Genomic DNA, 288358 nt, shown 5'->3' on the forward strand with positions numbered 1-288358 from the left:
CTAGCCCACAGACAGAATCCATATGTTGAAATATGTTTGCATTAATTCTTTGCTGAAGGACCTTGAATAATGAGATTAGTAAAAATCAAAGTCCTTTGTGGATAATTTATGAACAAAAACAAAACAAGGTAAGTTATGAACTGCAAAGGGTTCTCCTAGTTGCAGTCATTGGCTTGTGGAATCCAATCAACACCTAATAATTTAGATATTTAAAAAAAAAGTAATTTAAATGAATACCTTTAATCTGGCAGAGTGGACAAGTTCAAAGAGACCAGATGGTTAAAGAAATGCTTTTAAATAGCTGGACAGAGGGATCTAGTTGGTATATGAGTAGTGCTCTTTGTGTATTTTTGTGTATCTGATATCTCTTTTCTGCAGAGGTTTTTGGGCAGTATTCAGTGAGCATAAACGACAGCCATGAGAACAAGGACTGCCCATAATTTTGACTAGAGTGGCAGATCAGACTATGAGCAAGAGATACAGACAGAAACTTCATCACATCTCGCTGAGAAGCCTGAAGTGTCAAAAGTTTAAAAACAGCTGTTTAAAAACCTGTCTGAGAATTGGCAGTGGGGAGGGAATAGAGAGCTGCCAGCTAAAAAGGGCTTAAAAGATGTGATTTTGAGCACACTTATTAAATGTGTTTTTCCCCAAAGCAGCCATCCTGGTGGATTGGAGAAAGGCAACTTACAAAACTGTGTCCCTTGGTATGTACAAGATGGGAGGAATAACTGTTCTGATTTTTTTCCAGAGTCTCCTCTGCAGCAGCTTTTCTCCCTCCCTGCTGCTTTAGCTCAGGCTTCACATGTCTCTGGTGCATGTGCCAAGCAATCTGCCAGCCTCACATTGACTCTCCCTCCACTTGCCACGAGCACTGACCTCCAGCATTTGCATTAACAAAACTTTTCCTGCAGCTAAGATCATTAGATTACTCTAAGCATGAAGTGGCTCAAAAACATTGCAGAGCATAGGATGATTGATAAGTGTGCTACAGAAGCAGAGAAAATCCACTTTGAGATCCTAAGGGCCAGAGTTTTTAAAGGGCTTACAAACCTGCTCTTGATAAGGATTCTTTCAGCATTTTCTCAGCTGAGATGAAGTAATTTCTAAAGTACTGTGTCCTGGGGTACAATGCAAAAATGTGTATTCTATCACCATCTGTTAAAATGTGGGAGGGGTGGTGATCCTTATCTCTGTGGGAGATATCCTCTGCTGATGTGCCATCTGATAAGATCGGGGGATGATCATCGTTATCTATTCACAACCCATCCTTCCTCCAGAAGATATATTCCGTTAATGGGCCATTAAGTCCTATTGTGTGACTGATAAGATTACATCATCCCATTGGGAGATGCCCCAACCAGGGGCAGGAGCCAAGCCTTTCCTACCTAGATAAAAAAACTGGGGTTTGGGACGCGAAGGCAGACCTTTCCACTGGATCCCAGAGGAAAGTCGGACCTTTTCCACATCATCGCTGGATCTTCAGAGGAAAACTGCAACTTCTACAGGAGCACTGCTTCAACTGAACCACATCCGTCATCCAGGAGGACTGCAGCCACCATTTATACGGACTGCTACCAACACCCTGACTGACAGGGTGTCAGGTTGTATTTCTGACTGTGTTGGTGGTTGTTTCTTTTATCTTATTGCATGTATTTTATTTTTTCTCTTTTCTCCTATTAAATTGTATTACTGACTTGGAGTCTCGCACTGGTTTTGCTTTCAAACCAACACATTAATTGGCGACCAACGTGGGGCCCAAAGGTTACTTGAAAAGTCAGTATTACAATTTTGTTTTCACCATGATTCTCAACATACTTACATGGGTCTTGTATCTTGCTCTCTATATTTTTCCACACATGGGGAACTATCTGCCAGCTGTAATGCTCCTGTGTAGACCAGGATATGGTATAAAAATTGCTTTATTGGCCTATTATGTCTACTGCATGATAACCTCTGAGGCAATGAACATAATCCGGAATATATACTCAACTTTGTTTGCTTGTCCTAGTCTCGGTTGCTACATCCGGGGTTTTAACAATCACACCCAGCCCTTGGGGGGAGGGGTAAAGGATGATTTTTTCCAATCTTTCCAGCCTGATACAGTAGTTTTTGGAAATGTTGAGTTCCCGCTGGATGCTAAGGACAGCATAATATTGTTGTTAGTTCTGCTTTGTCTCCTCTGCACAGCCTTTACAGCTTACAACATGCTTAGAAACAAAACACTACATGGTGTATTGCTGCGTATTCTTGAGGAAGAGGAAAAAAGAAACAAATCAACTTCGTCCACGTCTGCACAGAATGTCACAAAGAGGAGAAGAACCAAACAAAAAGCAACAGTGTCCGTGTCTATGCAGACTGCCACAAAGGAGGAAAAAGCCAAAAGCAAAGCAATAGTGTCCGTGTCTACGCAGACTGCCACAGAGGAGGAGAAAACCAAAAGCAAAGCAACAGTGTCTGTGTTTATGCAGACTGCCACAGAGGAGAAAAAAGCCAGAAGCACCATCAGCATCTCCACACAAACCATCACTGAGCCAGAACAGCCTAGACCAGTAGCAGTTGCCCCTGTTCAGAAGAAGAAATCAAAGAGCAAATCAGTTCGCATAGTGACTGACGAGGACGTGGCAGGACCTTCGTACCCAGCAGAAGTGACAGAGCCAGAAATCATCACTCGCTCTCTATCCCTGGGTGAGCTGCGTGACCTGCGGAGGGAATTCACCCGCCAGACAAATGAGTCCATATTGACCTGGCTGCTCCGCATCTGGGACGCTGCAGCCAATGACACCATTCTGGATGGATGTGAGGCCAGGCAACTGGGATCTCTGTCCCGGGATGTGGTCATTGACCAGGGGATTGGGAGAACCCAAGAAACTCTCAGCCTCTGGCGGCGACTGCTGACAAGTGTGAAGGACAGATACCTTTGTAAAGAAGATCTTCAGGTGCACCAAGGAAAATGGAGCGCAATAGAACAAGGTATCCGATGCCTGGGGGAATTGGCTGTGCTGGAGATCGTTTTCTCAGAAGATGAGAGATTTCCTAAGAGCCCAGACCGTGTCCAGTCCACGTCACAGATGTGGTTGAGATTCACACGGCTTGGACCAGAGATGTATTCCCGTTACCTGGCAACGCTGCAGTGGAGGGAAGGTGAGGACATGGTAGGCGTCTTGGCCAATAAACTAAGAATTTATGAGGACACTGTCACAACCCCATTTCGTACCCATGTCTCATCCGTGGAAACAAGGCTGGTGGAGCAAGTCCGAAGCCTGATTGAAGAGGGCCATCAGAAACTAAAAAAAGAACTTAAGGAAAACAACTACCAGATCTCTCCTGAACCAAGAAGAGTTTCTGCCATTAGGAGCCGGCGTTCCTCAGGCAGGGAGAGAGGACACACTCCACGAGGTAACCTCTGGTTTTTCCTTCAGGAGCATGGAGAAGACATGAGGAAGTGGGATGGAAAACCCCCTCCTCCTTAGCAGCCCGGGTATGTGAGCTGAAAAGAGGGACACCTACCCCAAGAAGTTCATCTAGAGTCAATGCTGCTCTAGTCTCTCATGTACAGAACTCCAGACAGTATCAGAATGATGATATGACTGATCCTCTTGAAGGAACCTCAAGAACCTACTTACAGGGAGAGAGCAACGTGTACCAAGATCAGGAATAGAGGAGCCCTGCCTCTAGCCAGGTAGAGGAGAGGGATAATCAGATCTATTGGACTGTGTGGATCCGATGGCCTGGCACATCTGACCCACAAAAACATAAGGCTTTGGTTGACACTGGCACCCAGTGTACTCTGATGCCATCAAAGTATGTAGGAGAAGAATCCATCTCTATTTCTGGGGTAACAGGAGGATCCCAGCAGCTGACTGTAGTGGAGGCCGAAGTGAGTTTAACTGGGAACAGGTGGCAGAAACACCCCATCGTGACTGGCCCAGAGGCCCCATGCATCCTTGGCATAGACTATCTTAGAAATGGATACTTCAAAGACCCAAAAGGATATCGCTGGGCTTTTGGAATAGCTGCTGTAGAGACAGACGACATTAGAAAACTGAGCACCTTGCCTGGTCTTGCAGATGACCCCTCTGCTGTGGGACTACTGAGAGTTGAAGAGCAACAGGTACCAATCGCCAGAACAACAGAACAGAACACCGTCGGCAATACCGTACTGACAGAGACTCGGTGATTCCCATCCATGAAATGATCCCTAAACTGGAGAGCCAAGGGGTGGTCAGCAACACCCACTCACCCTTCAACAGCCCCATCTGGCCTGTGAGTAAATCTGAAGGAGAATGGAGATTGACCGTAGACTACCGTGCATTGAATGAGGTGACTCCACCGCTGAGCGCTGCTGTGCCAGACATGCTGGAACTGCAGTACGAGCTGGAGTCCAAGGCAGCAAAGTGGTACGCCACTATCGATATCGCCAATGCATTTTTCTCCATTCCTCTGGCAGTCGAGTGCAGGCCTCAGTTCACTTTCACCTGGAGGGGTGTGCAGTACACCTGGAATTGTCTGCCCCAGGGGTGGAAGCACAGTCCCACCATCTGTCATGGGCTGATCCAGGCTGCACTGGAGAAGGGTGAGGCCCCCAAATATCTACAGTATATCGATGACATCATTGTATGGGGCAGCACAGCCGGGGAAGTCTTCGAGAAAGGAGAGAAGATTATCCAGATTCTGCTGAAAGCTGGTTTTGCCATTAAGCGAAGTAAAGTTAAGGGACCGGCTCAGGAAATTCAGTTTCTAGGAGTCAAGTGGCAAGATGGACGTCGTCAGAGCCCAACAGAGGTAATTAATAAGATCACCGCTATGTCTCCACCTACCAACAAGAAGGAAACACAAGCCTTCCTAGGTGCCATAGGCTTTTGGAGAATTCACATTCCTGAGTACAGTCAGATTGTGAGCCCTCTCTACCTGGTTACCCGCAAGAAGAACGATTTCCAGTGGGGCCCTGAGCAGCAGCAAGCCTTCGCCCAGATCAAGCAAGAGATTGCTCATGCAGTAGCCCTTGGCCCAGTCAGGACGGGACCAGATGTGAAGAACGTGCTCTACTCTGCAGCCGGGAACCATGGTCTGTCCTGGAGCCTGTGGCAGAAGGTGCCTGGTGAGACACGAGGCCGACCACTGGGATTCTGGAGCAGAAGCTACAAAGGATCTGAAGCCAACTACACTCCCACAGAGAAGGAGATCTTGGCCGCCTATGAAGGAGTTCAAGCTGCCTCAGAGGTGATTGGCACAGAAACACAACTCCTCCTGGCACCCCGACTACCAGTGCTGGGCTGGATGTTCAAGGGAAAGGTGCCTTCCACACATCACGCCACTGACACCACATGGAGCAAGTGGATTGCTCTCATCACTCAGCGTGCCCGTATTGGGAATCCAAATCACCCTGGGATTCTGGAAATAATTACAAACTGGCCTGAAGGTGAGACTTTTGGATTGTCTTCTGAAGAAGAAGAGGAGCGAGTGGCACGTGCTGAGGAAGCCCCACCATATAATGAGCTACCGGAGACTGAAAGACGATATGCCCTCTTCACTGATGGTTCCTGCCGAATTGTAGGCACTAACCGGAAATGGAAAGCTGCAGTATGGAGCCCCACACGACAAGTTGCACAAGCTACCGAGGGACAAGGTGGATCAAGTCAGGTTGCAGAGCTAAAAGCCGTCCAGTTGGCTTTGGATATTGCTGAACGAGAGAAGTGGCCAAGGCTCTATCTCTACACTGACTCATGGATGGTAGCTAATGCTCTGTGGGATGGCTGGATCGCTGGAAAAAGGCCAACTGGCAACGCAGAGGGAAACCCATATGGGCAGCTGAGATTTGGCAGGACATTGCTGCCCGAATAGAGAAATTGACCATAAAGGTTCGACACGTGGATGCACATGTACCTAAAAGCCAGGCTAATGAAGAACATCACAACAACGAGCAGGTGGACCGAGCTGCCAAAGTGAAAGTATCACAGGTGGATCTAGACTGGCAGCACAAGGGAGAATCATTCCTAGCTCGTTGGGCCCATGATGCCTCTGGTCATCAGGGGAGAGATGCAACGTACCGATGGGCCCGTGACCGAGGGGTGGACCTTACCATGGACAGCATCTCACAGGTCATCCACGACTGCGAGACCTGTGCCGCAATCAAACAGGCCAAGCGGGTGAAGCCTCTGTGGTATGGTGGACGATGGTCGAAGTACAGGTATGGGGAAGCCTGGCAAATTGACTACATCACCCTTCCCCAAACCCGCCAGGGCAAACGCTACGTACTGACCATGGTGGAAGCAACTACAGGATGGTTAGAAACCTACCCTGTGCCTCATGCCACTGCCCGGAACACCATCTTGGGCCTAGAAAAACAAGTCCTTTGGAGGCATGGTACCCCTGAGAGAATTGAATCAGACAACGGAACCCATTTCAAGAACGGCCTTATCAACACCTGGGCCAAAGAACATGGTATTGAATGGATATATCATATTCCTTACCATGCGCCAGCTGCTGGGAAAGTTGAACGGTGTAATGGACTCCTTAAGACTACTTTGAAAGCACTTGGTGGTGGAACCTTCAGAAATTGGGAAATGAACTTGGTCAAAGCCACCTGGATGGTTAACACCTGAGGGTCCATCAATCGAGCCGGTCCTGCCCACTCTGAACCCCTGCACACAGTGGATGGGGACAAGGTCCCTGTGGTACACATGAAAGGTATTTTAGGAAAGACTGTTTGGATTAATCCCACCACAAGCAAAGGCAAACCAATCCGTGGGATTGTTTTTGCTCAAGGACCTGGTTGCACTTGGTGGGTAATGCAGAAAGATGGGGAAACCCGTTGTGTACTGCAAGGAGACCTAATTTTTAGTGAGAACTGTATGTAAGGTTTCATTTTGTATTATATATCTGTAAGAGGGTATTGGTTTGGGTGTGATGTAGATGGTAATAGAATAAGGGGTGGATTATGTCCTGGGGTACAATGCAAAAATGTGTATTCTATCACCATCTGTTAAAATGTGGGAGGGGTGGTGATCCTTATCTCTGTGGGAGATATCCTCTGCTGATGTGCCATCTGATAAGATTGGGGGATGACCATCGTTATCTTTTCACAACCCATCCTTCCTCCAGAAGATATATTCCGTTAATGGGCCATTAAGTCCTATTGTGTGACTGATAAGATTACATCATCCCATTGGGAGATGCCCCAACCAGGGGCAGGAGCCAAGCCTTTCCTACCTAGATAAAAAAACTGGGGTTTGGGACGCGAAGGCAGACCTTTCCACTGGATCCCAGAGGAAAGTCGGACCTTTTCCACATCATCGCTGGATCTTCAGAGGAAAACTGCAACTTCTACAGGAGCACTGCTTCAACTGAACCACATCCGTCATCCAGGAGGACTGCAGCCACCATTTATACGGACTGCTACCAACACCCTGACTGACAGGGTGTCAGGTTGTATTTCTGACTGTGTTGGTGGTTGTTTCTTTTATCTTATTGCATGTATTTTATTTTTTCTCTTTTCTCCTATTAAATTGTATTACTGACTTGGAGTCTCGCACTGGTTTTACTTTCAAACCAACACATACTGCAATCTCTGACATGAAGGCAATGAGTGGTTTTCTAATGTTACTTGAAAATCTTGTGTGAATCTCTTTCTTTGCCTTCTAGGCTTCACCATACAGAAAATTTGTTGAAATTTCTTTTCTCCTCTCCTCGTTTCATAGCTCTCCAGTCTGACTTCTCCTTCCCAAATCAAGCTGAACCATACAGAAAACCTCTTGCTGGAATATGCTATGCATGACATAGATTTCAGGCAGGAAATACATGCCTTTATACAGATGATGCAACACTGCTTTCAAATCAAGTATGAAGGATTTCTTGCAAACAATATCTTCAGGCATTTTAGTGTTTTGGTACTTGATAACAATTTTAAATTGACCTTAATGTATCCCAGACGTTTTTCCATGAAATGGCAAATATTCAGTGTTGCCGGCCTTGAAACCTCCTGCTTTTCTTTGAAGTGTGGAGGGGGCTGAAAAGTCCATTTTTCTTTAGCTGTCAGGTGTGCAATCCCTGCTTCTCAGTCCATCTCCTGAGCAGAGCTGCTCCAAGAGTTCACTCTCTAGCAGCACATATGGGTGAAGCACAGCAATCTGATGGCAGTGGGTGAGAGCACAGTCAGTTTAATGTGATTGCCTGGCATTAGCAGGAGGTCAAAACTGCATGCTGGTCACAGCTTGGTAACACGACTTCCATTAGAGAAGGGATAGAAGAAAAAGACTGCCTCTGAACAGATAATCAGAAGTTTCTTCAACCTTGGTTTAAGCAGTAGCATGCAGCTCCATCATTCCTAAACTTTTTAGAAATGCTGAGAAAAGATATATTTAGGAGTGAGCAATGACTTTTATGCTTATGAAAAAGCATATTGTAAACACTTTCTCTTTTTGTTCTCTTGGAACTTCCCCTTTTATCCACTGCCAGTTGAGCTTCTCACTCTAACCTTTCATTGATAATGAAGTGAAACCACACTACTCTGATTTGTCTTATCCCTCGTGGCAGTGGCTAACAACTCAGGTAATGTGCTGTGGCATGGTGACCTTTGGTGACCACAGTTCTGCTCCAAAGCAAACCCCACAGGATTGGTGCACTTAGTGCTTTCTGCTCCTGGAGTGAAGCTCTATCCAGAAGGGTCACAAATTACCTGCAATGTTTTGCAGACTGTGTATGTGTCTCTTTAGGGGAATAATTGTTCTTCCTCAAGCTTCCAGGAGAGCTACACGTACATAAAAGGAAGAGAGAATACTAGACACACACAGGTTCTCCTTTTAATATCTCACTAAGCATATATAGTGCACTTTCATGTCTGCTCTGCTCTAGGCTGTATTGCTCTGGCACAGTGATGAAAAGCAGTTTCTTTGATTCATCCTCAGCTTTCTTCTCAATAATACCTGAGTAACACTAATTTGTAGTGGAACAAATCAGTATGAATCCAGGAGCAAGTCCTCCTAAATGGCTCCAGCATCTGCTTTCTTCAGAGAAGCCTAAGGAAAATATAAATATCCAACTTGCCTCTTAATTCAGTGCTGGTTACTCTGGCAGAGCTCAGCTGCTTTGGGAACCGGCACTGTGAATCTCAGAGCTGTTGAGTTACACTGGCTTCCTTCAATGATCTTCCACTAACTCCTCACACCAGCAGGAGGCATGCATTTATTGTCCCTCTCTTTTGAAAGGAAAAACATAGAGGGTGCAGCACAATGCTGTCCAGTCCTGTGACTTTTCTCAGTGTACTACATTGTCTTCTTTGGAAAAAGAAACAGTGAGCCATGACAGACAATGACATTTACTCGTGTTGACTGCTAAAGTAAATATATTTATATGTAGTAATTTGAGAAAAGCCAAATGTGATCTGTTTTGGGAAGATAGGCACATGGGTGAATTGCAGTGTAAAAGGCAGGCTAAAAAAATATAGATGAATGCAAGAAGGCAAAAAAAATGCTATTTAAATGTTTGCATCCCTTGAATTGGTATTCTTCATCTCTGAATACCAGTGCCTGGAGCACAGTGTAGATTGCACGGCATGCCCAGTTTTGTCTGGTCTTGAGTATGGTGTGGGGATATATCCAGGATCTGCTGTGTGTTTCATTTGCAGCATTTGTGTGCCTGAAATAATCTGAGATTTCATCAAATATTTGTCTTCCAGTCATAGGTTGCACACAGGAAATAAATTCACAGATATTCAGTGTTGGATGGGATAAAATCAGGCTTGGATAGCTCCTCTGGGGTACTGTGTAGTAATGGGCTGGTCAGGGAGGTCCTCTGTGGGAGATGGATCCTAGTTTTGGGGCTCCTTGGTTTGTGGTGGAGGCAGAAGGGGGTCAGGATTTGGCTGGGTTCTCTCTGTCCTCCTTGCTGTGGGTGGAGAGAACTGCAAATGCAGCAGGGTAAAACCAGAGCCAAGGTCTTCTGACCTCTGCAACATCATGAGATAATGATAATTTTGTGGATTTCAGGGGAAATCGTCAGCTGCTCTCAAAGCCTGGGAAAAAGGAGGAGAGAGAGGAGTGCGAGATAACAGTTTAAAGATAAGGAATGGGAATAGCTCCTCCAGACCCTGCTGGAGACCAGTCTCCATGTGAGTGACACTGGTGGATTAAGTCTGTCCTGGGGTACAATGCAAAAATATGTATTCTATCACCATCTGTTAAAATGTGGGAGGGGTGGTGATCCTTATCTCTGTGGGAGATATCCTCTGCTGATGTGCCATCTGATAAAATCAGGGGGATGATCATCGTTATCTATTCACAACCCATCCTTCCTCCAGAAGATATATTCCGTTAATGGGCCATTAAGTCCTATTGTGTGACTGATAAGATTACATCATCCCATTGGGAGATGCCCCAACCAGGGACATGAGCCAAGCCTTTCCTACCTAGATAAAAAAACTGGGGTTTGGGACGCGAAGGCAGACCTTTCCACTGGATCCCAGAGGAAAGTCGGACCTTTTCCACATCATCGCTGGATCTTCAGAGGAAAACTGCAACTTCTACAGGAGCACTGCTTCAACTGAACCACATCCGTCATCCAGGAGGACTGCAGCCACCATTTATACGGACTGCTACCAACACCCTGACTGACAGGGTGTCAGGTTGTATTTCTGACTGTGTTGGTGGTTGTTTCTTTTATCTTATTGCATGTATTTTATTTTTTCTCTTTTCCCCTATTAAATTGTATTACTGACTTGGAGTCTCGCACTGGTTTTACTTTCAAACCAACACAAAGTCAAAAACAAGAAATTAGGAAATGGATCACTTCCATCCAAAATGCTCATGTTCTTTCAATAGAGGGGGCTGAAAGGAATGGCTGAGATCTGGAAGGAAGGGCACGGGCATTGTTAGTTGATTACAAAGACTGTGAGACCTTGCTAAATCCACCAGACCTCTGTGTCAGGGAGGAGTGATGGAAATACATCTTGAAAGGGCTCTTCATCTCTGCCAGCCAGTAATTTTTTTTTTAAATTCCTCCCTTCTCTGTCCTTGAATGCTTCATGAAAATTTCAGAATCGGTTTGGTTGAAACATTGAGTGAGAGAATAGCCTGATCTGTGCTCAGTTCCACAAAGAGCAGTGTGAATATTTGTCTGCTGTCTGGGGAAATGGGAAAAACCCTCATCTAGTATTTGCAAGGGGAGAGGTAATATGACTATTTAGGTTCAGTGCATGCCACATGATAGAGTTATTGATAGCTATTGGGATCTTGTTTCTGATCTCCCTTCAGTCACAGGTGTTTGGGGCTGGCTAGTGGTTTGCTTGTGTGCTTTTAGGGAAAAAAATCTGACCTTGTAACAAAGGCACTGGTCCCAGCCTTAGAAAATACCAATGCTGTCCACATGAGGGAAGCTAAAAGCCTGCCTATGCTCTAGGAAATGACAGGAGGTAATAGTAAGCTCACAAGCAGTGAACAAGGCACCCGGATCATTTGCCGATTTCATAAGTGCACAAGGTGTCTTGGTGGATGAGCAACCAGATTATTCCGTGCTTCTTTTCCCCTGGAGCATCAGAGACACCTAAGAGATTAATGGTAGCACCAGCCAAAGGGCCTGTTATTCCCCTTCCTGTGGAACCCTTCTCAGCATGCTTTGATGTTAGGGTCAGGGAGCTAGACTCAGGTCACTGCAGTTTCCTGCACTACTCCTTTTCCCAAAGTAAGTGACAGAGCAGCTGTAGTTTGAAATATTAACTCCATTTAATATCTTTTGTTCCACGTTCTACAGCCTTGAAAAATATTGTTTTGGCCCTTAGCATGTATTTTAAGGATGAAGAGTGCCTCTTGTTTCAAAATGTAGAAAGCCACTGAAGTCACAGTCCAGAATGACGAAGTTTTCTGTTTTAGCTCTAAAAAAAAAGTTTTGAAGCAGTGATTCATAAGTCCCTCATTTTATAAAACCAAAATGTAATAAAGTTACTGACAGGTTGACTGAACAGTGTGTTTGATACAGTATCTATGAACTGGTTGTTTGAAGTATGGACACTTAGAAGAATTTCTTTCTTATACATTAAATGTGGGAAAAAAGAAACCAATGGGGAAAGTTAAAATGGGATAGTCTTAACATACTTTCATGGAAACAGGGAAGAAACAAACAGATTTGGGTGGAAATGCCAGCCTCTGTGAAGAACAAAGGGGGTAAGCACAGCAACCCCTTAAATTTTGCTAATGCAAAGCAATGGGATTTTTTTTTCACCAGCTGCCGGTTTTCATTTGATAAAGTCTTTTATTGCAAAGAAATAAAGAAAAGAGCAGCAGCTTTGTTGCATCCTACCAGAGGCAGGACTGTGTGCAAAGATAAATTTTTGCTCTTTCAAAGCAGAATGAGCTCTGGAGAAGCTGGGATAAACATAAGCAAGAGACAGAAAGGTGTAGGAGGCAGTTGAGAGCCTGAAATGCAAACTCAGAGTGTCAATAGAAATGCAGGGCTGTCCTTCCACAGTAAGTAGGTGTCAACTTAGGTGATGTGACATCATTGAATGTAGAAGATCCCAACAGAAAGGCTGAATAGGTTACGTGCCTAGAATAAAGTCTCTCCACATTTCCAGTCAACCTATATATATCTGAGGTCTGAAGCATCTAATGGGTCTCACATAGCAGCTCTTGGACACATCCTTTGTTAGCACTTCTTCCTTATCCCTTCAGTGAAATTGCTGGTGATTTCTTCTAAAACCTAGCATATAAAAATAACTATTTTTATTTTCATTTTTCATATTCCTAAGAAGAGTCTGCATCATCAGGAAGGAAACTTTGCTGCTGCTTTATATTGCTGCACGCTGCCATGAGTAAAAGTCTTTTTTTGGGTGCTTCAGGGGAACAGCCAGCTCAGTATGAGCTGAGGGACTTTCCTCTGCATCAATTTCAGCTTCCTTTCCTTTCTTCCAAGTGTCAGCTAGTTTATTCTAAGTCAAACACTGACAAGGAAGCACATATCATAGTTAAAAGCGAAAATCTGCAAATGATCTAAATGTTTTCTTCTTAAAATGTCCTCCATTAACATGCATCATTATAGATAGCTCAAAATAGTTTTTGAGTGAGTAAATTAAAAGAGGTCTTAGTCTGATAAATGCACTGCATTAATTCTGTGCTATAACCGACTGACATGTTACATACAAGAGAAAGATTGACAGCTTCGTAGTGAAAGAAAATTGTCTACAACTATTAGACTGAGTTAATGAAAGAGGGGAAAAAGAGGGGGAATGCTTGTATTAAGCACAATATGATCATTAAACTAATGAGAGGAACATTATTTCACCATTAGCTTAAAGAGTAGGAATTTATAGCAAACTAATGTTGGAATTACATTGACTTTTGTTTCCATTTCCTGGTGAAGTAGGAAAAAAGATCCCAACCTGCAGCAGCTGGTATGATATGTGCACACTCATGCATTCGTATGGCCCATGTCACTTAACAGGTGTAATATGTACCTTACTCTAGGGAAGGAATTGGGATTTTTTTGCCTTTTCTAAATTGTTTAAACATGACTGAAGGTAGCATCCACCTGACACAGTGTTTAAACCTCACAGTGGATATCTTCGTCTGAGCTCTCCACACTGTTCCCTCCTTCCTGGGGATGGGGGACTGGGGACTGTAGGACATGGTTTGTTTGATTGAATTTATTCATGCATAAAGTTAAAATGAGGGACCTCCACAAGTACCATTTCTTTCTCCATTGACTGCAAATGGTGTTCATGCTGTCTGCTTTGTGTTTGAGTGTAAACACATTTAGTCGGATAAATGCTCTATTAGGGTTTGAATTCAGTTCATATATGATACTTAGGTGTCAGTATCTGAGTCTGAAAGGAGTGTTTAAGCTCCCATTATAGCTGATGAAGAATCTAGTCCAAAAAATATGTTTAAGATGTGATAACTGCTTCAGATATCAAGTCCAAACCATGAGTTTTGTGTAATCAGGAGAGGGAGAAAAATATGATTAAGGTTTTAGATAAAAGTTGAGATTCAAACACCCAAATCCTGATAAGCAAGATTAAGCAAGGTAAGCCATTTATATCCTCAAAAAGTATGAATTACTACTTTCCTTGTTGTTTTGTCTCAACTTCTGACAAACAGTGATTTAATCACTCTTTAAACCAGAGCCTGCTTCAGAAATGTCATCCAAATAGTCACTTAATAGTCACTTAGCATTTGTGAGCTTGGCTAGTCTCTGTACATTTATTTAACCACCCCAGTATCCTACTGCTTTGAGTTCTACCATACATTAGCACAGTGCCCCCCAAAATTAAGCAGTTCCATTGTTTGAAACTTGCCAATGTTCAGAAAACTTGTGTATTGTGGAGAATGATTGTTCCTTATACACTTTTTGGACAACAGTCAGTACCAGTTTTTGCTTGCCCTCTGTCACATTCCCTTAAACAAACATGTCTTTTCCATGCCAAAGTTTAATCTATATGTGTTCCTTTCCAGCTGAACAAGTTTCATGTCTCTCTTTGTCATCCTCCCCTCTAAGCTGTTTTAGTTTCTCTTTTGTTGGACATGGTCTGATTGTTGCAACATGCTGTGTGCAGGAAGAACATGTGGTGGCTTAGGGAAGTGGTGAAATACCTTTTCCTCTCAAGGCCTTTTACAGACAGTGCTGATATATGGTATTCCTTGGAGTGGAAATGGATATATGGTTTTCCTTGTGTGGCCTCAGGCCACTCTGCTGGCATTTTCAGAAAGGTATCCACAATGACTGAATTTTTGTTCATAGCAAATGCAAACCCATTCATTATCTACATGTAGATAAGGTAGATTATTTTATCTCAAGTACCTTATTTGGCTTTTAAGAACCCTGAGCTTCACCTGACACTTTATCTTTGGGGTCACTTGAGTATTGTGAGATTCCTCCAGAACTACTCACTGATGGTTTTAAGCTTTACTGCCAAGAATTGCTTGCTGTTACTGGTAAACAGCAGCATTGCTACATTTCCTGTGCCCTGGATTGTTTCTGGATGTGTTCAGTGACAGGGAGCACAGCCTGTAGATGGGGCAGAGCCTTGGTAGTGGGCAGCAGGTGGTAACCTCAGGATTCTTCACCTGCTCTATTAAGAAATATGAAAAAAGATTTGAATGAAAGTACTGTTAAAAAGATACCTAGAAGTGTTTTCTATATAAATGTTGGCCCTTAGACCTTGTAAGGAACTGCACATATTGAAGGAGACTGTTCTTCTGGGGCCCTTACTCAGTTGTGCTTAAACCAAGCAAAGAGTTACAACAAACTAACAAGAGTTAGGCTCTGTCAACATAAATATCTTTGAAATGCTTGGTACAAGATCAAATAAAATAATAGATGCTATCTACCATCCTAATTAGATGAATTTAATAAATAATGATCAGGCACTGATAGTACAAGATTATCAATGGAATTAATGAGTGTCTGTAGATCCTTAGATAATTCCCTGCTGCAGCACTGCACTGAATGAGGAAAAGGCATTTGACAAGATTCGGTTGATTTGGCCCTTTAAGTAGATTTGGCTTGTGCAATCATTTCTCACCTTGATTTTGTTGCCTTATTATAATCCACAATCACTTTGACTTTAAAGAAGGCTAATTTCTTAATTCTTAAAAACTATGCAAAAGAGCAGGGCATCCTCTTTCACTCCTTTTATTTATCACTGTTTTTGAAAGGTTGGAAACACAAATTAGGGCTAATCATAAACTGCAATGTATGAGACCAGGAACGTGTTTATTACTTTATACTGATGAAATACTTTTATTTATATCAGATTGACAAAAATATTTTCCTCATGTATTGGGCATGGTATTATACTTTAGGAAATGTTCCTGGCATAAATCAATTGGACTGCATTTGGGTTTATGGCAACCTCCCAAAGTATAAGAAAGACAAAACTAATCAATAGCACTTTTCAACAGCATTATACTAGTTTTAAATAGTCAGATGTTCAGTTTCCTAGGAAAAGTAATGAAATTGTTAGAGCTAATCTTAATCCTTTAATTATGGAACTGACTAATGACTTAAACAGATGGTAGGCTTTCCCCCTCTCTCATTATGGGGGAAGGTTAATACAATTAGAATGAATATATTACCCAGCCTTCTTTCCACCCTGAGTACATTACCAGTTTCTGTTCTATTTTTCTTACTTTTTTGAAATTTAATGTGTTTCAAGTTCTTGGGGATTAAGAAAGAAACAAACCAAAAAAAAGTCATTAAGAAAATTTAGGAGCCTTATACTACCCAATATTGTGTTGCATTATAGGCCTGCTGTCATGGGGGCAGGTGGCTTGATTGCTAAATGATTATTTTTAGGATCCTCAGTGTGGTAGTAGAGAGAAAATTACTATCTTTCCTGCATTTATGGGGCATTTTGCGTTCTGATAATTTGCCTCCTCCAGGACATTTGCCATGGTTGAAGGCAGCTGGAAATGCCCTCTCTCACAGGCAGAATTTTCAGCTTAGTTAAGCTGCAAATATCTGATGGTCAACCACCTCTGCTGTGGGAAAACTGGCACAGAAAGTCATAGAAGCCTTATGGAATGTGATGAGTGTTTGGCTTTTGTACATCTTGAGGAGAAACATGCACTGAAGTCCAACAAGAAATTGACATATGAGAGAGAGAGAGAGAAACTCAAGAATACAGTGACAGGACAATTTGGGACCCAATATTGCCACTGTGCTGAATCTTCCAGAACCCTTTTTTGCTGGAGTGCTGTGGCCCCATTCAGCAGGATTAGAAGTGCCACGACCAGACAGAGCCTGCACAAAAATCCAGTCACTGGTGTAGCTACCAACAGCTGGAATCTCACATTATTCAGTCTAAAACCACATGATGCAGCTCTTTTGACTTAGTCATCTGATTGCCTTCACAGAAAATTTCCCAAGTATGTATTAGAGCCATATAAATAATTTTAGTATGTAGCCTTGATCATTGATGTTGTCTGTGAGGATATAGGGGTAGGTTGATCTCAGGGAATGCCTCTTCCTCCTAGTAGTTTATTTTCCCCTGCTTCATCTTCTCTCTTTTTATTAATCTTTCTGCCAGCTAAATTTTATTTGATGTGTTTAAGTTAGTATGACTGGTAGTTTTACCTTTTGTGTGGTAATATCTGTTGCCATAAAAGAAATCCAAGAAAAACTATAGGAACTGAAAATAATATTGGACTTATTTCTGAAAATGCTTGCATGATGCAGAGACCAATTTGGGAAAAAGACAGCAGTGTCAGCAAACTGCCAAATGACAGCCTTCATACCGTATTTCTGTCTTCCTGTCAGGAGATTATGTAGTATCTTTATCACAGACCACATTTTAATAGGCAGTTCTGATAATCTCATTTACAAATTCACCCATTATAAAGGGACATTGATTTTACATTTACTTCAGAAATACTGATGTTTTGTACAAGCAAGCTCTGCATATATTCTAACAAAAGCTATTTAGAAGATCTGGTGCTGTAGATGTTTGGGACTTGTAAAATATATTTTGCACACTTGCATGGCAGCTATCTTACTCTCACTTCTGCATTCAAATGTAAACAGAAGTGGTTTTTTTACATGGGCATACTATTTGTTGTGCATCTTGTCTCTTTTATGTCTTGTCCCTTTGGTTATTGTCAGTTTCTTTGTTTTTCTCTATTTCTTTTTCTAATTGCTCTGAAGTGAGTTTTGAGAACATCTCCCTAACCTTTCCTAGTGTAATAAGAACTAAGGTGACCCTTTTCTGCCACAAATCTGATTAGATGGAATATAGCAGAAGAAATTAAAGAAGACATATCAAGGGTTAAGTATAGTATTCCTGATGAGAAGGAAACTTTTTTTCTCATGTGGGCAAGGAAGGTAAAATTTTTCAGGAAAGAAAGAAATTCTAGAGTAGGAGAATTTGATAAACATCAGATGAAATGGGAGGAATGTATTTTGGGTAGACAGACTATAGCAGTCTCACTGAAGCACACTCATTTCAGCAGTTCACCTCTGTCAGAGAACTGCTTCCAAAGGACTTTCACACATGGATGAAATCTGGGCTCAGTTGAAGTGAGTGAGATTTTTGTATGATTTTCATGGAATCTAGTCTGGCTTCTGGTTTCTACCTGTGCCCTAAATTGATTTTATAGTGAAATTAAAAAAACTAAAATTGATACGTACTCCAGAAAGAATTTCCAGGTTTTATGTAAAATCACAACTTTTAAGATGGAATATATGTATTTTAAAGACGATTTTATATGGTGTTTTTTTTTTTTTTTTTTTTGTGAAGAACCACACATGGAATGGAAATAAAGATTCACAGCTCAATGGGAAGAATCACTGAATACTGATGAACCATAATTTTCTATCACACTAGGATAAGACTAGCAAAAATACTTTGTGGGAGCTGAGTAGTTATAAATAAAAATTAATATTAAAAAAAATAGTAAATTGAATTGAAGCCTACATTAAAACTAGAGTCTTGGAATGATAAACATTGTTTTGCAAGTTTGGGTCATATTCAGGTCGTGTAGAAAAGAAGTGGAAGAAGCACTTGAAAACGTTCTAAATTTTTTGACAGTTTTCTTTTAATGATAAAAGAAACAAGATCAAGAATTCACCTGCAAATGGAATTTATTTTTCTTTTGAATTTAAACCTCCAAATCTCTTTCTCCTACAGAAATACATTTTAATCAGGTGAAAACTGCCAAATACTGTTATTTCTGCAGTGTCATAACAAGTGGATACAGATGGTACCTGAGCAGAGGGAGAAGCTATCAAGGTCAGAGATTCAAAAATACAAAAAGGCAGATAAGCTTTAAAAGACTTAAACTTGAATATTTTCATCACATTCGTTGTTTCATAGAGCTTTGTGACCAACCTGAAGAAGGTAGTCCTGTGTCAGTGGTAAAAGTCACCAAGCACAGTCAGAACAAAAGATTGTCATCTTCGATTTGGATTCTGCTGCTGGATTTTCCTGGTCATTTTTGGCCAAAGAAAGCAGCACAGGTATGTGGGCGTAACACTATAATTCTCACAACCTCACAATTTTCCAAGAGTAAAATGTGAGATGCCATCTGTGCTCATGGTTTGCTTTTTTCCTCAGGTGTGTGAGCTTTAACTAGAGGAAAAAGAAATTATCCTTTGTTTGGCACCAGATGTTTCCCCATGAGAGGCAAGATTTGGGTGCTTAGAAATTGACTTGCTGGTGAGAAGAGTTCCTTTGTGCACTAGTTAAGAGGTTGTTTATGCTCCAATACCTGAGAGTTCAAATTCTTTCTAGACTTCTACATTTTTCTAGTGTTTATATGCAATCTTTATCCAATAAAGGAAGAATTGGGACATAAAATTGGATCTGACAAGATTGAAAGGAACCCCTTAGATTATTCTGTCCATCTCTGATGGGTGATATGATGCAGACTTTCATGGTGGATAATGAAAGAGCACCAGACATCATCTGCCTGGACTCAAACATTTCATACTGTCCCACATGATATCTTTGTCTGTCAGCTGGAGAGACATGGACTTTATGGATTGACCACTTGGTGGGTGAGGAATTGCCTGGATGGTCACACCCAAAGAGAGTGGCTTGATATCCATATGGAGAGCAGTGATGAGTGGTAATCCTAAAGCGTCAGTGTTGGGACTGGCAGTGTTTAACATCTCTGTACTCCCACCTGGAACACTGCATCCAGCTCTGGGGCCCCAACAGAAGAAGGATACGGTCCTGTTGGAGTGAGTCCAGAGGAGGGCTACAAAGATGACCAGAGAGATGGAGCACCTCTCCTATGAAGACAGGCTGAGAGAGTTTTTCAGCCTGGAGAGGAGAAGGCTCTGGAGAGACCTTAGAGCAGTCTCCCCAGTACATACAGGGGGTACAGGAGAGCTGGAAAGGGACTTTTTGCAAGGGCATGGAATGATAGGACAAGGAGCAATGGCTTTAGACTGAAAAAGGAGAGATTGATGTTAGATATCAGGAAAAAATTTTTTACTATAAGAATGATGAGGCTCTGGAACATGTTGCCAGCAGAAGCTGTGGATGCCCCTTCCTTGGAAATGATCAAGACCAGGTTGGATGGGGCTCTGAGCAATCTGGTCTAGTGGGAAGTGTATTGGTGAAATTGGTATTTCTCTTTTTAACCGACCATGTCTGTCTGAATCTGTCCTCTATAATGCAATGTGTTTGTGTTTATCACCCACCAATTTAGTAATATTTTTAGATGTCTGTATTATTTACCTGAAGTATGTAAAATATTTATGTTAGCAAAGCATTTTATGAAAGATGCCAAAACAAAAACAGAGATTGCTTGACCTTGGTATATTTTGATTTATTGTAGATCTGCATCATTTCGGTGTCTGGAGCCAAACATCTATAATTTGTTTTTGCTTGCACTTTTCAATTTTATAATGTATTAGACAACATATTCTATTATATACGTCTCTCAAGTCAGTGGAAAGTTAAGGAAGTAATTATTCTTCCTCCAAAGTTTGTTTTAGACCCCATTTAACACTTTAAATCAAATCCCAAAACCAGCCTTGTGATTATTTGGCTAGTACAGCTTTGTTTTGGGTATCAACAGATGTCAGGAGCCAGCAGCAGTCATTTGGTACTCTGTTCATTTGCTACTCATAGGCCTATTTATAATGGTAATATATATTTTTGTTTTATGAGATGGGAAGATAGAGGGAACTCTCCTTACAGATCATTCACTTTTCTGTTTCCTTTACTTAGTTTCCTAAATGTAAAAGTGCAGTCTTCATACTTAAAAGCACATGTACTGAGATATGAAAATGGCAGAGAGTTAAAATGTCAGTGAAAAATTGCATAAAAACTCCAAATGGAAATGAAATGCAAGGTTACATGTAGTTATGCAACTGTTCAAAATTCCAAGATGAGACACCAAGTTGATAATTTTATAGCTGTTTCTTCCTTTAATTGAATTTATATTGCAGGCTAGAAAAGTTCCTTTTTTGATTTGAAAAACTCAAGGAAAGCCTCATAAAAACTCTTCTTGTTAAGGTCAGTAGTAATAATCTTGAGAATATACAAAGAACCACAAGAGCAGAAAGAGTCTGTTGCACTCTGTTAAATGAGGAGCAAGGTTGCTAGTCCTTTCATCATCTCTATACAGTCCTTTTGCATCTTCTTGTCCTTATCCATGGGTTAAGTTGGTAGAAAGACCTTTCTTACTGCAAAGGTTGACTGAAGATTGGACTAGTACACTCCTTCTGTGCCCTCAGCAGCATCTTCTACTTTTAAAATCCTTGTTAACACTGGAGGATGTTTTTCTCCTCAGATTTGTCATTGTAAGTTGTATAATTATAGTATTCTGAATAAGCAGGTTTTTCTCAATATGAATATAGTTAGTGTGTATGTCATAGCAACATCATGCAAGTACAGATACTGTACAGGACAAGATAAATGTTCTGAAAGAATAAATTTAGAAAGTGCATGAGCACCTCTGGACCTCCTTAAATTGCCACATTTATTGGTGTGCAGTGGATAAATGAAATATATAAAGATTTTAGAAAGGTTTGCTTGATAACTCCAGCCAAACATGTTTTGAGACACTGTGCAAAATCATTCCTGTGCTTGTGAGGATCTAGAAAGGGCATAGTAGCCTGTTTTGGTACTAGAGGCAAAGTCTCTTCTTTACAGAGAAGCCACAGTGTTTTAAGCAATATAAAACAATGCCACGTGAATCAAATATTCTAGATCTTGGAATGAAAGGGTCTTTTCTGTTTGGTCAGAGACTTCAGCAAAGAAACAGAGTTACATATCAACTCAGTTTAATTCTACAGCTAAGACATCATTTTCCTACCTTTTTCTGCCTTTCATACCTTTCTCTAGTCAGTCCTTTTGAAGATAAACAATTTTCTGTCAGGTCTTAGAAGGAAACTAAAAAAAGGTAATTTTGATGTCATGCTAATTATTAGAGCCAAGAGACAAAAAAGGAGAGCTGTCCTTGGAGACAGCTTACTAGAGAAGAAGCATTGAAACAGGAAAGAAGCGTTGCCCAGGAAAGTGGTTGAGACACCATCCCAGGAGGTATTTAAAAGATGTGTAGATAGAGCACTTAGGGACATCGTTTCATGGTGGACTTGGCAGTGGGATGTTAACAGTTGGACCTGATGATCTTAGAGGCCTTTTCCAACCTAAATTATTCTATGAGTCAGTGAATTATGGGTGCCTGTCTCCCTAATGGGAAAAAGCACATTAGGAGTAGGGCTCAGATATGGAATAGCCTACAGATCAAGCTGCATGTGGCAAACAGCTTTAGCCAAACTTTTTGTGGTTTAAAATCACTGAAAAATTGACCAAATTGATGTCTAAAACTGTCTAATGTTTTCTGTTGAAATATAAAGTAATTTTTAAATGAGTGTTTAAGAGGCTGGGAATTTCAAAGCAGCGAAACATGTAAGATGAAAATTGTTTCTTGAGCACAAGGGTAAACTATTTTTTTGAAAGAGTTCCAGATTTTATTGAAAAAGTAAATGCTTCAGAGGAGATACATTGGAAAAGTTTATAAGCAATGGAAAAACTTGCAGCTCAATCAGAAACATAGGACTGACTTGAGAATTGATGAGCTGAAAAGGAGCTTGCCCAGGAAAAAATCAGGAAGCATTTAACCTCGACCACTTAAAATATATAAAAAGTGTGAAACACATAGCCCATATTTCCCTCACAAAATCCTGGAATGAAAGACACTTAAATAAATTTAAAATAATCAGAAGTTCCCTTCTCCTTTCTTCCCCAAATACACTGCTATATTTTTAAAGAAGTGAAATATTGGGATATATGGGGAAAAGACAACAATTCCAGTCTCAACATTTTCACTGTGTCACTGAAAGAAAAGTGCAAGAGCAAGGCTATAACTCTACAGAGTGTAATACCTCTTTTTAGGATAAAATGTTAAAAGGAATCTGAACAACTCTTCACCCTGTCATGTGACCTCAAATATAGGCAAGACTTTTCTGACTGAGTCTGGAAATCTTAAAGACCAAGTAGGAAACAAAATTCAATGGGAAAAGGGGCATGGTTGAAAGTCAGCTTGGGCTGCACCAATTGATTTTTCTGGCATTCCTGTTGTCTAGAAGATAAATTTAAATTAAATAAGATTTTTGTCTCTAAACTGGCACTCATCAGCTAGAGATGATAAAAATGAAAATGGATAGAGGATGCCTGTGATCTATATCATGATGGGAAAGTCTAATAGAATCCCACAGTCTGCCAGAACAGAAAGGGGGGACAGTTGTAGTAGAAAAACAAATCCTGATGCCACTGTATCCTAATATTATGTCACCTAGGTCACCTGAAATATTGGTGGCGTATGTTTGAAAGAGTAAGTCAGGCTGGAGCACAGGGGAGGGAAGGCCACCAGTGTGATCAAAGACGCAATGTGCTAGCATGGTATGTGGGAATGTGGGATCACGGAGTAAGCCTTCCCCAAGGAACAGCACAGGCAAGACATCTGCTGGTTTGTTAGGTGGATCTTGGGACATTTATGAGTGTGATTATGATATGGCTGCCTGCAAAAGTAGGCAACAGACTTGATGTCTCAAATTCTGCTCCAGCAGTGTGTTTCTAGGCAACCCAGCAGATAGGGATGGAAGAGGCCACCGTTTATTGTTACTGGAGCTCAATCAAAGGCAGAGCCTAAATGGACCCTAATTTCACAGAGAAATGTTCCTAAGGTATGAAAGTCCACAAACTTCTTGCCACAGACACAGGTCATCACCACATATTACCATCACAGATAGTGAAGCTGTAGGCATGGGACACTGAGTGATCTAATTTGCTACTGAAGGATGTAGAGTTGTCAGTGTCTTCTTTTATGTTTGTTTCTGATTCTTCAAAATAAAAAGTTCAAACAGACTAGTATCTTAGGCAGCAAAAAAACCCCCAAACACCCAAAGAGCAACCTTCTCTGAGGATGTGTCAGAACTTTAAATGATAAACCAAAGAGGAACAAGAGCATAAATACTTAAACTAAGTTTGAACTGCAGCCAAACAATGTTCTCCTATATGTAAGCACAGGTTGTGCCAGGACTTTAGCATTTTGTGTTCAGTAGGTGTCAGTGTTGTTGAGTCTTATAAATCATAATAATGCTTCACAAAGTTAAACTGTTAATGAATGCAACTGCAGAATGATAAAAACTATTTGGCATTTCCATGTGCTCTTGGAAGTAAGTTTTTATGGCTACTGCCCAAGATCACAGGTATTAAAAAACAGGTTTAGTGGCTGTCATGACCATCCAGTTGAAAAATTTTAGGGGTTACTAGTACAAAACATATGAATGATGAACCCAGCTTTCTGCTTTTCCATACATGTGGAAACTTCCAGGCAAAGCAAGTAACAAACTTTAACAATAGCTTTATATCATCCCTTTTTCAGGCAAGAAGACCAGAGGCAAAGCTGCTGTACACCACCATCTTTCCTTCTCCATCTGTCCCAGCCATTTGTTACAATTCAGGACTGTGAGTTTTCAATTTTTGTTCCTCAAATAGTACAATTCATTGATTTTATTACGTCTATTCTTTTTCTGGTCTCTGCTTATCATTTCCAGAAAATTGCTGCTCAGGGTCATATAACTTAAGTTTTCAAGGAAATTGGAAAGACTTCTCATGGTGAATTTACTATAAGTGTATTAAAAGTGGGTAGAAGCATTTGAGAAAGCTCAAATATTCATATACAAAATTTGGGGTCAGCCATTTTAAGGAACTGTCATCTGCAGTCTAAGAAATTGGAATGAAGAATCAGATTCAAGGGGAAAGAAGTAACTAATGCTGGTTGCTACAGATTTATTTTTTTCAGATGATCAATATCCCCTTACAGGGAAAGTTCTGTTCATGCTTGAAGCAACACAGAGCACACATTGCAGTCTGGAAACCCCAAACTTCAGTAAGGGATTGAATAACTGTAGAAGGAATCATAGGATCTGTGCCTGACACAGCCATAATTAAGCAGTCTGTGAAATAAAGGGACAGGAATATAAAGGACAAGAAATAGGCAATTCTTACTTCTCATTTGGACCTAAAGTTTCCCACTGATGCCACTGGCATCATCAGCCTGGTGTACTTAGCTGGGTGCAGTGGCACCTTTCCTTCTAGCCATCCCTGCCAGTAACTGCTCTGCACTCCATTACATTGATTCTTAAATCCCTTCAATAAGCAAGTCTAGAGAAGAAAATGTTGACCCAATTTGTGTCCTTTACAGTAATAATTATCAGTATTGTGTCTCTCTGTCAAGCAACATCCTCTTTAGAGTCACTTTTCTTTCTGAGAAGTAAAAGCAAAGCTTTCCTCTGGCATCATTAAGTAGACTTCATAACCTACTTCTTCTTTCCTTAAGAAGTACTGGAGTGTAGTTTTGATTGAATCTTGTGTTTTGCCTGGGCTCCCTCTGTGTGCTTTTTTCCTTAGCTAGGATATTTCCACACAGGCTTGTTTCTCTCATCACTTTGCTTTCTTCTTTATTCCCTTTATGATGCCTCTCTCCTAGAAAAACATTTTAATATTTTTAAGGGATGCCCTCTCTTGGAGGTCTTGACAACTATATTTCCCATTCATTTGCAGTATCTGTACTTCATATTTCTAACAATCCACCTTTGCCAGCATGGGGGTTACCATGCTCATCACAATACAATAAAATAAATGAGCAAAGGCCACCACACTTCTGTTTTGTAAGCACAGTGTGCTTGGCAGGCTCTTAACAACAAACACATGTTTTCCTGCTAGCTTTTATGTGCTTTCATGAAACTCATCATACCTACACCAGAAACTAGCTGGCACTGTTATCCTGCTTTGCTGTGCATTCCTGCTTTTCTCTTACCCATTTGGCTATTTTTAAGGCCTGTGATTCTACAGGATTGTCACATGCCTCCTGCACATGTGCTCCATTTGTCAGAATTCCTTCTCCCCACATCACTGCCTGTCAGAGTGTAATACCACAGAGAGATAATGCTGGTAACATATAACTTATTTTTTCAGGGAAATGCCTTTAATTAAAGGAGAGGCAGCACCTGGCTGAAGTGAATAAAATAAAGGTATTTATTCTGAGGCTGGAGAACACAGACAGAATTCAGCCTTCATTTTGGGCCGCCTTGAGTCCTAGATGAATAAAAAGTCAATGAATTAGTGACAAAACTGCATACTGCACAGATCCATAAAACCAGATATGTGACTGTGTCCTTGCTTGGTCTAAAAATTATTAAAATTTGGATTAAGTATATCATTTGAGGTCTGTTAGAATACTTTGATGCACATGAATTAACAAAGACAAGCATGCTGACAGCCAAGATTTATTACCATAGTATGTTGAGTTTTCACAGCTTTGATGGTTGTTTCTTCTTTTTTTGGCCACCATGTATTAAGCCTTTTTAAAAACTCTATCCTTTCCAAAATGCTAGATTGAAAAGATTTTAGGAAGTATATGAACTTTTCTTCACAAACCACATTTTTTACTAGTCTTCCTTTATAAATCTTGAATCGAAGCATCATAGAATGGTTGGTGCTGGAAGGGACCTTAAAGATCATCTTGTTCCAATCCCTCTGCCATGGGCAGGGACACCTCCCACCAGGTTGCTCAAAGCCCCTACCTGCCTTTGAACACTTCTAGGGATGGGGCATCCACAGCTTCTCTGGGCAACCTGTTACAGTGTTTCGCCACCCTCACAGAAAATAATTTCTTCCTAATATCTAATCTAAACCTCTGTCAGTTTGATGCTATTCCCTCTTTTTCTATCACTCCATGCCTTTGTAAAATGTCCCTCTCCAGATCTCTTGTACTGGCAGGGTCTCTGAGGTCTCCCTGGAGCCTTCTCTTCTGTAGGCTGAACAATCCCAGCTCTCTCAGCCTGTCTTCACAGCAGAGGTGCTCCAGCCCTCTGATCGGCTTTGTAGCCTCCTTTGGACTCAACCCAACAGGTCCATGCCCTTCGTATCTTGGGGGCTCCAGAGCTGGATGCAGTGCTCTAGGTGGGGTCTCACCAGAGCACAGGTGAGAATCCCCTCCCTTGCTCTGCTGACCATGCTGCTTTGGATGCAGCCCAGTATACATTTGGCTTTCTGGGCTGCAAATGCACATGGCCAGCTCATGGTAAGGTTCTTATCCACCAACATCCAAAGTCCTCCTCAGGGCTGCTCTCAATCCGTTTTCTGTATTTGTGCTAGGGAATGCCCCAACTTCCATGAACTTATAAAAAGTCCTTGATAAGAAGATAATTGCTTCCAAAGATTTCGTCAAAAGTGGTGAAAAGGATAACTGTGTAATGCAAGGGCATCTGATATCTGCTAATATTGAAGAGCGTATTTAAACTGACACAATGAAGTTGCCTGGAACATGAGTCAGAGATCACTCTATAGATTGAAGTCACAAATATTGCTCAATAAATGCCAATTAGCACCTTAAGCGAGACCCCTCCAAATCAGTTGTCACCTTTGACACTATGCAGTGCTCACAGTGACAAAGTCCAAATATTTCCTAACATTTTCAATAGTTCATAATGCCACCAGCTCACATTTATGACAATTATTATTTGATGAGCTCTCATTTCTATTCAGAGAGGCAAAGGGCAAGGTTGTGAGAATGGTTAAAACATAAAAGAGACAAAAAAAATCCCAAACAAACTTTTATTTTCATCTTTTGCACACTTTTCTTGAGGCCAGACAGAAAGGCAGAGTTTAACGTTACAACACCGGACCTCAGACCTAGCAGGGTTTTCCTGTTAGCTTATGTGGGAAAGGTCTCTGTGAATGCATTTGTCCTGGATCATATAGTGCAGGAAATGCAGATAACACCCTGAACTGACAGTACAGATGTACCTTGCAGATAAAGGTGAAATGGAACCCAGCACCCCATAAGTACTCCCTGATATACCAGATGAGGGACACCTTCATGGCTTTCAGGAATGAAAGAGATAGGGGTTAGTGTACAGCATCATGCTCAAAGCTGCAATTTTATTTGCCTGTTTTCATGTCTTGTCACAGCTTGGAGTAGTGGGAAGCATTGTTTGTCCTTTGTTTGTTTGACAACAATTTATGTAAAGGCAGTTTCTCTTAATGTTGGTCCAGACATTTTGCTCAGCAGTGGGGAATCTAATTTATTGCGAAACAGAAAGAGAACACAGTAGAAGGTGATTGTAAAACCAAAATTATTGGCAGGGGACAGTCTTGTACCTGAAAGTACTCAGACTTTTTAAGGTACAGAATTTCAGGCTGTGTCGGTGTCTTTCCAGTAAAACAAAACTGCATTATACTTTTTCTGTGAAAGAAAAAAACCAAAAACTCATCTTTCATGTACTACTGTCCTGACAGGATGAATCAGAGACCCTTCAGGAGCGCTTTGCACAGAGCCCAGGCTCTCTGAATGAGCAAGGTAAAATTAAATTGATCCAAAACCTGCATGGACACAGAAGTGACAATGCTTCAGTAATGAAACTGCATCTCATAACATGTGAACTTTGCCTTTTTTTAATACCCACATCTCTTTGTTTTGATGACACAGACTTTGAGCCTGCCCATGGTCATTAGGCACACAAAGAAACTGCAGGAGTTGCAAGCACGTCCTTGGGAGTGGCTGAAGGGAGAGCTCTGCAGTTGTTTCAATGACACCTTAGGACAGGAAAAACACCAGGGCAGCCACTGCACTGTGCCCAGAGTGTGAAACATCTGCCAAGCAAACCAGGACGCTTCAGAAGGGCCAGGGTACACGTTCACACCTGAGAAAGCACCTTCAAATCCAGCTGGTATGAAAGAGACCAAAGCCTTGCAGTGGAGATTGGAGAAGTGGAGGTGCTCACCTGCAGTCAGTCACTGCACTTTCCCTTGGGAAGAAGCAGCTAAGCAATGGGAGAGAGTAGCTTTCCCAGCTGCCTGGGAGCACCCTTGCAGTGCAAAGACAAGGAGGTGAGTTTTCTGGGTCCCTCTCTCTCCCCTACTCAGGGGTATGTTTAAGAGTGTCCCAGTGAAGGTGGCTTGCCCTGTGCTGTTTCACAGAAGCAAATTGTGAACATTTCTGCAATGACTTATGGTATGATTGTACTTTAGGAAGCTACAGATATTTTGGGCATTTTTCCTCTCAGTTGAGGATTCATAGCTGAGTGGGATAGCATGGACCAAATTGGTAGGAATTAATGCAATAGAGATAAGTGCTCATTAGGTATGTTGGCAGATTCTCTGTGAGTGAGCTTAAGGTTCAGAGATCAGTTGTACAGACACAGTGTTTTACAAGTGTTGGCTGTTGTCAGTGAGGCTCTAACAAAACTCCCTGCAAAACTTGCTTATAAAACCTTTAAAAGCCATTGAGGCTATGTTGCTGATGGGGAGAATTTTGCATGAGATATGATAAACTTTGAGGAGAAGAGGGTAGGCTCACCTTTATTTTATTTTTAAATTGAGGTTGACAAAAACCTTAATTTATTGTATAAATATGTATGTAATTGGTGGCATGGCAGACTACCATGTGCTGTTTTTCCTTGAGCGCTGATAACAGAAAGGATGTTACACAGGAGATTAACATTATCTTTCCAGGAAAGAATAGTACCAAGTTTTTTTGTGTTCAAAATCTGTACCGATGGCAATATCTGAGGCAGGCGGTCTCCCATAGAGCTCAAAATCTCACAGTTTTCATGTCATACTGGCCAAAAAGTGTCCTGAAGATTGCAGATCTCACACGTAAGGTTTGCTCCTTCTCTTTCTGGCAACAAAGCCATGCTTCATTAACTGCTTGATTTTTTAGTTTTCTGCTGTGGAGGAGGCTATGGGAAGGGGCTTGAACTGAGTAGCTGCTGTAGTCTAAACATAAAGGTCTAACTGAGATAAATCACTGATATGCACTTCTGGTTAGGGTAATTTAAAGGATGATTTAGGAGCACCTGATCTTGGCTGCTGCACAGGTAAAAGTCTGTATTAGGTAGACGTCTGACTCACTCTATCCCAATATAATTCAGAATCTTTAATCTGAAAAAGCCTACTTTTTAATAAACCAAGTAATGATAATGCCATAGGGGCTTTTTGGTGTCATGACTAAGCACATTTACATCCAAGACAGTGGGACTGCAGCTACTTCTTCCCTGTTTAAGCAAACACCAAGAGACAAACTGATAGGTGTGGATATCTCTCATCAAGAATTTTAGGCTTGATGAGAAGCTTGCTTCTGGAGTGAAGCTCTTCACCCTCACTTGCCACATCTTGACCTGCCTACTGGAGTGGTTTTGGATTGCACAAAACAGGCACCTCTCATGTGAATAAAACCCAGAAATGTCACTCCTGCAGCACTGCAGGAGCTATGGTATTCCATGGGAACAGACTGTGAATGGTTTGTACTAAACCCTTCACCCCAAAGAGGTATGAAGCGTTAGTACCAACTTTCTATAGATCTGCTCCTCAGTAAACTTGCTAATACAGACATAGTCTGTATGCCACCTCTGTGGCTCTGAGGCCAACTACATTCAAGTAGTTACAAATCTTTCTTCACTTCCCTAAGGTCTGGATCAGGTGCCATATTCACAGCCTTCTGTAAGTAAGCTCTTTGTAATACATGTAGTGGGTTGAGAAAGAGGGGACAGAATTGCTGAAGCCTGAAAGGCTAGATCCATCAATATTTTGAAAGCTTTCTTTACCTTAAGATCAGCTATCAGCTGAAATGGTTACCTGAGATCTGTTGAATGAGAACTCATAAATCACATAGAAGCAGGAAACTTTTTCCTGACAGCTGATCTGCTATGCTTTGGAGCACAAGTATGAGGAGGCCTCTAACATATATCTGCCAGTATAACTTGTCAGTCCATCCTGAGATGCTTTCGGTGGAAAGACTGCCATGCTAACTGCAATCAATTTAGACTGATACACAGCAAATGAATGTGTGTACCTGGCATTTTTGGCACAAACATAAACTTTTTGTTAAGTGCATTCAATATAATTGTATAATGGCATATAGATGCAGTTTCCATAACTTATTGGAAGTAATCCTAGTTCTATTTTTTGTGCTTAAAAATAGATATAATGTAACTTTAAAGTCACCTGCAAGTTACTTTGTCTGTTGTGGATGTGTGATGAAAATCCTGAGAGCCTCAGAAATTGAATGTTGGCAGCTGTGAGATTTCATTTTACTCATTGATGATTGGATGCAAATGTGAGCCAAAGCAACTGACACAGTATTGCTCATATCTCACATGCTACTGCCGAAAAAGGTGTCATAAAAATGAATCACCTTTGCCCTGACATTATTCATGTTGTCTGTAATATCCATGAATATAAAAAATAAAATCAAAATACACGGAAAGTGAAAACAAGTGAAATGGCAACATTTCCACTGCTGTGGACTGCTTCTCTCTAAGGCTGGTGTGCAAGAAACTTTTAATAAATGTGATGCGGATTACCTGAGCCCTCAGGGGACTTTTTATGAAGACTTTCCTTAAGCTGAACCCATGCTAATGTTCCATGTAATTTTCATCCATGTGCATCTGGAATGACCTTCATTCCCCAGCAGGAGGTTTTAGCAGGATAGAGGGAATAAAGACTGCCCATGGACAGCTGAAGTTAAAATACTTCACATGGCCCAAGGTAATGCTCCATCCCACGTTTGGGTAGGTGTGATTTAAAATACATGGTGGAGCCTGATAAAGGACAATTTTCAGAAGAGGGTGTATTTTACACCAGTGAAGTATTTTAACTCTTCCAGGGGGGACTGATGACTTGTGCTGAGTTTCTTCTCTAACTCACCCTAGGCAGGAGCATGTGTTTTTCACAATTACAGTGGGTGGGTAGAGCTAGACATCCCTAGGTCAAAGACACCCCTTTCAAACAGGCATTGCCATATGTATTCCACAGTATTGGGAAGATGCACTGCAGAAATGATGAGGCTTGGGAAAAGGAAAAGCTTGTGGGGTAAGGAATGTGCTGGTGACACTCACGCAGCCCCAATACAAATACACTGTCATTTATAACAGTGGAACTCTTCTTAAAGGAGACCTCTAAATATGAAAAGACTTGTCTGCCTTATTTTTCAGTAGATTTCTCAGCTGATCCATTCACATAGACACAACACTTTTACTCAAGAGATTTCTTTTGTGCCTAGAGGCACAAAGCTGCTCTGTGTGCCTCTCTGAGCCCTCAGACAAAACGTTCCTGAAATGCCGCTTGTTGCATGGTTGCAAAGCTTGAGTCTTCCACAGCTGGCAGCAGCTCTGCCAGATGTGGGTGGATGGGATAACAAAGAGACTTGCTTCTAAAGCTGGAAGCAAACTGTTCAATTACCCTTTATTCTTTTGTCTTGTGGTTGGATGCCCACTGGTTTGCTCAGCACTGCTAGGAGCCTGGATGGTTTAAGCCTGTGGTACAGCTTTTCAAGTTTTGATAAGATCAATTTGGTGTGTCAAACCTCACCTTTCAGGGACTTTCCTCTGTGCTGGAGGACGCTGTTCTGTGTGTTGACATGCTGCATAAATATTACTGTTCATTTCACTGCTGGTAGTTTTAATATGTATTTCTTTAGTCCTGCAATTAAACTTTGCACAATATAACTAGAAATGGTTGAAGTGCTCTATTTTGCAGAAACATTCATGCTTTAAACTGTATGTAGCCTACGTACAATAGAAGGCCAATCTGTAATGTCACTGACACAACAGACCCACGTATCCGTTCTTCCATATTATTATAACTTTTTGAACAAGCTGTCATATTTTTTGTTGTGAATTCTGGGTTTATGGCAGCTAGTCCAAGCACTATTAGTCATAGCATAGAACCCAATTAACCCTCCCTCTACAAAAACCCTACTGCATCTTTATCAATTTCATGCTTTGACTGCCTAATAGTTTTCTCTTCTAAACGATCAGCATTTTTTTGCAATCGATTGACAACTGTACATTGGTAGCCATTCAAATATTACATCAGAGCCCTTAAAGGTCAGTTCCAACACTAAGTGAACAGCCTTGTCATACACGAGCTCTTGGTGTAACTTGACCTTCCTGCTGTAATCCTGCACTGAGTACTGAAAAGCCTACTCAGGCATGCATTGTTAATTCATTAAAGAAATATAATATTTTAAATAATTTAAAATCCTCTTTTGGAGCTCTGAATCTGGCATTTCTCTTCAAATAGCGTTGTACTGGATTTTTTTTGCTTTTAATGTTTAGGATGTTAATAACAAAATTTATTCTCTTGTTAACTGTCATCAAATTGTAATGGGCTCAGGCTTTCTAAATGCTTAAGAGTAATGATAATTGTGGTGAATGCAGTCCATCTTCTTCATGTACGTTTTTAATGCCAATAGAATAGATTCCTTTATGATAACAGAAATTATTATAATGCTGGCTGAAAATGAATACATTTTTGCTATAGTATATGTGCTAATACATTCCTAAAATTAAATTGCAAGCATTTCAGTCCTTAAAAAAACTTTTCAAAGATTGAAATATATTGGATAATACAGCATTGCTTATGCATTATAGCATACTAAAAATGCTCAAGCAGTCATACTGTTCAATAAACTGACTTTACTAGACTCACAGAAAAGCAGTACAGAGTTTAATAGAAAAAGGTAACTTGTTTTTACATGCTTTTGTACCTTTCCACGTGATGTAGCAAAGAATGAATGCTTGTGGGAGGATGGCTCATAGCTGCAGATAGGATAGAACAATGCCTGGAGTTTAACTCGGGAAAGCATTTAAGCATGTGCTTGTGCCTGAGTGAGAGTCACCCCACTGAGATTGAATGGGAGACACAGATGTGTCCTCATTTCCCATTGACCTTCAGGAGACAGGGTCATGAAATGCACTGCTTCCCACAGAGCAAAACATGGAGAATAAGATATTCTGTCACTGTGATGGGTTAAATGTGAAAAATTGAGATTTTGGAAGTAGTAGATTTTATACTGTCCCATTGTGTGGCTTTAATTTCCAAGCTGTCTGTAGGCTGGTTTTCTTTCCTTGCATCATTTGTTGAGGGAGCAATCTTGGCTCAGTAGGGCTGTCTGTGACCACAGAGATTCCTCTCCAACTGCACTGTACAAATGCAGAATAATTTAGGTTGGCCCAGTCCAATCTCTGGCTTCAAGCAGGGCCAGCTTCAGAGTCAGGTCAGATTGCTGAAGAATCAATACAAAATGCAATATCAAGCTGACACTTCTTAGTTCACAATAGGCAGTGCAAAAGGAAGGTCATTGCTGGTGCTCATTCCCAGGCAACTGGAAACTTGCATGAAGGGTGAAAATGGTGGAGCCAACAGTTAGCACTTATTGCCATGGGTTACTGAAGCCTAAGCTTCAAAGGCCACAACAATATTTTTCAATGGGAGGCTTTTCTTTCCAAAGTAAAACCCGCAGTGGTGTTAAAAACCAGTGTTTCATGGAAGGCTTTTGCCACAATTTATTGATAGAAAAATGTACTTCAGGGAAGGCCACCTTCCTCTCAGACAACTGAATCCTCTGTGGAAATTGCCCTGTGTGTGAATGTCTGATATAATGCTTCCCCTGCAGCCTCTGTGGTCATGGGCCTGGCTGTCCAAAAGATGTGTTAAAATGATGGCTGGCTATACAAACATATATATTGAAGGTGAAGAAGAGAGGAAAAGTCTAACCTGGCCTTTTTAGGTGTTCTTCTCTCTTCTCTCATCTTACAACTCTTCCCATATGCACAATAACAAGGGCTTGGATGTCATCATGCAAAGTGCCAAAGTGTCTGCCCTTCCCGGAGTTTCACCTTGGCTACTTTTGGAGGCAGCTCCTCAGCCTCTTGAAGCCACACAAACTGTACAGTAGGGTGACACCAGGAGCCCTGTTGAAGATCTGAGAGCAAGAACGTGTTGAAAATGTGGGAAACATTGCACACATCTTTTTTTGAGAGGTGGTGCTCTCTGGTGAAAGGAACAAGCCTCCCTGCATCTTTAGGGGCCCAGTGCAGGAGGCAGGAGAAGAAGAAGATACATTTTATTCAGGAAAAGTGCTGGACAAGTCAATACAAGCAGAAGTATTAATGCACTGGTGTTTTCTTTCTCTAGGGCTGAGCCGGTGTACAAGTTTGCCTTCACAAGCTTCTATAGAGGCTCTGTTGATTAACTTGCTAAAATGCAGGTTTAGCAATATTATAATAACAGAACACTGTTGTTTACTTATGGAAAAAACCTTAACTCTTGCCACTTGTGAAGAGCCACAGCCAGATGGGAGAAAAGGAAGGATGGAAGCAGCTGCCTTGCTCAATGGGACAGTGAAGGGGAGGAAGGAGCAGACCTGGAGCAGGGGAAGGATTTTTGAAGCAGCCATCACAAAGGAAATTATGCTCTTTTGACTCACTAATTCCATTAATTATATTACTTTTTCTCTGGCTGACTTTCTGATCAGATCACTGGTGGTGTTTAGCCTCAGGCTTGAAATTAAGTGCAGTTGTTTAAGTGCTTTTCTGAATGGCATCAGTAGAAGTGCTGATCCCAGGTCCACTGAAGTCAACAGAAAGGTCTCAATTCAGCCCTGATGCAGCCGAAGCAGAGATGATTAGTAGCCTTAATGGATGCCGCTACCCAAACACACAATGTTTTGGCTTGTGTCCTCAATCTTAATGCTGAAACTGTTATTCACTGTGGGGGGTAAGGTAAACCCATGACTTCATCCTGTATTTTAGGCGTCCAGCTTATATTAGTTACTGATAAAGATCATGCATTCTGATAGAAATTCTTCAGAACTGTTTTTCAGAGATTTTTTTCTAAGGAACACAGATTAGCATGTGCTTATCTGGCAGCATAGCTTGTGTGTAGAAGCAAAAAATAATTGTATTGACTCCTCCTGGCTCCCCTTCAGAAACAAAAACCAGCAGCCCATTGTCAGTTCTTTCTCAGAAGTCAGAGAGAAAAGTTTTCAAGATGAGGAATGTGGTATGCACCAGCACACTTCTACTCACAGCTAACAAATACAGGATTCCTGCTTTCAATTTTGGTTTCAGGAGCAACTACTTTTAGAAACGCCTTATTTAAGTGTGCCCATTGTGGTAAATACAGCATAGATAGCAAGATATCATAATATTTTAATTTGTCCAACCCTGCAACAGGTAGTGTAGATAAAAGTCTAGGATTATATGCGAAGCAAGTGTATCTCAGAGTATCTTTACTGTGCCACAGTTTCAATTATTTTTAGAGTTAACAGTTTTCTTACTTTCTGCTTCCTAGCTGGTACATTTATGCTACGTACTCTGAGAAAACAGAAGTCTCTATGAGAGCTTTCCTAAGATGCCAAATATTTGTAGTGTTTGTAAATATACTTGCTGTATAAGTGTATATATATATATATGTGTTGAAGATTTGTGCATGAGAATGGAGATGGCTCGTAAATGGTTAGTCAGGGCACTGAGGTATGTCAGCAAGAAAGCCCATTCCTGATTTCCTCACTGGCAAAGAAGGTCTGTCAATTAGCCAGTGCAATGGAGCTGTGCAAAAATACCCTTGTCAACGTAAGCTACTGCTAATTACTAAGCTGCTTTCAGAGGCAGGTTTTTAAACATTCAAAATCCATAGCAAATATGGTGTTCCTGCTCCTAGCCCTCTCCTTATCCTTCTCTCCCTGCAAAGGGAACTACTTTCATGTTTTATTTATTTGTAAAGAGCTTTGCAGTAATGGGTTCTTTAAGTCCCCTTGATGCTGACATCTTTGCATCATTTCAAAATAGCATGGAAAAATGATAGTGTCCTCCTGGTGCTGGGGCTCAGCATGAAATTCCTGTCACAGTGTTTGTTGTTGCAGCATTTCTCTGAGCTTAGGGATATTAGCTGGCAGGAGATTTCCTCTCTTAACAGAATTTTTAATTTTGGTTCAATGCAGAGGCATGCAGACAAGGAGCCCCACTGGAGTCTGCATGGGAAGGAGGACCCAGCTCAGAATCTAGTCTACCTCAGCTGCTGTCACTACTAACTTCTCAAGAACCATTCCCTTGTTGGGAGAAAGGGGAATGGGAAGGAGGAGGAAAGCACGCTGGCTTTCTGAAAGAGTTACTTCTCCTTCCACCAAAGCTTCTCTTCTGGATGTCTGATGGTTTGTGGGAACTGATGTGTCTCTGGTGTCTTCTCTATTCCCACCAGTAATAGCTTCCCACTGGTGTGGAATTAGCACAGGCAGTACCAGGTAACAGGGAATTCCCTACACCTGCTTTCCATTTGTGACATTTTGGCACTCTATGGCAGGCAGCAGGGGTAGGGATTCTCATTTACTTTTATTACATGGAAGTTTTACTCCATCACATCAAGCTGCCCTTCAGGGATAATTAAGGAAAAGCATTTCTTATTCTTCCTCCATTGAAGGAGTAGCTTCGATTTTGCAGCCAGGCCTTCAGGCTAGGTTTCTTCTATGGAGTCTATATATTTTCAGTCATCCTCAGAGATCTCCCTCAGTTACACTGGTGTAGCACCTCTGCATCTGATGCAGTTCCTGGTGATTTACCCACCATGAGAGAGATGTGTGTTCTGGGCTCTCCTTTCTCTCTGCTGCTTTCCAAACAACGAGCCAAACAAATGCTTCAAAGCAGAAGCAGTAGCCATTTGTTCATCAAGAGTGCCTATCAGTTTCTTGTAACAATGCCCATGGGTATTACTATTTTTTCTTTCTTCTTCTTTTCCTTCTCTGAGCAGCTCCAGATCTTCCCATACCAATAAATGTGAGTTATACATCTATCTAGGACTGGGAGAATATCAAAAGTGCCTAGCTCCTTATTTGTTGTATCTGGCTCTGTTCCAGACAGCTGATTAATTTTGATGATTCAGAATCTTTGGCAATAGAACACTGAAAATATGAAAAAATATACAATAAAATATATTGAAAGCAACTTGAAATGTCAGGTAGAATTCAGTGCAAATAATGTACCCATCAGGGGAGATTAATGGCATTTCTACACAACACTTCACTTCTGCATTCTAGATGGGAAAATAACCTGTTATTCTCACAATTAATCATGGCTATATATGTGGGTATTCTTTGCATCTGACAACCTCTGCTCTCATATGTTTTCCACCACATGTGTGCTTCTCTTCCCTTTTAATTATTTCTTTGTATCATTCAAACTTTGGCTTCTCCTGCTTGCTAGCAACTCTCATTTGCAGGTGGCCCTTCCCTTCCTTCAGTCCTTTTATTTTGTGTGGAATATGCTTATTTATGAAAGGATTTTTTTTCAAAAGGATTATTTATTTTACTAGTTTGGGAAAGAAATTGTGCTTTCCCCTTAGAGCTCAGTTTTTTAAATTTTTGACCTTTATGTGAGGGTGACTTTTGCTGAAAGAAGAGGAACCAAAATTACTACTCCCTGGTATGATGAGGATGTCTGCCATGGGTAGTGGTGTCATGTCTCCACTTGGTCTATAAGACTATCTAAACCAGATGAAAAGCAGGGGATTATCTCCTCCCCAGCTAGTGGGTTTTAGCAAAGAAACTTCTCACACCATTCTTGTATTCTGCTTGCAGCTGGCCAAACTGGCCAAGCAGACCTGAGGACTAACAGACCAGTGTTGTAATAATAGCTGAGTTTCACAATGGAGACCGTTGAAAAACCACAGCATTGTTGACAACAAGTGATTTTGTCAGAAAATGTTCGAATAATTTTCTGTTCTTTTCCCTTGGACATATAGAAAAAGGACCATGGAAGTGTTTCAGGCTTGCCACAATGCAAATGTAATGACCCTCAACGTAAGGTAAGATTACATTTGAAATGGCTGTGATGTAGGTACCAGTATTAATCTGGTTTTATTGGGGAAATGTAGGTCATCAGTGAGAACTGAGCTCAAAACTGAAAAGCAGGACTTTCAGGTCAGGGACAAAATAATTTTGCCCTTTGTTTTATTGGCTGCTAGTTCAGCAACATTGTCAGGCTCGTATGTGGCTGGGGCAAGAAGAGAGAGCAGGAGGCACCCTGCAGTGTCACCTGCCAGCCACGACATGCTGCTCTTTGCCTTTTGGGAGAGCATCTCCTGTCTGGACTCACCCATCCCACCAGCACTCTTGAGGGAAATATCAAGTCCCAAAGGAGAGCTCTTCATTGCTTATAAACCACTTTGCAGTGAAATAGGTTCCTCCCTTTCAGTTAACGTCCTGCTTTTAGCTTTAGCAGAAACCTGACCTTCTTTTGCATTATGTTTCCTTACTGCCTGTTGCCTCATGGATTTTCATTCACATTTGCCTGCCTTCCCTTTCCCATATTTTCCCTTCCCTCACCTTAAAATTATACTCTTTGCAAATTTCCTTGTCCCTTTCCTTTCCTATGATGTAACAATATGTATTTGTTGGTCAGTGTCCTTTTCTTTTACATGTTACTTTGACTTGCTTTGGGGTTTTCTTTTGCTTAGCACTTCTATATTCCTTTTTCTGATTCCCCCTTTTAATTGCTCCTTCTGTTCTCAGCAACAGTCACACTATCCTGTTGACATACTTCTTCTTTATTTGCTGCTTTTAGTCTCCTCAGATCCCTTCATTCTTTCACCTACAACACTTTACTTCTAATTTCCTTTACTGGAAACTTCACTTCAATATTCCAGCACTTCCTTTAAAGAGTTCATTTCCAGGAGAATTTGAGGATGCTTCATATCTTACGATTTACTGCAAGTCTGAATATTTTCAAAGAGCAATATTTCTGGATTGTAGCCAAAGCACCAAACCTTTCATCCCATTATGTAGTCTGGTTAGATGAGGAGATGAGTGTGAGAACCAGCTCCACGTCTCAGGCATGAAGCTGGAGCCTGGATCTCCAGAAGCCCCCGGAGAGGGTTTTTAGCTCAAACCCAGCCAGAGAGGTACACTGGAAGTTGGTAGTGAGGGAAGACATCAGGAGCTGGTTCCTCATTTCCTCGTTTGTCTCTGCATGGAGTGCCAGGGGCCAACAGCCGTGCTGCTGTGACAGGTCTGTCTCTGCACGGTGTGCTGCCTTTGCTCTGCCTTCCAGCGGCTCGGCGGCGGGGCAGGCACATCCAAATAATGAAGCACCTCCGCCACACCTGCTCTGCAGAGGCGGCTCGCATCAGGGCTGTGCTGCTCTCTGGGGAGCCGCTGTTCCGAGGATGATGAGGGAGCTGCTTTCTGCTCCATCCCGCTGCGAGCAGCCTGTCAGCGCTGCTCTCCGGCTGCGGTCCCGCTTTGCAGGGTCAGGAGGAGCTCATACAGGTGCCAGCGCCTTGCCAGCAGGTTTTGCAGAAGCCTGCGGGGAGCCTGAGAGACGCCGAGATGAGAGCCGAGTGCTGCCATCCGCGGTGTTCATTAAATACCCGCTTGCCCTGGCGGGGAGGCGGGGGAGCCCTTCCCGCTCCCTCCGGGATACTGGGGAGCAGGGGCGGGCAGACAGGACAGCCTCCTGCGGCTGGGACACGCTTCTGGACAAAAGAGGCGGCATTTGGGAAGGGTGGCAATAGCACGGGCAGGACGAGCGCTGTGGTGGTCAGTGGGCTGAGGGTGTGGGTGGCGGCTGGAAGGTTTGAGCCCGTGTGCTGGCCCGGGGCGAGTTACCGAGCCCCTGGCACTGCGGGCATCCTGTCCCGGGCCACAGCAGCGCCGGTGCCCGCAGCGCTGCCTGCATTTATCTCCGTCCTGTCAAGCAGTGAGGTTTTAATTGAGTGGGGGCTGGGGACAGCGAGTAGAAGCTTGGTGAGGACAGAGGCACTTCCCCAGCCTGGACCTTTTATTTCTTTTTGGATGCCTTCCCACCTCCTACCACCAAGGCTGTCCCCACCCTGAAGAAACCTGAGTTCCCTCCCGGTGCTGCCCCTCTCCTTTCCTTCTCCTCCTGCCCACACACCGGTGGGAGGACTAGGAGTGCTCAGAACCAATGTGTGTGGTGCCTGACCCAGGGCACAGGTCTCCTCAGACTCTGTTCAGAAGAAATAAATGAGAAAATTCTTCTTTGGATGCTTTCCTCTCCACTGCCCTCAGCAGGCAGGTGGGTGCTCTCCCTCTCTGCTTCTGAAGCCCTCTGAGCCTCATCTCCTGCACTGCCTCTTTCCCCAGTCTCCAAATTTCTTGCTTTCAGGCCCACTCACTACATCTCTTTCCCTCAAGTACCCTTCTTTCAGAAATCCTTCTGATACCTTGTTCTCATTATCTTAATGAACAATTAGAGCAAATCCGTCAATGTAATTTCTATGTTCTTTTTCCTTGTCTTTGAGCAGCATGAGTTATACCCCTGCTCTGTGACTGCAGCATGCCCCAGCTTTTCAAAAGATGGGGAAGTATTCAAAGGTACCTAAAAACTTCTGCCCTTCCAGCTTTAAGATGATTTAATTTTTTAGAGAAGATTATTAAGGCTGGCTGCAAAAGAGGGTAAAGTAATCAATTAAAAAAAAAAAAGATAACTGAAGGTTATTATTTCCTCTTCTAGCTGAAAAGCAAACAGGGCTACTGAAATAAGAAACATTTGAATTTTCAATTGGTACATAGAGCTTGCTGGGTGCCTCTGTCCACCCCTGGTGAAGGAAGGATTGTTTGCCTGAAAGCTTCATCTCCAGCAGAGCTCTGCTTAACTGAGGCACCAAAACTACCTGTGATGCTAGTGTGCATTGAACAAATGTTTAAAATTAGGTAATGCTGGCTCTGCTGATACTGAAGTTCTGGCTAGACTTCTCTTCATAGAGGCTGAAAAGGATGCCACCTTGCACAAAAGGTATAAACATATATTTGTATGCAGAGTCTTGGATAGTTCTGAGATGATATTTGAATTTAAACATTCATTAAAACTGAAATAGCTTCAAGTCAGTGGGTGAGCTGGGAGAGACAGACAGATAATGCTACTGTGAATGGGGCCATATAGTGATGCTTTGTTCCCAGCAGATTGTGCAGATTCCAGTAATGTTTTGTCTTTATGTGTTTCTCACCTTCTGTCTTACCTCTTTAACTTCCTGAAGGAGCAGGGAAATAATTGAAGGCTGTGCTGGCTTTCTAAGTTGTTGTAAATAGCCAGGAGAGCCACAGTTTCAGGGTAGTAAAGTCGATTTCTTACCACTCTTAGATCTATTGACATAGGCTCTCAGGAGGCTGGTGCACATAGCACCAGGGGTCCCAGGCCCTGCTGTCCTGACCCCTCCTTTCTGTTTGGAATCTGAAGATCCTGGGGGTTCAGAGGACTGTCCTTGCCACTCCAAGGCAATCTGGCTCCATTCAAACCCCAGGGCAGCAGGAGCCTGCTCAGCTTTCCATAAGGATTCACTGTTTCATCATTTGCCATCTTCTTGTAGTTTAATAATAGGCATCTGGTACCTGTCACTGTCAGCTCCCAGGTGCTATATTTAGACAGATCAGTATGGTGATCCCAGTGTTCGTGTCAGTGGGCCACCCTAGAAATAGCACTGAAATAATACTCTAAATAAAGCAGCACTTATGGGAACAAAAATAGAGAACTTTGCTCAGTTACTTACAACAAAAAAATTAGAGCCTCTTTGCATTTCATGTTTTAATACAGAATTGAATTTATTCTGTACCACCCTCACCTCATTTTTCAGTCTCTCTCTTTCTTTCCCCCCAGAGATATTACTGTGGAATGATAAGGTGGAAGCTCCAATAGGTGAAACTGAAACAGTAGAAATAATTTTGTATCTGAAAAGAGATAAAAATAGCTTTCTGGGAGGGTGTGGCAACCACAGTATTCAAATATTCCTAATAAATGAAGAAAAGTGGAATAAATTTTAGAAGAAATGAAAATATATTCTTTGCATATTCTCAAACCTACAAAAGTTCAATTTTCTTTTATTTTTTTCCCTAGGAAACAAGTAGAATGCAGTGTTTTAGTTGATATTTCATTTATACTTCTGACATTTTTATACAGCCAGGAATGGTAAAGCAATTAATTAAAAATCATGAGTATCTGACTGACTGGAATCTGTGGAAAACTGCATCCAAGGAACCCAGCAAATCATAAAATATGTAGTCATTACTGAGTTAGGTAGAAAAGCCCAAAAACCTTGAAACCCAAAACCCAGTGAAAGTTGTTTAAAGTGTCAGTGTTATGGAAAAAAACCTCTGTTTGGATGACCTCTGAAAAATATTTTCAGCAGATTGGTAATGTGAAAAATGTCTCATTTGTCACATGGGATTGTGAAAATATCAAAAGATTTCTTTCCAGTGTTCAGTTTTTCTCATTTTTAAAAGGGAAATAGCATTTCAAAGCTGAAAGCTATTTCAGACTCAAGACTGAAACGTTTTATGAAAATGTCATTGCTTTTAAACATTTTTAATGAAAATTTTGCAAAGTTAGTGGCTTCACAGAATGTTTTACTGTGTTCAGTTCCTCATTTTCTAGGAAGGCAAGTGAAAAGCTTTTGGAGGAAGGTGCAACAGAGCAGCTTCCCACTCAAAATCTTCCATAACCCAAGATGACAGTCAGTAGTTTAGTGGTAATTTTCAACAACAGCTCCTCATATTTTCACTCTTAATGAGCTTCTTACTTCAGAAGTTTTGTTTCCACTGTGGATTTGTGGGTAAACTGCAAGAATAACTCCAGATCCCAGTTTTGTTCTTGGATAGGACGGAGACAGACTTTTGGGTTTCCAGGGTATGTGGTGTTGTGTTCTCTTTCATTCTCTTGGCAAGGAGAGTGAGCACATCTTGCTCCCCAGGTGGAAAGGGCAGTCACCCTCTTCTGTTGTTGAATCTGCAAGGAATTGGGTGAGTGTTGGAAGGAAGGGAAAGGGAAGGGGAAGGGGAAGGGGAAGGGGAAGGGAGGAAGGAAGGAAGGAAGGAAGGAAGGAAGGAAGGAAGGAAGGAAGGAAGGAAGGAAGGAAGGAAGGAAGGAAGGAAGGAAGGAAGGAAGGAAGGAAGGAAGGAAGGAAGGAAGGAAGGAAGGAAGGAAGGAAGGAAGGAAGGAAGGAAGGAAGGAAGGAAGGAAGGAAGGAAGGAAGGAAGGAAGGAAGGAAGGAAGGAAGGAAGGAAGGAAGGAAGGAAGGATCTCCCATGAGTTTCACATGGAAAATGCAGTGTCCTAACCTCTCCCAGTGGAGCAGCCTCCATGTGATCATGACAGCATGTAAAGTAAACCACTTTTTTTTTCCCTGGCTCCACTCCATTAAAAAAAGATGCTCTTCCCTGTTTGGCTGTGTTGGTGTCTCAAGCCAAGCACCTGCTGGGAGCTTGAGGACAGCATTTCTGGCAACTCTGACCCTGTGCTCCTTCAGGCCACCCCACATATCCCAGTGAAGACTCCTCAATGCTGGTGCCTCCAGCCCCTAGGAGATGAGGACAGCAGCTTCCAGTTTCTGCCAGGGAGACAAGGTCATGGGTAATGGAGCGTGTGTGAGGCTAATGTGACCTCAGAGCACTTTAAAGGGCCGTATTCTTTCCTTCCGCGCCAAAGGAAGAGCTATTGCAGGCAATTTGGTAGGAACTAGCCAGCAATTAATTGAGCAACAATTTCAACCATTGCAAGGTCCTATTGTGAGGGTATTGATGGCAAAGTGACTGATGCCTCCCAGGCTGCAGGTAAATGTGATTCCTGGTGCTGGAGTCAAGCTAACCTAGGGGAGTCAGTAATGACAGACTTCTGCTAAAGAAGCAGGCTTTTATAGGAAAGAGCAACAGCAATATACTATATTATATGTAATGTTACACATATCAGTATGTTTCTTGATTTTTAATAAGAAACAGTCTTGTTCAAGCCTAGACAAACAGAAACTAGCTGGCTGTGGATTTTGGCTGCTAATGTTGTTAAGGCAGGTGAAGTTGAAAAAGTTGACTCTCCCCCCTTTTGTGCCTCGGTTGATGTACCTGGAAGTGGATATTCATGTGGGTGGTGTGAGGAACAGTGCTTTTAGGGAGGACCAAGGAGAGGAGAATCCCTTTTCTTGCTGTGCTGGGCATCTCTTTGCCTCAGGGCTCTTTTGTAGTCCTGCTTCTGGAGTGGGGCTGGTTCCTCCATGGCCAGTTCTAGGGAAAAAGCCCCCCCAAACATGGAAAAGCAGGCTGCAGTGTTCGAGAAGGCTGCCAGGGTACACTGCTGAGCTTGTCTTCCGTGATGGTGTGGGATTTGTTCAGCTGTCAGTGCTTGTGCCTCTCCAGTCATGCTGCAAGCCTGGGCAGGAGAAGCAGTTACACAGAAGCAAACGATGAACATTATTCATTATCCTGATTTTGTTGGGAGGGCTCAGCAGTTCAAGAGCTCTGAGGGAGTAATTGAAGCACTAAAAACAAAGAGCTGACTTGTTACGGTGCTTGAGAGAGGAATGAAAAAATAAATGGGAGGAGGGAGTTCAGATGTGTGGGAGAATGCTGGTGGCTGAAATTTCAGCCTGCTTGAGAAATTGTCTCTCTTCTTGTATTACTGTCTCAGATGGAGCTTTTGTGGGACTGCTGTAGCTAAATTTCAAGCTAGATGAAGTTGACAGAAGCACAAAAAGGAGTGTTCCTTGCTCCTGCCCCAACAAAACAAGGGAGGGAGTGTGGGCAGTGTTGCTCTCGCAGGACTTAGTTTCCTGCTGCTGCTTCCAGATACATCTTTACTCCTCGATGGTCCTTCCCTCAGGAAGGGTGGAATCTGTGCTCAGTGTAGCCTCCTAAACTCTGGGATTCACCTCAGTTTTCTATTCACCAAGTCTAAATTCAAAAATTTTGAATCCACTTGTTCTCCAGACGTTTCTCTGGTGATGGGAGTTCACAGGGCACTGTAGTGCACTGTGCTTTGCTTAATTTTCGCACTGGTGGAAGACATGAAGTGCTAAGTTATTAATGTTTCAAATGAGATATAAATCCTAAATCCTTGCTAATCCTTATATCCATAGCACAAAACCATAAAATGGCAAGATGTGCAGGAAGATGCAATTATGGAGCCAACTGCAGCACTGGGCAGTGATGGGGAAAATTCAGATGTTTAATTTGCTGTGGAAAAAGTGAAGTTCACAACTTGTATTATCTATCTCCCAAATTTAAAAGCCTGACAAACATATCAGGATACTGATAGAATGAATAACTTCTGGTTTTAGTCAGAATAAATTGTCTCTCTGTTAGTATATCCCTCTCATTTCCTGTCCTTGTGGGTTTCAAGTGAGACAAAAGAGAATTTTAAGGTAAATTGGAAAAATCATAGCAGCAAGGTGAGGAAATTGTATGATAACTTCTGGCTTCATCAAACAACCAGCTCTAGGTGCATCTGGGCTATGGTTATAATCTAATTCCCATAGACATTTTTCCTTGCATGCAATTTTTCCATATTGCAAAATACTTCTGTAAGGCAAATGGCTGTACTGGAATGGGTGGGGAAAATTAGGCAGAGTCGAAAAGTAAGTAAAAGCTTGATACATCCAAACCATCTTTCATGATTTTAGAAGCCTTTCCCTCTCCCTTCCCTTGGTATTACTGATGGATGCAGCCTACCTGGAAAATGGACATGCATACACTGCTATAGAGAAGTGGGTTTTGACTGAGTTCTAAAAGATTTTAACTCATCCATCAATTGATTATATTGTCATTGCTACATAAGGCTGTTCAGCATAGAGCATCTATTACTGAGGCTCTGACTGAAACATTGCCCTTGTTGTGCAGAACTATTTAACTTTGTCTCTTCAAAATGAAATGCGAAATGTTTCTTATCTTGCAAAAAGACAGTTTATTCTCAGTCTTTTGAAAAACAGGTACGTGGACCTGAAAACATTTCTTTCAGTGGGTACATGTACAGGCGCCAAATTTTCACCAACGAAGCTAAACTTTCAGCCCTAGTGAAAATAACACATTGTGAGTAAGTCTGGTCTAACACAAAGATTGAAATGCACGCGTCCTTCCCCCAGAAACTTCCCATTTTGTGGCTTGCACGAGCACGCTTGGCAGACAGGTGGAATATGGTTTGGAATGAGCTGGTTGGCTTGTCGGGTTTTTACTTGAAGGAAGGGTTGGGGAAGACGATGGCGTGGAGGGGGTGGTGGTGTTTGGGGTTTATTTTTTCCCTCGAAAGGCAGGGCAGGTTGGGGTCTGCGGAGCTCGGGGAGCGCAGCCGGGCTGGCCCCGCCGCCGCCGCTGGGTGCCAGTGCAGCCCCGGCGAAGGCAGCGCCTCCGCCTCTCCCTGCCCGCTCGGCCCCCATTCCCTCCGCGCTGCCCCCATTCCCGCCGCTCTTCTTTCCCCTTCCTGCCCCATTTAAACCACCGCCAAGTCCCTGTGCTGGCCCTGCGGAGCCGGGGCAGCGCCAGCACCGCGGGCGCTGAGCCCCAGCTTCCCCTGGCGAAAGGCTTGGCAGGCTCCGAACGAGCCTGGCCCTCCGCTTTGGCAGTCTCCAAGGGTGGCTTTTCGCTGTGTCTTTGACCTGAATTCCGTGGGGAGGGCAGGGGGGCTGGCAGCACGCATAGCGGGCTGCGCTCCTGCGGGACCCAGCGGAGTGGCTCCTCTTGTTCCCATCGGGGTGAGTTTTTCCACCCTGGCAAAGCAGGGTCGGTGCTGACAGGCTGTGATGAGCACTGGATGGACAAGGGAAGGACTGTCTTCCTGCCCAGCTGCTCCTTGTCTCCCTCTGCAGTTCACCTCAGTTGTCCCTCAGTGTGACACTCTTGGGGCTGGAAACATCAGAGGCTGGTGATGTGGTTTATCTCGTCATCACTCGGTTGACTAGAAAAAGATTTAAGCTTTCCAAGTAACCTGGAGCTGTGAGAGCCTGCTACTACCCTTTGGTAGTGCTAAGAGTTTGTGACTAATTTCGTGCAACACCTTTGGTTTCAGCAGAGGGAAGAAAGAGCATCACTTCTTTCTGATAACCAGCTCTCTTTGTTGCTTCAACTTGGAAACTCAAGAAATCAATTATGCAATTGATTTCCAAAAGGCAAAATTAGGCTGGGAAGCTGTAGACAAGGATTCTTAGAGAGTCTGCAAATCCAGCAGTGGTAGTGTATTACCTTTACAGCACTTGTAAACCAGCAACTTCACAGCTACTGCACCGGGGTTCTAGAGGCAGAAAAGTATTGTCGTCACCTCCAAAATAAAAGTAAATTAGCTACATGCAAATAAACCGACCTTCTTAAGTAGCACAGGGAATCCATAGCTAGAATAGGAAATAGAAGAATAGCTAGAATAAGAAAAAGGAGGTAGAACCCCAAATCCTGCATGCCACCACTGGATACATAGAGAAATGCATAAATACAACTATTAGCAGAGCTATGTCAAGATGTTTAGCCAAAAGCTTAATGGTAGGTGATCTTTCAAAAGTTATTGCTTCTAGCTAGTGCTATGATGCCCCTGAAGGTAAAGGGATCATGAAGCTGCTGTTCAAAAGCACTTCTACAGTCATGGAAAGTTCTCCTCCATCAGCAAGTTTATTTTTTTTAGTCAAATCACACAGCTTGAAGAGAGGATAGTGCCTAATGCCAAATTGTGTTTCTTTTGCAGATTAAAAACCTAGAGCCTGCTATCTCTGAAATGGCCATAAACATCTCCTAATAATGTTAAGGATCACAGATGGGCTTCAGGAGGAGCTTAGGCTTTAAAAAGAAGCCTGTCACTGGGGCATAATTTCTCCAGGAGCTGTCAGGAGCACTGTCTCTTTTGAATGGTTCCTGTTCACAAAAGTAAAAAACATGTCATTATTTTGTATTCCCAGAGAGCCGAAAGGAGGCAGTCCACCCCAAGCTGCCTTCAAAAGCAAAGATCCTGCAATCAGAAGCAGCAGTTCTGTGAGAGCTGAAGGAAGATGTGAGAGAGGAAGCAGAGAGCTGTGAATGATGTATGCCAGTCAGGTGCGGCTTTAAAAAATGCCAGCAGGAATGACTCTTGGCAGTGCCTACATGGCAGAAGCTGCTGAGATTGGGCACATCTGACAATGTGAGGTTGTCACCTCTGTCTCATGGACATCCTCTACTCAAGGATGAAGGTAAGAGGTGGAAGGGGAAGGGGTATATGGCTAAAAATGAAGTTGAGGTACAGCTCCCCACTCAGGTGTCCTTTCCATGAGGCCACAGTGCTGACTGGGTCTGTTGAGCCTTGAGTTTCATCCCTCTCTGGAATAAACAAACAAAATTCAGTCACCTTGGTCTGTGACATATTTCTGTTTTTCTTGCTTCTCCTCAAAGTGAAAGCCTTCATGCCAGAAAACAATGCTCTTTCTGCCTGTGTTTTCACCTTTCAGCTCCCTCTTTTCTTGCTTTGCTCACTCTGCCTCCAGCATGTCAGCAAGAATATCCTTTTCCAGAAAAAAACCACATGCATTTGATGTTTAAAGCATCACATTTCTTCCAGTTAGTATTGAAATAATGCTAATTTTATTTTCATGCCTAATTCTATTTCCTCTCCTGGCCTTTCCAATTATGAAGACATTCGTGCTAAATACAGGTGTTCTTCTCCCTTTATCATCCAGATCCATTTAGCAATGCTGCAATCTGTGACATCATGATTCATCACCAGTGACTGCATTACAGATGCAGGCAGCACCAGGCAGCCTTTAAACTGGGTGGTGGTAGTGGCAGGTGCCTGCTAACAGAGCAGAAAGTGGAGGCTGGCTTGTAAACAACGTGGTGGCTGCTTATCTGTGACATTGAAAAGGTAAAAACTATGGGGTGTCTGAAATGTAACACCCAGGCCAAGTTTGCCTAAGCAAGATTGAGGGTGTGGTGGAAGGTGACCTTGGTTGTCCCAGTTCCTGAAAGGCAGTTGTGTGCCACCCATCAACATGCTGCCCACATGGGCCATCTCTCCTGTCAGGATTGGGATGAAAGTCCCTGGGAACTCAAGTACCTTGGGGGATGGGGGAGGTCGGCTCTGCAGCATCCAGCTCTGTGGCTGCCTGCCTCTGGCAGCTCAGCTGGGAAGCAAGAAGGAAGGATGGGAGAGACCTCTGTGAGGCCGAATGGAATTTCCATTCAACTGCCAAACGTGAATGTAAATTGGAAGTATTGAACACTATTTCCCAGTAATGAATATGCTTTTCACTTGTGCATCACAGCCTACAAATGCCTGAATACTTCCATCCCTTCTTCCACTCTTGTTTTTTTGTTTACTTGGATTGCTTGTTTTTAAATTCCAAACCCTGTATCATAGATGTGCCTAAGCAGCTGTAATGAAAGAAAATTATGCTGGCAAGTTAAAAGGGGAAGAAGGGAGTATCCTACACAGTGTACATCAGTGTAGCCATAACAGTGGCTCCCTTGGGTTATACTTGCAGGTTATCATGATGTGAAATGGCAGTGACCACTTCACACAAAACCTCCCCAAGTGCTTGTGTGTTTGGAGAGGTCTGGAAGCACGGTAGGTGCTGAACCAGTGTAATGAGCTGGTGTTTGCAGCAGCACCAGGTCACTTGCTAATGTGTGTGCACACTGTGACTGTGACCTGAACGTGCTGGCTGCATGGTTGACTGCCAGAATGCCTCAAGCAGCTGCTTGTGAGGTGGCCTCAGGATGACAATGGCAACAGAGGAGCACCAGCCCCTGTGTCTCTCTGAACAAAAGGGACTCAGCTGCCATCTCAATCCTCTCAAGTTTCTCTCCTTGATCTCTTTGCCCCTGGCAGAGGTCAGCTAATTACAGCCTCAGTGGCTGTTCCAGTGGCTGAGTTCCCCCTACACTTTTAAGCACAAAGCCCTTGGATGGGGTGAGCCCATGCAGCTGCCTCTTTATAGATGAGCTGGGCTTTGCTGCCCACCTTTGGGGGAGCAGGTTTCCCCCGTCAGTGTGACTGCCCCTCGCTTTGCAGAGGAGAAGGTGGCAGCTCTGGGTGTAACTGCATGGGATGCATGGGCCAGGTGCTCTTGATGGAAGACAGGGACTATGGAAGCTGTGGGAGACAGGGCTGTTGCAGTCACAGGGGCTCCTGCCCTGATGGGAAGTCTCCCTAGCCATCAGGGATTGCCTTACCCTTTTATTTTGGTCAGGATAAACAAGGAGCAAAAGGACAAGAGACATCTATGAATACATATGTCTGATGCTCCCCTGTCTTTCAGCTGGTACATTTTTAGGAGTTTGTCTTTCTATGTCTTAGGAGTACTCCAGTGATAGAAAATGATCTGAGCATCCCTGTGTATTTTTATGTTCCTTTACTGTGTCCTTAAAAAAAAAAAAAAAAAGAGGTGGTAGTTGAAACTTTCTTTTTACGTTTTTTTTTTTTTTTAACTCTTTCTTTGACCTCTGAGAATTTTGGTGAAACTTGGGTCATGTTTCTCCAGATTTGTCAGCAGCTAGAGATGTATTTGTCTCTTTATTGTTAACTCAGTCTGCACCTCCAACTTGTAACAGCATGGTCCAGACTACTGGGAGTAATGTTGTGTCTTGCTGTTGATGAGAATGGCAGGGCTGTGGCTGCAGAGTCACTGAGCAAAATTTGTGTTTTTTTCTCAAAACATAAGGGATCTCAACTAGTGAGAGAATTGAAATTTCCTGGGCTTGTCAGAAACACATGAATCTGGTAGTTTCTCATAAGGCCAGGCTTACTCATCATCAGTATTTTACACGTGGTATGGACCTATGTTGCATTTTTTCAATCTGGGTAGAAGAAGCAGAGCTGGGAATGAGACACCAGTTTGTCTGTGCTGTGGCACTGTGGTGAAAGGGTACATGGGGCACTCCATGTCGGTGCCTGCTCCCAGTCGCACATTTTGGCTTGAGGGATAGATGTGTGCACAAATATGTGGATTTTTCTCTGTTGTTTGTAGTGGAGTAAACTCATCACCTACTAAAGTCAATGCTTTTGTGTCAAAGTGAAAAAAATACACCCCCCCAAAAAAAAAACTCCAACAAAAAACAAACCCAAAACCAAACAAAAAACAACCTCTCCCAGCAAAAAAACAACAAAAAACCCCAAACTAAAACAAAAACCAAACAGCAACAACAACAAAAAAACCCAAACAAACGAACAAATACCCAAAAAAACCCCACCACAAAATTGCAAGAAAAAGGAGGCAATGGGTTCAGAATTACTTCTTATGAAAGATAAAATTCTAAAATTTTTTAGTTTTTGAAAATTGTAATAGTTCTGTTCGCTAGCATTCGGTGCCTTTTAGCAAAGCTTAGAGTTAAATTTTTGTTTTTAATGACAGTTTGTAATAAAACACCCTGCAGGCTGTGCAGAAAGGGAATGGCTGGACATTTTTCTTTGCTGGTGACTGTTTTGGGTCATATGGTGGTTTGGTCCTTATTTGCTGCACCAGAATATGCTTACTTCTTAAAATAGTGCAGTGAGACAGACAACCAGTCAGAGTAAGGACATTAGTGCTGAGTCAGTTTTCCAATAGAGACGTGAACATATTAGCTGTATCTGTGGATATGAAAAAATACATTATCACCTAGTGCCTCTTAAAACTTCCCAATTTATTTATATTCTTTCCCGGGTTGGATGTCTATTGCCAGAATTTATGGCAAACATTTGAGATAAAGGTAGTTGTAGGTTTGACAACAAAAGTGATAAAGAAGCTGTGGAGGGCAATGAAAATTGATAGGGAGAGAGAGTGATGAATAGCAAAAGTGCCATTACGGTCAAGTGATGGGGTAGAAGGTGAAAAAGAAAGAGAAATGGGTTGTTTGCAGTAATTTGGATATCTTCAAACCACCTTGTTCAGCTGCCTGTGAACATGAGCTTACTTTATTTACTGTTGTACTTGTTGGTAATGTCACTGCAGTGGAGTGACATACCTGAATTGTCCATGCTCATACCTTTTTGTTTGTGAGCTGCAATTTGTATATTTTTTTCTCATTTTTCCCAAGACTAAGAGAAAAATACCCCCAATACAAACAAAGCAGTGGTATAACTTCTAGGACAAAGACCTAAAAATTGCTATCTTTTAACAAAAAAAGTACTCTTTCCTTAATGCACTTTCATATATTCAAAAAATGGTCTTGTTTTCATGGACAAAAGAGGGAAAGAGTGGTTTTGGATGGATGTGTTTTCCCTGGGAGCCAAGCTCACAGGAAGGACTTGCAAGTGTATTATTTAACACTAGAAGTGTACGTGTGAATCAGTTTCTCATGCAGTTTATAAAAAAAAAAAGCAGTAAATGTTATGACCCCTTTACCTACCTCATGCTTTTACTTGTGGCTGCCTCTGATGATAATGCAGTTACTTGTGGAGGCAGCTGGTCCTTGTCAGGCATAATGTAATCAAAATCCAACCGCTAATAAAAATGAAAGAAAAGGGTAAGAGAGGAAAATTTAGCAGCCTCTCATATCAGTAGTGAAGTTTTGATGACTTAAAATGTCAAGAAGAGTGGATGCAGCATTTAGGGTGAGTTTTTTAAAAGCTTTTTTCCATCTCTGTAGCTTCTATGACCCTACTACTTCTGCCTAATGCTGGTAGATGGAACAAAAATATGAACTGTGTTCCCTTTTCTTTACCAGATTTAAGTATAGAGAGAAAGGGAAAATACATGATTCTGGACAGCAAACCAGAGAAACCTCAGAACAGGGAAAACTTACAACTGAAGAAATGCTATTAATTTTGGGAAATTCTTCTAGCTGAAATTCTGCTCAGCCCAAAGCTCTGGGGAGTGCCACAGTGAAAGTCTCCCTTTGGCTCATTTCACATTTTATTTGTTTTGACTTAAAAATTGCCAGGGAGGTAGAAGGTGGACAGATGTGCTCTGTCAGACGTAGCAGGAGTGGATATGAAACCTCTGTGAGTGCTCCTTGTCTACTTCAGCATAAAGTCAGCCAGCAAATTGAAATCTTCTCCAACAAGGATTTAAATTAAATTGACTGCCTTTGCATTGGGTCAAAGCAAGAGCATTCATATAATCAATTAATGTGGCTCAGCTTTGTGGATGGCAATCTCCAGTTGAGACAATAATGAACAGATGGGGCTTGTAGCTTATTAAATTGCTACCTCCATGGCATCTGTGCCATGGACTAAAAAGCAGGTAGGGTCATGTTTTACATAAATGTATTGCATGACCTTGGGGGAGTCTTTCAATTGCTTTCTGCCTTGGTTTCCCTTCTTCCAGAAAGCCTTTAAAGCATGAACTCTTCAATGCCTACTTAGGAAGATGATTCTCTCCCAGTGGCTAAGACCTACATTTGGAGTTCCTGACGGTAAAAAAATATTGGTTGAGCTATTTTAATAATGCTGATGTTGACCCCTAGTTTAGATGCAGCTACATGGGCAAAAATAAAGCATGGCTTTCTGCTGGATAAATACATTCTCTTTGTGAAGTGGTTGTGGTTTTTTTTCCCCTCTGGAAATGAGGGAGTGGCATTGCCTGAATTATGTGCCAGAAGTGGCTGTCAGCATGCTCTGCCTCAAGCTCAGAAATGACCAGAAGGGATGTGGATAGATGAGTGCCTTGCTAAACCTGAGGCAATATATATTGCTGAGAAGAAGGGTGTATTAGCTGAAGTTTGGCTCTGTGGCCCCTCAGGTTATAGATGGGCTGGCAGAATGAGCCCCTGTCTTTGCCATGTGCTATGGGAAGATGTATCATGGGTCTCAGCAAGAAAGGTTTGCTCATATAATCACACTTGAAAGCCCTCTTCCAGCACAAAGCAGGCCTGAGCAGTTCTCTAACCCCGGCTGCTGTACATTCCCAATCCCACTTGTCTCTTTTAGCTGCAATAATGTAATTGCTGCTATTAATAATAAACTGACAGGCTGTCTTTAAATAACTGTAAGGCTGACAGACTAGTGTCGGTTGGATGCTCCAAAGTTTGACTAACAGCAGGGAGAAATAGAACAGCTCCATTCCCAACTCTTCATGCAGTTAAAGAAGGGCTGGCACTGTGAAGAAGCAATGGAGGGCTGGCACGTGGCACTGTGATACCTCAGGGACTTTCTGCAGTTACTGTGTGACTTGCCTGGTTTATCTGGGAAAAGATAAATTTTCATGCTGAAATTTCAGAGCTTTGCTAGAAGTTCTCTTGTCATTTAGCAGGTATAAGTTTAGGTTCTTATGTGAGTATGTGTGCAGCCAGTGGCCAGCAGAACCAGAGTGGAAGAAGAAGCCGAATTCCAAGGTGCCCCTCCATTTTCCCTCCTTGGGTGAGCTGAGCTGGTGCTCCAGCCATGAGGCCAACTGCCTGCAGAGACGTGCAGTCAGGTCAAAGGGATGCTGTAATCCTGCAAACTGTCTCTGGGAAGCTGGAGTTTAGCCCAGGCCTCTCAGCACCAGCATGGTCTGTTTGTCATGGTTTTACCTGTCTTATCCATAAAGGGAGCATCTTGAAAGGGGACTTAGGCAGCAGGATGGGACCATAGGATCATTGAAGACAGTATCAGGGCAAAGACACCAGCAGAGGCAGAGTGGAGGGATGCCTGGGTTTTGACACTCCAGAGGTCTCTGAAAGGCAAAATCCACCCACTCAAGACAGTTACTATGAGGGGAGGGTATCCAAATCTGACACGTTTCCAAGGCTGGGACCTAATGTCTTGCTTTCAGAGCCTCAGTGGGGGATGGTGTACTCCTGCAAATTGGGTTTTGTAATAGAGGATCTGGCAGCATCAGCATGCGGATGCGCTGCTCTGATATTCAGTGGGCTCCCTGTCAAATGAGAGGGGACTAACAAGATAATGAACCAAGGAGAGAGAAGCCTGGCATGTATAAAAGCCGTAAAAGAGCTTGGGTATTATCTGTGTATTTTAACCCCTGAATTATTTTTTGGATGATCTAGCATGCTTATATGAGGACAAAATGGGTTTCTGGCCAGCCTGGACATTTAAAGTCATTTTGGAATCTCTTTCAAAGCTTCATTAATATCTGCAATTATGGGCAGCTACAGTGCACTTGACCCAGTGTGCTAGTGTCATCAGGCTAAGCTGAATGAATCAAAAAACTTTTAATCACAGTCTCTGACCCTGCTTTGGCCACAGACACAGGGGGTGAGTAGTAAAATCTTTTATCTGCACCAAGTGACCAAGTCCATGCATCTATGTAATATGTGTTTCTCTTAAAACCATTTTTGTTCGCTTATAAATGTCTTTAATACATAAATGAGGTTATGGAATTTCTGTTGTATTTAAGCTGTTACATAAAATGATAGTTTCCAGTGATGAGAACAATTAAGCATGCAGGATATAATGAAACTTGATAGATACTCAGCTGCTGTCGCCCCTATTAGTGTGCACAGCTGTGCATGTGTGTCAGCATTTGCAGGTTAAAGAAGCAATTAATCTGAGCAGGGTGAATGTGAAACTCTTACTTAAGCACACAGACAGATTGTGAACCTCAGCCCCCAACTATTTTGTTAAGGTCGCAACTCAAATTGCAACCAGCCAAGTAATTCTGTTCTTCTCAAATCTCACAATTCTAATCAAATATGAGGGGTGATACTGGTGAATGATGTCCTGGTGCCATAAATCCACGTTGCCAGCAATTTATGCATGTAGTGTTAACTGACATGGTGATTCATATCTACTATGATTAAGAGCTGAATGGCTTTGATAAAATTTATGTGGGGTTAGATTACTAAAACAACAAAATGTCAAGGAGTAACATTTGATATTTTTTTCTCATGAACAGGCCTTGTGTGCTTGGGCGAGCTCATAAGGGCTCTCAGGCATTTGGCACCAGCCGCACAGTACCTACAGCAGTTGGTGCCCACTGCACTTTGTCAGGCTGTGAGATGTGCAGGGTGTGCTTGCAGGCTCCGTGCCTCCTGCTGGGCAAGCAGGAGCTGCAACGGCCTTTGAACATCCTTGTGCTCTGCGTGAGATGAGAAGGGGGAGAGACAGGGAGTTGTCTGTTTAATTTCATTTTAAAAATCATACATTAAAGACGGTGCTATTGATAATCTGCTGAATGTACAGGCACTCAGAAAGAATGGCGCAAGTAGGTTAATAAATCACCCAATATGCACTTTAGTCTGCATTTCAATTTTCATTCCTCAGAAACACAAATTGCAGCTGTTCTTTAAGTTGCCTGATCTATCCTCTCAAGAAGCCAATTTTGTTTTTAATTTCCTCTGATGAGACTCAGAAGATGCTGGATAAAATATGAGGTGAGTTCTTTTATTTATTTATTTTTGAGGCAGCCTTCTGTGTGTAACACATCATGGTTTCCTTCTTTGCTGCCAAGGAAAGTGCTCACCTCTTAAAGCATTCTTGATGGAAGAGTTTTCAATGAGAAGTGTAAAGCTCCAGCCTCCTCTCTAGCAGGGGTAAAGAAAATATAATCAGTAAAATGGGTGATTGAAGCAGGTGCAAGGCTTGAAATTAGTCAAAACATTTTGAAAGGGAAAGAAATAGCAAAAAGACCTGAGCTACAAAGGTTTTAGTGATGTATTTCATTCTCCCAGCTAAGCTGCAGTTAGAGAAGTTCCAGGTCTAATTCCCAGTGCACTCCATAATAATAAAGGTATTTTATTAAAATATTAGCAGCTGGGAAGGAACTTTCAAAATGCTGTAAGAAAAAATCTTCTGCATAAATAGGATTATATGGAAGTTTTCAATATGGTAATTTAGTTGGGGATTTTTAAATTTTTTTTTCAGTTGCTATGTGACTTTAAAGCTAGGGATGTAAACAGAGAAATAAAATTTTTAGAACCAGCTGCTGTATTACACATTACTAGCCATTGCTCTTATACAAAACTGTCTTGTCTGCAGTAACGACAAGGAACTAGAAAAGTAAAGTTAAAATCTCTTCACATGACAAAAAAGGACATTAATTATGTATTAATTAATAGCATACTAGGGAATCAAAGGAATCAGATAGCAGTCTATATTATTTCCCCTTTTGGTGCAGAGCATTAATGTTATTATGTATGTTAGTAATAGAACTGAAAGCCTGCATTTGACATTTTTCTAGTTTGTTAATTATCTGTACCAGTAGTTCTTTCTATAAATGTGTTTACTAGAAATTATCTGAGCAGGATTTGAGCATGCATTTCTGTTAATGGGTTGTCCAGGACCTAGTTGTCTAGTCTTTTCCCTGTCCAGGCACCTTCCTGCTTTGGACTGGTGCTTGCCAGTAGAGATCTGCTGCTGTTTTCCCTCTCATATGGGAGGTTTGACATTTCCTTAAACAACAAGTGTTGTCCAAAATGGCCACTCAGGCTTCTTCCTGGACAAAACTCCCAAGACATTTTTTGGACAAGTCTCCTTCTGCATTGACAGAATGTTGAAAGAACTAAGTCTGACAGTGTAGTAAGCCTGAGGGTTTTGTTTGGTCAAACAGTACTGCAGAGCATAAATTCTATCTGTGTCATGTGTCCCGTCCTCTCCAAACTCTGGATAGTGGGAAAGTCAGTGCCAGAGCCCAGAAGCATCCTGTTGCTCTATTATGTGCTCTTTGCCAGCTCATTTCCCTTTTACACTTCTTTTCATACTCAGGGCAGCAAGACCAAAATTTTCAAACTCATTTGTAGAGGAGATGGGAGTGACCAATCTTCTTGTGCTCAGGTTGAAACATAAAATTTTCTGCTTTGACTTAGTTTCCATGCAGAATAGCACAAATTATAGAGCAGAAGGTGAAAAGGAGGAGAAAAATATAAAGGGAGTGGGGAAATAGAAACAAGCAAAGAGGACAGAGAAAGAGTGTGAAGAGAAAAGGGGAATGAGGAAATAAACTCAACTGTGCAGAGCAGATGAATGCCTTAGGAGGAGAATTAGTGAAGAAAATGAGTCTGTTGTGATTTTTTTGTTACTACTACTGGGAAGGCTCCAGAAACCACCTAGCTGGATGGAGGCTGTAAAATAAGCTATTTCTTGAAGGGAAATATGCACTACTTCTTTTAGCATACGTTCATGGAGAGCTGCAGATAACCACTGGAAATAAGGTAATGCTTTTCTAGCTGCTGGTGGTACCTAATCATCCTTTCTCATCAGCCTTGTATCTTTTTTTAACAGATTTGCCCTCTGAAGTGCCTGGAGTGGGGTAATTTAAATTTCCAGGCAAAGTGGTAATTAAATTTCCAGGTAATTAAATTAAGGAAAGGGAGAAAAGTGAGATGTTTACCTCCTCAAAATCAATGGGACCTGCCTGTTCACCCAGAGGAGGCCTGGTGTGGCACTTTTACCCTAAACCAGGTTTGATAGTCTGGCAACTTGACTACAAGTCTCCCCACAGCAGTACTTACCTGAGCCTACTTTGCCATGAAGTCTTCAGTGTTACCTGTGACAGAAATTCAGACAAAGCTCTTGAGTAAGCCTGGTTAGCTCAAGTAATCTGATTTTATGGTCAGGTTTTCCAGCCAATCTTCCAGAGCTTAGGGTTTGATTCTGAGATTGCTTCACTGTAATAGGGAGTGACCTAAGACCTAAATTGTGGGGAGGTAAAGCTTCAGCTGCAGAATTGATGATGTATGACCCTATAACTCTGTGCTCAATTGAGTCATATTCTGTTGATAGCAAAAAGCATAAATATATTGAAATGCAGCCATGGCAGTTTCGAGGCCCCAGTGGCCATGGGTCTGGCATGGGGTCAAGCATTTTAAGTTGCATTTAATCAGATAAGAATATGGATCCAGGGTGTGACTTTGCACACATTGACAACTGTTCCCTGGCAGCAAAAGCCAGGAGGGATGAAGAGGCAGAACATGTTAGCAAGGTGTCTGGTTAACCACAATAGAGCATGGGGGGTTTCATGTGGGTGGAAAAAAAATGAAACTCAGTGCCCCAAAAGTTGGAACAACTGCTGCAGAAAGTTTTGTAACAAGTACCACAGGAGATAGGGCATTGTATCTTGCTATTTCTTTCCTCTTCCCTACTGGGAGTGCCAATTAGATCCAGCTCTGATGGTGGCTTTTTGACACTTTTGCTCATTGGGAAATGGACTCTCACTAGTATTTCATTGCATTTAGGCTTTTAAAGAACATCAGAGAGAAATGACTTTCGGCTGCTCTGTCTGAACTGGATGTTAGCCAAGACTCCACACAGAAATGGAGAGAAGGTCTTGGTTTGACATGACTGTTTCCCAGTGTGTCACAGGCTTTCTGCAAATGTACTGGGTACCCTCAGTTATCTGTAACCAGTAGGAGTGTGTGCACCTCAGATTATTTTAGATGCTGTCTCTGCACTATTAGCATTCACAGGCAGAACCTATTAGAGGGGAAAAGGAAAATCGGAGGGGGAAAGGATTTGAGATTTTATGTGAAAAGAGTGTTGCATCCAAATCCCCCTGAAAATTAACTCAGTTCATCTGAATGCCCTCTGAAGCTTGTAAATTTGACTTCTGATCCTCACAAAAAGAATGCTGCAAATGAGACTTTAGGCCAATTGTCTTTTCCAGATGACAGCTGAGGCTTTACTTAGATATCATTATCCTATTATTTTTGTTTTCTGTGTCTATATTTCTGTTTTACATTTTCTGTGCTTTCTGAATGTTGCAATTGCTGAGATATACTATAGATAACCTCAGGATGGGATGTTCTGCATAGAAACATAGAATGGTTTGGGAAAGGGACTTAAAGACCATCTGGTTCCCTCTCCCTGCCCTGGGCAGGGACACCTTTCTCTAGGCCAGGTAGCTCAACGTCCCATCCAATCTGGCCTTGTACTCAGGTGTGTTGTCTTAAAGACATCCCCCCAGAGTTTTCTGGTTGCTTATTTAGCTATTTTTCCTGCATAATTTAAATCTGTTTCCTCTTGTTTGATCTCCTGCAGACATGGAGAACCACCTGTTCCCTTTCTTTTTCACCTTCATGAACTTAAGGCTGCTGTTACTTCTCCTTCCTCTACCGTGTTTTCTTTCTCAGGGGAAACAGCTTGTGACCTGCAGTTGGAGGATATTTTTGAGGCCACTTGTGGTGCTCCTGTGTTGTGCCTAGTTGGTCTCTATTTGCCTTCAAACCAATGCTTTCCAGCAGCACATAACAGCAGTCTGACAGAAGGTGAAGAAGGAAAAGAATTATGAGTGTGCTTACGTACCTTTCTATAATGTTCACCTTTCTTGTGCCAGCCAGGCATGATGGGCTCGTGCTGTCCTTGTGTACCCCATGTCCTTGTGCTGTCCCCATGTACCCCAGCCCATCCTGTGCAAAATACCACCCAGCAGCTCCTCCCCAGGTGATGTGCTCCTGCCTGCATCTCATACTTCGTGTGTTTGGCCCTACTGTGTCCTTCACCTTTTTGGAGAACTTCTCCCATTTGCCAGGACAAATCTGGACTTTCCTCTGCCACACTGCTGCCCTGCTTTGGGGATGGTGTGTGGTGGCCATGCACCAAGGGCCAGCTCTGCTTTGGGATAGTAGGGAGACACAGCTGAATTTTTTCGGTGGATATACATGTGTGTATACAGACACTGGGCTGGTCTTAGAAATCCTGAGTTTATATGCAGACTCACTTCTGCCAAACGGAGTCTCTTCTATTTACAGTTTTAGGATATGTGTGTGTGAATTTCCCTCATTGCTTGGCTTTCCCCTATTGACTGAGGAAAGTATATTAGTGATTTTTTTTTAAATTTTAATTCTAGTCTTTTTTTGAGCTTCCCTTTTTAAAAATTTCCAGCAGATAGAATGGATCAGGCATAACAAGTGATGCCAAGAGCAGGAGAGAGAAGAGCTGATGGTGTGTGTGTGAAGAGAAAGGACTTAGATGCAGCTGTCTGTGTGCTATTACCAGGGGTTTGGGACACAATAAATAACACTGCTATTTGTTTGGCTTATAAACACACACAGCTTAAATTTAAATTTTTCACCCTGTTACATAACTTTTTAAAGTTATGCAGCTGTAGCAAATGAGCTAAAATGTTGCCTGTTGCAAAAAGGGATTGTAGCTCCAGCCTTGGCTGAAGGAGGGAGAGCTGTCCTTGGCAGTGGTTGTTTACAACAGTGCCTTCACCCACAGTGTGTGCTGATATGCACCAAATAGAAAAGATAAAAATCTGTTCATGGGTTTATATGGTATCCTCCTGACTAGCTTTTGAGTCCTCTAGCAGCCATGGAACCTGAGCAGCCAGTGGAGCATATCTGTATCAGCTGGAAACATGAACAGAAATGGGATGCAAGCAGGAGCAGATGTTCAGCCCCCACTCCCTTCTATCATCCTCCAGTGGGAAAGACACAGGCTTTGTCCATGGGCTTGCCCATGGCTATGGGGACATTACACTCCATGCCTGTCAAATAGATCTGTGTCCTCTCTGGAACTGCTCATTTGGGTGTCTGCGCAGGAGGTGTCTGCATGTTCTTTATGAGCAGGATGCCCAGTTATGTGCCATCCAAACCCTCCCACAGTGTTATGGTTCTGGATCTGGGTTGGATTTCAGGTCTGGTCAGAGGAATGACATGAAATTACTAAGGATGACTCATCCGTAGGGAAATTCTTTGGGCTCCTTGATGCCTTTAGCGCAACCAATTCTGAAAATTAGACATGAACTTTCCTAAAGCTGATTTTGGCTCGCATGAGGGCTGCAATAGAATGACAAGCAGCATGCTGCTTTCTTTATTGTTTCAGTTCAAGGACTATCTACAAAGAGTCACAGTCTTGTGCTTAGCATTACACAAAATTATTCATTTCCTAGCTATACAGAAAAGTGATTGAATTGCAGATGATTAACATATGTTATGTTTTTTCTTCTAATGCCTTCCCGTCTTCGTGGCGCACCTTCGTAAATGGCATCAGAGCATTTTGCTTCCAAGGAGCTGTCTCCCTCAGAAACCTATTATCAAGGCTATTTCAGAAAATTTGCTCTTCCTTGCTACATCTGGTAGACTGGCTCCAGAGTCCAAACACATAATTGCTGCAGCAACCTGACCTAAGCCAGTCAATGTCTTCCAGCTCCTAGCTATGTTCCAGGGCTGTTTTTTAAAGGACTTGTCTCCAGGGTAAATGCAGGCATTTTTACTCTGAGCGGTTTTGCTAGGACAAAGAACTCTCAACAGCTTTCCTTTAGAGATGCTTCAGTTTTTTATAAACAAATCTGGCTGCCACACTTGATCATGATCAGCAGTATGGAGATTTTATCAGCCTGTGTCTGGCACACAGGTGCTACTGGTGAGCACACACCTGAGATAGGCTGGGTATACCAAATTTAAACTACTAAATTCTTCTCTGTCTTGTTTCTGGCTTGTTTTAGAGTCAAGTACAGTGGTGTTTTGTGTTCAGAGTTTTGTTCTGAGACTGAGGCAAAGGCTAACTCAAGACATTCAGCCTTGCTGAATTTTAGGAATTTTTTGTTGTTTTGCAATGTTAATTGCCTAATCATTGGAACAGCAAATGTCATCTCATATATAAGAGTAGATGATAGGGACTGTTGTGATCATTTTTTGTCTGACTTATTGCATCACGCAGGCCAGAGGAATTTTTGTTTGAACTGGGACAGGACTTCAAAGGAGACAAAAAATCTGATCTTGATTTAATCACCAGATACAGAGAACCAGCCAGAATACTTGGTAAATTTTCCAGGAGCTAATTGCTGCCATTGTTAAACAACTAATTGCACTGCACTTTATTTCTCTTCTGTCCCCTTTCAAATTGGGTCATTTTGCCTTGTTACACTCTTGTTTGATGAATTGACAATTACTTAAATTATGTTGTGTTCCATGTCTTGGTCCCCAAAAATTGTGAGGAAGCTTCTCCCTTAACTTTCTTCTTGGTAAACTAATCAGGAGATTCCTGAAGTCTCTAACGGACGTTATTTTGGGTTTCTTTAATTTTTATATCTCTTTTTCTCAGCTATTCCTAGATGTTCATCCAGTTCTGGGCTCCCCAGCACAAGAAAGAGGTGGAGCTACTGGCAAGTGCATCTAAGAGCTGCAAAAATTAATAAGCTGCTGGAACACCTTCCCTGTGAGGAAAGGCTGAGATAGCTGGGACCGTTCAGCTCAGAGAAGAGAAGGTTCAAGAGGGAACTTATTAATCTGTGCAAATACCTGAAGGGAGGGTGCAAAAAGGATGAGCCAGGCTCTTCTCTGTGGTGCCCAGTGACAGGAGAAGAGGTGATGGGCACAACCAGAAATGCAGCAGGTTTCCTCTGAACAACAGAAAACATATTTTTCCTGTGGGGACAACCAAGCCGTGGCACAGGTTGCTCAGAGGGGTGTGGAATCTCCTTCCTTGGGGATATTCAGAACCTACATGAACATGGTGGTGAGCAACTGCTGTAGGTGGCCCTAATTGAATGGGGCAAGGGCTGGACCAGATGAACTCCAGAGGCCTCTTCGATTCTCAGTCTTCTATTATTCAGTAATTCAGAGTCTTTCTTACATGGCAGACAGCAAGATTTAGCACAATATTCTGGAGAAGGTGCATCAGAATAAATACTGCCTATACCAGATATAGGAAATGAAGGTAAAGAGAGATGAGTTGAGCCACAGAGGAAAGCAGTGTCAGAGCCAGGATGTGACCTGCTTCACTAATCCTTGCTCTGGCCACCTTGCAAATGCACAGGTCCTTGCTTCTTCTTGGAAAAATAAGACCCACCTGTTTCAAAAATTTTGCTAGAGAAATTCCAAGTATTCTATCTATTTATTTCCAAGTAGGTGGAAGCAAAGAAAGATGACATTACCTAAATCATGTCATCCAGAAGCCCAACCACACACCTGGCTACACACCTTGGCTTTTTAGAAAAGCAGAAGCAAAGATCCATCCATCCCCTCTTGCTATCATGGAGGAGCAGGCTTATGAATAGCAAACTCCGTTTGCAGAAATACTTTTGAGCTGGGTTAAAACCAAGCTGGATGTGGAAAATTTCCTCCCAACGCAAAGAACATTGGTGGAAAATAAGAAAAGAAGAATCTTAAAGGGATTTGGGGTTCACATTCAACTGAGATACTTTTTTTGCCTGTCAATTTATGGTGCTGCAAGTTACTTTTTAGCTAGGTCAGTGGTTTGTGGGTATCTAGTTAAATGAGTGGCAAAATTTTGCTCTGAATGCAGTGCTTCAACAAAGTTCCATAGATTTATGCTGATAGAAACCTCTTGGAAATTGTGCTTTCTTGGCAGACCTAACGGAGGTTATGAACAGTACTTCTGAAATCAGCATTTAAATAACATTTCAAAACCACTAGAAACCTCATTATCCTGAATATATCGTTTTAGTGGTCATACAAGTAGTGAAAACACAGTGAAACAAATGTGCAGCTTGTAACCAGGGAAAAAACAACAGCACTGCCTAAATATTTTGTTGATAAACATTCAGTTAGTCACTAGGTACCTTTATAGATCAGTACATTCCCTGAAACTTGGTAAGGTAAGAATAATCCAGAGGTAAATATACATCTGTTTTATGGGAATTTTTTTCTGAACTTGCCACAGGTCATGATAAATACAGCTCTCAACACTACAAGTGATGTCTTGCTGTTACCCAGATTTATCTAGGAAAGTATAGCTAAATCTGTAATCATTGTTAAACAGAATTACATTTTCCATTTTAATTCTGAAAGTGTAATTCGTAGTCCCTATAGGAGTGCACGTACTCATGTACATGTGCATATGTTGCTTTCCTAAATTCCCCCTGACCATAGGTATGCCAATCGACTGGAAAACAGTTCTTTTAATGTGTGTTTTTGACTGTTGTCTGTCTATACTTCATGAAGAAAAGCAAAGTGTGAGGGGCTGTATCCTGGCCTGGGGCAGGGAAGGGACCTGTAGCCTCTCTTCCTCATAAGCCCTGTCCATCCTGATGAGTGGTCACCTTGAATTCCATGGTAGGGATGTGGCCATGTCCCTGGAGAGCCCCCAAAATCTTCCTGTCTCCTCCCCATGATGGTGTTACACCAGTGCATCTGCCACCTCTGTCCTGGAAACACAGGAACACACAGGGCCTGGTGGAACTAATGATGCTATTTAATGGTGTCACCCACACGTCTGCTAGCTATAGATGCTTGTTGGGTACCATTGTGCAGGTGGCAATGTTGGCAGGGTGGAAAGCTTGCCTCCACATTGCCAGTGATTAGAGCCATGTGGTCATTGAAACAAGTGAAATTGTGGAGCTAAGGTAGGAAGGGGGCTGGGAATTGCACTGAGGTCACTAGGTACAATTTCTACTCTCCTAGTGTGCCTTGGGTAGATGCCAAGGGGCTGGCAGGGGTGATAGGTTTTGCAGCACTCTTGGTCAGTGAAGTACTTCACCTCTGAAGAATCACTCCCAGTGAGGCAGGGCTCCTCTCCCTGTGAAACCATGCCTGCCCTGGAAGGTCATACAGCCTGGGTTTTGGGGAGGTGTCTCCCATTTGTCCTCCTCACTTCTTTGAAAAGACATTTCCATATTTTGTAATTGACATTTTCTGTGCCATTTTCTTCTTTCTTGGGGTCAGATGGTGACCCCCCTAACCTATCTCCTCCTACCAACCCCAGTGACTCTGTGGCACCAGGGTAAAGAGCTTCTGTGAGAAGTCATTCTTTAAAGTCAGTGAACTCCCACAGACTTGGCAAAAATGTTTAGATCTTATTTGTTCCAGTTTTTATTTTTTTACCCTCACTCCTAGGTGTTTTATTAATTCTTTCTTTTGCCTGTCTCCTCTGCTAGCAGTTTCTGTGGGCTGCATTTTTTTTCTCCTTCAGTGTAAAGCAGCATGATTCATTGTATTTCCTTCTTAGTGATCTATCCTGGTTCCTCACCCCATGTTCTCCACTGATCAGACCCATTGGTGATTAGATGCTCAGCAGAAGTGATTTTGCAGCCTTTGACACCTTGCATCCCCTGCTGCCTGGATTTCAAAGAGGTAATCAGTCCCAGGGACTTGCCACTGACCCTTTGCTCAAGCTTTTGTCATTCACCTTTTACTGTCTCTTTTCTTAAAGAGCTTGAAGTATCTTGATTCTTCTGCGAGGGAAAAAAGGACACATGCACTGAAACCATAATGATTTTACCACACTTTCATAGTACTTTCACCTGAAATGGTATCAGATAGTGCCTCTGTATCACATCTCTAATACCTTTTGAAATTAAATCTTCACCTCCCATTCAGAGACCCCCCTTTTGTTCCCTCAAACCAAGGGGACAGTCAGTGAGCTGGAGAGGTGGTTCAGTTCAGTACTGTCCCTTTTAACTCCTTACACACTGGCAGCAGCTAGTGCAGGACACCTCTGCCAGACAATGTGACTCTTTTGGAAACCTCAGCAGGATTTCCCAAGGACTTGGGTGCAGACAATGAGGCTGTTCCCAGTGTTAGCTGGAAACAACTGAACACAAGAAGATCCGAGTGCTCAGCCTAAACTCTGACTTGGACATTGGGAGGAAACCTTTTTTTCTTGGGTCTTACTGTTTGTTTTCTTGAATCGAAATCTCTGACCATGACGAAGTCTGCTCTTGGAGTCAGTCTAGCAGCCTTTGTTGTCTGACTTACAGATGACGTCTAGTGCTCTAGTGCCATAAAGACTGAGAAGATATTTCTACATATTTTGCACATTATGTTTGAATTATCATGAACATTAATAAAGCAGCTAAGACTAAGGAAACATATTAATGCTATTTAGATTATTTAAGTGGCCATGATTTCTCCAGAGATTTAAAATTCTGCATAAAAAATCCTAAAGGCTACATTAAATCAATTGCAAACACAGAGAAAATTGACTTTTAAAAGTATGAAACCAAAAAGTCCTATAACTCATCCCAAAGCCCCTTGATAAGTCGTTGATGAATACATCAGAAAAAAAAAAAGGAGCTGGAAATTTATTTCCAAAAGTATTATGTGCTTATTTTAATTTTATTTTTTCTTCAATAAATGATAAATTTGAAATATTTCCTTTGGGTTTCACTGTAAATAGATGAAGTAATAATGTTGTATTTATTTTTTATTATTAAACATCTCAGAGAAAATCAACTTCTGGATTAACTCAAGTGCACTGGCAACATAAGTAGCAACGGATTTCCAGATGAAGAAGCCTATGTGGAGCACATTAAATGGTAAGCAAAACTTGTGTGCTGAGTCTTATGAAAAGTGTAAGAAAAGGAAGTTCTACAGCTTGTTTACTTTTTAAATCTAAATGTGGCCAGACTATTTTTAATGAATGTAGGCGCTTTTTTTTTTTAATTTTCCCTTCTTCTTCAAAATGCTTCATAAATTGTCGTATTTGTGCCTTCATTATTTGTAATTGTGCTGGGAATGATTTGTTTAAAAAACTGCAGATGTTGGATTTGCTGCAAATCAAACACTGTTGTGTTTTCCTGCCTGGTCACCTGGGTAGTAGTGCTATTCTTGTTCTTTAGCTGGATGAAAAGCTTTAAGAACTGGTGACTAGCTAGCTATAAGCTTCAGATACATTCTCATGTTTGAGGTATAAATGTACATAGATCAGAAGAACAGATATGGGGTAGCTGCACAAGTGCAGTAGTCTTTGCTGAATAAAATGGGAGTCAGAATCTAATGCATTTATATAGATGTGATTTTATGTTAAGACTCCTTTACCTACATTGAGAGTTTCTTGCAAAAGGCTTCTTGGCCTTTTGGTCATCTAATGGTTTCATCAGATGTATATGTAGCGTTTTATACAGTTTGCACTGCTAGGTAGCAATATGCCTAGTAATTAACCATACGCCTCCTTAACCACATGCTCCTTTTTTATCTGTTTTTGTTTGTTTGTTTTGTTGTTGTGAACTTTTTGTTCAGTTGTTTGTTTTCTATAAAGGGGCTTTTCCTTACTCTAGAAATCCTCAGAAATGTGGAACAAAGGAAGCCCTGGTTGTGTTGCTCAGAGGTCAGCAAAGGCAAAGCAGCGCTGTTGCCCTGCCTCACAGGGAGCTGAGCGATGGAGTGGCATTCCTGGATGGAGTGGCATTCCCGTGGCCTTATCTGTCCTGGCTATGACTGCGGAGATGGCTGGAATGTGCGCTAGTCCAGCTACTGTAATGCTGTGCCCAGCCTTGGAAGAAACACTGCCATGAAATCTCTCTTGTGCAATATATTGGCTTCATGAGTCCTTGGGGAAAATTCAAATGGATTTTGTTCAAGTCTAATAGTGACAAGAAGGGCTGGCAATCTTAACTCAGTTCAGATATCACAGAGGTATATGCTTGTACCTTCTGTAAATCAGGCAGTGTCTTGTCTGGGATTTCTGCTGTAAGAACTCCCCCCTTTTTGCAGGGGTATGGGGAGGTTTATGGGAGAGTGTCTCCACACAGGCACAGCTGTGGTCACTGAGCTTCTGTTAACTCAGCTGCAGTTAAGGGGAAGATGAACTCAATGGAATTCCATTCCTGGCCTGTAGTCTAGTCATCCAGATACCTAAACTGCCTACCTTTCTCCTGTGAACACTGTGTACCTCTTTTTTAGCAAGTTTTTTAATCTTTCCATCTTCAGATGAAATGTGTTAGTGTTTATGTTCCTATCTGGGGTGTTCACCAGAAACCAAGTGAAGTCTTTGGCACAACGAGTATGTGGAGATGGTACAACCTGCAGCCAAGGAGCAGCAATGGGATGTAGGAGAAAATAAGGGATTTAATTCTGAGGTTATTAAACATGGAAGATTTGGTCTACAAAATGAGAATGGCTTTTACTTCTTGTGACCCAGGGTTCATGCCATTCTGAAGTCACATCAGGTGTCTTGACAGAAAGGGTAAAATTATGTATTTGGTTTTGGGGAAAGGCATGTAATGCTTTATTCCTTTTTGGATTCATTAGTATTTATTTGCATATACCCAGTCTGGTTGCCCATAGAAGACCCTTCAGCATCTCACTGGTGCAGTGATGTGGTGGTCTCAAGATGCATCAGGCTTTTATAACTAGTGGTGCAGCAAGCACTGAAACTGAACTACAAAGATTTTCCCAAGAAACTCAGGAGGCTCCAGGCTCTGATTCTGCAATTGTAACCTGGTACACACAGAGCTGGACCCACAGGACCCTCTGGGAACTTCACAGTCTCGTCCATCACGCTGTGACACAGCTTGGGCAGCGTGGGTGTCTGGTTTGACAGCTGTCCTCAGAGGAGGAGGAAGCCATGTGCTTCCTCTATGGAGCAGTAGCAAATTGTGGCCCAAAAGCAGAGCAACGACTCATACCCACACCTCTGAAGCCATAGAGAGGTGCTGTAATTGCTTTGTCTCACGTTATTACACCTGGTTTGTGCTTGTTAAAGATGTAGCATAGAAATGAAGATGCAGGAGAACGGAAAGGAAACACGTGGAGATGTTTCTCAGGGTGTTTGAAGACCTGTGAAGGGACTTGAAATACACAGCTTTTGTGGTAACACACAGGCACAAATCCTGATGTTGCCTCAGGCTGAGCAGGAGGTGAGAACAGAGCTGTGTAAGCTTGGTGGAAGGCAGAGCCCACAGCTGGAAGTCCCTAAGCACTGGGGTGGTTCTGGGACAGGCACACAGTAATGTGTTAAAATATAAGCTGGATAATACAATAATTTGAGTTTGACAGAGTTCAGATGGAAATGGAGAAAGAATTAGAAAAATCATATAATCCTTTCCCCATACACAGCTTGACTCTAGGTAGATTTGGTGGAGCCCTCTAGCCAACTTCAATTAGTAGTTCCTGTGCAGTCCCTCACTTCCAAATCATGTAATGCTGTAATAACTGTCTGCTATTTAAAGTCAAAGAAAGAATATTAAACTGCTGCTGTCTTTGAAGTTCACAGGCAGGGAATCATGGTTACTAAAGACTATTAATTATCTCAGCAGTCAAACTACGCTAGGCAAAATTCCAGTATAAACGCCAGAGAGCAAGTGTGATGTTATACTGCAAGATTTCCTCAGAATAATGTCTACAAACCATGAACCAAAACAGTATGCAAACTCTAATCTCATTGAAACAGCCTGCAGATGTACATATATAAATCAAGGGTTAAGCAGGAATGTGTTTTTCTGAGGAAAGTAAAGGCACTTTCTGTGTTTAATTAACAGTATGCTAATTGGGCAGATGAGGGAGAATTAAAAGTGAATCACTGAGTGCTGTAAGAAATTGGTGGTGAAGCTGTTAGAGCTGACTACTTGACCTGTACATGGAAATTACAAGTCAAGAGCAAATCCTAAATTTGAGAGTTATAATGAACACTAAGATGCTCAGAAAAATCAAAATTCCTGAGCCAGGACTATCGTGAATGCTGTGTATGGGCTGACCTCCTTGCACTGACTGCAGTTTTCTACCTCATGATCCTGTGAGTAACGTTGGAGGTTTTTTCAATGTGGAAAAAAATTGATGCATCTTTTGTATTTTTCAGAGCTGAGAGCAAGGAGGAAAGGATGTTAAAGAATAAGTTTTTGCACATGGGCTTTCACATTAGAAGATATTTGGGAAAGTCTTTTTCATAAGAAATGGGACCATGCATTTCACCATGGTTAACATAAGTGCAGTTTAAAGCACACGGTCCTTGAGAAGCAAAGACAGGGATGTGATAAGTCTCAGAGTACAGCCTATGGAGAGGGAAAAAGCAAAAATCTCTAAGCCCACGTTCATATTTGGCAGACTGCTCAGGAGCAGCTGCTCTTTGGTGGTTAAGCCCACCGTTAGGGCAGCAATGAAAGCTTCCGCTCCTTCCAGTGGCCCTCTGGGCACTGTGTGTAAGCTGCTTGGAGCAAGCCCCACTGGGCATTGATAGTGCTGGGCTGATGGAGAGAGAGATTTTGCAGGCTGAGAAGTCTGTCTGTCCTGCAGTTCTCTCTTGACAACCCTCACTCAGTGTCCATAAAGTCCAGAGGACCACATCCCTTTTTGTGACTGCACAGAGGCAAACTGCCTGAAAGCAGCAACCCAGAAGAGAAAAACAGTTGGTGTTACAAGAGGTCTTCCAAAACACTCGCAAAGTTAAATAAACAGCAAATTATTCCAATCATGTGCAAAAATCATTTAAGTTGTAGCTGGAAACAAGGCTGGGTGAAGCACTTCATTCAGTCTCCTGTTATATGCATGCTATTTTAAGGACTGGAAAAAGGCAAAGTGATGAACATGGAACATAAGGTCCTCTGGCTCTTAGAAGGGGAAAACAAACCACACATTTTAGTTGTCCTTCATCCTAAGATGGTGACAGCAGGCTTGAGATGTGTTTGTAGCAGTGTCCTGTGTCTGATATATACATATATATAAAAGAACATATGTATCGTCTTAAAAAGGCATTTTTCAAAATTAATCACTCAGCCTATAATTTAGTTCTAGACTGTAGATATTTTATTTCTTGGTGTATGCCAGACACTTCTCTGGCATGTTCTGATTCAGTGGCCCTCCCACATCAGCTCTGGGAACCGTAGTGACTGAGCCAATGCCTCTGAAATTAATGGATATCATTCCATCAGCCTCGGGTGGCCCTGGCAGCAGTGTGTGCATTGTGAGGGCCAGCAGGCTGAGAAGTGCTGGGCTGCCGCCCACATTTATCCATCTGAGCTTCATCGCTTCAGTCAGTCCCGCGACAAAATCAGGATCTATTGGATTTGTGCAACAATATATTGTTTCTTCTCCTGCGACTAGTGACAGCATCTATTTTTTCTTCATGTGTCAAAGTCATGATTTGGACTAAAATTGAACATGTTCCTAAAGCTACAGTAAATGGTCAGAGCTGGGTAATTGCACTGGCACCTTGTACATTTGATGAGTGTCAGGATCTTGGATTCATGCGTTGTTTTCTCAAAGACTCAAAATGATGTTCAGCATATTATGGACCCAATTCTCCCTGACACTTGGGGCACTTAGAAGATTTGAGGACAGAAATGCATACCAAGTTTTGCACATGGAAATTAAACAGGGTGTGAAATCTCATTGGTGTTTCTCAGAGACTGTAGGTTAGATTTGGGTATGACTGGTTGGGTGGATTGTGCATTTGGGCATGTCTTGAAAATTCACTTAGATTTTATTCTAGAGCATGGCGGGGGTTAATGTTTGTTGGTTTGTTTTTGTTTTTTTGGGGTTTTTTTTTGTAGTAAAATGAAAGAATTTAATTTTTGAGGTGAATTAGGGTATGAGTTGATTGAGCTGAAATATCACTATTTTCATTCCAGAGATTACTATGATTATCTTCAGTTGCAGAGGAAAAAACCAACCCCAAACCAACCAAAGCTAGTCACAGTTGCATATCTTTTGGATGCTGCATGATGATATTTTAAGAAGATATACAACTAGGAAGTTGTAATTGGTAAAATAATGTTTAACTGAATCAGATGCCATGCTTGGTTACTCTCTCCTGCCTCCTGCAGCTGGCAGATGTTGGTGGGGTGTTTGCACCTGCAGAGAGCTGTGCTTTCGAGGGCTGTGTGCCAGAACAGCATCTAAATGCTTCTTCAATGGGCCTGTCTACCCTTAGGATGAAAGACATTGAAGCTGGCCACAGCTGCACCCCAGCTAGCTCCATTTGTGTCATACTGTGGCACAGCAGAGATTTCCCAATGTTCTCCGAATTGCAGAGGACTGGAACCAGAAGTAATAAGCCTGGCTGGGCATGAGCTGGCTCCAAAGGAAGCTAGAGGTGATACTACTGCACTTTGCTCCTAAATAATTTCTTGTTTTAGTTCAGCACTTAGCCAATAGACACTTGGGCGAGCTTTCCCTGGAGCAGCTCCAATCAGGCAAGGTTTTCTGAAATCTCTTCCATGCCTTTGGAGTGTGGGCATGCAGTTTCCAGAGCTGGATCTGGTCCTCATAAGCATGGCAATAAAGCATAGGCTAATGAGCCCCGCTGGGCTTGCAGGAGTCAGTCTCTGCATGAATGGCATGGTCCCCTCCAGAGAGAGGGGAAAGAGAGGACTGTGTTGGCACAAGTTCTCTTTACAAGTGGGAGGTGGAGGTGGAATGTGACACTGAGTACAGGTACAGACCATAGACCACTCAAGGGGCTTTCTCCAGAAAGTTCACCAGCAAGCAGAAATTTTGTGTGTGTGTGGTGCCACTTGGGTTTGAGTGGAAAGCTCAGACCTCTTAATTTTCAAGCAGACTCCTTCCTGCCTGGTAACTGTCCTTGGACTCAGAGCACCAGAGGAAGAGCCATGACTCAGCTCCACAATTCCTGGTCCAGCACTGCTGGCAGCAAAACCCAGCAGTGTGGCCCAACTGTGCACAACCCCAGCTGAGACTGTGGCTTTACTGGTGTCAATTTTCATGCAGCTTCACTGGATTAACTTCACTGATTCCAGCTTGCCTATATGTACTGAAATGATGTCTCTGCAGCACAAGAGCACACACCCTTGTGTGCTTTGTTAAGATCCACACAGGAAACCTGTCCTAGGACACTCAAGCTCACTTGCGTTCAAAGCACGTGACTCATCCTTTAAGTCTGTGATAAACTTTATATACAAACACATATATATATATATGTATAATTGCCAGAAACGTGTATATAAAAACAGTACTGAAGCAAAATCCCTGTAATTTCATAAATAGGAGATAAAATATTTGCTGTTTGAAATCTCATTCTGGGGCAGAAAAGGAACCTGTGGATAATTGTTCTTTTCTGCTAAGCACCTTTGCTGGCTACTTCAATATTATCATTAGTTATTCAGGTTGCTGACATGGTTTTAACTGATACAGTTATTGATAGTTTGGTTTTATAGTTTTTCTTCAAAGAATATGGTGGACTTGCAGATGTGGACCTCTGCAGTCCTCAGAAGCTGCTGTTATGGGTTCCCTCCTCAATGGCAGGAGCATTGCGTAGTGCTGATCGCAGCCTTTTTAATTAAAAAAGAAACCCAAACTACAAAACCAAACAAACAGTGGGGAATGGTTGTAAATGCAGCTATAAAAACCTTGCTGGCAAGAATTTTAGCATGCCTTTTTATATATTGGCTTCAGTTTTTGGTTTCTTGCCATTTTCCGGAAGGTTCAGGTTTTCTCTGTAAGTTTCTGACACAAGACAAACAAGTCCCTGCAGCCAAACCTATTTCAAAACCTGAAAAATTTCCTGTGCAATCAGTCAGGACATCCAGTTTCAAAATCCATTATTGTTTATCATATGTGGTGGGTCTGAGGTGAAGTACCAGCCTCATTGATTTTGGCACAACCTGAGTAGAAGGCATGTTAAAAATTGAGATGCACTGGCACTACTCTGAGATTTAAAAAAAAAAAAAAAAATTACTTTCCTAAAATCTAGATGTAATTAAGAAACTCGCATGGCTCTAATCTGAAATAAACTAAAATCTTAAACAGCAGCACAAGGGATCCAGGAATGTAGCCTAGGGCACACTCAGGATATTATGGTGATCTTCAGTTCCCTGCCCTCTTTCTTTTGGGACTGGCATGTTTTACAGCTGACAGCCCTAGACCTTGTTTTATGTGAAATGTTCCAGGGAAATCATTAGAAATTAGATCAAAAAAATTCGAAGAAACCTGAGGGGTTAGAGAAAAGTGCTGAATTTCTTGCAATCCTTACCTTGAATTCATCAAATCTGTGGAGGGAGGTCATCTAGGATGAAAAAGCCATGTCAGGTCACAACAATATGCATTTTGACAGCATGCTTGTGCATCAAAATAGCCAAAAATCCTCCAGTGTTCTCCTTGATGGTGATGAGGAGGATTTTGAGATCCAGTGACTTCATTAATAGTGCTCTATCCCTTCTCTTCACTCAGTGAAGTTTCTCTGGCATACAGGCTGACTTGGTTAATGAGATATGACACTTGGCATGCTACTAATAAGAAGGAGAAATGGGAAGAAATGTATGCATCACTTCTGAAATGTTGCTGCAGGCCCCTTTTCTGTACATCTGGTACATATTTCTAATCTTTTGTTTTGCAGAGTAAGGTGCCAGAAATGTGGGAGTCATCAGCAGTTAGTTATTTTCATAAAGAAGATGCTGAAAATCTATGTAATTACAGACCCATTTCAATTTTATTCTCTGCAGTTGAATTATTTCAATGTCTTTTTTATAGTCAAAATGAACAAGTTTAGTTTACAAATATTTTATTACCATTAGGGTAACTTGATTTCTGTTATCATCATTTTACAACTGTAGTATTATTAAAAGTGACAAATGACTCTGTAGTCAATTGCTCTTCTGAATAAATGTCATTTTGTGTGGTGGTTTATTTCTTCTGCCAACCTTTGATCTAATGAGAGGCAGCAGATTTTATTTGGCCTTTTTTTTTCACTTTGGCATGTGACAGCTTTGCCTTATGACAAGAAACAATTCATTTTCAAGTGAGGCAGCTGGAAATTTTGCTGTAATGAAAGATTTGGCATTTGGCATGGCAACATTCAGGAATCCTACAGCAGACTTTGGCAGTGCCCTTATCTGTGCATTTCTACATTTACATCACTCTTTATCAACAATAGAGGTCCAACAGCTTTTTTCCCCTTTGTCTGTAGGCCTTTGAGGGCTGGCCTGAAGCCCTGGGGATTTCAGCACTTGACACTTTTGCTGAGCCTTGACTTCATTCAGTGTGTGATCAAGACTTTTCTGGCAGTGCCATCCAGTGAGGTCTACAGTGACTTCAGTTTTAGGTACTGACCTCCCAACGTGCTCCTCAAATTCCCCCTGCCAGCACTGTACTCCTTCCCAGAGGCTTCCTGCTGGTTGCTGCCTCCCTGTCCTTTCAGGCAGGTGTTGATGCTGAAGGTGGCACCAGCTGCTCCTCTCCCTTAATTGACACTGAGTTGAAGTCAGACTTGAAGGGTTGGCTGAGATTGTTTGTTTGTGATGAGTGTTTTCCTCAATCCAACTGCTCACACATGCTGGGGACAGCTGGTGTTTCCCACCTGTAGCTGTGGAAGTGAGCCCAGTCCTGGAGTCACGCCCCAGATGATGACATGACTTTAAAGTCCTCAGTAGGCAGGTCCCTGTGTGGGCTTCACTCGGCTGAATGAGAGGGACTCCTGTTACTCCATAATTGTAATCTTTCCTTCTTTCACATATAAGTGGACTAGCAAAACCCTGGAATAACTCCTGCTCTATCAATGTCAGATAGCACTTAGTCTTGAAGATCATAAAGCCAATATAGATCTGAAATCGTAATGTGAGAGAAAAGTGGTAAACCTTTGCTATTTGCTTCTCTGAAAGAGCTGGCATCAATTACAAGCCCAGCTGAAGGATTCTGGTTTTGGACAATTTACAGTTCAGGCTCTTTGATAATTTGTTCCTGCAGACATCCAGCTGCATTTATGCATTTCCCCCTCTTTAAAACATTAAGTAGAAATGCTTGGAGGCTTTTTTTACTGAAAACTGGTAACATTAATTTTCTAAAAATGAGGTTACAAAAACATTTGATCCTACATTTAAAGTATGCATTTCTTTAAAGGATACTGCAAAGGCCAGTTAGTAGAGATTGCTTTGAACACCCTTGTCTAGTGGAAGATATACCTGCCCATGGCAGTGGGGTTGGAACTAGATGATTTTAAGGTCCCTTTCAACAGAAATGTTTCTTTGATTTTATGAAATGCTGTAAATGACTCTTCAGTGTTTTAGTCATTTGGGCTCATCTGTTTTAAAATCAGTTTATTTGGTTTGATCTCAAATGTTTTATAAAAGTTTGCCTACCTGAAAATTGTGTAACTTATAAACAGGGAGAAGGCAGAAGATCAAGAGTGGAGAGGGAAAATAGCATGGCTTGATGAAATTGTTCCAGGTATCTTGCTGCCATGGATCAGGCTGGAGGCAGTCATGGCTCTGTTTTGGCAGAAAATTCACATTGAAGTGCTCTGGGGACATACCAAAAACACTGCTCTTTCCCAGATGTGCCCTCAGTGAGCATTTGTGTGGGAGCCCTTATCACCAGATCTGGAGAAGCTGGAACTCCCAGACAGGTGCTTTCCATGGACAGGTGGGAAGGAGAAAGGTGGAGGCAGCTGGTGCCCTTCCTGCCAGGGAGCAGCCAGGGCAGTGCTGTCCAGTGCAGGACAGTGGGGCAGTGCATCACCAGCCAGAGCTGCATCCCATGCTACCCAAACAGAGAGCCATAGGTTGGCCAAGAGCTTTGGTGAGCTCATGGCATTGAGGTAGGTGTGAGGTCAGGCCAGGAAAGGGCAGTTCCCAGACTGAGGTCATGAGTGGCACGGGATGGGCTCAGCTCTAACGTGCCTGGGGTGAGGAGAAGCATCAAGTGCCTGAGATTAAATAAAATGTGTGAGCACTGACAGGAGGAACATTCACATGTGAGGTATTTCTCTTTGAGCCCAGCATGGGCTACATGTGGATGTCCCTGTTTGGTTAAGAATAACGAGTTTTAAGTTTGGTGTGTTATATTGTCATTGTATTATTTTATTATAATTTGTTTTAATGAAGCATAATTTTTCCTCCTGCCCTCCTCGGATGTTCTCATAAACTCTTTGTAAAAAAGAGTAATTGCTTTGCCTCCCTTGACAAGCCAAAATCTGTTTTTCTGATTTTTGCGATGGAAATGTGGCCACTGCTGTTTGTTTTATGTTGACATTTGTCTTCAGTTTGAGTTGCCAATTTAAATAAACTTATTTTTTTCTGTTGTGAGACAGAACCAGGAGCAAAAGAGCAAGGCAGGCCTAAAACTTGAGAGAGTATAAAAGGAAATTTATTAACGACACAAACAAAAAGAGAGGGAAAAAAATTCAGAATAAGATTTTTCAGATCACTCCTTCCCTCCCTCTCCCAATCTTCATAACAACAAAACAAACATATAACAAATACTTTGGTCAGTGCCCAATTAGTCTTTTTCAGTTCACTTCTGGAGAGAGAAGCCTCTTCTTGTTGAAGTTGTAGGGATTTTTCCCACAAGAAGGAAAAAAGACAGTTCTCTTGTGGTTTTATCTTTCACGATTTGCATCCGCCTGGGAACCTGCAACCGTGACGCTCCTCCCAACTCTACAACCGTCCCAAAGTTGTAGATGTGGGCCATGTCTGCTTCATGGGGTATTACTTTTAAGAATGAAATGTTCAACCGCAACGATTCTCTTTGTCTCCTTTCTCACTGCTCAGGCTTCATCTTCAGAAAACCAAAATCCCCTTCTTTTCTCAGGGCAGAAATTCTCAACAAGGTGCTTTTTAGTCAAATCATCTATTAAATGGAACATTTCCATCCCCCCATGTCTCTTTCCATGGTTTATAGGAATATTCAGTACATCAGTTCATTCCTACAATTTCACAAAAAGATTTTCAGCCATTTCAGCATCTTCTCATTCTCCTTCCATCTTAAAACCTTAGCTCTTACATCACTGACTTCAGAAATCTTCTTATTCCCTTTCATATTCAAAGGAAAGGCTGGAGGCTTTGCAAATCTTATCTGAACACTAAAGAGTTAAAGTTTAACACAACTACAAGAGTTGGGCCAGGCTCAGGCCGAGCTGGGAGGCAGCTGAGGTATCAATCAGCCTTTCTGGGGCTGGGCTGCAGCCCCACACTGCTCATGGCCACCCGGGCAGGCCCGGCCCGTCCGGCAGCAGCAAGAGTCGGCCGCCCCCCACGCCAGAGCCGCAGGCCCGTGGAGGAGGAAGCCGTGAAGGTCTTATCACACAACTTTTTCTCCCTCCGGCCATCGGGTCCCCCTCGTTGGCAAACGGGGCCCAAGCGGCCTCCCGAGCCTCCCCCCCCCGCATGAGGGAGGGGGAAGCTCGGGTTGGTGTTACCTGCTCAGCCGCCGGAAGACAAAGAGGGTCAGGTCCGGATTACCTTCCTCAAAATGTGTGTGCACGGAGCGAACTAACTTTCTCTAATTGGCTGTTGCAGGTATCCCAACCCCCACAGAGGAAATTCCCTTAGGAAGAATCTCTTCTGAGTTTCTTCTTCCTAAGTCAACCTATCACAACATTTTTATTCAGTTCTTGGATTTAGAGATCCTCTCTGATTTAGTCTGTGAATCCCTTTGCTATTACAGACATAACTCTGATTCAGATTTAGTGGAAGAGCTAAAGAGGCTTCTCCCTCCTCTATTCATCAGCAGATATACTGTGGGTTCCAGCATTATATGGGGTACTTACATGGTTGCAGAGCTGCCTGCTAGGTCAGGACTCCATTCACACCTCTCTGCATATTGCTCTGGCAATAGATGCTTATGATTGAATTCAAGTGAAAATAACTCCCTAATGCCACTAAGTGTGGCTTAGGGAGGGTGATTTGGGAGTCTAACTGCCTCTGCCTCATCCACTCTTGACCCTCTAAACACTACTGCTGTGTGTGCTCCTGTAGAGCTTAGCAGGTGTCATGAAAACGATCCTGCTTTTGCAAGAGCTGGGCTTTGGAGCTGGTTAATTGCATTGTGTTTAAGCATTAAAATTTTGGCAGAAGGTTTTCTTTCTGCCACCAAACAATTGTTCACAAATGTTTCCATTATTCAGCCACCTGTAATGCATGCCTATCAAAGGAAGAGCAGTCCTATTAATAATTACTGTCAGCCGTGTGCAGTGATGCAGTCACTTTGCAGCATTCGCTCTTGGGGTAATTCCAGTCAAATGGTCTATTTCAAATGTCAGCTTGATGTTCCTGTTGTAAAGAGGAATGTTTTATTACAGGAAAATAAAATTTACTTGTAATCCCGGTCTACAGTCTGAAGTGATAAAGGATGACCAGGATTTTAAATTCCATCTTAGTGTTAGACTTACTTTTTTTTTTTTTCTTCTTATTTTGTGGCCCTACATAGGCTGCGGTGATTTCCCCATTTCTTGTACTAGGCCAGGCCAGCCATGTAATTTGAAAGCCACTTGAATAAAGATCGGGCTTATTGATCAAATTATTTATCTTAGGCATAAATAAGAGTCTGCAGTGCTCTGCACGGTTCTGTTAGACAAAGGTGGTGAATGCATGGGGAGTAGTGGGCCCTTTTCCTGCCTGTTTGTGGTCTTGGGGAGCTGCCTGTGGTGAGGGCAGGTCCTTGGGACCACACGTGCACTCACTGACCTCTCTGTGCCAGTCCCTAACCTCTGGCATTGTTCTTATCCTTATGGAACATTTTTTTCCCTTGGTAGCTCTCATTGCTCTGTGTTACAGGGCACTGGGGAGCTGGAATGACCCCAGCAAAAGCATCCTTCATCCTGGCACCACCCAGGATTTTATCTTAACCCCTGAGTTTTCTCACTTTTACTCTTTTGATTCTCTCCCCCATGCTTTTTGTTGAGAGGATTGAGTGAGCAGCTGTGTGGGCTTATTTGCTGTCTAGTGTTGAACCATGACAGATAGGGCTGCTCTCCTACCCTCCCCAGGCAGCCAGTGCCTGCCCCTGCCCTGGGGGTGAAGGGATGGAGCAGAGGGTGAGAAGTCCAGGGCAGCCTTGCACCTGGGGGATAGGGCAGGGCTGCTGGTGCTCTGCTCCTGCAGCTGGTGGGGAGATCTGTTAGGGAGCTGCTCCCAAAAGCATGGAAGCATTGAACTCAGGAGAGGCTCGTTAGGGGCAGTGATGTTCAAATTTTATATGCAAGGCTTTTCACTGCATTACTGAACCTCACAGACCCCTGAGGTTAGATGCTACAAGCTGAAGGATAGAATCCTTATAGGAAAAGATTAGGCGCAATTCTCTGCACACCACAGGGGGCCTGCTTGTGCACTGGGATCAGCTTGTTCAAATTTCTAAGCCCCTTGCCATGTGGTTGGGTCTCCTGGGTTGCAAAATGAGTGGTGTATTTGGGGTAGAATCTGCTGACAGCCACACTGTTGATACAGGCAGATAAAAGGACCAGCGTGAGCTGGCATCATGTTATTCATGCTTGGATATTTGTATGCCATGGAGTTCTGCTACAATGACTTTTATTTAGCTCTCCCCTGAATAATGTTGGCCATTGAGCTTCATCAGTGCTTTTGGTTCTAAGCCCAAACAGCAGTAAAACTTATTGCTGCTGAAACTTACTTATAACCACGTCTGCAAGAACAGTTTATTAAATCTTGTGCTTTATTCGGGTTGAGCAATTCTCAATGTTTCTCACAGTGACAGGAGTGTCATTTTTGTGTTTGGCATCTTCTTTTTGTTTTTCATTTGTTGGTTTATTTGCCTAATAAATATCACAGTTTTATCCAGAAATAGCTCATCTTACCAATTCACCTACTCTTGGATTTTTTTCCACAGTATATCTTGGTAAAACTCCAGGGCAGAGGGTGTTCAGGCTGCTGTGGAATGAGCCTGAATAACTTTGACAGACCTTGAAATGCATCTGTATGGATTAGATTACCTCAGAAGTAAGAGGAAATTTATATTTATTGGAAGGTACTAGCCATTTCTTACTACTTTTGCTAGCACTGAGAAAAGTGTTTAGGGTAGCACTTTGGAAAGTATACAATTAATATTACAGGGACAGTCTCAGGGCTGAGAGATCACAAAACTGGTGTGCTGTATAACTTACACTAAAATCTCACTTTGAGAAGTCACCATTTAAAAATGCTCTTACTGGACACATCTGCTGCCTCTGTGCAGAGTCATATCTGCTGACTTCAGTCACAAAAATAAGTTCTTACCTACTTTTTATTCCCATCAGTCCTGCAGAGCCAATGCAGCTGAGGAGTTTGGGTCGACTCTGGAGGACTGACAACCAAATTAAACTCCCCTCAGGTGCTCAGATACAGCCACACCAAAGCCAGAGGAGTCAAACTGGCAGAGAGTAGCTGGGAAGAGACCAGGGCTGCAGAAGAGCAGAGATTAAAGCAGCCACTTTAAATCTAACATTCCAGCTTTCCAGGCTAAAGGTCCAGATACATAGGGCGAAAATAAAGGGATGGTGGTGTTGCTTCCAGTGTTAGACCATTTACATCTTCCAGTTCAGTTAAAAGCAGTTTTTTCCTTGATATTTAAATGCTGTTTGGGTGTTATGTGGAGGAGGAGTTAATGCTAAGTGATGTTAATGTTGGCTTTTCATTTTACCAACCTTTTTAGGAAGTCTTGTCTTAGCATAGATTTTGATGTCTGCAACACTTGCTTAAAGTCCAGTGTTCCTGTAGATTTCCCCATTTTTGAAGATAACACATATATATTATTTCTTCCTGTAATTTCTCTCATGAATAGTTGTGAAATATTGACATCACCCTTGTGGTTTTGGGCAATATCATCAAGGAGAGGTATTAAAATATAATGAGCCAGACCTCCCTAAACCCACTGCTACTTCCTTGAAAATGTCATGTATTTATGGCTGCCTGGGATGTAGGATCTCATAAGGCATGGCTTTTCCCAAAGGAAAGGGTCCTAAGAAGATGGGATGGCCAGAAAATAAGAGAAATGCTTTCAAGTAAAGAGCAGATGTTTGAAACCGTTGCTATACCTTTTTTTTTTTTTTGATTTCCCATTTCACCTTCTCATTTAGAGGGCACCTTGGAAAGGATGTTTTGGGGCAATTTTATTGAGCTCTTTCAACATGAGCTGAAGTACCACTGCTAGCAGAGAGGAGGGAGGAAAAAACTCTCCCTGTAGAGGATAATTGCTGCATTTTCATGAGCTCTATCCCCCCTTTTCTGTCCCTGCTGGAGGACCCCTGACTAGAGAGAGATCCCATGAGGAAAAGGAAAATACCTTGGTTGGAGTAATGATAGCACAGGGTTCAGGGCACTGGGATGCAAATGTCTGTCATGACCATCCCATGGTCCCAGGGACACCTAATTCCACAGATACATATATATATATATGTGTGTGTACATTTCATCTCAAGTGTGTTTTTTTTCAAAACCTCACACTTGAGTGTCTGAGAACTGTCTGGCCAGCAAGGCAGGACTTTCTGCTCCCAGCAGCAGCAGCAGCCAGCTCTGGGTGCCCAGCTCTACTGCCTGTTCCAGGCTGTCCTTCCTGAAGGCATTCACTTTTGGAAGGCAGCTGATAAAAGCGCACACACACTGAGCTGCCGTGCAAAGTAATTCCAGATATGATGAGCCTATTGTATATATGAATAGACCTTTAAGGCATGTTGGAACGAAACCTTTTTTGATCTCCTATCTCTTCAGAACACTTCATGCTGTTGCCTCTCTCTCTTTACTCAAATTCTGCTTTTTTTTTTTTTCATCTGCCACGTGCATGGCATATTTAAAAAAGGAAAAAAAAGAAAACAACTTTGAGGACCAGTCTTCAAGAACAGATTAATGATGGGGAGAGTGGTAGAGGAAGGAGCTGCTGTGAAAGGTCCATGTGTTCATGTGAGGTAATGTTTTCCTAGAAGGTCACATTGTACCAAATCTTTCACATACTGCTCCAGATGTTGGAGACAAGTCCAAGTGTAAGAAACTGAATGTTACTGCAGAGAAAGTATGGTAAAGCCACATTTTGAAAACAGAATGCAAATTCCCACAGGTATTGCTAAGAAAGTGAGCCAATACCAGATTTAGGGTTGCACAGACCAACACTTGCTTATTTTTCTACTTTTTGTTTTTCTTCTTTGATTCTAATTCTTCCATGAAGGTGGAGTTAAGTAAGAGGTGTAATTTCTCCCTGGCCCAGCAACAAGATGATATTTTGATCTTGCACCTGATTCCAGGCAAAAATAGAATCCACTCGAGGGGGCTTGGCACGACTGGCATCTCTGGAATGACTTTGGCTCTCATCTCCAATTTTGCTCTGAAAAAGATGATGCTGTAGCCTTAACATGTACAAACTGCAAAGCTGTAGGGCTCCCCCGTGTCTCATAGTAATTTGCAACACATTTTTCAGTAGATTTGGAAAAAGATCATCACGTTTCAGGAGGGTCCTCTTTTGATGAGCTGGAGGGAGGGGGACTAACCCCGGGTTGTGAAACTTTTAATGTAGAGCAAAAATTAGCATATGCACCAAAGAAATTGGAAGAATAAAACCAATTCTGGTTTAGCACTGTATAGGGCTGAGAGCATGGGAACTAACGAAGCCTTGCTCTCTTGGGTCTCTCTTGGCTGACAGACTTTTAAATTGAATTTTATGCTAAAGCAGCAGTACAAGGTCACCCGTTTTGGACACCACGAAGCCTGCTTAGGAGAATACTGTAAGTAGAGATGTTCAGATGGAGAGATGTCCATTTCGGGTAAAAACTGGGGCCATGTAGATGTGCTCAATAAGGCACAAATTGTGGCTGAAGCTGCTTGCAGAGTTTGGGTGACTATTGTGGCTGAAGCTGCTTGCAGAGTTTGGGTGACTGCAACACTTTTCACTGTGGACTGCCCACCTCAGTGGTGCCCCTTGTGAAAACAAGAGAGCCACAGCTCACATCTCACAGAGTTCTAAGGAATGTAGTATCTTCATGACTTTGACTTGGCATGAGTTTGGTAGACATTAACCTCTGGGATCAAAAAAATCTTTCAAAGAGATTCAGCACTGGACTCATATGTGAAAAGTTGGCTAAAAGAGGAGATTTAGGCTTTTCTTGATGTTTTCTGCTCCTTGTGCGTCCTGTGATCTCTCCACTCTCCCTCTATCCCTCCCTCCCTCTTTTTTTGGCTTGTTACTGGAAGATGGTGGTAGCAACAAAATCTCTGGAGTGAAGTACTGGGGAGCACCATGAAGAGAGTAACTTTTAAAATCAGAGTCACTGCTGTCTCCCATCACATGCCCTGGGCTGTGATCAGAAGGAGGTTTTGGATCTTACACCAGGCACTGGGTAGCTCAGGGCCTGAAGGGCAGCGTGTGCCACACTTGCCATGCTGGAAAGCCAGGAGCAGGAGAAGCTACTGGGGAGTGTGCTGGCTCAAACAGCTCTGCAGAGCAGTGCAGCCCCATTTGGCCTCTGTAAAATCTGGAGGACTTTTCTGGCCATTTGTGTCTCTGAGCTTGTCCTGGCCTTAAAAATAGTGTTACTGAGTGTGGCTGCAATGTGGTTCAACCACAGGAGGATGATTTAAAGAGAGGATCTGGGACCTTAACTCAAGACTGCCTTACTCATATCAGCTTGCAAAGCTGTCTTTCGGTTATTTTAATGTCATTCTTGCATACTTTATTATTCACTGTCACGTTCAGTTTAATGTAGGGTGACCAGATGCCCCAGCATGATTCAAACAGTCTTTATCCTTAATTAAATGTCCTCTATGCATCTGTTTTTTCCTTGCTGGTTTCTGAAGTCACAGAAATTTAATAAAGTTTTCACTTTTCTGTTATTAGCAAACATTGTTTCATATCTTGCTTTACAGTTTTATTATACAGTCAGTTGTAGAGCTTAAAATTGCATTATAAAGCTCCCTTGAATACTCTGTGTTTTAATGTATGCTCCCTTCTGTAGCAGCATGTTTCTAAAGCTTGTGCTATTACATAGCGATAATGCAAAATTTTATCTTTTACAATCATCAGCTGTAAAAATAAAACAGTAAAAGTTTGTAATTTACAAGGCTATAGATGACATCTGCAGATCTTATGGGTTTAAAAATGTATTGGTTCAGTTTCCCATATATATCAGTCTGAGATGGAATCTATTAGGCTCTGCATACACACAGCATATTGCTGCCATTTACACTAGATGCTGTCATGTCTTTGAGGGTGAACATAAAAACAAAAGATGGGAAAAATAGGAGTATGGACTCTGTTAACTAAAGCAGATGTTTTCTAAATATGCAAAGTCATAGAGGTTCAGTAGACATGAAATGTCAGAAACAGGCAGAAATCTGTTGGCAGAAACAGGCCAAAATCTTGCAGTCACATATGGATATGCTCTAAATTTATGCATCTGAATTGTGGTGATTTTAATGAAAGTCTTTATGGATGTCATGCTAAGGACGTGCATGAGAGTTTACAGGAATGAATGACAAGTGACAGTTTATCTTAGGGTCAGAAGTTAATTGCACATAAATGTGAGCAACAATGAATTGGTCTGTTAATTACTTGCAAGGTATTTAGTCAGTCTTACAAAATCAAATGTGTGATCAGAAGAGCAGGCTACCCTCAAAAACATGCTTTTAGCCAGAGAGGGGTAGGAAGCAGACAGAAAGAATAATATGGCAGAGTCCATGGCTCAAACACACATAGCTGATCTCTCCTCCAGACCAAATGGGATATATTGGAATGATTATTAGTCCGTGCAGTTAGGTGAGATCACTTGTTTGCGTGGTCTGCTTTGAGACAGCAGGTGTAGCCACAGTGGACAGGGAAGACTGGAGCTGTCCTGGGGTGAGCTGCTCTCCCTCCCCAGTGGTATCTGGGATGCTGGGCCTGGCAAGAGTGCGGTGATGTGTGAGGGAACAGCACGGCTGGAGGATGGGGTGCCTCTCTTTAGCCTGGCACTTCCCCCACCACTGAAATGGCTGAGAAAGATTCCTTGAGAAAGGTAATCTCAAGGTGACTCAGCAATAGCTTGCAGGGGATGGCATAGTCTTCATCTCACAGGAAGGGACTTTCTGAAAAGGAGGAAGGGAGGTGTGTGGCTGTAGGGTAGCTACCACAGTTCCCAGCTGCCTCCTGAGGATAATGGTGTGTGTAACTGTGAGCTTCCATGCTCTAGGAAATTATTTTTGAGAAGATGAATGCTTTTAATATTTTTTTAATCATGGAAGAAAGAGCAAAGAAGAAAGCTGTTATGAGAGACACATCTGACTGTTGCAGGTATAAAGAGCAACCCTATCTTTTGTTCAGATCAACATTACTATAGATACAGTGTAATTTGAAAGAAAAAAGCCCAACAAACGAAAAAGACCTCCTCTTCTTTTAAACCTTATGTGAAGATGCTTTCAGAAAGGTAAATCTGGGTACACTACAGCAAAACTGTACTGTATTGGTGGGGGAGTGTTTGGAGGAAAAGGCAGGGACGTCTTGGGGTGTAAAATCAATGAAGAATTGCCATATAACTCAGATTGTTTTGCACTCAGTCCTAAGTGCACATTTACAGTCTGAAAAAAGGTCTGATATCTGATCAGCAAAGGTTGCAGAGTATTATTGATTTTCAAACATTCTTGAAAGAAACACTTTTTCCAAGTACCTATTGTAGTTCAAATAAATATATTCTGGACAGAGCAAATGTGTGTTCATTTGACTAAAAAGGCATCAATTTTTCATTATTCCAGTTTTAGAAATCACCATATTTCCACTAGTACATATCTCTGTACACCAGGACAGGGTGATTGATTGAACACATGTTCATTGAAGCCAAAATAGTGCATTTCAAACCTATTTATTGCCCTGCAAAGCAATTGCATTGTAATGTTTTTTTTGGTTTTTTGTTCTTTTTTTCTCTGCTGTGGTCTCCCAGGCTGTGGGACTTAATGCTGTTAAAACAATAGACTCATTCATTTAACTGAGTAGGTGCTTGCAACTAAATGTATGGCATCATTATCATTAGCTTCAGTTCCATCAACAGAGTGTCATTATCGCATTTAACTTAATTAGTATGGAAGCTCTCTTAAAGAATGCTTCACAGAGAGGGATGTTGTAAATGTATTCCTGACTTCTAGTAAATAAACCAGTAGGCTAATGCAGAGTGAAGAATTTATAAAATAGCTGCTGGAGTGGAAGGCAGGAGGAGTAACACGTGAATTGCTGCTCAGGGCAAGGAGGTGGCAGGGGAGCAGCAGAGACAAGCTCACCCAGCAGCTGCTTATCGTGAATGCATTACGGCACAGCATTAGCTTTTCAGGTGTGCGCTGGGGGAGATGCACAGGTTCAGGAGGTGTGTGCAGCTAGGGAATTCGGCACTGCTGCTCCTGAGCACGCTCATCCCACTGCACTTCTGGGTGTGGGAAGGCAGCAGCCATTTCTGAATTGCTGAGGTGCATGCAAAGGTGATACTTGCACTGTTTGCCCTTACTGTGTTTTTGTAATCTAAACAACTCATCTGCAGCTATGGAAAACATAAAAGGATCTATTTCAAGATATTGGTCTCTCTGGTTGATCAATATACCCTCGTCCCTTCCCGCTCAGCTCCTGAAATCATGTCTGAGAGTTCTGTGAGGAGTTAGGGCTGCACAGCACACACATCTGCCTGTGACATACTTAGGATGGGTCTTTTCCTTTGCAAGTATACACAGATGAGCTGTCTAGTAAACAATTAAAAAGATAGCTGAAGACTAAAAGTTAATTGTATCCCTTACCCAGCTGAACAGGCATGCATCCCCTTCCACCCAATACCCTCCATTCTTATTTGCAGATAAAAGGAGAGCCTTTGAGTTTTGCCTTGCTTTTTCAAAATGCTGCACCTGAATGCCAGCCTCATCCACTCCCAGTTAGACAGAGGAACTCATAATGCTCAAAACAAATGTGGCAGCTCCCTTTTTCCCCCTTGCATTTCAAAGAAAGGAAAGGTAGTGTGGTCATGTTCTGGGTGAATAAGAATTTGTGTGGCTGTTTGGCCTTTCTTCCATGATAATCTATTGATCAGGTTTCACAAAGAAGTTGAAGGTATTTACTTCCTGCAACTTGCCAGGCAATGAGTAGATGGAAAGTCTCAGACTGACTTCAACCCTAATTAGACTCCAGGGAGTGAACAGACCAGGGGAAGAAGCAGGAATAAAGATTAGAAATGTCACAAACGTAGGAAAAGCTTAAACTGGAGTTCCTATGACAATGGGTCTACAGAAACCCTGGCTTTGTTAATTCAGCAGCTCAGCTAACTCAAATGAATTCTGCTGTTTGGGTGCTTAGTGTTCAAATGAGCTTCAGTTTCACAGCTTTTTCTTATAGTAGTTTGGTCCAGAATTGTATTTTTTTGTTTTTAATTTATTTAATTTTTTTAGTCAGAGATTAGCTATTCTTTCTTAATCATGGAAAGCCTAAAGAAAATAAAGAAGAGAGTCACAATACAAACATGCAAACTGACATCTCTGACAAGGACACATAAGGAAACGAGAAATTTTCCTTCAGGCTGTCTCAATGGGACCCTCTCAAATTTGCTCTTCCCACATTAGGTAGAATATCAATAATTAAACATCTTCCCAAGGAGCCCTGAAATCACTTCAAATTAATAAAAGGTTTGCAATCTACCTCTCTGCCAACAGAGGCGATTTTGTAATATGTGTTTGACTGGGGGCTCAAATTAAGTCAAGCAGGACTGCTGTGAACAGCTGCCGCTTCTGGCTCCTTGAGGCAGATCCAGCCCTTAGTGCTCACCTTGTCTACACACCTGGGCACCTGCCTCAGTGGTGTGGAAAAGTCAGCTACAGGTGTGCCTAGAGAGGGGCAGTGACTCCAGGAATGGCGTTTCAGTATGCTAGATAGGACATGCTGAAATTTTCTGAAGGAGGCCAGCTCAAAGAAAACTGAAGCTGGAGAAAAAGTAATTAATCAGGATTAGTTCGTTGTTATTATTATTGTTGATATTATTATTCTTACATTTCACAGATTCCAGACATTGGAAGATAACTTGTCAGATTTCACAGCAGCAAGAGGTCCACGATTCAATGGATTTAACAGAAAAGCTATAAGCAAGCACTGGACACAGTTCGTGTCTGATTGATTGTAATGGACAATATGTGAGAACACTTCTGACTGAGATTGCAAGAAGCTGGGAGAAAAATCAGGGACATTGGGTCAAACTGCTGCCAGAAAAAAAAGTCCAGCAAGAACTGGAAGCAACATTAGAAAACTTGAAACTAATTGTCTTAAACTTCTAAGACAGGTAGGGAAATGCATCAGAAGATGCTGAAGTTTTTTTATGGTTTTGATCAGGAGTAACGAGAGAGAACGTTTTTACTCTGTCATACTCATAGATGGCTAAACTCACAGCTCCTAAGGCAATTTCTTTTTACTGTTCAGTTGTATTTTACAGACCACATGCTCATGAAAAGTGAACTGTCAAAGTAGGTATTGAACAAAAGCACAGCTCTTTGGATAAACTGGCCTTGAACCTTTGTCATAGATAAAATAGGTACAGCTGAAGTATTTGAGATATGAAGCCCCTGGTGGGGCCCAGGTGGACTACAGCAGAATGACAAATATCTGAGGAACTTAAAACAGTTTCTGAAAGAGTCTGTGGCTGAGCTACCTGCACTACAGGTAAATGGCAGTGCTTCTGTGAAATATGTATGGATTTACTCAGTTGAGACAGATCTTGAATTCTTAATCCTAAATTATTTGCCCAAAGCTCTTATCTCCACTCAAATCAGGGAGAGATGGGTTAAACCAACTTGCAAAAGAAGGTACATTGCTGTTTCTGATGTAAGAATTAATGAAATTATTTTGAACACAATATAAGGAAATATTGATGTTTGTTTTCTCTGATTAAATATAGTGCCTTAGGAATCATAGAAGAACAGGCAGTCAGAATGCCAGGGGAGTAAATAGTGAGTGTGTGCTTTTAAGCTTGTATCCAAATGCACTGCTGTAACTCGATTTGCAGTAGGCATTTTGGCCATTGTACAACATTGCACTGCAAGCCATGGAGTTTACAGGTGTTAACTTAGTCGTGGTAGGACACCTCCTTGTTTCTCAGTTCTGAAAGAAGCACATTGAATGTGATGGGGAGAAAGTTTTTTGTAAAACTGCACAAAAGCAGGCCACAGAATTCAAAGAAATTGTCTTCTACTTCCGTTGTGTTTTGAGGCATGCTGGGTCCCTGGCAGATCTGGGTTCATCTGCTGCTTGCTTTTGCTCCTCTGAGAACAAAAAGCAGCCCGGATGTCAGCTCACAGCCACTCCTGCAGACAGACCTCTGGCTGGATGGCAGCTCTGTGTGCACGGTGTAAACTGAGTTTAGACGGTCAAAGTGGGTCTTGTCACGAGGGCCTCAGTCTAGTGCTGCTCTGCTACAGAAAGTGACCATTTATTTGCTTTATACATAATTGTCTGGGAGGCACCTTCCCGCACTTGCACTAGTAAATAACTGCCGAGGGTTGTGATTTGGTGTTTAGTGCCCATTTTTCTCCTTATTTCTGCAAAAGCTAAGGGATCCTCTGGCTATTTTTACTATTCCAAAAAGTATGTCTTGCTAGGTCAGCTGGATTAAGCTGGCATGCATCTGGACCAGACTGCATTAAAGCAATTTTTCCTCTTCTCATTACCTGAACTCATTCATTCACAGCTTGGTACTAAGAGTGCTGTTCTGAATACACATTATTTGGGTCATCTTTCCCTTAGCCCTCTGAGGTACAGAGTGAAGAGCTTTAAATTTACAATTCAACATTAGATTTACCATTTCACAAAGTCAAAAATAAAATTCGGGGGGGGGAGGGGAGTAAATGGCTAATTCAAGTGCCACACATAAAGACAAAGAAAACAAATAAATCCCTTTATCTGGGGAAAGAATTTTTCCTTTCCCCCCTGCACATCTTCATGCATCCTGCCTCATTCCTTTTCACTGTCTAAGGAGAAAATATTTTTTGTCTCCACAGCCTAATAGGAAGGGTTCCTCAAATTTATTTACATTGAAGTTGGCAATTGTTGCACTGGCTAGCTTTATAGGAGCAGCAAGTGCTGCAATGACCGAAATTATGCAAACTGTGTGTGACATCCACAGCTTCATTGCTAGTGTACTAACAACATATCCAAGTTAAATCCACAGTATGTCCGCTTTACAGAGGCATAAAAATCAGAGCATTTAAGAATAAATCAGGGCTTGCATTTTGGGGGGGGTGGGTCTTAAGCTATAATAAATTTTGGTAACCAATTCAATCAAGGAAACACATATGCCCTAAGGGAAAATGTATTAGCAAATTAATTCATTGTTATGAAGCAAACTTCTTTTCATAAAGACAAATTAAAATGAGAAGGATCTTATTCCTTATGCATGTGGATGCTCCCTGTATTTATATTTGGTTTTTTAGACTGCATGCAGACTATGGAAAAAAGGTTATGTGGCAGCAGTGTGCAAAGTGGCCGTTGACCCTGCAGCTCTGAGAGGCTCATCCTCCCAGGCAAAAAGGTCTGGTAGGCTTCTTAATATTCTTTGTGACCTGAAGAACCTGCTCAACAGCTGGAAGTGATACGAGAGAAAACTCAAACTCGAGCTCTTTTGACCCCCACGGGAAACTTCCAGGCTCTCAAGTCTGATTACAGTCCCTGGTACAAAGGAGAGCTCACGTGCAAATGTCTGAGAGCTTTGCAGCGCTGTGTCTACAACCTGAGCTGGCTCCTGAGATGAACAGAGAGCCACTGAAGATTTTGGAGGGCTCAGGTAGTATGCTCCCCACAGCTCCTGCCTCCCGGGAGGGAAGTGTGTGCTGCACCTGCCGGAGGCCTGGGGCTGTTTGGAAGTGTTGCTGCACGCGGGCTCTAGTGCAGCACCACTGCTGATGGCATTGTGTGAATAACCACCTGCCAGCATGAAAAGCTCTGCCAAACATGGCAAAGGTGCCACTGGCCGTCCATCCTTACGCTGTACTGAAGGAATGAGGTGGCACAAGTAGGCAAGGATACTGGTGGAGGCCCTTCTAATCACCTCAGTAGACAGCTGAAATATAATAAAATGATGGTCTTAGTACATGGGTGTTTTTCTGCTATTTCCTTTTGTTCCTTTTGTAGAAACCTTAGAGAAACTTTAGCTGTTTCTATACAGTGAAGAAGATATTGCTTTAGCTAAAAGGTCTTTGCAGTTAGTGGTTGGTTTCTTAGGGAGAAAAAAGCATCCCCTGCTGGGAATTAATAACACGGGCTACTGCAGAACATATGGTCACTTCTAATGGCTGTATTTGTTATTAATGAAGTGACAAAGAGGTGACTTCACTGATTTGCTTTGGGAGAATCATAAAGTCCAACAAGATTTTAGATTGGCTGGGTAGCTCTGTTAGAGACTAATATGTAGTCAATCTTAGAAGAAAATGCGTTTTAATAATACAGGAGCAGAAATCACTTATATTATAAAACTACTGGAGATTAATTTTCTCGTCTGTAGATACAGAGTTCCTTGGAGCACATAGTTATATTAACCCACTGTAGGTCAAGAATTAAATTTTTTTGATCTGGATATAAAATTTAGCAAGGTACTGTCCCATTAAATATTGTTTTAGTCCATGTTTTTGCACAGGTATCCAGGTGTGAGGAAAACACAGGTACAGTAGAGTAGACAGAACATTTTTGAAAGCCTTGATTTAAATGTGAAATATTAATGTCCTTTAGTTTGTCCTTGAATTGTCTTCTGTGCAAAATTGTTTGTCATTGAATTATTCAAAGACAACAAGCAAGGACTGTTCATAGTCCGACTTGAGTTCCAATTTGCAACCTTACTGGAGAGGATTAAGCAGAATTATGAGTGTATTCCAGTTGCTACAATGCTCTAAATCAGAAGGTAACACCACTTAATAGCTGGAGAAAGAGGAAACATCTTTTGACATTTGCAGTGGGGTTGGCTTGTAGATATTTTGGTATTGGTCGATACCTGTGGAGGTCTGGTGTTCTTGCAATGCTTACTGCATTAAGCAAGACTTAGAAAAGTCCATAGTGCAGCTGGCTGAGAACTGCTTGTTAATGCTACTGGGCTAAAAGAAAGCTGGTGAAGAGGAGCTGTTGGTGGAGTTGGAGTGACATTCTGTAATGTCACTCAGCTGAGGGAGAAAAAGTGTCTGAACTCTATGCATGGTAGAGTTGGATGAAAGGAAAACAACACATTCAGCACAGCTTTACCCAGTGCAGGCTGTGGCAGTGCAGGGGCTCAGGAGTGAAACCCCTGTGCTGTGAGGCAGGTGGAGGTTTTTCTGCTATGGTCAAAGGGATTGCTGAGGTACTAATGTAGGGTGGGGGCTGGTGCTATCCTGGGACAGGCACAACCTGGCCATTGGAGAATCCCAAAGAGCTGAGCCAAGAGGTACAGCTCCAGCCTCCCCTGCAGTGCCTGCTGCTGGCTCCATGCATTGTCTGTACTCTTCCAGAGCTGCACCTCTTGGCTCAGCTCTTTGGGACTCTCCAATGGCCAGCAGGGGAGCCGAGGCACCAGTCCAGCCATCTCTGCTGCAGGCTTCCTTAGCCCTGGTGCTCAACTGCCTCATGGTGGTGGGGATGAAGGTTGGGCCTTCAGCTGGGGCTTTGAGTTTTTTCTCCTAATTTTCACTTCTGCATGTCAAATGATCCATTTTCTAAATGTAGACAGACTAGGGCCAACCCTCTGTCTCTTCTTGGACAATTTATTCCCCAAGAGAGGAGACAAGCTCCAGCTTTACAGATATCTCAGCTGTATTTTACCTGGAAGGGGAGAGGTGATGGCACCTTTCCAGCACACTGGCACTTGGTTCTTGACTCCTTAAGATCTCTGCTTGACATGGGCTGTCTTGTTAGCAATCTGCTTCTTTCTGCTTTGTGACCAGAGCAAAAGACAAGGGGATAGCAATTCAGTGCTGATAGTGGTCATGGCTCTTGCAATGTCCTTGACGGCAAGCAGGAGAAAATAGAGACCTGGCTGTCCTTGACACAGGTAGTTTCTGGCCTCTTTTGGAGCTAGCACCAGCCTGGCATGGTGTGGATCAAGATCTCCTGTTAATTTGATGGTGGTACTCCTATTTTTTCCTGTCCTATCTGACATATTTACTAGGATTATGTAGAACAAAATACTTTTCTTTCCCTGAGATATGTCTCACCAGAGGTTTCACTCCCCTTTCCTACAGGGAGTTCTTGTAGGAAGAGCAACTCTTGTGGGCCCACAAAGACTCTTGCACTGAGCAGGAGCACAGCCTAACAGCAAAGTGCTCATTGACACGATGACACTCTGTACTTGGAAATATTCACCAGAAGACTGGTGAAACATATTACTCCCAACAAGTCACTGTGATCTCTCTGATTTGAGCATTAGACTCACTTGCCCTGCAAACATCTCTCTTCCCTAGCACTTTGGGAAATTTAAGGCAACCTATAAAAAGCAGAAGGCAATCAAAGTACCCATTCTTTACTGTAACATGGGCAAAAATATCCTCTCTATACGCCTCTGCTCTTAGGAATTTGTCAGTAACTTTTGTGTTCCGTACACTGTTTTCCTATTTCCATCAAGTTATCAGCTCTCACCCCTGCCATTGCACTTTACTGTGTAGCAAAAAGCAACATGGCTACTTTTTTTTGGCATCAGCAGCACTCTTGCTGTAAAATGAAGCAGTGAACTAACAGGATTTCATTGACTAGTGTTGGATTTTCACAGCAGAGCCCCTGGGGCATACCAGCTCTGCCCCTAATGGCAGCCTTTTGTGCCGTTGATTTTAAGTGTAAGAGGGTGGCACAGCACAGAGGATATTGGAACAACATTGACACAGTTAATCTACACTCTGGTTGGTCTTGATCTCTTACAAGCAAAGGGTAATATAATGAGGCCATGGATGTGTGTATGTGTGTGTGTGTGATCAATGATATTTGATCCAGCAGTATCCCAGGAGACTTTTAAATAAACAGGTGGGCCTCAGGTTGCAATTAGAAAGTTCTAGGCTGATAAAAACATTTGGTATGTTACATTTCATTAGGAAAGGTAAAACCTTCCTATCTGTGCTTTTACAAATCTAGAATATCTCCTGTGCCTGGGAAGGATTTACCCTTGTGTTACAGCCTGACTAAAAACTGAAGTGAGCACATGTACTTTAGGGAAGGAATAAAAGATGAGGGAAAACTGCTGTTTTGGAGTACTGGGTGAAAAGTGACAGCATCAGTGCCTGTAGATAGTACCAGGTGAATTTTCTATGACTTTGTTATGGGATGCTGTGAGACCTGGGACTTGTCTGTGCCAGGATTTAATGTGCCATGTGAGCAGTCTGTAGCTTCTTTTGGCTGTGCTGTAGTTGGCCCTACTCTAGCAGTGCCTTGAGGGTTTCTTGTGCACCCCTGTTTGCTTCAGAAGTCTCTACTATGATGTCCATCCCACCCTTTCTCATCTGCCCTGTGTCACGGTGCAGCTGAGAAGCCCTGTAAATTTCCTGCTGGTTAATGTGTGCTGCTTCACACGGCTGCACAGAGCCTTGACATGAGAGGAGGCTTCTCCCCAGGTTTTGAGCAGGTTGTATCTGCATTCCCTGCAGCAGCACAGGGGAAGCAGACTAAACCACCTGCAGCACAGACCTCCCAGTGCATTCTGAGAGAAAGGCAAGCGAGCAGTGAAGCAGGGAAAAGAGGATAAATGAAGGAAATAGGAACCTCGAGACAAATATGATATGATGGGCAAGATTAACTTACCTAAAGGGACTAAGGTAAAAGAAGCAGGAGAAAAACAAGACGTTTTTAATGTGGTGCACAAACCCATTAATCAGCCTAAAATGTTGTTTGTGGTAGCATTTTGTGCCCTACGCAGTATGCAATGTCTATAAATCTGTCTGATCTATATGGAAAATTTGTGGGTCAGGACAAGCAGAGAATGCAGCATCAAATAGAAAAAAGCAACTGCCAGTAAAGGCAGTGATAAAGAAGTATTCAAACAAATACGGCCTACTGGAAATGACAGCTTTAAAATGCTTGCACAGTGGACCCGTACTTGAGGCACCCAGTTATTAAATATAATGTTTCCTTATCAAAGACCTGGAGATAAGCAGCTTTGATACTATGGATTGCAAGTTATTGTCTGTTTTTTGAGCTTGCTTCTTGCTTCTTGTTAGTTACAGAAGACCCTGAGTTACAGTGAGAGAACCATTTCAAGGAATTATCTGGATAATTAGTTGTGATAAATACGATTTTGCTTTAGAGCACTGAAATAATAGAAACCACTGAGTTGAGTCAAGAAATCATATGGGATGCCTTTCATGTGAACATATTTATTATCTGTTTTAGATAGCACAACAAGTCCTAAATGCCTAATGTAAAATATTTGTCTGGAGTTTCTGTTCGTTAAATGACTTAATTTCTTAAAGTCTGTTATGCTGCAATTTATATACACATCTTTCTGTGCTACATTTATGGGGCTACATAGTGGTTTTACAAAAGAACAACAAAGTTAATTATGGAGAGATATTAACATTTTGAACTAAGTTGGATTTTTTTTTGTCTATTGAGTCCTTGATTTGAAAGTTTTTGTGTATATATGACTTACTTCTAGTGGCTGAAACCCTTATACTATTAAAGTCCACAAAAGCTACTACTACAAATGTTAATTCTATGATTGAAACTCACCAAAGCAAGAAAAGTCTGACTGAGATTGAAACGCTTTGCTTAACTTTCTCTCTTATGCCTATCCCTGGATGCACATCCAGAAGAGAACCCAAGCTCTTTGGCACCAAAATGTTTCTCATAACAGGAATTTCTCAAGACTTTCCATGATCAAGAATACCCAAGGAAGCTGATCAATGTTGGCCTTTCTTACTAGAATTTAACAAGTTTTGCATTTTCTCCAGGTCTCAGTTTATAGTTTTTAGAGATCAAATGGTGCACAGAACAAATTCGTGGAGTAAAATATCCAAACCCACAGAGTTCCATTTGCACTCGGAAATCAGTCCTATGAAACTTGCTGTCTCGGTCTGCATTCTGGGTACATCAAACATGCATTATTTATTACTGTTGGAGAGGATTTTTTGGAGGCATTGGAGAAACTACTTGATTTGTAATCAAGATTACATGGGAAATCAGGATCTCAGGGAAGTTTGCCAATGGAAAAAACCCTCTCTAAGGGTTGTAAGGCAGTTCGTTAATATAACATCCACCTTGCTTGCTTTTAATGCTACCCTCATGGTTGGAAAACTTGACCTGGACGCAGAAAACCAGAGCCTTGATATCCCTTCCATGGCATTTAGAGCTGGGCCTGTCATGGTGCTAATGGAGCTCCAGTGCCTTCATTGCACCTCCCTTCTGACTGGTAGGGGCAGAGTAATCGATTGCACCTTATCCCCCCTATTAGAGACATGCTCTGGATTCCTGCCTCAGTCCTGTAAATAAAAGGTTTCAGGTTTCTTTGCCTTGTGTGCTTGCTGTTAACACACTGGAGAATGATAGTTTGATAACTTATTTTGCTTTTCTCTTTTTTTATAATAGCATTTAAAGGAAACAACGTGATGTTGACAAATGTTGTAACATTAAAGCTCCCTTAAATCCAGAGTCCTACCACTGGCCTGTCAAGATTGTTTTGGATTTTTTTCCATATGAGTGGCAATAAAGAAACTACAGTAAAAAAATATTAGGGCTTTCATCTGCTGTGGATTTAAGGTTAATTATAAGCCACAAATTCAGAGGAGGCTTCCTGATACTTTGGTATATTGTAGTAGTCCAGAAGGAGATCTCAAACACACCTGAGCTAATTTCAGCAGAAAGCTGCTTTCTGTCTGCTGCCTCCTTTCTGAAACCAAGCAAGACTCGGCTGGATGTGATGTGGAGCTCACCCCAGTCTGTCAGGCCCCTGCAGCAGCACATGGGGTGCATTGTGCAAACTTTTACAGGAAGAGTCTCCTCCCCATGGCAGACAGGCAAAGAGCCCTTCCCACTTGAGTCCAACTTAGGCTGTATTTTAAGATATTAAGTGATTCATTGACCTTGCATCACCCTTCTGACCTGCAGTAAATTTTACCTCTTAATGCAAGACTTGACTAGGATTTTTGTAATTCCTGAGCCCCTGTAGAGACTGCTGTGCAGTCATGATTTTCATTGCAAATTTGGGGGTTTACTTAAGTTCTGTCTCAAAGTGAAATTTAATTTCTCAGCGTTTATCATCATCATCACCAAGCCTGTCAGTCTTTGGAAAATGAAGCATGTTCACAGCAACAGGACCTTTCAAGAGCTATATAGTTTTTCAAAGTAGATTGTATATAGCACTTTTCCTCTTAGATAGAAAAAATATTTTACTGTTTTTCATATATTTGCATGAGTACTTTCAGGAATGAATTATTTGGTAAAAGGAGATGGGATTTGGAATCTGGATGTTTAAGGTCTGGTACTTTATTAATGCATTGTTTTCTCTTTGATCAAATTATTTTCCTTTCCCTATGTTCCCATTTGTAATGTAGTACAGGACTCAAAGCTATTCTCCTTGGAAAAGTGCTGGGTAGAAAATGTGTGTCAGGTATTTCTAAATTCTCACAAAAACATATTTTTTTGTCAAAAAAATCAACTGACACCTAATAAACTATTAGCCTTAGAAAATTTATTCCTTAATTAGAAGGGTTTCTCAAACACTTTACTGCAAATTTAATGGAATATTTAATCAAAGTTTATCAAAACTATTATTTAAATAAAAATAATTGATAAAGAATTTAAAAAATAATTTAAAATTCTTACAGCATTTAATAGATATTTAGCCAGAAACTTTAATGATATTTTATTTCATTTTAAGGAAAGTCTTCCATGAATTAGCTTTGATACCTTGAGAGGTTATCTAGAACAGAGGCTAAACAGTGTTAAAGGAATAAAGTAGGTATAAATTAAAAGGCCTTCAAAGGATACACCTTGGGCAATGCAAGAGCCCAGCCATGGCTCCACCCAAGATAGATGACTGGTCATAAACGTTCACACTTTTCTAAGTTTTGGTCCATTTACATATTGGGGTTAATTGTCCAATTACAGCTCTAGGTTATGAAATCCCATCCTCCCAGGTTGCTTTCCTCAAGTCGCTGTTGTTTACACTTTTTGGGCCTGAAGCTGCAACGGTGCCCTTAGTTCTCAGGCTGGAAAAGGATTGCCTTGTCTAACTAATCTGTGAGGAGAACTTGCTAACACTTTATAGGAAGTTCAGAGTCACATATCAATGCAGTACAGAATCTGAAAATATAAAAGCTAAAACTTAAGACATCAGTTTGAGAAATGAAAATGGAGAAAACCCACATCTTAAGAGTAATAAAAAATTGTAGAATCACTTCCTAATGGGTTTGATTTTTAGACTTGATCAGTCCTAATTGCTGTAAAGTATGTTTGTGTATGCTGTGACTTCCTCTGGAAGTACTTGCTAATATAAAGGCCACATAATGCAAGAGAGAATTTTGAAGGGTTTTTTTTGTAGTAGCCATGGAATAGGAATGGCAGGGTCGTATTGCACGTTGTCCTGAAGGACCCATGAGGACAGTTGCTTGTGCCCACACTGTGCATAACAGGAGAGAGTTTCTGTGATGAGCACAGCTGATTTATACTTGAGCATTCAGCCTGCTCAGGAAAGGCCTCTCTATTTTTATGAGGTGCAGGATTTAAAGGATTTCTTTGTTTCATTGAATTAAATCCTCCTGCAGTCCCAGGCAGTCACCTTACCATGTTGCCTCCCCAAACCAATAAAGCTCCACTGTAAAATACCTGAATTTCATGCTCCTTAATGCTTCCCTAGAATTCCCTTCCTCTGATGGTTAGAAATCATGCTCCCAGCCTAACCTTATTTATGTCCAGCTTCTACCTTTTTGTTCTTGTGCCAATACTGGCCTTTAGCTTAAATAGCTCTTCTCCTTCCCTGGCATTTACCTCTTTGATATGTTTATAGAGAACAATTATATTCCCTCTCAGCCTTCATTTGTTAAACAGTTTCTCTTTTTAGCAAAGGTTTCTCTTTCCCCAGTAATTTCAGAAACTGTTCTGTGCACCTGCTCCAGTTTAAATAGCTTAAATTCATCATCTGGGGGAATGTGGATCACCAGAGTGCCCACAGGGCTCCACAGGACATTTCAGTAGTTCCCTGTGCAGTGTCTTGTGCAATTACGTTTGCTCAGTGTCACTTGTGATAAAATAGCTCACTCATGCCTTTCTTCTCGTTAAATTGATGCCCTCCCATCTTCTACCTGAATTTCCCATCCATCCCTTACTACTGCTGCCCTCCTCTGCAAAACTCTTTTCTCCAAACTCCTTTTAATTACCATGTTTTATTGTACGGTGACACCCACAAGCTTTGTCTTATCAGCATATTACTTAACTGCCTTCAAATTCTTTTTGCTGAGTCCACTAAAATAAATATTGCTGAATAAGACTGGCTATGAAATCAGTCTTTGAGAACACTCATATTTACTTCCTTTCAGTGCCTTGCTAAGTAGCTGCTCCCATGAAGTCATATTGTCTAGGTCATTTCCCATACAGATTTATATATAACAGATGTTCTTCTCAAGTCCAAATACACCACAGAAAGTTAGATTAGGCCAACCTATTTCACATTAAACTATTTTGAGTTTTATTTTACTATGTCCTCTTATTTTTGTAGCTTTGATTATTGCTTCTTTGCAAATTGATTTGGATTTGTCACTGAAATTTATGACTGGTATTTTTGATGTGCAGGTGGTATTTTTGCTATTGCTATCACAGTATATTCCCATTTTTAGTTTTCCTAGAGATTTTTGGATAGATATCATTTGGACACATCAATTGCGTAAGTAGTTTGACTTTTTGTTCCACTTTATTTTAGCCCCTGTTTTATAGGCATCCTACTTTTCTGCCTTTATTCCACATATCTGAGTATTGTGTACTGTCACCTTTAGTGAAACTATGCTGAAGTAAGTGAAACTATGCTAAAGTGCTTGTTTAGCTTATGGGTCTGTGAAGATTATGTTTATTGATTCCATCTTCAGTGTATCATGACCTTGCTCTTTTCTTTACTATCTATGTATCAAGGTAAGAAAAGGTATATTGTGCATTTACTTTTCCTTTGAATATTTTCCACTTGCGTTGACAGTTCCTGATTTATCCTTTACATAACCCTCCAATAACTGTCATCACGTCATCCTTCCACTTCATTTTCTTTTTGTTGTTCATTCACTCTTTCTGAGTGTATCAAATATTTTTAGTTTCCCTCATTTGAATTGTTGTTTCTCCTTAGATTCTGGTCTAAAGTATTCAAAGTAGATACTTTACTAAAGCAAAGACTTTACACAATGCTGAATGAGTAATTAATAGTTCATCTATTTCACAGGCTATCTTCTTGCTTTTATATTGTGGTTTTGTGCCTTTATGTCATTTGTATTAGCCCCACATTGCTGAACTGCACTTCTTTTGTAATCCCTTATAATCCTCACACCCTTTTATGCTGAATTGCTGCTTAACCAGTTGTTCCCTATCTTGTATTTGTGCAAATGGATTACTCCTGCCTTAGAGTTGTGCCCCATGTTTGTCCTCCCACTTGTATTGAATCTCATTTTTGCAAGCTATTTTTCCAATTTGCCAGTGCAATTTGAATTTCAGTCCTGTTCTCCTTTGTTCTCACAGCTTTAGTCATTGTAAATTTCATAAGAATATGCAGTATCCCATCATCCCCATCATTAATAATAATATTGAATGGTCTTGGACTGGGGACAAAGTTGCAAGACTAAGTACATTCTTTCATTTTTATAGCAGTGTATTGAGTGTTATTGTCTTAGGATAAAGTTAAGCAGTGATTTTAATTGCTTGTCAGTCTTCATCTCTTTTTATAGGCATCTTTGCTATAATTTTTAATGCAGATTTTCCCATCCAACATGCTCTATGAAGTTTTTCCTTTCTCCACACTTAGAATGCATATACCAGATTTGATTTTATCCATTTGACTTAGAAGGTTTTTTATGCCTTCTCATTTAGGTCTCTGAGATCTTTGGTTCAATTGACTTCAGTAAACAGGTCTTAGAGCCCACCTGCTCAAAATGCAAATACTGTAATTATGAGCCAGGATTGTCCCACCTTTAATACAAGTTGATTTGAATTATAAACGCCTTTTCTACTATTTGGTGTTTGATAATGTCCTTATCATTTAACTGTCTACATATTACATTGTTTTTTGTTGGCTCAGTGATTGATCAATGAAGATTTTTTCTGCTACCAGCCTAGAGGGTCTAGGTCCTTTTGTTGACAATAGGCTTTGGTTTTTGTCCTGTTTGGGGGATTTTCTTGGTTTAGTTTGCACAAGACTCTGCTGCTGCAACATATATTTAGCTAATTGCAGTTTTGTAACACTGTCTCAGTGGAAACAGCAATGTCCTTGGCTTGGTATCTGCGTTACTTTTTGCTGTGCCTGGGTGCAGGGGAGTCCTGAGGATGCTTAGGTTCTGGCTTCAGAATCTGAGTTGGAGAGCTGAGGTGGCACATAAGGGGATAAGGCAGGGATGGAAACCCTCTTTTTGGTCATGTGCTTGCTCTTGAAGCCCAAATTGATCCAAAAGTAATGACATTATTTTGGCATTAAGCAGTCACTTTGGACTCACCTGTAACTGCTGGAGGTTTGTGCCTTGGCAGAGCTCAGGAAGAGATGCAAATCTCAAGCAAGGCAGGTATCTACCAGGTCTTTTTGCTTTTGAAATTGGGCTATAATGTATATTAGAAATTTTGCATCTTTTCCAAATTCGAACATTTCTCTCTCCTCTCCCATTAGGTGTCATCACTGTATAAATGGATAATGATGATCAGCATTCTTGATGACACAGCCAACTTTTTGTGCAGCTTTGCAGGTGTGACAAGGAGGCAGTAAAACTTGCCTGTGGAAAATAATCCGGAATGTGAAATAGGACTTTGTTACATGAGAGACACTTATCCATTGAGTTAATTTTTTTTTTTTAAATCAGATATTAGGATACCCAGTTATCTGAAGTTGCCTTTTTCTGAGGAATTGATGTCTAACACTTTGATTTTTGCTTGGACTCTTACTGAATGAAAACTTGCCGGGTTGTGTTTACATGACTTGGATAACTTTGGAAAATGAAAGCTCAGCTTTTGTCTTTTGTGTGCATAAGATCTGATTCCTTGCTTTCTTTTTTCAGCTTTTTGAGCACTAAAGATTTACATGTACCCTCTATGTATCTGAAAACTAGCCAGTAATCCTGCTAGATTTTCATGTAGGCTTTGTGCTGCTTGCAAGATTTTTTTGGAAGCAATCTTAGCTATCACATTTCTTCATTACATTTTGATATATATTCTTTCAATATCTCCAGAAATATTTCACTGCTTTTGGAGCTATGAGGCCATTATTATTCCATTAACAAATTTCTAAATATGAATGGTTCCAAAGTTTTAGAACAAAGCATTTGCAGCTGTGACCTTTGGACTGGTGAACCACAGTGTAGCCATAAACTTTGAAATGTTGTACAAAAATTTATATATTTTAAGTTTGTTTTCTTTTATGTGTCACTAGCAAATTTGATAACATTGTTTGTAATAAAATGTAATAAAACTTCTTCAATAGGCCAAATTATGGACTATTATGAAACACTGATGTTTAGGAGGAGGAGAAAGCTTATATAAAGCAAAACCAAGATGAAATAGACCTCTATCCAGGCTGTTTTCTGGAATAATGTTTGGTACTTTTGAGTTCTGACTCCTTCTAGCTGTGATGTGATGCTCCTCTGTAGTGTGACAGCTTCAGCTTTCTGCCTGAATGATCTCATCACAAACATGCACTAAGAGTAAAAAATGAAAAAATGAAAACTCTCATATTGTTTATCTGCTCATCTTCTTGGTGAGGAGAAACTCATAATGTCTGTGCAGAACTTCAGACATAAAAATGCTCTATAACTGGTTAGTGTCATTTCGATGAAGAGAGAGAAGGCTGAGAATGGGATATGATTGCTTTCTATAAATGCATTATGGAGGTAAACTCTACAAAGGAAAAGAGAGATTTAAAGTAGAGGACAATGCTGGCACAAGAAGAAACAGATGTAAGAGGGCCATGAATAAATATAGGCTGGAAATAGGAAGGTTTCTATTAGAGCAATGCAGTAGCCTTCGAGACAGTGTCACAATTCAAAATCTTTCTTGCTTTTAAGATGGAGTTTCAAGTCTTAGAGTCACATACTATAGTTGCTTGTGCAGACGGAAACTGAAATTTTGGGAAATCCTTTCCATTTGTCACAGGGCTGACCAGAGAAATATTTGGCTACAATCAGATGTCCTTCAGAAGGTCTCACCCCTCACAGTATAGTCACAGCCTGAACATTTTATTCCTCTGAAGGAAAGCAGAGACATGGTGTGAAGTGGTTTTGTTTCCCCCAAGAAAACATCTTCATCCTTTCTTTAACTGGCTGGTACCTTATATCCAAGGATAATAATTTTTTTTGCACCATTTATCCATAAATATGCTGCAAGAGCAAAATATAACTGTGGAAGTGGGGTACAGAAGCTTTAGTGAAGTTTAATTTATACACCAGTACAGGTGTTTATCTTTTTTTTGCTAGAGCATTCATTCCTGTGATCCTAAATCTCCTTGCTTCTGCTTTCAGGGAAGTAGGAAAGGAAGGCTGTGCAAAGGGTGGACAAATGTAGACGCAGTTAAGCTTAATATTTAAGTTCAAGTAGTCATCTGGCTCCAAGTGCAAAAAGTGAGGATGTTATTTGCTATTGAATCAGCTCAGATAACTTTTTTTTGCACGGGAATTTAGGCTTCTCAAGACCTACAGGAAAAATATAATACAGTGAACAAAAGGAGCCACACAGCATTCAGCAGGATATTCCAGTTGGTCGACTTGAGTTATCTAGTGCAAGTAGCAGAGTGGAGGGGTTTTTCTTTCATGAATGGGAAGAAAAGCTACTCCAGAGGCAGTTCACAACAAGGACATAACTCAAACTTTCATTGTTATAAAAATAGCCCTGTGGGACTACCTAGCCAGGCTGGGAATATAATAGGGAACAGACAAAAAGCCTAACAATTTACCATTTGGAAATCTACTACTTTGATGGAATCCAACTGAAAATAGTTTCAGTGTGTGGAATTCTTTGTTGTCTAGCCGTAGGAAGGGTCTTGAACTCTAAAGTTTGGGGTCATCTGCTACAGCCTTCACAGGTAAGCACTATTCTGGACAGTTGGATTAGGGTTATGTGATGTATAATATTTCTGCACAAAGGAACCAGAATTTCTATTTGTGGAAACATAAGTTTACTCACTCCATGCTAATTGTACTCACTCCATGCTATTAATTAAAGGCTAAACAATGATATAGCTGTTGCCATTGACAACTGAGTCTATAACCTTGGGTTTTTGGATATTAGCATAAAGAAACAAAAATCTGTTCCCCATTTGCCATGGTATAGAAAAAAAAGAAAGACTCAGGCTCGCATCTGGGAAAAAAAAAAAGTAATTTGCAAAGAGCCATGCATTCAAGTTGGTCTCTAAATTTACATTAATTAACAAAGAAGGCCCTGGTGGATAATTTGCCTCCAAGTGGTGGCCAGGCTGTCTTCTTGCACGAGAGAGAAACCAAAATTACACTGTACTGATCCAGAGTGACTCTAGGCTAGTGCTCAGGGCTTGGTTTTGAGGTGAAAGTAATTCCAGGATTCCAGTTCCACTTTGATAAATTTAAGCTGTTCTTGTGAGACTTGTGTGCCATAACCCAAAGGAAGTATTTCTGACTGTGATCTTCATTTTTTGCCTATGAAAACTGCAGGCTACATTTGTTTCTTGGGTGATAAACTCTGTGTGATGCTTTGTGTTGCTAATGTGGTGCAAAGCAGCTGCAATGCTCTGTGGATAGGGGCTCGATCTTCTTGATGGGAATGGGGCTACCTGGGGGAAACCTGAGCTCTCACACATTGTTTAAAAAACAGATAGCAGATGCCTGTTACCTACAGCTTACTTTCCTGTGTTCCAACTTTTCCCTACAGAAAACATCTGCTAAAGTTATTTTGAAGTAAAATGCATGAGTTAGGGAAGAGTAGATTTTTTTGATAATATATGAGGAACTTCATGGTGTGAGGTCAGAAAGTCATTGAATGTTGCCATCCTGTATGAGTCTGATCTTAGTCAAACCACAATCATCCCCCACAAAATTGTTTAATGCTGCAAAAGAAATGGTGCTCTATTAGTTCTTATATTCCAAGCTGATACTGGAAGCGTAACCATTTTCATTTATGGTCCTTCTATTTTACGTGTTTTTTTGTCAAATTTTAAATCACAGCTGATTTAGTGCTGCCTGCACCAATAATGGTGATGACATCTGTGGAACAATACTTTCCAAATCTGTTAATTCTTCCTGAAGGACATTTGCCGAAACACTTTTCTATGCTTATATAACTGGTTGGGTCATTAAAGACTTGAGAGATGATTAAAAAGAGGTGGGAAAAAACCTCACTCTTTCTGCATCTACAATTACAGTGATGCTTTGATGGGGAAGGACTTGAGCACTGCCTCAACTGGGCAATCTCAGTGTGTTATAAACAGTATTTGGCTAATATATTGCTCCTACTGGTTTTATGTACCTGAATAATGCAGACCATCAGTGGGCTGAGAAAGACCCTAATAAACCGGACAAAAGTAATGAAATGTGTCTATATTAGGATACAGAACCCCACAGAGGCTAGGTCTCACCTCTCCACTTGTTTTCATACAGTATCAAATACAAATTAAACTGCGATATATTTCTAGATATGGAATCCTCTGGATAGTAAAGATTATTAGCTTTGGAGGATATGTCTACATAAAAAATGGCAGCATGGGAAGCACATTTTGCTGGTGTTGATTAAACTGGAGCACACATACCCCAGTTCCTGGCAGGATTGCAGCAGTCCCACTGGAGTCTGTGCTGCCACAGCTTCTCACTTCCTGCGAATTACACTGGATTAAGTCTACCATGGGACACGTTCCTAGCTGGCACTTCAAGCCTGCTTTTGTCAGCTGCATAGAGATGCTGTGAATGTAAAACAGGAGGAAACCTCTTACCAGAGTCAAGTACATGTCCACCCCCACTGCTTCACTCAGAGATTCTTTCCTTCCTTGCAGGTTCAAGAGTTTCTGTGCCAAGATGAGTGACAGCAACAGGTCACAGACATCTGCAAGGCCAATTCTGCACCTCCTTTGCACTACTTGTGCAAGGGGCGACCACTGCAAAGAGAAAGCCATGATTGGCAGGTTAAATTTTTTTGGCTAAAAGGTCCACAAACTTACAGAGAAGAAGCCTCTCCTCTGCAGGAATTCATCCTCTAACTGCTCTGATTAAGTGGCAAAGGTGGATTACTGCTTCTGTTAAAGGTAACATACAGGACTGGGAAGGAGACTTCAGAGTTAAGTGAGTGCTATCCCTGGCTAGTGCAAGCACTGCATTACATCTCCTTTACTGTAAAACTGTATATTAAACCCAGGTTTTTTGTCCCTCTTGTTCCCTTCAAAAAACTAATCGAATTCTTGAGTCCGTATATTTCAAGCTCAAGAAATCCAATTTAAAGCTTGTACTCATTTTTTCTTGGGTGAACTCTGAGTTTAGCCTAAATAATTTAGTGCATAACAATCATGTTCCTTTCTTTCTCTCTGTCTCAACTTTCTTCTTGACTTTTCACCAAAAATAAGTTCTTCAGTCCTTTGATTATCCCTATAATTCTTCCTTGTACCTCTCCCATTAAAAATTTTATTTCTTCTAATAACAAGTATCCTTCCCCACCTCTACAGAAGGTTTATGTGTGCTTGGATTTGCTTTTTCATGTCTGCTTTTTCTGATATTAGTGAGGAGCCCACAGCCTTCCTACAAATCAACAAGCAGAAAGAAATTCTTCTTAACAATTTCCAAGGGTGGAGCATTCAGCCTTGTGGCGGTTTCAGTTCAAAACTGGGCAGAAACACCAATTTCGTGTAGTGGTTTTGATTCACCAGTTTGAGATTTCCTGGGCGAATGCACCAAATTATGTGGTGGGTTTAGTGGCCAAATCGCCAATGCACCCACTAGAATTATTTACTCATTTCCTGCTGTGAGATAGGATTAGGAGAAAAAGCAAAGTAGGCTCAAACTTTAAAGGGTATAAAGAAGAACTTTATTAACAGAAACTAAAAGGAAAAAAAAAGAATCAGAATAAAACCTTCAGACACTTCTCCTGCCCCCTACACCCTCTTTTCTCTCACATTGACAACGTACAGAAAAAAATCAGTCAGTTTATCATCTCTAAAACAGTCTTTCTCCAGTTCACTTAGGGAGGAGTCTCTCTCATCAGTCTATTGAGACTTCTCCACAAGAAACAGTTGTCTCATGGCTTCAATGTCGCAGTGAATCAGCCACTTGAAAGAATGGAAATCTGATCACTGTGCAAAAATCTCTCCCCTCGACTTACAGCTTTCCCTACAACTGTTTTCGAGGGCCATGTCAACTTATGCGGCACGCTTTTTAAGGACTGAGCAGTTCAGAAGCAAAGGTTCTCTTAATCTAACTCTGAGATCATCTTCCTCTCTTGGAACAGAAGTCATCTTCTTCTTCCCTGGGGGCAAAGGGTCTTCATCACTCCTCTCTCTCTGTTCAAACTTCTCATGGGATCACATCTACTTCAACATCTGCTTACTTCAGCACTGGTGCCTCTGCTCATGACTGTGGTTAGAACGCTTCATCCTCCCAAATGCATTCCATGAGCTACAGGGAGAAAATAGTCTCATATATATATATATATATATATATATATATATATATATATATATATATATATATATATATATATATATATATATATATATATATATATATAAATCATATCTTCTCCATAGATTACAAGAGAATTTCAGTCCAAGTTAGGGCTTCTTCTCATCCCCTCCCCTGGGACCTGACTCTTCCTTCTTGTCTGACCTCGAAGTCTCCATGTTGTTTCTCTGCGTGTCTTACTGTCCTTTTCTTTCAATCAAGAGAGGATGGAGAGTCTGCAAGTCTCATCTGTGCAGTGAAAGAGTTAGAAAGGCCTGAGGCCTGCAGAGGGCCATGTGATCCCTGTCATATTGCAGCCAGAGCTGTTTACGATGGAGAATTCTTTGGCAGCCACGCTGGGGGAAGCTAGGATCTCAGCAGCCAGACTAGAACACAGCAGTGGGTCCATGGCTCCCCCTCGCCCTGCCCAGTGATTTCTGGGGAAACTCAGCAGCAGCAGCATTGCAGCCCACATTCCAGCTGCGCCATGGGCGGGTCTGGCCGTGCTGAGGGAAGGAACCCGGCCCCGCCATCGCTGCAGCAGAGGCAGGGCCCGGCTCAGCCCAGCCCCACCAGGAGGGGCCAGGCCTGCCCCTTACCCGTAGGTCAGAAGGGAATAGAGAGTTTCCCGGGGTTTGTTCATTTTAAAATGCATGTTCACAGAGGCGTGTCCAGCTTTCTCAGTGATGTAACGGGTTGTCAGTTCTCAAAACCAATCACTGATCAGTTTTTGTCAGACATAGGGGAAGCTCTCTGCAGCTCCTCTCAGAAAAATCACTTCCGTAGGTTGTTTCTTCCCTCCTCACCGAATGTCATATGTGCAAAACCAGCACAAGCCTACAGGAGAATTTCTTGCTATTAGTCCCAAAGATTGCTGTCTTTCAGTATGCATTTAGATTTCTTTCCATTTTATTAACCTAGTCTTCAATGGTATCCATTTTTTTGTGTACTGTAGCCCAGTTCTTATCTTCACTGAAAAAAATTCCATTTGTGAGTTATTTTTTGTTAATGTTTCCGAATGTTTCTTCCCTGATTGTTAGTGACTTTTATGAAGTTATATAAAGTGAGGTCAGAGCTGATTCTTGAGGAACCTAATTTCCTAGTTTCCTTTCAGCCATAAGCCTTCCCTTTCAAAAAGCACACTCTATATCTGACTTCAGACAGCTTCTCATCCTCACAATTTCTCTGCTAATCCCCATCTCTTCCTATTTTACTATTAGTTCTCAGTTTGTTATCATAGGCTTCGCTAAAGTTAAGACAGATGGGATCAATCATGTCCTTTGTCTAGAGTGTAGGTTATCTTGTCAAAGAAATGTATGAGGTTAATCTGGTACAATCTACTTTTGTTAAGCCCATGCTGTATTTTATGCCATTTTCATTTGACCTCTATGTCTTTAATTATCTTTTTCCTTAAAAGCTGTTCTGAAGGTTTACACCACTGAAGTCAAAATTCAAGGGCTATGGTTATCCACACGCCTTCTCTCCAGCTAAATACAGGCACTACATTTTCTCATAATTTGTCTTACAGGATCCTACTTGGTAGATTTATTGCAAAGTATTGCTGGATGAAAAAGAAGTTCTAGATTACAGTAGTAATCCTTTATATATTTGTCTTAGCAGGTGCTGATGTTTACTGGGAATTCTTGCCCAAGCAAAAACAACCCATGGAATTAAGGGTTGCATACACAGAAAGGTAGTGAACAGAGAACTACAAGTAAGACAATTTTCATGGCAGTTTGGCTAAGAAAGATGGGGAGAAAAGTGGAATTGGTCCCTGGAAAGTGAGTTAGACTAATGTACCTCAGGTAGGGCAGGTCTCACTTTGTTGTTACCTGTCATAAGGGGAATTACCTGATTGCTCAGTGAAGGGAGAAGCTAAACCAATGTAATCTTCAATCTGTGACACTGTGGAGGATGCTTTTCAACAAGGGGTTGCTGGGCTGCTCTCTCTGTTAATTAAAAGCACTGAAGAATATTTAAACCAGAATCTGGGAAAGATCCCACATGTATGGGAGTAATACAACCACCAGTGCATCTCCAAAAAGGATAGGAATGGCAAATTCGGATAGTCAGACCTCAGCTGACTGACAAGAGTATGAGCAGTGACATCTCCAAACTTGCAGATGATATTAAGAATGCTTTCTGGTTAGTCAGGTACTGTGTTGATAGTGAGTAACTTCAGAAAGTGTTGTCCACAAAACCCAGCAGATGAAAAATGTGTAGAATTAGAGAGAAATTGCCTCTAAATAAATTTACTTGTGCTATACTAAGCATTTAGAGGGTAGTTACAACTCAGGTAAGAGATCTTGGGGTTGTCCTTGACAGTCCTCTAAAATCATTGCTTGGATATCACACCAGCCAAAAAGTCAGCACAGTGTGAAGTATCACTATCAATGTACTGAGAGCAAACCAGAAAACACTATTTTGCTCTTATCTAAAACTTTGATGCACTTTTTGAGTACTTTGTGGGATTCAGAACTTCACAATTTAAAAAGGAGATAGTGGATATAGAAAAGATAGTGGAAAAGGCAACCAACTAGGAGGTGAAGAAATTTCCTTATGAAGAAAAACTAATAAGGCTGTGATTTCTCAGGATGGAGTGGAGGCTAGCGGGAATATGGTGGTAGTTCATTACATCGTTGGTTGGCAGGTAAGGTAGCACATATCCAGAACCACATCTTCGGTGTCTAGTCTGAGGTCTAAGTCTCTTGATTTGCTAACCTAGAGCAGACTTTTTCTAGTGCAAGACTAGAAGAAGAAATATGCATTAAAACTAGCAGAAATTGGTTTGAAACAGACACAACTACTTTTTACATCACAGTGAGTTAATATCTATCTGAATGTTTAGAAACAGGAGGCTGTGAAGGCAGATTGCATCAGTGGGGTCAGAAGAAATTTCCAAATTAATGGACATTTATTTAGGTCCATAAAATGCAGGTAATGGAATAATCAGGGATGTACACCATAAAGGCTTCAGCCCAGGAGTTGTGGAACCGGCAGGAGTATTTGGAGGACAAACAGTTGAGTAACTGGCTCTCTCTCTGCTAATGCAGAGTACTGGGCTAGAAGCTCTGACTCAGCAGGGCTTCCCTATGCTTTTTGTTTTGCAGGGTCCCCTGACAGCATGGGAGTTATTGCTGTAAGTGGATTCCTGAATGGGAAAATGCTGTCTCTCAAAAAGGTCCACAGCTGTTTTCCACAGAATTCATTCCTATTCCAGTGGGAACTGCTGTGTATTGCCCAGTGCTTTATCAAAAGGTCTGTCCTGACCTCAGCTAAAACTGTGCATTTGATTCTGCTGGCAGTCAGAGATGCTCCTTTTCCAGCTTTTCAGCCTGCATGGGCTATCTCTCTGACTAAAAATAAAAATATATGTACACGTATGTGCACACACAAGGAAGGATAGACGTATGGTTGTTCAAATCCAATATTTTTGAGTAACTTTGGCTGGGGGTGTGCAGAGAGGCAGTTATTTTATTGAAGTCCTCATTAGCCTCTTAGAAGCCCTCCCTCTTAGTCAGATCCTCACCTTATAAATTTCATTAGCATGGTGTGTTTTGGGTAGTGTAGAATGTTTGCCAAGATAGAGAAATCATAGATTGTTTTCCATCTCTTTCAGTTTGTTTTTACCTGAGTGGGAAACCTACCATTATGTGGCCAAGTAAGAAAAGATGTAGCTGTGCTCTTGCAGCCCTTTTCAAGATAACATGATATTTTGTTTCTGACTTTTGTCTGAGCTCACAACTGGCCTTTTCTAGTTTGTCCTTTAAAAATACCTGTGTATGTGAAGGCAGAGGGATGATGCAATGCCTGTCACAATAGTGTCCTCCAGAGACTGCAACTTTGCACACGGAAGTGTTGTTCCTGAACAAGGTTCTGCTGAGGGAAAACAGAGAGCTTGGGCATGCTGATGCAATTGGCGGGCAAGACTGTAGGGTGAAGGACCACAATAAGCACTCCTGAGCTTATCAAGAAAAGAAGAAGTTCACAGGTATGTGCTCTTGGGAGAAGATGGAGCCTTTAAGGAAAAACAAAACCAGACTGAACTAAACAAGGAGGGAGAACAGCACCTCTGAATAACTGGGAAATAGAATAGAAATTCTAATAGACCTAGGTAAAAAAGGTTTGGATCCAATTAACATAAACCATTAAATATCAGCTAAGACATTCACAGTGGTAAGAAGCAAAGGGATGCAAATGTACTAAATTGAGCATGACCATGGGACATTATACCAGTCCCACATGGTACAAGTCAACATCTGCCTTTCCAGGAGGACGGTGTCTTTCAGTGGAACGTCCTCCTGAGCTGTGTGCTCATGCCTAGATGGAGCTTGCAGCAGCCACTGAGCCCCCTCCAGGCTTCACTGGCAGCCTAACATGCTGAGGGACTGGAGGTAAGAGACAGCACACCCCTTTCTGGAAGACAATAGTTGGGGATATTTGACAGTTTAAAATCAAATCATGAGCCTCAGAGTATGGAAAACTGGCAAAGAGAATTGAGAAGGAGTGATTTCAGCTCAGCTGTTGACTGAGTCTTGCCTTTGCTATCAAAAAACAAGCAACAAAGTGACCCTGCTCTGTCTTGCAAGTGATGACATAGAACTGACTGCCTCTCTGTCCTTTATTCAGTGCCCTGGCTAACACCTGGAAAAGCCTGGAAAGTACCAAGTACTTAAGGTTCAGGCACTCATAAGAGCATTTTTGCGTTGCATGCAGTATCTCTCTTTAAAACAAATACTTAGGAAGACACTTTTTTCACCCCTTTGTAATTAAAAAATATCCCTGACATGTCTAATACAAAATAAGCAGAATTCCTTGTAATTTAAAATCAATTTTTTTATATAAATGAGATTAATATTTTGCAATAACAGCTCCACATTACCCAGATTCACTATACTGTAAACTGCAGTGTTTGGCACCATTACATCAGTGCTAATACAATGAAAGGATTAGAAAATCAGAACATGGTGATTGATACAGAATTCAGTTTATCTGCCTTAGGAAGATATGATGAAATAAAGATTTGTGTCTGTACAACTTATGATTTATCTTTGAAACTGGAGGCATATGAGCCTCCAATTCTATGTATGGGCTATGCAACAGCCTGGATTGAAGGCTGCATTCTAAATTGCACTGTTGTTCCAATTGACTTCTATGTCTGCTTGGAATTAGACTGCAAAAAATTGTGTGTGTGTGAAAGTCTGCCAGTGAGAGAGATTTACTCCACTTTCTACTGGGAAATAGACTTCCCAGTTTCCTTTATGCCCCCCTGAGAAATTAGTAGATTCCTAAGAATATTGCTGAATAATATAGACTTGCAGTAGGGATCTGTGTTCCCATGGTTTCCAGTTAGTATGTCTTTGAGGAAGGGGACTGTGGAAGGTCTTTAAAAAGGTTATGTTGTTCTAAGAATTTTTTCTCTTTTTCTTTTATTATGGGGTAAGAAGATTTTGTGGTTGGTAGTGAGGCAGACTGGAATATGAATACAGTTTTGTGCACCCCAAAAGAGAAGCAGTAAGTGTTTGTTAGTCTCCCAGTGGTCTAAAGTCTTGTATGAAGTACAGGTGGTGTGGTGGTTTTATTACAGGACTTTTGCAACCTTTTCAAATTCTCTCAGTGTTCCACTTCTCACATGCCTTTGGAATATTAAATTCTAATTCATAATATCCATACAATGACAGATCTGTAAAAGAGGGTCAGAGGAAGGGAAAGGGGATGGACACAGTGGGTAGCTCTTTCCTGCTGAAGCTGTAGGGATCCCTGCTGTGGCATTCTCTCTGTCAGGGACAGATCAGTCAGATCTGTGATACAAAGCCTCGCTTGAACCCTCAGCACTTGAAGGTGGCTTTCCAGGATTTTATTACTTTCCATTTACAGTTTAATACATAGAATCAGTTGATCAAATTTCCCTCTATATTCAAAGCATAAAGGGACACATGAAGCTATGCCTGCCTGAGAAGGCAGCACAGTGCAGCAGGATCTGTGGAGTCAGGCAGTTGCTGCTGGGTGCCCAAGGTCTGCACTGCCTGCCTGTTAGTAGCTTTAACATCAGACTAGGTCCAGGGTGCCACACAGGTAGACTGTGCCAGGTGTGCCCTGGGGGGCATCTGTTGGCTTGGCCTCATCTGAAGGGCGTCCAGTTTGCAGTCCAGAGACTTCCCCAGTATGAACTCAAATGCATGAAAGAGAATTATTATGTAACTTCAAAGCCCCTTTCCCGAGTGGAACTAAAATCTATCACTGGGTCTACTTTGAGTAGAAAGCCCAGAAGCTTGGGCACTGTTTTTCTCTAGAGGGTGTACATGATCTTTGTACTGTGCAGTACAGCCAGAAAATGTCAGGAGAAGTGGGGTTTGGAGCAGAGGCAAAGAACTGCTAATTAAATGATTTTCATAACTAAAACATAAGAATAAGCTACTATATTTGAATCTAGACTATTAGTTTTCTTCTTCTAGGAATCTGGAATGAACTTTGCCAAAATATTAGGATTTCTGACTGACTTGTCACTCCCCCTCAGCCATTTTTCAAATGGGTCAAAATGTAAATGCAGTATCTAGTACATAAAGTGAAGTCTTCCTACAGCAGCTGAATCACTGACAGGAAGAGTCTATTGCCTAGCTACAGCTCAAAGAAGATTATTCTGAACTTTCAAGGTGGAAATATATGCTTTTTGGTGCTGAAGATCCTGATCCTGACTCTCAGTGTTTATAACATTGCAAGAATGGAAGCTGCAAAGTCAAATTTTCTACAGTATAATGTGGTGCCACTGTACCAGCTGACACCAGTTAGTCTTATAGGCTGCAATCCTATTTTGGCAGAAATAGGGGTGTAGGAACAGCCTCTGAGGCAATGGTGAGGAGCAGCTGTTCTCATGGTTCATCTATGCAGTGCTTCCACTTTGTCTTGTCTCTCTCTGAGGAAAATACCTGCAGTGATTATGAATTTGGGTCACTCCCATAGGAAAGTCTCAGCTACTTGTTGCATTTGTCTTCTGGCATTTTAGAGGAAACTATTCTGTCCACAAGGCTGTGGCTGGGGGGTAGAGGAAACAGGAAGCTAGCTTTGGAGAGCTCAGTATGTTCATTCATATGCCTCAGCACAGTTTGAGTACTGGTTTTACTCCCAAACTGGTTTTACTTCCAAGCAGTTGAAGAATTTTAGGGTTTTAGAAAAAAGCTTGATATTGAAAGGCTTTTGAAAGTTTGCCTTTGAAGACATGTTTTTAGTGAGTATCAGCTAATGCAGCACCACTGAATTAAACAGAAATATCTCTGAGTATCATCAAGGGGGTCATTCTTTATATCAGCTTAAGCAAATGCCTCAAATGTAGCTGGAAATGTACCACTTCATGCTAAATAATTCTTTATGCAGTTATGCTTTGTTTTGCACATTAATGTTTTACCCAAGATTCTAAAAATCTGAATAGACTTAAACATCTTCTATAAATTGTGACTTCTCATTTTCAGCTATAGGTAACCAAGATTAATTCTCTAACACACAAAAGACAAGATCTCCCTCCCCCTTTTCTGTTTTGGGTCTTCTTTGCACATTAGGCAGAAACTCTGTCCCATGCAGCCCCTCTAGCACAGTTGGTGACTCTCCTCCAAAGAGTATAAGCTCTTTTCAGCAGATTTAAGATTATGAAGCCACACCTCTGATTTAATAAGGACTCTACAGTGCATCTGGGAAACTAGGGGCAAGTATCCATCCTACTTGCCTTCGAAATTAATTGAAAAAGTGCATCACTAGTAGCTCAGTGACTACCTCAGAACACACAGACTAAATTAAAAGAAACTGATTTCCGTTTTGGATATCATCTATCCATAGCTCCCATAACACTAGTCTCAAAGACAGGCAGTTTTCCTGAACCGGTACCTCAACAAAATTTCAGCACATCTCTCTCTCTCTTTGTGTCATTCTCTCAGAGTATATTCACATTCTGATGTTTGCCAACACACTGATGACAATCTTTCTGTATGAACAAGGGCAAATAATAGCTTTTGAGAAAATATTATTGAAAGGTGTGTTAAAAACTGCTCAGTGGCCAGAAAGTAGTTACCTTATTTAAGCCTAAGTGAAACATAAACAGCCAGTTAGAGACTTCTGAAGATGATAAATAATCTGCTTGGATCATTTTAAAAGATCCGCTAAGCAATGGCTTCTTTTTCTGAATGCTAAAACCCAAAATGTCATCTGAATAAAATATTGTATATGGCCACCCTATTAGGTTAGCTATTGCCTTTAAGGAAGCCACATACCTAATGGATATAATTGCTCAAAGAGGATTATAAAATTCCATTTTTCTTTTGTAAAATATGTTAGATCATGTTCAAGCAAAAATAGTTTAGTGATTAATATTTGTTCTAATTCTAGAGTTGAAATCTGAAGCAAGCATTGAAATAGTCTGCTAAAATTGTAAATAGCATGCATGTGGGGAAAAGATAGCAAGTTTGTGCTCAATGGTTCTTCTAAAATATTAGAAAAAAAATGTTCTGAGCATAATTGTATTTCATTAGAATGGATAGGTGCCTGGCAACAAAGCTGAACAAATGTATACATACTAAGGAAAAGACTATCTTGATGGAAAAACCTCTTGTTAAACTTAAGTTGTGTACATACAGATTTTGCTGGTGCACACAATGGGAGATACTGAAAATGAAAAATAATTAACTACTTTACAAGAAATGCATTTACAGGACTTGAGAACAAGACTTGCTTTTCTGGAAGGTCCTGGAAGATTTATTTCTTGATTCAGGCAACAATCAAGAATAGCTGAACACATGTTCATAAGACAGCATTATATGAAACCCACAAAATTAAAAAAAAATGATAATTTCATATTTTGATGCCCACTAGAAAATATTAAGACATTCTCAATATTGAGTTGGAGAAGTGTAGGGTTTTGGTTAATTTTTGAGGAGCTTTAGGTATTATTTTCCCCTTCCTCCATATCATGAACTGAATCTGATGGTGTTCAATGTGCATAAAAAAAGCAGGGCACATGATATTTCATTTTAGGACCTGAAAAATGGGAGCAGTGTTAAAATAGTTGTCGTGATATAAAATGTCACCTACTGTGGCATGGTCCTGGCTATTTTAACACACATAACTTAAAAACACGTGAGGATAAAACTGTGATCCATGTGTATGCAGACCAAGTGGCAGTTCAAAACGAGCAGGTTCCTGGATGTGTGCTTGGTGCCAAGCTCAAGGTTTGCACTCTAGGAGTAACCACTGCTCCATGCAATAAGTTACAGCTATCAGGTGCCACTCAGCGTCTAGTCAACCTGTTGGGAGCCTTAATACTGACAGGGAACAAGGCTGTGATGAAATGCTCCTTTTGAAATGTAAGCACTTTCCACGGCAGCCCCAAACAAAGATCTCGTGTGCTCAGACGTGGAACAAGGTAAGTTGTTAAATATCATAGAATTATAGAATGGTTTGGATTGGAAGGAACATTAAAGCTCATCTAACCCCCCTGCCATGGGCAGGACCTTCCACTAGACCAGGTTGCTCAGAGCCCCATCCAGCCTGGCATTGAACACTTCCAGGAATGGGGCATCCCTGTGGGCAACCTGTTCCAGTGCCTCAGTACCCTCATAGTAAAGAATTTCTTCTTAATATCTAATCTATATCTCACCTCTTTCAATTTAAAGCCATTCAGCCTTGGGTGTTACTCCATGCCCTTGTAAAATGTCCATCTCCTGCTCTCTTGTAGACTCCCTTCAGGCGCTGGGAGGCTGCTACAAGGTCTAAAACACGTCCTGTAGTGTGAGACATGCAGTGTGAAGCACTCAGGATGGCTGAGGGCAACACGTGGAGTTTACGTTTCCTGCAAAAAGGGATTTGCCTTGGAGATCATCATTGTGGGTCCCAGCTTTGCGGTTCAGCTGGAGAAGCAGTGGTGGGATGGCAACATATTCCCTTGGGGACAGTTCCGGCCCTTCAGGTGTCACTTTAAGCAAATGAGTAACACTGTTGATTTCAATGCATAATGCCAAGTGTGTGCTGAATACTTTGCTTAAGTAGGAGCTTAAAATCACAGCTGTCTGCCTGCTGCTTTTTTGTGCACACAGAGCATCTTTCTTAGCTATTCAACTTGTGGAGGCTGTGGCACACCAGCCTGAACAACTTGCTGATACTTTTGGGGCTATTGGAAGGAGGTGCCTGGGCTTAGATGCAGACTTCCCTGCAGCACACAAATACATAGTCATGTGGAGAAACCTATCGCTGTTTTCCAGGCATCACTTCTTCAATACTAAGACTCTGAATTCTTGTAAATAGCTTAAGATTTGGATGTGAGGGAGCAGTATGCTTGAAAACATTGGTTACATTTCCTTTGAGAGGGGTATTTGTGTCTGCACTGAGTAAAGGTATGGTGTCCTCAATAAAAAGTGCTGCATTTCCTCTCATGATTATACAGCATATTTTTTCCTCGGGGGCTTTTCTGCTTATGCTTGAAAAATCATTTTACCTACCACTGCCACGGGTTACCCTGGGATCAAAAGGAAACGTACAACTGAAGCACAGCTTGCTGCTGAACATCAGCTGCTTTTAATGTAATTACAATTTTGTTGTCACTGGATGGTAGAAGCCAGAGAGGATTAATTCAGTCAACTCCATACCAACGTTTTCTGAGGTGGACCAGAGGAAGAAGGAAAATAAACTCCAAAGCTTCTGGCAGCAGGAAGCCAGCAAAATTCAGGTTGAACTGAGTTGTAAATGCCATTGGTAAGCTAGTTTTTGTAATCAACACAGAAACTTAACATATTGTACAGTGTTTTAATGATATCAGCTGTGGCTTGGTAACCGCCTGAAATATTCCTTTTCTTTTCTTCATGAGATGTCCACAGCTGCCCATTGCCACCTTCACAGATGTACACTGTTTTGGTTTTTTTTTTATATTTTTGGCGAGGAGCTGCAGACAAACAGGGAAGTGTGAGACTGAACATTCCACAGAGCACTGCTGTGACTGTGCCAGATGCAGAGCCCTGTGCCTCAGGAGTACAGAAAGGGTCAGGGAGGTAAGGGCCTCGATACTTCTGCTTAAAATTGATGGCAAGAGGAACAATTCAAGAAGGAAAAAATAAGAGAGTGAGATCAAGTGTGGGGTATTTTATTCAGAATTCCAAACTGCTTTGTTTTTCCCCTCAAGTATTTATGAAGTTCCACCCAGGTTTTGTTCTATAGGAATGGCTGGGGAATTGCTCTGCTTCCAAGCAAAATGACTGCTGGATTAATTCAATGTTTCTGGTATCTACCCTGTGACTAGTCCCTCACCAAGAAGACCAAATGACACATATTCTAAGCAAACAGGTAGCAAATGTTTCAAAGGTTGGAATAAGTTTGTGGGAATGCCTGCTAATAAGATATACAGTCACAGTATTTGGATTGGTTCACAAATGATTTACAAAGAGGGAGGGAAAAAAGGGATGAATATCATCACATAATTTATTTGCAAAGTAAATAAATAAATAAATGGAATAAATCGTTTGACTGGCTCTGTTTTTTAACATAAGAGCTCAATGGAAATGAAAGAGGACTCTGTAGTTCTCATTACTGAATTACATTTTTTTTGAGCCTGACTTTGAAAAGAAGTGAATGCTTAGATGTTGTTTGACCAGAAGCTGATGAATGCACTCTTTAGAATGTAAATTTGCTTTTTCCAGCAACCAGAAATATGTAAAATGTGAATAGACTTTATTTGCAAACTGATTAGACTCTTTCTTGGTCTCATAGGGTGTGAGGAGATACAATTAAACTCATATAGTAATTGGATTTCCCCCCCACATACCCCTTATAGCTCACATAAGGCTTACTTCATAGTTATACCTTTTGAAACTACAAAGTCCAGAGAGAAATCATATTTGCTCATTAAGTAGTTGATGATGATCTGAAAGACCATACAGGCAGCAATAAACAGTCCCCTAGGTGTACCAGAAATATGCAGTCAGTCAAGTTTTTCAGCTCCCCAGGAAAGTAAGCATTTTAAAAATAATTTCCTTTATATATTAAAAAAGCCCTTTTTATCACAAATATAATCTGGAATAAAGGTCAACTACAGACTAAATATCATGGAAAAATATGACCATTTGATAACTCTCCAGCATGCCTCGTCTAGCACTCATTGATTGTGAGCATTAGCCAGAGGTATATAAACACTTATAAATATTGTATGTGTAAGCCTAGCTGCACTTAGATTGATGATTAATAGGTCCGTTGTTGGTAATCTATGGCATCTCTTTTGCATGGAGAAAGCGATTAGAAACACATAGACAGACCTTAGATGATACACAGCATAAAATTGAAAGCCTGCGGTGCAGCAGTCTGAATTAAACGTACAGATACAACCCTAGCAATCCCTGTTGTAGTTAGTAGAAAAGTGTCAAAGCTCTTAGCTGAAAACACAATTTAGTTTGCTCTTATCTTTTTGCATGATCCCTAATGTTTTCTGTGGGATTTTTTTCTATTTTTATTTAATTTTTAATCTATTACCCTGTGATAAAAAACTAGAACAAAATCTATGGCACCTGACCAACATTTTAAAGTAACAATGCAATTATAAACTAGATAATATGTGGAATTAATAAGAACAGCATTGGTTACAAAATGAACAAGTGTTAAAGCACCATCCTTTGCAGGGGTGCAGCCCATCACTTATTGATTTTTCCCTGTGTCCTCACCGGTGTTGTCTGTGGCACCGGGCAGGTTTCCCCCGGCTTGCCCTGAGGGGTACTTCTTCATCTGGGGGATGAAGTTTATCACCCACAGGAGTGTGGGGTAGCAGCAGGGCTGGGCAGGGTATCAGGGCCCCAGATGTGAAGGTGCCTTGGGAAGGAAGCAAATGAAGCTGAGTAATTGTGGAGCTGATGTTAGGTGATTATTTCCTCTTTCAGAAGCCTTCTTAAATATCTGCAGATTACTGTCTGTGGGCACATCAGTCAGCTGTCCTCCCACTCTCAAGATGTCACTTGTAGCTTAATTTCAGTTGAATTTACCAGATAGGCAGAGAATAGTAAAGGACCACAAGCTGCACAAGCTGGGAGCTGTGTGGAGTCCGTGGGACCCTCAGATTGCCTGGCCAAAAAGTGACCCTGGGGCTCCCATGAGATGTGTGCACTCATCCCTCCACACTCTCTCCCTTGGGAGATGCATGGGGAAGGGTGGGCATGGGAGAGCCGGGAGCAGCATGGAGGAGGCTCAGGCAGTGCTGATGGACTGAAACAGAGATGCTTGTGGTGGAGGCAGAGGGTAAGGAAAACGTGGGAATACACATCTGAAGGGAAGAAGGCTTCCACAAGCAGAGCTTCCTGACTGCGTAAGAGACTTATTTGCTACCCTGTGTTACTTTGCATTTATTTTTATTTTGGGAAATAGGTGTTCAGGGGTTTTTTATTGTTTTAAATTTCTGTTTGCATATCTGTAATTTTGTAGAAGAAATTATGAATTCTCTGCAGCAGCTTATTCAGAGAGAGCATTTGCTACTACAGTTTTACCTGAGGGAGAGTAATTGTTAATGTGGGAGAAATTTTTTATAATTAGGGAATTAACCCCTTCATAACTCCCCCAAGGAAGTTTTGGGAAGGAAAACATACCTAATTATGAGTTTCTCCATTTAGTTCATTAGAGAATAATGGAGTGCTTGATTAAACCATAATTTTACATTAATCCCCAGTTTTGGAATTCTTTTTAAGGTACAAAGAAAAAAATCGCTTCTTCTATCCTGAAATTTCTCCTGCTGATTCTCAGGCAAGGAAAAACTATTTCAGTCCTCATATAGTTTGGTTGTAAAGACTTCATATTTTTGCATTAACCACCACAGCAGGCTGTCTCTAAGGGGTCTTTCTTTGCTTTGTCTTGATACTTTTAAAACACTGGAACATTTGAACTCAAAACACTCTCCAAGCTTGGCAAAAGATCTAAATTCAACCTTAAAGTACCAGGTAATTCATGTCCAGTTTAAAGTCCTGTCCTTAAGCTATTGTACCTACAAATTGAAAGGGTCACCAAACCACCAGGAGATCGTTCATAGCTACAGTAGGTGCCACAAGCCCTCAATGCAAACAGTAGGCAAAAGTCTGATGTTAGACACAGAGAGAGGTTCAAACTTTCCTCTGAATTTCCTTACTTTTTGTGCATCCAAGGTCAGAACCTTAATGTTATCTGAATATATCGTGTTTTGTGATTTAATAAAGCAATGCTAGAGGCTAAAGGTCTAACTACTGAGCGAGTTATTTTTAAAATGTCCTTCAACATTGTGAGACTCTTGTGGATAAAGTAACTTTTTTTATGAGTTAAGTCATCAGGGAGAGTACTGGTCAGGGGATGATAAAACTTATGATAGCAGCTGCTCACCCAATTTAATTTTGCTGGTGTTCACAACTGGGGAGCTTCCAACACAGCTGTATGTAAATTAAACTTTTGAACTACTCAGAGCCAAAGAGCCTACAGGGTGCTACTTCACTTGAACCTTCCTGGTCAGCAATGGAAATGTTTGTGTGACTTGGCAGCTGGTTCATTCCAGAGCCTTCAAAAGGCAATGCTCCCTGCTTTCCCTTTTCCCTTTCCAGAGCTACCGTTAAAAAACACATCAGTTAACAATTTCCCTTAATTTAATACAGGGTGTAAACCACACCTCATTATTAATGTCATCCAGGTAGGCTCTCAAAGTCCCAGGGCTGTAACAGTGGCATGGAAATCTCTAGGAATCTTCCAGGAAAGGAAATGTCTCCTGTGTCAGTGCATCACTATTTGTGAGGCTGCAAGCCCATTTATTATAGTTCTGTCCTACCTTGGGAGTTGAATTTCCAGTTTCAGGTGTCCCCTCCTGTAAGAAGACTGACCGCATTATCTTTGTCTCCATTTGATATGGCACCATTGTACTTTATTGTAAAATTTATTGCAAGCCTCTCCTATTCCTTTTCATCTAGCTGGAGTAGCAAGCTCTTAGAGCTGCTGCTATCTGTGGCATGCCTAGTTGTGACCCCACTCATCTCTTGGTTCTGTGGCTTGTCCTCCAGAGCTCCCACGCACAGCTGCCTGTTGAAGAGAAGCTGATCCAAGCTGGTACGTGCTGATCTGTGTCCTTTGGTGCCATCCTGCAATTCATTAGCACTAAACAGAGGTCAGAATCTCAATCCACAGCTCCTATTTAACACATTACTTCAGCATTTTGATGTGATTTTCCAGGGGTCTAAGGATAAGAGGAGTAGCAGGGGGGAAAGGGACAAGTGTTATCTTTCAACTTATGCTGCAGTGAAAACTGCTCAAACTCCTGCCCATTAAACGGTGGCACATGATCAGCAATTACTTTCCCAGGCATAACAAGTGGGAGTTTTCCTATCTAATTTGAGACACATAAAAGTGAAGCATCTCATCAAAGGTAAATGTTTAAACTCTGTCTGTAGTCAATGAAGATAAAATGAAGATCAATGGCTCCAGAGAGCAATTAGTGCTACTACCTTAGATAACTATCCTAGAATGACATAAAAAAGATGAATCCTCTCAAAGTACTTCCCCTACTGGAGAGTGAACCTAAGTAACTAGCTTAGGCCAGCTACTTATTTTAGGATGGTAAAAATTAAATTACATGAATCCCACTACTGGATTTAATGAAAATAGAAGCTGGCAAGCAACTCTTTATTTGTAGAATCTTGTAGAGGAGCTAAATTGGAAAAGAGAGGTATTGTATATGACAATCGTATTTGTCTTTTTCAAGCTGTGTCTGCTTTGCTCCAGGACATCAGTTTTTACCCTGCTGCCATGAAGGATTCAATTGATTGACCTTGCAAAACACCCTGTTCCATGTCTCTCTTTTTGGAAGGTAAGCATCTCCATTACTCGAGTTTGATTTTTTGATCAGACTATGATTGTAATATTTCGTAATATTTTTTCTGTATGTACCTCCGGCTTTGGAACATGACTTGGCAGCTAATACTCTTTTTAAAATTGAACTGTAAGGAAAGAGATAGCCACTGATTTGTATGTACTGCAAGTTTAAACTCAGCTTGATAGATTTTTGTCAAAGGTGAAGTGTTTGTGCCTCTAACTATTAATTTTCTTTCAAGTTAGCATGACTTTTATAACTCATACATTGCAAATGGAGAAAATTGTGTTCCTATTTTAGGCAAGTAGAGTGTTTGCCGCACCCATTTTGACAAAGGTATTAAATTGTTTATGGCTGTTTCAACTCATCTGAGCTTTATGTAATAATAAAATTTTACACATGCGGACAAAGTTCCACTCACTGTGTCTGCTTAAATATAGGATATCAGTGGTATTGGGATTTGACCTCATCGTTTTAGGAGAACTGTGACACTTCCTTGCTTGAATGCATTCGCAGGAAACTTATCTATATGTTTCCAGGCTTATGGGACATGAGATTTACTATTTTGGGAGAATATTGTGTGGAGCTCTTTGTGCCAAGTTCCTCAATTCTTACTTTGAGTCATTCACATCTTTCTGTCATTTTTACATTCTCTGTAGTGGCTTTAGCATCCAATATTCACCAGCACCAATCTGAAGTAAAAAATACCTGGTTCAAGATATTCACATTTTTCTTTATTCTGGTTGTTGTTATTGTTTTAAATTACATGTGAATCCCAAAGTTCTAGTAACCAGTTTCTCTGGGTGTTTTCTCCCAGTTGTAATCACCATCTGGTCTCTTATAATAAACTCAATTACTATGATTGCTAACTGCAATTGCAAGATTAGCTCTTTAACCTTAAATCAGTCACTAATTCCTCTGGATTTTCACCTTCTGTTTGTTTAAAACTTCTCTCTGAACTATTTCACTTTTATGAGTAGCAACATCCTTCCCAAATTAGCCTCATTTGCCTGAGTTAACTGATAACTATTACCACAATTTCTTTTCTAGCTGTCTTTTTCACTGAGGTACTGTGGTTGCATGTAGAGAGGGAGCAGTGAATTAATAAACTCCTATAACTCACAAAGATATTTAATTGCTTTTTACCAAGTGCAGGCCAAGATTGTCCATGTGTTGCTTAGAGAAGCCTTATGACACATGGGGAAGACTGAGAGCTGTATTGAAGCAGTCTCCTCACAATCTTGTAGCCTTTTCCCTGACAACTGAACAGGATTGATTTTTCACACTGCAAGAAGAGGCAGCTCCTAGATGGTCAGCTTCACTGCTACATGCATAATAAGCATAGAACTTTTACTTCTTTAGATAGTGGGGAGGTGGCATGTTGCCCACAGGCAAAAGCCCACAAAACGACCCAAACCTGCTACCCAAAACCCAAATATGAAACTAAGCATCTGGCTTCAATATCAGGTACAACGCACGCATACATATTTCCACTCTTTTGTGTGCTGAGAGGCCTGTTTCTGTCTGTCCTTTCCTTTTTTAATTGGCCTTGATCTCTTAACCTTCCTTCTTGGCCATCCAGCAACTAATCAGTGCAATTAGCCTCTGCTTCACGACACTAATTGCTAATAGTGGCCAGCTGATTTCCTCAAAAATACTTGAGGAACCTGCACAAAGGAAAAATAAAATGAAAATCAAAGCCCACCCACAGTGACAACAGGTTAGAAAAAATGGGACCACTGAAAGACAGGATATTTGTCACTACCTGATTTTCCACATATATGTGCACAACATGTAATTCCTTTCTACAAACCATGGAGTAGTCTGGAGAGAGCAAGCAAGGAACTGAAAGTTTTACCTGTGTTAGGATGGGCTCAAAATTCTGGTAAAGGATTTATCATTACTTTATCAACTTTAAGTGATATAATAACACAGACGTTTCTCTGCAAAGGTCGTATTTGCAATAGCATAGGTTTCATTAGCATATCTCCTTTCTATGAGATAAAAAATATGAGATGTGAAACATCTCATACATCTGGGAGATAAAATATAAGAATATGTTACTTCAGGTTAGTCCTCAATGAAACTGAATTCTTACACTTTGAGACCTTAGGTGTACAAGCTGCAAACAGGGAGTAGATATACCATTACACTGATGACTGAACAATTGTTTTAATTTTCCTTGAAAATAATAATTACTGTGAATACAGCCAGTCAAACCCTTTCAATACTAATATCCATGAGTCTAGGTGAAAAGATCCTAAAGAGATTAATTCAACTAGAGAACGGCTACCCACCAAAAAAACCCAAACATACAAATTACCTAAGGAAAGCATAATTGTCAAGCATTTATTTGCTTAATTCACATGCATCCTGTTCCAGAAATTCTTCAATAGTATTTATATTGGAAACATTTGTATTTCTTTTTACTTGTTTCCTCTACATCTGTTTTGCCCATGGAAGTGGCAATATTTTCTTTGTCAAGCTTGAAGTAAAATATTTTAGCATCTGCTGGGAAAAAAGTTACCTCAAGGTAAAGCAATTTTTTCAAGAGTAAACATAAGTTTTCTATTTTCTGTAGCTGATTTATTATCCTTGTTGCTTATAAAATTTTAATATAGACTGAAAAATTTCTGCAATAATTCAGAACAAATATCAAACAGGTTGCCATGTTTCTAGATCACAATCCCTCCTTCGGCTTTGACATCCAGTTGTTTACCCTCTGTATCTCTTGTTTCCTCCCTGCCTCTCAAAGGTAGTCAAGTAGTGTGTCTCAGGGAGAAGCATCCAAGGGCTAGATCTCCTGGAGAAGAGTTAAGCAGCAGAGCTGCTTGGCTTAAGGGCCTGGCACAGAGCATTGAATAAGGTAATTTAATGCTTGGTACATTCAATGGAAGAAATAGTAACACAAGAGGATGCACAGCTGGCTCTGTTGGTATTTTGTGAGACCAGGGCAAATTTCTTGTCTTGGATTTCTACTCAGATCTGAATGGAAAGTCAATACCTAAACTCCTTGAAGGGTGAAATGATTGGAAAAAAAATACTGCAGTATCTGATGCAAGCAAACCATTCAGTATGGTGTGCGCATTTCTGGGGGTGGTATTTATGCAAATAGTTTGCCAAAGTCTGTCAGAAGGGGAACAGAATCATAAAGTCTCCAAAAGGATGCATTGGAATAGAAAGAAAAGAAGTGGCTGCTTTTTCTCATCTCTAATGCACAGGTTGTTAGTGGTACAGGTCTTTCTGGGGTTGGGGATAGCTGAGGAAGAAGACAACCAGCTCACAGAGTGAACAGCAAACCATGGCAACGTTTCAATCACACACTGTCTGTTAATGCACCCTGAGGAAGGAATGGCAGCAGGTACATGTTGCTGAGGCCCTGGGGGCATTGATAAGCCTTAGTGACCCTAAAGAGCCTCACCTGAGGCTTCCAGCCACATCTTATATTTAAACCAGCTCTGGGCTCTTGGTCCCTTGTTTGAGCTGTGTGGAAAAAGTGTTCTTCAGTGGTGTCTGTGCTGGTGTAGCTTCCTGATCTAGACCTCAATCTCTGGACTGACCTCCTGGCTTGACTTTGTCTACCATTAAGGCCCAGCTTGGTAATTACTAGACCTGATCCTAGTGCTGGCCTGTGGACTGGTTTCCTGCCTGACATTAGACATGCTTTATTGCCAGGAGATTGCTTTATGGTCTAGACTTTTGTCTGAACTTGGCTGCTGCTGGACCTTCTCTTCCTGAATACCCTTAGAGCTAAGCCTTGACCAGTGAGGACTCTCCTCTTCTTGCTGTGGGATATCTTTGGTGGCCAAGCCTGATTTTGTTACAGAGATGGAGATTCCTGGAAGGCTTTCCAGCAGCCTTACTGTGGGTGAGCCTAGAATGGGATGCCAGAGGAACAACAAGAGGCTGAGGAAGGGTATGAAGTTCTTCTTCACAGATTACCTCATCTAGTGAGAACAGCTGGGCTCTCCTATAGGCTTGTTATGTATTTGCTTTCAGCAAAAAGTATCTCTGCTGACCTCAGGAACTAAGCCCTACAGCTCTTTGAGGCACAGAAGTAAAGAGCCGGAGCAGCTGGGGATCAGCACCTGCTGCTCTAGGGGCTGTCGCCCATGTGCCCTGAAGTGCTGCTACAAAAGCCCCTCCACCAGGTGAGGCATGTGGGGTAGCTGTGTCCTGTTCTCTGTCACACGTGTGACTGCATTTAAAAGTGGTTCTTGACCTGTAATGCTTCAGATCCAGCTTGTCAGGGGAGCTGTGCCAAGGTTAAGATAACTCTCCACCTGATTATGAGTTAATTGGTACACAGGAGAGCAACTCCTAGCCAATTGGAGGCACAAGATGTACATGGAAATAGAAGAGGCTTCTAAAACAGGAGGTGGAGAAAGTGCACCGCATTCAAAATCCATTAGCAGGAGCTTCAGCCAACCTCAAGCAGTCATTTCTAATGCAGCTAAAGGAAGGTAAAAGTGCTGAGCTTAATGGTTTTACTGATAGGTCTGTACTTTTTGAAGTAGTATGCTGCATTTACTTAAATGCTCCCATGCATATTTGCAAATATAACGTCTATTGATGCTTCTCAAAAGTATTTGAAATAATTTGTGTGTCTGGGTGCCCTAGTGTTATTCAGTGAGTGTTGCTTCAACTGCCAGATACTAAAAGCCCTTCAGAATAAGACTCAAGAGCAACTAAAAGGATACTGCAGGCAAGTATTCATAAATTAAGCAAACTTTCTACATGGCTCAATAATAGAACTAATATTACAGTGTGTGGACACTCACACATGACTGCAAATACTTTGTGGGCTCGGCTTGGAAAGATGTCTTTGTATGGGTGGTATCTGTCACCTCAGCAGATCTGTGGACCTGTCAGAGCTGACTGAACCTGTGGTGCAGGTATTGTTCCACATCCTTCAGCCCACTGAGGTCTCTGTTCCTGTGCTTCAGGAACAGAGCAGTAAATGAAGCTTTTTGCCTGGGAGGTAGCAGACAGGAATCCCACAAGGAAAGTAAAGGTGAAAAGTGAACAGAACTTGTATGCTGCATCACATTCTCAACTTCCAGAACAAAGACCTACAGGATTAGCCTTAAAATGAGGAAGAGGAAAACCATACCCAACTGCTGGCTATTTCTAGATCTTGTTCTAGCTGTGCATATAAGTAGAAATTAAGAATGTAACAAAGGAATATTTTACTTCTTTTCTCATAAAATGGTCAGAAGCAGAGTGCAATTTTCTTGATTTCTTTTTTTTCTCCATGACTTTCACACAGCTTAGTATCTTCTTTTGTTTTTTTTTTTTTAATTCTGTGGAGTGGAGCTGTGCAGTTTCCTTGACATTCAGCTTTTGAACTGTTCTCTTCCTTATCGGGAGAAAGCCCTTATATCACCTGCAGACTAGAGAACAAAAAAAGTGCAAGGATTTTTTTTATTATTATTATTTTAAAAGTTTAATATACTTTTCCATTTCTCATGTTTCTTGAAAAGTTTGTGATCTCATATTCTTAAGAGACATGCTCACCTGTGTCCCTAAGTAGAGAAGTTCCATTAGGGTGGAAATAGGATAAATTCTAATGGGCTGCAAAATGGTTGCTTTAAATTCTTGGTTACTTTTAATATTGAGCATATAGCACCTACCAGAGTTAGTAATCTTATTTCCTTATTTTACTTTTGTAGGTCTTTCATGAAGAGGCAGACCTTTTGTGAGATATTCTTCTTTCATAGCCATGTTCATGAGTTACCTGACTACATAGTGGCTGCCTAGTCTCTCCCAGAGGGCAAAGAAGTGAAGCATAGCTTATTTTAGAAGCATATTTTAGAAAATGTTTGTGTAGGGTGGATGGACTTTGATGGCTGCTGCAGGAGTGGAGTATTTGTTGTTGCTGTGGAAATGTGTTGCTGGGGTTTATGTTTTAGTGTAGCATGCTTTCACCAGGTGAAAGTAGTTTGTATGCTTGGAATAAGAGTTTAGCAAAGCTGGAGAGACACAAGTGGAGGGAAAAGGCAAAACTTTTTTATTGGGTGGTGACATCTATTAAATAATATTTTTCACTTGGCCTAGGTTAGGATAATGTGTTGATCAGGGCTTCTATGCATGATTTTTCTAATGAAAAAACGTAATGAAATGCACAACATGTTTTGCAAAGGCCACATGGCCTACTTTGACTCTTAAAATCTTAAATATCTAAGTATCTTAAGTATCTAAATTATTGAAAAGAGCACTTATTGTGGGGGGATTTTTTTTGTTGTTTGTTTTTATGGTCCATTTTGGTGGATGACTAAATAAAGCTATTACTACTCTTCATCAGTGTTACCTCTCAACACCATTATGGCCACAGCACTACTGTAAAACTTATTCCTTTTCTGTCATGCTAGCTTCACATTGGAGGAGGTGCTGTGCCAGAGCCTGTATTAAATCTATAGCCAGTGCACAAAGCATTGTCTGAAATACTCAGACTAGCCAGAAAAACTGGAATTATGAGCATCCATGATGCTTAATCAAATCTGCTTCAGGGAATCTGTGATAGAGAACTGATGCCAGTAGCAACTTTTGGCCTTTTTTCAAGGCCAAAAATGTGTTACTAAGAAATGCTTCTGCCCTGTATCCTCAGGTGGTTAAGGCTAAATAGTGTGTGGGAGTGAGTGGGAAGGTGAGCTATCAGGTGCCCAGATCTACTGACACAGAAGACCCTTGTTTATTATGCTGGCAAGTGTCCTAATGTCTTTGCCTTGGCTCTCTTGTCTTGTCTGCTTGAATTCCCTTTAACAGCATTTCAGCCATGGTCACTAACAGCTTCTTTGAGAAGAAAACTGTGCTAGGATAGACATACATAGTTTTAACTTTTGCTTACTGTCAAATGAAGTAAATTTAAAAAAAACCCTAAAAACAAACAAACCCCAATAAATCTATGTGCATCATCCTTTCCACAAAGAGCGTAATTCAATCCTTGCCTGGTTAATTTAAGTACTTGTGTAGTGAGAAATGTGGAGAGCAGAGGTTCTTTCTGGAAGGTAGACAATGGCCTTTAACATAAAACTTGCTATTTTGGTATGAAGATTGGAAGCAGCAATCTTAAAATTTACTTTCAGATGACATTTATAAGCTAAACTCAATCATTTATATTTGTGGAAAGCTGACACTGAAAGAACTTGTCTTTAAACTACAGTGGATACATGGGAAACTTTTTTACATTAGAATACTTCTATTTATAGGATAGATTTAGATGGGGAACCTGGCAAGCTGCCCCAACAATACAAATCACTGGAACTGTTTGGTCTTTTTGTGCGTGTCCTATCACTTTAACATCACATCCACAAGGTATTGACTGCAATGGGAGCCCTAGATATTTATAAACATTTAGCTAAATTGAAGGGGAAAGGTTTATTTTTTTTTTATTGAAGAAAAGCATAGAAAGTTACAGTCTGATTTGTGTGTAATTATGCATGCAGCCAGATCTTGGTATGAACCAGGGAAAAATCTTTTGTTTGAACTTTCTGGAGCTTCTATTCAAACTTTTAATTAACTTTTTCTCTGTAATTCTCAATATGTTTCTATTGTAATTCTCAATATGTTTTGATAGCATTCAGGGAACAAAAGGTAAGGCTTACCACGGCTAATTTAACACCTGTAAATTCCTGCAGATGAGCAAGTAAAGAATGCATAGCCTTTTGGGAGGGAGATGGAAAAATGTAAGCCTTGGGTTATAAAAGCAGTAGTTCAAATACTATTTATATTGATTCATCAGTTAGTTGTATTTTTCACCTGTGCAATAATAACCATATTAGTCCTAATGCTTTTATGTAGATAAATATAAAATACAAAACTTTTCAAAGTTTATTAAATCAATTTTTTAAAAGTGAGAATGACCTGTGGACGAAATGTCAGGCCAGGATTATTTCTGCACCTTTTCAATGTTCTTCACCTCATGCTTTGTTTGGGGGATGGGAGAGTTCTTTAATGTCTTTTTTTATCTCTCTGAAATATTTATGGCCTTAAAAGAATTACATATAGGAGAGCAGTTCAGTAAGGAACTGCAAGTGATGGAGAATCTTAAATTTATGTACAGTGTCAGTGTCTTATTGAATACTTGCTGACTATTCCACACAATGTGGTGCATGGATGTCGAGTTAGTCGACCAAAATTTAATCACGTACACTCTTGTGCAGAAGCCAGCCTTTATACTATGTAGGCTGAATTTTTTTCTTCTAATGGATTGTGCCTTGAAACTAATTTAAGAATACTTTGAATAAAACTTAGATAATTTCATTTTAAATCTATGAAATCTCCAGAGAAGAAAAACTTGGAGTTTAAGTACTGGTATGTGCAGGATGCATTTGCCATGAAGTATAGACTTGAAAAGGTTTCGAGAGACTTCATAAGGATTAACTTTTGGCTCAGATGCAGTTAAGTAAGGCTACAAAACCCCAAAAGTTTAAATGACCCAGATTTCTGCTCTGCAAGAATTTCTTGAGACTTTATTTTCAGCATGTGTAGGGTGAAGAAGCTAAGTATCAAGAGATGAAAGAGTAAAATGAAGCAGCTGAGAACAGACTTCAGGACTTAGAAGTTTGTTTGCTTATTTGTTTGCTTTTTGGTTCTTTTTTGTTCTAAAACTAAATGGCACTTTTCCTTGTGAAAGATGGTGGGTCACTGATTCGGCTCCTGCTGTCTCAGTTCAAAAAGGCAGCTGAGGTGAGAACTACAGCAGTTATTGGTATTGATTTGCAGTGGGATCATATTTTTATAATCCTGATTTTGGGAAAACAGAAACACAGACCCATTACCATAACAACTGAGATGCTAAAACAGAGAGCATTCTTGAATGGCCTAAGGGTTTCTGAGGTGCATCTGCTTCCCAAGTGTAAATCTTTCTATGCTAGTGTTGGGAATGCAACTGTGCTGCCTGAAGATGAAACTCTCAGCCTCAGTGACTCCTTAACCGCAAGGAAGGTTTTCAATGCCTTTATTGTAGTGTGGTTTTTTAAAGGAATTTAAATTTGTTATTGTTGTTACACTTATTTGGATGATACTGGTGCTTTCTGAAGGCTGACATTTACCACATTTTCTGCTTTCTTTTTTCTTCTCTTCCTCTTATTCACATGTGTACTTAGAAAAGGGAAGGTAAATCAATTGACTTCTGAAATCAAGTTATATTGCCTGAAAACATGTTTAAAGTATCCTCTTGGTATTCCCTCTTAAAAGTAACTTCCATCTAATACTACTCTAAGTTCCTGGCTTTAACTCTTTGTCTTCAGCTGATTTGCTTTGACTTTCCTGAGCATGCCATGGGTAGACAAGCTCTTAATGTATGTTAGGCTGGGGTTTTGCTGCAGGCATGTTTATGGGGATCTAGATGGCAGAACCACACTCCCCTGCACACATCTGTGGTATCAGCTGTGAGCCTTCTCCAGCTGGCACATGTATCATCAGGGCACTGGGCTGGTGCTCAGGGTCTGCCAGCCTGATCCTAGGGCAGCTTAAATGCAGTTATGGGATAGAGCTTCCACAGCAGTCAGGGTGAGGACAAGAGTTCAGCTCCTCTTGTGTTCCTTTGGGCCACGGAGAATGCTGAGGCAAAGCAAATAAGCTAAATTCTGAGCAGTGTTATCAAAATAGATGTTCTATCACATGTAAGTGTTAAAAAATCATGTGGTTGGAGGTGCTTTTGTAGCGTGCCAAAAAGCACTTGTTTGGTTTGTTTTTTTGGTTTTTTTAAATAGAGCTTCTCCTAAGTCTTTTTGCATGCTGAATGACATTTTAAAAAGTCAAGCACAAAATGGCATTCATCAAAATGCTTTTTGGTTAACAAAAACAAACTTTTATTCCTTATTATTTTCATCACTCCTATAGCTATTTTTTTTTAAAACAGTCAAGCTGTTTTCAGGATTTCTTCCCTGAAAAACAACATGGTGTGTCTGAAGGCAATGTGGGGTGGAAAATTTCCTATTGACACAGGCATTATTCTTCAAGATTATTCTGACACTTTTACTGCTTGTTAAATGTGGAAAGGGTAGGAGAAAACGGAGAGCTCAGGGTATGCACTTGTGTAGGTATGCATGCAACAAGGGTATGTGTGACTAAAGTTAGCTTTTTATGAGTCTCCAGAAATTTCAGCTCTTATTTTGAACAAAGGTTTGGGAAGGTTCATAATTCTTCTGAATTACTCATCTAAATCATTCACCTAACCTTTTTTAATTAACAAGAGGGCTCCGCAGTGTCTAACTCAGAAGACTGAGTCTTGTTTCTGCCAATTATTTCACATGTGATTTGAGAATGCCGTGTATTTTTATCTAGCTGTAATACCACCTTGATTCCCTGGAAGCATGCTGACTAATCTTGGTAAGGGAAAAATATTTGATGCCAGGTGAGGGCAGGAACAATTGGTACAAGAACGCTCTGGCAGAAACACCAAAATAATTCTGATTAAGATGAGATAAGCCCCTTTTAATATACTTTTCCACATTAAAGGAAAAAAAATCATAGATAAATACAATTATGCAAATAATGAATGCTGTAGAACTTGTTTTTTCTGTGCTTTAACTTCTGTTCACTGTGATATGTTATTCTTCTTCAAAGTCAGATTGAACTGTTTTTCAAAAGACAAACCTATGCTGTTCTAGTCGGCACACTCTGTATGTTTAAACATCCTTTGTGGCTCATTACCCTATAGGTTTAACAGGTTTGGCATTGATTGTGATTGTTCAGAAAAAACCTGCCTTTTCCCTGTCCCATGACCACAGCAGCAGGAGCTGCAGTGAAGGGATCTTTGTGGGAAGGTCATGGACAGGAGGTAGCTCTGGGGCTGTTAGTGCCTAATAAAGAGATTGCTACCCAGGCAGAGACCACTGTCCTGTTACACTTGGTAACTGTGCTGTGTGTGAGAGCAGTGCCTTTCTCATTTCAACTGAAATGTAAAGGTTTGGCATAATTTTGTGTTAAAAATAAGATTTAAAAGAAATATAATTCAGCTTCTGAGCCCTTGATGGGGCAGCCTGGGCTTAACACTGACCTCCATCTTAACGCTAAGCTCAACGTCTTTTAAAGCCAAAGTTGTCACCAGCCACTCTGGACTCTGGGGACAGACATGCCAGAGATGCTTGCCTGTCCTGCTTGGCCATGGTGGGGCTGTCTGGCCATGACTGGATGCCACCACAGGTGGCAAGTGTGCTGGCAGCTCCTGACCTTGGGGCTGGCCCTGATGCCTGTGGGGTACAGCTGGGCCCCTAGCTGCGCCGGGGAGTAATTAGTGCTGCCTGGGGGTAATTAGTGCTATGATCTTGGATTGGCAAGGGCATGGGTCCCTGGCTATTGGGTCTCCCACCCCAATGACTAGGAAATAACACAGGTCAAATCGCATTCCTCAAAGAGGGGGTGAAGCTGTTCGTGTGCCTTGCTGAGTGCTACATGTGATGAAACACTGATTGCTGCAAACAAGCACAATTAACTCGAATTATTCATTGTTTTGGTTGTGTGATGTTTTGAAGGGCAGAATGCAGTTCATGCTGCTTCTAATTCTTTGATCTCACTTGTGCCCTAGGTCATTGTAGTAAATATTCTCTCCTGAACCTCAAAAATTCCTCATTTGCAGCTATTTTGTTTCAGAAGGTCCTAAACCCCTTTTCAGTACTTAGGCATCTGTCACTTTCTGCTTTTGCATCTACAATATATAGCCTTAGTGCAAATTACTCAGCAGCCCCAATGTGCTCATACTCATTAATTAGTGCCATAAAAACCTTGAGATTTATTTAGTAAGTCTGGATATGCAGAATATTTTACTTTCATTTAAAATGGTATTGTGTCAAGGCCTTTCTGAAATTAAATCTGTCTACAACTTAGTAGCTATGAGCTTTAGACCTGTGTTTAAAATAACTTTGTCAAGGCATATTGGAGTTTTTATTGCTGTATTAAACCACTTTTTATTGTGTCATAAAACGCAAAGGCAGTATTTACACTTCCAAATATTTTAAAGATGTAGCCAGGCTTTAAGAAAAACTGATATATTGGCATCACTCACTTCAGTGAGGGCTTGCTTCATGTAGATGCTGCTGTTTCACACTCTTATTATTGTGTGGATGTATTTGCTGGAGTATGCATTGCATCTTGGTCAATGTGTTTTCTGTGGGTAGAGAACCTGTCAGACAGGCAGCCCTTAATGGAAGCCTTGCCAGATGTTGCTGCAGTAGACACTGCTGGTCTGCTTGCAGGGATGAGGAATCAGAAACAGAGAGCAGGAGTCTACTCACTGTGCCATTCTTGCCTGATTGTGAATATTCTTGAGAAAAGCACTTAACTCCTCTAAGTTACTGTGCAATTTTTTGTGCAAACAGATACTGAGTTGCTTGAAATAACTACCCTATGAAAAAAAACATTTGGATACTGCAGCTGGAAACTTCTGGCGACACGCTATTATTATGTATACCACTTTTCACTGTGATTCAAATGTCATTTGCATCAAAGACGATATTTTTGACCATTGCTTTTTTCATTAGGTGTTGCTCATTGAGAATAATCCTCAGCATGTTCCCTAACAGTGCATAGAAATCCTTTGCATACTAAGAATAATGTGACTGTTTTGCTTGAGTGCCTGTGAATTGCTTTGGCAGAAGTACAACTTCATATTTTAAAAATATTTATTCCACATTGTCCTATTCATGTACCTTAGCACTGTTCTTCAGGGACTTGTTCTGAAGAATGAGTACTACACTGATACGTAGTCAAAATTCTGTGTTAGTGCAATCTCTTGCATCAGCCAAGGCTGCTGACAAGCATATTTCTACAACAAGCATTTGACCTTTAAAATTTGGTCTTGGATGGCTTAGCTGCTTCACAGTCATTCCAAAATTGCTATGACACTTTAATGGGGATGAGCCGGATGTTCATGGTGAAGCCTGTTTGGAACCAGGATGCAAAATGTATGTTGTCTATGACTAAATACTGGACTCCAGGCTTTTCTCTGGGTTTGTCTTTCATTTTGCTGTGCATTTTTTTCTTGGATCTTTGTGGGTAGGGGGATATAAAAAAAATACCAGTGTAGTTATACTTTTAGCAGACTTGTCATCTAGATTGATTGTTGAACCCAAGATTGGGCAGGAATTTTTAGCTTTCTGGGTTTGTTTTGTTGGAAAGCCAACTTAGACTTTAAAATATATAAGGAAACCCATTCTTCCAAACTTGAGATCATAAAAACATTTATTTTGGAGCTGAAATGAAGTAATGATTTTTTTTGTTTGTTTGTTTGTTTGTTTTACTTCTATGTTCTGTAAATTTTTTTGTTCGTACCTCAAATAGTTGAAAAAAACAGTGAAATTTGCAATAATTTTTTCACATAAAAGTAAACCCAAAGTATTTTAATGCTGTCAGGTTTCCACTTTATCCATATAAAATACATTACTTTGAAATGTTTTGGCTTTTAAAAAGATGTTTTTATGATAGAACTGTTTCCTCAGTTTTTTTGCTTATTCTAGGGGTAGCCTTGTGGGATTCCCGTTGCAAGAGTGACTGATTTGAACACAAACACCATATTTCAGCTCAGTAGTTCTCTTTGTGTTCTAAGAATCTAACAAAGTCTGTCATAAGGGGGAGTATTTCCCAAACAAGGGAAAAAAAATTCCCAAAGCCAACCACCAAATGTCTACCTTGTCTCTCAAGTTTCTAAAACAGAAATCAAGGGCTCTTCTAAACTAAGATCCTGAAACAGAGCCAATTTCAAAGACTTCTTTTGGAGATTACTGGATTACTGACAGCAGACTGAAGACATCACATCTGGAGGTAAAGCTTGAAGAAATTCAAGACCATGTGTTTGAAAAATGCTTTTAGTGTAAATGAGCAAAGTAAATATCTGACTAAAAATGGTGGAAATTAAAAAATTCAAATAATGAGAAAAAGGCACATTTGTGCAAAGAGCATACTAAAAGCTGTTGCGTGGCTGTGTTGGAAACAGTCATGTGGAGCATCCTCTGGGCTGTCCAACTCTCTGTGCAGCTTTTATGTTAGTCCTTGATGTATTTATGTGTTATTCATGCAAGGACGAGAGTGTTTCAGAGGTGGACAGAGGATCTATATTGAAGATCTGCGATAAGTATGGCATGGAAGTTCCATAAATGCTTCCAGTTTTGTAGCTATTGCATGAGTTTAATAATATCTGGGTCCTCTACAGGACACTGTCACCTGCTCCTAGTGACTCTTAAAGACAGCAGCTTTGATGCAGTTGGCACCTGAGGAGTGACAGACAATCATCTGATGAAGACTTATTGCCCAGGTCTTTAGAGCTCTGTCCACGTGGCTGCACGGATTGTACCAGTGCTGTGAATATTTGCTGCTTGCAAGGAAATGTTCTACCAGGCTCACAGGAAACAAAAAATTGACTCAGGGTTCAGATTAAAACAGGTAGTTTTGTGAGTTCTCAGTAAGTGCCCATGCTCAGGGAGGAGACATATGCTATGTGAGCTGCAAGCCAATCAAAACAGCTGGAATTTTCAACAGCTAATAAGAGCAACTATCCATTCAGGGAGAAGGTATAAGCAAATAGCAATTCATGGAGATGATTTCATGGATAATTTCTGAATAACAATCTATCTGAAAATCATGAGCTGTTCCTGCCTCATTCTGGCAGGAGGTGGGGAGGCATTCAATGACTTACATTATTTATGACTTATTCGTACAGCTCAGAATGCACTTCTAATATGTATCCTCGTCATTTTTTATAGATGAAGGCCTTCCTTCTGCATGGCTGTGTATTGAGGATCTTTCAAAGCTGCTAAATTTAATTTAGGAAACTGGTGTATATCTGTGACTTTCTTTGTCTTTTCAGTCTCTGTTAAAGGGTGCTTCCTTCCTTGTTTTTTAATTGCATTGATTTAAGTTTTTCACATAATCGGACAAAATCCAAAATCCTCTAGAATAATAAATTCTGAAGAAAATCAGACCTTGATAAACAACTGATTAGAGCTGTTCTCTGATGCTGTACTGGCAATAGTGGGCTCTGCCTAGACCTTTGATTTTTTTTTAAATTTTTTTTGAGGAATACATTCAAAATAACTGTTACTGTGCATCCTAGTGTGCAGCACTGCAGGTACTGTGAAAAAGATGGGATGAGCCACAAAAGTAAAGAAGTGGTAGCTGTGGTGTTGGTAATAGCCTTTTCCATCCTGCAGTTGTCCAAGCCGTCTCTGGTAATCAGGTGCAAGTTTATGTACTGGACCAGAAAAGTGGTTGGCTGTAAAGATGAGGGGATAGGTAATAAGATAGTTTTGTATGTGTATGCAGTCTTGTTTATTAGTTATTCTTACTTGTCCATCCAAGCAATGTTTTGCTTTGGGTTTGCCAGATGTATCTTTCATGTTTACTGCTGGTAATCGCAACACAGGTTTTGTAGTTCATTCAATTGATTGTTTTGCTTTTGTGCACCTCAGTCTTGGAGCATGTTGCAGTATGACTTCATGGTGTATTTTTTCTTAAAAAGTCTGTTTAGCTGATTAAGCTTTCGCTTAGGAGCCCAGATCGACCTGGAATACTAAAATTAGAATCTTTGGATCTTTGTTCGCATAGGATCAGTGCATTTGTTGGGGGTATCTCTGTCTAGCAGAAAAGGTGTTCAGTTTCCTCCTCTTGGCCTCTGTGTTCCCTGTCCCAGTGTTTGCCATGTTAAATGCTGATGACAGGAGCTATCAGCAGCTCTATTGCTTTTACACTGATATGGCATTTACCCTCTTAGTTCACACCTTGGCAGGCTAGTCCCAGCTCTGCTTGGAGGATCCATAGATTAGTAATACACCATCAGCCTGTTGATTTAAAAGCAGAAATGCCTCCCCCAATAGATATCTACTCATCAACTGTGTGTTTGTGATACTCACTACTTAGTGGGTTTTCTTTCATGCAGACATATGGCTACACATTTTTGTGAAATATTGCCATTTTCTCTTTAAAACTTCTCCTTCTGCTTGTCATCATTCAGAATGATGGCATGTCACAGTAATTCATGCATCTAATATGAGGAAAGCTTTTGTAGCCACATTTAACTTTATTTAAGAAATTTTTTAAATTTCAACTTTCATGCTTTTTCAGTCCCCTAGATGAGGGGATCACTTGTGACTGTCCTTCTGATGATCGCTTTTCCATAGAGATGATTTGGTAATTGAGATGACAGAATATTGTGGCTAGGATCTACTGGAATTTCAGGAGGAGGATGTTTTATGGATGTTGGGACCTGAGTATTTCATTTCCCCAGTACTGCAAGTGCAGATTTTAGTGAGAACATTCAGTGTCCCCACAGCTCCCCTGTTCTGTACTAAGTGATTGCAGAGAACCAATCTATGTGCTCATCCAGAAAAAAAAAAAAAAAGGGAGAGCGGAGGAAAAGCAATCATTTCAGTGTTAACAAAGCCAGGTGTCCCTCTCTGGCAGGGATAGGATCCTTATGTAGCTTGCTAGCTGCCACAGTTCTAATAAGGAATCAAACAATAAGGTGACAATATGAGCAGGTGGCTCTTGGTGGTGGCTGCAAAAGCTGCACAGTAGTATTATTTCAGCTCACCAGTGGGGGGTTGGAAAAAAATCACAGCTTTTAGTTAAACTTCTTAGCCAGACCTCTGAAAGCTTTAATATTGATCTAGTTACTGCTGCATGGGGGGGCTATAATGGTTTGAAAAAGTTTTACAGAAGAAGAAATCCCAATTAAAGTTGTGAATGTGAGGACTTAGGAAAAGGTAGGAGAAAACAGAGCAGAATCAGAATGGAGGAAGAAAGCTGGTGGCAGGGTTTTTACCAGAGACATGGCTAGTAGGATGCAGAGAGGGACAGGATTATCAGTTACTTTAGACAAAATCTTGGTTTTTGTTTTGACACCAGAGCCCTTTTCAGTCTTGGTCCTGGTGCCTTTGAGGGAGACCCACTAAGAACATGCCTTAGTTCACGCTTCCCACTTTCTACATCACCCTGAACAAGAGGTGCTCGTTTGTAGCTACAGCACAGGGAAAACAGTAAGTGAGAAAAAATAGAGCCTGTAACGAACTACCAGGGCAAATCTACCCAGGGAGATGCGAGCATCTTCTGTTGTTGGCACAGCCAGTTTTAAGCAGGGAAAGCAGATAGGCAAATGTGCAGCTGATGTCTTCTGAGCCACACCTAACCAAATTAATCTTATTTCTGTGGGGAAAATAATTTCGTCCGGATTTCTCACTTTAAAATGAAATATTTAAACTAGCTGCTCCCTCCTGCATTTGTGTATATTATGGCTTTTCAGAAATTTTGCTCTCAACCTGCCCATCAGCTTATGGTCAGCTCATACCCATCAGTGTATTTCTATTCATAGGGTTAAAACAGCAATGAAAATCTAAACGTTTTGATGCTTGCTTGTGAAATAGCACATTTTTCCTGGTAATAAGCAGCTTTTTTTCAGAGCAAACAACTATATCCCTTCTACATATGATGACGCCAAAGGAATATTTTTCTGCTTAAATCTCTTATCAGGATGTGCATACGTGGACTGAATAAAGGCAGGAATTTGCATGTCAAGTTACTGCTGTGCAGCTGTTGCCCTTTTCATGATGCACATGATAATTTTAAAAACACGAGTTCTTCTGCAAGCACATCAAAGTTCTCTTACAGAAAACGGTCAGTCTTCTCCCTCTGCTATTAAATCAAGCCTACAGGCTCCTCTACCTTGATTTATTTTTTATAAAAATTATCCTCATCTATTATGCTCATATAGATTGCTTCCTTCAAGATGCTTGCTTTTCTGCTTTGAATCATCCATTTGATTGAATTGTAACTAGAGGAGATCAAAATACCTGTTATCAATCAGTCACTTGATTCCCTGAGAGGAATCGCTTGGCAATTCTCACTTCACTGATCTTGTGGTTTCATCCACATTTCCTGTTGTTAGCAGATTTTCATTTCAACTGGGTTTTTTTTTTTGGTTTTTTTTTTTCTTTTTTTGGCTTCCTTATTTTTCCTTTACTTCCTGTATATTGCTGTGAATGTCAGAACGTCTCTTTTTGTGCTCCATTTTTTAACTGGGATGTTGCTGTGATAACACTAGCCTTTAAAAGCTGCCAGTCCTACTTGTCAAAAATAATGCTCTTGTAAGAGCCTTTAGGTGTCAGTCATTGAGTTAGAATTTTTGAGAATTTTTGTTTTTATAAACTTGAGAAAGTGGGTGTATTGGTTGTTCTTGTTTTCTGATGGCTTTTAAAGCAAAACCTGAGTCTCTAAAAGAAAAGGCAACCAGAGAAACAGTGAGATGCATGCCAGCAGACAAAAGTTTAGCTTCAAGTGGTTTTGGCCACATATTCCTAGGAACAAGGTGTTCCCAGTGTGGATTTAGATGGAAATTATGTAGTTGATCCTACCACTTCAAAATCTTTCTATACTTATCTCAAATGCTGTTTTGAGCTTTGTAGCTGCCTGACCTCTTGTGATATCTGAGTAGCTTCCAGTATTTGTTCATTCTCATGTTCTTGGAGATTAAATGAGGGACAGTGAATTACTTAAGTAAAATTGTGTAGGAAACTGATGGTGGATCCACTGCAGCATAGCCTTATCCTCTTACTGTATTATCTTTCATTTTTAGTAAGTTTGACTCAATTTTTTGTGTAAGCCTGTGTCATCAGAGGTGGTTAGTCAGCCCCAAATTCTCTCCATGTGGGAGAAACTGCTGAGATGCATCTATTCATGTGGGGATAAGCTTTGACTAAATATGAGCACTGGGGATACCAAAATCTGTATGACCACATTGACTTTAGCATGATAGATTGGATAAAGGTGCCATGTCTCCCAATTGTCCCTGTTGAAGTCAAATCCTACAGGAGGACTGCTCTAGAGGTGTTCTTTTGTGATTTAATATTCTTGTAAGGATTTTTCAGTGAGACTGGATTGCAAGTGCGTGTTTCTAATCTTTGTAAGCACTAAGGTAAACATCAGTTTTGATTGGTTTGCATAACGTCTTCAACTGTTTGTTTCTCGTTGTGGCTGCAATATGTTGATGGTCACTTTTTGATGCCTTTTATTTGGATAAATTTAGCTAGAAGTCCTTACCACATGGAGTAAGGTTTAGCACACACTAGTTCTTCATAATGCAGTTTTTTTGGGTCATCCAAACTGTGCACTAGGTTTAAATATTGCTCTCCCTCTTTGTCTTTCCATTCCCAGCTGAGTAATAAAAATATTTTGAGTAGAGTTCTATTAAAACTTGTAAGAATTGAGGTTTTCAGCCACTACCCGTGATGCCTGGCATGAACATAAATATGAATAATAAATCACTGAGTTGCAGTGCATGAATTATTGTTAATAAGCACTCTTAGTTTGTTTTTTTTCTTGTAATAGAACTCAGCTTATGGATAACATTTTGCTAAAATGTAGGCGATAGGGGGGTAAACACTTGCAAAATAAATTTTAGTGTTGTCCCTGCAGGATCCTGCTAGTTACTGGGTAGTCTTAAAATTGCCTCTCTTCCTCAAATCACTTAAATCTTTTAAAATAAAAAACCACCGCCCAAATAACATGTCTGTAGCATAAAAAGAGAGACTAGTAACTGTTATTTGGAGGAAAGGGGGGCTAATTTTATCTTATCCCTGTCTAATACTACATTTCATTTATTTCTGCTGGAAGAAAAAAGCAGCAGGTGTCCAGCTCACACCCATCTTTTTGCTTCAAATAATTTGCTCTCTTTAATTTTAATTCAGTAATATATTTTCTCTTTCTGCTCATTACTTTACTTTACTATTATCAGCAGAGTGAGCAGGACACCCAGAGAATGGCAAACAGGATGTAGTGCATCAGTTTGCATGTTTGCTAGTGAGGAAGGGCTCAGAGGAGGGGTCACTCCGTCCTCTTGAGGGTCAAAAAGAAGCAGCCTATCTTTGGTAACAAAAATGGTGTCTACCCACCACAATGCCTGGCTGAGGCTGAAATTCAGACAGAAAGGACACAGAGTCCCTAGGTAGATGCCTACACCAAAACAGGCCTCCTGAAGGCTGAGAGAGCCAACTAAACCAACCTGACATCTCCTGAGAAAGCAATACAGCTAGCTGCAGGCAGCCCATGGGACTCCTGCAATGTGTAGAGGACAGCTTCTTGGTCCAGGTATCAGACAAAACAACCAGAAATGAGTAGTTGCTGGATCTGGTGCTTACCAATGGGGATGAGCTCATTAAAGGAGTTAACATTGGTGGCAGACTGGGCTGTAACAGTCTTGCCCTAATTGAGTTTGTGATTTTTAGGAGCAAAGTCAAGATCCTGAACATTGAAAGGATGAAATTCCAGCTATTTAGGGGGGAGGTAAGATCTCTTGCATAGCTGTCCCTAAGGATAGAGGGGCTGACTAGAGCTGATGTCTCTTTAAGGCCACTTTTCTGAGAGTGAAGGGTTCTCTATCCCAGTGTGTAGGAAATCAGGCAAAGCAGGCTGGAAACTGAGATGAGTGAGCAAGGATCTGACTCTGAAACTGAACAGGAAGGAGGAAATGCAGAGCCAGCATAAGCAGGGATGGGTGGCCTGGGGAGCATACAGGGATATAGTTAGAACTGTAGGGATAGAGTCAGGAAAGCAAAGGCAAAACTGGAACAGGACTTGGCAAGGGATGTGGAGAATAACAAGAAGGGATTCTGTAAATATATAGATCAGAAAAAAAGGCCAAGAAGAGTGCACTCCTCCACTCTTGCCTCTCCCCCAGTAAGGAAAAAGACTGAACTGGTGTGACTTCTATGTAGAAGGCTGTGGTACTCAGTTCTTTTCCTCAGTCTTCTCTGGAAGTCAGACTTTGCTCAAGTCTCTGATCCTCTGAGTGGATGTGAGGAGAATGAAGTCGCTCCCACTATAAATGAAGAGCAGGTTTGGGACCATTTGATGAAGCTGGAAAGCCACAAGTCTATAGAACCTAATGACATACGTCCTTCCAGGATACTGAAGACTGATGTTGCCAAGCTATCCAGCTCTGGGGTTCCCAGCACAGGAAAGAGGAAGGCTTGTTAGAAAGGGTCCAGAAGGGGGCCAAAAGGATGATCAGAGAGATAGAGCATCTCTCTATTTATCAATTATTTATGACACCCCTAAAAATCCATGTCAAGATGCACTGAGTCTTAAGCTACCTGTGCGAGAATCAAAAGTTTTGGAGGGAGAGTAAGGAGGGCAAAAATAAAAACAAAATCAAAAAAACTCCAACCTAGATTAAGCCCCTAGAGGCTTCTTCTTTGCTTGGAATGATTGGTATAATTAAGTTTTGTGTCATTCATTGCTTTATACTTGCTCTGACCTGCTTTGCTGGATCAGGGTATATTTAAGAGATTTCAGCTTATATCCATCTCTAAGCCAGCAGGCTCAGTGGTGAAGTTGAGGATTATTTAAAAAAAGCAGACAACTTGCAGTTCTATATCTTCAAAATGAAATTAAACTTCCAGATTTGAAAAGGACTGCTATTTTTAATTTTTTTTTATTTTTTATGTGGTACAAACCATATTTTTCAAAGTAGTTTGTCACCATATTTAGCAGCTGAGCCTGGGGCCCGAAGTAAATTTACCAATGTGCAGGGATCATTAATGCTGGCTGGAGAGCAGTGCAGCACTTGTTTCTTGGCAAGAAATCATGTAAATAATCAGCAGGGTCCCAGAAGGTCATCCTCCAAGTGTTGCCTAAAAGGCTTTTGCTCTTTTTCTTTCCTCTGTTTGAATTGATCCTGTCCAACAGGGTCTGGCTTTGTACATAAATCCTTGCTTAAGCTTTCAATCTATGCTCTGGCTGCGCTAAGTTGACTCATACTTCTCGGTGTACAAAATTCAAAACATATTCCTAGTTGGACAATGCTGATATTTACTAGAGCTGTGCCCTGAAAAGCTCTGGTCCCTTGCTGCACTGCCCATTGTGTCTGTAACAGCTGGTTCAGGCTCCTGCCTTGCTCTGTGCTGTATTGCTCCACAATGGGAGCTGGCGTGGCTTAGCAGTATAGACATGGCTCAAACTTGTGCCTCTGAATTAGTTGGTCATGGCTGGTAAATTCCACTCTGTTCCCAGTGCCAAGCAAAATGAAGAGCTAGCCCTGGAAGAAATGCATTGCTTGAGCTTGTACTAGATAAACCTTTTGTCCTATGTATTGAAGAATTTTTAAGAAGCTCTTTCCTAGGTTCAGAAACTGAAGTGTGCTGCTAAAATTAATCTATTTGTTGTGATTCCGAACCTTGATATCATGCTGTTAGGGAAAATAACATCTAGGTAACTGGTTCCCCTTTGTTTCAAATGTATCAGATCGATATAATTTGGTGTAGAAGTCATTCTGTGATAAGCGAAGTCCTTTTTCCTTCCCTTTCTTTGCCCTATTAAGAAATCATGTGTTTGGACTTGCCAGTGTCTTACAACCCCGATCCTGCTTTCATCAAGATCAGGATTAAGGTGCCTCCTGAAGAGTTTTCAAGTATGTTGAAGAAATAAGCAGTGCTTGGATCTCTGTTCCTTTGTCAATTTTACTGAAACAGAGAGAACTGTTTTGAATTTGATCAAAAGTGAATTAATAGAAGATGTGGTTATAGATATGGTTGTCAAGTAAGCAAAAAATCTGTACACTGAGAATCTTTTGAATATTTGATTTCAGATTAATGTGCTAAACTTCCCCTTTCAGTTGACTGAAGAACTTTACAGTATGGGGAGGAGGCAGAGCTGTCTGTAATTTTTTAGTTGACTGGTTTTTGAAGAAAAGTGAAAATTCTCTGAGATCACCCGTATCTTTTGAATTTTTGGATCTGTAAAGTTTTAATGGATGACAAGTAAACATGAAATTTATTAGATCACGTCATTCTATAACTTGTGTTCCTCAGCTTGGGATGATGAAATGAGGTGAATGCATTTAGGTTATTGCAAAATATTTTTTTGCACTTCAAAAAGCAGTATTTAAAATAAAATCCTGTAACTTAAAGTACTGTATCCCTTCTGGACATTCTGGTTTTTAACTCTGAATCCAGCCAGAGACACATAGGTGCAGCAATGTGTAAACAAAATTGTTTTTGACTTTGATCAGAGTAGGCTTTCACAGGACAAAGAAGTGTTTGACCTAATAACACTAATCCAAGCCTCCTTTATTTGGGACATAATGTGGCAACTTTCATATCCACTCGGACAGGTACTCTTATTCCAAGGTCACATCACAAAGGTGTATGCAGAAGAAACTATGTGTTGTTCAATTTATCCATGTCAGGAGGACAGAAAGGGGAACTGACCCTGCTAGATCTTGATCCAGTTGTGCTTTCACAGCCAGGTACTGCTGTTGGGGTAATGATACCCCTGTGCTCCTGGGTTAATGGATGTCAGCGTGATTCTTCTCTAACTGGCCTCAAATGCTTTTTTCAAGACTTGTTCAACAGCCATTCAGGATGTGAACTGTAGAGTGAGTGCTTTGCCTTGCATGAATCCCTGATTTTTCTGAATACTTCAGCTTCTTCTTCCTCTGCTTTAATGAAAATAGATGTTAATGTATATGGTGGTTGCAAAAGCTCATTGCTCTTACACGTAAAATTTAAAGAGCCACATGAGTATTGAGCAGTGACAATGCTGTGGACTGTGATGGAAGCTGAGAAAACCGATGCTGAGGATCCTAGGTTAAAAAAAACCAAACAGCTAACCAACAAAAAACCTTGTAGATATGTATATCTAGATATCTGCTACATCATTTGTGGCATTAAGAAAACCGACAAAAAAGTATAGAAATGTTGTGGGATTTCTCTTTAAACACTTTGAAGTTACACTGTACACTTCTTCCAGCGTTCATAAACTTGGTTCCATAACCACTAATTGTAATTGTAGGTTGTACATGGAACTAGTTTCAAAATTATCAAGAAACCCACCAAAATAGTTAAATGTCACCTCTGACATGAAAATGGGAAACATTTTATTAATATGGAGACACTTTGCTTCCCAGCATTTCTTATTGAGAAATAGCTGTCTTCAGGGAGCAGGGGCATAGGAATTGGGAGTACTTCTGGTATTTGTCTGTTCTTTAAGTTCACTGCTTTTTTTTTGTGTGTGCATCCTTTTTATCTATATGAATGAAAGATGCAGTTCTTGTTCAGGTCCAGAATGGTGTCCTTCTGTTATGTTAACAAATGGCAGCCTGATGGAGTAATAAATAATTTATGAATTTGGGATATTGATTTTTCTTCAGTGCTTATAGGAAATTATACGCTTGTGGCTTCAAGAAATAATTGGTCCAATTTAATCGCATAAAAATTGTAGTCCTTTTTAATTCTTTTCAAATGGAAATTTAATGACCGCTGGGTGTGTTACAGAACAGAAAAGAGGATGTCTGCTTGGACTGAAGGAATAGAAGGACCAGAAACAGCAGGTTTTACAGGTCTAATAAAAAACTTATCGCTATGGCAGTGGTTTTGAATGAAGGCTAATGGACACTTGTCTGATCACAAATTGGCCTTTTCACAAGGAAATATTGTGAATTATAATAAAGACACTTAGTATCACAAGGCAGATTAGAGGTACAGAGGCCTAGCATATTAGGAAAAAAATTTCATTTGTAAAACATCATTGAATAGATGGCAGATTTTGTTTTCATGCAAAATACATTTTCTGGTGTACTGCTCTTTTGTGTAAGCTCTGTAGCTGGGAGCAGGGGTAAAAACCAAAGAGGGAGAAGGAAGTGATTTCAGCAACTTCACAGAAAGTAAGTCTGAATTTATCTTTTTTTTTAGGGGGAGGGGAAAATACCCTGTTACTTAGTCAGGAAGTTCCTGACTGTTTCTAATTAAAATATAAGTAGCTTGTAAAACATACCTCCCTGAATATTCAAGTTTGAAAGAACATTGACCAGCTTCTTCAGTATATAAAAATAAATCGTGAGGCAGTTCTGTAGTCCTTGCTTAAAAAGTCAAGAATACTCATCTGCAAGCAGGCTTTAGTGAAATCACATAGTACTCTGTCTTTTTACCATTCTAAGGTGTTAGGTTTTTTTAAATGAAAGCCACCAGGAAATGGACCTTTATAAAACAGATATACTAGAACAAAGTTTCTAACTGCTCTGGAGCAATAATTAACTTCCACCTTCACATCATAAATGTAAAAGTATAAGTATGGCCTGATGAGGCTCAAACTTATAAATTTTTTTGAGTAAAAAAGGGAAAATCAAACTCTTATTTCTGTCTGCAAGAGAGTATCACAAGCTGGATATAAAGCTTATGTAGTTTAATCCATTCTGCCCATCAATAGCAGGAACAAAGCAAACAGGCACTACTGAAAAATGGAGAAGCTGCCAATAATTTCAGCACTAATAATGAGATGGTATTAATAATAACTCATCCTGGTGACCCCTGTAATGCTTATTGTAGGCTTAATGTGGCATGTGAAATGGTAAACTGATGGCTGGCATTAGCTGGAGGCTGAGAGTTGCAGAGCATCTCAACATTTTTCCAGAGGAAGAAACCAGATTCAGGAACCATGACACAGGTAAACAAGCCAAATATCTTTACAGTCGTGTTTTCTACCAGCAGCCTGGGCACTGAAACCATACTACCAGGGTTTCAATCCAGTCTGCTGCCTGCTGGGAGGGGACAGCTGTATGTGCATAGCTACACTATTTTAAGGGTGTAGTCTGCTAAGGGGATGTACCAGATGTGAGTATTTTCTATATACCATGTCTTCTGAGAAATGTGGAACTTCTGGTGTCCTTTGGATAGCTTACTCATGGCAGATTACAGGAGAAACTCTACCATGAGGATGGTGAGGCACACTGGAACAGGCTATACAGGGAAGCAGTGGATGACCATTCCTGGAAGTATTCATGGCCAGCTTAGATGGGGCTCTGGTGTAGTGGAAGGAGTCCCTGCCTATGGCAGAGGAATTGGAACTATATGATATTTAAGTTCCTTTCAAACCCAAAAATATTCTTTGCTTTGTGGTGAATTTGGCCTTAAATAAACATAGTGATGGTGTGCAGACATTGCAAGACCAATGCTAATAGTTGGTGGTTCATTTTAGGTGGCTGAAGTGAAGGGATTTTTCTTCTTCCTGAGACTCTGCAGTGTTCTTCACTCATAGCTGGCCAACACAGAGAAGCTAAAACTAAGCTTGGGTTTTCTGTTCAAAGCATGACATTGCTGCTGTTGTTGTATCAGGAATGTACTGTGGTGGTTTTACTAGATATAATGCCCTGTTTCTAAATGTGATTTTTGAATCTGCAGGTTTCTAGTTCTGAGCATTGATAATGGCTGGATAAGAACAGTCCTCCTGACTGTTTTATTAAAAACTCACAGTAGCTATTATTAAAAATTCTGTAAATACAGTATTCTGTAAATATAGTATTCAAAACATCAGCATACTTTATGACCACCAAATGTTTACTTTATGACTGTGGTAATAATAATGTTATTAAATATAACATTGAGTCTTTATTCTGTTTTGATGCACAGACATATGCAAATAACTTACATTAGCATACTTATGAGTGAAATTTAAATAGCAAGTTTATTAATAAATCCTTGCATAGTGTTCAGACTGAAAATATTAGTTCCCTCTACCCATTTATTTGGGCAGCTAATGGTTTTTCCCCCCTAGTTGTCAATTCTGAATTGATGACAGAACAAACAGGATATGGCTGCAGAATGCCTAAAGCTACACTTTGTTGATAAATTGACGGTTCAGATCCATTTTGGGTAGGGAAGTTAGCAGTGGCCAAAGCTCACATTGAAAGATGCCTTACTGGTCTGTGTGAAATAAGATCCTAATAGGCCCTGCAGCACAGACACTTGGGGAGGGACGGAGGCAGAGGGAAGCTCACGAGCATGCTGTGTTTTACTTTCTCTCTAAATATCTTCTGGAAGATGGCCTTGCTTTCATACACAGGCAAGGTTCATGATGGCAGGTCTTGTGGCAGCATGTGATGTGTAATACAGGCTGCAGCGCAGTGGGAGTGTGAAGCTTGTATTATTTGGCAGTGTGCTGCCTGTGAGAAGGAAAAGAAGTAATTTGTTTAGGTACAGAGGCAGAAGCATCTTTGTAATCTTCAACTGCACTGAGTCTGAGGAAAGCATCCTTTTCCTCTGCAGACAACAGACTGGGGCCCAGCTGTTGGGGTTCCAGCAAAAAGTACAGGTGGTGCAGGCTGGGAGACAGCTGGGAGCATGGAGTTGGGACTGTTCTTACTGCAGGGCACCTCTGGCTGCCAATGCCAGCTGTGTGCCAGGGATGGAATGGAGCAGGAGAGCTCAGGGACAGTGGTGCTGGGTGACTTGTGGTAGAGAAGAAACAGGGAACTGAAGAGAGCTGAGTCAGAGCTCAAGCATCTGGACAACCTTCATTCTTCAGTGTCCTTTTGTCTTTGCCCTTTTTAAATATAGATGCTTTGGAGTTTTGAAAATGCTCTCTATAATGTTTAAGGTTATAAGGGGAACATTATCACAGATCTTCTAAATGTGCTGTGAAATTCTCAAGTTGTTGAAGCCCCAGCTGAGGCCCTGCATTAGCAAAACCCTTATAGCTCAGATTCTGTTTGATAAAGCTCTTGCAAATACAATTCTCTAACACCAATGGTGCTGGAGAATACTTGCATATGCTTTGTTTGTACAACCTCTAAATTCCATAACAATACAGATACCCGGCATATCGCCTGATAACTCTCATTCCAAGCTGGTCTGTTTCTTTGCTTGAGAGTAGGGATCCCACACCCTGGAGAGAAAGCAGTTTACTGTTCAACTAGAAAAAATTATTTTCTTGGAGGCAGCATTGATCTCCTGGACTGTTATGTTATCTGTCACTGTCTCATCACAGAAAATCTGTTGCTTGTATAGCAGGCCCTGACTGAGTCCCTTCTAAAAAGATAGGATGTTATTTCTGTGTGCAGAAGAGGGTTTGGAACAACAGGGGTCTGCATGTGGTATATTGCTGATTAAACTTTGTTGAAAAAGACAAGTCTGCTTAGCCTAACTAGGAGGTAGAGGAAACAAACAGCCAAAAGGCATTGAGTTTTTTCATTGCATAATTGGACCTGATTTGATTCAAAAACAATGGTGCACAGCTATGAATTAAGCAATATGTTACGGCCTTGAGCTACTTCTACTGATGTTCTGATCAGAAAGTTGAGAAATACAATTAATCCTCACCCCAGCTGTCTGTGGAGCAGCTAACAAAAAATTAGCTAACAGTTTCTTACCTAAAACCAAAGTGAGAATCCATGTGACAGATGCACTAAAAAAGGTCTGCTGTTCCTGTACCTGCCAATTTTTGCTCCATCAGTCTGGAGAGTACCCAGGCTCCCTACACAGACCCATGCTGTGGTTTGTTTGGGAGAATGTCCAACAGGAACTGGACTTCAATGATCTTTGTGGGTCTCTTCCAGCTCAGGAAATTCTGTGATTGTGTTTTCTTCCTGCTCTTTCACTTGTCATCTTTGTCCTAAATTTCCTGACGTGACCTTACTTTTAAATATTTGAGTGAGTTTAGCTCACACAGGATGACATTACCCAGAAAATATAGCTGGTTATCAAGATCCCAGAGCATATGTGCTTCCTGGCAGTTGACTGGTTGGTACTTCATGGATATCAAATAGGAGAGGGGAAGGAGAAATGACAGTTTGCAGTTTGCTTCTAGGGGTGAAAGACATTATGAAGAAGCTGAGCAAAATCAAGTTTGGGGAATTTGATGGATGTTTGAGAAAAGTGCTGGCAAACAGATGGGCTAACAGCAATAAATAACGAACGAGGTGTGCGAACGAGGCAAAAAGAAGTGGGAATGGGAGTACTGACCACAAGGATGAGTGTGGACTAGAAAAAACAGTGCACTGTCATCCCAGTGATCCCGAGTCAGTCTCATCCCAGGCTGAGATATAGATATTCCATGTTTTTTTTTTTTTTCCTCTATAATGAGCTCTGCCAAGAAGACCTTGCATTTGAAAAGTCCGATTATTTTTTTTTTTAATAAGAGTCTGAGTCAGGAAAATCAACATGGTAAAACTGGAACCTTTGTGTAAGACAAAACAAGCCTTTAAAAGGGATTGTGAGTAATCCTTCCCTGTGTTACTTCATGGGAGGGAAGTGCTTTCAGGCTCTGTCTCATTCAGCTCTCCTGCCAGGTGAATTTCAAGCGGTGTTGGCCAGCCGTGCCTGCCTCAGGGTCAATGGGAGGACATCCTGTGGGGCTGCTCTTATCCTCTATCTTGCTGCAGGCTGTGCCGATTTCGGTCCGCCGTGGGATAACCCGGGCGGGAAGGGCCCCGCCGGCAGCGCTCGCCCAGCCCCGTGGCCGGGGCAGCGCTGCCGTGAGGCCCAGGAGCCTGGAAAAGCAGACGGAGCCTGCATGGCCTCACCGCGCGCCAGCACTTCCCTGTCCCCGCTGGGGAAAGCGAGTGCGGGTGTCCCTGCCCCGGGAAGAGCGCAGGGTGTGCGTGAGGAGCACAGCGGGCTCGGGGAGTGCAGCCGCCCCGGGCAGGCAGCGCTGGCCCCGCGGAGCCAGGGCAGCGACGGCGACGCCGCTCCGCTCCCACACGGGCTGGAGGCGCTTCCCGCAGATATACATGCGGGCGGGCCGGTTAGCTCAGTTGGTTAGAGCGTGGTGCTAATAACGCCAAGGTCGCGGGTTCGATCCCCGTACGGGCCAGCGTTTTTGCCTGTGTCGCTGCCCATCCCGGCTTACCTCCGCTCCAATCGGGCACCCCCTGATTGGAGGGGTGGGGAGGGAAACAGAAACAGCCGGGAAGCTGCGAGGAAAAAAAATAACGCGTGTAGGAAATGCAGGGAGGGACGTTTTTAAATCTTTCCGTAGCCCGTCACCAAAGTATCCCTTGTTTTGTCCCAGATCGCTTTGTTCAAGCGTTTCTGTTATTTAGCATTAGGGCAGAAGAAAGCGCGCAGGAATTCAGACGGTCTCCCCATTCCAGAGAATAACCCAGGGAACTAAAACGTTGGGTCTTTAGCTCACTGTATTAATGTGATTCTTCGATAGCTCTCTGTCAGGGGCTGGAAGACACTAAAGAGAGTGAGGTTTTATTGTTTTTCTTCCTTTGAAGCAGGAAGAAAAGCGGATCTCCCTTGGTAGATCCCTGATTTTATGTAGAATGTTCTGAACTCCATATTGAAACTATCCAAATTTGACAGTCACACTGTAATGTGAGGCTTAACTTTTATGGGTGTGCTATTTATTCAAGAAAATATTCCTGGTGAAAGGGAAATGTTGTAATGGAGCCCGACATCTGCAGGAGTGGCCAGGATGGACCTTTGCCAGCTCAACCTGCCTCGGGAGATTTTCTCTCTAAGAAACTTCTTAGAAGCTCAAGACATATTATTTTTGTCCTATCTGCCTCTGAACTGAAATGAGACTTTTCCAGAGGATTGGGAACTTTCTGGTGTAAATGTTTTCATTGTAGAAACTGCTGATTTTGTTATTAGAACTTCATACATGCAAGTCACAGCTTCTTTGGGAAAATGCTTTGGGGTAACAGCATTCTGTTGACTTCTTTTACAAATCTGCTAACATGTCCCTTTATTATTCAGGCCCATTGCTTACATCTTCTTCCAACTGCAGGGGCTGATTCAAAATAAGATATAATAATAATAGTGATAATAAAGTGGGTGGTACTTCATGCCAAAATCAGAGTTCTGACATTACTTGTTCCCCACAATGTCACCAAGGTACCATAAGGACACATTACAAGTGTCACTCCAAAGTCACAGAGTAACTTGTAAATCATAAAGATGAATATTCATGTTATCTAGCATCCAAACTGCTGTCATGGCTCCATCAGATGTCACAGGAAAGTAATATGATTCTGGTTTGATGACCTTCTGTCTTGCCACTCCACTCAGTGATCTTCCTCAGTTCCTTTGGGTCTAGTTATAGTGGCCAGGACTTGACTGTGTATAATGACATCCGTTTTAAATTAACTGAAAGGAGAAAAAACACGGTGTTCTGCTCCAGGAAAAAAAAATCTGGGAATACTATTGCTTTGTTTTATGTTACCCGCATTAGGAATCATATTTTTATTACAGCTATATTGCTGTATTGCAAAGTCCTCACTATAAAACCAAGGTAATGCAATGGCTCCTTGGCCACTTTGTCAGTTTGGTTTGAATTGCTTATATTCTGTGTGGTTCTTTGCCAGCCAGGACTGCATGGGCATATTTTCCCTAAATTTAGTTTCAGCAGATGGTTGTCAGATTGTGAGGGTCAGCCATTGTCCCTAGGAGAGTCATTCCAGAGCCTGTTGTTCAACCTCAAACCTAGTTGGAGAATAAAAAGAGGTTAAACAAACAAACCTATATAGTGGAATAATGTTCTCATAAGGATGGCCCAGGAATTTCCATTCTGATGCTCTGCAGTGGCAGATGCTGGGGCATATTCTGGGGTTCAGTGTTTCGTTTAACCTGTAACTGGATTGCACATCAAGGCCAAAATGGGTCTCAGTTGCTGTGTGCTTAAAAAGTGTGGGGTGAAGCACACCTCCTCTGTCCACAGTAGGCATTGATGGGAAGGATGAAGCTCTTGTTGCCTATGACAATGCTGAGGAGGAACCTTCTGATCAGTCCAGTCAAACCTCTTCAGTCACTGTTTCTGATTATAAGCTATTGTGATCTAGAGTTACACAGACCAAGTCAGCTAATTAGTTTCATTTTCTTCACTATGATATCTACATTTGTCTTTGCGTGAAATACTGCTAAGAGGGCTCTTAACTCCAAATATTTGAAGGTAGGCAGAAAGTGGATTCACACAGCATTCAATTCAGTAGATAAGTATTCGTTCACTCAGTGATGTTCTGAAGCATTTTCTTTTCCAGTCACATCACAAGGTTAGTTTTATAATTTCTTAGATATTCTAACAATAAACACAATATAAGTGTTTTGCCATTGGGATGCTTTATTCATTCAGCTTTCTTTTGAGGGTTTTAATTATAGTGAGAATCTGAGCAGCAAGGATTGATTGGTTATATCAATACAGCAATGCACAGATGCAATCCAGAAACATCATTTTTGAAATCAAGGGCAGGATGTGGTGGAAGGAGTTGCTCTTTAGATTGATTTGTGTGCAACAAAGTTGTAAGTATTAATGCTATTATAGGTGAAGCTTAACCTTTGCTTAAAACTGGGGAGCGTAGTGTTTACTTTCCACATGTTAAGGAAAAAAAAAAAGGCATCTCAATAAAAAAGCCTGATCCTGTCCTGAGCCCAGACAAAGGTTCTCATTTAGTGTGGTTATGAGCAGAGATGCAGGTGGGAGGGGGATGAGGAAGTGCCATAGAAACAGGCATGGGAAGGAGCCAGCAGCCAAGAATGTGGCTGAATGGGCACAGGCAGCCCAGTGCTGTGAGCCCAGGATCTGGCTAAAAGCAACAAGGAGCTGTAAGGAAAAGGCCAACAACCAAGCCCCTGTTTGGGTCCTCGAGTGTCTCAGAAACAAGGATTATTCAAGAAAGGGGGCAGCATGGCAGGGACACTGGCTTCCAGTTTCTCTGCTATTCAAATAATAAGGATCCTGATCTTTTATCTTGCAGTTCACATCAAAACAGAGTAACTGTATTTTCTGCTGAAGCTGGAGAAACATCTTAAAATTTGTATTTCTTAGAAAGTAATTGCTAAAATGAAACATAAGCAAATCTGAGTCACATGTTAAAACTTGAGAAAGTGTGAAGGACTGGACTTAAACAAGAATCAAATATTTGCTCTTGACATAGTCTGTAAAAGGATTAAGTAACTTTGTAAACAAAGTAGGTAGCAATTTCTGCCACAGGTTTGAACTAATGTATGCCTGAGGAGTTACTAAATTTAAATAGCTGAACAGTCGTTTTTCACTGTGTAAGAATTCACCATTAATGCCCATAGTACAGCAGTGCCATGTGGAGGGCACCAAATTCTCACTTTAACCTGTGCCATATAGAAACAGGTGAAAGATAACTGTGAACATATCTGGCTTCAGGTGTGTGCTTGTACTTGTTTTAAAAAGAATAAGTAAACTTCTCTTACTAGATTAGCAGGAGCAGCTACAGCTGCACACCAGTGGTGTGTGGTGAGGGGCAAGTGTGTTCAGTTTAATCAGTATCTAGTCACTGTTTCATAGGGGAAGTAAGCTGGAGATAAACTCTGAAAGAGTATTGCCAAAGGTTATGTTAAAAGAAAGCATGTTGAAGTCTGGGTATGAATTTTCTTTTTTTTTTTCAGATGAAGAGGAATAGAGTTTTTAAAGACAAATAACATGGATGTATTTTGCTATGTCGTTTTTGTCGTTAACAGTGTGAGGAACAATGAAGAGCAATGGGAGAAATCTGCAGTTTGATATGTTCAGGCTTGAGTGGAAGAACTGTTCTGCTTCAGGGGGTACAGAAAATGATGGGCCCCTAATATTTGGTAGGCTCATTATGCTGAACTGGCAGTGTAGTTGTTATACTTTCTATCTGAGACTAACTGAATCACAGCTGGCTGATACCCATCACAACTTTTAGAAGTAAATCGTCTGATTTTTTATTAAATGGTTGAAATGCTACATGGGATGCAGACTAAAGCACTTATCTACCTAATGCTTTCAGGGGCAGAAATTCTGACTTTTTCTGGGCTTAAACCTAAACCAGAGAGGGCAAGACAAAGCTGAAGATAAAATCTCAAGGTCCTGACATCAACTGTGCCTGGTGGTAACCAGTAGCTCATACTCTTTCCTTGTACACACTCTTTTAACACAATCTTGAAAGCAGAGAGCAAGAGGGCAAAGCAGGACAGCAGGTCTCTGGTATGTCACTCCACATACCTGACAAACCCTTGTGGCACTTTTCACAGAAAGCTGCTCTGGCACTGAGCTACATGGCTGCAACTCATGCTGTTGTGGTGTGGGACAACTGCCAAGGTGGATTAGTTTTAAGAAATGAGCCTCTGATGAACGCTTGAAACGATGCTTACCAAAAAAAAGCCCTTTGGCACAGTTTCTGTCACTTGGACTGTATTGCTGAGAACTTGTTCAGTCTGCAAAGAACTGCAGGGGATTCCGTGAGGGTCCAAAATCTGGCATAAGAAAGGACGTTCGAGTTTCTGTGGCTTTTCTCTTCAGCCACAGAATATTCAAATATCTGGCTGGTCCAAAGTAAAAAAAGTCAGGTGTCTATGTCATCTTCTCAGTTGTGCTTGAAACCTACTTTCTTTTTGGCTAGAGCTGGCTTTGAATTTCTTGTGTTGGCTTAGTGAAGACTTCACGTGAAGCCTGGATGGAAGAAAATATGGTTCAAGAAGCAATTTATTTGAGGCATAGAGGAAAGCATAGATAATTGTCACACTCCCAATGAAGTTTCTCTAGCTTCTTCATATCTGGTATTATGATTTTCAGTAAGAACAGCTTTTTGGTGGCGAACTCTTTGCTCTCAAATTATTAAAACTGTTTTTAAGAAGAAAATCTTCCTGCCTTCCCCTTAAGAATGTCTTTTATGGTTTTACCCTTATATATGGAATTTGAAAAACTGAATAAAATGAAACAAATACAATTGCGTATGTTGCAACAAAATATTTAATTTCAGCAAAACCAAGGCAGTGGGGACCATCATCTAACTGAGAATTAATTAAAATGCAGATGAATATACAGGTTCTCAATTCTGCTTTTGACTTCATGCCTAGGCCCTCAATTCTTTTTTCAGTCTTTACCCATCTGTACAGAAAGAGAAAACGCCTATCCTAAATAAGAAACATTCTTGAAAATCGACAGAGATATGCTTCAAAATCTATTTCTTTAAAAGTAAAGGTGGTTACATTACTGTATTCTAACTGTATAACAGCAACCTATCGGGCTCATCTACTCACCTTCTAATATTCACCAGTAAAGAAAGTAACTCATCTGGTGATGAGTTAAAAAAATTAGTCATTAGAATCTGTTCAAAGTATGAATTTATTTCTGATAGACCAAAAGCATGTAGAGATTTCCTTGGGGTTATAGGGCTTTAAAAGTGGCGACTTCTGCCTAATATTAGTTTTAATGAGGAAATTGGATTTTCTCATTTCATGTGTATATACTTTAGTTCTTCTCCAGCTTTGTTCTCTAACGGATAGGTTTGCATCAACTCTGCCAGAAATGTAAAGGGTAAGTTTTCTTTTAAGCAGCTGAGGCTCTAAGCAACTGATGTTGAGACAGCAGATACAGAATATGTTTTTGTTGTATTTTGGTGGATATACTGACAAGGGTCTTCTTTCAAGAGCACTTTGGAAAGTAATTTCTTTTTAGAGAATGAATGTGAGGTGCAGTAACTCTGGCATTTTGTGTGTAACAAGGACAAGAAAGAGATTTCACTGCCTGTATTTACCTTCTCATCTTATTTTGTCTCCTTTTAGATAGTTACTCTGAGAGCAAGCAGCTGAAGGCAGGCTGACTGGTTTGAAGTTTAATTTTTTTAATGAGGAAAAAGTGACTCTGCAGAGATGAATAACTAGAAAACCCCAACTGATTGTTCTCTTCAGATCTTGGATTATGTTCCTAGTTCACATGATGCATATATTTTCCCTCATGCCACCCTGCTAACATCACCTGTTCCTAAAAAGCAAAATTATACTGTTGTGTAAATCACAGATGCAAATTATTCTCCAGTTATTTCTTGTCATACCTAGCAATCTTGTTAATGCTAGATGCTGGACAGAATCCATTTTACTCTTTGACAAATGTTATGAGGCTGCAAGGGAAAAAATGGAACCTGAATTTTGTCAGATGTCTGGTGAGGGCCCATACAAAATACAAGGATGGGCTTTGTAGAATGAGATTTACGTTTCTTCTGGGCCAGTTCTGTGTCCTGGCTACAGCTGACCTTTTGTTTCCCCCTTCACAATCAAAGGCAAAACTGATTGTAGATTTAGGTCGTTGATTGCCAGCTGGTAAAAAAAATTTGAGGAAAATATCATATTATAGTGATCATTAAGGAAGGGAAGGTCAGTAGGGGGTGGTGGGAGCCCAGAATAGAATCAACTATTCTTACAGTTCCTTCACTCACTGCAGATAAAACTCTGGCTGTACCTTAGCTCATCTAAGTGGGAGCATGATGGAAAATAGTTCTCATCAGTTTCTGATTTGGGGTGGAGGCAGTGGTGTCTTACATGGACAGAGAGATCAGCCAGAAGCCTCATGGCCTTTTCATTCTCCTTTCCAGTGTTGTATAATGGTCTCCAACACTTGAGTTGTACCAAAAGAGTCATAAAAGCTCAGAAATGTATAAACCCAGGAAAGCTCAGAAGAGGAAAGGTTTAAAATTCTGTTAAGACACAACTCCTGAGACTCCCATAAAAATTATCATGTCATTAATTTTCTACAGGTGATATCCCAGCCTCTTGCAGCTACCTAATGGAGTTTGCTTCTCAGTTTTCTGGAGAGAAAATTCTGTCCAAGGCTTCATGCTCTAAATTCTCTTTGAAATCACAACGCCAACAAGAAGGACCTTGACACGTGAAAAAATAAGAATACATATATTTCAGTCAGTGGAAATGCACATCTTCATTTGCAATAGAGAATTGTTCTGATTTCGCTGTGTTAACTATGGATATTTGGGGGTTTTTCCTGTCCTGAGTTGGAGCAAATTGTTTATTTTAAAAAGAATTACACACGAACCCCAGATTTGGGTCAGGCCAATCTGTTTTGACTTGAACTCTCTTAAAAGATAAATGGAAATTTCTAGTACAAAATCACCCTGTCCAAATTTCTAAACCATTGATATACTTTTGTGGTTTAACCATGACAATGTCCTGAATGTGAGATGAAAATTTTATTTACACTAGGAACTAGTTTCAATGAGAGAACATTTTCAAAACCTTATTTTTTTGATTGAGATACTGCTGGTTGGTTAAATTCTCAGCATCATGTAATTTTTGAATGAAAGAATGTCTCTGTCCTTTAGATTAATGGTATTTACAAAATTGTGAGATGTCTAAATACTGTAACGCTTCTGAGCTATATCTAGGTGTTGATGAAAACAGCTCTACTCTGCAGCAAGAAGTGTTTTTCATCACCTCTAAAATGACTTTGTCTTAGAAGTATTGACTTCCAGTCTAATCACTTTAGAATGGTCTTCAACTGCACTTGAATTATCTGCACATTTCACAATTGCTTAGTCTCTTCCTATGTTCTCACAGAGATTTTATCATAATTATTTCTCTTATTTTTATGATTTTGAAACACTTGATCTTCCATAGCTTGCACTAATGTTCTCTGTCAGTCTGAAACACAGGAATCTGGAACCCCCAAATGATGCTTGTCCTCTCTGTTTGCAGTTGCTTTAGGATGTGCATAGTTCCTTTTCCAGTGTGGGCACTGTCACAGGTACCCTTCCTGGCAGCTCTAGGTGTGCACATTTGATAGCTGAAATCCTGCTCTGATCGACTCTGATCTCTCCAACCTATTAGGCAAGTCTGCTAGGTTCTAGTTTTAATTTGTAAGTCCTTTCCTGACACTGAGATCTAGGTTAGTGGTGTCAAACTTCATTTGGTGACTTAAGTAGGCACCAGTGGCCATGAGCTACAGTATTGCCGAAAATTAAACTTAGCACCCCACACTAAAGTGGTCAGTGTATCTGTCACACTGTGAGACAATTGCCCCTGTTTTCTTTTGTAATTACTGTATATAATTAGATATGACATCAAAGCTCTCTTGATCTCTAGCTATTCAATTTCAATCACAAGGAGACTCAAAAATGGTACATCTCTTTTGGGCCCCCAGTGCAAGTGAAAGTACCCTCCTGGAAGTTCAAAGGACAAAATATTTTACTCCCAGATTCCCCAACAAGTGAGAGTCTACACTGTGTGCTGTACGGGTACTCCTTGCTTTACAGCACCTTTAACATAACTTTAATTAAAAGTACATATAAATTAGAAATGCCTCTAATTCCAATTAGAGGTTGGAATATGTGAGTGAGTGAGCAGTTACGGTTTATATTCCCATTGTTTCTTCCTTTAATACTTAGATCTGGAAACTCTGTGGTACAATGCGCCAATTTTTCTACTGTCTCCTAAACACATGAATATTCAGCCCAAGATTGTCTGCTACATGTCTGATGCTTCTCCTAACATGTTTCCTTTGGGGCTTTTTATGCTTCTGAACTCAGATCAGCCTAGGCTCCTGGGATTTAATTTCTCCTTATGAATTTTTACTTGAGCACTTTACACTCCTATTGCCTCGTCCTACCAATTCACACCTTAAACCTAGGCTTTCTTGTGTACACTATAATCCTTTACTGTAAAATATACTTTGTGTTGTAAAGATAAATACTTATTTGAATGCCAAAATGTTAACTTTGAATTCTTTGTATTAAACATTTAAATTCTGATATTGACTCTGTCCAGCTATGCAGGCTTTGTAGCTGCTACTTCTGTGCAGATCAACTGTTTTCTATCTTCTTTTCTTCCATGTTGAAATGTGTTGCAACTGTTCTGTTTCATTGAAGTGTATCACATACTGAGGGCAGGTTCAAACCTGAGGGACTATGAAGTGAAAAGTCTCATATTATCAGTCTCCTTAGGCTGCTGTGTGTTTTGTCTGGGGCTGGTTTGCAGTTCTTTCCATCTGACACCAATTCTCAAAGGCTTTATGCTAGGAATAGCAGAAGAGAGAATTATTTTCTATTTATAACATCTGAAGAAGGGGAAAAACATTTACATCTGTGAAGGTTTTAGAAATTTCTCATGCGTTGTAGGTGTAGTTCAAATTATAATGCTGCCTATATATTCTAACACAAAATTCAAAAAAGAGTACTTTCTTCCAGACTGGACTCTTTTTTTCCTCAAAGCAAGAGAACAGCTATTACAGAGGACTGAATTTGTAATGTTCATCTTCCTTATATAAGTAATTTTTCAAAGAATAGAATATTAATGGGACATCAGAAGATCACTGTTTAGGTGGGGAGGAAGAAGGGAAGCAAATCTGAGAAATTTCAGTTTTCTGCTCCAAATGTTAGTGCAACTCTGCATTACAATTCAGCACACACCATTCACACCTAAAAGCCTCTGTTCTGAGGTTCTACAGTTTTCATCAAATGCCTAGACAGCATCATAACCCTCTGCAAGCTTGCACTGAATAGGCTGGCAATGGTCCAAATGCTGGCAAAAGCACTTGCACAAACACAAAATGTTAGCTTTTTCTTCTCTTTATTTTCTGCCAGACACAATTCAGCAGCATTCCAGATGACATGCCTTCTGTTAAGTAAGGGGAAGGGGGTGATGAATGCCTTCAGAAGGGAAATGGTGATGCTGTGGCACCGGTTAAGCATGGTCTTCTTCTCTGGTTGGTTCCAGCCCAAGCTAGTTCTGCTTAGCTGCCTGATTTGAATGATCAATGATCAAGCGCATCCTGTTTGCTCAGCCTCAAGGACTTTTAAGATTAACCCAAAATTATTCCAGTGATCTGAGGAGGTAAAGGGGGAAAGCCAAGTTAGTGCTGGGAAAAGGGCAGAGTAAAGGGGGAAAAACACTGTTACCACAGCTAAATATGTACCATCTCTTCATGCTGCATCAAATTACACTGTAGGATGTTTTCTGTTAAAACTTTTTTAATAGTATAGGGTTTTATTTGCCTTTGTCATTTATGCCCCCTCTGTAACCTGAAAATGAGCTGTGGTGCTGACATAGTTGTGGGGACTTTTTTGTCTTTGTGTATGGTAAAAGGATACATCAGTGTAAGAAGGAAAGAAAACCAGCTCCTATTCAAATTTCTTCCAGAAGCAGCAGAGGAAAGACTGATTTATCTCCAGTAAAGTTGTTGATGGACGTCTCAACTATTTAAGTCCTATTTTCAAAAGCACAGAAAGAAATTTTTTTTTTTCTGAATAATACCTATTGGAGAGGGTTTTTATGCCACTTCCTCTTCTGTTCTTTGTTCAGCAGGAGTGAGAAGGGGCTGAAGAGCGCTAGTGTCCTAGGACCTGTTGATTGTCCTCTAAAAATGGCAGTAGACACCACTTAGAGTGACTTTGCATTTCATCAAGGGATGTGCAAAATTTCACTACAGGCAAAAAGGAAAAGCTACGGAATATACTTTAGTCTGCCTATTTTTCTCATTTCCTGTAGACAGGTCCTGTAGAACCCTGAAGAAAATGGGGTGGTAATATGAAAGTAGAGGGGCAAATGGTCAATCACATTCTAATCAAAATAATTTATTTTAAAAGTACCATTTAAACCCCATCTTACTACATTTTCGTGTAGGAAAGACCACTACAGGTGACACACAAGATATGTCTGAATTTAAAGGCCTTGGTCTTAGACCATGCATGAATTTTCTGTATATGTGCTACTTCACAGCTAGGAGCCATCCATGGACAGTGTCCTTCCTCTGCTGTTGCCAGCACAGCCGTTGTCCCTGATGCTAGACAGTTGTGTTGGTTTGAAAGTAAAACCAGTGCGAGACTCCAAGTCAGTAATACAAGTTAATAGGAGAAAAGAGAAAAAATAAAATACATGCAATAAGATAAAAGAAACAACCACCGACACAGTCAGAAATACAACCTGACACCCTGTCAGTCAGGGTGTTGGTAGCAGTCCGTATAAATGGTGGCTGCAGTCCTCCTGGATGACAGATGTGGTTCAGTTGAAGCAGTGCTCCTGTAGAAGGTGCAGTTTTCCTCCGAAGATCCAGCGATGATGTGGAAAAGGTCCGACTTTCCTCTGGGATCCAGTGGAAAGGTCTGCCTTCGCGTCCCAAACCCCAGTTTTTTATCTGGGTAGGAAAGGCTTGGCTCCTGCCCCTGGCTGGGGCATCTCCCAATGGGATGATGTAATCTTATCAGCCACACAATAGGACTTAATGGCCCATTAACAGAATATATCTTCTGGAGGAAGGATGGGTTGTGAATAGATAACGATGATCATCCCCCGATCTTATCAGATGGCACATCAGCAGAGGATATCTCCCACAGAGATAAGGATCACCACCCCTCCCACATTTTAACAGATGGTGATAGAATACACATTTTTGCATTGTACCCCAGGACAGCAGTGTTCCTGGCAAACACAGGCACTTGGACCATTGCTGCTGTGGAAATAAAGGATAGAAATTAGGTGTTACATGTGAAACAAACTCTGAGGTGACTGGGAAAGGTATAAGAGTCACAGAAATGGTGAATGAGGGGTGATTGCTCAGTGTCTCTCAAAAGGGCAACAAATGTAACTCACTGGTGGCAGATCAAATCACGTATGAGGCACATCCTGGTGCCGCACACACTTAGCGTGCTCCAGGAGGTGCCACAATTTGCACGGTCACAGAAGTGATTGGATCAGTTTGAGAAGGAAAGTCTCTTCAGGGATTTTTAAATGCAAAAATCCTTGGCAGCCTATAAGGTCTCTGCTGAGCAGAAGGGAAGTGGTGCAGCAGAAGCATCTCTACTTGGCAGCTCAGTTCCTAAGGCTGTGATGTTTTTCCAGGTGAGCAGAAGACACTGGTTTGAGCAGACCTTGGGCTCATATTCACTTCTCACAAAACCCTGTACAAGACAGAAGGAAGGTACAGAAGATGGGGGTATTTGGGATGTGTTTTTCTTTGGAGAAGAGGAAACAGCAGAGATAACTGCCTTCTGTGGTCAAAGTCTGTGCTGTTAATTGCTAATTGATTTCTTTTTAATGACTTAAGCAATAGGTCTGTGCTAACCTTATTATTTTTATTTTATATTTTTATATACAATAGATTTTGTTTAGGTGATGATAATCTGGTTTAAGGAAAAGCTTTATTTTTATTTTTTGGAAGTGTTCAACTGTCCTATGTATGTTTAAATACATATATGTATTGTATGTATATTTACATGAACTTGAAAAAATCAGTTGGTTTTAACAACCCTGACATAGTGGTAGCAGCATCAGGCACATCTGTTCGTGAGAACTTGTTTTCCTTAAAGTGTGATGTTTGCATAAGCTGACGGGTGGAAAGGTAAAACTTTGACAACTTGAGTCTTATTTTATCCTTAGATAAGTTATTCTGAAAATTCAGGGAATAACACGATATTCATTATTCAGGCTTTGTATAAGCTACTTGTGCTTGCAAAAACAAGGCAAGTATCCTAAGTGTAGCTACTCTATGAAAGCAGATTAATAATATTTGCAAAGGAAGCAGGGATGAAGGATGCTGCAGCTAATGTAAATCCCAATTCACTAGGGAAAAAACCAAAGCCCAACAGACAAGGAAAAGAGATGTGTTAATGAGGTGACAGCAGATATTGAGGTCAACACTTCAGACTTTCCTCTGAATAAGAGCAGAAGCTGCTTTCGAAGGACACGAGTAAAGAAGAGGGACTTCACTTTCGGATACTGCAACTCGTAGTTGAATGGCATTTGTGGACTTAAGTACCTAGCTTTGAATATTCACATTTGAAGACTGTATTTTCTTTGTTCCCAAGCTCATTGTACTAAGAGTTAACAGTAGGATCTTACCAATTGTTTTTTTGTTTGCATTAGACCTTGAATAGAAAAGCTTAAAAACTGGGGTGGAAGAGGGAATGCATTTTGTAGTTGTGTGATTTACAATAGTGGTCGGTTTCATCTGTATCATCACTATGTGAAGAAAGAGAAAAATATGAGAAGCAGCAAGAATAGATCATCATAACAATAGCAACAATGTTCTTTATCATTTTGGGCTTGTCACTCTTTGAATTATTAGATACTTGGCCAATATATAATTGGTGGTATGTTTCAAAAATGAGTGAATAGATTCAATGCTTTTAAATGAAAGCAAAAATTGTTAAAGATATTCCATAGGTTTTCAGTTTTGAGGAATTATACAAACAGTATTGGAATTTTTTTTCATTCCACATTTCTTTTGATGTCAGGATTTTATTTTTTTTTTGACCTAACCTTTAAAACATCTGTGATGCTACTGTCATTGATTTATGCTTCTTTTGCCATTTACTGGCTAGTTTGGAGATATGAAGAGGTTAACATGTAAGATATTCCTCCCTATTTTTACTTTTTACTTCCTTTCTTCATCCCTGTTTCATACTGCTAAGAGGAGTGCTAATATTAAAAATAGATGAGATGTTGTTTTACAATTAGTAATTCAGCTCCCCTTGTTACTAACTGAATATTAGCCTCTTTGATAATGCTGCTTGTTCTTTTTGTAACACATATTCACCAGTACTGGATGCTCTATCAGAGCCAGGGGCTTGGACTTTCCCTGCTTCACTGTACCATATCTGCATCCTGTAGATAGTCCAGACCCATGTCCTTGGATAACCTGTGTTCTCCTGAGAACGGTCTTAGCAGATCCAAGCCTTTCTCTGATGAGGGTCAGTAAGGCCTAACAGAAGGCATGGGAGCAGGCCTCGCATTTATTAATACTTTCCTAGAATTCTCTCCCAGGCAGAGGAATTAGGGACTTGGGGGCATCCTGAACCAAGAAGAGGTGATTTGTATTACTAGCCCCCAGCAGCATTTTCTTCTGTAATTGTGTCCAGGCTTTTAGTGACCAGTGGAAATGTATCCATAATGTTCTGTAGCAAAGAAAATAACTTCACGTTATTTCAAGAAACACCTTGGGTTTAAGACTCCTACCTCTGAGTTTCTCTTCATTCTGTGCCCCTAACTGCTCCATAGCTCTTTATTTGGGGATGATAATAATTTTGGTTTTATACTTGGTATCTACAGCTGTATATGTCTTTAGTGTACCTGTCCTTCGTTACCTCTTTCCTAACTCTGCCTTCACTTCAATCTGTTCTGTGTGAACAATGAGCTCATCAGTCTTAATGGTTTACATCTGACTCTTTTCCAAAGGGGAGGAAAAATCTCATCCTGTTAGTTGCAAATACTGCAAGGCTGTTGCAGAGAGTAAAGCAGGTGTTACCTCTGCTCTAAATGCTTGGGTGGTGTCACTCTCTCAAGCTGCTGTAGCAGGGTATACAGCCACTATTCCTCAGGCACCAGGGCTGGTGCTTGAAGGACTAACTGGAATTTTCACTTGTTTTGGATCTTATTTTTCGCTTGTTTTTTCCCCCTCAGAAGAAATTAGTGCTCAAAATTTTCTTGAGAGGAAAGAAAGGGCTCAACAGCTCTGAAAATCAGGCTATTAATGCTGGGTAGCTGGGGCCTCTGAACATTACCTTTTGGCAGGGTTTCCCTAATGTTCTGTTTTTGTGAAAGATATATCTTGGGGTCTTTTTTTCATGTATTGATAGAAGTGATTCCCAGAACTGCAGGGAATCAAGATACTTTGGTTTTGCCTGTGCAATGGTTGCTGCTACTTCAGAAGGCTGGACTGAGCAGACAGAGACATTAGGTATAGAAATATGACATTAAGAAACAGGTAATGCTTTTCCAAAAGAGATGACTGTCTTCTTTTGGACTGATCAGCACTGATAATTGTAGAAATAGGCTCCCCTGACACTAGAGGCAGATTGAAGTTCTACTTCTTTATTAACCTGGTTTGATGCAAAAAGGACTCCAAATAATAAAATCCTTCTACAGATTGCCTTTACTGATATTCCATTAAGACAATAAGAGGTGCAGTGCTGTTTATTTAGCTACTTTCTATTTTCATATTTCCCAGGGAGCATGGGTAGATGTAGAGACCTTCACTTGGAAAGGACAGATGACTGGCTGTCCTTCAGGAGAAGATAAAGAAGAATTCCCTTCAATGATCTGTGTTTGCACTGTGTGCGACTGAAATTTCAGCTCTGCCCTTGAAATGCAGATTAAGCAATGCTGCCAACTTATATACTTTTGTCAAACCTTTTCCTGGCTTGGGAGGCTGTACGCAGCTTACAATGTAATCCTCTGCCAGGGTTACTGCATCTGGGTGCTTGGTTGTGGGGTTTGATTTCCTGTTGAGCAGAGATGCAGTTAAGGTACTTGTTTGTCTGCTCCTAAGATAACATGATTTCTTGTATTTGCTCTTTTGAATATTCCAAATTTTTGTCATTGGTGGGCAATTTGCTGACTGTGAAATAAAAATACTCTTGCATGGGAAGTGTAGGGGATGATATCTTTCCACAAAGCATTATTCTCTTCCTTTCCTGCAGTGCTCTACCTTTTAGGCAGTCAGCTTACTCTTTCTGGCCTCTTTCCACATAGTTTGCTCTTTTCTTTCCAAACACAATGAAGGTGTAGGCATGTCTGCTTACATGTTGTATCTCAGGCAATGCACTTGTCATTGAGAGAAGTTACCTGGTTTAATAGAAATGTGCTTGCCTCTTCCCTTACATTTAAGGATTTACTTTTCCAGGGCCAGCTATGTACAGTGGCTGCTATGGAGACATGACAGCATTTAAAAACATGATTTGAGACCTTCCTAAGGAATAGTCAGGCTTTTGGATATATCAGCCCAGTTCACCACCACCCTGGGGAAGGTGCTCTGAACTTTCTTTATGTTGTCCTTTTCTTTTTTTAAATTTCCCTGTAGTGTATTTTAAAATGGGCAAGTAGACCCTTCACAAACTTCAAAGCTGTAGAATTTACTTTTCCCCATCTCTCTGGCCTGACTTTTGATTCTGGAGTGGAATTGCACCTGTAGAAGTTTTTGCCTTCTAGAGGTAAAGGGCTGCCATATTTGATCTCATATTGCATGTGGTGTATATTTGCTGATCCTGTGGAGTAAAATGTTGGTGTTGGGTGGTAAAAGTGACGTGTGAGGCCTGAGGTGTGTGGTGAAGGTTACAGTGTTATCCATCATTATAGAATGCACTTGGTACATCCACTATTTTCAAGACTTGTATTAGTATAGATATGCTGGGAAAAAAGACCATATTGATCTCTTGGTGATGTAGCCTATGCAGTGGTTCCAGCAGGATAGAGAATACCATTTAGCAAAACATGGGAACAACTGCTGAGTTGTGGTTGTATGTGAAATTCATTTGTAGCTTTCATGGATGGAGTTTTCTTTTGGCTGGCAGTAAAATACTTGTTGATGTGTCTTTTTGAAAAGGCACTTTGGATTGCCTTTTTTTTAACCTTCTTTCAGACATTATGGTATTAAGGAGATATAGCTCTTATGTAGTCAGTTCCATAGCGTTTAAGGACAGACTTTTTTGGAGAGGAGATGGAGCACATTCTGAAAACTGAGGTTTGTTTTTTTAACTACACTTTTTTAGAAGAAAAAGAATATGTTATAAGTCAACTGAAAATAAGACTCAACTTGAAAAAATGATAAATCAGTGACCTATTGAAGACTTGCATTCTGTGGTAGCTTGGAATGTTTCTGATCTGAGGCAGAAGTAGGGAGAAGAAGAACTGCTAGGGTTTGTACCCATCTGTACAAGGTATACCAAAGCATTTCCTTTAATGTCAGAAGGAAATTGGGATGTCTTCTTTTGTTGTTGTTCTTTCACTTTGCTCCTAATGAATTATCCTTCCTATATATGCCATAATTGTGCACTAGGCTCCTTGTCAATCTTTAGGAGAAAACGTTTGGGCAAGATCTGATGCATCTGTTTAGCCAAAAAGCACTCCTTTAAGAAACTGAAAAAGAAAATCTAAAATTAAATAAACGGAAAGTAATTTGTGATGAAGGTGTGTGTTCCTCCCACTGCCTTTTTCCTCCCTTTCCTTTGGCTAATCTGTCTGTTTTGATGGGGAAAAAAAGCATTCTTACTGAATGGCTTGCACTACTTTGAATCTGGATGCTGAACTTAATTCTTTCTACCTCCCAGTATCCTAACAATACCACATGCAATTTTTGCCCTCAAACTGAGTGCCTAGAGAAATAGAGGTTGGAGAAGACCCCCAAGATTACTGAGTCTAACTGCTAACCTAACATAGGGGTGTTAACCATTAAGCCAAATCTCCAAATGCAACATCCACATGCCTTTTGAACACTTCTAGGGATGGCAATTCTATCACTTCCCTGGGCAGCTCGTTCCAATATTTGTCTACCTTTTCAGAGAAGAAAATTTTCCTCATATCTGATATTAACCTCCCCTTGAAGTACAACTTGAGGCTGTTTTCTCATATCCTGTCATCCAGAAGGAGACACCAACAGCCACCTCCCTATACCCTGTTTTCAGGTAGTTCTTGAGAACGATTAGTTCCCCTGTGAGGAAAGGTTCTCCAAGGTGCAGGGAGAGAGGTGATGGTGTAACTTTCCATGACCTTCTTTAAAATAAGTTGTCTTGTAGGATCGAATTGTCAAGAGATATGGGAGAAATGAGAGTCCTTGACTCCACTGACACCTAGTGAAGTCTGGCCAGGAGTATTTGGTCTCTTGATGACTGTTTCTCTCTGACTCAGTCTTGTGTGGCAGGACTCTTGTGAGAGTGACAGTGCCTCTCCATGCCCTTACTCTGCTGAATCCTGAGATCTGCAGGGTTGCACAGCTACTTGCTTCAGTAACCCTGCTGGGGTGTAGACTCAGAACAAAGCCTAGAGTGGGAAATCAGGGGCTGGAAACTGATAGGATTGCTCTGCAGTGTAGTGATTTTTAAAAATTATTGTTATTCATAATTGAAACATTTGGTCAGTCTTTTTCTTGCAATGCTCAAGTGTTGTGTAGCTTTTCAGCTCTTAAGAGACTTAATTTTCACTCAGTTTGTCTGCAGTTATCTTCCTTGGCTTGGATTTATTGCAGGATTGACTGAGGAAGTTACATCGATTCAAAGCCACTTCTGGGTTTTTTTTAAGCATTTCCATTGGGGAAAAAAATCTACTTGCTTTATCTAACAGCCTAACAAAAAGGCCTTTGCTTCTGTTAACAAATACATACATGTATATGTATGTATGTATATATATATAATTGCTTAATTTATGTACATGTGCATGTATTGTATATATTTTCTTAATTTACCTCATTATAGAAGAAATAAAAACAGCCTGGAAGGTACTAATAACTGGCAGCTGGAGATGATAAAACAGCCTGGAAGGTACTAATAACTGGCAGCTGGAGATGATAGATTGCTCTATAGAGCCTGAAAAATAACCCTTTGATGACTCCAGAGAAATAAAAAAGCTGTTTTACCAGTAGTGAAAAGACCTGTGAATAAAGACAACCTAAGGTGGTATGTACTATTTTTTTTTATTCACGACATAAGTACTGAGGAGTATCCTTGGCTGCAATAGCAGGGCATGGATTTATGATTTCAGACTGTGCATGTAGACAGAGCAAGTGTGATTTTTGCCTTGACAGGAGCTGAAGTAGTTCTTTCAAACAGAGTTTGTGAGAGACTCTTGAGGTTTCTGAAGTAAGAAGCTGCCAAGCCTTTGCTTCTGCTGTATTTGAAAGATGGGTGGATGTTTTGAGCATGTTTACAGTTAATAAACTGATTTTCAGATGTTAATTTGTTTTCAGTGATTGAACTGTGTTCTAATGGATGTAGAGGTTTGAACATTAGCCAGCTACTTGGGCCAACAGCCACAGACGACAGACTTCTTGGATTATGTGGATGCTGATGTGGGACAATCCATGTTTTGAATCAGCTGACAGGAGAGACTTGCGGTGTTTTTGGTGGGTGTGATGAACCCTGAGTAGGCTGTGCCTCCTCAGGTGTGTGGTGTGCAGTGTGCTGGGGTCCTGTGCTCCATCAGAGGACTGTGGTGTGGCAGGATGGCTCTTGGGGACATCTTTTTTGCTGTGGCCAGTTCCTCTCTTCTCTACAGCAACAAGTAAGACCTGGAGTACAGCTGCAGACAGCTGATAAGTGAGCAGGAGGTGTCCTGGAGCATGAGACTTGGTGAGTTCAATAAGTGCCTTTTCACAGGCAAACAAAGCAGCTCCTGTTTAAACTTTTGCTGCTCATAACCTTTCTAGTGCTAAACAGGCCATGGCTTTGCTTAACACGTGATGCAGCATTAAGTTGTTACAACTTCATTAAGGTTGATCTTTGATGTTTTAATTTCTGATAACATCTTTGAGTAATTTTTTAAAAGTTATTTTAGAAGTGTGGAAATGAAGCTTGGAGTGACAGTGAAGCAAAGTTGGAAACCTTTCTATCTTTAATGGAATAAGCTGCAGTGAGAGACTAAGGCACGGCAGGTCAGAGAAACCAAAGTGAGAAATAGCAAGGGTTTCTCTCAAGGATCAGGAAGTAAAGTCACACTCAGTAATTTAGGAAGACAGCTGTTGAATAGCTTAAAAGTATGAGGAGAGCCTCCCCTTGCCTTGGGTCAGAAAAGGGAGTGTGACTTTTGGCTCCTGAGACCCCAATTCTCAGTTGTTCTCTTTGAACCAGAATGTAAGGTAACAAGAAAGAAGCATAGCTGCAATCCACCTTTGTATGCTGGGACAACTGACAGCTCTCAAGTATAATATTAGAGCAACATCAGAGTATTCTGAAATTGCACTGTGCTTATGCAATCTTTGCCCACCATAGAGGGACCATAGAGCAGGGTTCATATAGATTGTGTGCTCTCCTGTGCTACTCTGCCTTTGGTCTGCTCCCAGTTTGTCTCATTCTCAAGACGATGTTTCTAACTCCTTTGCATCTTCTTTAACTCCAGCCAGATGGAGAAAATGAACTCAACAAGCTCAAGAGCTCTTAAGTTCAGAAGCTCAAGAGCTGTCCATCTCCAAGAGCATGAAATCAAGCAGGAGGTGGCAGGATGTCTGCTTGGGTGTGCAAGGAGCTCCTGACAAAACTTGGGCATGGAAAGAAGGGTGCAAGAAGCAGGAGTAGGGTAAGGTGGCCAAGGCAGTAGGTAGAGTAACTGTCCAATCTGCCAAGGATGGGATTAGGAAAACCAAAGTCCACGTGGAGGTGAGTCTGGTGAGGGTTGCAAAGAGTAACATAAATATCTACTAGTACATCAGCAGCAAAAAGAAGCTGAGGGAAAACAGACCTGCCACTGAACAGGGCAGAGGCTCTGGTAACAAATGACACTTAAAGTGCTGAAGGTACTTGATATCTTCTTCAGCTTGGTCTTTAGTGATAAGAATTACCTTTCAGGAACCCCAGGTTCTTGAGACTAGAAGAAAATGCTATAGTTAGGAAGACAGGTGGTGGATCAGGTTAGGGGGTATTTAAACTGGTCACATACATGTCCCTAGAACAGGATGCCCCCATGCATGCTGAGAGGGCTGAGTGATGTGACAGCATTTAAAAAGTCACAGTGATCAGGAGATGACTGAGGGCTGGAAGATAGCAAATATCACACCCTACTAGAAAGGCAAGAAAGAAGATCCAGGGAACTATGGACTGATCAGCTTTACCTCCATCCTTGGAGAACAATGAAATTCCTGGAATCTGTTTCTAAGTCTATGAATGGCAAGAGGGTGAACAGAAGTAATCAGCATAGATTTATGAAGGGGAAGTGATAGCCTTTTATGAAGAAATTAGGCTCAGTGGAAGAGAAGTAGATGTTATTTAATTTGTCTCTAGAAAGATATTTCGCAGTGTCCTCATGGAAACGGATGATCATAGAATCATAGGATGTCAAGAGTTGGAAGGGCCCATAAACATTATTTAGTCCCAAGCCCCTCTGACAGGGGCAGGAACACCTCCCACTAAACCAGGTGGCTCGGGGCCTTATCCAACCCTGCCTTGAAATGATGTTACAGGATATACAACTGGACAGAGAGGTGAATTAAAAACCAGCTGAACTGCAGGGCTCAGGTCATTGTGGTCAGAGGCACAAAATGTAGCGAGAAGCCAATTGCTAATGAAGTACCCCAAATGTTGATGTTAGGTCCAAAGCTGTTTATCTTCTTCATTAGTGATCTGGATCATGAGGACTTGGACTTCTCCACATTTGCAGATGATACAAACCTGGAAAAAGTGGTTGAGATGCCAGAGGCTTGAGTTGCCACTTGGGGTGACCTGGACAGGCTAGAGGATTGAGCAGAGAGAGGAGATAGGAAACAAAGTGAAGTGCAAATTCCTGTATGCAAGGAACCTCATGCCTGAGTACAGAAGCTTTTCTTCCACCATGCACATAAATTCATCTAAATCTGTGCCTAAAGCTGCTCTTTCTCTTCAGCTGCATACTGTGACTACTTGATTCCTGTTAATGAGGTCTACTAGGCTGTAAGTAAGATTAATATGGAGATATACTTACAGCTATGGAATTGTCTAACTCAGATTGAACTTCCTTTAAAAGGTTTAGTGATCCATAATTGCATTCTTCAGTAATTGTGTTACAGCATATTTTTTACATTGATCGTTTTAGTTGTGCTTCAATTGTTTTTTAATTGATCACAAAGAAACTGACTGCTTTTTGGCTGCTCATCTTTAGAGTTGAACATGAAATGATCAAACTTGGTTGGTGAAAATATCAGAATAATTTATATTATTCTTACACAAAAATGTCTGTGAACACTTCGACACTTAAACTTCTTCAAAACTGGAAATCTTGGTCAGTTGCAAAATAAAAAGGGTCTTTTGGGGGCTGCAAAATTGGAAATATCTCAGGAAAGAAAAATGTGATCTCTGTAAGTATCAAGAGAGTATTGTGCAGGAGAGTAGGTATTGATCCTTGGTTAAGTGAATTTAGCTTATACCCTTGTTCTATCCTTATTCTACCTAATGTAACCTATAGAAAATCCTTGGGATCATTAGTTTTCATAAGTAGTAATACTTTTTTCACTTAAAAATTAAAAAATAAATTTAAAAATAGCGACTTCCTCTCTCTTCAGCATAATAAATAGACTGAATCATGTGACCAGTGACAGGACCTGAGGGAATGGCTTGAAGTTGTGCCAGGGAGGTTTAGGCTGGATATTAAAATAAACATTCTTCACCCAGAGGGTGGCTGGGCAATGGAGCAGGCTCCCCAGGAAGTCGTCACAGCACCAAGCCTGACAGGGTTTGAGAAGCTTTTGGACAATGCTCTCAGGTGCATGGTGTGATTCCTGGGGTGTTCTGTGCAGGGCCAGGAGCTGGACTTGAAAGATAATTTTGGGTCCCTTCCAATTCAGGATATTTTAGGATATATTGATGTGAATATTTGAAGAGGAAAAAGATTAAAATTGTCATATTTCGAATTAATCCTTCCTTGTCCCTTTCTCCCCCCATCCTCACATGTGTTAATTGCAAACAAGAAAAAACAATACATGATTCCTTATCCTTTTCTCTCCAAAATTTTTGTCATCTCAGCTGGATACAGAAAGAACATAATCATGAGAAAGAAATGTTTAGCTTGTCAGAATGGAAAGCGAGTTGCTAGCTGGTAACTCACCAAGCTGCTTTATTCCCCCTTCCCCTTTTCTTGTCTCCTAACATACATCTTTTGCTCTGATAACATGAAATTTATCATTATACTTGGAAAAGGAAGGCAAAACAGGGTGCTGGTTTGTATGTACGCTATATATGCAGTGATACCACTAAAAGCATCAAAACTGCAGGAGTTGAAAATTGAGGCAATTTTGCAGAAATCCTAAGGAAAGGCTTCTTATAATCTTTAGATTTAGTCTGACCTCTCATGTAGGACAGACTTATGATTTCACAAAATCACTTTAGCTTCACAGCCATGATTTCAGCTTGGGTTAGTGTAGCCTATACCAACCTTAGGCATCAGTTTTTCCACCAGGGAAAATGCACAGGATCTGAAGAAAGGAGTAGGTCTTTCAAATGGCCTAATGTCTGATGTGTGTGGTGGTATCTGATGAGGCACGAGATGCAGGTTCTGCTGGACACTTGGCTGGTTAGTAAACTTTTTTTAAGGATGGAGTGCTACCTCTTCTCTTGCAATTGTTTGCAGCAGCAGTACCTGGTCAACAAATAAACCCACCAGTTAAACTGGTGAGTGAAGTCATGAGCTGCTGGGAAAGTTCAGGTCAAGTCGTGAGAGGTGCATGACAATCTTGCCATCTCCTACCTTGCTCTTGGTATGTAATACTTAGCTTGTGTATATGTTTTCCAGGTTCTTAATAAGATGTTTACCATTTCTGAGAAAAAGAAAATGTGAGGTGGCTAATCTGATGGAGTTGTGGAAGCTCTGGAAAAAGATCTAAGGCAGAGTGGAATTCAAGCTATTTGTACTGGACTCTCTCCATGTTTTTTGTTTTAGTTTTTGAATCTTTTCCTGTATCTGTGATCAGTTGTGTTCAAATTTACATGGCGTTTCAGTATGTACAAGCAGGCTGCTGCAAGCTGATTATTTTCCACGAGTGGTGATGTATGGCTTGCTGTCCACTTGTTGCTTGGGTTTGCAATGTCAGAGTTGACGTCTCAAAAAGGATGAAACCAAACATAAGGTAGGAGATGTGTGTTTGGATGTCTACTCCCATCCCTTGCTGAAGCAGCAAGAAGTCTTCAGATTTTGCTTGCTCTGTGGAGCTTGTTCCCCTGTCACTTCTAATATTGTTCTTCACACGTAGCTAAGGGCCTAATGTTGCTGATGCAAGTCTACTTGTTTAATTTTATCCAACTGACTGTGCCACTTAGTGTGCTTAGTCATCTGCTAAAAATCCTTTTGTTAAGATTGAGAACCAAACACTATACTGACTATTTGATCCTACCTACTTATGCATGGCTAACATACTTTGCTTTTATGTTTAGCTTGCTGCTACAAAAATGATGAAATATTTATTCAGCAGTTAAGGATCAGAATTTGTATTCTCTCATGATTAAATGATCTGCAAAGGATGGTCCTTAGAGAAGGAGAAGGGCTCTGGCATTCTTCAGCACCACTGTCAGGAGCAGGTACTATGCTGAGGTGGGACATATATTGTGATTTTGACAGGCTAGGCTTTTTTTGCTCAAAGGCACTGTGGTAAAGCCTTTGAATTTTGGCATGCCTTTTGGTGTCACACGTGACTTTCTGTGGTCAGCCTGACTCCTGATCATTTCTCAAATGCTGTTGTCTCATGCAGTGGTCTGCTCTGCAGCCTGTCTTTTTGTTTTATGTTTTGTAGGATTTAAATCAACATGGCAGATTTTAAAATGATCTGCAGCAAGTGCAGTGTCATATCGCTATAAAAATCAATGACAATCATTATCAGATTTCTAGGACTAACAAGGAGAGAGAATTTTTTTATCCCTTTCACCCCTTATGATAGGGTATGTTGTACCCTTCACCTGGGGATTTTAACCCTGATAACTTAATGGGTATTCTGAGCATTTCACTTGAGAGGTATATTCCTGTACAAATGAAGCCTGCTGAGAAAAATCTTCAATATATTTAACTTACCATATGATTTTAGAAAACTCTTCTCCTGGAATGAATATTCTTAAAAACAAGTCTGCTAACAGGACAGCATGTGTTCATTTAGTTGTCAAGACCTAGAGTGCACTTACACAAGAAACAGTAAATGCTAGAGAAGAGGGAAGAAGAAAATATAATTAAATGACCTCTGCTTTCTTCCTCAACAGTCATACACCCACACTCCCTGAAGAAGCACCATTTTCTTGATGCTTCATGATTTTCTTATTTCCATTAGATTAAGCATTTACTGCATGGGTAAGTGAGCCTCAGGCTGAACTTCAGGTTGAAGTCTAGTTTCTGTATCATTAAAAATCTCAACCAAATGAATCTGTTTCTGACAATGACACCAGTTGCAAAAAACCCCAACAAAGCACCAAAAAAACCCCAAATGGTCATTTTATCAGCTTCATTTTCTGTCAGTTGCTCTAATATGTCTAGGCCTTGAAACCTGAAAGAAGATGAGGTTTTTCTGTTAGAGTTCAGTCTTTGCCAATTCTGTGAAATGTTGCTAAATGCGCAGTTAAGCAAGAAGCCTGTGGAAAAAGATCAGATCTTTTTCATGCTTTGTCAATTTATATTTTAATTTTTGGAAAAGTATTTTAAATATTTGGCCTGGTGATTTCTTTTTTTTTGTTTTTGTTTAACCACTGTTCTTCATTACTTCCCTGTGGGATGGCTCTTCAGGAACAGGCTATCCTAGTCTGCAATGCAATCACTGAGAACACAGTGATATCATCACTTTATTTTTTTAATGTGAATTTGTGTACCAGCAGAGCATTTTTACCCAAAGGTAGGTTGGTGTCCTTGTCTCAGAGGAATCAGTACATCCCAATGTGCAAAGGAATAGGCAGCGCGCATCATTTTTTGTAAGGTCTGGCAGGTAACATTAGAGCATAGAGCAAAGCCTCGTGGTTCCTAAGAACAGCTTCAATTGAAATTTTTAAAAAAGTACTGGATTATGTGCAAGAAGGAAAGCTGGGAAGAAATTTTGGAGTTTTAGAAAGCTTTTGATTATTACCATCAGACTGTAGTTTGTTAGAAAGCCATGGTGTCTGGCATTAACTCCTCTCTGTTAGCATTTGATCTGCGTCTGCCCGGTTTTGGGGGGAGCTCACTGATCTTCATTTTAAGGCTTGGGCTAGGTCTTGTGTTCTGTGTAGCAGCAGCAAAATAAGGCACCTGTAGAAGAGTGCAGGTCCTCTTTGAGAGAGGGAGCTAGGCCCCAAGCTCTTCATAAGAGAAAGTCTCATTGCAATGTTGCTGTGCATTCAGGTCATTGGGCCCAACCTCTCTTACTTCAGAAGAGAGAAGCCTCTTATTAAGGGTTAACATTTGAGAAAAAAGAAAAGTGGGAACGAGAAGGGAGCTTGGTACATTGCTATAAGTCACCCTTGCCTTTAAAGGCAGACCCTGATCATTTACCTTTCTCAAAATACTGAAAAGTCCGTGTGAATTTGCCTAAGGAAGCAGCTGAGATATCCCAACTTCTTTTCTGAAAGTCTTCCAGAATATAACAGATACACCTGCAAAAAAACCATAATCAGTATGTTCTCTTTAGGTGCTAAAGAATGAGGGTTTCAAATGCAGGATATGGAGTACATAGCATGATACTCTTGCATTTTTCAAGCTGTGTGAACTAGGAGGAAAAATGTGGATGTGAGAACAAGCTGAATTGTGGGAACACAAAGGAGGAGCTTTCCTTAGAGATGCTACAGTTAAGCTGGAACATGTTCAGCCAGAGAGGTAAGCTTGCGGGAGAGTGGATTTCTTTTGGGTAGTGTGGGAGTTTGGCACTGTGCAACTTTATTATGTTATTTAAAGTCCTGAGAATGCTGAAAATGGACCCTCCTTTGCTCCAGGTACTTTTGACATGCATTAGAAATACATGACAAAAATACCCTTAGTGCAGAAGTAAAAATGAATATTTCAAGAAAAATGACAGTAAAATGAATTAAAGGTTGAGAGTTTACATTAATAATGCAAACTGATCTACAGCACCTTCATTTTTCATCTGTAAAATGGAGATAGTGGTGCTGAACCAGTTTGTAAATGAGCCCTGAGTTCATCTGGTGGAAAGCACCACCAACAGAAGTGGTAAATGGTAGATTTTGGTGTTAGAGATGTGGTAGAATTTTATAAGTATAGGGACATCCAGAACCAGAGTTAAAGAAATGCAAATATACGTAATGCTTTCACATCATATAAGAATGTTTCTGCTGAGCAGTGATGCCTTATGGTAGCCACACAATTACAAGCAATATGTTTTTTATGGTTGTGGATCAAACCAACCTTTTTAAAGAAACATCAATTTTTTGGACTTGGCTCCTTCTGCTGTCTGCCACTGTCACTCATTGATTCCCTGTTACAGGCTGTTTCTTGCCACATTCCTCTTTTGCTGCTTCCTACTCCTGAGGCCCTTTAGCCAGCTGCATACCACAGCTGAAACACTTTGTCCTTTCTGCAGTGTTTTGAGCTTATACACCTAGGCTGTCTCTGTCACCCTTTTCCTTCTGACTGCTTGTCTTACCCTTCCTCTGTCAACTCCACCCAATCTTTTCACTCAGGTTCTGATACCCTGAGAAAGTCCCTTTGTCCCAATTTCTTTGCTTGCATACAGTTTTGAGTCCTGCTACTTGTCAAAAGTCTCTGTGTCTGGGTTCCTCACCCATCCTCCCCCTCCACACACAGCCCTCTCTGCTGGCGTTCCCACCACCCTCCTGACATGCTAAGTCTGTTTTTCACCTCTTCACTATATCCTGAACTTAGCCTTAGTCTCCACTCTTGTTCCCAGCACTCTGACCTGGGATCTGCAAAGGCTTTTCATTTCACTGTCAGTGCTGCCAGAGCTGATTTGCTCTTTGCCCCTTCAGTTTTGCAAAACAATAATAAAGAGAAAAACCTGTGCAAATACTGTCCAAATAGATAACTAGGAAATTATAAAAAATAGATCACTTAAAAAAAAAAGAAAACTACAAATGTTGAACTCTCTCGGAATAGTCACGTGTCTAGGACAGGACACTGTACTTCATTTTAGTAATATGTTTTATTGATCTTACTTATGATTTTAAAAAGCAAACCCTGGCTTCTGATCCTATTCATACATATTTAATTCTAAGTGTACAGTATATTCCTTTGGATTCTAAGATAAGCAGGTGAATAAGCCTTTCCCAGATCAGAGAATTGGAAGGCAAAAAGCACAGTGTGAAGCTGTGGCAGAAATCTGTGATGAAATAAATGCCAGTGGGTCTGTATTAACATGCTTATTTTAAAGTATTCTCCAAGGTCTCTTGCTTGTATTTGATTCTGATGTGCAGAATGATTGTAAAGGAAGTAAAGAAAACAATCTTTTATCTATATTTTTTGGCTTTTAGTTATTCAAACTGCTAGAACTTCAAATGCTAGAGGCTGCACCTGCACTGATGGCTTTTGTCTCTTTTTATTCATGTGCCTGAGACCGGAACAGGAGTGATCTTACACTAATAGAAAGAGGGAGTTGGTACAAAATTCAGCTAATAATGTAAAGCTGCCTTTCACTGTGGCCATGCACCAGGCATTCTGCAACAACAAATCCACCAGGCTTTCTCCCTTTATGTTGTTACCAATGTTTGCAGGCTTTTTAGCAGAGGGGAAGTTTCTATAAAGGAAAGGAAAAAAGGTTACATGATTTCTTTTGTTTAACATGCAACTTTGGTAAAATGTTATATGTGGCTTTTGTAACTTTGAATCTATGGGGGTTTGAGGAGTGTTAGTCTGGTTTTTCATGAAGCTATTTGAAAGATTAAGAAATAAAGTGCTAAAGTAATCTTGAGCCTGAAAACAAAGATAGGAATAGAGTAAATGTCATTTTGCAAATGGGGAGTAAAAAGGTTTTTGTGTTTGCCAGCATGCACAGTTTAGAATAATTTCAGTGCATCAGGAAATGAGCTTTAAATTATTCTAAAGCGGTTGGTAAGTGGGAGCAACGTAGTTAAATTTATTAATGCTTTTTTTGGTAAATAATTGATATAATGTTGCAATAAGAGTATGCCATATATTACATTATGTAAATAGAGCACAGTTTTCTTTCTGCCTGATGCTAGATCCCACTTTCTGGGTAATGATTGTGAAGGAGTTCAATTCGTTTTTCTTCAAGAGGCATGGGTATTATGGGTATTATAAGTGTGGAAAATTGGCAGGTGTGTTATTTAAATTATTTTCTCCATCTCCATCCAAATTTCAGACTAATTTATACATAAAAAATAATAATAATTTAAAAATCAGTCCTAGAGGAGGAGATGGGCCAGCCTGCTTACTACAAGTGATGGGAGGCAAAGATGGGTACTTGATGTTTTCCCTCAGTGTCACCTGAATGATGTTCTGAGACCTATTTTTCTGGGCAATTTGCAGCTGTGGAACTTGTGCACTCTTTGTGTCTAATCCAAATGCTGGTTTTAATACAGTTCTGATTATCTCTGACTGTAAGCAATATATATTTGTGTTTTTTTTTAAGGCAACATTGCTAATAATTGCAAACTAGGCTGTTAATTTCAAATTTGGCAGCAACTATTAACAATTTTAATCTATTTAATTTAGTATCCTCATTTGGCAGGGCACATCTCTAACCATACCTCAGCAAGACCTCTAATTATTGCAACATGAGGATCCCTTCCCTCTTTACTCTTACTGGATTGCAAAATCATCTTCACGTTTACTGTCAGAAATGGGACTTATAGTGAGTCCATTGTTTGTGTGGACACCTTGTATATTAAAATTTTCCTAGATGATTAGGAAAGATTACTAAATGTTTAACAAAGTGATGAAGCATAAGTACAAAACAGCTGTTATGTGTTCTGCTAGTGAGTCGTGGTGAGTTGACCCTGGCTGGATGCCAGGGGCCTTCAAAAGTCCACTCTATCCCTCCTCTCCTACAGTGGACAAGGAAGAGAGAAAATAGAAGGAAAGGCTTATGGGTTAAGATAAGGAACAGGGAGAGATCCTTAACCCATTACTGTCCCAGGCAAAACAGATGACTTGAATAAATTAGTTTAATTTATTACAAATCAGAATAGGATAATGAGAAATAAGAACTAAATCTTATAATATCTCCCCCCCTCCCCCCACCCCTCATTTCTTACTGAGCTTAACTTTAATGTTTTCTCTGCTGGTCCTTCCTCACACTCTTCCCCTTCTCTCTAGCATTGGGTCCATCCCATGGGAGACAGCCTTCCACAAATTTCTCCAATGTGAGTCCTTCTTATGGGCAGCAGTTGTCAGTGAGTTTCTCCAGTGTGGGCCCCATCCATGGGGTGCAGTGCTCCAGTGTGGGACCCCTGTGGGGTCACAAGTCCTGTCAGCAAACCTGCAGGTCCTGGCAGGGGCCTGCTCCAGCATGGGCTCCTCTGTCCATGGTTCTACAGGTCCTGGCAGGAGCCTGCTCAAGCATGGGTTTCCCACAGAGTGATAGGCTCTTTTGGGAATCCTCATGCTTCCAGCATGGGGTGCTCTATGGGCTGCAGGTGATCTCTGCACTTCCATTGACCTCCATGGGATGCAGGGGCGTGTTCTGCTTCACCCTTTTCTGCACCATGGGCTACAGGGCTCTGGCACCTGAAGCTCTTCCTCCCTTTCCTTCGCTGATCTTGTCTGCAGGGCTCACACATATTCTGTGTATTCTGTTCTTCTCTACTGTTGAAGTCACTCTGGTTTTGTTGTTTTTTGGGGGTTTTTGGTTTTGTTCCCCTTCTAAAATACAGTATCACAGAGGTATATTACCACCTCACTAGAACCTCATGATGCCATTCTTGTATTTGGCTATTGTCTTGGTTTAATTTAATTTCCCAGCCAATCCACCAATAATTTTACAGTTTTGATTTGCCAAATTAAGTTTACTCATTTTCTGTTGTGAGACAGAACCAGGAGCAAAAGCAAGGCAGGCCTAAAACTTTAAAAGGGTATAAAAATCTTTATTAACTACACAAAGAAAGAGGGGAAAAACAAATTCAGAATAAGATCTTCAGACCATTCCCTCTCCTAACCGTCTTAACAACAAAACAAACATACAAAAAACTACTTCAGTCAGTTCCCAACTTAAATAGTCCTTTTCAGTTCACTTCAGAGAGAGAAGTTTCCTCTTTTCAGGTCATAGGGACTTCTCCACAAGGAGGGGTAAAAACAGTTCTCTCGTGGCTTCACTTTCACAATTCGCATCCGCCCAGGAAAAACTTGCAAGTCATGAAGCTCTTCCCGTCTTCACAGCTTTCCCAGAGCTGTGCTTATGGGCCATGTTAAACTCATGGGGTATTTACTTTTAAGAATGAACTGTTCCCAAACAAAAATTGTCTTCATGTCTTTTCTCTCTGTTCATGCTTCAGCCTCAGAAACAGAGATCTCCTTTTCTCCTCAGGGCGAAGGATTCTCAACACAGGTGCTTTTGGTCAATAATCCATCAAATGGAACACTCCGACCCCACCATGTATTTCTCCATGGTTTATAGGAATTTTCAGTGTGATATCAGTTCATCCCTACAATCTTACAAAAGGATTTTCAGCCAATCTCCATAGCATCTTCTCATTCTCCTTCCATCTAAAGAAACTTAGCTCTTCTATTCTTTTTTCTCTAAGTCAGGGGAGAATTGGAAGTCTGCAAGTCTTATCTGAGCATTAAAAGAATTAAAATCTCACACGGAAAAAAATGTAAAGTCTGTAGCCAAGGCATGCTGGAGCTGTGCCAGGATCTCAGAACACACTGGCCATGCTGGAAAGGGGGAGGAGGGGGAGTGGCTGGGACCTGTCTCAGCTACAGCACTCACTGTCCATGGCCACTGCTCCTCCCTGCCAGCCGTGCCAGCTCCCCAGACAGGGGGCCAGCCCTGCCCCCCGCCAGGCCCGCAGGCCTGCAGTGGAGCCAGACCCGGGCCCAGTTACCTGCACTGCTGCCAGAAGAGAAAGAGAGCTCTTTTCTGGGTTACCTTCTTCAAAATGTGTGTTTATGGAGTGAACTAACTCTGTCCAATTGGTTTCTCAGGCTGTCAGTAACCAAACCAGCCTCCAACTGGTCCCATCAACTCACAGAGGAAGTTCTCATGGAGAAAAACCTCCCCCAATTCTGTCCTCCCCCAAGTGTAATCAGCACAGCTATAAACTTAATCTCAAATATGATGCCCAATCCATGTAGGCATTTTCACATAAAAGTTGTCCAGGACTGTGTGGCATTGGATCATTACAAGATTACTTCATGATTATGAGTGTTCATTTTTCTCTTGGACTTTAAACAACCCTTTTTTCACAACACTATCTCATGTCTTTGGACAGGAGTTGCTGTGAAAGAGGCGCTTTGATAGATCTATTAGGAATGGCGAGCGAGCTTCTATAGCTGACTTCAACCTCTCTACTCTTTCTGGTCTGTATTTACTACAACCCTCTGAGTGGTGTATATATAAAACTATGCAGATGATTAATGGGTAACATATCTTCTGTAACCCTCAGATGCTGACAAAACATTGCTAGAAGCTCTGGAAGGTACCTAAAGGGATTATTTTAATATGATGTTGCAACAGTTTTGTGGATAGCACTATAGTAACTGTACTTACAGAGCAGTACTGCATATATATCAAGAATCGAGTGTTTTTGAAATGTCACATTTTCCAACGAGCTGAGGAATCAGAGGTGCCTCTTTAGCAGGAGGCAGAGGTACAGCAATGTTTAATACTGTTTCAAAGAGTGGATAGATAAGCATTCTCCTTCCCCTTCTGTCTTGCTTTGTGATACAGGTTTGGCTTGTGGCTATAGTGGTATAAACCTATAGAAACATCATTTGAAGTAAATGGATTTTTCTCCTGGTGTGTCTCACAGCAAGTTTTTTCCCTTTTCTCTGGGGTCCTTATCCAAGTCTGCTGGCATTAATAAAAGAAGACAAGTAGTTACACAACAATAGTATGGAAACATTGCAGCAATTTTAGTACATGCATCAAGATACTCATGTTCATTCATCCAACTAAAAAAAACACCCAAAAACATTCAAGAAAGGATTGAAGAGGTTAAACATGAAACAGAACTTGCTCTGTTATCTTCACCTCTTCTGTAATTTGCTCACTTGTTTCATTTTCCCTCTATTCTTTCTAGGTGTGACACTAGACACTGTGACAGCAATTACAGTGTAAGCACAGTAGTTATCTGCTCAGATTAAGTTGATCTGGAGAACGGAACCGAATTGTGTTCATTGTATTTGTATCATATGTTAATTCTTCTCAGAGCTGTACCTTTGCTCAGCTGTGATATTCTCAATTACTCCTTCTTGTCCAAATTCTCCTCCAACATCTGAGCCTTCTAGGCTTGTCACTGTTGGAGGTTGAATTGTTCCCTTTTCTTTCAGTGGAATTTTCTCCCATTGTTATGCTAAGTAATTGTGGCTACACCTTAAAACGACAGATAATGTTCTCTCGTAGGGGGGTGGCTGGACGGGGAGGGGGGGGGGAACTGGAAAAGGAAAGGTGGGACGGGGGTCTGGAGCGGGGGACTCTCTCTCGCTTGGCTCGTGGAGTGGGGAGGACAGCCCGGGCTCTGCTCTGGCATCTTCCCCTGCCATCCCAGCACTGAGATCCACGCTCCCTGCCTTTGGACATCGCTCTGCTGCTCTCCCACCTCACCCTACTATCTCCGGACACTCTGCTGAGCACCACGACCGACACCGTGAGGGGGAGTCACTTTCCCCATCCCTCTCACCCCTGGGCCGCCGCCATCACCCAGCCCTCTTCAACTGCGCGGGACCTGCCCTGCCCCCACAGCACCGGGAACTGAGCGCAGGGAGACGGCCTGCGGCCAGAAGGGACTGGAGCGGAGCTAGACTGTTCTGTTTTGTTGCCAATTTTTATAGCTGTTGTTTTTGTTCTCTGCCTTGTTAGATATCAGTAAAGAACTGTTACCTTTATCCCCAAACCTCCTGCCTGAAGGCTTCTGATTTGGACCTAAAATAATTAACAGGGAGGGGATTACATTCCGCATCTCAGGAAAGGGGCTCTTGCCTTTCCTTAGCAGATACCTGTCTTTCAAACCAAGACAGTCACACAGTAATATTTTGCACCTTTTCTCTCGTCTTGCTCTGACTGGCTCACCACAGTGCTTTTAAACTGGGTGACCCTGACCCTTTCAGATTGTCTGAATAGCAGGCAGTTAGAAGCAAAGCACTGTGTACTCTGGTAAAATGCAGGACAGGGAGCGGGTGGAGGTGAACCCACACCGGGGGAGGAGACCTAAAATCTCTCCGTATACACCTGCAATCTCTGCTGATGGGTGGAGGCTTTGGCATGTAGAGTAGTGGGAGGGTGACTGTGGAGAGCAGGGGGATGGTGGGAGAGAATGTACCAAGCCCATCACTGTGTGGAGGATGAATGTCTGGTACCCAAAATCATGGAGGTAATAAGGAGCAAAAATCTTAGGAGTGATACGAAGCACTTCTTCTGGAGTGCTCATTAAGCTTGTTCCCCAGTAGCAGGAAATAAATATGGCATTTTTGTAGTACTTGAATTGGGTAGAGTGACTCTTTTGGCTGGGGTTTCCAAATCCAGCTGCTACTGCTTTTAGTCAAAGTCTTTTCTGAGCTCTGTCAGTGCTCTCTTCTTTTTCTTTTTGCTTCCCCTTCCTGCTTTCTCTCTGTCATGTTTCTCCCTGAGCTTTTGGTTTCAGTTTAGGTTTCAGTCCTTCTGCTCTCTGAATCCTGTAGACTTTGAAGTGGGAGGCAGAGTGGAAAGAGTAAGAACACCCTGCAGTGAGGGGATGTGGGGACTGGTGGGGTAGAGACCCCTGAGGCTCAGCTCTCTAAGAGGGCTTGTGAAGACAAATGGGAAAGATAGAATTAATGAGGCAGGCTGTGAAAGTTGTCTTGCTTGTTTTCAGGGGCTGTGCTCCTCCAGTTCAAACTGAGTATTTGAACATCCAGGCAGAGCAAGAGCGGCACATTTGAATGTACAGGGGACATTGAAACAATTAAGATGATATTTCTGGTTTGGGCTAATAGAAACTTTCATCCTTCAGCTATATTGTCCTCAGTGCTGGTTTTTTTGTCTCTTCTTGTCAGGTGACTGCTTTCTGGCATTATCACGGTCAGCTTGTCTGGATGGTCTTTTGTAAGTGTTGCCATGGGATGTTGGTGTGCTCAGGAATAGTTCTTCTCTGTTGGTCAAGTAGAGTACACATCGGCTTTTATCCCATCTTAATTCACTGTAAGAAAATCTGGTTTCTTGGCAAAAGAGTCCTGTTCACTATATTCAATGGTAGAACATCAGTTATAGGAAAGGAGTGGATTAGTGCTGAAACTGTGCAGAAATAGAAGGAATTTTTTTAAATTTTTTTTAAATAATTGTGTATGACAGTGTTGTGACAGAATTTTTATGGAAGGTTGGGAGGTAAAGCATTTTCAAGTAAGCCTGATGTTCTGCTATGTTCCTCAGCCCTGGAGCCCAAGCAGTGGTCATGGGACACTTCAAATTTCTCCCCTGCTCCTTCACTTGTTAACTTGTTAACTTGTTAGCCCACACTGTGAAGCTTTTTTAAGTAAATCCCCAGAGGATCTGCAAGAAATGGATGTCTGCTGTTGGCTGGCTTTTCCAGAGTTATAATTATGCTTGGAGAGAATTCTGTAGGCTATTCAGAGGTGGAAGCCTGGTCATACTGGGAGGCAGGTTAAATGGACAAAAATCCACTGCCTCTATCTCTAACGGGTGATTTCAGGGTAGGGGTTAAAGCAATAACTGCACACCACAACACTTGTAACTTATTCTCTAAGAGGTTTTTTTCTTGTTTGTTTGTTTGTCTGAATTTTGAGGGTTTTTCCCACTTCTTTTCCCTCCTGCATTATCCAAAATTGATCTGAACTGCATTTCCACAAGTTATTCTTGTGTGTAGACTGAATGCATCACGAGCAATCAAGAGGGAACAGGCTGTAGATAGACTGAGATATGGAGGCAGGTCAGGCTTAGTGATGGGATGCCAAGCGCTCTGCTGTGTGAATCTTAGCGGTTTGTCTGAGGCACTCTTCCCTGCTGGTAAGCCGAGCCTGTTTGTACTGATGTTTTTCTGTGATAACCCCATCTGATCTAACTTTGCCCTAGGTGGTAGAGGCAGCCTGACAGATAGATGAATGAGAGAACAGAGGAAACATTTTGAGTATAAACAGCAAGTGGGAGCATAATTTTTTCACTGCATCATTCAGAGTCTCTGTTTATAATACTTCACCTCTAGCAGGTTTTGTGTCATGGCAAGTCTTTGCCTAGAAGCTTAAGCTCACAACTTCAGAAATTACAGCAGAAATGGAATATTACCCTCAAAAGAAGTACTACTGGAGGAGCAAAAGAAAAATTCCCTATTAAGGTCGATGGCTGTTGCTTTTACTGAAAGGTGAATGTTAATATTTATAGGGCAAAATTGATAAATTCCATTTTACTACTGTGGGACCAAATTGACCCCCAGGGTTTTATAGATGGTTCTTAACTATTCCCCCAGTGGATAGGCTGATTTTTAATACTTTTAAAAAGGCTTGTCTTTTCTAAGCCATTGAGCTTATTAAAGACTGCTTAAATAAGCTGTTTGTAATCATTGCTGATTGTTTCCCTTTGTTTATTTAACAGACTAAATCTATTTATAAATTCATTTTCTGTTCCCCTGTGACTGTCATTAATGTATTTGCTTATTTTACATCAATTATCACTGTCGTGTAACTGAATAGACTAATATGGTCTGCTGCCTTATGATTTCTCAGTGCACATTCATTTTTACTCCCATTGATCAGACACTTCCAAAATCATATGAACCAAACCTTGTGCCCTGTATTTTCATTTTTCGCTAGTTTGAAGATTCTTGTAGAGATTTTTCAACATGCAAAAGCTTTCTCTCTGCTCAAAATCCTTGTACTTTGCACTACTTTCCTAATCTTTTTTTTCCCGTAGTTTTTGTATATACACCATCACAGTAAAATGTGGAAGGAAAAAGAAGACTTTTGCCTATAATATTCCATATGATTCCATCAGGAGGATGGAAATTACTGTTCAGCTTCACAGGCTGCAAGTATTGCTATCACATCTAGGTGTTAGCTATCTTTATGCAAGGATTGATTATACTGGGGAGAAGAGATGCTGAACTTCAGGGATCTTTTTATTATTTGTGTGACAATTAATACACCAAGCAAATCCAGACAAATTGAAAAACAAGGAGTGGTGGATGTTTATGTACATTATGCTAACTATAGCAGACCAGCTCTGATAATGCCCATTTGGATGATGTCTGTTTCTCTATCAGTCTTAACACTTAAAAAAAAATAAAATCCAGCAGTGACATAGTTTTTAAAATCTCTGGTGTCTAATGAATTTTTGCAGCAATGAAAGCAGCATGTAAAGGGATGCCCATGCAGCTATGGGCAGACTCAACAGGAATCAGCTGCAAGCTTCTGGTCTCTGGTTCTGATGAGAGAGAGAGAGTTTTGCTTTTGAATCAGAAGATGTGGGGTTCCCTGAAGCCTCTTCAGGGAAAAATAGTGGTTTTTTTGCTTCTCTTTGTAACACCATTGTCCTGAGGAACAGCCCTGGTCTGGGAGGTTCCAGTTATCCAATGAAATGCTAATTATTTGCTGTAAAAATTGGACCAAATCCAAACAAATCTCAAACATATTCCTCTCTATCAACTGCATTTCAGGTTACCAGCTTTCTTCCTGAGCTGTAGGTTTTTCATTAGGTGTAAGGATAGTCCTTGAAAAAATATTAAAACTGTCATTTTTCTGCCTTAAACATAGGCTCTATATTTTTTCAAGTTCAGGTTTCTACATGCCTGCTGAGATGAGCTGAAAATCCCTCCTGTTGAAGGGAATTGACACCCAGATTTCAGAAGAGCTGCAAGTAATATTAGACATAAACCCGTACTAGGATCATGAAGAAAAAAAAAAGTTTTATTAGAGTAAGACTAAAAACCTTGGAAAGGACGTTTTCCAAAAACACCAGTAAAGCTTTTTCTGTTGAAGACTATCCATATTTGTGGTGACCTACACAGATTATAGTTGTATTTGCAGCAGAAAAACTTCCATGAGGTCAAGAGTCCCAAGGATATATTGATTTATTAGCTAGTGACTATAGCTCTGGTCTTGCCTGGGGCTTATGAAGTGCCTCAACATCATGGTGTTTCTGTTTCTCCTGGGCTGTAAAGTTGTACTGCAAAAGTGCTTCCTGAGCCTTCTCTTAGATGTGTAATACAAGAATGAGGCATCCTCAGTTAGAAAACAAGAGCTGAGTGGTGCAGGGCTTGCCCTCCAGCATGTACAGATTTGTTGATTAAGAAAATATCTTGAAACTGTCTACTGCTCACCCTTTTTGATCTTTTCAGCCCTCTAACTTCCTCTTGACTGTTTCTTTATTTCCCTGGTGTTTTTAGGAACTCTTTGAATTTTCATATTCAAACAGCTGAGGGATGTACCATCTGTCTAGCAGGCACATAAGGGCCCTGAAGATGGTCTAGTTCAGCAAGTGCATAATATAATACAAGCCTTTCTTTTGTAATGAGAGCCAGGATTCTGAATAGAATTGGGAAATCGATATCTTTCTTTTACAATGAAATGAAAAAGCCCAATTACGAGCAGTGTATGAAGAAATTCATGCTGGGCTAGACCTCTGGGCCACCTCACACAGTGCTTCAGGTCCATTTTTAGAGGTATTTGTATAGTGCTCAAGACCTTCAACATAATCAATTTGTTTTCTTTTCGTGATTCTCTCTCCTCTTAACGAAACTGCTCCCACTGATTGATATGGTTTTAATGATCATTCTTACCATATACTCCATACTATGGTGATTTACAGTCTTTGAGATTTTTTTTTTGTTTGACAGCTCCTTCCTACTCATTTTTTTGTCTCTTTGTGGCAGATAATGTAGTGCTGAGAAAATGGGAATTATAAGGAAGCACTTACCAATGCTGGCTAATCTAATGAAGTTGTGAGGGGAGAGGGGAAGAAGGACAATGTGAATATTTAAAACCACTTGATGTTTAGCTCATCCACCTGAGCAATCTGTGTTCATATTAAATAACCTTGTTCATCATTCAAGAAAAAAAAAAACAACCAACAAACTCAAACCATAAAACCAATTTTCTTGAAAGATATTGGTCTGGTCATTTAGTGAGAGAATGGCACATCTCACAGAGAATTTCATGAGGCAGAGACCCCTTTTATTTCTATAAATATATTTTTCTTTCCCAGAGGGATGATATTCTCTATTGCTAAAATGGTGGCTAGGATATCCAGAGAGTAGAAATGGAGCTCTGGGGATTTTTGCAATTGTGCGTTAATCTGTGAAAACAGAAATGTCAAACAGAAAGAAAGGTTTTCTGGAATCTAAACCTACTTAGCCCATTATCAAAGCAATAAATTATATTGGTTTTTACGCTTACCTAAGAAGTGAAAGTGATTATTTCTCATTTTTGTCATTCCACCTCTATTTTACTTCATAGAGAGCAACCCTCTGAGAATTCGCTTCCACAGAGTAGGGATGCTTTCCAATTGAACAACTCCTGTAAAAATATCCAGGTAATTTAAATGAGCAGAATTTGTATCTTCCTTCACCTTAACTATTTCCTATATCCCACAAGACACCCTGTCACTGAGCTCCTTAAGCCATATGAACAGCACAGCAGCAACACAAGCAAATCAAGGCTTGGTTTATAGCATTTTACTGCGTCTTTATGGTCTCACAGTGTTGTTGGTGCTATTGTTTCTGAACTGGAGCTGGAGAAAATCTATTTGAAGCAAGCAAGTCAATGAATACACTCCTTTTATTCTGGTAATGAATTATCTCTGTAGAAATTCACATGAATAGAAGCCTTTGTTGCTAAAAAACTATCATGAGAATAGTTTAGACAGAACGTGTTCTGGCTGACTGTCTGGGTGCATGCAGCTATCTAATAACTATGATGTTAGTTTTTTCCTACACTCTACTTGTTATTTGCTCCCTGGGATTGATGTCCTATGTCAGGTGGTATTTTTTGCCACTCCCAAACCCACAGAGGAGTTATCAAATTCTTGGAAAACTCATGTTCCTTCTATACATTGGACTGTTCAGAGAAAGAAACGTGTACCTGTATTATAGTATACATGTAAAATGGGTGATCAAAATGGGGAGGCAATCAAGAAAAATTTACATTTCGATGATGGTTTACAAGAAACTATTTCACATTATTTGCCCAGCTCACGCATAAACAAAACTGATTTAAGTACTTTCCTTGTTCACAGATGGCACATAAATAGTAACTACAAAAGTACTGTGCTCTCTACGTAGCTGGATGTTTCTTTTAAAAGTCTCTCTACATTTTTTATAGCAGTTTATCTATCTTAGCTACTTCTATCTTCCCTATTACTATAGTTTTCGAACATCTCATAATCCTTAATGTATTTATCGTCATAACATCTCTGAAAAAAATGGAGGTACTATTATCTTATTTTTATGGTTTTATTCCTTTTAATTTTTTTATTCTAAGATTGAAGATAAACTGGCTTGAAGGAATAAAAGCTCGTGGTACACACTGCCTTGATCTCCCCTTTCAAGTCACCATTAATAGTTACTGTTGCCACCCCACAGCCAGGCTGTCTGTGAGGGGTTCCCTAACCTGTTCTGGGCAAAATGAATGGAAGAACCAAACGCTTTCTATTTAATTCTCTAAAATAATCTGACTCTTCTTGACTGACATCATGACTTTTGCTGCCATGTGAGCAGCTGAGATGAAAGCTGTGAGGATATAGTGGCTGAAGAAGAGGACCTTGGAGAGAATGAAAATCTCAGGAGGAGATAGATGCCAGCCCTGGAGTGTGCACTGTGGCAGTGCCCCTCTGACTGTGAAAAGGAGGATTCAGTTCACGTTCCTTAGCTGTGTGGTGTCACCATGTCCCTTGTGCCAGCACTGCCTGATGACATGCTTGCCTAAAAGCAAGGATTTTTCCTCGCCCACCTTAGAGTGCTCTGGTAAGCCTCTGTGCTGGAGCAAGAAACTGAACAAAAATGTGGCACAGGTGGTTTTTTGCTGAAGAAGGGAAGAATGTCCCCTATTTCAGCAGAGAGTGTGTTGGGAAACTTCTCCCCTGACAGATTGTCTCTGTGTTTCACACACTGCAAGGCTGTATGTGAGATGACTGGCCAGAGTTATGAAAAGTCTGTGGGAGAACAGACTTCTGCCCATGTTTTCCAGGTTCTTGGCTGCAGACTCTCTTTGTCCTTCTGTGAGTTATTTCACTTCTGTTGGTCTCATGTACTTGTTTTTGGTAGCATTTCACACGGGGCTTGGTTAACTAAGGGATTTATAGTGTCAAATAGTTTTGTGCTTGCTATTCAGGGTTATGATAAATCTCATTTATTAAGAGGATTTCCATCTTAGGTGGTTTGTTTTGTTTTTGTAGTGGGATGCATTGCTAATTTAGTGCCGCCCCTCAGATTTTGTTGAAGCTACATGTGTCTTTCAAGTAGGCATAAATGATCTGTATCTCTGCTTTCACGTTGTCTAAGTTACTTTTTGTTAACAATTACCTATTATAGCAGTTCTAATTTCAGAAATGGCTTTTATAAAAAAAGTGAATATTTTTTATATATTGCTTTATCTTTATTCTGGAAGAAGTAGAAGTAACTGATATGAAGGTATGTGAATTGTTTATATTGAATGTATGAAAATGAATACAAAACAACCCGTTGAAGTGAAACATTTTAGTGTATCAAGACATAATTTTGTAGTTGTTATCCAACACTCACCCACTGTATTCCTTCATATTCATAAAGAATTTTGAAAATATACCAAAATGTTTATAATTAAAAACTATCAGACGTTGTTTGTAAAGTTTAAGTGATGGAAAATCTAGCTCTGATCAATTCTTCATGTTGATGATCTGAAAACTGTGAAAGAAAAATCAATCTGTTTCTTTAAAAATTTGACAATAGTTCGGATATAATTTTTAGAAACAATTTAGAACAAAGCTATACTTTTCTGTCCCTTAACAAATGGAAAACACTTGTAATAAGTGTTTTAAAACAAATTGCCCATAAAATAAAAAGGACAAAGCAATAAACAGGAGAGAGTAAGTGTAATATTAGCTATAAGGAACAGAATGTGAAACAGCTTTAAAAATAGAATCAGAAAGAGTAGAAGAGCATGTCAAAAGCCAGACTTGACTAGTGTTGTGTTAATATATCCTTCTGTTTTAAGTTGTAATAGGCAGATTTTATTGCAGAGTATATAAACAGGGTTATCTGAAGTTCCTAGGCTGCATTTTTCTCTGGCTTGGAAATTGCAGAGAGTTAGACAGGGTAGAGTGTCCTTAGCAAGTCATGTAGAATTTCTTTCAGTGCTTTAGTTTCCTAAACTCCTTGGTAGTTTTTATGAGAATAGGCTGTTTTGGGGTTTTTTTGTCATGTCAATTATTCCCACATTAAAATATGCACTATAGAAAGTCTTCCTTGCATAATTTTTAAGCCTTTCTTGCAGAATTTTGCTGATGATTCTAGTTCTAAACAGAATTCAGGGTCTCCAAAACCTGTTTTGCACTTTGTAGTCTAAGAAACTGTTTCTCTATGGTGTCAGCAATGTAGCAAATCTCAGAGATATTATAGAAGAGGAAGATGATTTTATTTAAAACAAAACTGATTTCAGTTCTTTGCACTTCTGCACTTAACTGTTTGTAGTGAAATGTGTAGGAGAGTATAAGACTGGGTAGCCTGTTCAGCTGCCTGGCCCCAGGGGCAGGATGCACACGTCCCACTTGTCTGTGCAGGATTTTGTGCATTGATAATTAATACAAGGGAAGCCAGTTACTGGACCAGCACCTCCAGGCTGCTGGTCTTGTGATGGCTTTTTTCCTACCACTGTTAAGCCTGTGGGAGACAGGAAGTCTCTCCTTCCCATGTCACCTCTGTGGTCCATTTGGGTTTATTGCCTGTCCTCTGTCTTGCAATCTGGTTGTCTGGAAAGCTGCAGAGAGATGTGCAGCTAATCTAATACCAACTAGCTAATCTGAGAGCTACCAGCACTTGTCCTTCATAGAGCCCCGTTCCTGCTCCTCCTGGTTTTCAGTCATTCTTCATGCCTATCAATCCTAAAACTTCTCTGCAGAAATTCCTGGGAAAATGGTGGCAGTAGCTGTGGGTAAATATGGCTGTGTATTATTCTCCAGGCTCTCAAGTCTCCCTTCCTTTCTTGGTCTCCCTATTTTTAGTGAGAGGCATGAAATGAAAAAATATCGACAGAACATTCTTGATCATTGGACAAATAAAGTAAAATCACATTTTGAGCAGATTGGTGGATTGCATCTTGCTACATCCAAATTTTTTATAACTTGGCTGATAAAAATCCGCTGCTGTTTTCAGGAGAATTCTTTTGGATATTATGTTTTACACTGCTGAAAGAGCTGTTCAAATCAAGTTTTATGCTAAGGCAATTTTGTTTGGTGATTGTTTGGTACAATAGTGAAAGAAAAAATAAATGTTTTAGTGGTACCCTCTGTGAAGCCATGTCTCCTTCCATTGCTATTGATTCCAAAGATTTCAGACCAGAAGGGATCCTTATTGTCATCAAGGCTGACACCTGCATATAAAAAAAAGGTACAGTTTATCTAGTAACTCTTGTATCAGTCCTTTAATTTCTGCAGAGCTAAAGCATTAAAAGGTATTGCAGAGAAGTCAAGATCTTCAGCCAGCAAATCTCCTGTAAACTTTGTTGTTTAGTTTGCAGCTTAAATTAGAAGTTAATTGAAAATCCTTCTCTACAGAGTATTGCTTTGCTCAATGTGAAATGTATTAATGGTCCAGATCAGGTTTTAAATACATCATTAACAGGGTAAAAACCATCAGAAGAAGCCTCCGATTCATCTGCCTACTGACAGGGTGCTCACCAGTGCATGCAGAGCTGAAGGAAGTGCACTCCCTTCTACAAAGCCATTGTATGAAGTTTTTCTGTGGGTGGGCTCATAAAAAAATATTGTTATACCTTATGTCAAGTGAGGTATGTTCAGGCCCTTATTTACTGATAATGTATGACATTATTATCTAGAAAAGAAATAGAAATTTTCAATTAAATATGGCATAAACTTGGATATAAACATGATACAAATTTAGGTATACTTTGTTGATATATATTATATGAGCTCTCTTATATATAGCTAGTACTTTTTAATTTTGCCGAGTTTAAACTGTTTTAGCATCTGGAATTATGTCAGCATTATATGAAGCCGTCTGTTGCAAAAACTAGCAAGAATAAAATTAATGTCAAAATCAATGTCAAAATTCACCCCATACACATGTGCATGTATATATACACACACAAAAACTCCAATAGCCATTAGTTTTCTTAACAATCTACATCTAGTTTCCTCTCTAAATTGCTTCAATATATGAAAAAAAATTATTGTTCAGTTGCAATATTCAATTTTATGCCACTAAAATAATGTGAAATACTGAAAATATAAATCAAATATCAGTAGTATTTAGGGGGGCTGTACTTATATAGAGACTTCCTGCCTTAGTTGCAACAATGAGATCTGGAATTATAATCCTATGTTAATGAAACCAGCAAGATGAAATACTGTAAGAACATGAGTTTTTAGAGGCTATCTATCAAATATTCCAAGGTTAAAGAAAGGTAGGAAAATGGCAATATCATCACATAATGGAGTATTTTAACAGGTGGGGAAAATATGTAAATTGTGATTTGTGATTTCTTTCTATCTATTATTTGTCTTTGATGCCCTGGCAGTCTTTATTTAAAAAGCAAAAGCCATATTCTGCAAGTCCTTGTGTAGTCAAATTGGCTCAGACACTTTTTACCACTTAAATTGTTCCTGTGTGTGTTGGTTTTGACTGAGGCAGAATTAATTTTCCTTACAGTAACTAATATGGGTCTGTGTCTGGGATTTGTACTGGAAAGTGTTGATAACACAGGGCTGTTTTAGGTACTGCTGAGCAGTGCTTAAACAGAGCCAAGGGCTTCCCTGCCTCTCACCCCACCCCAGCAGTGAGTGACCACAGGGATATCCCACACTATGTGGAGTCATGTTCTGCAGATACAGCTGGGGAAGAAGGTGATGTTCAGAGTGATAGCACTTGTGTTCCCAAGTCATGATTACAGCTGGTGGAGCCTTGCTTTCCTGGGAATGGCTGAGCTCCTGCCTATCCACAAGAAGCGGTGAATGAATTCCTTGTTTTCTTTGCTTGAGTGCCCAGCTTTTGCTTTACCCTATTACATTGTCTTTACTCACAAGTTTTCTCACCTTTATTCTTCGAATTTTTTGCATATCCCAACCGGAGGAGAGTGAATGAAAGGCTACGTGGTGCTTGTTTGCTGGCTGAAGTTAAACCACAGCAATGTGTGAAGAGTTTTGCTAGATTGGCATTTATAATTTTTTTTCACTTTGCCAAAATGTTATTCATGGCAGAGAAAAAAAAAAAGTGTTTTTTCCCGTGAACTAAATTTTGCAGAAGATTTCAACAAACATGATTATCCAGGTAATTAACTTTCCCTCCTAATCCAATTTCATGGCATGGGAAAAAAAAAACAAAACCCTGATGAGGTGTTTATCAAAATACTGGTTTGATTTTGTATAAAATTTATCTTGGAGGGTGCTATGGATCTGCAACCTAACCAAGACAGGTACAGAAAAGGGCATATGGTTGGTGTTCAGTGCATCAGCTCCTATAAAATGGATCAGATGCCTTTGTCCCAAACTCTACAAAGTGAAGACAAGGAGAAGATGGGTTTGTAACTTTACCAGGAGGTCACCGATTTGATTGTTTCAACATTTGCCACTATGATGTTAGTCTACCATAGTCACAAATGTGCTTTAATTTTTATTGCAAGTGAGTGGGGTGGGGGGAGGAGAAGAGGGAGAATTTGGGTGTGGAGAGAATGGGCACAGATTGCTTTTATATTCTGTGGTTCATGAGGCATGTTGATCAGCAGCACTGAGATATTCTGGGCCTTCTTCCTGAAGGATGAGGATGTTATGCTGTGTCTTTTTCCTCAATTTTTTTCCTCCTTCTCCTGGCTCAATTCTCACCATTTTCCTTGACATCTGTTTATGTGGTACTGTCTTTGGGGAGTACACTTTTCTTCTTTTGGCATTATGTGTAGGGCCTCAGGGGCTTCTGAATAAAGTTGGACTGTCTTGATAACATTAGCTGGCTTTCTGCCTGGAGATGGTTTTACTTTTAATCCTCAGAGTGTAGCTGTCCCTTGATCGTTTACTACAGAAATATAGTAGCACAGATACAAAACTTTTTAATTTGACAAAAAAATAGAAATTAATGTGTGTGCACAGTATGACCAAGTTCAGATCCCTAAAGTCGGACTAACTCTATTTTTAACCATGCAAAGTAGAACTATGTTAACATATGCAGGGAGTGGGTTTTTTGTCTTAATATCACAAGCATTAGACACACATCTTCACAGAGTTCACTTTAATTCAGACTTTTCCCATCTGTCATGGAGCTGAAAAATTAGGACACATCCCATCCATCTCTTAGTGAGGACCAGAAGGGAAGTACAGGCCTGTCCTCTGCATGAAGGTTTGCTGCAGGTGGTTTGCAACAGTGTCACCAAAACAACGCTGAGGACAGGTTATGCAGGGTGTACATATTTTCTGGGATGTTTTACTTAGGCTGCAAACATCTTTGCAGGCTTTGCAGACTTCAGCTTTGGCCTGGTGCACAGAACGACCATCTAAAGATGCAGCGTGTTGGGTATGATGCTGATGTGCATCTGCCACCCAAATTTCATTTGGAAGTGATCTTGCTGTAGGGCTGCCTAATGATGCAGACCAAAGTGGAGATCAGAGCTGCTTTGAAAGCACACTCTCTTCTGGACTTAGAAAAACCCCCCAGAAAAGTAGGGGTAAGGGAGGAGGAGAAAAAAGAAGTCCCTATTTTCTAGTCTAGGAGGTCCTATGTGCTTAGCAACTTGTGGAAAATGAGACTGCTCTTTGTGTTAGTGCCTTAATTTACTGCCCAAATTCTCCGTGTAGCTTGATTTCATGGGGAAGACATGGTACCAGATTAGAGAAGCATTTAAACCTGTTTATTTTGCGATATTCAAGAATTGTCAGTTTTATCTTTCTTTGGCTCCTCTGATAAAGGGCATGTTATCCCCAAAAACTGTGAATGGACAGCTTTGGACTGAGCAGGGAGATGGAGCCAGCTGTCCCCACGAGTTTGATTTCTTTTCAGTGCCTCTAGTTATTTTTCTGTGGATCTTCTCACAAGCTTTTGTTATGTGGTGTGCTGCTGTTTCACCATGGATAAGGCCTTTGTGTATATTAATTTGTGTCTATTTTTTATAGCTGCGCTTTCAGTTTGCCAAAATGTTTGGGATCCACCTGATTCTTACACAAATTTCCACTTGCACTCTTGGAAAGAGTGCAGATGGCTTCTGAGTTAGAAAATTTCCATACACCCATTTTGCTCTTCACTCTAAAGCCAGACTCTTACAAAAACACAAAAGTACAGTCCTACATCCTCTGTCTTACATACTCTAAAACATAAGGTGAACTGGCGTGGAGTGAATTTGAGGAAGCAGACATTCTTCCTAAGTGGAGTCTGAAAATCAAGTATTTAATTGACAGAAGCAAGTTTTCTATGCTGGTAATATTGACATTCTCAATTACAGTAGAAACATCAAAGCTTTCTGCATGAATCTTCAGCCAGCCCTTGAAACATATGGTGGAATATTTTCGTGCTGCTGCTGCTTTACTGTGGTGTTTTGGATTTGCACTGGCATCATTTTCTTCCATTAGTTAGGCTTACCCTACTTCACCTTTCCAATTTATTGGAACTTTACTGCTTATTGTCAGCTGACTCAGGAATGCAGAGCCATACTCTGTAGCCAACATAAGGCCTGAAGTTAATAAATTTAAATGCATGAAGTAGAATAAATTAGAACTAGTATGTTAATGTTGATAACTTTTCCTGCAAAATTCTTATTACATCTGTCTTGGAGATTTTAATTTTAGTTTTAGATGTACTTCATGCACATCATATTGTATATATGCATGATATCACAACTCTTCTTTTTCCTTACAGAGGCCTAATGGGAAAACATGAGGATTTGTAAAAACAAAAGCTTTGCATTCACTGAAATGGAAATGACACAACTTCATCTTCTAGTCAAGACTGTTGTTGAAATTCTTGCAAACAGTTAAGAGGAGAAAAAATGGAAAAACATGTTGAGATGTGGCTGAGAAAAAACCTCTTTATTTCCTTAGGATAGATAATATTTTTCTCTTTCCTTCCCCACTTGTACAGGCAAAATACACAGCTAATAGTAATATATGCAGGCAAACCATCCATAGGCAACATCTGTTGAGCCTTATGGGGAAAAAGGGTCTCAGGCCTGCTTTCACTATATGTATTCATTTCTTGGGGGGGAGAGGGGGAGCAGGGATGTGAGAAGCCCAGTTATCTACAGAGACATCATCTGAATTTATTGATCTCTCCTTGGCTTGGATTGTTATTGGTGCGAGTTCTCAGTGCTACTGTTGACCTTAAGGGAAACAGGACGAGCACCTTAGTGGATTCTCTTCTACTCTCCTCACCCCCTAAGATCTGTAGTGATTGGGTATTGAAATTTCAATTTGTTTTGAAAGGACTGGAGAAGGAGATTGCTGTGGCACACCTTCTATGGAAGGAGTAATAAGATTTTTGGGAAAGGTGGTCTAAAACCAGCTGAAAGACTACACTGGCATTTTCTTTTGCCATTGTAAGACTAAAATGACAGGCTGAGTTGGCACTATTGAGGTCTTGGTAGGTGTTCTCCCCAGGTGCTCTGTGGGTCTCTGTTGGACATCTTATTCAGCCCAGAGAGTAGATATTTGGGGTGGATCAAGAATAAAGACATTGAACAGGACTGGGCCCAATACTGAGTTTGGGGGATTGCCACTTGTAGGCAAGCACAACAGCTTTGGGAGAGATACATGTATCCAGGGCTCTTGGGCCACATGGTGACTTTCCAAAGACACTCAATCCCTTGAGGTGCTGGTGGGTCTCTTGTGAGCCTTCCTTTAATCCTCTGCCTTGGCACACTTACACTGGCATGATTTTGGTAGCAAGAAATTCAACCTCTTATTTTGTAAATAGCTCTTGAGCACTTATGGGAGGAGGGGGAAAAAAGCTTGGCTCTCAATAGAGATCTCCTGGCATCTTTGTTCAGCCCCATTCCACCCCATTTCTTTCCAACACCACACCAACTTCTCTTTCTACTCTCCCGAGTTCTGGAAACTGAGAAGGGAAGAGGAAAAGGAAAATGATAGCTGGAGTAGCATTGAGGGTTCCTGCAAAAGAAGTCCATGTGTTTTGCCAGCCCCTCACTTGAATTACACCTCTGATTAAATGTCTGGATGTCATGAGGTCTATTGCACATAACACTGCCTCATGATTTCTGAGGGCTGTTCAGTAGTTCGAGTTCCCACATACAAAGAACTGATGAGAATACAGTTTTTGTGAAAAAAATTTGTCTCATCATACTTCACGTTGGAAAACAAAAGAACTGATGTTGATTAAGTATGGATATATGCAGATGGCAGAAAAAACCCTTTAAGAATGGCTTAGGGTGAAGTTGCCAGAAGTGGTGCACCAGCCATTCTGCTGTTAACTTTTTATGATAGCCAGGGAACAAATAGGATTGTAAAGGCATTCTGTGTCTGTTAGAGAGAAAAGAACTAGTGGAGAGGTTAAACGTTTTCTCTGCAGTTACTCAGCCTTGTGCATGTTCTTCTTTTACATCCCTGTTTCTCTCTCTGCATTGCGCTTTAGTCTCAAAGCTTTATCTTTTCTTCCTGTTACAACTTTTCTGTTACATTATATATAAAAAATCAGGAAAATGTTATATATCAGATTACATGAACCACACTGTTAGTTATATTTGTAGTTTAGTGATGTAGTTTGGTTTTTTTCCTTAACATTTTTTTAGGTCACACGATTGTGCTGATAAATTGAAATCAAAACCAAATGGGTAAATAAACCCCCACTTTTTTTCAGACTGACTCCTCTCTTTTTGTCTCCACTCCCCAATTCTTTTCCAACAGCAAACACTTTCACAAGAGCAAATACTGCTTTACTGACACTTTCTAGAAAAGCAAAAGAAATGGATAGATATCATCCCCAGAGAAGAGAAAGGAAATTCTTGCATCTCTTATTCATTTTATCAGTAATTAAGATGCTTATAAGGTAACAGGAGATTTGAATGAATTTTCCTTTGGCATGACAGGAAATATGAACAAACTCATGGAAAAATGTATGTACCTTATGTACAAAATAGGTGTGGATGTTATAATCTTCTATACATACAACATTTAACATAGCATTTTTTCTGGATTTTTTTTGTTTATTCTTCCCAGATAGCTGGGCTCATGCAGGAATCTTATATGAAGGTATTGAAAACTTTGTGGCTGAGCCAGAGACTGAACTCAGCTCTCTTTATTCTTAGTTAAGCAATCAAGCTCAAGACTGTCCATCTTTATGCCAGTTTGTCTGCCCCTCCCCAGCTGGAGGCAAGTGCCTCTTAGTTGGCTGCCCAGCTTCTTTCTGTTCCCCATTCCTTTAATAGGTTTGGTGACTCCTCACAAGCAGGAAAGAAACCAGCGGCCTGAAAAAGTCATTATGTTGTTAACAGATAGGATTGCTGGAGAACTATTTGTTCAGATGGCTCTGGCTAAAAGTCTAGGTTCTGCAAGACTGATTCCTTGGACAGTTATTGGGCCTTTCAATAGGTTGAAAGTATTTGCATGTTGAGAAATTTTCTGATACAATGAAAGTTTTTGCAATACGCTTGACTTGCACAGTAAGGAGGCACTTACGTAAACAAGCAGGTAATAACTAGACGCTTCTTAGTATGATCTTGAGCTAGTCTAAAATGCATTTGTTGTAAAAAAATAGATAATTTTCCTCCTGTGCATATGGGAAAGGCTTTGAGCGTTTTTCTTGCCTGTGATTTCTAGCTCTATCATTGTCACCCTTCTATAATATCTGTTGTGTCAACAAAAATTAATCTTATTTATGAAATGCAAAATTATTCCTCTGCTGATACTACTTTAGATGTAAAAAACCCTGTGCCAAAAGAAGATAGGTAGAAGCAGAGAGAATGTCTTGCATGTGTTTGAATAAATGGCCCTGATTCATACAGAAACCTATTGAGTTTCAATGTCATACTTTCAGCCTTATTGCTTAGTGTGTTTGTTTTCCTATGTTTAATTATGCTTTTGCTCTACAAATTCTTCAGCTGCTCTCTGCTGAGAGATGCAAACCTATGGCCCTTAAATGTTCTAGGAAAACCCTTAGATGTCTGCAAGCATCAATGCAACCCTGGATAAGAGTAGTGTACAGGAATTTTTGGCAGAGGAGTGGTAGGAAAGCAAGAAACTAGAAATCAGATGACATGAGTCTATTTTTGGTTTCGATAAATCAAAGGAAAGCAATTTTGATTTGAAACAGACCACAGAACCATGAGCACTTTAGGCGAATTCTTCTTCCATGCCTTAAATCTGCTTTGAGGTTTTTACAAATTTGACTGTGATAAATGTATGCATATAAATTAAAGATAGCATGCAAACTTATGTTTTACAGAGTGTTTGAAACTTTGAAGTCCCACAAATCTGAAGATTAAATCTTTTTTGCATTTGATACTCTTCAGCCAGTCTCCTGAGAGTCCTTGGGCTTTTTTAATGGAATTGTGTAAATGTGAAGCAAAAGGAGGTACAGGAGGAAACTGCTTTTCCTCATGAGAGAAGTCCATTTCTATTTTACATTGCAGACTCTGCAAAGTCCCATACCTGGTATACCTTAGAGATCCCCTCTGTAAAGACAGTGGTGGTATGCTGTGAGCTCTCTGCAATTTTTTGGGTTGAGGGGGTCTCAGCCTTTCATGGGAAGGATTTATTATACTGGTGGTGTGAAATGATAGATTTCCCTGGAGTTTTTCATAATTGTTTTTTTTCAGTCTCTGGTGTCATAAATCAAGACATTTGTGGTCATTTACTTATTTACTGTTTGCATGTAGTTTAAAAATATTTTTCAATCACTTTTTGTAAGATTGGGGTAGGGTATATCTTGTCAGAAGCAGGTTAAGTTTCTATTTCTCAGAGAAATACTACATGTCTGAAGAAACAATGCTCTTTCTCTTCAACCCCAGATACCTTTCTTCCTTTCATTTGTGTTTTTAGTTTTGAAGTACTATTAAGAAATATTTATGTACTACAAGTTGATATCTGCTCAGTTTTTTTTGTTCCTTGCAGTAGTACCTAAAGGGGATTTTCAAAAGACCTGGGGAGGGATTTTTTCCAAGGGTGATAGGACAGGGAGGAAAGGCTTTAAATTGAAGGAGGGTGGTTTAGATTAGATAATAAGTACAAGTTTTTGACTGTGAGGGTAGTGAGGCACTGCAACAGAGAACCTGTGGATGTCTCACGCCTGGAAGGCCTCAAGACCAAGTTGGATTAGACTCTGAATAACTTGATCTACTGAAAGGTGTCCCTGCCCATGGTAAGGGGGTTGGAACAAGATGGTCTTTGAGGTCCCTTCTAACCCAAACCATTCTATGATTCTTCTGAAGCTACTGTGGCCCCTGGATACTCTTCTGCTGATAATTCAAACAACATTAGTAGATTCTGTGGGAGACAGGCATTTAGTTGGCATTAGTATTTTAATATAAATTCCATACAATGCTTAAGTTCCTGTTATTAATTACTTGGAGTATCCCTGCATTCTGAGAGGTAAAACCTGCTCTGCTTTCTCTGCAGGCAGAGTCCAGCACCACTGAAGTGGTGACCAAGCCATTACAGTGATGATCAGATTTTAGCAAGGTCCCTTGCCTGGAAGGAGCTGATCTGGCTGAGTGATGCCTGTGCTTATTGCTTCACCTGTGCAGTTCTCAGGGCAGGGGATGAAGTATTGCCAAATTAGTGAAACATGCTTAGAGATAATTATAAATCAAGTTTAAAAGTAGGCTGGTAAGGCTTCTGGTCAGGTGGAACCCACCTCTGTGTTTTTTCCTGGCAGCTGTAGGCATCAGGAAAGCAAATCCCTTTTCCCAGATTGTCCATCAGACACTTCCTCAGCAGTAACTGTTCTAGAGAGAAAGAGAAACCTAAAGCCTCAGCACCACACATGCTGATAGGGAGCTGCCCTAAGACATGCCTCAGCCCAAAACTGTCCCTTCCCAGGATGCTCACCATGATCTGGCCAGCTGCTGTCCCTTACCTTACTTGAAATTGGCTTCCCCCTGCCCTGTATTCTTTCCTCCTCTGTGCCCCTTTCTTGCTTTGTAAAAGTGAATGTCTAGTACTGAGTTAGGTCAACCTAAAAGATCCCTAGTATTACCAATAACTTGTCTAGGTGGTAGGATGTAGTACAGGAGGGAGTTATAAGTTTGTTTTAATGACAGAGACAGATTTTGTTTTCTAAAAGTGTTTTTCCATTGATTTCCTCAATATCTTCCTCCTTTGTGCAAGTCCAGGTACTTAGGGAGACCCAAACTGCAGTTTCTCTCTCAGTACGTTTCTATTGTTCTGTTTTTACTGAAAGCAAATTAACTCTGAATAACTCTATTATTTGCCATGAAGTTAATTAATGCCACTGTGTGCAGTGTAATTTAAACAATGGAGAAAACACTGGATACTAAAAATGGGGCCAAGGGCTTCTTTGTGCCTGGAGAGTAAACACTTGATTCTTTGGCTATTCTGGTCTGAGATGAAGAACTGCAATTTGTTTTACCTTTGGAAAAGAGTCTAATAAAAACATCTGTGAGGAAATATTGTGTGACACTTGAAATACTTGCATATCAGAAGGCTTGAAAGTATTCTTATTACCAGAGATTCCAAGTACTTTTCTCTTCTTAGTTTCAGCTTTTTGCCTTTGAAGATATCTAAAAGAGTGGAAGAACATTAGTAAAGTTCCTTTTCATGTCCTCTCCTTTCCAGTCATAATAATCTGCTGCTTTTAAAGTTTGGTTTTGTGATTCATTAGAGGAACATAAATGCTTCTTTTTAGAAGTATAAAGAATATTTTAGTAAATGGATACAGAAAATCTTGCTGCCTAAAATTTTTTCCTCTCTTTTTAAAATTAGTTTTGTTTAACATCTTTTCATCTAGACTTTTCCAGGAAGTTTTCTTTGCCTACAGCTAACTGACAAAACTATAACTAATTTGCAAATAGTTTATAGAGGAGAAGATGGCAAAGTGGACACAAAGGAAGAGCTCTATGAGTGCCCCCATTCCATATACCTTGACTAGTTGAGCTTGGCAGGAGTTTTACTCCACTGGTTTGGCTGTCCAAAGCAGGCAGAAACTTATTTTGCTTGATGTGTACTTTTTTGAGGCTACAACATAGCCTAATAATGAACTGCATCCTCCCTTACTTACAGAAGGAAGAACTGTTTTTCTAAACCTAAATCTGATTAAATTTGATTGTAGGCCCCTGAATAATGTGCTGAGGAAAAGCACAGTGCACCTAACTCTCTTGTAAATGGCAAGTCTAAAAGGAAACCATGAGGTGCTATGCAAGATTACACCTTCTGGAAAATATGACACAGAAGAAAAAGGTTTACATTTAAAAATCAAACAAATAATTAATAAAGCTGTTTTGACTTTATCTAATTTGAATTTTAATACACAAACATTTTACAACAATGGCAGACTGGAAGGAAACAGTGATTGAGAGAAGTCAAAGGGAAGTGCATTGCTGGATATTTACTGTACTGTTTAAAATGAACTATACATTATTTATATACAGGATTTCACAAGCTCATCATGGTATATGGAAAAGTAATAGTTGTGAGTCACCACCAGGAAAATGGCAAATTAGAGCTTGTATGGACAGCAATCCATGGTTTTCTCTCCAGCAGGACCAAAATGTCTTTGTTGCAAATAGAGACACTGTGGTGACTGTGCTTGTCCATCAAATCAAAAATAATTTGAGATGTGGTGAGCAAAAGAAAGGAAGCACATCAACTCTAAACTAGGACGTGAGAATAGAGAGAGAGGGTAAGTGAAGTTGTGGGAGTTGGTTCTTGCTTTTTCCTAACCATGAGCAGAGGGACTGCTAAAATATTCTCTACTCTGACTTTATCAGGTGCTTCCTTTATAAACATCTTGATGATAAAGTATTAATAAATCTTTTTAAAATGGTGGGCAAATTTCTGCCTGAAATCTGTCTCTGCCCAGTACCTGAGCAATTAGAAAAACATAAACCAAAACAGAATTTTGAACTGTTATGGAGTTCCAACTTAGTTTATTGGCTCAGTCTTTCTTCTTTAGCTGTTCAACAAGTGCTTTCAGCTTTTTGCAAGTACACAAATATCTCAGAATGAGTAGTGGATAGACTTGGCCTTTTTGTACCCACTTGGCATAAAGGAAACAGAAGAAGGAGAGGTAAAAAAAAAATCTCCATTTTGAAAAGAACATAGTATATATAATCATCAGTCAGTTTGTGATTTAAAAACATCTTTTGAATAAAGAATTTATTTCGACAGTGTATTTGTTCTCTCTGCCTTGCAGGGCCCACTTGAGAGAGGGGCTGGATTACCTGTATCATTAATATCTGCTAGGCTCTTAATTGCTGCTCTTCTAGCAGATGTCTAGCTTGATTGCTTTTCCAATTCTTTGGTGCAAACCTGCAGAAAAAGAGTATTTTTTAAGGCTTTGTTGCATTGTTGAAGAGCAATTGAATTTTAAAGTTCTCTGAAGGGGGAGGCGGGCTAGAGTATTGAGGTGTGTATGACTGAATGCTGCCCTTTAGCTTTCATCAGCTTGTGTGCAAGGAGAATGAAAAGAGAAAGCCATAGAAATATATTTGTGGACATGTGTGGTTTTTTTTCTCTCAGAGATGTGCTTCCTGCTCTTGAAGCAAGCTGGACTACTTTTATTACTGAAAAAGGATAGATGTAGGCTTTATATTATGTTCTAAGGTACTGCGCACTTTACTAAGGGGTCCATTGCTAGCTCTGTTCTGGACAGTGTCTGCTTTACATGGAGATGAAGCTGGGAAAGTTGTGTGATAAATAAAGAAATATGCTGGTCTTGCGACCTAAGCTTTGGTTTGGTTCAGTTCCTCATGCATAGGAACCCCATGAAATGTCTCCAGTGTGAGCCTGCCTCCAAAAAGAGGGGAGAAGAACAAGGGTTTTACCCTTGACCTACAGTGAGGTGAGAAAGGGTTTTTTCTTATTGAGAACTGTCTCCTGCATCTCTAGAGTGAATTCTATAATCCTGTAGTGTCTTTGGAAAAGACATCCATGTCTTTTTCTTACCCTTGTTGTTCCTTGGGTTTTGAGGCAGGGCTCCTGTAGCCCCAGGAGGTGTGGGCAGCCCTAGCCCAGGTGGGAGGCAGGTGTCCTGCCCTTCCTTGCTCCTTGACAGCTCTCACGTGCTGAGCTTTGCAAGGACCAAGGACCCTGGGGCTGCTGCTGCTGCTTCTTCTGGTTGGGGAACTCCTTTTATTTTTTGCCTATAAAGCTATTTTTTTGGTACAAGTAATTTCGTCAAAGGCCCAAGAATAGGCCTAGGATTGGCAAAGTTTATGGCTATTAAGAGACTTCAGAACAGACTACCACTTTCTGTTTTCCAGGGCAAGGTCTTGTGGTCACAAGTTGTCTGTGCTGGTATGGCAAGTGCTGTGTGGGGCTGCTTCTGGTCTCCTCCACCTGGTATTGCTCCAGCAGTAACACCTGCAGAACAACAGGCAGCTGCCTTCTTTTACCACTCCAATTAGCCCTTTCAGGTATGGGCATTTGTAAGCTAATACGGAGGAACCTGAATTTTTGATGGTCTGCCTGTTCAAGGGAAGAAAAAAACCCAAGTCTTTCATAACTGTAGCTGTTGGTTTGACTGTTTCAGCCTTTATTTGGAGAAACCTCTAAATTTTCTCTCCAACTTTCATACAAGAGGTTTGTGGTTGTGATTTTTCTTCCAGTACAAAAGAAAGGAAGTAAGAGACACTTCTCAGAAATATTATCATTAAATATAAGTCACAAAAGAAAAATAGAAGGAAGTAACCTCATGAATGAGCCTAGATTATCTTTTAGCTACTGTGATAGACAGTTTTTTCTTCCTACTTCTCTGATACTGTCTTTTACATGATAAATGATAAAATACTTGCACTCTCTCGTAAAAGCATTTTATACCTGCCAGAATCACTACCATTAAAGTAATTTACATTGAGTGGCTAAACCAAAGCAGTTATGTCATCAAAAGTGCAGTAAGATTTCTGTAACTGCATCTAAATAAGTGTTGTTGACAATATAGGAATATTGCAAAAAAAAAAAAATTCTATCTCTAATCAACACTTATATAGACAAGAAATTCCTAAGTTGACCTGAACTGGAACTGTCCTGTGTGCATGTGACTATATATTTATTTTTTGTCTACCTCTATTCATATAGAAAGGTATAAATTATTTTCTGTCAAAAATCAGATTACCAAATTGCTGCTTTCTGCTTTCAATAACATAACATAATTTACTTAAAAAACAAACAAACAAACAAACCCCACAAAACCAAAAACCAAAACAACAAAACAAAACCAAACATACCAAAAAACAAAAGAAGGCCAAAAAGATACTTTGCCATCAGTGTGGCATCTGCTTGGCCTAGTCTTATGCAGAAGTTAAACACTGGGCTCTAGTAATCAGGATAAAGCAAGAATCATTTGCAGGAGTAAGTCAAGCATCATTTACCTTAGGAAGGCTAGATATGCATTTCAAAGCATATCTTAGCTTACAGAAGGAGCCTCAATAACCTTTTAATGGTGACTATCAGGTGTGATAGTCCTTCCACTTAACTTTTTTGTGAACTCAATGAATATAAGACTGAGACTTTGATCTAATGCCAAACTCATTGAACTGAATGGATTCCCACCAGGTTCTTGTGCTCTGCCTGTGTGGTGCCTCCAAAGTGTTCCACAAGCCTCCCCCCTGTTTTTCAGAATGTAGTGCCTGTTCAAACACCCAGTGCTTGTATTTGCTGCTCTTTCCCCCTTCTGCAGGAAGGAGCCCACCTCTGCAAGCCTCCAGGTGTTCCTCCGAAGGAGCTGAGCAGTCCACAGCTTCACTGTCACTGGGACCAGCTTTCTTCTGAAGTTACTGGAAATCTACTTATTTCTGATTTGCTCTAGCACTGGTAGTAGATCCAGCAGCCAGTTGAAAGCTGTCTGTGAGCTTCGGGCCACAGCAGGTCTCTATTGACTAGCAAAAAACATTTTGAGTGTTTGGTCTCTGTTTCATTTACTGTTTGAAGTCTATGCTGCTTTGTATTTTCTCACGAGGTGTGACAGTCACTCATGAATGACTTTTATATCTTCCTGTGCCAGAAGCCATACAGCACCTTGTTTTGTGAGCTTAAAAGCCTTTGCAGCAAGAGTCTTTACAATTCTTTGTGCTGTGGCTTCCAACATTGTGAATTTAGGAGCATTTTGTTCAAAGGCCAGGGGCTAACCCTGCATAGGCTGGGTTGAAAAGTACAATGTTTGTTACCCTAGGCAATGAAAGGAATTGTGTGGCACTGTGTTCTCATGGGATTTTGTGTTTGCTCATTTTTATCAAAAATTTTATATATAAATGGAGGTAGATTTTACAAATACTTACTAACATTTCTGACTTTGTTAGCCTTAGATTTTGAAAATTATTTTGCTTTGGTTTGCCTGTTTCTTGTTAGAAATCATGTCGCTCAGAGAATAAAATAAATAAAAGCACAACTGCTGAACAGAAAATTTATGAACAGAAATTCAGCCCAAGTTGTTTTACTCAATTGATGATGAAATTATCTATGAATGTATATTTTTACCATATGACCAGTTTTATATATGGCTCAATAATATTCATCATAGAAAATCTGTTCTGTTCCCCCTTCTCACCTGCTAAATAAATTACTAGGGAATAATTTTTTTGTTATTCAGACAGATCTATTCTGCACAGAGGTGTTTGTGTACTACTGTCACCAAATAATCAGTTTTGTTTCTTCGCATCCAGCATAGGTATGTGCTTCTGAAGTTTGAAAGAATTTGATTCCATGTCTTTGTGAAATCTACATTTTGATGTTAAAAAGGGGAAAAATGTCTCTTTAGAAAATTCTGCTTCAAAATAAAGTAGAAAATTAAGCTCAATTTTCACAACAGACACTTTCAATGTATCTTAAATACATTGAAAACAACATTTGATTTCTAAACGTCCAATGTAGAAATATATTGATAGTTGATTAAAATACTCTCAAAAACATGTTGCTTGACAAACATTACACTGGTGACAGTCTTTTTGAAAACTACATTTCAATGCTTTGACAAAATGGGCTTTGAAGTATGACACATTATCCTCCTGTCAGTGGTCAGAAATCTGAATAAACTGCAATGGATTGCATAGTTCAAGGGAATGAATACATAAGACTAGTTCTTAGCTTGCAACTTTGGCTATTTGATAGTCAATCATAACTGTTTTATAACTAAAAGTTCAAAAGCAGGAGTGAAAAATTCTGGACCTGCACATAAATATAGATATGCATACATAGCTAGATATTTTGGATCACCTAAAAAAAAAATCTATATAGTCTGATACTTTGCATCTTCTATGAAACATTATATAGATGCTTTATTCTCTGTCTTTCTGAAATCAGTTATATACCATATCAAACACTTGTGGGCAGTGTTATATAAATCCAATTTATGATAGAGTTTGTTAGTAACACTGACATAAAATTACTTGGGATGTTTTAGAGAGAGGAATTTTCAGGAGAAATATGTCTGGCTGGCTGCATGTGGTATGAAGGATCCTGTGCCTTCAGTCACAGGGTGACAGGTTATCATTCTGTATTCAAGGGCAAAAGAATGGCAATATTTTTGGTTGCTAATTATTGTCATTAGCAAGTTTAACCTAGGGGCTATGCATTGGTCATAAAACCCTAGTAAAGTAAGACTCAAGTGGTTTGTTCACGTCACCAGAATTCCAAGATAAATGTGGTAAAAAGGATCAGCCATCATGTATTATATATCTACAGACTGCACATTTTTCTGCCACTGTACTTCGGGAGTGAGACTTCTCTAGATGACAGTTATGGAAAGTCTGAAGTGTCTGGAATGTGCAAAAATAGAAAGTTCTGAATGCACTTAATAAAAGTTTAATTTGTGTGAGTTATATGAGCATAGAAATAACTACTGGTGTGTGAAACCCAAAGGTGCCTAAGTTCAGTCAAAGTTTTATATGTGAACTTTTTGCAGATTTCATTCTTTTTTGTGGTATAAGTTTTAGATCTCTTTTATTCCTCTTTCTTTGCTCTCTTTTTCCACTTTTCTAAACACATAAATTATTCTGCTTGTTTACGGCAGACCTTAAACCACTCTCTTACTGGTGTTTCAAACAGTTTGTGTTTTATACCAATACCCTGTGGTGGTTAGTCTTTTTTTTTTCCTAATTACTTTCTTTTCTTTTTTTTCCTGTTATGGACTTTGGGAAGGGTGTCCTGTACAGATCTTACGTCTTTCTCTAACTTGATTGCTTTGTTTCTGAGGCAATTCTTTCCAAGACTTTCACTTTGCTGTGCAGGATTTTATCACAGGGTCTTTGCAGGCCTGCCAGGACTCAGCATGAACTTCCTGTGAGTTTTGGCTTGTCTTGCTCTCACAGTAGGGAAATCTTATCAACCACTGTTCAGCCCAAGTCTTGATGGTTAGTGTGGGGATCTTACAGGTTTATAAAGCTTAAAGAAAAGATGTTGATGCAAGTAACACTCTGTGGTTTGTGTGGTTCCCTAATTTTTCTTAAAGGCTCCAGTGTCAGTGAGCATTGTATTCATAGACAAGCAGAACCAATCTCGATGAGTTGCAGTGAGCAAGTACTGAAGAGTAAAGTGAGAGATTATTACTAAGGCACTGCTCTGAAGATAAGTAGGAAGCAGATGGACCTGGGTAAAGCCTCAGATTTTTATGTATCTCTTTTACTGGCATCATTAAAAATTGGCATTTTTGGTTTTCTTTTTTTTCTGGATACTGAAGTCCTTTGCAGTTTGCCTGTTATTTGCCTTTAGAGGTATTCTGAAAAGGAGGGATTGGGAATAGTCTACTGATAAGTATCAGCTAAAAGTAACTCTTATTTCTAGGCTCCATGGGAAACATATCCTTGTTGTATCTTCAAGTTGTGATTGAAGAGTCATAGACAGAGCAGCTGTTTGCTAAAAGTGCATTGTGTTTGCTCTGGTAAGAGCAGCAAATCACCTTTTAAAAGAGTCAATTTCTCTTCCCGTTGGACCTGATTTTGATGTTTGCCCGGTGTAAGTTGGGAGTAACATAAAGATGCTCTTCTGTTTGCACTGAATATGAAAGTAGAAAAAGTGAAGAAAGAATGGTGTTTGCTGGATCTGAGAAAGTAATTCTCTGACCTCTGGTACTACTTATTTCTTGTCACATTTCATTATAATTCCTCAAGACAGTGTTGGGACAGTGCAGTTCTACTGTTCAAAGTCATACCTGTCTCACATCATGACTGACTCAGTCGATCTACATGTGTAAGCACCAGTGTCCCTGACTTCAGTCTCTCTGCTGACTGTACCTTAAGAAAAGTTTTATCAGCTCTTTAATGCTTTTCAAAACTGTAGGACTTCCTCTAGGTCCAGACCTAATTCCTCTCCAGTGTAAGTATGGCCTGGCCTAACTCCCAAGATGTAAAAGGCAGTGTGCTCACGTGACGGGCTGTACCACCTTGATGAAGTTAAAAGAGAAGGCAGAAAGATTTTGTGTAGGGATTGAAAATATATGGGAAATTCTAGTAGATGTGTGGAAAGATGAGAAATCATATCCAAGAGATATGTTGTCTTGGGGGACACAGTGACTCAGATCAAGATAATGTGAGGAGGAGATGAATAAGAAAGAATGTGTGTTTTACTAGCCCAGGGTGGTGGATCCTTCTGTTTCTTTCCATAGAACAGATGCCAGTAGTAGGTGCCTGAAATGTGATTGTTCCAAATTCAGCATTCAAGGGTTGCTTCCCTCATGCAACTAGAAAATGATAATGCCTTTCATGGTCTGTTGTGTTATACACATGGCATTAAAAATCTTCTGTATATACTGCTGAAAATGTCCTTTATGGCTCTAGTTTTTCACATGTAGTACAGGAAACGACATCTAAAGGTGCATTTTGGAAGAGGCTCCATCTCTCCTTTGTTTCTTATGCTTATTGTGCTCTTTCAAGTCTCACTTGCCTCACTTGAACACTGTGTGTCAGCTGGACTGGCAAAGAAGGCATTTGAAACTGAAAAAAGGAGCAAACGCACTATTATTAGTTAGGAAGAGAAAGAACTCAGAAAATCCATTAATGTTCATGAGAAAATACAAGGCAAGGAAATTTGTGGAATAAGAAAAACTAGGATAGAGTCTTCATATGTTGTGTCAAGGTAAAAATAATTATATAAATTTTCGCACTGTTTTAAGAGGTGGAGTCAGGGATGAATGGCACAAAATGACTGAAGATATTATGTAAAAAATTAATCTTTATTTAAAAACAAATCACACTAGAATATTGGCAAGGTAGAAGGACAGCTTTGAGGCATACTTGAATTTTCTAACGTTTTTGGAGAATTACTTGATTATTTTTCCCTAACTTTGATTGATAGGAAAAAGCTGTGAAGCATAAGAATTATTTGGTAGAATGGCTTCTAAAGGTCTGATAAAAACAGCAGCCCTGTAACTGACTCTGTGATTGTTCAGACTGTCTAATTTTGATGTGATGAAAATTTGTTCCTTGACAATTACCTTTTTCTGCTCTCACTTTACTTTCTTTCCTTGCTATCTTAGTTGCTATCCTATGGACTTACTGACAGCAATGGTTGAACATTTTCCCCATTCTGTGAGCAGTTTTTACCTTGTTACTGGCATGAAGAGAGGTTTTTGAGGGGTAATACTAAGTCAAAGCAAGTTGTTCAAAATCTACTTTTTTCTTTTATTTTCCTTTTTTTCCCCCTCATTCCTTAAACTAGGACTTTTGATGGTCTGTAGTCTACGTTCTGTTCATTGCATCTTCATCTATGATTTTGGTTTTGATGTCTGAAGGGAACTATCATAATTAAATGCAGTCCAATACAGTCCAAGTAATTATTCTGACTACATTGAAAGATATATTATTTTTCAGTGCATTATGGATCTAGGATTAACACTATATCTGAGCACTTTCATCTAAAATCCTCTCTGTTCCAAGGACAGTTATGTTGAATATAAGCTGCTGAATATAGACTTCCTCTCTTAAAATGGGAGATTTGTCTGTATACTGGCAGACTGGACTTATATTTGTTTGAAAGATTGTTGTTTTTCCTCTTCTTCAAGTCCAACTAGACATGTTAAATTTTATGATCTTTGCTGCTTTGATCATTCACAAGGGAAGCCCTTGGGCAAGAAAGAAAATGATAAAACTGGATGTTTATGGCATATGGAAGCCTGGACTTGTGAGCAGTGTTTCTCTACAGATGGTGCCCTTAGAAAACTTTAGAGAGGTTTTCACATGTGCAGGTTCATGTACCTGTGAATGCATTTGAGAGCTACCACGTCACATAAAAAGTAACAGAGTACATTGTGAAATATCACAAACTATTTTAAAATGCTATGAAGTTTTTTTTTTTTTTCAGGTATTGCTGGCAGTACCAGTAGGAAGCCTCTGTACAGGAAAAATGAGAAAATGTGAATAGATGTTGATATAAATATTTACAGATTTATGTATACCTTAAGAATTATATAAATATTATCTACATCTCTTGACGAAGTAAGAAACTGTAATAAATTACAGACTACAATATTAAGATAAATACTTCCTTCTTTCATATTTACAGCAGAGTGGAATAAGCTGTTAATTATGATCATTGCCCCACAGAAATTCAAAATGTTTCATAGAATATGAATGGTCATTAAAATTAAGAGACTTGGCAAATCACCTATTGAAATCAGTGCTAATAATAGGTATTTTACAAGGGAAAATTGTCAAGAACTTGTAGAACTAAACGTTTCTCAAAAGCAGACATAACTTTTGAAATATTGCTGAATTTTATTTCCAGGAGGTTTTTAAAAAAGTGCAGTGGAAATGGGGGTTGGCTGTCTGTTTGAAGCATCCATTAGGACTGGGTGTTCTGAAGTGCCTCTCAAACCAGCTGTGCTCCACACAGGGAAGGTAACAAGTAATAATTTCACTCAAAGGTAAGAGAAATATATGGCTGAATATTCTACTGTCAAGGACGTCTTGTTTTGTTTTTGGTTTTTTAAATTGTTTGTTTCCATTCCAAGTATGTATTTTGTCCTCCTGATTCAGTGCAGGCTACTTTTTTTGTCAACCAGAGAAGAATAATAAAAATGAAGAAGTATTAGTACTTTAATTGACACATCCAATTTACTCTCACACATTCAGTACAAGCACCTTCCTTGTCTTTGGGGTGTCTGAAGATGTATACAACCACAAAATTATTGAGATGAGGATGAAGCACAAGATCACCTATCCTAGAACTCCTGGTAAAGCAGATTCACTTAGACCAGGTTGAAGTGGATCATATCCAAGTTCTGGCTATCTCCAGATAGAGGCAGGATAAGAGTCAGAGATTAATCTAAATGCTTGTCCTCAAACTAATGCAAGCCTTCACAACAATATGCTTCCTATGAATAATGGAGAAGTCTGGCTTTATAAAAAATACTTAGATTCAACCAACAATTAAAAAAAAAAGGCACAATAACCTTTATTCACTGTAGGCTGATAACCCTTATTCACTGTAGGCTGCTAGCTAAGAAAGAAAAAGACAGGAGCATAATATGAAGTTCTGTTTCCTGACAACCAAATGAAAAAATATCATCCCACCGGGCACACAAATACACAGTTTGAGGAAGATATACAGGTGTGAACTGTACATTGCATCCTGTTCCTTCCCACCAGGGGAGCTGAGTGGATTTAAGGGCCTCACCTCTGTGAGTTACTAATGTGGGCAGGAATGTTGAAATGATGCAAAGCACAGTTTATGATCTCTGTCTCCATTTCTAATGGTGGTTAGCTTCTGTGGCCATGTTGGCTTATTTAGACGGCATTTTTGTATCTGCCTTCTGCACAGATGGGTGCAGTGATCCCTGATAAGCAACCCGTCACTTTCTTCCATTAGTGAAATTCTGCTGTTTGCGATAATTTGGGAGGGGTGGAAATATCCCAAACTCCCAAGAGACATCGTCAGATACTTGCAATAAACTGTGTGGATTTCAGATTTTTATTGAGGGCTCTCAGAGGAGGCCTTGATTTACTCTTTGGAGAATTAAGTATGAGAATAAGTGATCTTTAGAAATCTATCATAAAACCCTCCAAATTTGAGATTGGGGGTGTCTGGACCAGATAGCCTGAGTTCATGGACCAGTGCAGAAATGTGGTGCAATAGATTACACATGTGATGACCATGACTCCCCTAAGGCTGCAGGGGTTGTTTGTATATATATGTCTATATGCGTATGTGTGTGTGTATCTCTCTCTCTCTATATATATATATGTATTTTTTATTTATATATATACTTACAGACTTACACAGGGTATTCATATGAAGCTGGTTGTGATCTCAATTAGGTTACTTTCAGATAGCTCTCTGAAACTGGAAGCCCTGCTTTCTGTGAACATTCAAAGCATTTACATATGTAAGCTGTGAAGTCTAAAGTATTGTATCGGTCACTTGCTAAAAAAAAAGAAAGTTTGCATGTGGAGAGGCTATGTATTGGTAGCACTTGGAGATAATACTGAAGCTGAAAACTAATATTATAATTCAGCCCTAGCAGTTGTTTACATTTCCAGAAGGCAATGAAGGAAAATAAACCCAACATTCATATCAATGTTCATTATGCTGTAGTTAGAAAAACACAATGGTCAAAGACAGTAAGAAGTGCATATAATTTATTCTTTTTATTCTTTTTCTTATTCCCTCGAGTTTATAATTTTCCCCAGAGCTGCATATTGGAAAGTGGAGAAGTGAGAAGACAACTTTGTCTTCTGTGTAAACTGACCTTTTAAATTTTTGCCTACTTTTTTATTATTATTGTTTTCTTGTGGCATTGCTGAGATTCTTGTTGCCTTCAGTTGGTGGTAAAGATGTGAAACACTTCAGAAACCAGTTTTAATTCAAAATGAAACTGTTTTCTCTGAAAGCATTAGCTCAGGAGAGAACTTAGTCAAAATAATGTGACACTTTCTATTTCTCCACTCTTGCTAAAACCTAAATTGAGAATCTACTTTCTCAGTGACCTCGCACTTTTCCAAAGCTTACAGCCTCAGTTCCCTGCCTAGCTATCCCACATTGCAAGTTATGACTGAAATGGTTACTTTTGTAGTAAAATATTCTTGAAAACTAAGTGTCTTGCTCACTGTTATGTCCAAGGAAGCATGAAAATTGTAATAAGAAAAAGATTTGCTTTGTATTCTTTACATTTACGGTTTCAAATTCCAATTACAAAAAAAGAGACATTGTTAAAATGTAAACAAATATCAAGTTATCTGCAGTGTCTTGTTTAAGTTTAGTGACAAATTACTTTTTTGAAAAATGTATTTTCTTAACCCTCAGAAGCTTTACTCAGTGGGAAAGAGTAAATACCAAATAAGTTCTTGTGATGCAGACGGAATTGCTTCTGAAAAAGCTTGCTTCTGCTTCTGTCCTAACTCAACCACACTTTTTGATAGAACTGGAGTAGTAATCATGGGAAAGAGAAGAATAAGATTTGAGAATCTTTAAGAGTAACAGTTTGGCAGTGCAAGTTAGACACAACCTGAAGTTTCTTTTTGCTGTCTGTTTCTTGGTCAGTGTGATCTGTAATTTACTGGAGAGTGTTGAGTATTCTGAATTGCTAAACTTGGGTTGTTGTGAATTCCTGAGTTTGTTACACACAAACTTTTTCTTTCTGTCCTTACCTATCCTGAGGTGACAAAAACCTCATTTCTGCAACTCACTGTCCTTCTTGAAGGGCTTTTTCGGAACACATAACAGAAGCCCTTTGTAGTTTAATGGTGTATGCAGCATGTTTTGTGCCTGAAGGATTCTCACTGTTTGCTTTTTTTGATACATGTAGAACCATTGTGTGGGCAGACCTGTCTTCTTTAGATGTTCACAGATTGTCCTCAAGATGATAGCCTCTTTTTACTTGTTGGAAGAAGAGTGCTTGCTTTTCCCAAGAACTTTCTTGTAGTTTCTTATCTGAAGGAGCAACCAGGACCTATCATTCAGAGAAAGAGCAGGGGAAACATGGAATTATTGTGAAACAACATCCTTTTCTTGCACGACTACTAGCAATGCAGAATGAATCATAGGCTTAGTGAACACTTTCGAGAGCTAATACCAAAGACATGTGAAAGACTGGTAACAAAGACAAGGAACCCTGAGCACAGTATTTAGTTCAGCAGGAACACATCCAGAAACACTTACTGCAGAAATTGTAACACAACCTGATGTTATAGGGAAATAAAACTCTCAGAGTGGTGCAAGTGCTGCATTTCTTTAGTCTAGTGACCAAAATTAAGCACTGTGTTTGTGTGTGGGAGAAGGGCTCACATTGACTCAACGTGCAAGGCTCTGAGATACTTTTGGTAATGCAATGTTCAGTCACAACTGCTGTGATTCCAGAAAACTCTTGGTACAAAACTCAAACAATTATCTTTTGAAGGTATTTAAACCTTTAAAAATTAGGTGAGTTTCAAAACGGATGTGCTATTCCACTTCTAAATTATCAAAATATTTCCATTTCCTATCCCTCCTGCCTGAAATTATCAAATTTGTAGATTCTTGTCTTGGGGTGCAGTAGAGGCTGGAAATACCAAAAAGGGTTTCTGGTTTTGTGTAACTTTAGGTAATGAATAGTTTATCCTGTTTATAGACAATCACTTGGGTATTCACCTTTTTCCCCTCCAAAAATGTCAATGATTCATGGCAAATAAGTCATCAGACATTTATATCAATATATATTTGTTTAAAAAGCCAAAAAAAACCCCACGACAAACCTGTGATGGTTATTCTATACATGCAATAATTTGGTTTTCCATTTGAAACATCACAAAGATTCCTCTCTCAGAAGATTATGTTTTTCAATCAATATGAAACAGGTTTATAATGACTGCTTTCTCTTTCATTAAGCACGTGTCTTCATGGACAAAATTACTGCATGTGGAATTACATGCACGCGTAAACAGGAAGTGTTCTGTAATAGGACAATTGTAAAATTTGATTAACAGCATATGCATTCTTGCTTGTGCAGTTTTGTTTTATTTGTAGGGTTGTTATTTGTGACCATGTAAGTAATGAGGTTCTCATGAAGATCCTGAAACTATTTCCTTACTTCAAGGGCAGGGAGGCTATTGCAGACAGAAGCCTAAGCTTCTTGTTCTTTCCAAGCTTTCCTGACTTGTTAGAGATGCTCTGGGATTTCCAGTGTTTTCTTAGGAAAGAATATGTGTTGCCACTCTGGCAACAGTGTGAACTTGAGCCAACGATGTCCATGTATTATTATTTTTGATACACTGGGAAAGGCAACTGGGGGAAGCAAAGTGCTTACTAGTCTCAGAAGCCTTGAGTCATTCCTCTTTCTTGCACAGCTGGAGAGAGCTCTGGGGCTGCCTTGGGGCTGGAGAGGAAGGGCAGCACGACATTGGAGCAGAAAAGAGTCGTGCACACCACAGACAGTTTTCTTTGCCAAACAGCCATATACCTACCAGGCTTCTTGTCTCTGTGTCCTTGCCTCAGACTAAGAAACTGTAGGTGAGGAGAAGGCGAGGTACAGCAGCATTGCTGTGGTGTTTTCATCTCCATTTGCTGTCACCCAGCTGCAGACTGTGGTAACTTCAGAACACTGTTGTGAAGGCAGGAGCTTTCACCTGGGACATTGAGGCTCCACACTCCGTATCTCTACACTGGCAAAACAACTTCTTGAAACTGTTCTCCCCTATGGATGCCTTACTTGCTATTAAACTATTTGTGCTATTTCAGAACATTTTTACCTTTTGCCCCAGAAGAAAAAGTAGTTTTGGCTTTTCATTGCCTTTATTGATATTTTCAACCTCTAAGAAATGTGTGGGGAGAGAGAAAATGTCACAGCTATATAGCTAGGCTCAGGTTTTATAATCTAGGAAGCTTGGAGGAGGAGCATAATACATTGATTTTGTATGTGTGTGGAATTTGGAATGTCACGATGTTTTCTTGCAACATGAAGTGTGGTTCATTAAAATATTTCTCAATGCTTTTATTATTCCTTTAACAATGATGTGGTGGAGCTTACCTCCCAGGTACAATAAAGAGGGATCAAAACAGTAAAGGCTATAAAAATAAATGCAAATAAATTAGAGGACAAAACACCTTTTAGTAGCCTGGAATTTTATGTCAAATGTTGACAAGGTGTTGAACAAAGTAAATTGCTGGTACGAGATGGAATGAGGTTTTGAGTTCCATTTTTATTGTTCTTTAGCTGTGGCTCTAGTGTAATTTGTTTTCTTATGCTGCAAAAGAAGTTTGACTCCATTTTCTTGTAAAAAACAAAACTACCGTGCTCCAGCAGAAAATAAGGAAAGCATTTTGGAGCAATCCTATATCAGTGTAGTGGTAATGTTAAAGTATATACTGTTTTGAGGTTTAATTGTATTGGTGTCCTCACAACCTCAGATAACTACTGCTTTTTTGGATGGGGCAAGAGGGGAGAACTTTTTCATTTTATTTTGTGTAATTTCAAAATGTCATATACATTATGTCATGCGGTTGAACTTCAGGTTGATTTGCATTAGCACTACACAAGATTAAAGTTCTTTATGGAAACACAAGTCCATCTTTAAAATTCACCTTGGTACACTAAAAAAAACCTTGGCTTTAAAATTCAGCCCAGTTTCCACTTAAACCATGGGGGTTTTTTGTAAAATAGATTATCAAATCTGGAGAGATGTTAATTATCTCTAAAACATGCACCTTGCTGTTTTGAGCCAATATGCATCACACATTTCTAATGACTCTCCACATAGCAGTGGTGCAAATATACCAACATTTAAAAGTTAAATACAAATGGATCCAGATGAAAGCCAATCACAGAGGTCCCCATCTGTCAAATATCTGTGTACTTAACTTTTTGCACATGAATATTAACAGGGAAGTTAACTAGATTATTTATGTAAAATTAAGCACATATGCTGAAGCCCATTTGTGTCATTTTCTTCTCTCTAAGGATGTGAATATTCATCAACTCTGCAGAGGAGTTTTGCAAAGATGTCTGTATGTAGGCAGGTGCTTAATTTTTAAGGTCTGTGGAGTCAAAGTATTTGTGTCTATAAAATGTAAACATGTGCAGAAGACTTGGCAGAATGTATCCAGGTGTCTAAGCAGGTGTATTTATAGTATCAAACCACAGTGGTTTGTTCAGAATAAAGCCATTATTTGAGTTACTTTTCAAGCAGAAAAGGCTCTTGGAATTTGAAAAGGCAATGGAGTTCCAAGTATTATTAAAAGAAAAATAGTCTCATACCAACTTCCTATTAATTTTAATTGTATTACACCTCATTCTTAATTCAGATTAGCTCAACTCATCACTGTCTGTAAATCCATAGGGTGTTTATTTTCACTTGTATTTTCTCCCATGAAATGTATTATTAGCACATCATATTTGAGTCTTTGCTTATTGCAGATAAGTCTGTTTTCCATTCAGAGATAATTTAATATTCAAATAGTGTATACTTGAGCAATGTGATTTAATTCTGCAGCTTGTTTATGTTTGAAAGGCTAATGTTTTCCAAAACGCAATTTGAGGGTGCATGTACCAAGGCAAATTACAGTTTCCCAAGTGAGTCAAGTTGTGTAAATTGTCAGCATACACTGACATGCAAAGGAAAGCTGTCATAAGTTAGGTGGCCAGATAATAGCAGGTAAACAAGCAAATCAAGAAAAATAGGAATTTCCCTAGAAGGAATTCCCTACAGAGAAGGTTTTTTGTGATAATTGTGTCAATCACTGCAGAGAGAATGGAAAAAACAGTTGGTAGTTATTTATCCTCATAACATTTCCCTAATTCAGAAAAAGAAATTCCATAAACCTTCTATTTTAAGGGAAGATGTTGGCACTTATGTCCCTGCCATCAATCAGGTGATCTATCACTATATCTCATCCAGAGCAGTTCAGCTCCTCTCTGCCAATGCAGACAACCCTGTGCATATATTACCTTGTTTTTCTCTGGCAGAGGTGGTTCTAATATTTTACCAGGGATTTCTGTGGGAGTGGTATATGGGTATTTAGTCAAAACCACCTTTCTTTGATGGGCACAAAAAAAAAGACCATTAAGACTCTTTGCTCTAAATATTTATTGGTTCCTGGAAAATATTTGGGCCAACCCTACTTTTGTAAGGCATTGGTGAGTTTGCAAAACTAACATAAATAAGCCTGCAGCGATTACAGCATGTTGGCACAGTTGAAATTGGGTCAACTTTAGAACCTTTAAGTATAGTACAGAAAATATTCTTGGCTTGAGTGATGTTAATACTCGGTGGTAAAGAGTTATGGTCCAATTTATAGGTTAACTAGTAGTTTCAGGGATTTCTAACCATGAACTGTCTCAGTTAGGACATTTCACTTGTTTATCAGTTACTTTGTTGAGAGATTCTAAAAAAAAACCTTGTGGGGGTGCATATGGGCACAGCAATAGAGTTATCTGTAGCTGGTGTAGATTTTCTGGTACCTTGTGATATCACTTTGATTCTGCAAGTTCTGATCTGCTTAGACAAGGCTGGCAGAGTGTAGCATAATCAATTATTATTGTATTACTTCTCAGTCAAAACAAGTTTTACTACATGCTGTCAGTTGCTTTCAACAGTGGAAATGATTATGGTCAGAAGCACTTGGAAGTTGATAATTACCTGACATTAGAACTAGTAGAGGAGGGCAGGACATTCTCCAGGAATATTCATTTGAATTTGCATGGGGTTTTTTTTTTCACCTCCATTCGTTCTTCCTGTGAATACTTCAGCAGTTGATCCTGACCAACATGGAAACTGTGTGGCTAGTGTACCTTCTAAAGTCATTGTTGTCAAAGGGAAATTCTGTTGGCATTTAAAAAAAATTGTCAAGGGCTAGGAATTACAATGGTGAGGTGTGTACCTTACTTGTTTGGCTACTTTAGGGGAAAAAAAAAACAACAACAAAAAAACCGAACAAACCCCCAAATCAGCCAAACAAATAAAAACAGGGAAAAAAAAACAAAAAAAACCCACCACCACCACCACCACCAAAAAAAAAACAAAACAAAAAAAAAAAAAAAAACCAAAACAAAAAAAACCAACCCCAAAACTACCTAACAACAAACACAATAACAAAACAAAAAAAGGCAAAAACACATACACACAAAACCTAAAGCAATCCAAACCAAAAAAAAACAAACAAAAACCAAAATAGACAAACACCCAACCCAAAACAAATACACCCCCTCCCCCTGCAAGCACAAGAAAATTAAATGTTGGGCACCTCTCTATATCCCTGAGTGTCAAAATACCTCTGACTATGGCTAGAAAGTGTGACATTGCATTGGTAGAAACAATTCTAGGATGTGAAAGGCTTGTGGAGAATACAGATGTGCTGATGTGACTTCACTCATCTGTTACCATGAACACTCAACCTCAGACATCATAGCCGTGCACTCTGATTTCAAAGAAACTTTCTGTAACCCATTGTTTATTTAATACATATATGAAATAAGCGAATAATACAATTTTAATGGACACCTACTGGAGAAGTTGATTTTTCCTTTCTCTGTTGCATAGTATGGATTGACCCTCAGGGGAATATTTACTTCTTACAGACTTGCTGTAGGTTGAAATCATGGAGTTTTTGTGTTTCTTCTTTTCTCATTGCCTTCACTCATTCATAGCTCACTTGTAAAGTTATAACTCCTAGGGTGAGATATGACATGGGTCTAAGCTGGAGAAATCTATACAGCAATTTTGTTTTCTGTAGTTTAAATATGAGACTGAATCGATCAATTCTGTTCCTTGATAATAGATTTCTGCAGCGGTGGGGCCAAGGAGAAGTGAAATTTGCTCACTCCTTTTTTTGTGCAAAATTACCTGGTCGGTGCCTGTCAGGTGATTTCTGTGTCGTGTCCTCCCATCCCTCCCAGCTTCTTGTGTCACACTATCCCAACTTGAATGTCAATACTCTCCGTTATCTTTCCAGGTCAAACTTAGCTGGATCTTTAAAAGGAGGAGACATTGATAAGTCTCTGAAAAAGTTTGGGTTTGTGCTGATCATATCCTCTCTTGTGATGAGGCTACAGTTTAATCTTTACAGAAAGATGTTGCCTGGTCTTTCCCATTCAGGGTCTTCATTATGACAGACTTCCTACAGTTACTACAGAACCACAGTTTTCTGCAAGTTCAGTACGTGTAGCTTTAACTACAGAGTAGTCTTGCTATCACATTTCCACTTAATGTGACCTTCACTGTAAGTTTATCATAGTAAACTCTATCAACTTTGGAAATGCCTCTTGATATGAGTCATTCATAACATGCATACCTGAACAAAAATTGCCAGTCTCTGTATGCTTTATTATTTTGTAAAAGATTAAAATGTCCAAATTTGACATGTGGAAAAAAAAATCCAGAATGGAAATAAAATATCTCTCTGAATTACAGACTTCAAAGGAAATCCTACCTGCACTGCCAATAGTTGAATTTCTGCTTTTCCACTCAGAACCTATTCTGAATTATTCAAGTGCTCCAAGTCAACAATTTATTTTTCTCATTCCCTCTTTTTTTTTTTTTTTTTAACATGTGGAATCCTAGATCTATTTTTAAAGCGTTATGAGTTTATTCTCAGAGTATATTTAAATCACTTCTTTGACTCTTTCTGTTGAGCCCTTTCTTCCTTCTTTGGCTCATCAAAGTCTCAAAAAAAAAAAAAAAAAAAAAAAAAAAAAAAAAAAAAAATCAAATACATTAACCCTTTGTTGCCCACACTCCAGCTATTTGTAAGAGTAAAAAATCTTCTTCCTCAGGAGAGAAAGAGAGCGGTGGGTTATTTCAGTCAGCTGAATTAGACCTCAGAAAAAAAAAAGAAATTATATAGTCTGACTTCAAATGGGATCCAAATTTTTCAGAGTAATTTCTGCTGTGGTTTATTACAATCAAGTAACAGTGATACTTGCTGAAGAGTGAAATGAAGGTTTAGAAACATTTGGGATGCTATTTAAAACCTTGTCAGTGAATAATTTTTTAGATGGATTAGGCTATGGGCAGTCCAGGAGGATGGGAATTGTAAAGTTTTTGAGGAATGCTGGAATTACAGGGCAGTGTGGCAGAGTGGCCTAAGCTACACTCTAGGAAAGAACTCTTTGGTCCTTCGATAAGCAATCAGTCTCAAGTTTGCAGGGAGGGTATTGTACAGGAAGCTGAGGTGGGTGTACCCCTAGCACTGTCCAGACCTCACTAAATCCCTGTGCAGGTACATCCAGTGTGGCCACACAGCTCCTCTGAGTGTCCTGTAGCAGTGGTGTCCATCCCAAACAATTGGATAAAATCCCTGCTGTAGCTGCTCCTTGCCTGAGTGAAAGCACAGCCCAAACAGCTCTTAAGGCTGCTTCCCCTCCAATCTGTGCAAAGTCTGGTTTGGTTTGCTGGGGTATGTGATTTTCCTTTGAACCTGCCCTCTCAAGTATTTAACTTTGAGAACTCTCCTAATTTTGCTTTCTGCCTCCAACTTTCTGATTTATAATGTGCTTGTAGCTACTTCATTGTGGTAAATCTTAACTAAAGGAATGTATGGCTGTTGCTCATTGGCCTTTGTATAACAATATTTAGGATACGCATACTTAATTACTAACTTTTCTTCATCTGGAATCTCTTGCTAATGATATTTTTGAGATGGGAGATGTTAATCCCTTTGTTGAGATCAGCCATATGCTCTTTTCCTCTGATTATAATTTCTTTCTTTTTATAAATTACCACAGTGCTATTGAATGTGCATTGGTGAGGGAATTTGTACGTTGGCTGGCAGGGAGAATGTTACAGGTGTGAACTGTGATGTTTAATAATCTTTATAAGAGCTGTGTGATTTCTTTTTGACAGTTTTTCATCAAAACTGTGCTGTTATTGAAGTTGAAATATTAGCAGAAATGAATTATTCTGACAAACTTTGAAAGGAAAAAAGTTGAAACATTAACAACTGATTTATTTTCTCTCGACTTGAACTTTTAGTATTAGCTATCAGTACACTTAATATCATATGCACAAAAAATTTGCATTTACGCTTTTGTTCATCTTGTCCTAATCCCTTTCTCTGCTCTAAGACAAGTTTAAGTAAAACTTTTTCATTCCTGGAAGATGTCCCCCAAACCATCTTTAAAGTCTTTTACCTCTGCATGTGATTTGTTCTAATATTTTCAGATTTTTTTCTAACTCAGAGCAAAATTAAAAGTTCAATGTTGAATTTTAAAGTAGAAAAGCTTTCAGTTGTAGGCCAGCTCAAGAACAATATCTTGTCCTTCCATTTTAGGCAGTGATTCCCTCATATTGTGTAAACTGAGTAGAGACAGATTTACTAAGATTTACTACAGTCTGTGAAGATCTTAGGTTTTGCTGGGAGACTAAAAAAACCCCAAATGAACAAACACAGATTTTTTTTTTTTTCTAGGAGAAAAAGATGCCTTTTTTTGTGGTGCTCTTCTTTGTCAAAATTAGTCTCATTTATATGTGTAAAGTTTTCACTGAAGTATTACTAGACATTCAAAGGTTTAATTCAGGATTTAGGTTCTGGTTTTCTCCAGTAGGATATAAAGTTAACTGCACATTTCAGCATTTCCTGTGATTTTCTTGCTGTCTTTAATCCTTCTAATTACACTCTGTTGTCTTCTGCCTGAATCTGGTTAATACACTTCATTTTCCTATCCTTATTCTTTGTGCTATTTGCACAGCTACCCTGAGAGGATTCCTTTTGGAAATCAGTGAAATTAGTCTGATTTGTTTTTTTCATTCATGAAAAGTTCTAATTAGACAAACAGTCACCATCCAAACTCAGACTTGCACAATTGCAGCTATAGGAATTCTGGTTCTGAATCAGCCTGGCAGATTCAGAGGTCTCCTGCATTTCTGGGAGTGCTGGAGACTCCACCAAGGGAGTGGAGTGAATGAACATAAACCCTTGATTTGAAATTTTTCACTGTAGCTTAAATTCAGAGCTTCCAATGAGCCGATGTGAAAATGTAGGCAGAACATCATGAAATAGAAACATTATTAACTCTGTGTGGCTGTTTTCTACCTGGTGGAGTAGGACTGCAGGAGTCCTCTCTCACACAGAAATTTGCCCGTGTGTGTAATGACAGATTCCCTGTGGGGCAAGCATATGGACATGGATTACAAAGTGCATGTTACATTCTAAGTTGGTGAGGTAGCTGATTCCTTCATAATTTGTTACGTATCAATCAGTCATAAGTGGCTTCTCAGGCTGCATCTCTCTGAGCTGATAATAAGAGTGTTTCTTTACTTTATGCTACCTAAGGTGAATCAGCACATCTTCTTGCAGACTTTAAAAAACAACCTCATGGCTGATCTTCTGTAATCTTGTAGGTAATTTTTCTAAGGCCTAATATTTAGCATTTTACAAGTGTTGTTACAAGTGTTGTGTGACAATCTCTACCACTACATGTACTTGTATGTCTGGCAGACTGCAGAGTGATTAAATCTAGATTGGATAGCTTGCTGCATATAGGATGTAAATATGTGTACACTATTACATTTAAATAAAGTAAATGGTGGTTACATGGAAAGATTCAGGGGGAAAAAAAAGAAAAAATGATGTCAGATTGAAGCTCACCAAAACCAAAAGACTGTGATTGTTTTAAACTATTGAAAATAATTTAATAGATGCAAATTTATTTTTAATAACTGTGCTTCGTTTTCCAAGGCAAAAATTAAATCACACCACTTTTTTGAGTATGCACATGTAGTAGCATACATGATTTTGTGTTTTCTTATAGAAAACACATTTTTAAGGCTGTTCAAGAGCTCTAGGCTATATTTACAATCAGAATTAATGCATATTCTAATCCCCAGCATGCCTTTGAAAATATCAAACAACATTTATTAAGCAGAGAAATATAAACACGAGGTCACATTTCTTGTTCTGTAGGCATTAACAGATCAAATTGGGAAAACAATTTCTGACCTTGAAACACAGGAAACAGTTATAGTTCTGTTTTCACTCAACCTAAAATTAGGCTAACTTGTCCTGATGAAATACTTCTAGGTTGAAAGAAAAAATGATTTAATTAATCCAGATTTTTAGGGCATGCATCACTCTATATCCCAGGTGCTATTGAGGAATGATGAAGATAATTGCTTTGACTTGATCATTTGCCTTTTTAGTAGAAATTATATTATGTTTAGTTGTAAATCAGGATGACCTGGCATTTATGTATTCAGATTGAACAGATGAAAGGGAGAAAAAGTAATGCAATGAGGTCAAGGCAAAAACTCATTTTGATTAACCTGCAGTGAAACCATTTTCTGGAGGGGGAAAAAATTGCAACAAAATTGAAATGATCTTAGGGGTTTTTTTGGTGGATTTTTTGTGGTTTTTTTTTTTAACAAAATAAAACTAAATTTGATTGAACTTTTCTATTATAGGAGCTCTAACTGGATATATTCTGCTTTTTATGACTGAGTATTAACCCTGAATATTTCTGTTTTATTTGGTACTATTAGGAAACAGCTACGCTGGTGATCAGCAAATGATAAAGTGCTGTCTGTTCATCAATTCATTATTTTGTGTGTTATATTTTTACACAGAAATATTCACTGAAGCTTAAAGCAATGAAGCAAAATATAAAAATGGAAATAATAGATTATAATGGTTATTTAGAAGTATTTTTGTTTTGGGTAATCTCTAAACTTGTGCATCTGTTCTGATTTCAAACAAAACCAATTTTGAAATGTTCTAATACCTGCAAGTGTAGTTCGCAAACACTCCAGTTCATTTTTTTGTCACTGCAGGAGACATTTGTTATTGGCAATCTCAGAGGAAAGCTACAATCTTAAGAGGGAAATGAAAAAGGTAATTTTCATTAAAATACAACAACTAACTTGCATAAAAATTTGAAACTACAGCCAATTCAGCCATGTAAATAAAGCAGATGTTTTCTTGTGATAAAACCAGGAAAAACATGGCAGAGAATTAAAAGACCTGACTTTTTATGCTTGCTTGAATGATTATGCAGATTGCAGACCAGTGAAATAACAGATCCAGAGCACATTCCTACATATTCTTCAACATCTCCCTCTATATTGGGTTTTCTAAATGGGCTTAACAATCCATGACAGGCAGCTCGTCTTTCATATTACAAATGATGATCCATGTACAGTCAATGACAGAGAATGAAGTCCATCAGAAATGTGAACAGTGCCACAAAGTGTTCAAAACTCACTCCTAGGAAACATTTGCATGACATTTAAAAATTGAAATTCTTCTGATTTCAGGAGGTCAGCCTTTTGATGGAAAAAATCAGTGAGGGCAGATGTTTTTCAATACTTATTAAATTGTTCTGAAAAAGACATTTTGGAAATTTTCTCAGAAATCATTGCTAGGTTTTCCATGAAAACCTGCTAGAGAATACTTTCAAGGAGTATTGCTCAATATATGATTGTTTGTTACTGAAGGACTGTGCATGAAGGATCACAGAATTGTTTGGGTTGATAAAGGTCTCTAAGATCATCATGTCAAACCATTAACTTAGGGCTGCCACCACAAAACCATGTCTGTCACGTGTTTTAAATGCTTCCAGGGATGATGACTGAGCCACTTCCCTGCAGCCTGTTGCAGGAACCTGGCTCAGGTGGGGACAGCCCCACTGTGAAAGGACTCCTCGAGGCTGAGTGCCAGGATGCACATGGCAGCAGAAAAGGCAGTAGGTTGTTCCTTTAAGAAAAAAAGGATAGCAAGATAAAACATACGTTATTCTTGAAATGAACATTCTTGAATGTTTTATCTCCGTGGAGTCACCAATTGTGATTGAAATTAAAAGTACTGATAGCAGTGGGAGAGAGAGGGTGTGTTGCCCCACACAAAGCAAAAAGTGAACATGGAGACTGAAATGAATAATGGAGTTGCACGTGTTTTTTGAAGGCCAATCTCCAATTACTTTATCTTAGTCTTGAACTCGACTTAATCCTTTTCCTTCTCTTAATTTTTAGGACTAGCTATGCTGCCACCTAAACTAAAAAAGCACCACAGAAAAAGCTTCAACAAGACTGCATTCACATAATTATTTTATTTAATTGTACACTTGCTGGGGCTGAGGTCTAAAATGCAGAATTGGTGTACTATGTATCAGAAATACCGGATATGTATGGTATAAATTTTAATGGCAGAAAGCTGTTTTAACTGGTGTTAATAGAACCCTACAAATCTGGAAAACCGTACCACTTAAAGCATGTTCTGCACATACCATTAAAGGATCTAGGTGTACACAGATAACATATTTTAAAAAACTTGTAAAAGATGAATATAGAAAGACTTATTTTTCAGGGTTGTCAGTCAAATTTGTTTTTATTAAGTAATTACAATGGCTATACCTACTCCTCCTTGATATATTTTTTGAAATTAAAAGTACTGGCTTGGAGCTGGAATAATTGGAAGTCATTGTAAAACTAAATTTAAAATATTTTCTGTTCCACCAACAACAGCAATAACAGGTGTTCAGTAACACATTTATTTTTGGCATAAATGCATTTAAAAAAACCTGATTACACATCTGACAGGTGAAAAGACAAAAGAAGAGCAGAATAAGTTTATTTTCACTTTTAGAAAAAAATTTAACTCTAAGGATTATTTAACCCCTAACGCTGTCAGCAATAGAATAAAGTTTATCAGATTATTCTCTTGGGTAAAGTATGATAAAGAGTAGCCTGTAAATGGAATATTTTATTATGAGTTTAAAGGGTCCTTTAGATATATAGTCATAACAAAAATCAAGGGTTTATGGATTTCTCTGGAAGCATACAAAACACTTCCTATCATTGATATCAATACATTTTGAAGTATTCCAAGTCTGTTTTATGTGGATGTTTTTTAAATGTGGGGATTTTATTTTTTAACTTTGGCGACCTTTCAAAATATATTTCCCTTGGAGAGCAGCAGGAGGAAGTTGAAAACACAAAATTCTCCGTAAAAAGAAAAACTTTGAGGGGATTTTGGGCATGACATTGTTTTGCTGAGACTTGGTGTGACGTCTATGTTTTCCATTATGTATGTTCTTTGTACTATATTATAAAGGCCATACATCATGTTTTATATATTAGATAACTAACAGTTGTTAGTCACCTGATCCTATTAAATTTGAAAATTTTACCATGCTAAATGCCATATTTAATGTTTATGCATGTTGTCCCTTTCTTATCTACCACTTTTTTTTCCTTAATTAAACAAATGGCTGAAAAGGATCCAATTGTTAGGGATATGAATAGAAAAACAAATATTTATTTTTGTAATACCCCTTTAGAATTGCTATTTTATTCTGATTCATAAGACGGTGATACCAACACTATGAAATACAAATTTCCAGTCTTTGATACAGATTAGATCTTTCTGCTCTAAAATGTATTCTTAAAAAGTGTAAGATAGTCCTAAATACTCAGTCTTGAGAGCTCTTTTTGAACCACAGTTATCTCTGAATAAGTCAGTTTCTAGACAAACTAGTAGATCTCAGGAAAACAGTTCACTCTTCTAGAGAATGTTAAAATAAAAATTTGGAAAAAAACAGAGGTCTCATGACATCCAATCATGGCAGATAAATAAAGGAGAGATTAGTGGTATTTAAAGAAATATGTGAAGTATATTCAATTATCTTTGAAAGGACCTTTTTGTTGAGGCAGATCAAGGGCAAAATATTGCCTTTGAATGTCAGCATGTAAAAAGAATTGCTGCAAATTGAAGTAAACATGGTTGCTACTAATGCCTGAATTTAATTTTTTCTTCAATGCATTTTTTAGTTCTGTATGTACTTTTTTTACCAGCAATGGAACTAAGTAGGTGGTGAAATTGGGGTTTTTTTTGTGTTTTGTTTTGTTTTAATGTGTACTTTCTGAGTGCAGCATGAAAATGGCACAGAGGAGGTAAAAAATATTCTCTGCTTGATACTGGGATGTGAACAGAGTTTTAGAGTTGAGTGTTTTTTCATGTACAGAGTATTTTGCAAGGTATACGCCTTGCCATATACCACCATTGAAGTGTGATTATTGAAAAATCTGCGTGCTAAAATGCATAATAACCAAGAACAACAACAACAAAAATCCCAACAGTGTCTTTTATTGCTATTTATTATTGCTTTATTTTTTATTTATATGGGAGTAAAACCCGTAGACTGTATTTTTATAGATGTTATATAGAAAAGAAAGAATAAATTATTTTCTTTTCAGACACAGCAATCACTCTTAAGATTGTGCATATCTATTTATCTCTTTCCCACCTGCTACTGGAGTTCCAGCTACTGTCTCTTAAAACATCTGTCACTCTTTTGGAATAAAGCATAATTACTTTTAGCAGTCTTGCTTTTCTCTGTCAGGATTAAGAGGTGCAAGTGGCAATAGCTGCATATTGATGCCTTTATTGTGTACAAGACATTTGGATACTCTTTCTTTACCATGGCAACATATTGCTCTTTAATGGTACAATTGGCTGTTGTCAGTCAGAGAGAGTCACAGCCATAAATTATCAAGGCAGGAAATGCTGCTGGCTGCTCTTGTAACCTGGAGGGCTGAGGGGAACTGGAAGAAAATGACAACGGTGATGTCAAGCAATGCTGACTGAGGGAGAAAGGAACAAGTAGAGTTTGGAGCTACTGGCATAGCCTTGATGATTTTGAGCATCATCTTTTCTTCCATTCAGGTTCGTGGTAAAAGGGAACCCTGTTCGAGAGAAATGATAATTGTAGCTGAAAAGACTGTGTTTGCTTTTGCCAACAGGAAATAAGGAGATTACTGGGTCTGTTCTCTTGCAGTTATCACAATGATGCAGATGTTCTGCTTCTGGATTTCATAAAGTTTCTATCTGAGACTTACCACTACAATCTATATGTTTTAATTATATGAAAGGAGAAATCATCCAACAGTTCCTTTCACCTGGGGATCCAGGTTATGATGCCAATCCTTTAGATCTCAGAGTGACCTTTAAATCTGTACAAGAAAACACAGGCTAGCCAACATCTATTGAACTTTGGCCTTTGAAATGAATATTTTACACACATGGATTTGAAACGGGCTTATTTTTTGCAATGTGTTAAGTACAAAGGAGAAATCAAGGAACAAACACTTATTAGGCCATTAGCCAGAAAGCCCACATCTACAGAGTTATTTCTATATTTCTAAATTCATATCTAGGGACAGAGATCTAAATGATCTAATTTTTAGAAGCACTGAACAACCCTAGGCACTGTAGAACTGTTGGCTTACTAAGTAGAAAGGGATTGAAAACATGAATTTGGATCCCAGCAAAGCAAAGGCTGTTGTTTCATATTTTCAATTCCACAGAACTCACGTTCTGGCAATTGTACAGACTTTTGAAAGAATCTTGCAGTTTACTAGAGTTTGATATGAGTTTTTAATCCTCTAAATGAAAACCCTGGGCACTGAAAATATCCATGTTCAGGAGCATGCATATTCCTCTTATTTTCTGTTCCACAAAGGAATTCACAGTGGAATGAAGAGTTGTACAACATTAAGATTGTGTGTCTTATGTTCTTACATACCTTGTTTTTCATTAGGCTACTTTCTTAAGAGTTTGAATCTAGTAAATATCCCTTTCTTCTTCCCTCTCCTCTCTCTCTCCCCCTCTCTCCTCCAGGTGTGGGTTGGACTCTCCTCCCAAACAACTAGTGACAGGATGAGAGGACACATTCTCAAGCTCTGTCAGGGGACGTTCAGGTTGGACATCAGGAAGAATTTTTTCATGGAAACTGTTGTTAAGCATCGGAATGGACTTCCCAGGGAGGTGGTGGAGTCATGATCCCTGGATTCAGGAAATGACTGGATGTGGGACTAAATGCCATGGTTCAGTTGACAAGATGGTGATTGGTGAAAGGCTGAACTCAATGTTCTTGGATGTCTTTTCCAACCTAAATGATTCTGGGAACACTTTTTTAACAGTTATCTCTGCAAAATATGGTATTTGCAGAAATTTGAGATAATATTTACTTCTGAGTATTATAAACACAAAATTCATGTTTTTTTTAAAATATGTGAGTTAAATTTTCTAAGTTTAGATTTCTATTGCTCAAACTCTATAGAGAAGAATTTAAAAAATACAGAATTGATTGAAGACCCAGGTGTGTGCCTGCTAGGATTGGTGAGACTTTTTCAATAATGCCTCAGTAGAGTTATGAAATAGAAATTTGCTGCAATTAACATTGGTGTTTTATGCTGCTGAAGTGACTATTCTGCTTTTGTGTCCAGAACGTCTTGTTCTCTGGAAGCTTGTTTGGGTATATAGCATATACCAGATATGTCCTAAACCCCAGTAAATTAGGTAATATCTGCCTTAGATTCTGCCTTAGATTCTGTTCAGAAACTCCTACGTGACCTTTTTTTCATTCTTGGTTATCCAGATGTCTTCAAAATTTTTTTATACATTGGAGTTTTGATACAGTCACCAACTCACATTATTATTAGCTGAATAAATAGCTGAGGGATTAAAAGATGGCTCTGTTTACAGGAGCTGGGAAACTAAAATAGCAGATTCTGCTCAGCCTTGGCAGTACACAGGAGTGAGCTGACATGATGAATGCAAACAAACAAACCCCATGTTTTATGGTATTTTTGCTACTGGTTACTCTTGCTATAACGATGGGCAGTCAATAAATGTTTTGAGCAGTAAACCACAGTCTGTCCTCTGGGGGGTTTTCAGCAGGTTTGCTGACTGGGTTTGTGCAAGTGCATTCAACCACAGTATGCTAAGGTGTGCAAGGTAGGATACATTTGAACCATGACATGCTTTTTATCCACCGTCCAGTCTTTGTTAAGATTCTTTAAAATGTCAGTGGATGGAGGTTTTGCCCTTGTCTGCCAGCATGGTTGGAAGTCTATTGAAGAGACAATTGTTGTAGTTTTTGTTCCAAGAAGACTTTTGTTAGACTCTCTGCAGATGTATTTCAATACTTTCCAATGGCTCTACTTTGGGGTATTCTGTGATTTAGAAAACTCAGCAGCCTTAATCTTCTGATCTCTGTGACTCTGAAGACATTAAGACCTGTATTTTAAAGTAGCTTTACAATCAAAAAAAAAAGTGAGATTCTGCTTTTGTTAAACTTACTAGGTTTTTTGTTGTCTTCAGACCAAGACTTCAGTAAGCTGATTTGAGGGCTTAAGAGACACTTTGAATATCTAAATTTATATATTCTGTGAAATTTGGTTACTCCTTCTTATCCACTGAAATATTTCCCATATACTTATATCAAAGGAACACTTTCTTTTGTTTTATTTGCATAGTTCCTAGCAAAGTGTGGTGTGATACTAGCTTGGGGCTTTTGAGTGGTTTCATGGTTCAAAAAATGATTAAATATCATGCTTGTCATAAAAGGTCTGCTGTATGTTTTGGGTTGGATTTCTTTTTTAAAGCCTCGCTAACTACATGAATTATTAATTAAATTTCAAAATGAAAAGCTTCCAAAACTTGAAGTATTACAAATGGAATGTGGTTGTAGAAACTTTTTCTATTCCACAGAATTTATCCTGCATTTTCTTGTTAACTAATATGACAGATTGAATAACTCATGTTACTCAATTTACTGAATTTGCTTCCTTGATGTGTCAAGACAAAATGTAGTTTTCCGTGGGTGGGCACATCGGCTTTGCCAGTGATTTGTCACATTGGTAAACTATTAACACATAAATATTAGTACTGTGAGGAAAACATCCAGGTTATATATCAACTAATTTATATTGGGATTATTCTCATGTTTTCTTGATGTCTAGGTTTTATGAGGTTTTGACCAGGTAAACTGTTGCTAATAGTCATAGCTCAGATACCTAAAAGCACAGAAATTTATGGACTCTATGTCTTAGCCTATGTGTCCTGCTGTGACTCCTGAATTCATGGTGTAACAAATTTGTTTTATCCTCCTGCAAGGAAAATTGGATAAAATGAGTTTTTTAGCCATCTGCTCAGAAAGTATGAAAGAAAAGTTCACAATAGAGTGTGTATAATTATAAGGTGATGTGTGGTTACTGCGCTAGAAAGAGAAAGAGAGCAAGGACAGCAACCCACATGGACCTCTTCAGGGAGAAAAGGCCAACTTTATTGAAAAGACAGCCCGTATTTAAAGCATGTCATGTGGAGCTAGGACAGGACAGTAGCTCATTGGACAATTGGGAAAAACAGCCATGAGACAGTACCTCAGGATGTATCCCACGGGAAAGACCACCAGGTATTAATCTTTATTATGAATTCCACTCTGTTTTTCACCGTATTATCACCCTGGGAGACTTCCTCCCTAACTGAAGCCATAGTCAGCTTGTCAGCCTGGGAATGAACCTGAGAGGCAGGGGAAGTCCAGGCCTGAGAAAGAATTCTCAAGCTGTAATTTCCTAGCTCTCTAAATGTGTGTGTCCACAGTGATGTACTGTATAACATTCTGCATGTGTGTGACTGTGTTAAGCAAACTACATGCAAAATTTATTACACAGTTTTCTTTACCACTATTAACATTTCTAGCCTCACTGTGAGGCTACCTGTGTTATGCTTAAGACTGTAGCTTTCTTAAAAAAGGTTTCACTAAACAGAGCCCTTAGAGGCAATGCCAGCATTAGTTATGTTGATGTTGATTTCACTAGTGTGAGAATACCACAGGTCTTTCTGCTTCACATGCAGGAGCCAAACTGAGGCTGTGAATTATATTTGTGAATTCCCTTCCACAGTGCCAGATGCCTGTACTGGCCCTGTCATGTACCCTGGCTGCAGATCAGCTGCTCCTCACCCGGACTGCTGCCTTTCCATACTGACTCCTAGCTGCACACATGCCAGCACTGTGTGACAGTTTTTGGAGATGTCCTGCAGTTTCCTTGCATAGCCAATTTGAACACTGCAGAACTACTGGAATGGGATGCCTATACCATGCTACTGGAAAGACATAGATGCAAATATATTACTGTGTTCACAAAGTCTTCAGGTGACCTTGAGCAGTGTATTAAGTGTATTAAAGCACTCAGCCTGTGAGGACTTGCTGTCCATTTGGAGATGTAACCTTATGTGATCTGTCCTTATTAGTAAAGAGCAACTTCTTCTCTAGGAAACATACAGGAAAGGCTCGTATGCTCATTTTTGTGCCTTGCATCTCTTAGGGGAAAAAACCCCAGTCCTTCTGCTGCCACTTTCAGTGTTCTCATGCAACAGAGAGTTTATCTGGCATGTAATTGGAAATGAAGAATGAGAATGTAAAAGAAAGTTTAGGACAAATATAAATGCAGTGTGTCCAGATACAAAACCAGATATATTGTAAACTGGTATATAAATATAAAGGTGGGTCAAATTTAAAATGAAAAATCTTGCATCACAGACTTCTTTCCTGTGGTCTGTTTTCCAGGCTGTCAGTTTTCCTAAAGTTCAGAATCAACTGGGTGTTGGTTTGGTATAGGGGAATTTGAGCCTGACAGTGCTGATAACCCTGAGTGCTTGTGCCCCTTCCCTTGGGCTGTTCCTCTGTTCTTTTTGCCCTCTTGTGCCTTTATACTCCAGTCTGAAATCTTTTGCAGACCACTGCAAACTTCTGCTACTGATTCTTGTAGTCATATGTGAGCACCTCAGAAAGCAGTTTTGTGAGGGTGTCATGGGCCATTAGTCAAGGCTTGTGTGAATGACTGCAGTGGATTGGATGCTCTGTGTTTCAGACACTGCATGGAAATGCCTGGAAGGAGACTGACATTACTAAGAAGTTATTCAGTACTGACCTCTTCCATTCTCCTCGCAGCTAAGCATCCCAGACTAGTCACTGCATGCCATCAGTCACCTGTAAAAGTCTACTTGGTCCCAGCTCCCAAGCAGATCTCCAAGCAAGGTGAAAATGTGCTCTGTTCCCTCCTTGTCCCATGTTTACTCAGGCAGGCTCCTCAGAACTGACAGAACGTCTTGTGAATAGAAATAAGATTTCAGCATGATTTCTCAATTATTCTGTAAATGCTAGAAAAGTTTTTTGATTATCAAGAGATACCTAATGAGTTCAAAATTCTGCCCAGAGTTTTATGTGTTCTTTTGGTGGCAAAAATATTTTGCAGTCCTCCACGTGAAAAGCAATTTGATCTTATATTTATTTCATGGAGCTTTAAAAAATAATTTCTGGCAAAGCTGAAATAAATACTATACTCTTTGCTGTATTTAATCTGAATAGAAACTGCTTTGTTCTTTTATCAACCAACCAATGCCCAACAACAACAAAAAACTTGAAAACCAACCAAACAAAAAATATTTTTTTTCTAACTGGCAGTTCTCCCACTTGGAGTAGTGGTTATGGTCATTATTATTCTCCTTTTAGATGAGGACCAGAAAGGAGCATGCACCTCTTTCCTCCTGCTCTCTCCCCAGGCACTGCTGTATCCGTGTGTGCTTTCTGGGATGCATGGAATGCACCAAGAATCAGCTCCACAGAAGTAGAGGGCCATGTGGTTCCTAGCCTCGTATGGAAAATTCGGTTTGCTTTGACATGGTTTTCAGACTCTTGGATTTGAGGAAACAAATTTTCTTGTCTTAATTTTGGGACAAAATCAGAGGTTGAAATGTTGGGATCTTTTGCACAGCGATTTTAAATCACTTCTATTTATACAAGTGCATTTGCATTCTAATAAATACTGAAGGAGTTTGCAATAGGATTGGAAAAAAAAGCTTTGAGGATCATACACACAAACTTGATTGACAAGATTAATGGGTTATTTTTTGTATCACAATGGAAGGTGAAAAACCATAAAACAATGATTACAAATTCTCTGTGTATTGTATTGGATACCTTAAAAGTATTGCAGGCCAGAATTAAGATCAGAATTGTCCTGGCAAAAGTAGTAAAGTGAATCTGACAGCTTGATTAATGCATTTGAAGTGTTTGAAGAAGAACAGAATGCTGGAAAAGCGATTTTGAGAAAAAATAGAAGCAGGTTGGGTATACCAGGACAAAACTCCATTTGCATACTACCTAGAGTGCATTACCTATAAATTTTAAAACAAATACCTTTTTAGAGGAAAAAATAAAAGTATACTCAATGAACTGAACATTTTCTGGTGAGATTACAGTCTTTTATATAAACCCTGATTCTCTAAAGTCTTTTAAATATGTGTTTAAATTTAGACATGTGTTTAAGTCTTTTTGAGATTTTGGAGCCTTGAAATGTCTAGATTGAAGGAAACATTTAACTACTTTCTAGAAAGGAGGGAAAGACTTTAAAAATAATGACTTTTGAAGAAGTAGGGTAGGAAACAATATGTTAAAGATTACCAAATAAGGATACATTAAAAAAAATGTATTAGCTATATTGAGCTTCTGTGTGTTATTACTTCCATGTTTCGATAAATTACATTGCGTGTAGCTTTACTGAGAAAGAAACAGAAATAATTTCCTAAATAGAATAGGAGGTATTTTGTCCTTTTTCACATTTTGCTGTGGATTTGCTTATCTATCTGGCCTCCAGCCAGAGAAATAGTGGTATAAGTAAGCAACTACTGTGTTTACCTAATGTTCTTTTCTAAATTATTTTATATTTTGCATGAGAATGCTGTTAGATAATGCTAGAGAAACAATTGCTTGCTTGTGTGATTACATGGGCGATTAAGATTACTTAGATGTCACCAGTTTACTTGCTTCTGGTAAACAAAGAACTACACTTTTTAAAATTTGGAGATCCACTGTGTACTTTTGTGTCTGTGCTCCTATAAAAGAGAAGACATCCAGCAATAAGTGTGTGTAATAAGGTAAGCAATAAGGTCTTCAGTGGTGACTGAGCTTCTGGAATATCTTGATCTACCCTGGATCCAGTAAACAGAACTGGCTATGCTAATCAAATAGTAACTTCTTAAAATTCCTTTGAGCAAGGGCAATATTGCCTTTCAGCTTCAGACACACCTTAAAACTGCATTAGTCTTTTTAACCCTGTGAAAGATTGGAAATGGGACCAGATCTAAAGGATGATTTTTTGGAAGCCTCTCCCCAAAAATTATTTGAAGTCCATGAATTGTTTGAATATTTTTCAGATGTGGAGTTTTTGGATTCTATTTTTTGGACTCAAGAGAAAATGACCCTTCAGTGCTACAAAATATGTATTGTAAAGAAGATCAATTATTTTGTGGTGTTCTGCTTGACATTAAATTGAAGACTATCCCTTCCTGGATGCACTTGTGTACAAGAAGATTTACAATAAAACTTTTGAGCTCATAAATTTAAAATTTTAAAAAAATAATCAAACAATTATTATTTACCCAGCTGGTCTCTGAAACTTACTGATGTTCTATTTGGGTGGGAGGAGGTAGGCCAGATTTCCAAAAACGAAAAAAAAAACCCAAACAAACATAGAAATGGTGTGTAGACCACTTACATTTAAAAAAATCAGGAATACACATTACTGAAATGTTAAGAATGGCAGTTGAGAGAAAATTCTACTAATTTGGGTGAGGCCTAAACTCTCACACTTTTAAAGATCCTACCACACCCACACACCTGCTCCCAACAAAATAATCGAAACTAAATCAACCTGAATTCCACCTTCTTCTTTGGGACAGGAGCAGTTCTCTCATCCAGAGAAAATATTTTTTTTCTTGCCATACTATGTTATTTGCAGGACTTTAAATGCTACCTAGTAAAAGAGATTAAAAAAAATTAGAAAATTTAATTTTATGAAAAAAAAATCAAACCAGCTAATATTTAAAAAAGGCCCTAGAATGATTACAGATCAATTAAGTCCATATTTATAAATCACATATAATTTATTTTATTATGCATCTCTTATTTTGCATTTATTCAAGACCATAACCTAAACTTCTGAGTCCAGGTTAGCCCTTGGAGTAAACTGCACTGAAAGAAATAGGCTTCATCTCTGAACTATGATTGGATTTGAATTTTTGATCAGGACTTTGATTGGGACTTTAAATGGATCTGTTGATCTACAAGATCTGATTGACAAGATTGCAACATGACGAGTCACCTTATCATTGCTATAGAAAGAGGTATTTTTTTCATACTCTAATTTGAAAAGTGGGAAAAACTTGTTGTCACATGAGAAGAATTATTTCTACTAATTATTTTTCTCTGAGGAACTTTTCTTCATTTTTCTTCTTCAATTTTTCTTCTAAATTTTGTTCTGAGATGAATTGTTGCAAATTTTGCAGAACCTGTGACTTAATTACATTATCATTTGTCTCACTCATAAATGATGCCATTGATTGGTTATCTTCTACCTCTGCCTCCAGTTTGGTATAAGATAGTCTTTGCTAACTGTGTAAAATGTCCTTTTGTATTACATTTGCTGGAGCTGACAGTCAAGAAAATTTTTTGAATGTTTATTTATTGCTGGAATGATCATGAGTACAGTTGGACTTATAAAGTGAATTCCCTTGTCCCAAAAGCACAAAGGACAAGCTGGTTCTGGAAGCAGCTGCTGGAAGATTTGTACTGCTTGAGTTTTGTTCCCGGCTCAGTGACCTTGAGAAAAGTCACTGAACCACTCTCTGTCAACTTTAGTGATTTTTGTGATGGCTATCAAGTTATGTACCCAGATGCCAGGGGTATGGAGCTGCTTAATTAATGAGTTGGTAACGTGCTTTGAGATCCACTGGTCTGACTTTTCAGTCTATATTCTCAAAGCACTTGTCCCTCTCTTTATCTATGTCCAAGCTGATTAAAGCTGTCTCTAAGGCTGTCTCCTCTTGCTGTCTCCTAACCATGAAATCTCAAGCCTGTTTGCTGTGCTTCTGCCTGACTTATCTGTTTGGCCGCCTTTTCTGTCCACTTTATTCTTCTGCTGCTTTTGCTTTCTCTCCTGCATTAAGCACAGGCATCTTTATTGTCACCTGAATAACTGTTGAGTGTCACTGATCTTTAGGTTTGCTTTTGTATGGCAAAATAAACCCCAGCTCTCTGTTCGAAGAACATGCAGCCTTGAGCATATGTCTTTTTACAGTTTCTTATTTTTTGTTAGGATACCACCTCATACTTGGGAAGAATTTTTCTGTGCACTGCCCAGCTTCTTCCCTCTGTCTTACCCCCTTTTCATCCTCTCCTGGAGTTCAGTTCAGGAAAATGTGTCAGCCCCTCTAGAACCCACCACAGACTTACAGACATAGCAGTTGTTGCACTGATTTCTGAATTGTGCATGTGCTAAAGGACATAGCAGTAACACGCTCAACCTGCTATAAATTTTAGCTCTTAAATCTTCCTTGTAAAACCGAGCCTGGTTAGGATCTTGTGTTTGTCTTGCTAATACCTGTCACATTGTTTAGATGGGTGCAGTCAGTAATACAATGGAGAAACCTCATCTCATCAGATAGCTTATCATCTACTTACTAGCATGATGTGAACTTGGATTTTTTTGTTACTTAAATCCTTCAACTCCATCAAATTGTACCATAAGGAAAAATCATCTTCAATTCCCTATGTGGAATCTGGATTTTTCTGTTAGCAAGCAAGTAAAGTAAAAGAAACAGTTTGCAAGATCTGTCACACATTTCTTGTGTGCCTATGTATATATGTGTATAAGAGCTCTTACAAAAATATACTTGGAGGAAGAAATCTTTTGAAGATTTACTTTCAAATATAATTGCAGTGAATATAGTGTTTTCAAAATATAAGAAACAATATAGAAAATACATTTTTTATGCAGAACAGCCACATCAGATCGTACTGCCCGTGATGCTACAGCTTTTATCAAGGTAAAGCCTTGTTTGCAATGGATGGAACTCAGGGCAAAATTACTTGGTCTGTAAATTTACCTGATTTGATTACCAGTCCTTTCTTTTCCAGCAAACTAGTTCTACATATATGGTGTATGGGATGTAACTCTCCTAGAAAGTCTTCATCCAAGACTGCAAGAAACTGCATCACAGGATGACAGATAATTCAGTTTGTCAAGAAGTGGCCTGAACTACAGAATATAAGAAATAGGACTTGAGATAAAGAGCACAAGAAAGAATTGATTGGTCTGTAAATTAGAGACTGAAATTAATCCAGTAGAAATTATTATTCAGAATTTATTGAATTCAATGAAATGAAAGCCAATATTAATACAAATAATTTGTTGAACTGTGGAAAAGAAAAGGCAGACCTGATTTACAGGTTATGAACTTAAACATACATCTAGATATTTTAGGAAAAAAAGTGGAAGGTTAAACAAGAAACTGGAAATGGATTTACCTATAATATCAAGACTTGCATCCTCTGAGACCTGCATCCATAACAAGTCCTAGCAAAGAAAAATAATTTTTTTTAAACCTAGGTCAGTTGTAGCTGGAATATATTATTTTTTAGAAACCTGAAAATATGCTAAAAGTGCTGAAAAATGCTTAGTAGTATTTTAGGTAGACAAGAGAGACCTAACTAACTCTGAGAGGGGAAAGATGACATATCAGCCAAAAAAGAAACAATTTAAGCAATCTGGACTTGTTTTCACGTGGCCAGATTGTACTTTCTAAATAATTGCTGTGGTGTTGGACTCTGTTTGATTTAATAGGTAACGTGTGTTGAAGCCAGAGTTGAATGAACCATTTACAGCAAATAATTTATTTGATCAATGCTGTCTTCTTTTCTGTTCATGAATTATCCACAAACAATTTTTTTCCCCACTAATTTGTTCATTATTCAAAATTGCTCAGCAAATGTTTTGTGTGAATGCCTTTTGGGACCCTTTTTTCCCTCTCTTTCTTTGGAAAATTATGGTTATACAAGGAGGGTTTTTACAGTGGGGCTCAAGAAACCTGAATGTTCTTTTTTAGTGTTCTTTTGACTGAGAGGAAAATAACCTATTTTCTATTGGTTATTTGCTATATTTGCTGAAAATGTGAATAGTGCAGCATCTTTTCCTTTTTATTGATAGGCTTTTAGGCAGGAAGGGACTATTAGATCATCTACTCTAATTCTTTTTATGATGCAGATATAGTAGAAATTCGTCTAATTTCTCCCATACTGTGTTCAATAATTTGTGCTTAACTAAAGCAGATTGGAACTTTATTTTAAAGCTCTTTCAGACAAATGGCTAAGTAGTTCTTTATGAAGGGGTTATTATTCTATTTTCTTTTACTAGCTTGTATAACTGCTTGATGATCTCCATTTTTTGTCATGCAGAATTGTTTTTATTCACTGATTTGATGTCTGAACATCCGGAGTTCTGAGGAAACTGATGGATGAAGTGGTTAAGCTGCTATCATATTTGAAAAGTTCTGGCAGTCCATCAAAGTTCTCATTGACTTGAAATGGAGAAATGGGACCCCTATTTTAAAAAGGGGAAAAAGGAAAATCTGGGAGACTCTCAGGCTGCTCAGTCTTACCATAGTTGTTTCCTAGCAAGATCACAGAGCTGATCCTCCTAGAAACTCTGCTAAGGCACATGAAAATTAAAGAGTTATTTGATGAGAGCTGAGTGGGGCTCCACTAAGGGTAAATTGTACCTGAGAACTTTGGTGGCCTTCTCTGACAGGGTTTCAGCACTGGTCAGAAAAGGAAGAACAGCTGACCTGCACTTCTGCAAAGTATTTGACACTGTCCCACATGACATGCTTGTCTCAAAACTGGAGAGACGTGGATTTAGTAGCTGGACTATTCTGTGGGTAAAGAATTGGCTGGGTGGCCACTGTTAAGGAGTTGTGGCCAATGGCCTGTTTCAATCAATGGTGTCCCAGTAGAGACCATTGCTGAGTGTTCCTCGGGCTGGTATCAGGTCTGGCACAGTTTAGCACCTTCACCTTAGTTGGCAATGTGGATTGATTGCAGCTTCATCAGGTTTGCTGACCCCAGCAAGCTGTGGTTGGCAGGCTGGAGGCAAGGGAAGCCATCCAGAGGGACTTTGGCAGGCTTCAGAGCTGGGCATGTGCAAACCCCATGTATTTCCACAAGGCCAAGTGCAGGGGGCTGCACCTGAGTCAGGTCAATCCTTGGCACAAACTGGGCAAGGAATGGATTGAGAGCAGCCCTGAGGAGAAGGCCTTGGGGGTGCTGGTGGATGAGAAGTTCAGCATGATGCAGCAATGTGACCTTGAAGCCCAGAAAGCCAAACATAACCTGGGCTGCATCAAAAGAAGAGTAACCACAGGTCGAGGGAGGGGATTCTCACCCTCCTGCCCTGCTCTTTGAAACTCCACCTGGAGTGATGAGTCCAGTTCTGGGGCCCCAAACATAAGAAAGGAGTGGACACATTAGAGTGAGTCCAGAAAAGAGCCATGAAGTTGATCAGAGGGCTGGAGCACCTCTCCTTTGAAGAGAGTGATTTGGGGCTGTTCAGCCTGGAGAAGAGAAGGCTCTGGGGAAATCTTACAGCAGCCTTCAGTACCTGAAGGGGGCCTACAAGAAAGATGGAGAGGGACTTTTTCTAAGGGTGAAAGGATGAGGGCTTTAAATTGAAAGAGAGAAGGTTTACTTTAGGTATTGGGAAGAATCTTTTTACTTTGGATGGTGAGGCATAGAAACGGGTTGCCTAAAGAAGTCATGGATGCCCCATTCCTGGAAGTGTTCAAGGCCAGGTCAGATGGGGCTTTGAGCAGCCTGTCTAATGGAAGGTGTCCCTGCCCATGGCAGGAGGGTTGAAACTAGATAATATTTAAGATCCCTTTCAACTCAAACCATTCCATGAACCTTTTTTTTTCATCAGGGAGGAGAATGAGAGGCTTTATGGCTATGTGAAGAGTTATTTCATAAACCTTCCTATCTATTTGCCCAGGTAGAGCTTTCCCACAAGTGACTTCACACAAAAAAAAAAGGAAAAAAAAGAGAGAAAAATACAGACTGAATATCTGAGCAAGTCAAACAATGACCCTTGGAAATGCTGTCGAAGTAAATGTGTGTTTAGTCAAATTAATGTTTGTGAATTCTCCTTGCAGTATTTTCCCAGTACTAGCCAAGAAAGACATTGTTAAATGTAAATTGTAGTGACAGTAATTTCTAAAAATTTGAAATAAGCCTTGTTACTCGGAAAGAAGGAAAAGTGCATTTGTCACACAGTATTATGATGAAAAATGCAGTGAGCTGCTGCCTTTCACTGAGTTTGGATTGGGATCCACATGCTGTATAATATAGCAGAAAAACATCACACTTTAGGCAAAATATGATGGAAGTCTTGTCCACACAAAGTTGGTGGAAGTGCTTTTTAGAAGTGGAAATAGCCAAGCTTAAAAAATGCTATTTATTTGGAAAAGTTGTTCCATACAAGAGATCAAAATAATGGATAATTAGTTTTTCTCAGTGGTACGCCTGGTATCTCCTGCCAAAAACCCACAGTGCTGAAGTTCAAATTGTAAGCTGTCCCCATGTTGCAGCAGCACTGTTTTACACAAGAAAGCTGTCCTTTGAATCTTATATGAAACCAACTGCATGATGTGATGACTCCAAGCAGCAAATCACCACTCACCACTGCTGAACTGTACTAACAGGCTGTTTGGAAACTCCCTGCACCCCATTTCTGAAGATTCTGCATTTCTCTTCCCTGTTGGACTGGGCTGTGGCAAGCCTGAAGATAGTTTACCACTTCCTGCCACCATATGCAATCAAAATGCTTTCAGAAGTGAAGATCACTGCAGAGTCCTGCAATCTTATCCTTGTTACATGCTCTTGCAATCTGGCAGGTGGACAGTCAATGCATAAAGTCAGTGTGAGAGTCAATTGGAGTCCCTAAGTTCCCTTTGTTTCTCTAAGATCAGAAAATAAAGCTTTAGTAAGTAAGATTTCTGTGAGAGCATGGGGTATAAATAACTTGACAAATGTCCTTCAGACATTTGTATTCATCTTGCCTATGTCTAGCAATTTAGAAGATGTTGAGGCTAAACAGATGATGTGTCTCTCCTTTGCTAGCAGAGGACAATCCATCCAGCTGCTTTAGGATACCCTGAGGACCTGCCTGCTGGAGGCATCTGGCTTTCTTCACCGACTTTCAAGTGGAGCTAAATGAATAGATTAGATTACACTCCTGACTTTTTAGACTGCTAAAACAAACTGAGATGAAATGTCACCCCAAATTATTTGCCTCAGAATGGCTGTGATAAAGCAGCTGCACTGATGCATTAACAAGTAGCCAATTTTTTTCTTTCTAGGCTGAAGAAATCATCTCTTACCACTTTCTCCTAAGCAAGCAGCAAGGTCTATGATGTACCGAAATGTCAATAAAAAGGTTCCTTTAATTCTCAAGGACTGGCCTTTTGTTGGTGTTTTTGAACACTATGCTGAATCTGAGTTTTTAGGGGCATGACATTGTCCAGTGACTGAATATGGGACAACCACCTTACCTCATATGCATCGTGCTGAGATATCAATTCAGTGTATTGTGAGGAGACCGACATCCAGTCCACTTGTACATGAATGAGACAAGGGATTACTCAAAGCATTGGGTTATTTTTTTTCCTTTCATGATAAATCAAGTGTCTTGGCAATAAAGGTACTACCCTGCCAAAGGAAGCTAGTGGAATGATGACCCTTCATTTGGGAATTCTCTCTGTATTGCTGTGAGTGGATACACAAACAGCTCTTTATATGCTCTGTGACCTTCTATTTCTTCTATTTGCTGCTAGAGGAAATAGCATCTCTGGCAGAATGGTAGGAAAATGCTACACCCCTTCAGGTGAAGTACCTTCAGGTGACAAGTTGTGTATAATAATTTATGGAACATAGTCCTTGTAATATTTTATGCTGCTCAAATGTTCCAGATGATTATAGTCTCTAGATCTGCAGTTAAATTATTATCCTGATCAGAAATTTAATTGCTCTCACTTGTCTTGTTCTGTACGTGCTCTTGGCAGAGTGACAGCACTTTCTATCACTGTTTTTCCATCCATTGAGTGATACAAAATATGTTTTAAAAATCAGAGGAAAAAATATTAATGGGGACTCTGCTGCCTGATAAAATGTTTTGTTGCTCTTTTCTGATCTGATGGTAGAACAAGGTGCATTTTAAATATTTAACAATGTTCTTAGAACAAATTGTGTTCTTTGAAGCTGCAATTTTAAATCTGAGGTGAAAGTAAGTCTGGTTGGTGTTCATATTCCAGATGCATTTTGATATTTTTCTTCCCTTTGCATTTCTGCACAGATTTATATTTTGTAATGAGCTCATTGAAGGCAAGATAGACATGTTTTCCTACATGGAAGGATGAATGTCGCTTTACTAAGAATTTTATTTCTCATACAATAAATTGTCATAGCTAAACAGGCATCAAAATCAACACTAGACAGTTATGATCTAAGCTTGCTGAATCAGAGGAAAAAACCTCTCCACCAAAAGAAAAATATCCAAATAAAACAGAGAAACCAAAATGTTTGAACTTTTATTATCACCAAGTTTTGAAATTGCTGTGAAATTTATATTTCCTCTTTCAGTAAGTTAGAAACTGCTTTAAGTGATAAGATCACATGTATGTAAACTTCTGCTCATTGTGCTAGAATGATGCTGATGTTAATTTATGGTTTGAAAAGCCTGTGCAGTTTTGCTTCTGAGGCAGATGAACCATATGTTTTGCAATAAATACTTTTAATTCAAGTAGTGAGAATGATTGTAACTGTTTGGTTTTGTTGCTGTTATTTACACCAACATATGACAGAAAGCAAGTGAAAGGAAGACAGAATGTATTGTAGAATCTATTAAAAAACAACAGCATGGAATGCTGAGAGGAATTTTTAGACATGAGGGCCTTAAGACAGCAGAGTGAAGTGATTATTTCAAGTATAGATGAAGTAAAGCTACAAAGAAAGATATATTTAAAAATATCTATAATAGATATTATTATATCTAATGTATAGAAGCATTTTTGGCTATATATATATATATAGCTCCATGGGATTAAAGGAGCTAGTTATCATTCTCCTGCAATAAGAGTTTTAAAAATAAGCCTTCAAATTTGGATTTCCAAATGCCATTTTTTTTCTGCATAGCAAGGGAAGGAACTAAGCTGTAAGTCCAAATGTAGAAATATTCTTGCTTCCTCCTTTCAAAACTTTGTAGAATATTTTTCCCTCGGCAAACTAATTCTTTGATTGCCTTTAAGCCATGCAGAGACGCCCAGGCTTACCTAGCTTTGAATGAGCTGGGTCGAGTAATAGAAATGTTGCTGTGTCAGCTCAGTGTCCTGACTGGGAATAAATCCTCTGCCTGTTTTGCAGAACTGGTTAACCCCATAGTCCCCAAGCTGCACCACACCTGGCACCCAGCCTGGGGCTCTCAAAGCAAACTGGGCACAATTGCTCTGTTACATTGCACAGAATCTTGAAATAAAAATTGTGGTACAAATCACAAGTTAAGTATTGGGAATATTTACGTAAAAGTAGTATTTTTAATTTTTCTTCAAAAAAGTTACTATCCACAAGCGGGAGTTACATCTATTATATTTTTTCCTCATAATCATCTCCATGACCACCAGTTGTGCTGCCAGAGACAAAAATGCTGTAAAGTCATTTAAAATTAATATAGCTGTAAGCCACACAAGACAAAGATGTTGCATAATTCGGAAGACACTGAAATTCCCAGATATCTTAATTTTCCAGAGCAGTGTTTGACCCTGAAATATTTTTTTTCAGTAATGTGTTTTAACACGAATTCACTCTGAGACAATTAAAATATTTCTAGCCAGGCGGCAACTGTTTACCACTGCTTACAATTTGCCCAGATATAGTAATTGCTTCTGTTTTCAAAACTTCAATGATCCCTTCTTCCTTAACAGATTTTCCTTTTTTTTCTAGGAAAGCAATAACTGACAGAGAAATAGACTCAGTTTTTTTTCTCTGCAGTACAGCCCATACTACAGTGACTAGACCAGTCCAGATGCTCTTGCCTTCACCTGCATTTTGGAATTGCTTTCTGCCACTTTCTGATGCCTAAATTGCCTTTTCACAAGGTATTGCTTCTCCTTGGTGCCAGAGAGATCTGTTGCTGTCAGCATGAATTTTCTCCAGCTGTTTCACATGTTGGTACTTCTCTGCTCAGTCTTATGACTTCAGTTTTAAATTCTCTGTGCACCTTTTTTTTCTTTCCTGTGGAGAATCTTCTTTCATGTCTGTTCACGATCTGCCTGTCTTCTCTCTTTTGCCTATGTTTGTCTCCTTCTTAGATTTACTTTACATTTCCCATTCTTTCTTCCTTTTTTCAAAGCTCTTTGCCCTTTTCCACAGTGATAATGTGAACGGATAACATGATGTCACTTGGTGCATATCCTTTCTAATCCCTTCCCTGACTGCACAATGCAGAGCTTCTGAATGGCTTTCTAAGTTTTATTTTCTTAGGCTAGATTTTCTTAATGTTAATATGAACACTGGAAAAGTCTTCCTATCAATGGAGACTTTGATCAGGGCTTCTCATATACTTGATTCATATGTTTTCTTCCTAAACTCATAAGATGGGAGCTAAGTTTCTGCCTGACAAAGTCCTATTGAATTTGGAATTTTCAGGGGTTTTGACTGAAAGCCTAAACATGGACAAGCAGAAGAAAGATTACAGTGACTGCTTTGATATCCTTATTATTTGCTCATTCTTGGAACAGGAGCTTAGACTCTTGGTTGCATGAAGTAAAGCTGTTTCATAGAAGTCTGTTCTAAAAAATAAATAGATATTGTCACAGGAGTCCTGTAGTTGGACAAATTCAGAATTTCAGTTTCAACTTTGGAAAAGCATAGTGAGATTGGCAACTGTGACAGAATTCTACGGTCTTTCAACCTTTATGCTGGCCTTGGACTATTGTGTTAATAAAGGTAAGATATGGTTATACCTGTGTATGTTTATCTAGGCTGTAATTGAGTGCAGAATGGCATTGTGGATGGGATGATGGATATCTAACCAAGATGACAATGTCAACACTAGTGGTGAAATGTGTCAGTGATATTTTCATTGTAGAATACATTAGTACAGGTATGTCTCATGGTTAGTGAATTCCAACTCTTGTACTGCCGTTTTCTTGAGCTAAATTAAAGCTCTAGAAGGGAAATAGCTGCAATCATAGCTGTGTAACTGTGCAGTAGATTAACCTAAAGTGATGACTGCAAGGAAAGAATGGGGAATCTCCACCATACAAATTCTTGGATGTCTGCTATTAGAAGTCCTGATGACAGAAACCCATGTGGCTTGGGAAAAAAAAGTATGTTTAATAAAAAATAATAATTAATAAAAATATAAAATGCATATGAACATATATATTATAGATATAATAATCCTGTAGACCATAGAAGTCATATGGGCTGTCCAATGAAGAACACTTCACACAACATGAAAATATAGGGGAAGATGTTGATAAGGAGGAGACAAGAACAACAGAGGCAAGAAGTGTGAATGTTCAAAGGAGAGATTTGAGCTTAACGTCTTGTCCTTTCTCCCATTGGGGGAATAGGAATAGTTTCATTTTTCCTCAGTGGTCCTCCAGGGAAATTTCTAACCTTGGCTCTGTACTGCTGATGAGAACTCTTTAACTTCCCTTGATGGTTGGTTCATTTGCCTAACACTTCTTACTCTGTGAAACTTCACGCAGTAACTGTATTTGACCTAAATTTCCCTTGATGCTGCTTAAGTTCATTACTTCCTCTTCTGTCCTCATTAATTAAGGGGAATAATTGATTCCTGTTCTTTTTATAACATCACTTTATGTACTTGAAGATAGCTCTCTGTCACTCTCTCCAACTTTCTCCCTGACACATAAATATGAAGACAAAAGGGAAATATTTTTCAAGCCGGGTGATGTCAAGAAAATAGGGCAACTCTTCAAGGAGAAGGGACATAAACCATGAGAAACGGTATAGTAACAAGACTCGGAGAGGTCTGTAAGACAGCCTCTTTTCTAGTCTTTTCTAGCTAAGATAAGATTGCTATGACCCTCCTCATCGCTATGAGACACAGACTACTTGTTTTCCAACTAGTCATAGGTGCAGTTTCTTCTTTATAGACAGATAAAAGTCTCCCTGCTTTGCTTTCTTACATAATCTGAAGGGAGAGCTGGGATTTCTTTTGTGCACGGGTTTTTGATATAAATCAAGTTTAATCGAGTTCTTTGGATGCGGGTGTGTGTTTTTAGGGTTTCTCACTTCCAGCTTTCTGTTGAAACTGAATATAGCTCTCAATCCTTTCAAGCCTAGCAATCTGTCTATCATTTTTATTTCCTTTACATTTTCAAGGTTATCTCTGACAGAAAATTGGATGGAAACTTTGTAAAAATATAAATGAAAGCTGTGATTATCTTTTATGCATATGCAATTCCTGGAAGATAGGGAGGCCCGCAGCTGTCTACTCTCATGAATTCCAAAGTGGGGCACAAATCTGATCATTACATGATTATGCAATGATATGGTCTAGTATTTGTCTATATCACGTAAACTGTTGCATGTTGTTTTTTTTGATAAGTAGGATCAAGAGCACAGATGTACCTTGCATATATTTTCATCATTTCTGCAAGTGGAATAAACTCTTCCCTTCCCTAAATACAGGGAGTATTTAGTCTGGAGACATAAGGTTGTTTATATTGTCATTATCATAAATGATGTGATTGTTCCAGTTACCTAGGTAGAGAAGAAATTATCATGTTATTCCAGAGTGTGATCTGGCACTGGCTTCGTTTTATCACCTCAAAGATATCATTAGTGGGTAATGGTTTTAGGAAATTATTCTATTGCTCATTTGTATAACCTAAAAGCAGTTTCGGTGATTTTCCTTAGGCTTTTTGTTAGTTATGTCCTTTAGTGCTATAATATGGTAGAGGCTGTGCAGAAAATATTTCAGTGCATTTTAGTGATGGAGAGAGGGCAGTGACTTTGGGTTTTTTCCTCCAAGCAGTTCAAATACTCTTTGTATATTTCTTTTACAGCTGTGTTTCTCATCCGTGTTGCCGAGGTATAGTGTATTTTAGTGCTTTGATGATAGGAGAGCTAGAATTTCATTGTCAGAAAAGTAATCTTGAGTAATAGCATAGGATACTTTCCAGATTTTGTGGGTCTCAAAGCATTTAAATAAAACTGGACAAAGCTCAGTTATTGCTCTATCACAGAAGCTCAGGATTTATTTACCTGTACTGCACTCACTTTGATGACTACAGCATATATACAGTGAGGTTAAGCACTGTAAACTGTACAGCTGAAAGGCTGGGCTGGGTCTAGGTGCAGAACTTACTGTGTTGACTAATTTCTTGCATTAGCTGCTGGTGCTACCCAGTGAGTAGGTGAAAACTTGCTTGGATATGCACATATGAAATTCCCTCACAGCAGAAGAAGCAGCCTAGACCAGTGCTTTGGGCTGAGACCTGTGACTGAGATTCAGAGATGGAATGAACTACTCTGGACTAGCTAGCAGCAACCAGCAGACCTGCAAGGAGGTGTATTTTTACACACATTCACCACAGTTGGCAGCACAAGTAGGGCTCACATGACATGCTTTGATTCTTGAAGTTGCTCTGTGCTTTTTGGAAATCTGCAATCAGAGTTTCAGGATTATCTTACTTGTCCTGTTTCCCTGAGCTGTGGTAGATAACCAGGTGTGCAGCAGGGTGGAAAGAATTCAAATGTGTCCCCTTATTCTAGATGACAAGCATAAGCTAATTCAGTTGTGCTTTGACAGTATGGTTGTGTCCTGGTATGTCCGAGGTTGTATGTGGTTCTGTGTCCAAGGGTAACTTCTATTTCTAGACAGAAATACTTGGAGGCTATAAGCTTGAGGGGGTTGGTTGGTTGGTTGGTTGGTTGGTTGGTTGGTTGGTTGGTTGGGTTTTTTTGGGGTTTTTTTTTGGCTTGTTTGGTTGGTTGGTTGGTTTTTTCCCAGGTTCCCCACCCTCCCTAGAAGCACAAGGTACTTCAGAATAAAACCCAAAATATCAGATTCTATCATAGTCACATATATGGATATATTTCTCTGTTCAGTAAAATCAATATTCACCTTCATTTTAAAGGAATTATCTGTGTAATAATCTTGTATTGGTTAAATTGATTGTAGTCTACTTCTGAAAATATCAAAGACCCATTCAGTAAACTTATTACAAGGAATTCTTTTAATTACAGCAGCTGGCACTGTTTCTCCTTCAAGGCTGCCTAAATAGGGTACTCTAAATTAATCTGGGTGGCTAATTATCAGGCCTGTCAGCCAGTCTAGAGTAACAGCCCCTCATGCATCATCCTGTGTGAGCCCGTGCTCATCCCATGTCAGCCCATGTCAGCCCATGCTGACCATGCATTCATTGAGGAAAAATCACTGCTGTAAAATCACACTGTGCATCTTACATGGTGTATCCCCATCCTCAAGAGGCAGAGGGTTCTGCTGCCTGGGAGACTTCCATGATGTCAGCTCCTCCCTTCCTGTGTGCTTGCCATGTACGTTTTTGTTTTGTCATACTAATATAGGCAGTCTTGTTGGCAAGTGCATTTTCATGGATGTTTGCATATTGATGGACATTTGTGGTGTCTCTGTTACAACACCTCTAGAGCAGTTTTACAGCTGAGGCTTGTCACAGGAATTGAAGTCTGAAGCAGATCAACAGTTGTGTTGTAGACTTGATGCCACATTGTCTATGCAGAGGAAGGCTGTTTATTTTGTCTTCTTTCTATGAGGCTTTTCTTGTATATTCTGTGTTCTGACTGCTTTTCCAGTGATGACTAATACAGTGATTGCTAATACACAAAAATAATTTAGCTCTGTTTCCTGTTTTAGGCTTGGATAGTTGGGAGGGTTGTTATTTATGTCAGTATTAATCAGGTATTGGTCCTTTAAGGGAAATATGACAATTCCATGTTTTCTGATGAGATTTAACCATTTACAGCTTTGACCATTGCTTTCCTGCCTTCTGAATTTTAGACAATATGGTTTAATATATCGGACTTGCCTTTTTCCTTCTTTGGGTAAGAAACTGCCTAAGTAACTACAGAAAACCTGCTGCAATCTTTTGCTCTATGAGCATGGGTTTACAGAAAATTTCACTGCACATAATTTTGTAAGTTTGACACCCTCTTTCCTTTGAAGTGACTGGCTGCTGCTCTGCAGCAAAGAACAAAGGAGTGGAAAGCGTTAGCCACAGAGTCTTCTGAAAACACATACGAGAAATGCCATCTCAAAGAATTGCTCTTAGCAGTCCATCATATGGAGCACACAGGGCATAGCACAGTATGGGGACCCAGCTGGGTCATGACATAGGTCTGCCCTACTTGTCATAAGGCCGAAGTGAAGCCAAGCCACCACTGGACACACTAAACCAGAGTTTTGATGTGGTTCAGAGCATCAGCCAATCACTTGACAAGGGTGAACACAAAACTGACCGGCTCTGAGAGTTATTTCACACTGACTGAACTCATGAAGGTAGAAACAAGTATTGACACCTGCCCATCAAATGGTAGAGAGGGGAAGCAAATGCATTACACTCCCAACATGGCTTTCACTTCAGCTCATTTCAAGTATTAATGGTTAGAACGAGCCAAAAGATGTGGGTCAGTTGAACTGCAGCCATACCACGTTTAAGGATTATACTGATTACATACTCTTTAATTGGTTTTTTTCCCCCTAATAACCTCCATATTTTTGCAATTTTCCCTTTTAGATCTTAATTTAGGGTATGCTACTATTCCTTTGCCTGCAGGCTTGTTGCCTCTGTTGTTCTTATATTGTTACTGTATTGGATGACATATTCATCTGCTAAAATGATTTATTACCCCGGCTCACTGGGCAGTAGCAGTGCTCACTGAACAGACAGATTTGTCAATTTGTAGCACAGATATCTTTATCTTCCCCAGGTGTTCTGGAATAGGAAGTAGTGGAAGCATATTTGTGATTGCAAAAGAAAAACCTCTCAAGGAACAAAGTGCAAAACAAATGAGTAGACAAAGGCAAAGGAGAAAAAGCAAAGAAAAAAGGTTTAATTTTCCTGTGTTATGAGATATAAACTAGTGGGATGAACTTAATTGCTACCTCACAGCTTGGCTTGTGTCTGATGAATTGCTATTCTGGTCACTGTCTGTTTACAATAGCTGTCTTTTTCTCATGTACTGAGGAGAAATTAAAAGAGACCAGCCAGGAACAATGCCTGTGAAGGGTGCTGAGGTTTGGAGCCTATCCCTTTGCCTTGCTCTTCCCTCCTCTCTCATACTCACCTTGCCTCTTCAGTGGGTACAGTGGAAGTACCAGTAGATTGGTTTAGACTTTTGGATTTTATCACTAGACTTCGTTTTTTATTTGAACAATGAAAAATAATGCTAATAATCAGTTTGCACTCCCAATTATGGTGCAGTACCAACATCCAAAGCACAGATTCTTCTGATTGCTTGACAAAGATACACCCATTCTGTGACCCTGATCAAGTATTCCTTTCCTGATCCATATCCCCTGCATTCTCCTGCCAAAGTGTAAATGCTTTTATTTCTTGCAGCTCACTCTGTGGAGTAAACCTTTGTGCCCTTTGTCATTTTGGTACAGTTAAGAAGAGGGCTGTCAGCTTTTTTTGCTTCAAGTTTGCTGTATGCTTTTTTTTCCTGTATTCTTTCTGCATTTATTTTTCCCTGGCTTAGGTTGAACTAAGTGCTTGAAATGGATTTTTAATTAAACCCCAAAAAATTCTATGACAGAAAAATTTTTCTTGAAAAAGCCTTTACATTGTCAAAGGCTAATTCACACCATAAAATATAAATAAACATTGGAAATATGTTCAGCTGTCACTGAGAAGCCTGTGAGGACAACTCTATTGAAAAACAGATTGATACACTTAACATTGGGGTGGAATTGAGTTTTTTTTAAAGTAGATCTATATGACAAAACAAAACAGTACATCATCATCTTCCAAATAAACTAAATGAATACAAAATAATATATGTGTTTCTCCAAGTGAATCCTACATGCATGAAATCAGTGAGTTGGTGTGATAAAGCATCAAGAGCTGGCACTGAGTTCACCAAGAATCCTGAGCTCAGCATCTCTGAAATTAAGACCATTATTTCTTCACTCAAATTTGAACTGATGTCCAAATGACACATTTAAAATAAATGAGTGCACTGCAGTAGGTGTGGAAAGATTAACTGGCCTAGTTCTGACCCTGTGTGTGTATGCCTGTGTGTTTTTTTGCATGTCATTGTCTTTGTTCTTGTCGACAAAAGGGCTCCATGCTGCATCTTTCTTCCCTCCTGCAATCGGTTGTGTTAAATAAGATACAATTTTCAGAGAGATTTTTACTTCCTCACCACAAACCCAGCATATTTTCAGACATATACACTATTTCTTAAATAATTAAATTTGTAAATAAAATAAAACCCCATACGCAGTTTTTCAAGCCTGCAGGCAACTCAATTGTCAACTAAAATCCTTTGAATGTCATGCTGTAAAAATGGCTTTTATATAGATTTATTATATTTTTTTTTTAAATAAAGGTTAAAGAGAAGAAATGATTGCACTATGTCTTCACAGGAATTTTGGTAAGTGCAATAATGTTCAAAGTACACTAACCCCTTTCTCACAGGATACTAGCCCCTTACTCATAATGTACTAAGCCCTTTCTTTTTTACCCTGTTAAGGCTGAACACACACAATTAAAAGATAAAGTTTGAGCCACATTTCTTGAAGGCATTATTTCTCAAAAACAGAAAGATAAGATATTCAAGGACAGCAAAAGAGAAGGGATCGTAAGAGTTACAAAGGAAAATCAAAGCCTTGTGGAATACAGAAGAGAGAGAACTGGTGTTTCCCATTCTTCTCCCCAGTTAGTCAAGGCAGATTTTGAAAAGAAAAATAATTTGCATCCACCCCTACACAGTAACAGCAGCCAGCGCATTCATGTTAGTATTTAATCATCATCACTATATAGTCTTTAATTACATGATCACACACTGGGTTTCACCCTGGATTCTGCCTTGTTCAGAGCACAGAGGAGTTGTGAACACTGAAAGAACAGCAATCCAACAGTTATTTTTTTCCCTTTGCTAGTCAATGTTCAGACCCACGCCTGGTTCAGTACATGCTGTGCAAAGTCTCTTTTCATATCCACATTTTCATTTTTTACCCTAGGCGTTTTCTAACCATCACCTTTCATGTCCCCTGCACAAAAATTCCTCTTGTGTTACAGAGCATTTTTTGAGGTGTTCAGGTTCATCTCCTTTGTAGTACCGTGGAGCTTGGATGCCCAGGTAAGAAGTTAGATACAACCACTTATTTTGGATACCCTTCTTGAGATAATTGGTGCCTGTATTTTCTAGGTGCTTAGCATTGGAAGGTATTTTGTGTTCAAAGCCCAGCTCCTTGTGACTTCAGTTGCAGCTGTAATTCATCTCACAGTCTCAAACTAGAACACAGAAGCTCTAGACTGGGTCTCCTAAAAAGAAGAAGAGATTTGTGGGTATAATATGTGAGCATTTGAAAAAAAGGTTTGTTAAAATGTCTTGCTTCACAACCTAAAGGAATCCCCTGACAGCAGCAGGCTGAATCCAGTCCTTCAGGCAGGATCCCGCTACTTTAATGATAAGGCTGTCATAGGAAAATAAAGTCATGAAGTCTTCACAGGGAGACAAATCATATCATACTTTTAATAAATTAATCGTGTCATTTCTTAAAACTGATAAATTGCACTATGCCTTTTAGAAAGATACTACAGAACCAACCACTAATATTGATGATTTAAAATCTTTTGTCTGATTTCTGGCCTTAATTTATTCATGGTCAGATGTATTTATATCTCTACTGGTATAGATATTGTTCTTTGTACTGAGGAATTCGTTTAACTCTTTATGTTTACCTCTATGATGTATTTATGGAACAAAGTTATATTATCTCTCAACCTTTATTTTGCTATATCTCATTCCTTAAATATGTAATAGCCCTTCTCTCAGTTTATTGCCATTTCAGTTGCAGTTGATGCTAAACTCTACAGAATTCGAGATTAAGTATTATCAGTACTATCTGCCACACAGTGTAAATATTCACCTTTTTCTATGCCAATATCATACTGCTGGCTGATGGTTATTCTATGATTGATTAAGACAATTAAACCTTTATTATTTTCTTGCATCAGCATTCAGAGAAAAATGTTAGTGGTCTTTAAGTGCATGTTAATGGTGTTTAAGTGAGTGTGTTCTCTTCCAATTTCTCTGACAAAGAATGCAAGGGTCTTAAAATCGTTCTCCCTGTTCACCTTGACTGGCTGTGGAGCTGAAGTGTGCTGCTCACTAAATGAAAAGACAGGTTTGTTACAAAACTGACCGTGACCCCCTGGTTGGACCATACTGTAACGCCCCTTGAAAAGGAGGCCAAATTAGGAGTAAAAAAAATATTCTTTCTGGATTTACTTCAGACTGGAGGATATGGCTTTTCTGAAGTGGAGGTGCAAAAGTAGTGGAGTGCTGCAAAAAAAATTATCTAAAGAGCAAATTTCTGCAAATGACACATTTCTTAGATTTATCTTGATGTTAAGGTGAAACATTTAAGGTTTGCTATGGAGAACTGTGACGAATACTGCTATATATCCCTTGAACCTGGAAAACTTAGATTGTCATATTGTAGGTGGACTGAAGTGACATATAAGTTTTGAAAGGATTCACAGATATTAGTTGTTTACAGAACAAGCGTACCAGTGTAGGTTTTAGAGAGGTTGCAGGCTCCCTTCCTTGTCCCTTCCCTCATCTCTTCAAATTTGATGCTTTCTGCTTTTAGAAAACTGTAAAAATCAAATTATGGAGAGACTGAGACCCCATGCTCTTCATTGACATGAAATATGGTTAATTTTACCTTGCATTTTATTGTCTTTTGTTAAAAATATATAGTACTTGATACAAGGAAAGGACACACCTGATTGAGGAAGAAGTGTTTTACAGTAGCTATAGGTTAGGACTCTGGGATGTGGATCCTGGTCTGCAACAGATCTTTGGGGCAACTTTCAGGTAATCTTTACCTTCCTTTTCTCTGAGTTCTTTGTAAAAACTGAGGAATAATACCTCCTTTCAAAACAGGTGCAAATAATTTAGAAAATCTGAGGTGTTCAGTTATTTTAATTTAGAGGCTGTGCAGGAGCATAAATGTGTACTTAGATAACCTGATTTTTGCATCTGGCTCAGTATCCTGCGCAAGACTGTGGCAGCCCAGAGACGATGCTTCGGAAAGGGCATGGGAAGAGGAACAGCATGTAGCTCTCTTCTCTAAATCCCATAATTCCTCCTTGCTCCACTCCCTTTTTGCCCTCTGGATGGAGACAAGTGTACCCTGTCTCCAGCAACTCTGGTATTTTCTAGATAAGATTCACTTACCTAAGAATTTTTTTTAAATGATGACTCATAGAGCCACAACGAAGTTAGTGGTTATTATTTTTACTAATTATGTTTGATTTAATGATTTCTGATAGGAAAGAGAGCAGCAAGAATCCTCTCAACAGCATTGGGAACCACATACCTTAGTTCCTAGAAAATGATCCAGTGTATTCTCTCAAAGCTTTTAGGTGTTTACAGGAAAAGTCAGATGAGGAAACAGTCCCTAGTTTCTGTGGCTGGCAGGACCTCAAGCATGCACTTTTCAGGTTTTGGCTGTGTATGTGCTCATTATTGGTCTCTCTACCGGCCACAAGTGAATAGAGAGATAGTACTGAGCCAGGGTTTGGTGATGTAGAATAAATTTGACAGGAGTTTTCATGAAGATTCTCTCTCAGAAACAAAAAGAGAGTGTAGAGCTGCAAAATAGTACCAAGTCTTTGATGATACAGAAGTGCCAAAATAGCAATTAATTTCATTTAACGTAGTGGCCTAAAGGCCCACCTGTTTAAAGCTTGTTCCTATACAGTCTCTTCAGAAAGCAATATAAACTGCCTTTTGTCTCGAAATTCTGCTAGTTTGCTGCATCTATTTTGAATTCTGGCAAGCACATTTCACCTGTAACCTCTAGGCTCTCTGGACCTGAACACACATGTTGTTCCACAGTGAAAGCCATTAAATAAAACCACTGTAGTAGGGCTTTCCTCTGAGAGTGGAGATGTGTCTGTGTGTCTGGTGAAGAAAGGAGTGGGGAATAAATGCTCAAAGAGATGCCATGGCTAGTAGAGGAAGGAAGACAAAATGGAAGAATTTATTGCCAAATGGTTAGAAAGAAATGACTTAAGAAGAGTTTAGAGATGAAGGTACAGGTGGATGTCTACTGAAGTGCTCTTTAAAACGATGCTCTTTGTTTCTATTTCCTAAAAGTGGTGGGAAAAAGTTGTTTTCTGAGGACTCACAAGAGTGACTGAGCAAGTCACCAGGCCATAAGAAGGTAGTGCAGTATTTAATCCACAACCTGGAACACAACAGTGAAAGCTGTAGGACCCTTTGGGATGGGTTTAGACATTGCAGATGATGTCTTTGAAGGTGGTCTTATAAACTGTGCTGCTAAAAGTTGATATGCTCATTTGTATGGGTATAGCAGTGCATACAGATATTAACAGTGCTTAATAGAAGAGAAAAAAATCTAGTCTTATACTAGAGAAAAAGCTAGGTAACTACACTCAAAGATCTAGAGTAAAAGATGACAGTTGATTTTTAGTAAATAACGGGGGTTTTTTTGTGTACCAGGATTCTACGTACTCAAAAATACATTTTATTTTTTGACAGGCATAAAATCTCTTTTGAAAGTTATTTTTTAAAAAGAAATGTTAGGTTACAGAGAGAGTTCTATTTATTTTAATTCTAGCTAGATAAGAAACAGGTAATTCCAGAATATTGCAGGTGTTTATATATAAAATTGTGTAATTATCCCATAAAGTCTATTTCTGCCATTCTTGTTCTCTCTGGCCTGGAGGCTTAGTGATATTGCAGCTCATCTGTAAGGAGACAGGTACACAAGAGCTAGGGCCAAAAAAAGATTTTGGATAATCGTGCTTGGTTTAAGATGATATAAATCCTCACAAAGAAGGTGATCTGACACATATCTGGTGAGTCTGTGAATCTGTGAATTCCCAGGTCTGGCTGACCACACTTCACCATGGGTGCTAACAGTGGCAAGAAGTGGGGGACTGGCACTCCCCTTTTGGGGACAGTGTGACACTGGGTGACCTGCAGCAGATCATAAAACCAACCCCTTTAGATGTGGTTTGGTGGACAATTACCACCAGTGATGTTGATCTAGGCAGTTTTTGTGATCTCTCTCTCTTTTTGGTGGTTTATTCATGCATTCATGTTACCTCCTCTGGACTGAAAATCAAACCACTAAAAAAAAAAAAGACAAAAAGCCACTTTCAGCTAGATAATCTCTGTTATTTGGTTGATCATGCAGCAGGACAGAAGTAAGGAGGAGCAGGGGTAAGGACAGGCAACTGAGGAGCTGAAAAGTCCCCTTACTCTGCACTGGAGTCAAATATGAAACTGTAGCATTTGGTGGCCAGGAGAGCATCTGTCTCCCGCCCACCTCCTTCCATGTAGGCGCCTACATTTTTGTGACTAGCTGCGTTTGAAAGCCTAGTAAGCAACAGACTCATGTCAGTGTTGGCCATGGTAAAGAGGTGAGCATTAAGTTATTAACAGAAAAGAGAAATTATGTTAATAACCCCCATTATAAAACAGTACTCAATGGGACTATGGAAAACCTGGCTGGAAAACTTCTCTGGAGGACTACACTGGGGCAAGATCAGGAATCCAAGTCTCCCACTGTTCCTGGCAAGTTCTCTAACCATAAGGGAACTTCCACTCAGTTGGTTTTTCAATTTATGTATGGAAGTTTCAATTAGCATAAACTAATTACCTAAGTGTATAGACTGACCTTCCTTTATGAATGTATTATGCTCCAAAATACTGTAGATGTGGCTTTTTTCTAGCACAGAGAATATCTAATCAGCTCACAGAGAGAAATGTGAAGGCCTGCCATGGTAGGAAGTAGGGTGGGAAACATGCAATGCAGGTAAAGATCGAGAATCCAAGGTTTTCATAGCCTGCTGGAATATTCCAGCTGTGAGATCCCTGGTGTTTGTAGGGTGCCTGAGTGTAGCAGTCTGAGCAGGTGTCTGGGGCAGCAAATTAGGACATCCAATACCTGAAGGTAAGGTACTGAGGTAATTGATGTAGCAATGCTTAAAAGCCAGGATTTAGCCCAGTATTATACAGAACATCTGCCTTTCCTGTTCTCTCTCTCTCCTGGTTTTCTGCTTACTTCTCCTTTGCTTGCTGATTTGATTTGTTTTGTTTTCTTGGAAACTAGGTCTGTACCAGCTAGATTTCCCTATTTTCTTTGTTTATTGAGATGCAAAATCTGATTGCTCAATGCACGAGTGGGTGTGTAAATCACTATATAAAATTGTGTGACCAAATCAGTTTATGTGTCAACAAGGCCAGGATTTCTTTCTCAGTAACTTGTACACATAAAATGAAAATTGCTGCAGAGCTGTATTTTTACAGATTAATTTACTAGCTGTTGAATTCCAACAAGCTATTTTTATCTTCTGAAGGCAGGAAAATATTAGCTTTATTTCATGTCATTGCTTAAGCTACATATTAATAATTAACCATTATTATAATGGAAGTCTTCCAGGTACAGAATGTGCCCATTACTGAAAAATGGAAAATAGAAAAATGAGATAGGTCAGTGCCAATACAGAGCTTGAGTATCTTAGACAAGACATCAGCAAAATTGCAAAAGCAGAAGTGTGATAACATTTTAAATAGACTCAGGTGTATAAATATCTGTTCTTCCTAGAGTATAGATCTTGCATATTTAACTTCATCACTACTAGAGTATCTGAATAGCAGCTTCTGAACTACCGAAAGTAATTAGCTAGCAAAAACATTCTCATTTTGTTTGTTCTAGTGAGGAGCTTTTCCCTTCTTTTTTTTTACCATATTTTTCAACAGAGTCTGTATTATACAAAGAACGGTCTCTATAGTGAGTACCATGAACTCCCTGTACTAATGCAAAACAGACCTTTCTCCAGGATTTTTTTCCTGTTCCAGGTACAAAGGGCTGTGTGAACATGTCATACCTATACCTGTAGCAGGCTCTGCTGTCTTTTTTTCTGGTAAATTTATTTGTGGAAAAGAGGATGTAAAGGTGGATACTTTACAGTATGCTGGGCCAGATTCTCTGGTAGCTGCATGAAAGCTTCACTTCAGGTTAAACCACAAAAATGGTGCATGATTCAAAATGTAGGTGAAAATCATGGTGCTCCATATCTGCTGTGCATTAGAAACAGCATCTGGTGTTTGCTGTTGGGTACTACTTTCCTGAAAGAGCTATGCAAAGACTCTTTGTCAGGCAATCTTGTCTCCTTCTGAACTGCTTTTGAGCTCAGCTTCCTTAAATGATGAGGATTCCTTAAGAAAACTCAATACAGACAAATCCCACTGAAATATGTATTAGAAATATTTCACCGTGCAGGAAAAAAAATGTGTTTCAAACAACATTAGTAATGTTACTAAAAAAGAAATCATTCCTGTTTAGAGTTAACTTAAATATACAGGAGGAAATGTGTGTAAACAAGACCTACAGAGCCTCCAAACTTAGAATTTAATATGTGATATTATTTTGCATAATGTAGGCTTGTGTTCTGCATATAAATTAGCAACTAGATGGGGGAAAAAAAAACAACACACTGTTTCTTCTCCTAGTTTTCTCTACTATTTTAAAAATTCTTGTGGACAAATCATTGTGAGAGTGTAGGGTTATTTGGAATTCATATCACCATTGCCATAATGGAGGGGGTAAAAAGGTGTATGCTGTGAGTATCTCATGCTGCCTGGGCTAAAGCTGGGTGTCTGCCTGGGGTTGTGAAGGTTTGTTCCACAGCTCTGGGAACGGCAGGGACTTGCTGGAACACGGTGCCTCCTGGAGTGAGGAGCAAACACCTGCTCCATACCCCCTGCCAGCTCAATCAGACACTGCAATAGGATGTGGTAAGGGTACTGCTCTAAGCGATTTCACATTATTCCAAATATTTGGAAGCTTTAATTATGGAACTTGACTTTAGTCTGCTAACATTCCCTTTCCCACTAACATGTTGCAGCTGAGCCACCTGAAGCATACCATGACCAAAATATTTTTTTACATAAGTCCTGCTCTGCATGCAGAAAGAGTTATTTCAGCTCAGATTCAGAAGGAATTGCTGCACTAGAGTGGGACAGTCCAGTGACAATACTTAAAGCCAATACTGTCAATGAAGTTTATGTATAGACAAACAGCAGACCCAGGATCAAAACATGTAAATCAGAGTTTGTTATGTCTATAGATTTTGACAGTGCTTGAGTAGATAAGAAAATACTTGAGAGATCCAGTCATGGTGTTAATTTTTTAAAAAAATTACAAATATACTGCACAGATAGTACTGATGCCTAAGTTAAGGAAGTCTGATGCTTTCCATGATGGGATTCCATTTTCAGTTGCTTATTTCTTTGCCCAACTTAAATCAGCAATGAAATATTTCAGGCTGAGAATCTGCCTTGGACTCAGTGTGTGTGTGTTTGCTGTGTGCAAATTTCAGATAACATAATTCAATCATTTTCTGTAACAAGGTTAGGGGGAAAATGCTTGTTAAAGAAAAAGAATAAATATGTTAATATTTTACTTACAAGTTATGGCACTTTGATACTTTACCAGAGTAGGTATTTGGCATTCAGCAAAGAAAACTGACCATGTACCAAAGATGTGCCTTTTATTGTGACTATAAAAGTTCATCAAAATATAAGTAATTAAAAGGCTCTCACGTGTGCAGGGTGGAAAAGCTGGTGTTGCATAATGAGGGGGATGGGATTGGAATGTGCACTCTTCAAGAAGTTGAACTGGCAACATAACAGAAGTTTTCTATTACTTGGATGCTACGTATGAAGAGATCAGGGAAAGGATGATGCTGATTCTAAGACATCTTGGCTGCTTTATCTCTATTTTCCTAGCAGAGATTAGTTTATGGAGTTTTGGAAGAAGCATGCACTGGGGATTTGTTCCTTTAGCTGATCCAGCTCAGAGAGAAACAGACGAATCATCTCTGGACAAGGTAACATAGCACTGCCAGTATAAGTTCTGAAGCATAGCTGTGAATGTGGCCACAACAGTCTTTTATTCCTCTTGAGTCATAGGGAAAAATTACCTGGTGCATACGTTTCTGTTTCTTATAAATAGACTTCAACGTTTATGTTGAATTGCAGTACAGTCAGCAGAGCTGCTCTTGTTCCTTTATTCATCATGGTGAGACAATGCTCCTGCAGGAGAAACATGTTTTACTTTCATTTCCTTCTACCCTCTCCCCAACATAGTGTTTTCTCCCTGCTATCTTCCTTTCTCCAGATCAATTTCTCCACGTACTTCGTTTTCCTTCCTCTTCTTGGGCTAGGTGGGACTTTGTGTGTGCCGCTTGCTTCTCATATTTCACCAGTGCAGGCTCCTTCCAGCAAGTTCTCTGCAAATGAGCAGTTTGTAAACTCCAGATAATAGAACTCAGAGGATGCAAAAAACCCCCACTTTATGAGGGGCCACCTAAGGTGCAAGCTGAGATATTAATCACTTCAGCTTGGGAATGTGTGCATTTGCTACAACTTCCCCATTTTTGTTTTGGTGAGCAGCCTGTTGCTAGTCTGAATTGACAGTATTATTTTTTGCCTTCCTGATATAGCAAAAGAGTGAGAAAGCTATTCTTAAGTTAGAGACAGAAATAAATTTCAATATAATTTCTTTTACCCCTTAGATGAAATGATGAAGGAGAGCAGTCTCATTCCTTTGCAGTGTGCCAAGCCTCGTCTGAGAGCAGACAGCTGGCGATCAAACAAGGAGACACCAATATGTTCCAGGTAAAATATACATCAGGGGTAATGTAAAAACAAGGAAAAGTGATAAGGCACATTAACTACTACAAACTAGGAGCAGGCAGAAGCAATAATCCTATGAATCTTATGTCCATTCGAGAAAGCAAGGTTTGGATGTTTGTACTATGTCAGAAGTCTGTAGACCCTGTTCCGTACTTTGGGCTATTCTCTGGTTGTGGTTGTTGCTCAAATAATGTTCCTCAGCAGAAGACTGAACATAATTGTGAGTGCTATTTAAGGGGAAAAAAGTGCTTTGTAGAGAACAATTATTTTCTCCAATCAGAGCAAGAGGTTCTCTGAATCCACCAGCCAGCCGTCTCCTTGTTTTTCCAATAAAAGTAGCTGAGGCAAGGTGCCAGACAGGATATGAGAGGCACAGAGAGAAGGGATCATGAGGAAGACAGAGACACTTACTGGGAGACAAGGGTTTGGTCCTGCTCAGTGCTACTGCAGTAGCACATGGACCAAGAATTTGAGTGCTGCAAGCATCAAATGTCTTTTTATGAGAGTGGATTTCTAGAGCTAGGGACCTTCTGCCATACTTTGTGTCAAAAAAATGTGCTTAATATTAATAAAGTCAAACTATTTTCATATTCATGCTTGAAACTTACTAAGAGTTTAGCTTTCTAGAGTGAAATAGGAGTTAGAAGCCCTTAAATTCTTGTCAAGGGTGTTTCATTGTCTAAAGGCTGTTATTTTGATGTGATACTTCTGATCTCTGGTCATTGCATCAGCATAATTTGTCACCCACTCATGCAAATCTCCTAGAGTGACGCCTTCTAATAGAGTTGTGAATTTAATTGAAAAATATGGCAGTGGATTTATTTTGCTCTTCAGTCAACCAGAGACACTTTACAAAGGAATAAACCAATAGACATTTTTAAATTTAGTTGAAGATCTTAATATTGTGGATTTGAAAGGGTATTTTTACTGGAAATCTTTTTTCAAAGCACGAGGAATGAAAGAAGGAATTTTTAAAGCACTTGTCCAAAATGTCAAGAAAATTGCAAGAAAATATGCTGGAGTTTTTAATCTGAAAGGACACTCACCTTCTTTCTAGCTGTACTAATGTTTACTGTTGTTTTTCTTTATGAATATTTAATGCACAGACCCTGAAAACAATCTCATTCTCTCCTGAATTTCTGGAAATATTAGTTCTCAATGTTCAAGATGTTACAGTTGGACAATGTGCCAGGTATTTTCCAGAAGATTGGTTTTGAATAGATGGAAATTTACAGTGTAAAATAAGCCAAAACAGAAATGAAATGCTTCCAGTCAGCTTTGTTATAAAAAAACAAACCAGTAAAAATCAAATTATTTTGTCTTTTGAGATACCTGTAAGGAAAGATAAAAACTGTAATCTCAAAAGAAATGAAAAAGTAATTGTGAAAATATGAGGTAACATCATAATTTATAATTCTCCTACAGTGTTGTAATAAATTTATTCAAATAATTTTATTTTCCTTTTATCCTTTGAGACCCAGTCATTTTGGATTCTTTTAAAGAAATTATTTAAGCAATAATGTTTTTATTTGTTTTGTAGTTTTTTGGCGTCATAATCTCTCTTCACTTCTCTGTTTTTTCTTTTACAAAAATAACTTGAAATTAATAACATAAAATGTCTTATATCCCACTTTGGTATTTATCTGAAATGTGCTCCTTGAGAGCTAAAATGAAGTTTGGCATCTAGGGTCTCCACAGTATCTTGAATAAATATTTCTCTCAATAAAAAACTTCAGATGAGGATTGGGCGAACTATTAATTTTCAAAGTCTTCTGTTCCCTTTAACCTTGTTTGTTCTTTTGTCTGTCTTCAGCAGATGGCTGCATGACTGGCATTCTCTAACAATATTCACTGCTCATTAGCACCATGTCATTTTGAGTGTTCTTTCCATCTTTCCCGTTCTTTTTTCCTCCTTCATTTATCAACCTATACATTCATATGTTTAGTAAGACATTGACAGTGATGTAAGTTTTAACATTTGCCTTCATTATTTTCTCCAGAAATCCTGCTTGATGACTAGGAGAAAAAAAAACAAAACCACGTCTGACATACAAGGTGATTAATGGAATATTAACCTCAGTAACTACTTTTCTGAGGAACCTTCAGAAGCATGAATTATCTGGTTTTACCCATTGGTTGCCAAGATCAGTGTATACACTTGAAAATTCAAGCTAACCTTCTTTTCACAATGTTTAACAAAATGCTGATTACAATGTATGCAGGGCGTCATAATGTTAAATGGTTTATTTGAACAATGCAAAACAACTACTTCTGACATGAAATTATGAGTTTACTGGTGCTCCCACAGATCTCATCTTGTCAGATATGCTACACACCTAACGTACATATTCTGCTCTCTCTCGTAGTCCATGTTGTCAGATCTGATGAGTGCTGCACTGGCAGCTTCCAACACTGCAGAAAGAATTTCTCTCAGAACCTGCTAATCTTTAGTGGAAGAAATCTATTACTGAGAAATTTACTTTATGCAGAAATCTGAATATATGCCTCTATAATGCCCATTTTTGTTTAGTTTATATCTGTTGAAGTATTTAAACTGACACCGATGAAATCAGAATAACACCTTATGTTGACAGTATTTCCATACCTCTTCCAAGGCTTCCCTGAATTCTGTTCTGAGAGATGGGGTCATCAAAATCTTGCTCACCATTCTTCTGACTCTACTATTGATAAGCTCAGTGATGAAATTCCTCTTGACTCAAAGTAATAGAGGGACTGTTTTCAGCAGATTTTCCTAATTGGGCTGATAGCAAGGGCAGGGAAATACAATTTAGTGAATATATGAGCTTTACCCTATTCTGAACCCAAACAATGAGCTTGTTTCTCTCTCTCTCTTTTCTTTTTTATTATTATGAGACATTTCAGTGTTACTCTTCAGAATATTATGTTCTATAACCTTCTCTGAGTGATTTTAAAATACTTTGCACCTATTTTCCTGAATTATTAGCTGAAGACCTTTCTCAGAAAATCACTGTCTTTGAACCTTCATATTTAATTTTTATTTTGCACGTTAAGTTATGAAAGCAAGAAAAGTCTGACTAAAAATCTTTAATTAATCATAGCAAATTCTCCAACTGTGTGAAACATGATTCATTCTGCCTCTTGACTACTCTAGCACTTTAGATTTGATTTTTATAAATTACCCGTGCCACCACTGTAGTGCAAATGAATGTGTAAGGGATTGTAATTACCAAGAAACTCAATGATGTACAAATGAAACTAGTACATAGGGAAAGAATTACAGTTCCAAACACTATATTATTTAATACAATGACTTTTAAAGATTTTTTCCTAAAAATAGAACAGCTGTATTTTCTGGTTAATGCAGATGATTGTCAGAATCTTTTCACTGTATAGGACAAAATGAATGATACCATATGTACCAGGCATCTCCATGAACTAACAGATAAAACATAAAATTATAGAATATTCTGAGGTTGAAGGGACCCACAAGGATCATAAAGTCCAACTCCTGACCCCACACAGGACAACCCCAAAAATTAGAAACCAAAGAAGAATTATGTAGAAATACATAATTTTGCTTTTTCCCCATGTTCAGTAATCAAATGAAATAGGAATTTTGCAAGAATTCATATATGGTATCACTCAAGTGATTTGGGGTGTGACTCCACTAAACTATATCCTATTAAATTGCATGTGTAACTAATGAAGGCAAATGTTACAAAAATGAAAAAGATGTATTTGAAAAATGTCAAGTGAATTGTTGTTAGTGCAGATTCCACTTGGTATGTTGAAATGAAAAGAATAAATATTATAACAATCAATAAAAATATATGTATAAGTCAATGAAAATTAAATAATTGGTTTGAGCTTAGATAACACTTCTTTCCAAGACATATTTCAAACTCAGTTTTCCTTACAAAAGGAAACACTTATTTTTGTGGTCAATATTGTATTAACTACAAAAGGATTGCTAGGCTACTTGGATTCAATCAGTGTTTTAGTCAGAACTGAGGATAAATCTGCTATCTTCGAGACTGCTGGATCAGCTAAGGAATCTACTGGGTAGCAATTAGAACTTTCTGTCAAAGCAACATTTCAGTTCCCCTAGAGGTTAACTGTTGGCATATTTCCATGCTATTTGACCTAAACTAGATTAGATGGTTTAATATCCACTCAAAATTAGGATCAGCATGCATGTTGAATCAGATTTAATCCTGCTGGATTCTAATCTGCTTCCTTGGATGTATCAGATGTTTACTAAAAGAGAGTGGACAGGAGCAAAATCTGAAGAACAAAAATTACCATAACAGTCTGTGAATGCAGTGACACATGGTAAAGGGGAGTCTTATTTCTGTGTGGTAGGTAAATTTTTTTCTGAAATCTCTTGGGAGTAACTAACGACTAATCACTGAAAATTAGAAATTTTCAAAAGTTCTGGGTTTCCTCTCAGATTTGATGCTGTTTCTTTCTGTACAAGAAAATTCAAGGAGTGCTTTCTTAGAATTATACAATAATTGGGGTTGGATGGGACCTCTGCAGAAAATTCCATCCAAATCCTTGCTCGAAGCAGTGCCTGTGCTGCTCAGTTGCTCACCGTTTTGTTTGGTCAAGTTCTGAATTTTTCCAAGGAAGATGCCACAACATCCTTGGAAACCTTTTCCCAATCTATAACAGCTCTCATGGTGAAATCTTTTGTTTCTAGCACTGGAAATCTACAGTGTTGCAGTTTTTTTCTATTGCCTACCATTTTTAAAGTTTGCTATAATTCAAAATCCAAATCACAAAGAACTAATGAGCTTGTAGCAGCTTGATCTCCAGCATCAGCACTGGACACGTCAAGCCAGGACAAAGCATGGGCCAGGTTTCTGATGGGGAATGTTTATTAATCCATCAACTGTATATATTACAACTTTGGCAACCTTTCTAACCACCAGAGTAATGACACTGAGTCCTTGTTTCAACAGAGAGGTTCTGAGATTGTCACAGAAGTGGTCTCAGTGGATGACAGATTTAGTAAAGAATGCATTGTCTTCCACAGTATTAAAATCACGTGTTCGGAAATGTAACTTGTGTGCAAAGACTTGTTCATTTAAAGAAATTCACATTTTTATCTGTGGTAATCCCATAATGGAGACAAGGCCATGTCTAGAGTACTAAATATAAAACCAAGTCTCATTAGAGTCTTAAAATAAAACCACCAAATACAAAGAAATCTCACTCCTTCCTCCAGCAGATATGCACACTGTCCTGCAGGGAGGAGAATATGTTGAAGCTTGTGGAAGGTAAAGAATATTCACTATCATAATCCTTGTATGACTGATCTGGTCTGCTGAGGCCTCATAATAGCTGTGGGGGATAAGGTGGGAGACATGCTCCTAGTAGTGGAAGATTCCAAATACCTTTCACTCGGAATATCAATCATGAGAGGAAATTAACCCCATTAAGCTCCACCTCAAATAAGATTTAGAGTAATGCTTTAATACATGTTTATTTTTTCCCCAAAAATTTGCCTCAGTGTAGGCCAGACTCTGAATAGTATTGTTCTGAAAAGGAGAGCATGGCTGACTGAGTCCCTTGTGTATGGGAGGGCAGGTGACCCTTGGTTGTTCCAAAGCTACTGGTGTTTTCTCAGTGGTAATGCAGCTGTTGATACAGATTTATAAACATCTTCACTTGTTTGTTCTTTCTTAAAGTTCCTTGTAAAACTCAAATAAAACAAACAAGGAAAAAAAAAATCAATGGAGAACATCAAAGGTAAATTTGAATCAGTGTTATCTGAAAATCTATGCAGCCCTGATGAGCCTAAACACAGTTCAAATATGGAGTTCAACAACTCAATCAAATATGATTCTCCAGTTCAGCTTTGTGAATGTTTTAGGAAGCTTAATCTGTATGCCCAGTTTAAAATTAAGCTAGGTACCATGAAGGCATATGCCTTGTTTGGGGCTTTCTCTGCAGTAATGTCACACAGCTTCGGTCAGTCATGGTCTATACACAAATGACTGTACACCCCCTTGGCTTGTTTGTTTACTCCTCCTAGCTGGAATAGCAAACTGTGCTGGCTCTCTGCTTTTCATTATGCAACAGACAGCTGTCAATCTCTATCTAATGCTGTCACAGCTTTAGTAATCTCGAGTGATGAACAGCTGTGCTTAGGGATATGAGTGAGGATAACTGGTGCTCATTTTACTGCTGATGTGGTACTGTCATGAGCTCTGTCCCCATAACTTTTATTGGTTTCTATGTCGTTTTAACTTGGGGCCAGTAATTTTCCACTACAGAATTCCCAAATTTCACAGAAGTGTTTTGTCCTTAGCATGTGAACATACAATGAAAAACAACTGAGTTTCTATCAAAGGAGTTCAAAAGCCCTGGTATTTGATTTGCTTTAAGGGAAAGGAAGGAGCAGAGTCAGGGTGATTGTCCTGGTTCTGCTGTAGAGCAGTAAGTGCTTAGGCCTTTTAACTCTTTGGATTTACTTTCCTCAAAGCAAAGTTTGGTGAAAGTTACTACCTTGATTTTATTTTTTTTCTTGGTTAAAAACTGGAGTTGCTGCTGTCATAGGATTTAATCAAGCATGATACATCATACTGGGATTGGCTCAAACTTGCTGGTGAATGAGTTTTCATTTGAGAAATTTGGTTTTTACACTGAGGCTATACAATTATCAATTTAATAATCTGTCACCTGAAAAATGCAAAGTGATTCAAATAAGAATATTTTGGTTACGCTTTCTTATTTTTGTTTTGAATTTCTGTATGAGAATCTATCTCAGCTTTCAATTTTAATATACTCCTGTATGTATGTCTGTATGCATTTCATAATGCATATTTTGCATCATATTGATATTTTTGGTAGTATTAAGCCAAAACATCTAAGAAAACTTTTTAATGTTTTAAAATCAAATCAGTTTGTATGAATGAACTAACAGTATTTTCTAGGTTTAAGAAATGCCTGCAATTTGGATGAATGTGTGTTTTTGTTATCTGCCATGCTTTATTCAGCGCAGTTTATCTTGTATTTCACCATTCTCCCTAGACTAATTCTCCACTCAGTCAACATCCCCATTTTCAGAGAGCTTTAGTTACATGAAAGTAAGGCAGGGATTTATGCTTCTGCATGGGATAAAACTCATAGGAAGGGAATAGACACCACCAACATATAAACCTGCAAGTTTTGCCATTACTGAGACCTTTTTTTTCTTGTGTTCTAAAGGGGAGGATATGTGGGGTTTGGTGTTCATCAAAGCAGCTGCTGCTACAGGTGTACTGAATCTTCCAGATGGTGGGGGAGGGTTCCTCCCATCTGTGCACCTCTTCAGTGCCAACCCCAGGTATCTAAGCTTGATGCAGGGTTCTTGAATTTAGCTATAATATGATGTCTATCATTCATCTTTGGTGTCTGGAATCAATCTCATGCAGGATAAATTTATTCCCATAAAACTGAGAAGTGGGTAGTGTGTTCATTCACCTACAGAGAACCAGGTGTATGTCTGAGTGTGCACACTGTGTGCAAGTCAATCTAGGTAAAATTCCTCATTATTTCATTGTCAAGCACTTTCAAAAACACTCTCAAGTATGCTGTGCTTGAAATTCAACCATCCTACCATGAAAATGCTGGTTTTTTTAGTTTCTCACAATTACAGAAGACACAGCTGAGATTCCTGTGCTTCTGCATCCAGTAGTAAATGTTAGACTTAGTTATTACTGGGCTCTCTTTAAGCTCATTGCTGAGCTGATCCCCATATTATGGCATGTCTTGTCTTTGTGGACAGGCTGGATAGGAACTTTGTCTATCTCAGTGTGTTTTTCCTATGGGAAGAGAATAGTAAGGTGATAAAAAAGCAATGTGAGGTTGAGTGCTTTGGTAATCAATTTCACTTATAGCTTCATACCTATTAATTCCCACTTATAGTTAACCCTAATCAATTTCCACTTATAGTTAGATAGTTTTAAACTTATGTGACTACCGTTGTTGAAAATTAAGTTCTTCTCTGTTTCTTCTGCTTAAGTTTGAGGTTTGATGAGATTGGCCATTCTCAGTGACAGACCAGCTATGGTTTTCTAGAGAGCAATTAAAAGATTTTGATGAGGTTACTTTAGCAAGAAGATTAAGTTCAGTTGGCCAGACACTGCTGTGTGAGAGACAGCCCTGGAGAGCTGTTAACCACTGCTGACAGATGGCCCCCAAGTTCCTTGATGCTCTTAGTGAGAAGGTCTGAATTATGTCCCTGGTAGATGCATCCTTATTAGATTAGCACAGTGAAATAGAGCTCCTGTTTCCCCTTCACACAGTCTCTGCTTCCTTGGCATGGCTTTGATGTCACGAATAGATCTTAGAGGCATGGGCTGACCTCCTCCACAGTTACTTCTATGTCAAGACCTGCTGCTTTTCATCATCCTCAACAACTGAACAGAACATGTTTTCATAAGAGAAAGAGTGATTTAATTTAATTTCTGCTTTCTTTATCACAGGAGAACTAAACAAGAGATCTTCACTTGTGTTGAGCAGGCTGAAATTAGGGGCTTACATTATGGAAACACCACCATGAGGGAATAAATAGGCAGACACTGCCTGAACAAAACAGAAGGAAGCTAAAATGCTAATTTACAGATTATCTTTAACTAAGAGTTCTAAACCACGTTTAAATAAATAAATAAATAAATATTCAATTAACTGTGATTAATTATGCTTCTGCACATTAGTCCTGCTTGTCTTTCTCCTCAGCCTAGTCCAGGAAATGATTCCAAATTAATTCCTGGTCAGCCATGCACTTCCTGGCAGAGTAAACATCCTATTTTTTAGACAGACAAATGGTGATGCATCTTGGATCTGCAGAGTTCTTTATCAGCAGTACTGACAAGCTATTAGATACCGTATATAGTATATATGTTATATACCATTACAATTATAGTGGTGCAGAGATACATGTATTGCAGAAAAAACTTTTGGCTCTAAACAGCATCCTACAGACCTGATGCTCATTTAGTTACTTTGCAAAGGTGTCCAAGAACATTTCCAGTGAAAGAAACAGGTTACTGAGTTTTCCAGCTGGGACAGACTGGGGAGGAAAGCACAAGATATTTAGTAATCACCTATCTTGATAATTTCAAGAAGACAACTGGAAAGTTGCTGTGATAGAAACACCCACCCCACTTCTTCTATAACTGCAGAATCAGGGGAAGATGCAGATGAAGGACACAGTATAGGATATTCCTTGAACACATGACTAGAATAGAACTGCTTTCCTATAGGGAGAAGGAATGGGGTCTTTATCACTGAATGGTTGAAGTTGGAAGTGAACTCTGGAGGTCGTCTTCTCTTACTCACCTGCTCAAGCAGGGCCACCCATAGCCCGTTGCTCAGGACCACATCCAGACGGCTCTTGTACACCCCTAGTGAAGGAGACTCTCTGGCTAACCTGTGCCAGTGCTCAGTCACCTTCACAGGAAAAAAAAAAGTGTTTCCTATATTCAGAGAGAACCTCATCTGCTTAATGTTGTGTCCATCACCTCTCATCCTGCCTGTGGGCACCACTGATAAGGTAAGAATCTGGGTCTATCTTCTTTGCACTCTCTCTTCAGGTATTTGTCACACTGATGAGATTCCCCCTAGTCTTTTCTAGGCTGAATAGTCTCAGTTCTCTCAGCCTTTCATCACAGGAGAGGTGCTCCAGCACATTGATAATATTTGTGATCCTTTACTGAACTTGCTCCAGTACATGCATGTCTCTCTTGCACTGGGGAGTCCAGAACTGAACACAGCACTCCAGGATTGGCCTCAATAGTGCCAAGTGGAGGGCAAGGATCACCCACTTCAGCCTGCTGGCAATACTTGCCTTAAAGCAGCCCAAGGTATTTCTCTGCTTTGAGGGCACAGTCTGGCTCATGTGCAGTTTGGTGTACCCCAGAACCACAAGGTCCTTTTCTGCTGAGGTCCTTTCCAGCTGGGTGGTCCCCAACCCATACTGGTGTAAGGGTTTGCTCCTCCATGGATGCAGGCCTTTGCACTTATCCTTCTTAACTGCACGAGGTGCACTTTGTACCCCTTTGCTTGGGGCTGACCCTCCAGCCCTCACTCCTCCCACTTTTGTGTCATCTGCAGATTTGCTGAGTGTGCGCCCTGCCCCATCATTCACATTGCTAATGAAGATGGTAAACAGGATCCTAGTGTGGTTTTCCAGTGCAGCAGAGAAGTTTTGACTTAATGAGGAAAATAAAAGCAAATAAAGGTGTGTTCTTAATAAGCTGGAACATTTTTTTTCCTGAACATTTTGAGGGATTACATTGCCTCCAACATCCTTCATCTGCCCATTAATCTGCTAACAACATTTAAGATTCTGTGCATTCATCTATTTACTTTGGAGGTTCTGATATGTAAAATAATTATCTTACTTTGTAACAGGATGTTCTGTTATTGCATAGTTAACATTTTATAAATTACTCTGCTAGCATTCTTTATCAATTACGGCTCTTTGAATAAAAGGTAATGCCTCGGGCCCAGAGCTAAATTATTTACTTGCAGCTTGCTGATTTGTCTAAAATTCCACTCTACCTGCAACTTTGTCAAGAAGCTCTGCTTTTCTTGATGCTCAAAAATTGGAGAGATGTGAAGTCAAGTAGTCTTGTGTTTTTAGTAGAGAGAAGAACAAAAACATTAAACAGCTTAGACTATATAAACAATATCCTCTAGGAGAATGCCTTCAGTATGGGTGAACAAAATGTGATGAGATATGATGGCAAGTGAATGTAAAATGTTCTGTGGCTTACTTTGCCTGGAGTCTTTGCACCAGTGAAGTCTACCAGCAATCTGCTTGAAGAGAAGTGGAAAGTGAATATTTCATCTTCTCCCATTCTTATCCTCCTGTCTTGAATAGATTTAAGGCAGCTTCTTGAGTAACCAGGACAAGAGGGAGAAAGTTTTCCTCTTTTTTTTTTTTTTACACATTATCAATGAAACAAACACAGCTTTCACGGAGCTGATCAGTTGTAGTGATTCATCTACGTTTCAACAAAGATGTTGATGGCATTATGCAGGGTTCTCTGCGCTGTGCCATCTGAAAAGAGGAAAGAAGTAACAAATGCTAATAAAACATTAATAATGGTTTCAGGAGGTATTACCATAGCTTGAATTAGTTCACATTTCTTTTGAATCCTTTTATGCCCTTATGAAAGCAAACATTTTCTGGCTTGGGTGCCTGAAGTTGGCCACTGAATTCATATAGGAGCTCTTAAAAAATAACTAGTCTCATGTTGCTAAGTCACATAATTCCTTTCTGATGCTGAAGCATTTTAAGCATCATTCGCCATATGAAGGATTGTAAACCTTTAATTTTTTATTAGAGGCTTATATGTAGAACAGCAATTTTTATAAAGCAATTCAAAATCTGATGATAAAAATGACTACATAAAAACCTATTATTTACTCTTCTTCCACTGTTTAGTTTATACAGAACATTCCCAGAACCCTCTACGTTGTTTTCATTTTTAGTAATGGGTAAAACTGTCTCTTCCTAGGGCATAGATTGCGTCATAGTTCTTTCACCTTGCAAGGAGCTTCCTTCTGTGCATAATATTTTCTCTGAATTCCAATGGAGGGAAGCACTCCTGAGAGTGGTAATAAGCTAGTATTGGCAACAGAAGGGCATAAGATCAAGATTTTGCTGATCAAGTTTCAAAGGTGCCCTAATGTACTGAAATGAAACTTCCTCTGTTGTTTATGTCTAATCTAGAAATCACATCGATCAATACTTAAGTTTATAGACCTATGTAATTATTCATTTTGGATTCACTTAAAGCAATATATAACAACTTGACCAAAGTTCACAATTAATATATATGTAAATATATTTTTATTATATTGGTTTGGGTTTGCATTTTTATAGTTCAAATCCCGTATGTTTGTGATTTAGGGTTTAACAAGAACTCATTCACTTCATAAATATTAATTGCTGCATAGGCCTTATTCCATATTAGAGCATCTGGGGGAAAAGTGCTGATCATTACATTGCTTGTGAGGATGTATTTTTACCTAAAAATACCTCTGGATAAATTAAGTCTGATTTAGAGAACATTAGTCTGAAAGGTGTAATGCATTAATTTCAAGCATAATATTTTAATAGCAGCAACTGCAATGTAACAGTGTGTTCAGTCCTGCAGTCTGAGATGTGCTGCATTGTCACAGTGTCCTCCAGCAGTGTTTGAGTGGCCAAAAGGGAGAGTGATGTAATCAGTTTAATGTTATACGGTAGTAAGAGAATATGCATATCCATTGCCATTAAATTGCAAAAGACTAGTTCTTAGGGCAGCTCCCAAGGTAAAGGTAAATCAGAAAACTTCCCTGTCTTCATTAGCAGGATCATCAGCTGGTGTCAATCAGGATTGCTCCATTGATTTCAGCACTGAGTCAGATGAGTGACTGACCTTTCTGTCTTTAAAACAGAGCCCGAGCTTGAAGTGTTTGTAAGGTACATGGGGTGCTCTACCTTTGCAGAGTACTGGTGCAGCATGGATTATATCCATAGCCACCTTGACTTGCTGAATAATTTAATTACAGTTAGTGCCTGGAAATTCATATTTGTTCTTTTATCAGGTCTTCATCATCTTAGCATGTTACAATGCCTGCCACCAGTGCATTTGATTTGCTCAGCTGGCTAGTTCAAAAAAGGTATGTGTGGTTACCTGCTCTGTATGGAAGGTGAAATCCATAACAGGCTTCACCTGAAATACTACATGACTCTTTATCAAGGTGATAACAGTTTATTGTCATGTCTCCTGAGTACTGATATGGGGCTCTGGGTACAATCTGTCCACCAGCCCATGCACAGAGCTCAGCTCAATTTTTTGTGCCTCAACCATAGTGTGGGCTGTTTTAGCTTGACCTTGAAATTCTGAGCATAGTTGCTATTTTCTGAGTGCTCTGAGCATCCAGGGAAATTCTTCAATTGTAAACTGCTTAGAATACAACTCTTATTCTTGTCATGTATTTTAATGTGCCATATATTTTCCAAAGCTATTTAGAAGCTGAATCTGAAAAAATGCTGGGTTTTCTCATAAACATGTTCTCTGTGTTACCACCACAGCTTACGTCCTGGTTTATTCACAGAGAATGGGAGGGATTACAGCTCAAATGACCCCGAATCCCTCACTACTGTCATGTTTAATAGAGGATCAGTAACTGTATACAGCAGTAAGCAAAGCTCAGTTTAAGAAGTACAGATTTGCTATTTCTAAGGTTCAGATAATCATACTGCAATAAGGCAAGAAGTTTAACAGGAATATTTGCAACATTACTTTCAATATCTATTTTTAACCTAATTTTTTTTTTAAACTATTTGTGTTTTCCATTTAATGCATGAAGAGAACCATGGTATGTGTATCCAATAGCCAACTGTGATTGTTGTTGCCAAAGTAGATATTGGCTCTTTAAGAGAGTAAGTACAAAAAGGAGCAAAGTTCTCAAACAGCCCAGCCACTGATAAGTTTGTGAGCATAAAATGTGAGAAAAGTCATGCAATCTTGAAAGAAGCAATTGCTAGCAGAAAGCCTTTGGGCATAAATGAGAGGTGAATCTTCAGTCTCAAAAGCTGAGAGGTGTTATAGGAATAAATCCTGCTTCTATTCATGTCAATGGAAGGATATATTTTCTTTTCCTTATTTTTTCAGTTAACTTTTTGAGCCTTTTGATATTTAAGTACTTCATGTGCAGTCTCTGTACTCATAATATGATCAAAGCTCCATTCTAAAGCCTTGAGCTGTTACATAAGCATTTAAGGTTTTATTCAGAATTATGTGGAGAAAAAGGCAAAAAAGGCACAGTTTCAGTGTATCTCAATGGTCTATTCTTCACTTACTTTGCAAAAACTGTAAAAAAATCATATTTCTAACTCTTTTCAAAGCCAGCATAATTTCTTTGTATTCAGCCTTCTCTTAAAATGAAAAAGAAATTAGAAAACCTGATTTTTTACTAATATTTCTGCAGTCTTTTATGGATTCTTTTTCAATTCTAAAGAAAATACTTTTAGAATCAGAATGTTTCATTTCAGTAGAAGAATTATCAATAATTTGAATATGTTGCAAATCCTGGGAAAATTTATTTGTATCAGTTTTAAATACTTATTAATGGTCATTGATTATTCTAGCCTTCTTTATTTCTGAAATGTCCAGAGTTGTTTAAATGAAATTAAGTTGAGAGACAATTAGCTGATCACCAAATCTTCTTTTCATCTAAAAGACGGAAAAACTAACTTTTTACATTTTTAATGAAATTGGAACTTTGAAAAATATTCCTTGACATTACGAAAGTATTTTATTAAGAGAGCTGAAATCCAAGAAATTGCAAAATATAAAGACAATTTCCTTACTCCAGGTGCTGGAGGTTGTACTTTGGGCAAAACCAAATAAGCAGTTTCTCATTTTCGTTATTTTTTCTCTCAAATGGGTTCAGACCCCCAAAGGCAATTAAAGTATCTTTGTCTCAGAACTAGATATCTGGAGAGATAGCAGATTCCTGCGCTATTAGCAGTGTAGTAACTTTCTGAACCTCCTTGGTCCAGTCAGTACTTTTCCCTGGCACTGTAGTAGACAATAGGTTTTACTACTTGTAGGGAGTGTTTCACCTCACTCTGCAAGGCATGAACAGGTCTTGGCAGCTTGTTCCATACTGGTCTCAGCCTCTGGGCACTGAAGTGCTCAGGAGTCTCCCTTGGCTCAGCTATTAATTAGGAATCATCCTTCTTCCTGATATTCTCTCCTGCACTGTCTGTTCTCGGTGGGTCTCCTTTCACTCTCTTCTATCCTTTTAATCGGAGACTTTGAAAAATAAATCTCCTTAGAGATGTGCCCAGCATATGGTGAGATTGCAGGAGCCAAAATATACCATGGATCTAATCAAATATGGATATGGTTGGCCAAAGGTGTAAGCATCTTCCCTTTCAATTATTCTTATTTGGAAAAAAAAAGTGGATTTTTTTTTTCTGGTTTTTTTTTTTTTTTTTTTTTTTTTTGTTTTGTTTTTTGTTTTGTTTTGTTTTTGTTTTGGTTGTTTTGTTTTGGTTTGGTTTTTTTTGTTGTTGTTGTTGTTGTTTTTTGGGTTTTTTTGGGGTTTTTTTTGGTTTTTTTTGTGTTTTTTTTTTTGTTTGTTTGTTTGTTTTTGTTTTGTTTTTTTTTGTTTTGGTTTGGTTTTGTTTGTTTTTTTTATTAAGAGGTGGAATTTTGGGAGGTGTGACCTTTTCTCCTTTTTATTTCATGAGAGAGAAGGACACACTAGTGTCCTAGTTAAGCTGCCTGACCATCTTAAGTGCATGGCAATGCCTGGGACATTGCCCTTTTCCTAGCAGAGGCTGCAGACTTTGACTTGGCTGGTGCTTGATCCTGTCCTGCTGCCACCCAGATTTCTCCTGCCTTCTGAGGCTAAGGGTGAACAAATTCTGATTTGGGCAAACTAATGTGCAATTGGTACAATTCAATTTAAAAGTTAAACACTTGGAATCACAGAATCATTAAGGCTGGAAAAGTTCTCCAAGGTCATAGTATCCAAACTTTGACCAAGCACCACCACATCAATTAAACCATAGCCACTAAGTGCCATGTCCAATTGTTTCTTGAATAATTCCAGGGCTGATGATCAGCCTTTCAGTGAAGCAATTTGTGATTTCATCATTCTCCTTATCCCAGTATTAAAATACCCTTTAAAAAAGTATCCAAAGACATTATTTTTAACCTTCCTGACAGCTGTAGAGATCCTTTGTTTTCCCAGCTGTCTCATGATCGTCACATCAAAAGTTTTCTCATCATCCTGCAGACAAGTAATAGGTTTAATACATGTAGTTTTACCCCTGGGCTGTTGTTTTCCCTTTGCTTTGTTTCTATAATTCACTGCAATACATGGCTTTCTGATGAACTTTAAGAAAAAGTACCAAGTGTGCTAGTTTCCTGCCTTTGTGTGTCTGTCTTCTCATCTTGCCTTACACGAAACACATTTAAAGTATTCCCAAATCTTCAAAGTGGCTGCCATTCATTCTGGCCTTTATGTAGTTCCACTTGGTGCCACCATGTGCTTCAGAAATTTGAGTTCTTTATTCTCAGCAGATGGCAGGGAGGGGGACATATTTGCCTTTTTTTTTTTGGGAATACCAGTCTGGTGGAAATGTTTGTGCTTATGTGTGGGTCACTCAAACAGTGCAACTGACTATGGTTTTGCAAGGCCTAAAGTGTTTAGAAATGCATTAGTGGTCCCATTAACTTCAAAGGGAAATATCTGGAAAGCATGGGAATGCCTGTGTCTCTAGATTCATTGGGACCTTAACAGGTTTATTGCTATTTCCTTTGCAGTAAGGCCTCAGATTCCAAAAGTGAATGTCACATATCTCTGGTGAGAGAAACATCACATTTTTCCTAGTGCAGTTCCTAGGCAAAATAAGTTCTGAGATGTGAGAAAAGGAAAGATATCATTCTGTCTAATCATCTTGTCAACAAGGATTTAACCTTCCTTTGCATGGTGGTCTTCAAGATAGTAGTGTGAGGATGAAATGTCCTAAACCATGGAAGTTTATCTGTGTAGTGTTTGGAGGGAAACCAACACCCAGCCAGTCTGTAATCCTGTATTTTGTACACCACATTTAAGTTTGCCAATAGAAAAAGGCTGGGATGTTTTGTTTTGTTACTTTATTTTGCTTTGTTTTAGCTTGCTTGGCATGCTTAGTATCTTCTCTGGTACCTAATGCCAGCAAAACACTGCTTTATTTTCCAATAGTTTTTTTCCCACCAGAGACTTTAGACCTTTGGTCTCATATTGTGCTGTGTGCTATTCATACCTGAGTCCTCTGCCTTTCTTTCACAGAATTTTTAGTTCCCATGATCTCCATGTCCATATTGTCATTAGTTTCATTATATTGGGTATTGCTTGTTCAGTGTGACAGCAAAAATCTTTAAGTGATGTATCCATTTTATCACCAGTACCTTGAATCAGCTTTGGTGATTTATATGCATATGTTGATATAAAACTCTTAGCAAGCTCTCTTGCTGCTGCTGAAATGGGGGTGAGTGATGGCAATTCTATTGATGTTTGTGCTCACTGGAGTGGCAAATAGGAAGCAGTAGCATCATGTTTCATCCTTCTCCTTTGTTGCCTTCTCTCCTACCCATCTCCCATTGTCAAGTGGTTTAACCTCTTTGCTGTTGGTAGCTTTATGGTTTGAGAGACTCTACAAACAAGCCACATCAGCTTTTTTTCTGTATGCCAGTTCCCCTGGCAAGCAGACCCTTCCACCCCAATTATATTTTTCAAGAACATGCTGGTATTAGCCACTAAATACAACAGTGTGTGTTTCTGTCTTCCACCCTTCCCTGTTCAGCTCAAAACCAGACAACATTGATGTAACTTTAAGTGTTTGTTTACAGCTCATCCATCACCATGGCACTGGGGACCTTTTAGGTGCAAAACATCCTGGCTTGCTGTATCTCACAACTGCAAGTAATCATTTGTACTCTATCTGGAGATGGGAAGCTGTTTCTAGGCCAATTGTCCAAACAGACTAGCAGAGCCTTTTTCTGAGTTTGGGATCCAGCTCTGGACTTGTGTTTTACATCCTCTCCTACGTCTTTTTTCAGAATTGGAAGGCATGGCCGATTGCCAGAGTGATATTTGCAGTCCATGACTCGAAAGATGAGATGGCTGAATGAAACATAATGGACTTTAATGTACCAAACGTATCATGCTCTAACAACTCTTTCTGGCTTAAACATCTCCTTCCTTGATGTCCTTTGAAACAGTGCAATGGACAGTCCTAGGTTTTCCCATGCTTTTTCTAGGCTTAGCTTTAGAGCTAGCTTTCCTTTGGGCAAAAGCATGATGTCAGCACAAGACAGATCAGTTTGGAGACAGCTGCATGGATCGCAAGTTGATGTTGCAAGAAAGAGGGAGAGTTATGCACATCTGCAGGAGAAAGTCACTGCACAAAAAAGCAAGCTAGGTACAGCTCATTGTATGGGTAGAACAGACAAGAAACTCCTTGCAAGGAGTGGGCATGTGGAAACCCACCTGGTTTTCACTGCTTCATCCATATCTTAACAACTTGGGCTTGTGCCATCTAAACATTTGCCCTACTCTGTTGCCAGGATTTACTGTAGGAATAGTGCCAGATAGAAGTAAAAGACAGGCAAACAAAGAACCATTTTAGGCATCTACTGTAACTTCATACTCCATCAGCTAGGAAAAGGAGTTTGGGTAGATTTATCTCACTTCTCTATGTTTCTGATCTCTGCCTCTGTGTAGGAGCCTAGTGTAGTGCTATAGTTCTGACTCGCTTTTGATGTCCTCCAGCGAGGTTCAAACAAACTACCTCATGTGACTGAGA

At 39.9% G+C, this 288358-nt stretch overlaps 2 long non-coding RNA genes and 1 other non-coding gene across 3 annotated transcripts; all 3 read left to right on the plus strand.

The window, feature by feature from the left end:
* The first annotated feature begins 48498 nt into the window (after window positions 1-48498).
* LOC148224593 (uncharacterized) lies at window positions 48499-121467 on the plus strand. The gene is made up of 6 exons (XR_015799445.1): window positions 48499-48712; window positions 66226-66350; window positions 67442-67534; window positions 89634-89910; window positions 107743-107991; window positions 119115-121467. It is a non-coding gene; the product is annotated as an uncharacterized LOC148224593 (long non-coding RNA).
* A 2150-nt stretch (window positions 121468-123617) lies between these two features.
* On the plus strand, window positions 123618-242610 carry LOC148224594 (uncharacterized). Its single transcript, XR_015801916.1, has 4 exons — window positions 123618-124462; window positions 125115-125219; window positions 218199-218337; window positions 236988-242610. It is a non-coding gene; the product is annotated as an uncharacterized LOC148224594 (long non-coding RNA).
* On the plus strand, window positions 154720-154793 carry TRNAI-AAU (transfer RNA isoleucine (anticodon AAU)). The gene has a single exon. It is a non-coding gene; the product is annotated as a tRNA-Ile (tRNA).
* Window positions 242611-288358: the final 45748 nt, after the last annotated feature.

This window comes from Sturnus vulgaris, chromosome 2, assembly GCF_052056855.1.
Source record: "Sturnus vulgaris isolate bStuVul1 chromosome 2, bStuVul1.hap1, whole genome shotgun sequence".
Taxonomy (NCBI): Eukaryota; Metazoa; Chordata; class Aves; order Passeriformes; family Sturnidae; genus Sturnus; species Sturnus vulgaris.